Genomic DNA, 269,184 nt, shown 5'->3' on the forward strand with positions numbered 1-269,184 from the left:
TTATGAAAATTACTTGAGAATCTTGTGGCACAATGGAATACATCATAACTTTTTTCCAATAAAATTAATGGAATTTTTTTCGACTTAGCAGCTTTTAACTTTGTGGCAGTGTTTTCAAGAACAAATTAAAGTCAGTAAAAAAAAGGATAAGATTATTTAGAAAACCTATAATGAAGTATCCAAATGAGGAGCACTCAATGTCATGATTTGCTCCCTCTGTAATGAAGAAGCTAGAATACTCAGGAAACAGATAACAAAGACTCCTGACTATGTAGAAAACTTTAAAGGAAATTGTGTTTAAAGAGATTACCTACAAGAAAAGTTCCATATTTGAACTCATTTACACAAACCTTTTCCTGTGGTGATTGGCTGAATACATCATCAGTGCTAGATGTCCACACTTAATCTTCATGAATAGTAATAGGAGTTAATTAGCATCAAAGAAAGAACAGATGCACAAATGCCATCATAAAATGGAATTTGTGGATATGTAAAAAGAGAACACAAGGTAGACCAGACTCAGTCTATGAAGTTCAGCTGATGAGATTGCCAAGAAACAGGTTCCATTTCTTATTTTGTGCTTTTATTGATCTGTCTCTGCTGCCATGAATGTTTATCACTTTGTCAACTATTGCTTTAATGTGTAATCTCTTTATTATTTAGGAAATAAAACAAAACCTCCTTTAGCATTAATATAATGAGATATCATTATTTATGGCTAACTGTTAGGAGTTTTAGTAACCTACATATCTTCGGTTCCCTGGGTGAAGGCTTATTGATTTTTGTAGCGCCTGCTGTTAACGCTTGATGTTTGGTGATAGAGGCTCAGCTAGTCTACACAGGGGAGCTGTTTACACAATCAGCGTAATTATTATTGGGTTGTATAATGTGCATTTGGCTATTGGTACTTATACTCTTACAACTTTATTAAACAAAACTGTTCTTTCCTTTCATTGCTACATCATCAAAAACCATAAACACACTCACAGAGATCCTATTCTGAAACCTAGATTATACGGAGTAAGAGGTTACAATGTCAGCTCCTGAATTTGAACCTGTCCTAAACTATGTTCAGAGAAATCAGTGATATCCTGCATTACTGGCCCCAGAACCATGGTAATAGACAAACAGAAAGAAGGCATTGTTTTTTAAAAGATTTATTTACTTACTTACTTATTTTAGAGAGAGTGTGTATATATGAGCAGGGGGAGGGGCAGAAGGAAAGAGAATCTTGAAGCAGACTCCTCATTTAGTGTGGAGCCCTCAGCGGGGCTTGATCCCAAGACCCCGAGATCACGACCTGAGCCGAAATCAAGAGTTGGCTTATTAACCAACTGAGCCACCCAGGCACCCGAGAAGGCATGATTTTTCTCTTAACACTAGCCCCATTCTCTCCCTGCCTTGTGGACACTTCACTCCTCCCTTTCCTCCAGACCTCAGCCACTCTGTTCAATCTCTATCAATGGACATTCACCCCTCCTTTTCTTATTGGTAAATGCTGTTATGGAGATATTTTAAGATTATGTGAATTAACAAAGCCTTACAATAAAACAGCTGAGTAGCACCCTGCTGCCTGACCAAGGGAGCTCACCAATGATATCAAAATCACTGGTGACACTGGAGGAGTCACCCATAGTAACATGGGAGGGTGAGGGTCTGAGGAAAGGAGCCCAGGAAAGTAACCAATGGCACACATCCCGAAATGAAGACAATGTTGGGTCATTTTAGCCCAGAGCACAGCTTTCTTGAATGTGTCCTTTGAACCATAGGAATGGAGTCCACTTGAGATCCACACCAGCCACTTCCAGATCCAGTAACATTTTAGTCCCTGCTCCAAGATCAGTGATTCCCAAACACACAGACAGACAGAGATCTCTTTCTAGGCAGAATGAAAAGGTGTCCAGAGGCTAAGGGGACTAAGAACAACGGGGGCAATTGGGGTGGGGTCTGGGGGGGATGGTATGGTGGCAGAAGTGATGAAGGGAAAAAGAAGGCACTATGGTTTTACAGGCCTTCCATACATCAGTCAGGGAATCCAGCATTTGTTCATAGGAATCAGCTCGAGGAAGTGGTCACCATCAACACACATAACAGGTTAAATTTAACAAAAGGATTTTCAGTAAACAAAAAAAGTCAGCCTGGCTTCTTTAAATTATTTTCTAATTAACCAAATGGCTATAAATTGAGACATTAAATGATAATTAGCCCATATAGATTAAGCTTGTCACTTCCAATCTCAATTCTGTTAAAGCTCTGAAAGACAAAGGACACCTGCAACTAGCACAGGTAATAATCTAATCTTGGCTCCTCTATAGCTTTGACTCCTGTACAACATATACTCAGTAATATCAACAAATTGAGCCTTTAATTTTCTAAATTAATCCTTGAAAAACATCTAGTAGCTCAGCCTTCTTTTCCTTTTTCCTTTTTTCAACTTCTGTGGATATTTAGGGAATTTGAACACCTTGTTAAACCCTTCCTAATTATACCCTAGAAGAGCTTTGTTTTGTCTATCTAAAAGTCCACATCTCTAAGGCACCAATTATTAAGGATAGTTTTCAACAAGAACTATGTCCTAGGCAGAAATTATGCAAAGCAGACTGCTTTAAAACTGTCAGGGGCATTAGCCATGGAGATAGCAGTCCAAGGCTATGGTCTCTGGCCTTTCTGTAATGGTAAAAGAGGGCCCATAAAAAGTGAAGACACACTGATGCCCAGCCAAATTAAAGTCAATCAAATCTGCTCATTCATTCAATCAACAAATTTTTACTGCATGCCTGCCCTGTGAAAAGCGTCATGTCAGGCACTATCAGGATCTAGATGGAGTGGAATTAATTCAGAGAACACCAGAGATAGCTTTGAATCATGTCCTATGAAGGACAGTTGAATTAATCACAAATTAACCTGAAGAAGATTCTGGAAAAACATGAGAGCCCCCCATGCCTAAATATTTAACTTTTTTTCTTGCAGAAAAAAGAGATTAGACTTCTTTTGTACCAGACCACAAAGAAGTAGTATCAGTGAGTGGAAATCAATGGAAAGAATCATAACAAGGCTAAGAAAGAATTTGCTACCAGAGCAGTCTAAAAATGGAATGAGCTATTTGGAAAGGAGCAGAAGCCTCATTAGCAATACTGGTAGCTGGGGTACTAGATACTGCAGTACTCACTGGATACCCCGTCCCAAAATAAATCTTAAATCTAACTGCTTCAAATCAAATTACCTGTAATTCTATCACCCAAAGACAATCACTGCTTATATCCTGGTATATTTCCTTGTATTTTCTGTGCCGTTTGTTTTTTACCATTGTGAAATTGTACCACATGTGCAATTTTATACTTTGTATTGAAATTTATTTCTCTAGTAGGTTAAAGACTACTAAAATTTACCAAAGCTTTTCATAAATGCTGGACATTTATAATTTAATGTTAACAGCAGTTCCGGAGATACTCTATCTAGTTTGAACTTCACTTACAATACTATCTTGGTAAAGTTACTTATTTTGCCTCGGTTGCCTCATTTGCAAAATAAAGGAGCTATACCTCACAGAGTTATATTAAAAAGAGTCTAATTCCAGTAAAGCATTAAGAATTGTGCCTGACACAATACATGCACTTGAAAATTTTACCAATTATAGGTAAAAGTCTGAGAATCCATGGAGAAAAATTGTGATTTTGAAATGGACCAAAAGTTTGCTGGATGTCTTTCAAGGAAATCAGAGCTTTGACTAGCACAATCTTGTGGTGAGGGGCCCAAGCCTTTGTGTTCCAGGTAGTCTACAGCCCTGAAGGTTGTACATACTTGCCCAGAGACAACTTCTAATTCTGTCCAGTGGACAATTTACTTCCCTCTCCTGTTGAAAAGGCCAGTTTTACATTTATTTGTAAGCTCATTTCAACATCCTTGGTTCCCCTACTAGGAATGTTTTGTATTGTTTGAATAGGATCAAAGTTTACTGGTTTCAGTAATAAGCTAAGCAAAAATCTTGGCAGGTCCTTGACAGATCCCATACAGATCTAATTTAGTAAGTCAAGGGACCCAAACCTAAGAATATATTCTCTATGCTCCAATGGTTGTTTGGATTTGTCTTAGATTTGTCATATTTTGCCATCAACATCATTGAACATTTAGTAGGTAATTTAACTCTTCAACAATTAAGGACCTACTATTGATATACAAAGCAGTTGCTATGTGCTGCAGTAAACATGGAAATAATTCCTGCCTTAATATAATTGTTTCTGGGGAAGAGTGTGTAGTGGGCAATAAGAACATTAGCTTTGATACTGGACAGTCTCTAGTTCTAGACCAGTTCTGATCACTTTACTTGGGTAGACTTTGGTAATGAAATAACTGCAACTCTAAGCCTGTTTTCCTCAGTGGTATAATGAGTGTGTCTATGAAAAAGTCTGTGACTTGGAAAAAATAGTGCACTTAAGGCACTCGGCCTTTCTGGCACATACATGTTCTTAAGCAGTAAGTTATTCAACTCCTAGAAGAGAAGTCAGACCACCTAATCCACACCAGCCTTCCCATTCACTCCCACACATACACACAGGGCCAGGACTGGCTAGGGCATGTCCCCTTGGCCAGAACACAATACATATGGGAGCAAGTATTTACATAGCACCATCCCACCAGACCAGAGTTCAGCTCATCCAAGTGTCACAAACCAAACCAAGCATCTCTCAACCTCATTTATCTAAAATCATTAGACGTATGAGTCTTATCTCATCTGAAATTTCCACATTTGCTCAGCTAATACAGGTCTTACCCACCCTATCTGCAATAGCAGCTCCATTCCCTTACCAGAAACTTTCCTACACCTTCAAGCTCTTCTTCCAATATTCTTTACACCTTAGTCTGAAACCTGGCTCTTCCCCAAACATCTCTCCAGCAGCAACTGTGGTTTATTATCCCCTACTCCTGGGCCTCAAGGTTAGGAGCAAAGGTATATTTGCCAAAAAGCTCATCAGTTAAGCTTCAGTTGTCCCCAACTTCCATGACCACCTACAGTAGCAATACATTTGTCATGTTTTTGAAACTTTGCAGATAGCTTAACCACAATCAGTTAAGGTGTCTGTTCCACTTATTTCCAGCCACACTTCCCTTCCTGAGAAGACACGGTATCAACCCAAGCTTATTAGAAACAGTTAGCTGATCACTCCCTGCTTGGCTTCTGGTATGCCATTATCTTGGTTTCTCCTTCAGTCTGTTCATCTTCCCACCTGTCCCAGAGTAACCCACAACAGTCTTGTTCATATATTATTCACTCCCTAGATTTTAGGAATTGGATCTCTTCTAGTTACAATGAGATCCCAAATTAGCAGGTATTATTCATATTCTTTGGACAACCGAAATTGTACAAGCACTCCCAAGTTCCCAACGATTCCAGAGTAATGTACCCACCAAATGCTTATCTACTTGGGAACTCCATATGGAAGTCTAAGAGCACCTTCAACTTACTATGCCCTAAACTTAACTCTTCTTCCCCAAACCATTTTTTCAGTTCTCACTCAGGAAGGACTATAGCCTTCCCATTGCCTGGACCAACCCTTAGAATCCTTTATCTTGTATCTCCCCCATCCAAGCTTTCAACAAATCCTGTCATCTTGCTCTTCTAAAGCCATGTTTGTAGCCTACCTCAAACACTCTTTTATCCTAGTCGGAGCCAAGATCACTTGCCTTCCAACAGACTTGTTTCCCTCCTTCCACCCTTGCCTCATCCAAGTTTATTTTGCTGACAAGACCCATGAACTTTTAATCACCAGTCTCTCCTTCCACATACAAACATTTGACGAACTTACAGTCTTTCATCTGTTAATTACCCCAAAAGCCAGGACTGCTACCTCTGCACCTCTAGGCAATGCCGAGGGTTCAGTAGTTTTTTTTTTTTTTCCTCTTCAAAAAAAACATGTTTCAACAGTTCTATCTCTACTGCCTAGCTCACTGTAGCAAATCTATTACCTATAAAACACTTGTCTGAGGTTATATGCTGGGTGCTCCCATATGTAAGTCATTTTATGTTAATAAAAAATGTTTTTATGCAAATAAAATCTTTTAAAAAAATGTTATGAAATATAAAAACAACGCTGGCATTTTTAGCAGAGTTCAGCATGAGTACTTTTACATTAAAGGAAAGTAAGCCACATATGTTGGTGATGAACCGTTGAGAAAAATAGCACATTTTAAAAAGGAGATTCCTGTAATCAATTGACCATTCCATCCACTTTAAAGCACTCATAATTTGAGGATTTTTATTTTATGTACAATGAGCTGGCATTAAGGTAGATATCTTGGTTATCTGCAGGTAGGTATCTTGGATGACCCATTCAAGGAAGTTCACTTAATCCAACTGCAAAGAAAAAGGGGGGGGGGGGGAGACAAGAAATGTATTAATCCAAAACGTTTAAATACCTATTTTATTCTCACAAACACTGGCTCTCATTACAGAAGAATGAGGTTCAAACCAGAAATTTAACCCACCCAAACTAGCCACCAAGCTCTAAAAATCTTAAAATATGTACTGAATGTTTACAACAAGCTGTTCCACAAACCACAATTATATTCTTTTTTTTTTTTTAAGACTTTATTTATTTATTTGACACACAGAGATCACAAGTAGGCAGAGAGGCAGGCAGAGAGAGTGGAGGAAGCAGACTCCCCTCTGAGCAGAGAGCCCGATGCGGGGCTCGATCCCAGGACCCTGGGATCATGACCTGAGCCGAAGGCAGAGGCTCTAACTCACTGAGCCACCCAGGTGGCCCCACAATTATATTCTAGACTGTAATCTTTAGTATTGGTATTCACTTCTTCCGTCAAAGAATTCCCCACTAGAAAACACTACTACATAAAATAATCTTTACCAAAACCTCGGGCTGGTTAAGTAGATAACTAATTACACAGCTAGTATTTTGGTATTCAATGTGTGAGAGACACTACTATAGCAATCATTCGTAAGTTAACTCATTTAACCCTGTCCTCTAAGTAACCGGGCCACAAAGTTATTAGCTCAAGGGCTTGAGTCCATTCTCGTCACTGACACACCACCTCCCACCCCACCGAGTGAGATACATGAACCTCCACAATGTAACAAGCATATACTTGCTAAGTGGTCAAAACTAAAAGTCAAACCCTATGATACTTTGTGTCTACCGGACATCATACTTTAACACCAGTAACTGTATCTCAAAGAGCCAAGAAAGTGGTAGTTTTCACCATAGGGGGAAGAAAACATTCTGGCATTTATCTAAATTTTAGAAGTGAAGACAGCTCCACATATATGTAACTAATTTTTACAACAACCTTGCCATTTACTTTTCTCAGGCAGAAACGGAACTTCATGGAACTGGACTAAAGTCAGTGTACTCTTATTAAACAGGAGATTTTATCTGAATCCTAAAGCCTGTCTGGCCCCCATTCTCAAGCTCATTCCAGGATATGCTATCTCACATCTCCAGGCAGGCAGTGGCCAACACATGTATTTCGCTGGAAAATATCTAGATACGATTAAAGAGATCTGAAACTTAATTTCCAGTGTTTTCTAAAACTGACTGCCACTAGTAAAAAGGAGTGAGGCTGTAAAATCTATCTCATTACCCTGTCCAAACTCTTTAACCGTGCTGTCCGATACCCCAAAAAGCCCCGCTAACAACTAAGAGAAAAAACGCTGTTGATGGAAAGCTCAAAGTAAGGAAGTATCTACGTTCCCAGCTCACAGAACCGGGAGAAGACAACCCCGCAGCCGCGTACCTTAATGAAGCCTATATCCTTCGCATACTGACGGAAACACTGGCGGCACATATTGAGGCCATATTTCCGGATCAGACCGTGCCGGTTTGAGCAGACGCGGCTGTAAGAAGAGAATGCGTTACTGCGAGCCGCCGAAATGGAAGGATTCCGCACTCGGGGGCCACCACCCGCACCACCGATCATTCGCCACCCGTCAGAGGCCCGTAATGGCGGCAGTCACGGCTCCAGAGTCGGTCTACCCCCACGAGGCGCGGCGGACTCCTCTCCATGAGAGATCTGGCTGCGTCACAACCGAGTGCAACCCTTCCCTAAAACCACATTCTGTTTCTTACCAAGAACGAGAACCCTGGCCAAATTTCCTCGGATGGCTCCAGTAGAGCTGCTGGTGACCCATCTTGCTCTCTCGGATGCAACGAGGCAAAAGGAACGAGCTACCTCACGCATGCGCTCTTCAAATTTTCAAGACACGGCTTACCCAGAATGCAGTGCCGACTAATGACGCGAGCGCAGTGCGGCTATGCTGTTTCGAGGTAGTATATCTGGGCGGTCTCGGAAACAGGCTAGGCTGGCACAGCTGATGACGTCAACGCAGCTCGGCCTTTAGTGTTAACTTGCGCTGCTCTCAAGCGCCGGGCGCGGTGGCGCGCGCCTGTAGTCCCAGCTACTCGGGAGGCTGAGGCAGGAGGATCGCTTGAGCCCAGGAGTTCTGGGCTGTAGTGCGCTATGCCGATCGGGTGTCCGCACTAAGTTCGGCATCAATATGGTGACCTCCCGGGAGCGGGGGACCACCAGGTTGCCTAAGGAGGGGTGAACCGGCCCAGGTCGGAAACGGAGCAGGTCAAAACTCCCGTGCTGATCAGTAGTGGGATCGCGCCTGTGAATAGCCACTGCACTCCAGCCTGGGCAACATAGCGAGACCCCGTCTCTTTTGAAGCTGAAGCCATAAAGAATGAGTTTTGAACTCCTGGGAAATAGAAAACAGGAAAAAAAATCTTTTCATCGCCTGACCCATTAATGTTCTTAATTAAAATTTTACACTTGGAAAAAGGATTTTGCCTCGACTCAGCACTGACACCTGCTGGGATAAATTAACAAAATAACTTAAAGTCAGCTGTAATAATTAAGAGTCAACAGTAGGAGTTTCTCTTTGGTCAAACAGAATGCGTTTCAGAGCTGTTCTTTTTTTTTTATTTGAGGGACACACTCTTAGAGATACACCTTCAGCAACCAAGAAAAATGAGAGGCTTACTGTGTTTGATATTTAAATGTAGTTAAATATAAGCGAGAAACAAGTTGCACAAGGTAGGTTGCTTTGACCGGACGATTTCGTTACAACTACTAAAAAATGAATGTCATCTAATAACCTGCTGAAAGATATCTAAATTCCACATGGACGTTTATAATGTCTCTAGATAGACCTAAAACTGTACATGATACCAAAATCAAAGCTTTAACTAAATCTACAAAATGTACCACAGAGTGAAAATTCCAATAAAATTTTACACATGAATTCTTGTATTAAAACTAAAATACAACACTTCTTGAGGTATGCTCTTTTAGGATTCTGAGGGCAAGAGTGCCCCTCACAATCATTAAATTAGGTACTTTGGTGCAGGCTGAAGGAAGAAGGCAAGTCAGAAATTTAAAAACCAGATATGACTTGATTACTGTTCCTAAAACTTGCAGATGTAGGGAAGAAAATGGGATTATCTCAAAGAGCTCTTCCTTCCAGTGTCGACTTGTGTGACTCAATGACATGTACACAACTAAGTAAGCAGAACACTATGTCTTATGATGGATGTACTCGTGGTGTACAAGAGGAGCAAAGAAGAGAAAAATTAATTCTAGCTCAAGATATACTTAAGATGCCTTTGAAGTAAGCCTTGAAGGGTGGAATTTCTACAGGCAACACTAGATGGAAGGGAATGCCTAAGGACAGGAAGAGTTTGAGTCAAAAAATGGAGTCGTGGAAGGTGAACAATCTTGTGTAACTAGAGTTGAAGATGCACAAAAGCTGAGGGACAGGTAAAACAAACGTATTTCATAGTAAAGCCTGATTGTAGAGGGTCCAATGTCAAACATCTATAGTTTTCCTAGAATTTATATCAGTCATTGATGTGTAGTTTCCAAAAATTCATGTGCCTCTCAAAAGTTAATACAACCTTTCCTGACCTATAGGCTTCTCAGACCTTTCCTACCTGGTGCACATAACTTTTAAGAGATTACAATGGTTCTGAGATCAGTTCCATAAATATTTCAACACTTCTGATATAGAATTCTTTGGGCCTGAAGAAGTGTGAACTCATATAAAAGCAAAAAGGAAAAGGACAAATAAGAAACAATTAGTTAAACTTGAACAACCTGTTAAACTATCTTGATATTCAAGTAGTTGAATGTTATGTTAATGTTGAATGTTGAAGCCAATGCTCACTGGCCATTCCAAAAATCCTAGAGCCTTTAAGAATTATGCTAAATCTACTCTGCCTGTGCTCTATAAATGGAACAAAGCCTAGATGACAGCATATCCCTTTATAACTTGGCTTACTGAATCTTTCAAGCCCACTGTTAAGGCATATGCTCAGAAAAAAATGATTCCTTTCAAAATATGACTGTTTATTGACAATGCCCCTGGTCACCCAAGAGCTCTGATGGAGATGTACCATGAGATTAATGTTGTTTTCATGCCTGCTAATACAGTATTCATTCTGCAGCCTATGGATCAAAGGAATTATTTCAACTTTCAAGTCTTTTTATTTAAGACATCTGTTTTGTAAGGCTATGGCAACCATACATAATAGTTCCTCCACTGGATCTGGGAAAAAATTAATTGAAAACCTCATGGAAATAACTCACCATTCTAGATCCCATTAAGAACATTTACAATTTAAGGGATGAGGTAAAAATATCAACATGATCAGGAGTGTGGAAGAAATTGATTGCAACCTTGAGTTCTAGCACTATTTGTTTTAACACGGACTACAGAAAGGTCAGGAGCAAATCCCTTTACTCTTTTCAGCCTCTATTCCCTTCATGAAAAATGAAAGAATTGAATTGGAATATCTGTAAACTATGTCTCAGCTCTTAAAGTTTAGATTCTATGACAGGAGACTCCTTAAAAGGATTCAATGTGGCAGCCGTATAGATGGTGGATCATTGCATTAGCCCTTTAGCTGATCCCTGTCTCTTTGCTTGCTCCACCTTTAAAGTAATCTCTCTTTACTGACCACAATCACCTTTCCTAAACAGGTCTGAATTTCATCGCCTGTTGAAATTTTTCAGTGGTTTCCCAGAACTTTCAGGCTAAAGTCCCAAAGCCCTGGTTTAGCAAACAAATTCTTTTCATCATCTGGCTACTTTATACTCCTCTAATGGCTGACATTTATCCCACTGTAGTATAATTGCTGGTTTGCTTGTTTCTCCTAAACACTGCAAAATCATCTCTGCCTTCTAAATATCTAACATAGGCGCTGGCATACAGTAAGAACACTATAAATACTAAATAAGTGAATAAGTATTGAAGTAAGAAGACCTGGTAAGTTTAGGAATAGTTCTGGAGGAAAGTAATGCAGCTCTCCACTGACATGGTAGCACTAACAGGGGAAAGGTGGACATTAATTAGGAAATCATAGTGGGAACATAACTTACAAGACCTAATTAAGGAGCACCAACAAGGGCAAGGTAGCACTATATAGGCACTATATAATCTAATGATTAAGTGCATATTTGTTAATCCTTTAAATAAATAAAACTTTATTTAATGAACTTTATGATTTAAAAAACCAACTTTAGGGGCAGCTGATGGCTCAGTTCATTAAGCGTCTATCTTTGGCTCAGGTCATAATCACGAAGTTGTGGCACTGAGTCCAGCATAGGGCTCCCTCCTCAGCTGGAAGTCTGCTTCTCCCTTTGCCTCTGCCCCTCCCCCCTGCTCACGCACACCCTCTCTCTCTGTCTCTGTCTCTCTCTCAAATGAATAAATAAAATCTTTTTCAAAAGTAAATAAATAAAAAATAAAAAACCAACTCTAAGATCTGGTCCCAATGTGCCAGCGCAGGCAAACATACACTGCCCATAGATTATGACCTAGCTGTTTAATAATATGATGTGACTATGATTTACTAGTTTGAAACCAAGTGAGCCACAAACCTAAGTGAGTAAAGTTTACTACAGGTACAAATGAAGGGGGAAGAGTCAGAGATTCAATTAATTAGCTGTTGGATGCTGTGTGCACCAGAAACCCAGGGAACTAAAGGAAATGAAAGGTAATTTTAAGTGCAATTGAATTTTTAAACTCCAAAAAAGGAGAACAAGATGTTAAAGATAGCTAGTGGAAACTGAACTGGGTTTTGAAAGATGAATAGGATCAATTAGTATGAACACAACAGGGGTGGAAATAAGTGTACTATGTAGGCCAGGAGGAAGGGGAACCAATTGTCCAGAGGGAAAACTAATCTAGACATCATTTCTTTGATTCCTTTTGTTAAAAACTGTACCCCACTTTAAAATGCCTTGAATTTTCATACTCTGTCAGTCTGCAGTTCAAACTAGCTTGAGGTAATTGAGGGCAGAGGAGAGCAACACGCAGACTTTGTTTGTGTGGTAGTAAAGACAGAAGTGTGAATGGGTAATCAAAGAATTTTTTTTTAATAATCTCTGTACCCAACGTGGGGCTCAAACTTGCTATCCTGAGATCAAGAGTCCCATGCTCCACCAACAGCCAGGCACCCCTAAAGAATCTTTTGCTTCATAAACAGTTCCAGAAAGACCAAAATAAATGCCATATCCAAGTATTTCAGCCATTAAAAATGGGGACACTAAGGGAGAATATTGGGGGGAGGGAAAGAGATGAGATCTCAAAAACAAATATATGTTTATTTTACTTTCAGTCCAAATATTATTTAATAAGATAACCTAATTTCTGTATTTTGGGAAGCACACATCTTTGAAAATCTGGCAGTTAAGAAGATAAGTTTTTGTACACACAGATGTGGGAAACAAAGGCAGAAGGAAATGTAGATAAAATTAAATCACCTTATAACCTACGAGATCTTGAGTCTTCTTTAACATTTGCAAGTCCTTTTGGAACCTCCCTTATCTTTACTTCCCCTAACCCAAAGTATATAATCACTTGCTCCTCAGAATCCTGGGGCAGTGGGGAGCAGCCCTAGATGCCTGTGCCTGATGTCCAGGCAAAACCACCATTTCCCACAGAAGATCTCTCAAGAATTCTTTCTTGGCCATGGACTCCGGACCCTACCAACAACATTCAAAAAACTACATCAACACTATTATTTTATTCTAAAATCACCTCGAAACTGTTAAGAAACTTTTATATACTTAGATTATTTAACATCTGATCACTGAATCCATGTTTCATTTACCCAGGTTAGCACCAAATAGAGAGTTGGAGTTGTTATATTCTTGGTTTTTGTACATATCTATTCTAATTGAAATTACATCAGCTTGTACATTTAAGATTTTCTCAGCTCCCAACTGTCCCTGAAAGTTCAGAGTGTATTTGAGGTACCTGTCATGATTTAAGCTGGTTTTTTATTGTTTTACTCAAAGAACAAAAGTAGGTAATACCTGTAAAGTCTGTTCTTGAAAACTCTAAGGTGTCGTTTTAGTTTAGTTTTGTTTCCCTCTGGCCATGAGATTAGCTGTTGCTAAGTGCGGAGTTGTGTTTTCATACTCTACATGCAAGAACTTTTAAAAACCAATTACGTTTTTGGAACTAGAATCAACAGATAACACTTTAGGTTCAACATGTTGTAAACAGTGATGTTCACTTAAGGATAAATCATTATAGGGTCATAATTGAATTGAAAATCAGTATTTCTGTAAATCCTTTCACATTCGCGAAAGTAGAGCTCAAACGAAATGAATGTTTAACAAAAGGCCGGTACGAAGGTGAGGTGAGAGAGGCGCCTGGGACACAAAATTTAAGGAGACAAGACTACGACCCTGAGAGCACCTCCTTCGCCCCGCCTACAGCCTAGCCCTCCATTAATAAGTGTAAGGAATTCGAAAGGCATATGGGGTCTGGACGGTCTTAACAAGTGTCAGATACAGTTAAGCCAGTCACTCCATCCAACCGCTACTAAGCATTTGTTCGACAGAAATCGCCAAGTTAAATACTGTCCTATCATTCAGTTCTGACGGGACAGGTGTTGCCTCCGGAGTGAGCGGAACCACCAAAAACAAAACAAATACCATCCCATCAGCGCCAGGAAATGCCGCAATGGGCAGCTCGTAAAGTCCCAAGTTCCGAAGCTATGTAGGTAAAAACACTCTCCCTTTAACAGGGGAGCACCCGCTACCCTTTGGGAAACTCTTAACTACGGAACAAGCGCAGGAAACCCGTTAAGTGTCAACAGCGGAAACTAGAACTCCGCCCCAAACAATAACCACCTGCGCCGCCAGCCGCAAGCGTTCCTGGGAAAGGACGTTGTGCCTTCGCCAGTCGCCGGTATCGGGAGGCAAGAGCCGAATCCTCAAGCGGCCGGTATCCGCGCTCCGCCGACCGGCAGCCCCAGTGAGGACTCGGCCCTGCAAGTAAAAGGGGAGGCAGGCGCCCCCGCAGATCCACAGAGCCGCTGTTCTGAGAAAATCCGAGCTGTGGTCACTCCGAGCAGACAGGCAGATCCGGGGACAGCCCGCGCGCTCCAGGACCCCGGCGGCGGCGCGGCGCGGCGGGAAGGGGGAAGTTTCAAAGCCGAGTTCTGGATTTGGTTTGCAGCTTCTCGCAGAAATGAAGCTCCACTGCGACGTCGAGGTAGTCAGTCGGCATTTGCCGGCTCTGGGAATGAGGAACCGGGGTAAGGGCGTCCGGGCGGTGTTGAGCCTCTGTCAGACGCCCAGGAGTCAGCCTCGGGCTGGGGCTCGGGACGATAGAGGCGGCCCGCACCCCACCTGCTTGCTCATTTCCACCTTGAAGGACAAGCGCGGGACCCGCTATGAGGTGCGTGGACCGAACCGGGCCTGCCTCGGGAGTTGGCCACGAGCTCTTCCCTTTCGGGTCGCGCATGCTCGCCGGTTCCAGAGGTTGGAGCCTGTCCTGGGGGCGGATACCTGAGCCCCACCACTCCTCCCAGCCCTGGGCGTCTCCCTGTGAACCCGAAAGAGGAAAACTTTTGAGAGGGCACATTTTCCTTATTTTTCTTTCCTTTTTTTTTTTTTTTTTTTTTTTGCCTTAAACTGACAACCTTTCTATTCAGTAGTGGTTGGTAGCCTTGACCTTTTAAAGCCTCTGGAAACTCGGTCTGCGTGAAACTAAACTTTAAATGAAACAGCATTCCAGTTTGTGGGACCAGTAAAATAATTGCACTTTCGTTCAGTAAGTTTTTTTCCCCCACGGTACTTTCCCTAGCTTTTTTTTTTTTTTGCTTTAAGTGATGCTGGATAGTATCCAAGGTCTCTAGACCAGATTAGTATAGTAGTATAGCAGTAATGCTTTGGGTTGCATCTTGATATTTTTATTAATGTTACTGGTTACTGCATCTCTCTCTCTCTTTTTCCTTAAATGTTTAATTTCCTAAGACTTGATTTTCTAGGGCGAGGGCTTTTTCTCCTCTACAGAGCAGTAGTAAACTCTAAAAACAATTGGAAGTTGAAACAATTTTCAAAACACACGTTTTATAAAATTCTTTCTTCCTCATTTTACAAGGCACTATGTTATTTTGTCAGAATGACTGGAATACCCTTATGTCTAAATAAAGTTTAGACATAAAATTGAGGGGGCAACTCATCTCCCACCCTTGCATCTGACTCTTGTCCAGATTTTATACAGTTTCTAGGATTATTCCCTCATAGTGTTGTACTCCACAATGAATACTCTTAGTTGACGGATGTGTTTATTGCATCTTATTCAGAGACGCTTAGAAATTGATACAGGCAGTTGAAAGTATAATTTCTCCTTTTTCATGGAATCAACTCATATAGTCTTTCAACTTGAAAGGACTTCAGCAATCACCCAACATTTTATAGGTTAGAAGACTGTAAGGTGACAGAAGCAAACTCATAACAAGAATTGTGTCTCCCTTTTCTTCACCATTGTCTTCCCCAAAACCTCTGTCAAGCCCAGCTCAGGTAGTGTATTTTTTTTTATTTTATTTTTAAATTTTATTTTTTATAAACATATATTTTTATCCCCAGGGGTACAGGTCTGTGAATCGCCAGGTTTACACACTTCACAGCACTCACCATAGCACATACCCTCCCCAATGTCCATAATCCCACCCCCCTCTCCCAACCCCCTCCCCCCATCAACCCTCAGTTTGTTTTGTGAGATTGAGAGTCACTTATGGTTTGTCTCCCTCCCAATCCCATCTTGTTTCATTTACTCTTCTCCTACCCCCTTAACCCCCCATGTTGCATCTCCTTTCCCTCATATCAGGGAGATCATATGATAGTTGTCTTTCTCCGATTGACTTATTTCGCTAAGCATGATACCCTCTAGTTCCATCCACGTCGTCACAAATGGCAAGATTTCATTTCTTTTGATGGCTGCATAGTATTCCATTGTGTATATATACCACATCTTCTTTATCCATTCGTCTGTTGATGGACATCTAGGTTCTTTCCATAGTTTGGTTATTGTAGACATTGCTGCTATAAACATTCGGGTGCACGTGCCCCTTCAGATCACTTGTAGTGTATATTTTTAAAAAGTCTGTAACGATCTCTTCCTTAAGGTTTAAGGTTCACTAGTAATGGTAGGTCGTGATCCTAATCAAAACTTTATTGAGAACTATGAGTTGAAGGTTTACTGTGTGCAAGATGCAGTGCTAGATGCTGTGGGAGAATAAACTTGATTTAGTCACTATCCTTCCAAGACTAGAAAGGAAAAAACAAAAACTAGTGCTTGCACTACAAAGGTGGGCTATGATAAATGCTATAATAAAGGTAGAAGTATAATAGTAAAGTATCAAAAAGCTAAATGAATTTCATTACAGAGGCTTGAGAAAGTGGGTTGTTTTTTTTTTTTAAGATTGATTGATTGATTGATTTGAGAGAGAGAGCAGGAGCAGGGCAGAGGGAGAGGGACAGGCAGACTCCCTACTGAGCAGGGAACCTGATATGGGACTCAGTCCGAGGACTCTGGGATCATGACCAAAGCTGAACACAGATGCCTAACTGATTGAGCCACCCAGGCACCAGAGAAAGGTTTTGTAGAAGAGGTAGTGGCACAGGGCTTGGAACATAGTGGGTGCTCAGGAAACGTTTGTTGGAAGAGTTAAAGTGGTGTTGTTGGGTCCTGAAGACTAGGTATTAGTGCTAAGTGTGGAAGTATCTTGGGGATCTTTCTTATACCAACTTTTCTTTTTTTTTTTTTTTTTAAAGATTTTATTTATTTATTTGACAGAGAGAGATGAGGAGAAGCAGGCTCCCCGCTAAGCAGAGAGCCGGATGCGGGACTCGATCCCAGGCCCCTGGGATCATGACCTGAGCCGAAGGCAGAGGCTCAACCCACTGAGCCACCCAGGCGCCCCATCTTATACCAACTTTTCTATTCCATTGTTCAGCTACTACCCATCTCACTGTAATTTCTAAATCTGTATCTTTAACTAGTCCTCTCCTAATTTCCAACTTGAATCTTCTATCGATTGGAAATCTTCACTTAGATGTGTTATAGCATTTCATACTCAGATACCTAAAAATTAATTTTCTTTGCCACCCTAAATTTGCTTTTCTCTTGGAATTCTGCAACTCATTAAATAGTGCTCTGCTCTTGGGATGCCTGGGTGGCACAGTTGTTTGAACATATGCCTTCAGCTCAGTTCATGATTATGGGGTCCTGGGATCAAACCCTGAGTCAGGCTCAGAGGAGGGTCTGCCTCTCCCTCTGCTGCTCCCCACCTCGTGTTCTCTCTCTCTCTCAAATAGATAAATCTTAAAAAAAAAAAAAAAAAAAAAAAAGTGTTCTACCCAGAAGCCTTAAAGCTTTTACATTCCCACCTCTAATAAAATATTGAATTCTTTCAGTTCTACCTCATAGGTATCTTTCAGATTTTCATACCTCCTTCTGTCCCAACTGCAGTCTAAACCACCATTAACTCTTCCTTGGCTAGTCTCTTAAAAGATGCTCCTATTTCTACCCTCCCCCATCCTAATTCCCCCTCTCCCAAAGTTCGTTCTTACACTGTGGTTAAAGGGAAGTTATCAAAGTGTAGATCTATGTTCACAACTTCAAGTCGTTCAGTGGATATCATTTGCAGGATAAAATCCAAAATTCTTGACATGGTTTACAAAATCTTTCAGGCTTCAGTCTCTACCTGTCCGGGTTCAGTTGCCTCTACGCTGAATCCTTTAGCCATATTGAACTTCCTTCAGCTCCTCACAGCTGCCAAACTCCCTTGCCTTCAAGGCTTTGTACCCGTTTTTCCTTATCGGTATGCTATTCCCTCTCTCTCCCCAGTATCTTCACTTGCCCAACATCTCCTAATCTTTCAGTTCTCACCTTTAAGGTCACCTTCTTTTCCCTAGACCAGGTAAGATTCCTTTGCTATATAAGGTCTTAGAGCAATCTCTAATTCTCTTATCTTAATATTTGTTGTGCTTATAATTGCTTACTTAATAATTGTCTCTCATCAGACTGACAACTTTATAAATGTAATTATCATTTGGTTTTTTTCACTACTATTGTTTTAACCCCCCTGACATAGTACCCGGTACAGGGTGGCTTTTCAGTAAATAATTGTTGAAATCTAAAGCAGAAGCAACATTTGTCATTAGAAATTTTTGAGCACCTATTATGTGTCGGTCACTGTTGTGCCTCCATGGATACAGTATCAAACAAAGGAAACAAGATTCCTGGTTTCTTGGAATTTATAATCTTGTGGGAGTGTGTCCACTTGGGACTAATGGACTGAAGTTAAGAAGGCAAGTAACTACTTTTGGCAGCTCCTACTATGGTCACATAGTTGGAATGGGAGAAGAGGAGCATTCTCCCAAACGGGATTCACAGGAAAGGGTTACTGGGCTGATAAAACAGTAGTATCTACCAGAAGCTAGATAAGAAATGTAGCTACCCAAATGCTTAAAAAAAAAAAGAAAGAAAAAAAAAACCCACAATGAAATTAAAACTAAAACTTAAAACCACAAAACTCCCAGACTTGAATAAAAAGCCTGGCAAAGTGACTGGCACATTCTAGTTGTAATAAATATTGAATCACAATACCTGGTTTTGTCCTTTTTTTCTCATTGGTTTTAAGCAGCTAAAGGACAACATTGAGCAGTTCTTCACCAAATTTATGGATGAGGGGAAAGCCACTGTTCGGTTAAAGGAACCTCCTGTGGATATCTGTCTAAGTAAGGTATGGTATTAAAAGCTCTAATGGTTAGGTTGGTTGACTGTATTTTCTTTATAAGAGGCTGTTTGAGCATCCTGATATCCCACTTAGCTGAACAGGGATGGACATTTGACAGATGTGTTTGAAGAAGCAATGGCAGCTTCTCTGGCATGCTGTACCAGCTCTAAAAGTGCAGAGAGGCTATGCAGGATGGGGGTGGAGGAGAATGACTTAGCTCTGTGCTCCAGATGGAGCCTTATGGTGTTCTTAGAGGGGAACTCTGGAAGGCCAGTGGCACAAGTCTACATTTTGCCAGCTTAATCAGGTTGCAAATCTAAATTTGGTGTAAAAAAAGATAAAATGCAAGTAGGACAATTTAGGGGGTGTTATATTTATTATCATTTTAGAAAATACTTAAACCATTAAAATAACTTTTTTTTTTAAAACAATTTACTTATTTTAGAGAGAGAGTGAGAGAGCATGACCAGGAGAAGCAGAGAGAGAGGAAGAGAGAATCTCAAGCAGACTCCAAGCTGAGTTCGGAGCCCAGTGTGGGGCTCGATCTCATGACCCTGAGATCATGACCTGAGCCAAAACCAGGGTCGGATACTTAATGGACTTAAGCCACCCAGGCACCCCTAAAGATTTTATTTTTAAGTAATCTCTACACCTAATGTGGGACTTGGACCTACAACCCCAAGGTCAAGAGCTGCATGCTTCACCAAATGAGCCAGCAAGGTGCCCCATCTCAGTTCATCTTAAATCCGTCTTTTTTTCTTTTTTTAATGATCTTATTTATTTGTGGGTGCCTGGGTGGCTCAGTGAGTTAGAGCCTCTGCCTTCAGCTCACATCATGATCTCAGGGTCCTGGGATCGAGCCCTGCATCGGGCTCTCTGCTCAGCAGGGAGCCTGTTTCCCTTCCTCTCTTTCTGCCTGCCTCTCTGCCTACTTGTGATCTCTGTCTGTCAAATAAATAAATAAAATCGTTAAAATAAATAAAATAAAAATTTTATTTATTTGATAGAGAGAACACAAGTTGGGGAAGTAGCAGGCAGGGAGAAGGGAGAAGCAGGCTCCCCCCTTAGCCGGGAGCCCTACAGGGGGCTGGATCCCAGGACACTGGGATCATGACCTGAATAGAAGGCAGCTGCTTAATGGCAGAGCCACCCAGGAACTCCAAACCCAACCTTAAGTGGAATCTTTTCATGCTTTCCCATCTTACTTTATGCTCTTTTAGTTCCTTTTTAAATGGTTTTATTTAGAGTGTGTCTTTCAACATAACCTTTTTTCAGAAATTTTCAAAGTTTTTGTATCTATATTGAAATTTAGTCAATAAAGTGCTAAAATTATTTTTACTGCCATTTTCAAGAAACGATTGCACCATTTTGCATGTATAATTTTACAGAATTTGTTGTATGATGAATTAGCTTGCATATATTATCTAAAATGGAATTTATAATTGTACGACTTACTTTTATTTATTCAGGCCAATTCCAGCAGTTTAAAAAGTTTCCTTACAGCTGTGAGACTGGCTCATAGAGGTTGTGATATTGAAGCACGACTTACAACCTTCACACCAGTGAAGACTTCAGAATTTGAAAAATTTAAAACTAAAATGGTTATCACATCCAAAAAGGACTATCCTCTAAGCAAGAACTTTCCATATTCTCTGGAACATCTTCAGACTTCTTATTGTGGGCTCGTCCGAATTGATATGCGTATGCTTTGCTTAAGAAACCTGAGGAAATTAGACTTGAGTCACAACCATATAAAAAAGCTTCCAGCTACAATTGGGGACCTCATCCATCTTCAAGAACTTAACTTGAATGACAATCACTTGGAGTCATTTTGTGTAGCCCTGTGTCAATCTACACTCCAGACGTCACTTCGGAGTTTGGATCTCAGCAAGAACAAAATTAAGGCACTCCCTGTGCAGTTTTGCCAGCTCCGAGAACTTACAGATTTGAAACTTGACGATAATGAATTGATTCGATTTCCTTTCAAGATGGGACAGTTGACAAAACTGCGTTTTTTGTCAGCAGCTCGAAATAAGCTTCCCTTTTTGCCTAGTGAATTTAAAAATTTATCCCTTGAGTACTTGGATCTTTTTGGAAATACTTTTGAACAACCAAAAGTCCTTCCGATTATAATGCTGCAAACGCCATTAACTTTATTGGAATCTTCTGCACAAGCGGTATTATATAATAGGTAAGACTTTAATAGTCATAAAATGTGGTATCTAGCATTCTAGTATTCTCATCATCCTCATTGTAATAGTCACAGTCTTTAACATAGTTTACAGTGCTGTGCACAATCTGTCCCCTTGCACCAGTGACCTTCTTGGTGCTCCTTACCCCGGCTTGGAATGCTTTTCTTCCAGAAGGTTCATAGCTCACTTTCTCACTTCATTCAGTTCTCTTCCCACATGGCACCCAGAAAGGCCTTTCCTGACTCTATTTAGAGTTTGATCCCCCACCTCCTTACACTGCTTGACTTTTTTGTCATGGGATTTATTACCTGGCATTACATATTTTTTAACATTTGTTTTTCTGTCAGCTTTCCCCACTATAATGTAAGATCCATGAGGGCATGGACTTTGTCTTATTACTTAATATTTCCCCAGGGCCTAAAATGTGATATTCCTCTGTTCCTACCATATATTAGGCTCTTAATTAATATTTGAATGAATGAATGAATGAATGGCAGTTGTTTCTCCAAGAGTGGTCCCTGACCAACAGTATCAGAATCACCTAGGAACTTGTTAGAGATGCGAGGTTTTAACTCCACTATAGACCTATTGAATCAGAAAATCTGAGGGTGGGGTCTAACCCTTGTGTTTTCATCAGTCCTTCCAGGTAGTACTGATGCACTCTAAAGTTTGAGAATTACAATCTGGCACAGTGGTCAAGTGTGGTCTTTGGAGTCAGACTTGAGTTTGATTCCTGGCTTTACCCCTTAGTGTGGCTTTAGCAAGTTATCAAACCTCCTTTGATTCAATTTTCTCATCTGTGAAACAGGAATAATAGTAACCACTTTACATAGTTGTGAAGATAAAGGAGCTAATACTTAGGCATATAGTAGGACTCAATAGCTGTTGGTTCTCTTCCCCCTTTTCTTTGAACACTAACTGCACTTGGTTTCATGAGACCCCAAACTCCATGCTTCTTTCATATAGGAGACTAAGACGTAGACCAAATTATTATCGAGTGCCCATAAAATTGTAGGAAGACCATATTTCAGAGACGGGATTGGTTTTTTAGTGGGTAGAGAGGATTTAAAACAAACAAACAAACCCTTGGGCCTAGAAAAATACACAGAATTTTGCATACAGCTTTATAATGCTCATGGACCCTGACTGAAATCAATTACAACCCTCCCTCCTCACCATTTGTATCTAAGAGCTCTTAGTTTAAAGTGGTGATTCTCAAACTTTATTTCACATTTGGAGTCACCTAAGGAGCTTTAAAAATTCTGATGATTTGAGACACCTGGCTGGCTCAGAACTGACATCCAACATAGAAAAGTGGAAGGAAAATAGGTGATCAAAATGTGATATGATAGGGAAGGTAGAAAAATAAATTGATAGTAGTGAATGATATAGCATGTAGTATTTACATTGTTTTTTAAACTTGACCTCTACTGGTATATGTTCTTTTAAGGTGACCTTAATTTTTACTAATGTATAATTTTGCGTGTTTTCAGCCCACTTGTTATAAAAAGAATACCGATCCAAAACTATGAGAACAATGCCTTTATCTAGCTGCTGGTGAATTGCCCTAACTACTGGTTACAAACAAAGTTATGGTCTATTAGAAAAATTTGTGGGAATTTAAATTATGTTAGATAGAAAGTACAGTTTTTAACTGTTACCTATTTCCCTAGGCTATAACCAACAGCCTGAAAGAGATAAACATAAATATGTGGTAGACACTCCTAGCACAGTTTTTTTTAAAAATTGTTATTTATACAAGCAAGAAATTAGTACAGGTGAAAAAATGAATTGCAAACAAGGCTGGTCACTAATCCCTTATGAAAAGGAAACTATTTTTTATTTGACATGTATCTTTTCAGACTCTAAAAGGGTTTTGAACCCCAGTTTAAATTATGAGTAGATTTTATTTATTTGTTGAAAAAGATCTGAACACCTATTACGTGCCAGCCTAAGTTAGGGACTAGAGAACAAAGCATAGACTCTGTGGGAGATAGACAAAGTGACTTGGGGCCTGGTTGAGTTTGGGGGAAGGAGTTGAACAGTGGGTAGGCAACCTCAAAAGACAATCTTACAGTGGCTCATAGATGAGGGTAAATAGTTTGATTTTAATTGCATTGGGCATCATTGGAAGTTTTAAGTAGGAAGGGTGAGTGATTTAAGCAAGGTGAGGTCAGCCTTACTGGCTTAGCCAGCCAGTAAATTAAAACAAATACCCCAAACAATAAGTGTTTTAAATCTGTTTCACAGTTTAAAAGTCCCTTTTGAACAGTGGATGCCTAGGAGAGTATTTGGATTTATTTACGTAAATGTTTCTTCACAAATAGAACTCGGTAATTTTCCCATTACCATTATGAGAATTGTGTAACAGAACTATACCTTTAAATGATCATGTTATACTGGTCTTACAGTGTAGATCCATAAAGGACAGATGACTCTCTGCAGTCTATTCCATGGGTTTTGCTATTAAGTGACAGTGCTAAAAGATACACTTTATGGAGTAGTATAGGTATACAATATGTCGTATGGTGTTTTTAGTATATTTTCCCCATTCTTAACTGTTTGGACGGGAGGAAAATATACTGAGTCACTTAATTAAAGATCTTATTTTTCTATGGTTATAACTTAGTGCCCAGTAATTCATGACCTAATGCATGAAGTTCTGAATCTAGTAGTGTATTAAAAAAATTTTTTTTGAACTTTTTTTCCCAATAGGATTCCATATGGCTCTCATATCATTCCTTTTCATCTTTGCCAAGATTTGGATACTGCAAAAACCTGTGTTTGTGGAAGATTCTGTCTAAACTCTTTTATTCAGGGAACTACTACTATGAATCTACACTCTGTTGCTCACACTGTGGTCTTAGTAGATAATATGGGTGGTACTGAAGCCCCTGTTATGTCTTACTTCTGTTCTCTAGCCTGTTACGTAAATTCCTGTGATATGTTAAAGTAATAGGTGATACTACAAAAGGAAATTCCATTTAGTTACAGATCAGTTTGGGATTCATTTGTGGTTTAACTGTGTCAAACTGGAGAAAGGGAAGCCTTTCATATACTTGAGGGGAAGATGTTACTCTAACATTTTCAATCATTTGACTGTAAAACCTTAATTTCATTAAAACCTATTTAATTTCATTGTGAAGAAACAATTTTATCAGTTTATTGCACATGTATTTATTTCAACCTAGTGTTTCCAGAATGGGTTGTGGGTTATCTTTTAATGTTAAACAGATATTGATCCCTATCACTCCAGTCATAGAGTTTTCTTAACAATTTTCTTCTTGAGTTTCAATTAAAAAAATTGAGTTCCTATATGTAGAAAATATACCTTGAAGGACTAACATAGTCTAAATTTTAGTGAAAACTTGTTTGGTATGAAACCACATAAGCATACCGCTTTTTGTGTTTTTCGAGTATATTATTCTACGTATGGAATTCTATATTCAAGCATAAAGTTGGAGCTGCTTTGGGATAAACAGACTTCAGCTTTTATAGGTTTTATAATGTTACTCACATCTTTGTTGTGATTTCTGTTTTTTAACTTCCAGAGTTGGAACACAGTTTTAAGGTTGGGTAGGAGTTAAAAATTGCTACTTTTTACTGACTGCATTCTGTATTTGAAGGTTCTTTTTTCTGTTTATTATTTTAGTCACTTAATATTTTTATTTTTTAATTTTAAAAGTGGTAATACACCAACTAAACTATGATGAGGATTTGAACCAGGGGAAAGGAATGGAAAATGAAGCTGCTTGAAAAAATTGTGGAAAACAAAATCAGAACTGCTCCATTCTGTTCATTCCTATGGCCCTTCTTCAGATCAGCCTCTTTTTTAGATCACTGCAATAGCCTCATAACCGGTTTCTGGGAACAAAGGAAGTAAAAGTTACTAGAGAAAGCCATCTCTGGTCTTAGCATACCATTGCTGCTTTGGGCCAGGACTTACGGTTAGTCTGTGTAAGACTATTTCTTATGGCTTAGGTAGCTGCTACTTCCTCTGTCCTAAAATATTTATTTGGAGCATTTTATTCTTTTCTGAAATTACAAGTATTCCCGAGTAAATACTGTTTTAACTGTTAGAAGAGTTTTATTAAAACTTTATGTATAGGATCTCTAAAATGTAGTTTCTTCTCAGAGTGGATTCTTTGATCCAGAGTAATTCTTGGGTGACCTTAAATTTGTTTTGCTTGTGGTCAAATTCTTCCCGCAAAAGATTTCTATATAATTTCTAGTTTTCATTTAAAAAAAAATCATATATAATGCAAAAATCGCTTACACATTAAAAAGAGCTGCATTTAGCTCCATCTTTGTTCCAGGTGTTTTACATACAGTATTTGATTTAATCCTCACAAATTACCCTAGGAGGTACCATGAACCCAGACCAGAGATTTTAAGCCCAGGTTTTATATACCTTCTAAAGTTAATTCACTTAAGCTCTTAAAACCAAGAATTCTATAATTAAGTAAAACATCTTAGGATTTGCTAAACTCAAAATGTTGAAGGATTACCCATAAATATTATGTAACTACATTAAAGCATTGTTCTTTTAAAAATGTATTGTGGCATATTTAACATGTGTGTATCTGATTTTTACATGTTCTTATAGAAGTTATTTTTTTATTTATTTGAGAGACGGGCAGAGGAAGTGGGAGAGCAGACTCTTCACAGAGCAGTAAGCCCAGGACCCTGGGAACATGACCTGAATCAAAGGCAGACACTTGACTGAGCCACTCAGGTGCTCCAGAAGTTTTTCATCAACAAATGCAGAAGTGTCTGTGTGGGGACTAAGTGCCAACCAGCTGTTAGTCCTACACCCCAGCCCTTTGCATTATTCATCTACAAGCCATCCCATGTAAATATCTTGGCCAACTTAAAATTCTTGTACAAAATGCAGAATTTGTCTTCTCATAAACCATACCCTTTGTCATTCTTTCCTTTTGATACTCATGTTTTGCCTTCTGTGTGTTATAAGGCTCACTTCTTTAAGTTTTAGCTTTCCATTCTGTTTTCATTGGTAACTGCATACTTTCTCAAACCTCCTAATAACCAAGAAGTTTTAACATTTGAGTATCTCCAGGATGGCTTCTTAAAGAATCAAAAAAGTTTATGCCATCATGGACTCACTGTTTTTTCACTAGCTTCAGAATGTCTTTCAGTGGGCTCCTGGGTGGCTCAGTGGGTTAAGCTGCTGCCTTCGGCTCAGGTCATGATCTCAGGGTCCTGGGATCGAGTCCCACATCGGGCTCTCTGCTCAGCAGGAAGCCTGCTTCCCTCTCTCTCTCTGCCTGCCTCTCCGTCTACTTGTGACCTCTCTCTGTCAAATAAATAAATAAAATCTTAAAAAAAAAATGTCTTTCAGTTAGAAGTCGGTTTTAAACTCGTGCCTTACATTCAGGACCAGTCTATCACAGTGCTGTCCCAAAAAACTGATGGAAATGTTCTGTATCTGTGTTGTCCAGTAGGTTGGCCACTCAGCATATGTGGCTATTGAGCACTAAATGTAACTAGTGTAGCTGAGGAACTGCATTTTTCATTTAAATATCTATGTAGGGGCGCCTGGGTGGTTCAGTGGGTTAAAGCCTCCGCCTTCTGCTCAGGTCATGATCCCAGGGTCCTGGGATTGAGCCCTGCATCAGGTTCTCTGTTCTGTAGGGAGCCTGCTTCCTCCTCTCTCTCTCTCTCTGCCTGCCTCTCTTCCTACTTGTGATCTCTGTCAAATAAATAAATAAAATCTTTAAAAAATATATCTATGTATAGCTAGTGGTCCCTACTGGACACCAACTTGCAAGTCAGCTCTTCTTATACCCCAACTTGGATACTCTGTCTGCCCCATTCAGTCTGCTATACACAGGCCTAATTTATCCTTATTTACTTTTTTCAAAATCTGATTTACACCTTTCCCAGCAGCTTGTCAGTTATAATTATGAATTCACCAAACACATTAATTTGAAATTGACCAGAAAATGTATGTTTTTTTTCCCTATGTGATTTATATCCATAACCTAGTTTATAAAGTTGGGAGGTGGGACTCCTGTTTTCTTTATATATAAATACAAAATTCCAATTTTGTGGAACTAAATCTAAGAAAGAATTTGAGAATAAGGGGCACCTGGGTGCCTCAGTCATTAGGCGTCTGCCTTCAGCTCAGGTCATGATCCCAGAGTCCTGGGATGGAGCCCCACATCAGGCTTCCTGCTGGATGGGAAGCCTACTTCTCCCTTTACCACCCCCACCCCTGCTTGTGTTCCCTCTCCCTGTCAAATAAATAAAAATCTTTAAAATACATACATATATAGATAGATAGATATTTGAAGATAAACCTTAGTTCATTGACAAATTTTCTGTTATTTTGAATCACACTAAGCATGTGATTCAATTCACTAAGCATGTCATTCTATTTAGATTAAAAAAAAAACAGTTGGGGGCGCCTGGGTGGCTCAGTGGGTTAAAGCCGCTGCCTTCGGCTCAGGTCATGATCCCAGGGTCCTGGGATTGAGCCCCGCATTGGGCTCTCTGCTTAGCGGGGAGCCTGCTTCCCTTCCTTTCTCTCTGCCTGCCTCTCTGCCTACTTGTGATCTGTCTGTCAAATAAATAAATAAAATCTTAAAAAAAAAAAAAAACAGTTGGGTAAAATATCACTTTATTTTCATACAGGTAATTTTTCTACAGGGTCAACATTTTCTTCTCAAAAATAAGAAACTCAAAGCTTAGAACTGGATCACTTGGCCCTTTCTCTTCTTATCTCCTCCCAGTTCAAAATGCTTGCATCTCTTAATGGCCAGCATCCTCTTGGACCTGCAGTTAGGTTCAACACATTCAAGCCTCAGCACAATCTTCTTTGTGGTTTTAGCCTTCTTCCGGAAAATGGGCTTTGTCTGCCCACCATAGCCACTCTGCTTCCGATCATAGCGCCTCTTTCCTTGGGCATAAAGGGAATCCTTGCCCTTCTTATACTGGGTCACTTTGTGAGGCTGATGCTTTCCACACTTCTTACAGAAAGTCCTTCGGGTTTTAGGAACGTTGACCATCTCTGCAGCAGCGCTGTCTGCACGATGAAAATGTAAAACATTTGAAGTTAAAGTAGCAAACTTAAAACATTTTTAATAAAGTGCTTGAAAAATATAGGAAAACATTACATATGTCAGTAATGTATAAACCCACCAAGTACTCCTTTTACCTATGACTCAATACGAAAGTGCACACCTTTTTGTTATGTCCAGAATATTTATGGAATAAGACTCACTTAAAAGCAGCATAGGGGCGCCCAACAGCCAGTTCCCCGTACAAAGTGGGGTCCTTTGGAGCTTAATTTACTGTGGCCGTCCCAAAAAGCGTAGTGGTATTTATCTGATTTTCTTTCTCAGACCCTCTCACACCCTTTTCCTCCATGTTCTAGCTCCCGGGTATGTCCGGTTCAGTGCCTGGTTTCGGTCAGTAGCTCCAGCTACCGCCCGCTTCCGTTCCTTCTCCGGGAACCGGAGCTGTCTGGTTGCACTTTTCCCCTCCGAAGCACCATCACCCATGGGCAGCGTTCAAGGCTGACGTGTCCCTTAATTAGCATCTCCCGGCCCACTAGCCGTCATTCGTGAGCCCCTTTCCGAGGGGAGAAGCCCGTTAACTCTGCCAAGGCAGCGGGCCTCGCCCTCCAGTTCCTACAAGGGCCTGGTCCATCTCCAGATTCTGAGCACTGGAAGTTCCTGCTGAGACTGCTACACTCCCGTCTTAGCTTACCGGGAAACTCGGCAACCAAGATCCTCGCCTCACTCTGCTCGCGCCTAACAGGAAAGGGAGGATGAAGCGGAAGTAGGAACTGAGCGTGAGCGACAGTGCTACGGACCAATAGGCAGCAGGCAGCGGCGGCCCGTCGTCTCCGGACGCGTCCGGGAATCTCCAACCAGCGGCCCAGGGGGAGGGCCAGAGGGGTGTGGGGCGGAGGACCGCGGCGCTCCGCCGGCCAGTCGCGGGTTGTCAGAACGGTCGCCGCCGGAGTGGGGCGAGGCTGCGTCGCTGGGTCTTGGCAGTCTGGGGCCCGCGTAAGGATGAGAGCGCAGAGGACGCAGGGCCGCTGGAGGCGCAGGTAACCAAGCGGGGTGCGGTGGGGCCGCGGCGGGACTTCTTCCGGGACCGGTGCTGAATGGAGAGGACCGAGGCGACGCCGAGCCGCGGCTCCTAGCGGCGGGGCCGCTGCCCGAGCTGCAGCTGCCAGGCGAGGATGTGTGGAGCCCGGGCGGCGCGGGGGAACTGAGACCCTTCGGGCCCCTGGACCCCCGGGGCCCGGGATGAGTTAGCTGGGGTAGCCGCGGGGGCCAGTTCTGACTGCTACAGGCCAAGGCGACGGCCACCACCCGCCCGCCCCTTCTGTGCAGAAGCCGCTAGCTTCTTTTTGCGCCCGTCCGCGCTCCCAGCCCTGGAGACCATGAGGTTCCGCATTTATAAGCGGAAGGTGCTGATCCTGACGCTCGTGGTGGCCGCCTGCGGCTTCGTCCTCTGGAGCAGCAATGGGCGACAAAGGAAGAGCGAGGCCCTCGCCCCGCCGCTGCTGGACGCCGAGCCCGCGCGAGGTGCGGGCGGCCGGGGCGGGGACCATTCTGCTGTGTCCGTGGGCATCCGCCGGGTCTCCAACGAGTCGGCGGCTCCTCTGGTCCCGGCGGCCCCGCAGCCCGAGGCAGACAACCTGACGCTGCGGTACAGGTCCCTGGTGTACCAGCTGAACTTTGACCAGACGCTGAGGAATGTAGATAAGGCCGGCTCCTGGGCTCCTCGAGAGCTGGTGCTGGTGGTCCAGGTGCATAACCGGCCCGATTACCTCAGACTGCTGCTGGACTCACTCCGAAAAGCCCAGGGTATTGACAACGTCCTCGTCATCTTTAGCCATGACTTCTGGTCGACAGAGATTAATCAGCTGATCGCTGGGGTGGATTTCTGTCCGGTTCTGCAGGTGTTCTTTCCTTTCAGCATTCAGTTGTATCCCAGCGAGTTTCCAGGCAGCGACCCCAGAGATTGCCCCAGAGATCTGGAGAAGAATGCAGCTTTGAAGATGGGATGCATTAATGCTGAGTATCCCGACTCCTTTGGCCATTATAGAGAGGCTAAGTTCTCCCAAACCAAACACCATTGGTGGTGGAAGCTGCATTTTGTATGGGAAAGGGTCAAAGTTCTTCGAGACTATACTGGCCTCATACTTTTCCTAGAGGAAGATCACTACTTAGCCCCAGACTTTTACCATGTATTCAAAAAGATGTGGAAGTTAAAGCAGGAGGAGTGTCCTGAGTGTGATGTTCTCTCCCTGGGGACCTATACGGCCATTCGAAGTTTCCATGGCATTGCTGACAAGGTAGATGTGAAAACTTGGAAATCCACAGAGCACAATATGGGTCTAGCCTTGACCCGGGATGCATATCAGAAGCTGATTGAGTGCACAGACACTTTCTGTACTTATGATGATTATAACTGGGACTGGACTCTTCAATATTTAACTGTATCTTGTCTTCCAAAATTCTGGAAAGTGCTGGTTCCTCAAGTTCCTAGGATATTTCATGCTGGAGACTGTGGTATGCACCACAAGAAAACCTGTAGACCATCCACCCAGAGTGCCCAAATTGAGTCACTCTTAAATAATAACAAACAGTACTTGTTTCCAGAAACTCTAATTATCAGTGAGAAATTTGTGGCAGCCATTTCCCCACCTAGGAAAAATGGGGGGTGGGGAGATATTAGGGACCATGAACTCTGTAAAAGTTATAGAAGACTGCAGTGAAAAATCACAATTACAAAAGCAAAAGTCACAGTCTTCTATTTTTGATATTTGTCCAAACAGAATATACAATTGAATAAAAGGGTTTAGGAACTGGTTTCTGCTTTAATACAGAAAAAAAAATTCTTGTAAAAGATGTCCAAATATAGTAATCTTTTCCTTCTATGTCTGATTAAAATTTAAACACAAGTTTTCATTTTGGGAGTTGGGTTTTAAAGTTCAATCTCTATCTGCTAAAGGTAATCATTATTAATTGGTAAAAGAAAAGGGGAAATTTTATTTAAGTTGCGTCTATTAATCTTTTTATCTGGAACTTTGTACACTTTTCCACTTTCAAAACTTATTTTAAGTACAGCAGACTTTATTTAAAATTGTCATAGCAGTAAAAAGTATTACAATGGAATTATTAGTATTAATGGAACAAGCCCAGTTTCACTCTTGACACGGTTACTAGGAAGGGATTGCTTCACTGGTTTTATAATACAAAAGTTATGTTTGTTAAACGCCCTATCAGAACAGACATTTTCAGTATTACAGATTCCTGTATTATTGTGTTAAGATTTGCCTGTGCTTTGGAGCCTTCATAGAACACACTTTCTTTTGGAATGTATTTGATTGATAAGAAAGTTTAAACACTGTTTTCACCTCAATGTAGAAATACAGTGGGTTTTTTTTTCTTTTAGTGCTGCCAAAATAAAATATTCATTTTTGCATAAAAAGGTTCATAATTATTTTGCAGAATAAATTTTGTTTACTCTTTACACCAAAATTCAGTGAAGGCATTCTAGAAGTTTTTAAAGTTTACATTACATCTTCGTGTGTACTGTTTGTACATCATATAACTGAGTTTGAAATAAAACCCCACTCTTGACAATGCATTCCCTTTAGAAGACACTGGCTTTCAAATTACCCAAGCATAGATAATGAACAATAAAAAGCTGCTGTGTAAGTGAAATACAGCCTAAATTGTTTTCGAAAGCCAGAAATGATAGAAAGTTCAGTCATGCCAAAGTGAAACATGTTCCAGTGCCAGCTTTATTTTAACTGAAATCATACTTTTTAAAAGGATAGACACAGTAAATAATAGGAAACATGCTTAAAATTTATTCTTTATTTCTTGTGGAAGTTTCTCTTAATAGTATATAATTGCATTCAACCAGAAGTTACACAGAGACTAATTTCTGTATAGTTAGGACATCATTTCATTCTAAGAAGATGGTGTATTAAATGGACAATTTTGAAATTATTTCATCAAATTAAGAGTCATACTATGTTTGAGAAATGCATGTGGTTGTTAAATATGGAACAAATAGTTCTCTTGCTTTATGAGCTACCTTTATATTACCCTCACAGCCCAGTTTGGTTCCAGATTTTATAGGGGGTTATAAATGTCAATCAGGATGAATTGTCATGCTTTGTACTAGCTTTTGGTGCTCTGATTTGACTTTCAGCTGTTCAGAGGACTAAAAAAATTAATGTCCAGGACTAGGGTAGGCCTGAAGTTTGAATTATTTTGAATCAGAAAAAGATCATTGATAAACTAGGTCATGGTTTTGGGGTCAGCAATTAGATCAACAAATATTTTCCTTTCTACATTTTCATTCATGCTGTACTAAAAATTTTTGTGAGAAAAAAATCTCTGGATTTTCTCCTGGCCTCCAATATAAATATTAATAACTTAACCACTGTTAAGATGAATTATCTATTGCCCTCTTTTAGATATTACAAGCAAAACTAACTAGATAACACTGGCTCTTTGGTTTCTTTTCATGTAATATAGTGAAGACAATTTTGCTATGGGAGCAAATTCCCAGATTTTTTAGTTCTAAAATTCATAAATGTCGGGGTGCCTAGCTGGCTCAGTTGGTGGAGTGTATGATTCTTGATCTCAGGGTTGTAAGTTCAAGCCCCATGTTTGGGTAGAGAGATTACTCAAAAGCTTTTAAAAAATTCATAAATGTATCTATAAAACCAAGAAATGTTTTAATACTGTAATAGTAACTTCCAAAACATCTTTTAAGAAGTTGAGTTTTAAAGGCATCACTATATAACCTGTATAACTATATATACGCGTGTGTGTGTGGCACACATAAAATACAAAGTTGAAGCAAAAATACTAAATTTCATTCAGTGTATCTGTATCATAATGGGATGGTTAATATTGGTTAGTAAAGTTCTAAGAATGTTTCAAGCATAAATAATATTTAGTGAAACATAAATGCATAGTTTTGAGATTCTACCCCTCCCCCCCACACTGATTAATTTCAGTTAATTGCATTCTTAAGAATTACATTTTGTAACAGACACAACTTAGTGAATATTTACTTTGAAACTTTATTAAAGTAACGGTAAACAAAAGAAGCCAAAAACAAGCAAATATATACTGGTTGTTTTAAAACTAAATGATTAACTCGCCATTAGAAAAAATGTATCTATCAGAGGAATCACAAAAGTCTCCATAATTAAGGAAACTGTATAAACCCTACATACAAAAAAACAATCAATCTCCAGTTTCCCCATGAGAATCAAAACTGCAAATTTTAATTTTGTACTTTCTTGAGTACTTTAAGATAGGAGTTAACAGAAAGATAATGTTTTAAGGCCAAACACTTTTTACTCTTATAAACTCTAAAATTATACAGAATCAGTCCAAGTCATATAGCAGAGAATTATGAAAACTGAATGCGCATTGAGTCACATGATCTTTAATAAACTGCACACTACCGTCCTGCATATTGGTTTCTTTTACATTGTTAAGACCAGGTAAATTGTGAACTGAAGCTCTGTTTAGTAATGAAGATAGGTCACCTCCATCTGATTCTTTCTCTTCTGTTATCACTGGCTCTTCTAAGTCCTCTTTTTCCTCATTTGAGTAAGCAGGACTTTTTTCTTTTATAAATTCAGGTTCCATTTTTGACACAGGTTGCTGAGACTTTTCAAATAGCAAGTGAGAAACATCAGGATCCCCTCGTTGCAAGCACACAACTGAACCACAACTGTCTGTCTCTAGTACTTTAACTTCTAGAGATGAATCAGAATCAGTTGTTGAGGCGGTAGGATGTTCTATATTTTCTTTTTCAATTAGATGACTTCCTTCATTGCCTTTTTCTTCCTTTTCATTAAACTTTTCAGAGTTAATACATTCTTGCAACTATGTCAAGAAAAACAACAAATTAAGAATCTTTGAAAAAAAAACAGAAAATTAAATTGTGCTCTCTGGAAAACTTTTTTTTTTTCTTGGTAAGTTGTGAAGAAATAATGCTTATAGATCTGCAGATAGGCTTCCGGGCTTTCCGCCTCCAAGTCATCTTCTAAATGCTGCCAGTTCTTTTTAACAATGCAGACAGTGCAAACCTGACATTAATTCTTGATTAATTCCTTTCAATGACCCCTTACCTCCTTCAGAATAAAATATTCCTGGCCTACAAACCCTTTGACATGGCCTACAAAACCATTTAGTATTCATTCTTATACGGGCATTCTTGAATTTCTTTTTCCTGAATTTCTGTGATTCTTTAGAGCTACTCTCCTCCCCAATTCATATGTAAATCAATTGTGCTAGTTACTAAATTATTTGTGTCCAATATTGAAGACTAAGAATAACCAGACTTAAGGTTCAACTAGAAAGAATGAACAAACTGAATGACATAGCTCCTTCCCATGGTTTGAGAGTCAAAAAGACTTGTTTGTCCCTGGACTCGCACTGAAACTTCCCAAATGTTAGTTTCCCTCTTCCTCACTGGACAGTTATTTCGGGGTTAAATGAGATATGTGAAAATGAATCACAAAGTGTTTGGCCCATAGGAAAATACAGGCAAAGTCTCTACTCCTCTTCAGTCTTCCCAGCCATTATGTACACTTAATTTAAAGTTATGACATCAAGAAATCAAAAATTATCTGTCAGGCTTTAACCTTGTCCTAAATCACTACAAAGGCCACCAAATCCTTACCTTTGCATGAATTTGAATCTTACTATCAGTAACCTGAAGAACTTCAATTAATGGTGGGGTTAAGGACATTGTCTGATTAAATGGAGGGCTCAGGACTTCTTCAAGAACCTCATCAACATTTTCTTCATTGACAAACAGCCTTTCCTAAAATAAAAAGAGAAAAAAATATTCTGCTTTATAGGTCATTTTTTGACAGTGTTGATCTAAAAACAGCTCATACAAGTTATTACACACTTCAGGATTATGCTTTTAAAATGCTTAATGTTACTCCTATGCTGTCATGGCAGAAGAAAACAGTATTGTACAGAGCAGTAAGAACAGCAAGAGTATATACATATATCAGAAAAGATCCAAAAAGAAAAAAGTTTAGTTCCTTCTTTAAGTCTCTGTTAACAATCTGAGATAATCTTACTTACAAATGGTATTTTCCTTTCCTTTTTTTCTCCTAGTATTTATAAGAATAATATCACCTCTAGAAAAAAAAAATCACCTCTAGAGCTATAAATGCAGTCGAAGCTATAAAATGTAATTTAATTTTAGAATACTTCCCAATGAGACAGCTAAGAAATATATATGATAGGATTTATTCAAATTTTGTGTGACCAGTTTGCCTTTTAGTTCTTGGCCAGATAAGAGTCAAATATAATATTTAAGATAAGTATATTCTATTTTTGTGCATTGAGATAATGCATTGTGACAGTAGCATATAGCTATTTATAAGAATGAGGTAGATTTCAAGAGGCTGACATGGAAAGATTTCCAAACTATAATTAGGGAATGCATAAATCACTTTCACCAGAATCCCAAACACAAAGCAACTTGTGCATATTCATGTCAAGTAAATACAGGTATATAGTTACAGTGTTGAAGGGAAAACCATATTTAAAATGCATAAAATCAGTTTAATGTTGCCCAAAATAAAAGTACTTTCATAAAAACAAATTTCCAAATAAACGGTTCATTATTTGGTCCAAATAGGAGAGCAAAATCAATAAAGAGACTAGTTTTAAAGTTCCCTTACATTAAATAGTATTTAAACTTAAGAACACCTACCATGAACACTGGGTACACAAAAATCTTGTATTTGGAGTAATTTCCTTGCTATTATTTTAAAGTTCCAGAATAACTGTATTATAGAACATTCCCCAATTAAAAGCGTTTCTAAGGTTCCTGCCTCTGGTAAAGACACATTAACTGCACAAAAATACCCAAATACTTTTAGTATATAAATATGTAAGTTATATATATAATGGAAATGGTTATGATTAAAACAAAGTGCATAAACTCACCTTATTCTAATGACTGATTTTACTCTAAAAGAAACTGAATTTAGTGGTCCTAAAGCTCTAGGAAAATGTCCAGTGAATATTTAGCCTTTTATAAATCTATTTTGTACTTATGTGTAAAGTAACAATTCTGACCTTGACAGTCACAAATCACTCTATTTTCATATGATGCATATAATATAATCATCATATAGTACATGTCTACCCATCCATTACTCTTGTGATTTTAAGAAATTGTACTTTAATGCTTAGACCCTAGTCCAGCAAAATGTAAAGAAAAATAACTGAATATTATGGCTTCATCAGCTTTAGCAAATGTGATTAACAAAGTAATTATAAATCCATTTCAATCATCAAAGATATAAAACACAGTTGCCCTAATCCCATTTTGGTCTAGTTTCTTTGCTAAAATAATGTTAGCCTTCTAGAAAATCAGATTAAAATAATAGTCTTTAGTATTCTCTCAACTGCCTATTCATAAAACTTTCTTCCCAGTTGTTATTTTTACATTTATTAAAACAATTACGGAGTACCTGGCTGGCTCAGTTGGAGGAGCATGCAACTCTATCTCTGAAGTGAGTTCGAGCCCCACCACAGGGTAGAGGGGCAGAGATTATGTAAATAAACTTTAAAAATAAATAGATAAATACAACAATTAGAGGAAACTGACTGCCCTTTCCTAAATTTCCCCCTGCTGATGATATAAGCAGATAGTCAGTTTCATATTATATTCTCACAAAGTATCTTACCTTGCCCTGGCTATTTATTTTACCATTTTGGGAGAGTTTCAAATTAACCACTTCTCACAGAAGTTACCCCTCATAAAATGTAACTTATCAGCAAATATCCAGGAAAAATCACAGGAAGAAATGAAAATTTCTGGCAAGTTAAAGCCCAAGGCTAAACTTAATTCTCAATATATAATCCTTGCAACTAGTTTTATTTCTGGGAATTTAACCCTTGATTTGTTAAATAAAAGCTAAACAAGAAAATGACATGTAACACTAATACATATCTCAATGACAACCACCAATTGTTAATTTATGAGTTTAAAAATTCCTTAGAACTTAAAATTTTACAGTTTTTAAAAAAATTATCAGTAGGGGCACCTGATTAGCTCAGCCAGTTGAGGAACCCACTCTTAGATTTCATTCCTGTCATGGTCTCTAGTCCTGGGATGAACCCAGTGTATGCTCCCACTCAGCAGGGGAGTCTGCTTCTCTCTCCCTCACCTTCTGCCCCTCCCCCCACACAGGTCAGTAAATAAAATCTTTTTTTAAAATTGTCCATAATACGGGGCTGCCTGGGTGGCTCAGAGGGTTAAGCCTCTGCCTTCCGATCGGGTCCTGATCTCAGCGTTCTGGGGTCGAGTCCCGCATCGGGCCCTCTGCTGGGCAGGGAGCCTGCCTCCTCCTCCTCTCTCTCTCTCTCTCTACTTGTGATCTCCCTCTCTGTCAAATAAATAAAATCTTTAAAAAATAAAAAAAAATTAATAAAATTGTCCATAATACTGGAGTACTGAATCTGAAATTCAAGAACCTCAATAACCCAAAAAGTATAGCAGCAACTACAATGGAACACACTATTCATGAAAATTATGTCCTAAGTAAACTAGGTATTGCTCAGCCCCAAGTTCAAGGACTTGCCCACAAGAGCTAACAAATACACAGTTGCTCTTTCAACAACAGGGGGGTTAGGGGAACACCTCTGCCCCAGTTGAAAAATCCACCTACAACTTTGGACCCCTCCAAAGCTTAACCATTAACAGCCTACTGTTGACTAGAAGCCTTACCTGTAACATAAACAGTCCATTAACTCATATTTTGTATGGTGTATTATATACTGTATTCTTATAAACTAGAGAAAATGTTTTTAAGAAAATCATAAAAGAAAATACATTTATAATATCATACTGTATGTATCAAAAAGATCACTTATGATCTGAGCCACTGGGTGGCTCAGTGGGTTAAGCCTCGGCCTTGATCTCAGGGTCCTGGGATCGGAGCCCCACATCGAGCTCTCTGCTCAGCAGGGAGCCTGCTTCCTCCTCTCTCTCTGCCTGACTCTGCCTGCTTGTGATCTCTGTCTGTCAAATAAATAAATAAATAAATCTTTTTTTAAAAAATCACTTATACGTGGATCCAGGCAGTTCCAACCTGTGTTATTCAAGGGTCAATCTTAAGAAGTAATTTTAAAAGTGGGATAGAATTTTTCAAATATAAGAGTCTTGGGGCGCCTGGGTGGCTTAGTTGGTTAAGATTCTGCTTTCGGTTCAGGTCGGTTCATGGGTCCTGGGATGAGCCTCACATAGGGCTCCCTGCTGGGGGGTTGCGGAGCCTACTCTGCCTCTGCCTCTCCCCCTGCTCGTGCTCTGACAAATAAATACCATCTTTGAAAATATATACGAGTCTAGAAAGAACTGTTACCTGCAAAGAATCCTTGTTTAAACCATAATACCATTCTCTCCAATGTCCATGGCATTCTGGAGATTTGGCCAGTTCTATCACTGCATTGTTCGAAGAAATACTAGCCACAGGTTTTTTGGTGCTCAATTTATTCTCCGGAGCAAATTGCAAAAAGAAGGAATAGTAAACTAAGTCTTGGGTGGAGAAGCCCAGTTTGTACCCGAAGGGGCTCACATCCCCTTGAAGACTTTGCGGTTGGATCCGAGGCACTTGAATCAGCAGAGTCAGGGATTCTTCATTCTGATTACACTGCAAAGGAGGGCACAAAGGTTCCTTGCCGCCGGTCCCACACATGGCTAGATCGGAGGGCTCCCCGCCCGCGTCTTCCCCGAGCACTCGAGTCTCGGCTCCGAGATCTCCACGCGCACTCTCTCTTCCTGCAGCAGACCCTCTGTCAAGGCCCCCAGATGAAGTACCAGGGGAGCCTCCTCCACCGTCCTCAGGTGAGTTCTCCGCTACGGAGGGCGGCTCCTCTTCGATGCCCGTTGTGCACACCGCTTGCTCGTCCAAGTCCCGTTCGTCGGGCTCGAAGACGAGCTCCTCCGCAGCGGCGGCGGGCGTGATGATCAAGGCGTCCGCAGCCCCGGGATCCGGGCCACTGCTACCGGCACAACCCCCTGCTGGGCCCACCTCCCCCTCGCGAGCGGAAGCGCAGGCCGCGCCGTCAGTTCCGGACGTGTAGACGGACTCTTCCGGCGCCACGGCGGGTTCCTGGCGCGCAGGGGGCAGCGCCACGGGCAGCGTAACCACGAGCTGTCGCCGGGCCTTGTTGAACTGCGCCTTGCCGCGGCTGTCGTCCACCGGGTACGGGAGCGAGAGCCGCAGCCGGTAGTCGGGTTTCCTTGAGTCGAGGCACAGCCGCTTTCCCGTCACCTCCAGCGCCGCCTGCTCAGCCGAGCGCAACAGCGGCAGCTCGATGGTGACCACAAGCTCCCGGGGCACCGGGCTGGGGGCCGAGTCCCGGGAGCAGCGGTAATCCTGGAGGTCCACGTGGTGGCGCTGCACCACGCGGTAACGAGGCTCGGTGGGGGCGGGCTGCAGGACCGCCTCCGGAGGGGAGGGCGCCTGGGGTCGCGGGACCACTGAGTTCCCGGCCACCGCCGGGCACCGGTAGGGGTAGGGAAAATCGGGGAGAGGGCTCTCCGGCTCCCCCTCAGGCCGGGCCGGTACGCCCCCGGGGAGGGGTGTGCGCAGCACGGCGGCCTCCGGAGTCCCCTTGTACTTGATCTTCAGGGTCTTGGCGTTCCTGCGGTCCAGCTTCACGCCGAACTGCTTCTCGATGGCCTCCAGTGCCGTGGCGTCCAACATCTGGCGGAAGCGCTCGTGGCGCCGGGCCAGCGCGAGCGCTTCTGGGTGGAAGACCACGTCGTAGACCGTGTAGCGGGTGCCTCGGCCCCCCGCGTACTCGCGGCCGGGAGCCAGGCTGTAGGGCAGGGACCACTGGCTGCCGGCCGCCGCGCCCCCGGGGCCGGGTCGGCTGCTGGGCGCGCCCACCAGCGCGTTGCTACACACGTTCACGAAGCAGCGCTGCGCCCCGTCGAGGCTGGTGCGCAGTACGTGACCCGGCTGCGGGTGCACGAACCGCACGTCCACTCCGCGCTCACGCTCCAGCGCGGTGATCTCCTCTTCGTAGCGCCGCCGGTTCTCCGGGTCCGTGAGCTCCTCGGCGTACTGGGTGAACATTCGCCGGAACTCTGGGTCCTGAAAGGCTGAGGTGAGCCGCTGGACCTCCTCTCCGCTCAGGTCCAAGTCCTCCAGCGGCGAAGAGGCTGTCGCCTTGGCCATGCTGCCGCCGGGGCTCCTAGCCCTCCGGCCCGGGGAGAGCAACCCGAGACAAGGTGGGTGGGATGCGCCGTAGAGTCGCTGGTCTGCCCAGAGTCGGGCGGCCTCGTTCGGTAACCGCCGGAGAATTGAGCCTGGGGCAGCGCGTGGTCGTTGCCATAGTGACACAGCCGACAGCCGGGAGGAGGGGCAGTAATTGGAGTGGGCTGGTGGAAATGCCGCAAATAACTTTATTATTTCATATCAACCAACTACACCACATACTACCTTTTTAGATTCCTGTGCCGTGGTGCAGTTACTTCTGCAGAATAACTGTCATAATGTAATTTCCAGCATTTATGTACATCATCTTATTCACAAGCTGTAATTCAATTTTAAGCTTATCCACATATTTTACTTTACTAAACCAACATTTCCGTTTTCTAGACATTTCACCATAAGGTTTGCCCTATACCAACTCACAATTGGGGCAAGAGCTATGGGCAAGCTATTCATAAATAACTAATGATCAGTAAGCATTATTTATTTTTTTATTTAATAATCTCTACACTCAACCCTGGGCTGAGACTCAGCACCCTGAGATCAAGAGTCGCATGCTCCTTTGACTGAGCCAGCCAGGCCCCCCAGGACTTTAATAATAAAAATGCAAATGTAAGATCCTACAGATTACCTATCAAAATGGCAAAGGCTGCTTTTACAATTACTGTATTTCTTTGGGGTGGTAGTAAAGCCTTTCTAGACAGTAGTTTGGTAGCTATATCAAAAGCCTTTAGAAGGTACATACTCTTCATCCAGCAACTCTCAGTCTAAGAGTGTGCTCAAGGCAACATTTCCCATGATTCTAAAGATTTGGGAAGAATCCAAGAATCCTGCAGTGGGACTGGGTGAGCAGATTTTTTTTTTTTTAATGGAATCTTAATTTTTTTTTTTAAGATTTTATTTATTTATTTGACAGACAGAGATTACAAGTAGTCAGAGAGGCAGGCAGAGAGAGAGGAAGGGAAGCAGGCTCCCTGCTGAGCAGAGAGCCCAATGTGGGGCTTGATCCCAGGACTCTGGGATCATGACCTGAGCTGAAGGCAGAGGCTTTAACCCACTGAGCCACCTAGGCGCCCTGAGCAGATTTTACTATGGCCGTACAGTGGGATTTTGTGCATTCAAAAGTGATGTTATAGAATAGTATTTATTGACTAAGGGAGTTATTAACTGGTAGTTGTTCAATCCAGCGATTGTTTTTCTTTTCTCATTTTGTTGAAACTTTCATCAACATTTAACACAGTTGATTTGCGATTACCTCAGTGACAGGACACTTTCCAAATCTGTCTCCTACCTCAGACACTTGACACTATTTGGTCTGTTTTGCAGGTGTTTGTCTCTGTTCCACCTCTAAGTGGAAATGCCTCAAGACAGGGATGCAATCTCTTCTCCAGTTACATTCTCTCCTTCACAAATATTTTTACACTCACAAATACCAGACTTCTGTATCAGGTTCTAAATTCCAAACTCCTATATCTAGTTGCCCCTTTGAGGTCTCTATTTCAATGATTTAATGCTTATGTCCATCAGGTTTGAAATGAACAAAAATCTTAACTCCTTTCCCAACTTCTCCCTGCATCTTATGTTCTCTTGGCCATATTCAAAACAATTGAGTCCCCCTCCTTGAAACATACTTTACTCTTGGTTTGAAGAACTCAAGCTCTCCCATTTTCCTCCTCCTCTGCTTGTTCTTTCCTGCCTGTCCTCTAATTTAGGAGTCACCCAAAGTCTGTTCATAAGCCTACTTACTGAATTGTCCTAGACGATCCTAATCAGGCTCACAGCTTTAAATGCCATCTAAGTTTAAATTCATTCTTTCAACAGATATTTATTGTACACTGCTGCACCCACTACTTAGGTAGGTAAGGCACTGTTCTAGGCATTGGATGGAACAAAACAAAATCATTGTGTCCCAAGGATGTGAAGCAACTGGCACTCTCTGATACTGGAAGTAGCTATTGGGTCAATTACTTTGGAAAATTTCTGTTGACTGTAATGTATATCTCATAACTAAGAAATTCTACTCCTAGATATATATCCAATAGAAACACATATCCCTATCAAAAGAGAAGACATACTAGAATTTGCATATCTATAGTAGCACTGTTTAAATAGTGGAAACTACCCAAGTTTCCATCAATAGTAGAATGGACAAATAAAATGTGTATCTCCACACAATGGACGTGAATGAACAATGTGGATAAATGTGACAAGGTTGTATGAAGGAAACAAGATGCAAAATAATACATACTGTATGATTCCATTCTACAATAGGCAAAGCTTGGCAAAATGAATCTCACTGCTAGAAATCAGGCTAGTGATTGTCCTTTCGAGGGGGAGTGGAGTGTTGTGATTGGAAGGGAGCAGGAGTGAGATTCTGGGGTGAAGGGTAGTATTCTGATTCTTAATCTTGGTATTGCTAACAGGATGTGCAGTTTGTGAAAATTCATTGAGCTGTACACTGATGATAGGGGATATGTATGTATGTATCTTATACTTCAATTTAAAGGTTCTTGAAAGTACTTGTCAAAAAAAATCCTTGCCTCATGGACCTCATGTGGGATGACCTAGTGACTCCAAAATTTTACCTCCACTCACACTTAACCTCTGAGCTCTAGGCTCATGCCACTACCTACCAGATACCTCCACCTGGATGTGTGATAGGCATCTCTAAATAGAAAAAAAAAAAATTCTTTTTTAAGATTTTAAATAAGCCCCAATGTGGAGCTCAAACTCACAATCCCAAGATCAAGATTCACATATTCCACTGACCGAACGCTAGCCAGGCACCCCTCCAAACAGAAATCTTGATTTCTTTTCCCTCTCAAATCTGTTATGCCCCCAGTCTCAGTAAACAGTACGGTCTACCCAGGTGCTTAAACCTGAAACCTAAGTGTAATCCTTGATTCCCCTTACCCCCATCCTGCATTGCTATTCAGTTAACCAGGCCTGCGGTCTCTTCTTACACACCCCGAATACATCCCCTTCTTTCCATTTCTGGTCTGAGCCCCTTTATCATCTCCATTGCAGACTTCTGCAGTACTTTCCTGACCGGTCTCTTCAGCTCTTCCCTCATTACAGTCTCTTCTCCACACAGTAACCTCAGTGATCTTGAAAGCCAGATCTGCTGAACGCTTTTCAGTAGCCCCACGTCCAAATTCCTTACTTGTGTCTCCAAGGCCATCATGCCTTGATCTCCAGCGCTCTCCACACTCACACCCTGGATCATTACACCTTGGCCTCCCTGGCAGAACACCCATCTCTCCTGTATAGCCTGTGCTGCTGGTTGAATCTGGTGGGTAGGTGCCTCCCCTGCACAGAAAACAAAGGAGTATGCACAGGGTCAAGACTGAAACACTCTGTTTTAATTTTACCCTGCCTGCTCTGAGCAGTCCCACCACTATAAGAGACATAGTAAATTTCACAATAGATTTTGGTAATTGATTGGGACCCAAGTCATCTTACTTAATAGGTATATTTGATAGAACACCAGCTTAAGTTCCTGCGCTTATAAGGGAGAGAAAGCAATTCATGGGCACAATCCAGTGTGTAATCATGTCTTCCTTAATGCAGACTGATTTAAACCACCGGTGATTGAAAAGTCAGGATGCTTTACCTGAAAATTCAGATTTCTCTAGAATGGCCAGCTGGGCTCGGCTTCCCACATAGCTACGGCTGGCTGGAGCAGACAGCACCAGGTGCAGCCGTTAGGTGCACCTGCGTGTTCCAGTCACACTTCCTGTGGTTTCCCCCACGAGACCAAGTGTTATTTTTCTCACGGCAGAGAAATCTTTCCCACGCCTGTCTTCTGGTGTGATCTACCTGGCCCCTGTTCTAAGGCTCGGTGCCTCAGACCCAGATTTCTGGCAGTGAGGTCAACCAGCTGATGAAGCACCAAAGTCAGGGAGCACACCACCTCTCTGCTTCCCACCCCCACCAAAGAGAAGCCCAGGATACCCTTTCAGTGCTGCTCCTCCACTGCCCCATCTTTCAGACTTCTGCTTTGCATTTCTGCTTTGCATTTCCAGACGATGCGGATTCCCACCTGGTTTTAGTTCGTCTTATTCTAACACTTATTGTCTGGTTCTGGCAACTTACCTGCTCATAGTTACCTGCCTTGCTTCGTTTCACTTCACCTTGCTAAGTCACCCTGTCTTTCTAGGCACTAAATGTAAAAAGATCTCAAAAAGCGCATCTTACAGAAACAAATGAATGCGGGAACACTTTATATGAGTTTCCATTTATAACTTCTTACCTGCCATCTTTCATATTTAGCTCTGGTTCTCATAACTGAACCAACAGCCTTGCAGTGTTTATTTCACTACCACTTTCAAGGCCCAAATTATAGATTTTCCAAGCAATATAGTTTTTGAACTTATGCCTTAATTTCATCTCTAACTTTCTCTAAGCTCTTCTTGAAATTAAAGCTAAATCTTGCTCTTCTAACATCAGGCTTCTACTAACATTCTCCCCAAATTTTCCATCTTCAAACCACTTCTCAAATTGCCACTTCACCCTTAACTTAATTCACTCATCACTACATTCAGATTAAAATTTCTCATTGAGAAATTTTCCCTTCAGTGTGTCGTTTTTATTTTTTATCAGTCTCTCTTCCCCCAAAAGCTAATTTTCTTTCAAAAAAATGTCTTCCATTCCAGGCTTTTTGTAATATTAAGATTACTCCTTCTTGAGGTGCCTGGCTGGCTCAGTGGTTAAAGCTACTGCCTTCAGCTCAGGCCATGATCCCAGAGGCCTGGGATCGAGCCCCACATTGGGCTCTCTGCTCAGTAAGGAGCTTGCTTCCCCCTCTGTTTCTGCCTGCCTCTCTACCTACTTGTGATTTCTGTCAAATAAACAAATAAAATCTTAAAAAAAAAAAAAAGATTACTCCTACATTTGAAATATTCTTTGTACCCCGACTTCCTGTCATTCACATTCATTTCTAGGCATTATTGCAATGCTGTAATCTAAAAGTAAGGGGATGGTATTAAGTGATCACATCCAAATAGCAAAACGTGCTGCTTCAAAATAATGTGTCTTCTAAATGTAAAGCCTACGGTGACCATGTGTTTTTAAATCTCCAGTGCACGGGCACCTGGGTGGCTCAGTTGGTTAAGTGTCTGTCTTCGGCTTGGGTCATGATCCCAGGGTCCTGGATTGAGCCCCACATCGGGCTCCCTGCTTAGTGGGGAGCCTGCTTCTCCCTCTCCCACCTCCCCGCTTGTGTTCCCTCTGTTGCTGTCTCACCCTGTCAAATAAATAAAATCTTAAAAAAAACTCCAGTGCCAAAATATAATTATGAAATGATTATCTTAGTAATACAGGTTTTCACTAGCATTAGAATAAATTCTGTGACTTGAAATTTAGTTGGAAGATTGCTAAATCTAACATTAGGACTCAAGTTAGACAAAATAAGGAATCAGAAAATTTTAAATATTTGTATTTTCTTTAAAATGAATATTAGCATATGATTAGCCTAGAATAATGAAACCAGTTTTTAAGCATAAATCAGAATATATCTTCATGCATATTTTCATATTAAGACTATACAGAAAATATTTTTGCTGTAAAACTTTGTCAAGTGTACCATGTTTGTTGTAATTTAATACCAAAACTTCATAAAATACAATTTAAAAAAAAAAAAAAGATTTTTATTTATTTATTTGACAGACAGATGACAAGTAGGCAGAGAGGCAGGCAGAGAGAGAGAGGAGGAAGCAGGCTCCCCACTGAGCAGAGAGCCTGATGCGGGGCTCGATCCCAGGACCCTGGGATCATGACCCGAGCCAAAGGCAGAGGCTTTAACCCACTGAGCCACCCAGGTGCCCCATAAAATACAAATTTAAGAACATTCTAGAGTTTATCATAATTTTATTGGAACTTATCAAAATCACATAAATATAAAATTAGCAGAACTGATGGAATTTTCTTTCTTCAGATGCTCTTTAAGAATCTCAAAAACCTTGAAGTTTGCTGAAAATAGAAATTCATAAAATTAAACATGTTGGAAACCTAAGTTATTGTACATTTCTAAGTACTTATTTTAAAAATAGGTCATTACATGCATATTGTTCCAAATTCAAAAGGGGACAGAGTGAAAAATAAATCAGTCTCACACTCTATTTCTGTTCTTGGAACCAATTATTTGTCCTTATAAAGACATTCTAATCATATATAAGCATCTATGGGGGGTATATGCTTTAAAAAGATATACAAGTGTTAGAATACAGTGCACACTATTTTACACCTTTTTTCAGTTGGTAATATATTTACCTATAATTTTTTTTTTAAGATTTTATTTATTTATTTGACAGAGAGATCACAAGCAGGCAGAGAGGCAGGCAGAGAGAGGAGGAAGCAGGCTCCCTGCTGAGCAGAGAGCCTGATGCGGGGCTCGATCCCAGGACTCTGAGATCATGACCCGAGCCGAAGGCAGCGGCTTAACCCACTGAGCCACCCAGGCACCCCTATTTACCTATAATTTTTAAAACTAATCCCTTCCTTTAAGGTTTTGAAATTTAAGTACATTTGAAAAGTTCTAAGAAGTACACACATTTTTTTTTTTAAGATTTATTTATTTGACAGAGATCCCAAGTAGGCAGAGAGGCAGGCAGGGGGGTGGGGGGAAAGTAGGCTCCCCGCTGAGCAGAGAGCCTGATGTGGGACTCGATCCCAGGACCCTGAGATCATGACCTGAGCTGAAGGCCGGGGCTTAACCCACTGAGCCACCCAGGTGCCCCCACACATTAAACAAAAAAAGAAACAAAAAAAAGTACACACATTTAAATGGGTACCCATTTATTTATTTATTTTTAATATTTATTTATTTATTTATTTTAGAAAGAGTACAGGCAGGGGGCAGCAGGGGAAGGAAAGAGAGTTCCAAGCTGACTGCACTGATCCAACAGGGGGCTCGATCTCATGACCCTGAGATCACAACCTGAGCCAAAACCAAGAGTCAGATGCGCAGCTGACCACACCACCCAGGCACCCCCTTATGGGTACCCATTTAAGCCATTTGTTTTGTTATTACAAAAACTACAATAAAAACACCTATACTTACTTTGATGTATAAGCCAAGTATATCTGTAGGATAAATTCCTAGAAATGTAAATGCTGGTATATACAGTCTGGGTCTTAGGTAAACCTGTCAAATTGCCCTCCATAAGGGTTTGTACCACTTTCTATTCCACCCAGCTATGTGTGAAAATGGGTATTTCTCCACTACATCACCAATACTATGTTTTAAAATAAACAATTGTATGAGAGTCCCTGCTGAAACAGGGTTAACCTTACTGACTTCGACTACATTTCTGTGATTAATGTTACAATATGATTTCACAAGTAATTTACCAAAAGATTTCTTCTTTGGGGGAACTAGGTAGCAGGAAGACCAAATGATTCCACTATATCTTGAAATGGTTTCTGTTCCCTCAAAAGTAAATGTACATCATCAACCTGTTTGATCAAGCACTAAAAAGATTCCTTCAATTATCACTACTAAATTATAGTCTGGAAATCATGTCAAGGCTTTTCAGTAGCTATATGATAAAGGAACCAAATATTTCAACCCCATGAATGGTGAGCATCAACTCAAGTCAAGGGCTATATTAGAAGCTTTTAAGAAATATGGGTACATATATGACTTCTAATACCATAATGTGTGGAACTATCACAGAGTTCTGTAAAAAGTGCTTAGAACACCTAACAATTCTGCATGGCACCCAGGGAACACTATCAGAAATGTAACTGAAGGGGCGCCTGGGTGGCTCAGTGGGTTAAAGCCTCTGCCTTCGGCTCGGGTCATGATCCCAGCGTCCTGGGATCGAGCCCTGCATCGGGCTCTCTGCTCAGCAGGGAGCCTGCTTCTTCCTCTCTCTCTGCCTGCCTCTCTGCCTACTTCTGATCTCTCTCTGTGTCAAATAAATAAATAAAATCTTTAAAAAAAAAAAAAAGAAATGTAACTGAAATGTCCTGTGCTATCATAATTAATAAATCAATTAATTTCCTATTGTGGTTTACTTATTTCTATCCCAGCTCATTTAAAAAAAAGAATATAAAATGGTTTGCAGAGACAAATGAATAAAAAGATAAAAATAAATGAAGCAATTCAAGTAGTGGGAAAATACAGTTCAGAAAAAAAAAGATGAAGTCAGGGCCACGCCCAACATTTATGGTAGTAATTCCTCTGCAGCTAGAGAATTGGGCTACACATTTGGGTGTGCCAGCTAAAGCAAAGGGAGTTCATTAGAAGATTCCCAGTCTCCCCTAGATAAACAGTTGCTTGGGACAGACACAGAATCCCCTTGGCCTGAGACCTGCTGAAAGTCCCCATATTGGTTTTCCTTGCAGTGTAAGTTTCACATCAAATTGCAGTTCAGTAGAAGTCATTCTACAGGTGGACAAAATATGCTCCAGGCAGACAGCCCTTAGTAATCCTGGGTCACAAAATCAAATGCCCTCAGGGGCATCCAGGTGAGGACAAGCAGCTGAGACACTGGAGGCAAGTGCTTGCTCTTACCTAAGGGCATTCCAAATCAGTTTTGGTGTTTTAGGATTCAACTTGGTCTAGGTAAAGTCAAACATACATAGTTTGGGGCTTATAGAAGAGACTAGAAGATCTGTGAACTTAATGAGAGTATCTGTCTGGTTATATTCATTCCAAAAACCAAGCAGTGTGTGGAATACAGTAAGAATCATATATATGTCAAATGAGTAAATCCAAGAGGAAAACTTAAAATATCTCATAAAGTGAATGGACTTAAATCTTCCATGAGTACTGAGTGGTAAGAACAATGCATAATTGTTTTTTTAAGAAATATATAAAAGGGGCAACCTGGGTGACCTATTTGGTTAAGTTTCTGGCTCTTGATCTCGGCTTAGGTAATGATCTCAGGGTCCTGGGATCCAGCACCAAGTCAAGCTCTGTGCTCAGCCAGGAGTCTGCTTGAGGATTCTCTCTCTCCCTCCCTCTGCCCCTCCCCACCACTCTCTCAAATAAATAAATCTTTAAAAAATATAGAAAACTTAATTATGGTTTCAGGGTTAGGAAGCAGATGTATTTTTCCTTTTCAATTCTATACCTTGAGCATTGTTTGAAATTTTTATCATGTACTTGTATTCATTTCATTTAAATAAATATGTTAATTACCAAAAAATAAAGACAACTGAGCTGTGTGTTCAAGATTACATTCTCTGATAAGAACCTGGGAGGCAGTTATTTGGTCACTTGTTCTTATCTGAAGCGGGGAGCTGCTTTTTCAAAATATGATTAACTGAGAAATCATGTGTTAGGCTGCCTGAATCCAAGAGAAATGGTGTCAATAATGCTTATTCCTGGCCCCTACAACTAGAGAATCATTTGATAAGTTTGGAGTGGGATTCCCCCCGCCAATCCTGCCCGGGAGAGAGCACAAACACAGCCCTCCACTACCACAAATTACACAGCTAGATTTCCCACATTTGGGGAAATTGCAGGGGTCAGCACATAGGGAGTGCAACAGATAAGCCTTACCTTGGGAAAACCACTTTCATGATCATTTTATCTCCCTTGTCAGGGTGAAGTGAAAAACTTAACATTTTTAACAAGGTTCACAGAGGATTCTGATGAGGGTGGTCTAGAGATAACCCTTTGAAAAACCACTACCCAGCCCCCAACATGAATTATTCTTTATCCCCAAGACAACGCCCCAACCCCAACCTCTCACCATCACTAACACCCCATGCCCTCCCCACACACTCTGTTAATGCCAGTTTAAGGCCGACTGCCTAGGTTTTGAGAATCAACCACGTGGAGGGTGAGGCTGACCTCTCAGAACACAAACATCATCAGGAGTCAGCCTGTGAGAGAACTAGCTCACCTCTGTGGCTGGCCTGAGACAGCCCTCAGAAAACACTTCTTAATCTCTTTTATCGAGTACATACAATTCTATGTCCCACAATATGACCAGAAGTTCAGCCTGAAACATTTCCAAAGGACCAACACAGACATCTTTTAAAACCTCAACACACCTACAGGACATCTGATTTTCAGCAATACAAAGCCAAAAGACAACTCCTCCTTGCTGTTTCTTGGGGTACACTTACCTATCTTCTACTATCTTGTTGGATGGATAAAATACTTTGAATGAAAATCCACTTCTTGGAAAAGAGCCCTTTGGAGGAAAAAAAAAAAATGCCTGTAAGTGAATACTGAACTTTTATAAAAGAATTCCTATATTTAAGATCAAATTCCTTGGTCATGACTTAAAAGTTGTAAGATGTAACTAAAAAGTAATGAGAGGTGTTTTGGTTTTTTTTTTTCCTGATCTTTATAGGGAGAAGATACTAATATAAAATGTTTCCACTCAAAGCAAGTCTTTCTAGTTGGCTAGAGAGTCTTACACTAACAGATGTAACTGGAAATGCTTAGGAGTAAGAAATACTCAGTGTAAGAGACAGTACCGTGTGATGCTATATGAACATAAGACACTTGAACATCACATTCAGGAAAGCTTTCCTGCCCCTCTCTGCAGTGAAAATCGGCACTGATGGCCCCCGGATGTGCCCCCAAAGCAACTGAGCAGTAACACAACTGTGTGTCTACTAAACTCTAGGGCAGAGATTGTCTGTTCATTTCAGGCTCTGTGTCCCTGGCACTAACTCAATGTCTGGTCCATTGCAGGCATTCGTTAGGGTGAGTAAGTATCAAGAAGGGATGAAGCAGGGTGCCTGTTAGTTGGGCATCTGACTCAATTTTGGCTCGGGTAGTGATCTCCTGGGTGGTGGGATTGGGCCGGGGATTGGGCCCCACATTGGGCTCCGCACTCGGTGGGGAGCTGCTTGAAGATACTCTCCCTCTGTCCCTCCCCCTACTCATGCTCTCTTACTCTCCCTCTAAAATAAACAAATCTTTAAAAAAAAAAAAAAAAGAAGAAGGGATGAAGCAATGTGAAAAGTTTTAGGTTTGCTCAAAAGGTATAAAGTAAAAAAGGATACAATGTTGGTGTAAGAGATGGTTGTTTACTGGCTGACAGGAAGACGAAGTGGAAAAATTCAGAAATAAGGTGTTATCAAATAAAGCATTAACTATGAGAACAGCCAAAGAGTTAAATTTAAATAAAGAAATAGCCTTATTGTGAAAGAATATTGGAAAGTGAATAAAGATTCTAAAAAAATCAGGCCGTAAGTTTTAAACCGTGAAACCAAATCCATTGACTGTGCTCATCCTTAGAGCAGTTTTCAACCACAGATAATGTCATCCCTAGGGGACATTTGGCAAATATCCTAAGACATTTTTGTTTGTTACAACTGGGGGCTGCCACTGGCATGTAGGGATGAGAGGCTAGATGCTGCACAGTTGCCCTACGATGCCAGGGACAGTGGCCCACAGTAAAATTATTTGGTTCAAAATATCAATAGTTCCATGGTTGAGAAACCCTCTCTTAGAGGGAGTTGGACAAAGAGTGTTTGAGGAAAGCGGTAACCAACAGTAAGTCATGATGTTTCTAGAAATGACCTAGATGAAACAAAAAAAAGTATTACAGTCTAAAATTCACAAGAATCAAGGAAACATACAGTTTAAATATCACTAGTGAAGATATTTTGTTTCACATCAACAATGTTTATGCAGTACTTATTCCCAAAACTTGAAAAGGCAATCATACTTCTGTAGAAATTATGTCCCAGTAAGAATTTCCATATTCATCAGGCTTACACATTTCTGGGACTTGCACATATTTCCAAAAATCAAAATCATTCACAAAGGACATTAATATATTTAAAGAGAATGAGACAGAGGCTCTGAAAGCAGTTCCCAGAAAGGAATCTCAAGGCAGTTAACTATGAAGGGGAAAATATGCATTTAGATTTATATGCTTTGGTGTACTTTTTTTTAAAAGTCGCATTACTTTACCATCCTATGCTTTCCTGAATGTTGAAGAACTTTCTGTGTATACTAAATTAACTCAATGTTTCACTAATAGTACATTTTTATACAACAATAATCTTACTAAATACATATTTTTTAAGTTTAAAGAAATAACACTCTAATCTTGACAAACTATGACTATATAACATTAACTATGTTCTTACAGGGTTTATGCAGAGGCATTCTGTATTGGTGAGAGTAAAAGGATCGTATTTATCCGCGATGACAAGAAGATCAGGCACAGGGTACACTCTCAAAGCATAGTCATATGCCCAGTACACTGGGCAGACATAAAGAGGTAGAGGAGTCAGGTGACCTTGGGATAAGATAGTCTTTACAAACTAAAAAAGAATGGTATAAAACAAATGTCAGTTCATTTGTAAAAATTAAAATTGCTAACAAATCATTTTAAATTAAATATTATTTACCAAAAGGACTTAGAAAATTTGAGAAACAATTAGGGAGACTTTGAATCACAGAGCTTTAAGAAATACTGATATGAAATGAAACAAGGGGTGCCCAGGTGACTCAGTCCATTAAGTGTCTTTGGCTCAGGTCATGATCTCAGGGTCCTGGGATGGAGTGCCAGGTCAGGCTTCCTGCTCGGTGCACAGTATGCTTCTTTCTCTCCCTCTGCCCCTCCCCACCACTCTTGCTCGCTCTCTCTCAAATAAATAAAATCTTGGGGAAAAAATGAAATGGAATTAACTATCCTGTATTTTAGGAAAAATCTCTAAGTTTTCATTTAATACCATATGTCATAAAAGCTACTCCCCCCCCCCAGGACACCTGGGTGGCTCAGTTGGTTAGGCCTCTGCCTTTGGCTCAGGTCATGATCCCGGGATCCTGGGAGCGAGTCCTGCATTGGGCTCCTTGCTCGGTGGGGAGCCTGCTTCTCTCTCTGCCTCTGCCTGCCACTCTGCCTGCTTGTGCTCTCTCTCTCTCTGACAAACAAACAAATAAATAAATAAATAAAATCTTAAAAAAAAAAAAAAGCTACTCCCCCAAACAGTCATATTGGAGCAACTGTACTTATAGCTGTATAATAAACTCAGCTACTAATTATAATTATGTTCATCTAAAAATAATTCCACAGCTTGAGTAATGCCAAGAATAGATAAACAGCCTACATAAACATTAATGTTATAAAATAAATACTAAAAATGCTCTGTATGATCTACTTTCACATTTCCCAAAGTGGTACAGGGGGTACATGAAACCAGGGACTGACAAGTTTATGTCAGGGAACCTTGAAGCCACAAGATAAACACTACACATCCTCCTAATGTGGACGTATCATATAATGAATGTGAAGAATAGAAACATCTTTTTAAAACAAATATACATATATTTGAAGGACAATGTAAGATTTATGAGTTTTAAAAGCAAAATAGGAAGCGTCAAAGAAATTTCCTGTTCATTCTAGGTTTCCCTCTGCCCATTAGGCAGACTTCAGTAAGACAGTTGAGAAACACTGACTTAGTAACAAAAATTAACTTACTGACCAAAGTATGTTCGGATCAATTTGAACCATAAATAAACATAAAAGGGCAAATTATTAAGTGACATAACAGTATTTTATATACTGCAACTCTTAAGATAGTTTAATAAAGACTCAACTTACATGATTAGGAATATCCAAATTGCTGCTCGGGGAACGGACACAGTTTCTGCACATTTTATTCACTAAGTCTTCACGAAAGACAATAATTTCTTGTGTACAATACTGAATTCTGAAATGAAAATGATAGTTGAATTTGACTTCCTCAGGAGAAAATATGAGATAGTTTAAAAGGCAAAATATTTCATGATACAAAGCCATTCTCCCTTCCCACTGTTTACCATAGCAGAAATGCAGCTAAAATCTATTAATCCACTCATTCAACAGTGATCTGTTGAGCTCTTCGTAGGTGTCTGGCACCATTCTAGGGATGAAGGAACAAAACAAAAAGATCCCAGTCCTCATGCAGTTTATATTCTAATGGGGGCAGGGCAGTCTGAGAAAATAAACAATAAACATGATAACTATATAAGGATATTGGGAAATAATTAAGTGTATGGGAAAAAGAAAAACAGGCTATTAGGGACCATTTGTGAGGAGAGAAGGGCCACAGGGCTGAGCTATGAAAAGAGATGATCAAAACTGGTAGGCTGGTAACAGAGTCTGATTTGAACACAGACTTGAAGGAGGCGAGAGAGTCAATCAAGCAGATACGCAGAGGAAGAACGCCGTGCAGGCCAGGAGAGCAGGGACAGCAGAGGCCCCAAGATGGAACAGGTCTGGCATGTCTGAGGAACAGAAAGGAGGCTGTAGTGCCTGGAATAAATGAGGAAGAGAGGAAATCGGAGCGGGAACAGGAGGCTAGATCACACAGGGCCCTGACTACTACTGTGATGTGGGCTGTCACTGAATGGCAGGAGGGGGTCCTATCTTTCAGGATCAGTAAGGATGATGTGATGTGCCTGTGTGTCAAAGGATCACTCTGACACCTTGTTAAGAATAGACTAGAGGGTGGGAGGTTGGGGCACCAGGTGGTGGGTATTGTAGAGGGCACGGATTGCATGGAGCACTGGGTGTGGTGCAAAAATAATGAATACTGTTATGCTGAAAAAAAAATTAAAAAAAAAATAAAAAAAAAAAATCTGCTACAGGTGATCACTTTCCTTGGGGTGGTAGTGAGGAGTATGACCCCCCACACACAATGGAATGCTGGCAGACTTGGGTCTCCTGACCCTGATACACTGGGAAATCAGGTCTTCCTCTTCCACTGATTATAGCTTTCCTCGTTTTCATCGTCTACCTTGACAAAAATGTTGAGATTTCTAAACTGTTGCCAAATAAATTGAATGGTGATTTTTGTTTTAAAAAAAAAAAAAAAAAAAAAAAAAAAAAAGAATAGACTAGAAAAGGAGGGCAGAGGGAAAAGCTCCAGAGCAACTAGGAGGCTACCACAGTAATCCAGGCTAGAGAAGATGGTAGAGGGTGACAGAGGAGGAGGTGGGAAGAAGCAGCCAGGTCCTGCATATACTTTGAAGTCTTCCTTCAAAATTTTCAAGGACTTCCTGAAAAACTACATGTGAGAGAAACCCAAAAGTTCTTGGCCTGAGTGACTGGAAGGATAAAGGTGCCACAAACTCTGACAAGGGTAAAGAACAGGTTGGGAGTTGACATGGCAATACACAGGTGGGAGTAGATAGGTCACCAAAGGAGCGAATGTAGGCAGAAAAGAGAGGAGAACCAAGGACTAGGGTAACAGCCTAAGATTACAGTGAGCGACACATATAGTAAATGCATCATCTTTTCACTTTTCCACCGTAACTTTTCTTAAAGGATGTGAGATGAGTCTATCAATTTTTAGATCTCCATCTGTTTTTCAGCTTCTAAATTCATTATTAGTGAATTAAATCATATTAAAATATTTTTAAAGTTTTGAGAAACCTGGATGCCTGGGTCGCTCAGTCAGTTAAGCCTGTGCCTTAGGCTCAGGTCATGATCCCAGTGTCCCGGGATCAAGTCCCACATCAGGCTCCTTGCTCAGCAGGGAGCCTGCTTCTCCCTCTGCCTGCTGCTCTCCCTTCTTGTGCCCCCCGACATTAAATAAAATCTTTTTTTCAAAAAAAAATTTTTTTTTTTTTAAAGATTTTATTTATTTATTTGACAGAGAGAGATCACAAGCAGGCAGAGAGGCAGGCAGAGAGAGAGGAGGAAGCAGGCTCCCTGCTGAGCTGAGAGCCCGATGTGGGGCTCGATCCCAGGACCCTGAGATCATGACCTGAGCCGAAGGCAGCGGCTTAACCCACTGAGCCGCCCAGGCGCCCCTCAAAAAAATTTTTTAAAACTTTATTTATTTGACAGATTCAGCGAGAGAGGGAACACAAGCAGAGAGTGGGAAGGGGAGAAGCAGGCTCCCTGCTTAACAGGGAGCCTGATACAGGGCTCAATCCCAAGACCCTAGGATCATGACCTGAACTGAAGGCAGATGCTTAATGACCGAGCTACCCAGGCGCCCCAATAAATAAAATCTTTAAAAAAAACCCTAAAAAAGAAACCTAAAATGAAGAGAAATTTTCTCTTTATTCACAGTAGTCAAAGTTTAGAGACACAGTTTAAGAATCAACTTAATTTTGAAATGAAAGAAAAAAAAAAAAGTGTAACACAAAATGGTAATATTTACCTGCAAGGATTAGTAGTAAAAACTGAAAATGGTACTCTTTGTCTGAATTCATTAGTGATGCTTTCAGCAAGTGGTGGTCTATAAAAACAATTTAGGTGGTTAGAATATATCTTTGAATTGTGTAATTTTTTTTATTGTTAGAAAAACCTAAACAAAACTTACCTTGGTAAGATGGAACCAAATCCCGGATCCTCTGGACCAGGTACAAACACAAAACGACTACTACAGCAAAATTCAACAAATTCATTAAAAAAAAAAAAAAATTACTGTAACACTATCCAACAGTCTAAAGCCAAGTTATTGCCTTTAATTCAATAATGAATTTTTAATATTTTTTAAATTTCATGCATTTTAATAAATTACTAAAAATCTCCAGACTAACAGTGTCCAACAGACCTTTTGGTAGTGATGGAAATGCCTGTATCTACACTGTCCAATTACTGAGTGCTTGAATTATGGCTAGTGTGAGTGAATTTTAAATTATATTTAACTATAAATAATATAGTTTTAAATTTAAAGAGACACATGTGGCAAGTGACTATCATATTGAAGAGTGTAGCTATAGCTACTTAATGTCACCAAGAAATTCAAAATATAGTTGAAAGTATCACTCTTCCTTTTAATATTTTTCACTATAAATCTCTAGTACAGTATAACATATATTATCACAATGTAAGGATAATTTTCTCTCATAGCATACTAATTTTCTCAATTTTTTCTTCCATTCATTTCTTTCTTTTTTTTTTTTTATTTGACAGAGAGAGAGATTTCAAGTAGGCAGAGAGGCAGGCAGAGAGGCAGGCAGAGAGAGACGGGGAAGCAGGCTCCTTGCTGAGCAGAGAGCCCAATGCGGGGCTCTATCCCAGGACCCTGAGATCATGACCTGAGCTGAAGGCAGAGGCTTTAACCCACTGAGCCACCCAGGCGCCCCTCTTCCATTCATTTCTTTTTGGTTTTTTTTTAAGATTTTATTTATTTATTTGACAGAGATTACAAGTAGGCAGAGAGGCAGGCAGAGAGAGAGGGGGAAGCAGGCTCCCTGCTGAGCAGAGAGCCCGATGCGGGGCTCTATCCCAGGACCCCGAGATCATGACCCGAGCTGAAGGCAGAGGCCCAACCCACTGAGCCACCCAGGCGCCCCCCCATTCATTTCTTAATAATCATGGATATCAAACTTAGAATTCATTTTTTGTTAAAAAAAAAAAAAAAACTTTAAAAAAATAGCAGTAGAGGGGCGCCTGCGTGGCTCAGTGGGTTAAGCCGCTGCCTTCAGCGCAGGTCATGATCCCAGGTCCTGGGTTCGAGCCCCACATCGGGCTTTCTGCTCAGCAGGGAGCCTGCTTCCTCCTCTCTCTCTGTCTGCCTCTCTGCCTACTTGTGATTTCTCTCTGTCAAATAAATAAATAAAATCTTTAAAAAAAAAAATAGCAGTAGAAATATTACCTTTGGTGGATATTTGGATATTCACATATTATGTCTGCCAAAGTTTTTAAGGAATCTAAAATTTTAAAGGGATATAAAATTTAATTTGAATGCACATAAATATCAAATTATATTTGATTAGATACAATCCTATATCTTTTGAATGAAATTAAAATATTATAGATTACTTCTTATCGGTTTAGTTTATATAAAGGTAGAAACACTTATTCAGTAGAGCTTCAATACCTTTCAAAACTTGAACTTGATTTTTTCCATATGGTGCAGAGGAAAAATTACCACACAGTATAAAGCAGGTTGGAGGTGCTGGTGAATAACCTAAAAATAAGAGAATAAAATGAGTATCAGTTTCTGAGTCTAGAAATCAGACTAAAAACCCTTTAACTATGACGGTTTTTTTTTTATTTTGTTTTGCTTTTTATTTTTTTTTAAGATTTTATTTATTTATTTGACAGACAGATCACAAGTAGGCAGAGAGGCAGGCAGAGAGAGAGGAGGAAGCAGGCCCCCTACTGAGCAGAGAGCCCCATGTGGGGCTCGATCCCAGGACCCTGGGATCATGACCTGAGCTGAAGGCAGAGGCTTTAAGCCATTGAGCCACCCAGGCACCCGTAACCATGAATTTTTAATAACAAAAACTTACAAGCTTAATAATAACTTATTTTAATAACTATTATTTTTATTTTTTTTAAGATTTTATTTATTTATTTGACTGACAGAGATCTCAAGCAGGCAGAGAGGCAGACAAAGAGAGAGGAGGAAGCAGGCTCCCTGCTGAGCAGAGAGCCTAGTGCAGGCTCCATCCCAAGACCCTGGGATCATGACCTGAGCCGAAGGCAGAGTCTTTAACCCACTGAGCCACCCAGGCGCCCCAACAACTATTATTTTTAAATAATTGTAGCAATGCTGCCCATTTATTGAGGACTTACTATATGCCAGGCCCTGCAATGGCTTGATTTTCACAACCTCCCTATAAGCTAAGAGAGAGATTAAGTAACCTGCCCAAGGTCTCAGGCTGCAATTTAAATCCACTTCTGTCAGACTCCAAGGCCCAAACTCTTATCCATTCTTATACTATACTTAGGACTAATTCTTATTTTTCATGATTACACACACAGGGTAATTTTTCAAATGTAAAAACTTAAGTCTTTAAGGTGGTCTCATTTAAAACAGCTCACTGCTAAATCAACATTTACAAGAAAATAGACTACTCAAAAAGATACTTTTTTTAACAATTTAGTGTTAGGACATAACCCCTTGTACTGAGTTCAAAAGAGTAGAAAAGAATGGCACCTACCAGAAAACATGGTGTGAAGTTTGCCCAACACTTCTCCTTGGTCTAACCAAACATCAGATATAAACACAAACATGGCATCTTTATTCTCTTCTTCTAGTTGTTTTAATTTTGCAGAAGTCTTCACAGATGTATTAGAAGGCCCTCCAAAAAAATTCACATTTCCATAGTATGCCCTAGGTAATTATGATACAATATTAGCCTCTAGCCTGTTTTCTGTTGGAAATGTTTTTCTTTTCTTTTTCTTTTTCTTTTTTTAAGATTTTATGTGTAAGTAATCTCTACAGATCAAGAATCGCATGCTCCACTGACCAAGGCAGCCAGGTGCCCCTTTTTGGAGATGTTTCTCTAATAATTTTACAATTTTAGCTTCTTTCTATTTCTAATGAGGTTATTTTCCCCCTCAGTGTACATAATACCATGAAAATACACTATTTGTAACACTTGAAAAGCAAACAAGTTTATTTAAATGTCCTAAAATAAGAAATACAAAAACAGTAAATAAATACTTAATAGGTTATACCTGAGTCTTTTAAAACTGACTAAAGCAAATATTTTAAAATAAATAATTAGCAAGTGGGGAGCCTCCCTGTAGCAAACAAAACAAGGCTTTAGAGTAACATGAAAATTATCTTCCTCTGTTACCCTATCTCTTATTTCAGTTGAACTTCTCATCAACCCTATAGATAAGAGAGACAGGAAGACTAGAAATCTTTCCTATAAAAAGCCAAGGCATGGAAATAAGACTGCAAGTCATCAGGAATCAACGTGCAGTTTTCAGTTACATACACAGCCTAGTCTGCTAACTCTCACTGTCTATTACTCTTTGCATCTGACACAAAGCCTGAGCCCTTGTAATAACTGAGATATGATATCCTATCTGACATTCACTACTGTCACAATTCCAAAATTCCCATAGAACTGCAGTCAAACATCTTATACCTAGTAGTACTAGAAGGTTCCGTGGGTGGAAATCCGAAGGCATTGACATGAAACACCTGATCTTCAAACCAACCTGAAAAAAGATAAGTAATAAATCACTTTTATTTGTCCAATTCTTCTTGTTTGAGAGGAAGAAACTGTGGATCACAAAGCAATTGCTAAACTTTTGTCTCACCCTCTGTCAAGTAACTATAGAATTTGCCAGTCCCATCAAGCTACATGACAGCTTCAGAGCCCAAGAGAGTCTAGTTCTATATTTAAAAAGTTGTGAAACAGAAATAGATTCAGATGTAAAACTTCCCACTTCTTAACTTCACAATAGATGTTAGAGTACAGAGAGATAAGGTACAAAGATTAGGAAATGCTTCATTTTATGACCCTATATAAAATCTGGGGTGTGTTTTTTTTCAACTTTATTAAGATGTAATTCACATGTCATTACACTTTACCCTTTAAAGTATATAATTCAGTGGTTTTTTAGTATATTCACAAGTTGTACAAGCATCACCACTGATTTTGGAATGTTTTTATCACCCCAAAAATAAACTCCAGGCCCATTTACCACTCTGAGAGTTATTTAATGTTGTCAAAAGTATACACTCATAAGCAATATTCTCCCAAATTATACCATGTTAATATATTTTAACCAACATAGAAATGCTTTTATGGTAGCATGAGGAGGACAGGAAAAAAGCATACTGACTTACCTTCTGCTAAGACAAAGCATGACTCAGTGTACAAGCCACTGTGGAACTGGTACACAACAGTTGAGGAAAATATTTCTGTGACTGAGGTGATGATAAAGTCAATACACATTCTGGGCCCAAAGGCCTATCTAAACAATAAATTCAAAGTCCTCTTACTTGAAACTGTGAATAGATGACAGCTTAAAAAATTTTAGGTTTAAATGCCCCATGTCTGATTCTAACACATAGTTTGGTAATAGTGACAGTATGGATCATTCTTAGCACGTTCTAAACTTCCTCAGTGATTTGTTTGTATTCTCCAAATAAGAGTGAATTAAAGATTTTCTTGTCTCTGGCTAGGATTAGGTCTTGATTGCTACGTCATCGCCATATGTAAGTTACAGTGGGAACCCAAACAGGTTAACTTGAGAATGATATATAATCAATATCCCCAACTCATGTAACAAAGATTTAAAAAAATAAAAATGAAGGGGCACTTGGATGGCTCAGTTGATTAAACATCTGCTTTCGGCTCAGGTAATGATCCCAGGGTCCTGGGATTGAGTTCCACACTAGGCTTCCTGCTCAGGGAGGAGTGTGCTTCTCCCTCTCCCTCTGCCCTTCCTCCTTCCTCATGATCTTTCTCTCTCTCTCTCTCTCTCTCTCAAATTAAATAAAAATCTTTTAAAAATTTTTAAAAACTATCATCAATCTCAATAAAGAAAACCTTAAGTCAAATAAATAAATAAATAAATAAATAAAGGATATAGCTTTACTAAGATCCAGTTGTACTGTTCCTGTAGGATCTTCCAGAAAAAATTTTCCCTGAAAAAGTTAAAAGAAGTATGTCCACATTTACGTAAAAATGAATACTAGGTCAAAATAATTAAAATACAACATTGACAACAGAACATAGTAGAGTACAGTGGATTTTTAAAAACGAGCAATTCCTGGTCTAGGCATTTCCATTTGCTAGTCTGGTCGCCTCAGATTCATCACCTGACAGCCTCTCCCAGGTATGCGGAAACCACTGCAAATTCAGCGAGGGCAAGAGGAGAGCTGGCAGGCTGCCCAGCGGGCCTCACCAGGTACCTCCTCCTGAGAGAGTCAACACTGTCTCTCCCTGAGGGACCAAGATGTGGTCTGCAGCCCTGCTTGTTCACAACCTCTATCCTCTCGGCTCAACCAGAGGTCACTGGGGACTACTTTTGAACCACGCTAACGGGTGGCCTATATGAGACACTTCTTCCGGATGTCTCCTCAGGAAGCTGAACGGGGAGGCAAAAGCTACTTGCTAACAGAGAAAGGAGCCTTCCATGAGCAGTGTGGCCCTGTACCTCTGCAGGAACGCTATAGTAACTGGCACTTCATTGGTCCGGAGGCTGAAAACAATAGCCGGATGCTTACTAAGTTTAACTCACCTCTTTTAACTGGGTTATCATTCCAAGAACAATCACATCTCCAATTTTGGTCGTACTGCCCAAGAGGGTTTCTACTGTCTTAAGCTTAAAGTAAGACAAAATAAATTCTTAAAGTTTTTTGAAGAAACCAATCTTTTTATAAATAAGAAAGTTTTGAATGCAAATTTTAGTATTTATACCTACTTAACAGTAGAAAATCAAATAAATCTCAGAAAATAGAATTTATCCTATAAAAAGCTAAAATACCAACTCAGGCACTTAACAATGACTCAAGTCTCATGCCATATTACAGCAGGTTTCCCCTTATCCACAGTTTCACTTTTTGTGATTTCAGTTACCCTCTGTCAACTGTGGCCCAGGAGCAGATGGTCCTCCTTCTGATGAATTGTCAGAAGGTGACTAGTCCTCTAAAGTTACATGATAATGTTTACATCATTCTCCTCACTTTATCTCAACATGTAGGCATTTTATCATCTCACATCATCACAAGAAGGGTGAGTATAGTACAATAAGATATTTTCACAGAGACCACATCCACATAATTATTTCAGTATATTGTTATAATTGTTCTGTTTTGTTAATTATTGTTGTGAATCTCTTCCTATGCCTAATTTATGAGTTAAGCTTTATCACAGATGTATGTGTAGGAAAAAAACATGGTACATACAGGCTGTGGTACTATCTGTGGTTTGAGGCATCCACTGGGAGTCTTAGAACATTTTACCCATGGATAGAGAGAAACTACTATATTCTGAATAATGATAAAGTGCATTTACCTTTAAAATGTAGAAAAGAATTTTATTCATTTAACTATTACCTCTTGCAAATTAGAAGGCTATTAAAAAAGTTATATTAGTATTTTGAAAGGTTGTCACTATTATTTACATTCTCAATATGACCATTATATTTTTAACATTAGGTTAAAGGCAGTAACAATTAGGATACTATTTTTTTTTTTTTAAATCCTTTCTGAGGCACCTGGGTGTCTCAGTTGGTTAAGAATCTGACTCTTGATTTTGGCTCAGGTCATGATCTCTGAGTTCTGAGATCCGTGCTGGGCATGGATGTTTTAAGATTCTCTCTCTCACTCTTAATCTTGCAGAACAAACTGAGGGTTGCTGGAGGTCGGAGAGTCAGGAGAGGGTCGTGGGGTTATGGACATTGGGGAGGGTATGTGCTATGGTGAGTGCTATGAAGTGTGTAAACCTGGAGATTCAGAGACCTGTACCCCTGGGGCTAAAAATACATTATATGTTTATAAAAAAAAATTTAAATTTAAAAAAAAAAAAGATTCTTTCTCTCTCTCTCTCCACCTCCCTCTGCCCCTCCCCTCCATGTCCTCTCCCTCCTTAAGCAGGGTGGGGCGGGGTGGGGTGGGGGGGGGAACCTTCCTGATGCCTTTCTTTTCTTTTTTTTCTAAAGATTTATTTATTTATTTGAGAGAGTGGGAAGGAGAGAGACTGAGGGAGGGAGGGGCAGAGGGAGAGGGAGAGAGTCCCAAGCAGACTCCATGCTGAGCTAAGCCCAGAGCCCAACAGGGGGCTGGACCCCACAACCCTGACAGTGACTATGTATGTTGCTGGAATGAAAGGGAACAAAGGGTATAGGAGTTTAAAAGTGGGAGGAGTGAGTGTGACAGAAAACATTCCCCCTCTCACCTCCTCCTCAGGCCCCATCACCCTTGTGGCCTGTCTGTGCTATCTCATTTATCTTGTAATTGTTATTTCCTTACTGCCTTAAGTAAACTTTTCACTTTAAGGGATAGAGCACGTTTTAGCTAAGTGTGTCGTGGTCACTAGAGGGATGGGCTGGAACAAAGACCAGGATTTTGGAGTCTGAGTGAGGGGAGAAAGGTTAATGTTGATAGTTGATCAGAAAGCCAATTGTCATATCCAGCAAATAGACCAAGAGGGCTAGGGATCTGTGTTAGTAGCCAGAGACTGTCTGGGGGCTACCATCGTCTCAGGGCCTGTCCCAAAGACGGGAGTGGTAGCTTCTATTAGAGATTTGTAGGACCCAGGACCCAGGGCATGGACTTTATTAACAGTGAGCATGCACAGGTCAGTAGTTGGTTAAACAGTTACCAGTGATTCACTTTCATTTAAATTTTAATAAATTAGAATTAAGCAATAAATATTTAACTTGTATAGTTATACCCCCTAAACAACTAGGGTAATGTTCTAACCTGGAATTTGCTTCCGGTTTCATCAGGGTAAGAACCTATCACTGGAGGAGTAAATAATTCATGTCTGTGGGTCCTCTATAAAAAAAGAAAGATTCACATGAATTACTGAATCATACATTTTAAACTAAAATTCATCAAAATAAAATTTTAAAATTCATTAAAGTAATACTTTGACAAAACACTGTCCTTAAACTAATGTTACTACTGACTATTCTCAACAAATCTGAAAGCCCACATATTTTAATATACAAATACTTAGCAATGTAATTTTGAAATTTAAAAAGTATTTAATTGTTTTTTTTGTTTTTTTTTTTTAAAGAAAAAGCTCTATTTGTGCAGCTGGCAGCAAGTGCCTTCCTGAGGGCACGGGGTTTGTGAGAGAGAAAAGTCAAGGGCCACCATACAACAAAGGACCCCAGGCAGAAGGGGGCACTTAATGAGACCATAATGATAAATAAGACTTTGCTAGTAAGAAACCAAAAGAGGCTGAGACAAGACATTTCAGGAGGAGGAAGGGATGTGTCACAAGAAAGAGTTACAAGAGTAAAAGAGTACTTGGAAGTGATGCCAAGTTTAGGAGAGTTGGCTCATGAGGTGTACAAAGCAGTGTCAGACAAGGTAGGAGATGAGCTGGAGCCTCTGTTTGGGGAACCATCCCCCCACCCCACTGTGGTCCATGTAGTTTAGGCAGGGCTGGTGTCCCCTCCCCTTCCTATAAACTGGCCACTAAGGCCTAATCAATCAAAGTACACCACCCCTTAGCCAGTGAATGGTTCAGGGTTGACCAACTGCCTTAAGCTAAGAGCTGCTAAGAAACTGTTGCTAGAACTACTGGAAGAGGGGAGCTCCCTCTCCAAGTGCTGCTGAGGCTATAGCGGCCTCTGTCATCTCATTGGGAGAACTTGTTTGAAAGTAAAATCAATTTTTAAAAATTGCTGGGTAATGGAAAGAGGTAGATCTCTCATGATGTGTGAGATCCTGGACCCAGCCATGCTTGAAACTGGTGGACCTCTAGACCTCTCCAAAGGCCAATAAATGCCTCTTTCTGTTTTAGTCGGTTTTAGTTTCTGTAATCTCCAGTATAAGAGCCCTGACAGTATGGACTTTCTATGCCAAGCCAGGAAGTTTTTGTATAGACATTGGAAAACAAAGATATTGAAAGTGGGATAATAATAAAATCAGATTTGCTTTCAGAGAGATAACTGCAATAAATATGCGAATGGACTAAAATTCAACCCTTTTCACAGATAAGAATAAATGAGGCTCAGAAGGGTTAAGTCACACACCCAAAATAATAAAATAGGCTTTAAAATATAATTTTTAAGGGGTGACTGGGTGGCTCAGTCTGTTAAGCATCTGACTCTTGATTTCAGCTCAGGTCATGATCTCAAGGGTTGTGAGATAGAGTGCAGAAAGGGAAAAGAAATGCAATATCTACTTGAGCATCTTGTCTATGGAAAGCACTGTGCCAAATGTGGCAGAGAAAATAAAAAAGGAGTGTCTGATAACAGAGGTAAACACCCCAAATGCAAGGCAGGGCTAACTCTAGTAAATGCTGTAGGAGACATACTGACATAGTCACTGGTTTAAAGCAGGAAGAGACTGCATCCAATTGATCACGAAGAGGTTCAGAAAAGAGGAGGAATTTAAGAAGGCCCTTCCAGAATTAGGAAGGTTTCAGCAGAACAGAAAAGAGGGAAGAGCAATCCAGAGAGTGAATAGAATAAGCAAAGTTACAGAAGAAGAAATGAACAATAATTCTGTATTTGCTTCTTTATTCCAGCACAGAGGAACTTTTAGAGGAAAAGTAGAGAGCTGGCCAAAAAGATGCAGCGGGAGGATCTCAACCACTAAGTATAATCCGTATTTAATTCAATAGGCAGTAAGCCTCTCTTTCAAAAGACTTCTGTGCAAAATCATGACAATACCAGAGCTTCATGTCAGGAAGACTGATCTGACAACATGATGTAGGTGATGGAAGCAGGAGAGAATAGGCATCCCTCGTGCTCACCCTCTTCATCCTTTTTCAGGGATTCCTCCCACTGCCCATCCTCTCCTTGAAATCTTCTGCTTCCGCCATCTAACACCATCCTGGCCTGGCTCCCCAGTTCTCCCCTCTTCCCTTTTGCCACTGCCTCCCCATGGCTGCCTCTCTTTCTCAGAGGGTCTACTGCTCTACTCCATCTCCTTCTCTCCTCTGCAGATCCCCCTAAATCTCTCTGTCTGCCTAGACCTCTTTCTTCAGCTCTAGGTATGCTTTTCACCTGATATCCCACTGGTAACCTTAACTCCAATGTTTGAAACAGAACCTGAGTCATCTGCATCATCTTCCCCAAACATTCCCTTTTTCTTATTTTTTAACATATTATTCCACTGTCCTACTCTCTTGGACTCACTACCTTAATCATGTGAGTCTTCGCTCTTTCCCTTCTTCTTCACATCCATTCAGTCACCATGAATAATGGCTTCCATTGCTCTGGTGCGATCCCCTGTCTACAACCCTTGCCACTTCTTCTCCCCATAGCTGTCATTCCTAGCAAGACTAATACAACAGACTCCCTAAAGTCTTCTCTCACATTCTTAATTCATCCCAAAATCTGCTGGGAGAGAAGTGCTCACAAAACCCAACTGTGACTGGGTCTCTCTCTGATATTCCAAGGTTCCTTGTACCGAGAAACCAGAGTCCCAGCTGCCAAGAGTGGCATCCAAGGTGCTCCCACGATCTGGCTCACACTTGCTTTCCAAACCTATCTATCTCATACTATCTCATCTTCTTCATGAGCCTTCTTCTATACACAGAACGGACCACCTTCTCATCATTTCTGGCAGACTCCACTCTTTCCCTCTGCTGTCTTTCTTCACACTGTTACCACCACCTTTTCACCCTTTCCACGAGATCAAATAGGCAAGGCCCATGTCAAATGCCATCATTTCCCTGAAAGCTTCTCTGCTGTTCCCAAAGAATACATTCTGCTTATATCTCTTTTACAGCACATACAAAATTCCACTTTATATTTTGTTCTGCAAATGTCTTTAAAGTCACAGACTGGAAGCTGCTAGAAGCTAGTATAGTGCTGTAGGCAAAGGTTGGGCTCCCGTGTCGGACACACTGGATTCAAATCCTGTCTATACTTACTATATGTGATCTTCGGTCAAATTTCTAAATTTATCTAAGTCTCAGTTCTTCATCTGTAAAATGAGGATAATAGTGGGGCACCTCGGTGGCTCCGTTGGCTAAGCGTCTACCTTTGGCTCAGGTCATGATCCAGATTAGCCCCACTTCACCCTCTGCCTCTGCCCACCCTCCCCCCACCCCCTTGTGCTCACTCGCTCTCTCTCAAATAAATAATATTTTTTTAAAATAATGGGAAAATGAGGATAATAGCATCTATACATACACTGACATTGCAATGATTATAAGAGGTAAGTATGTCCATAACATGCTAAACACAGTGCTCAGCACATTAAAAGTGGATAATAAATGATAGCTGCTATTTTTATCATCACAAAAACAATTGTTTTTATTTCTGTATCCCCCACATGTTTTCAAACCTAGAGAGTCCAGTAAGAGCCTATTGGATGACAAGCACTGGACTACAAAATTCCATCCTTTAATTAACACTGAGTCTTACCTAAGCTTCAACAGTCTCATTTTCCCCTCTCAGCTTACCTGATGCAAAATGGTATATCGTTCACGAAACAGCTCTGCTTTATCTCTTGCTGTTCCAAATAAATTTGGGGCAGGGTGGTTGGTCATTAATAGACTAGAAAAAAAGAAATGCCATAAAACTATCACAATACACAAAGGTGGGCCAAAAATGAATCATGGACTATATGCCTTCTGAAAAAAATGTACATCCGAACATCTGACATTAGCTTAAAATCAATAGATGTTATACTTACGGAAGAAATTTTTTTCTTTCTGAACTGTACACAAAGCGTGGAATATCAAATGCTCCTATGATATTGAAAATATGTTCTCTGAAAAACAGTCCACAAAAACAGACTTGATTTACTAAAACATAAGAATCTTAGGTGAGCATGAAAACTTGTATTATAATCTTATGGTATACGAATGTACTTTCCACAGGTCATATACAAAATTTCTTGGAGTCTCATAATATGGGGATAAAATTTTTCTCTCAGAGACAAGAAAGTATTGCCAACACTCTCAAGCAAAAATAATAATCATAATAATCAAGTTAACTTCTAATTAAGAATGTCACCTATTGGGGTGCCTGGGTGGCTCAGTGGGTTAAATTATTAAATATTATTTAAAAATACAATTCATTTCCAACAAGTTTTTAATCCAAAATATTATGCAAAAGTGTCCCAGAAACCAGGTATAAAATAGAAAAGAACCCTCAAAATACTGGCCATATCCTTGACACAGTGTTAGAGAAAGAAATTCAACAAAATAATTTACTTTCAGACATTGTTAATAAGTAACCACGTTTGAACCAAATTTTTAAAAAATTCACAGCACTATTGCATAAATATTCCAATCTAACAAATCTTCCCTAAAATTTTATCTATTTATCTCCCAGACTGAATATGGTCAAAAATGTTCTTGCTACTCTGGTGGTAACATCTAGTAGAGACAGCAGAGAACCAGTGGACTTGAAGAAAACCTAGATTCCACATACTGTTCCACCATTTTTAGTGGGTCAATCTTGACAGGTTATTTGACTTCTCATGCCACTTCTTCATCTATAAAAATGAAAGCCTCTCTTATGCTATAATATAATAATTTCCTGACAATTGAAGTTGCAAAGACTGTTCACCATTCAGTCCCACTGGACCTCTGCATTGGCTAATTGTGGCATATAAAGAGCTAGAAAGAAACAACGGTTAACTTTAATGCATACTTATGATTATAACCTTTCCACTTCGATATAGTAATTTTGAATTTCTACTGATGGCTTTAGGGGTATGTCATCCTACCCTAGTATCTTAAATAATGAGTCTGCAAGGTTAAAATTAAAATTCTTCAATTTCTCAGGGCACCTGGGTGGTGGCTCAGTCTAAGCGTCTACCTTCGGCTCAGGTCATGATCTCAGCATCCTGGGATCAAGCCCCATATAGGGCTCCCTGCTCAGTGGGAAGTCTACTTCTCCCTCTGCCTCTGCCTGCCTCTCCCCCTACTTGTACTCTCTCTCTCTTTCTGTCAAATAAATAAAATCTTTTAAATAAATAAATAAATAATATTCCTCAATTTCTCTATTTTCTTAGCAGCTCTAATACGGTAATGACTCCTGTCAATGATCCCCATTGCCCGAAAGAGGGAAAAAAACTATTAAAGTTAATTCTCTCTGTCCATTTTTCCAGTTATTTTCCTCCCAGTTAAACCCTGTGAATTTGGAAAGACGTATCCTATTCAAAAGAGGAAAAGAAAGAGGGATACATGGGGGCACCTGGGTGGCTCAGTTGGTTAAGACACTGCCTTCCACTCATGTCATGGTCCCGGAGTCCCAGGATCGAGTCCCGCATTGGGCTCCCAGCTCCACTGGGAGTCTGCTTTCCCTCTGACCTTCTCCCCTCTCATGCTCTCTCTCTCTCTCTCTCTCTCAAATAAATAAATAAAAATCTTTAAAAAAAAAAAAAAAAGAGGGACACCTGGAAATGAAACCCAAGAAAATTATTCCCATATAAATTCCTAAGTTCTCATAGCATGAGTTAGTGGCAAGTATCATAAACTATAGTTCCACCCTCTCTGCCACTGACCATGGGACCCAACATAAGCTGCTGAACTTCTTTGGACCCCGCACTTTCCTAAGAGCAAAAGCAAAGTATACTTCTGAAAATTCAATTTATTGGAAGCATACAGAATATAAACTCAGATCCAATGGGCAGTGGCAAAAGTTACTAATGTTATAAACAATCTCAAATCTCCAGGAAAAAATAGTAAAGATGAGTCACTTAATGAGGTTTATAATGCAAGCTATCACTTAAAAGGAAAACACTAAGAGTGCTTGCTTCAGCAGCACATATACTAAAATTGGAACGATACAGAGAAGATTAGCATGGCCCCTGCGCAAGGATGATACGCAAATTCGTGATGCATTCCATATTTTTATCATATGATCTCACTGATACGAGGAATTTGAGAAACAAGACAGGGATCATAGGGGAAGGGAGGGGAAAATGAAACAAGATGAAACCAGAGAGGGAGACAAGCCATAAGAGACCCTTAATTTCAGGAAACGAACAGGGTTGCTGGAGTAGAGGGGCAAGGAGGGATGGGGGGCTGGGTTATGGACACTGGGGAGGGTATGTGCTATGGTGAGTGCTGTGAATTAAGACTGATGAATCACATACCTGTACCCCTGAGACAAATAATACATTATATGTTAATTTTTTAAAAAAAGGAAAGAAAGAAACACTCAGAAATAACCACTGTAGAAAGGCTGATCACTAATTCTTTCCCCAAGAAAATCATTTAAAATAAGCACTTCATATTGCCAGCAGGGGGGAAGTTCATTTTATCCACATACATAGTTTCATCTACAGACTGACTGCATTCCTGGACTGCCGCTTCCACCACTGACCGTTCAATCATGTTTGATGACACTGAAAAGAGAATTTCAAAGTTCAATTTTAGAAACAGGCATAAAAATTACTTATTTCCACAGATAGCTCTTTTCCTAAAAATAATCTGCAAAGACTAACCCTGAGATTCTCATTACATAGTTTTTAGGACAAAAAAAAGGGTTAGGTCAGAACAATAACAGAAGCCATATCTCAAAAACCTTCATCTTTTTACACTCAAATACACTTGTAATATCCTAATACACAGCCAAATGCCTTACTTTTCTAAAGACTGTCTAATAATATAAATTCAGTTGTATAAACACTTACAGAAATCTTTATATGCAAGGTTAGTTGCATTAGTAGAACTTTCCAGCACCAATTGCTGTGTTTCCACAGGCATGATAGTAACAAATATAACAGCTACCACTTATTAAGCCCTTACTAAATGTGTGACACTATGCTCAGTACTTCACAAGCATTATGCCATTAGATTAGATATCCTTACAGATAGGTTGTTGTTCATATGCTAATATCTTAAAGGGGAGGAAGTACAACTTTGAGAGACTGAATAAATTCCCCAAGAACACAGCTAGAAAGTATAGATGGCCAGCCTGATTCCAGAGTGGACACCCTTGAACAATTTGTTATGTTCTCAGGTAAGACACTATGCGCCATCTTAAAGGAATATATACTACTTTCTCATAAGTAATAATTTCTAAATTTTCAACTATAAAGCAGTTTTTAAAAGCAAAGGTATATTTAAAATTCTGCCTTTACAACTGAAAATAAGATGTAACAGTAATTTCTCATCTATCATGGAATGTATGTCTTCCTACATAATCGAAGAAACTAGATCAATATAATGCCTGAGAGCAAGCCACACTTGCTTCTGTCCCTCAGTGTTCTAGAAACACTGGATGTTTGCACCTAGAAGAAGAGCATTCCTCCTTTGTAGGTCCATGTTTGTGGTAAAAGGTTAAATATTTAATAAAAAGATCCCTTGAGAAAGGCTGAAGCCAGAAGGGAGAATTAGCCCTGCTCACTTATTCTTTTTCCCCCAAAATTTTTAGGAGTTCCAAACCTAAATAAGACAAAGTAGTAGGGGTACGCCTGAGTGGCTCAGTCAGTTAAGCGTCTGCCTTTGGCTCAGGTCATGATCCACATCAGGCTGCTTCTCCCTCTGCCTGCCTTTCCCCTTGTTTGTGCTTGCGCTCTTTCTTGCTCTCTCTTTGACAAATAAATAAATAAAATCTTAAAAAAAAAAAAAAAAGACAAAGTAGTAGGTATGCAGAGAGACAAAAGTGACTGTAAGGATCAGATCAAAATCAGAAGTCAAGTGCAGGACAGCTAGCCATGACAGCTCCATGAGAAGAAAGAACTTTAAGAGTCTCTGGGGAAAGTCCTGAAGTTGCAATGGAACTAGAAGTTATCCCTTAGGAAGAAGTGCTACCATGGGTATGTCTCATAACCCTGTAATATCGTCATATGGAATCCTCAACTTCCGCTGAAATCTATAAATGCAATCGAGGATATAGAACTATATTAACAATTTAAGAGCTATCAGATAATGTCCTTACACGGTTGCTTTTCAACAGCATCGATGATCTTTTCCAGTGCATCTTCAAGCTCTACTTCACTGATAGACTCAAGAGCTTCTGTGAGGTACTTAATGGCTTCCCTGAATGGAAAGAAAAGATATGGCAGGCCACTGGTCACCGAGGCTCAAAGTTTTATACCCAGAACTGACAAACACTCATCAATGTGGCATTGAAACTAAAATCTATTCACTCTTCACTGCAAGCAGTGCTCACCTCTCCACTCCTTTCTGAACAAATTCTTCCATTTCTCCCCAGCCAACATAACCATTTTTAAAGCCCCAAATCATATCTTTTTTGAGGAAGTCTTCCTAGACCAGCCCTACCTGCTGCAACCTCCCCTCCCTTATGAATTGTTAAAATTCCTATACACCTCAGATCTGACACATCACAATAGCTTTGTACCAGTTATCGCCTTACATTTAAGGCAGGACTTCATTTGCTTCAATGTCCTGAACATAACAGACACTTAAGTATATATTTATTGGTTTGCTGATGCATTTACTTAAAGTAAATTTTAGTATTTTCATTGTTGTTTTCAATCTTAAAGTTAGAAAATTAGACTAGAAAAAAACTATGATATATGAATATAGTCACAGAAGCAACACTCTGAAATCACAAGAATCCCTCTGCTCCAAAAGAACCCAGTAAGACCGAACTTTCAAAAAAAAAAAAAAAATCCACACGCATCCCTGATTTAAATACCTATAGGTCTCAGAATGAACACTGTCTAAACAATCAACTAATTGCATGCCATTCTGTTTTCAGCATACAACTTCACACTTAACGTTACTGTTATTGTTATAGTCCTCACACTAATTGTTCTTAACTTGGGTTGCTCAGCGATTCTTTCATGTGTGGGTATCACAACTCTCCAATTTATCATGGATGATGCTCCTTGGAAACTAGAACTGTGCCATCCTCTGGCAGAGTGACAAGCATCCTGAAGGTGGTCCACAGGTATTTGGTGAGTCCCGAAAATCACACACATTTTGGGTGAATGGTGGGACAGCTCTTAGGATACAGGATCTGGCCCCTGCCAAATCTCCTTAGGCTCCTCCAGTGCTCTCCTGCCTCAGGGCCTTTATGTGGTCATTTCTCGCCGCTCTTTTCTTCACCTACTCAAGTCCTATTCATCCTTGAACAGCAGCTCAAACCACTTCTTTAATGAAGTCCTTCTTTAATTCTAGAGTAGTTACAATGTTATACATTACCAGAGCACTTCTTTCTTGGGATCCTTTTCACAACTGAAACTAAATAACTGTGAACTACTTAATATCCATGGTAGACAGAATTCTAAAACAACCCCTAATAATCCACGCCTCCTGGTATTCACAACCATGTGCAGCCCTTCGCCTTGAGTATGGGCTGGACCTAGTAACTTGCTTCTAACAATAGACTATAGTAAAAGTAATGGAGCATTTTCCTGTACTGTAATTTTAAAAGCAAAAAAAATTTTTTTAAATTTTATTTATTTATTTGACAGGCAGAGATCACAAGCAGGCGGAGAGGCAGGCAGAGAAAGAGAGGGAGGAGGAAGCAGGCTCCCTGCTGAGCAGAGAGCTCGATTCGGAGCTCGATCCCAGGACCCCGGGACCAGGACCCCGGGACCACGACCCGAGCCGAAGGCAGAGGCTTAACCCACTGAGCCACCCAGGCACCCCAAAAGTAAAATTTTTTTAAAACAAGATATTACTTCCTTGATTAGGTTAGAGAAGACTGCGACTTCTGACTTACTCTTTCTTTTGCGGGCTTTGATGAAGGAAGCTGCCATGTTGGAGAGGACCACATGGCAAGGAACTGAGGGTGGCCTCCAACCAACAGCTAGCAAGGACTGAGGCCCCAAGTCCAAGAGTGCTGGCAGAACTGAATCCTGCCAACCACTGAATGAACTTGGAAGCAAATCCTGCCCAACAGACATTTGAGATGACCCCATCTTGACTGCAGCTTTATGAGAGACCCTGAAGCTAATAGAACGCAGCTAAGGGGTGCCTGGGTGGCTCAGTGGGTTAAAGCCTCTGCCTTCCGCTCAGGTCATGATCCCAGGGTCCTGGGATCGAGCCCCGCATCAGGATCTCTGCTCAGCAGGGAGCCTGCTTCCTTCTCTCTCTCTGCCTGCTTCTCTGCCTACTTGTGATCTCTGTCAAAAAAAAAAAAAAAAAAAAAAAAAGAACCCAGCTAAGCCTACCTCAATTCCTGGCCCACAGAAAAAGTGAGATAATAAAGAGTGTGCTGTTTTCAACCTCTAAATCTCTAAATTTTGGGGTAATCTGTTACGCAGCAATAAATAAATAATACGCTATCTGTTCCCAAGCTCCACAGTGTCTTCCTCTCTTGTACTCCTTGCCTCAGCACAGTGATCTTAGGATAGACCAAACCCTGTAAAGCTATACACGATCTGGCCCAGATTCTGTGTAGACAGGATTTCAGCATATTTCTGACTAAATTAGTTGATGAATGACAGCTGAGTATTAAGTCAAATTCTAAGGGAAGAGAACGAAAAGTTAATTGATCAACTGCTCACATTTGCAAAATGTAAGGGATCAAATGAACAAAATTCATTATTTTCTCCCAGGGCATATCCACTCTTGCCCTTGTTCACCGCTAAACCAAAAGCAAAGTTAAAAGGCTCATAAAACCCATTATTTCAAAAACAAACAAAAAAACTCTCTACACACTGGCAAATGCAGTCATAACCTGGGACAAAAAAAGTATATTCCATCCAGCAGGTATTTAAATATGTATCCAAAAAATACTGTATTCTAAAAAACAAAACAGATTTAATGAGAAAAATCTTAGAAGAGTGCGTTCTGTAAGTACAGGAAAACATGATTATGGCCAGAAAACCTATCAAATAAGTTCTAAAGGGAATGTTTAAGGGGAAAGAGGAGGATCTAGGAATGTGCTTCAAATGTACCCACTTTTTAACTCACTCTCTAGGAATTCTCACTCAGGAATAATACCTGACCCAAATTTGAGAAAAGGGAGGGCTCACAATTTTCACAAAATAAGTAACAACTACTGACACGCATATGGGCTTTCCCAGGTCGCTCAACTGATGATTCACAAACAACGTGAAGTCGCTCTGGTACTACCCCCATTTTGCTAAGGCATAGACTTGGGGGAGGAGGAGCTGAGAAGTGCCCAAGTCACAGTGCCAATAAACCGCTGCCGCGACACAGACCGCGGCTTCTCCGGCTCCACGGACCACATGCTGGAGGAGAGCCACATCCCACCTGGGAGAAACGTTTTCGACTCGGGGAAACCTAAGAAGGAATCGCAGCCTTTAGACCCTGCCAGATCAATTTCACTTCTTTAAGTTTTTCAAGGGTCTCTGAGATTGAAGACCAAGCCCCTACGGGCGCGCGGCGCGTACGGCTGCCCGGCGCGGTCGCCTGGCCCTGGCTCTCCCGTCCGGTAAACTGCCCCGGGAAGACTCACCCCCGGAGCAGCAAGCCGCGCAGCTTGAAGGCAGAGACCGCCCGGCTTCGAAGCCGCTCCGGCGCCATGTTCGCGTTTTGGCGCCACGGTAGCGGCCCCGCCCCTTCCCGGGTTTGCTCCGCCCCCTTCCCCACCCCATCCCCGCCCCGGCTCGCCCGGCCCCTGACCCCGCCCAGGCTGGGAACCCTCAAGTTCCGCCTCTGTCCCGGCTCCGCGGCTGAGAGCTCCTAGTCGCGGGTGCCTGGTTGCCTGTAGCCCGCGGTCTTGTGGGCTAAAGGGGGAAACGACACAGCACTCTTTTTTTGCCCGGAGGCTAAAGGGCGAAAGCGTCCTATCCTGGTGTCTGGTAGGGAATGCGTTTCCCTATCCCAAGCGCGTCCCTGACCCACCGTCACATCGCTGTCCTCCATGCTGTCATTTTCCGACACTCCTGTCGGGCTCAGACCCGGGGGCCCCTATGTACTCCTGTTCTCTACTTCACAGAGGCTCTGGAAATATTCTGTGTTTCCACAGGGTTTTCCCCGATATTCACTTGAAGCTGCTGCAAATCACCACCATCCCCACCCATCCTGCTTTGTATTTAAGTTGAGGGCTTCCTTTGTTCCATGTAAAATCATAAGCGCTAGAAATATATGCACTATAGTACTGCTCATAAAACTGAAGGGACGGTGGGCTATTTTTTCAACACCCTCATTTGACAGGTGAGAAAACAGACGCAAAAATGGTAGATGTTTTCCTCTAGATGAAACATTCGGTAAGTGATGTGGTCTGATTCCAGCGAGTGCACTGTTAAGCTGCGCTTTAAAAACGCTTGCTCCAATGAGTTGAACAAAACCATCGAGTGCTTATAAGTGAACACGCAGCCTTGTAAAACATGAGGACAATTTCTAAGTACTGATATACAGTGACTTCCAGCGTACAAGATTAACTGTTCTTAAAAGCGTGATAGGGGTGCCTGGGTGACTCAGTGGGTTAAGCCTCTGCCTTTGGCTCACGTCAGGATCTCAGGGTCCTGGGTTCAAGCCCCATATCCGGCTCTCTGCTCCGCAGGGGGCCCGCCCCCCCCCCGCCCCCGCCTGCCTCTCTGCCTACTTGTGATCTCTCTGTGTCAAATAAATAAATGAATAAATAAATAGACAAATCTTTTTTTTAAAGTATGATAAAGGCGAGGAAATAAGAATACATACATGTATATGTATTTACTTGATTTTCTGTTTTTAAAATCCTGAATGTTACACTAGACACTGAAAAAATGGCTAACTATTCACTTTTTTTTTTTGTATTCAGTTTTTTTTAAAAAGTCGGCTCCATGCCCAGCCTAGAGCCCAATGCAGAGCTTGAACTCACCACCCTGTGATCAAAAGTCAGAGACTTGGGGCACCTGGGTGGCTCAGTGGGTTAAAGCCTCTGCTTTCGGCTCAGGTCATGATCCCAGGGTCCTGGGATCGAGCCCCGCATCGGGCTCTCTGCTTAGTGGGGAGCCTGCTTTCCTTCCTCTCTCTGCCTGCCTTTCTGTCTACTTGTATTCAAAAAAAAAAAAAAAAAAGAAAGAAAGAAAGAAAAAAAAAGTCAGAGACTTAATGGACAGAGCCCCCCAGAAGCCCCAAAATGGCTAATTGTAAAAGACAGTAGGGGATAAGGATGGGAGTGAGGCTTTCTTTCTAGTAAAACTGTCAACCATAGACTCATTTATGTTTTACATACTCAAAAAATAGAAAAGAAAAAAGTAAACTTAAAATTGAAAGCACATCCAAATTAATACACCTAACTGTGCATTAAATTGAAACTCTAACATCACGGAGAAAACTGGTCATTGAACACAGTTCTCTGTTTATTTTCGGTGAAATATATATATTTTTTAAAGATTTTATTTATTTATTTACTTATTTGACAGACAGAGATCACAAGTAGGCTGAGAGGCAGGCAGAGAGAGAGAGGAGGAGGAAGCAGGCTCCTTGCTGAGCTGAGAGCCTGATGTGGGGCTTGATCCCAGGATTCTGGGATCCTGACCTGAGCAGAAGGCAGAGGCTTTAACCCACTGAGCCACCCAGGCGCCCCAGTGAAATATATTCTGAGGACAAAAATATTGCAAAGAAAATTTGAACGTTTATGTAAGAAAGGTGAAGAAGTAAAAAACAGAGAAATATACAGTCTGATTCTCATTATTTGAGGTAGTTATGTTCTATAAAGTCACCACTGACACGGTATTAGCAAATACTTAATCATTGCTACTAGAGGGAATACAGGAAAATACAGGGTTAGGTTCCTGTGAGCCTCTGATTCTTGGGTTAGACAGCTTTATGCAAAGGTCTCCTGCCAACAGCCAGCACCAACTTACCATGCAAATCTCCTTCAGCTGGCTAACTCAAAAGTCCTAATACTTGGGGCGCCTGGGTGGCTCAGTGTGTTAAGCCGCTGCCTTCGGCTCAGGTCAAGATCTCAGGGTCCTGGGATCGAGTCCCGCATCGGGCTCTCTGCTCAGCAGGGAGCCTGCTTCCCTCCCTCTTTCTGCCTGCCTCTCGGTCTACTTGTGATCTCTCTCTGTCAAATAAATAAATAAAATCTTAAAAAAAAAAAAGTCCTAATACTTCATGACTCCAAAATCGATATATCTAACCCCTATTTCTCTCTGCTTCAAATCCAATTCAGTATGCCCCCAAATGAACTCACCATCATCCCTCTCAAATCTGTTCTTCCTCTCATGTTCACTACACTAATTCATTACCTCTTTACCCACTAGCACATATTGGAAGAATGCAGTTCCATGAGGGTTTTTTGTGTTTTTTTAAGATTTATTTATTTGAGAGAGAGAGAAAGAGGGCTCACACATGCAAGCAGAATGGGGAGCAGAGGGAGAGGGAGAGAGAATCTTAAACAGGCTCCACGCCCAGTGCGGAGCCTGACGTTGGGCTCAATCTCACAACCCTGAGATCATGACCTGAGCAGAAATCAAGAGTTGGATGCTCAGGTGCCCTTTTTTTTCTTAAGGCTGAATAATATTCCATTGTATATTTACAATGTATATTCCATGTGCATATATATATTGCATTTTCTTTATCCATTCATCCACTGATGGACACTTACATTGTTTACATATCTCAGCTATTCCCTAATAATGCTGCAATGAGCATGGGAGTGTAGATATAGCTCTTCAACATAGTGATTTCATTTCGGGTGGATATATACTTTGAAATGAGATTGTTGGATCACAAAGTAGTTCTATTTTTAATTTTCTTTTTTTTTAAAGATTTTATTTATTTATTTGACAGAGAGAGAGATCACAAGTAGACAGAGAGGCAGGCAAAGAGAGAGAGAGAGAGGGAAGCAGGCTCCCCGCTGAGCAGAGAGCCCGATGCGGGACTCGATCCCAGGACCCTGAGATCATGACCTGAGCCGAAGGCAGCGGCTTAACCCACTGAGCCACCCAGGCGCCCTATTTTTAATTTTCTAAAGCACCTCCATACTGTTTTCCATAATGGCTGTACCCAATTTGCATTCCCAACAACTGTGCACGAAGGTTCCCTTTTCTTCACATCCTCACCAGTACTTATCTTTTGATGTTTTGATAACAGCTGTGCAACTAGGTATGAGGTGACATCTCGTTTTTGTCTCATCTGCATTTCCCTAATGATTAGTGATATTGAGCATCTTTCATATACCTATTAGCCATTTGTATATCGTCTTTGGAAAAATGTCTATTCAGGTCATTTGCCTATTTTATAATCCAGTTGTCTGTTTTTTGTTTGTTTTTGTAATTTTATGAATTCTTTACATATTTTGCATATTAACCTTTATTGGGTATATAATTTGCAAATATTTTCTCCCATTCTTTTGATTTTATTGATTGTTTCCTTTATTGGGCAGATTTTTTTTATTTTTTTAAAGATTTTATTTATTTAAGAGAGAGAGAAAGGAAGAGAGTTCAAGCAGGGGGAGCCACGGAGGGAGAGAGAGAAACAGATGCTCTGCTGAGCAGGGAGCTGGATGCAATGTGATGTGGAGTTCCCAGGACCCTGGGATCATGACCTGAGCCGAAAGCAGATGCATAACTGGCTGAGTCATTCAGGTGCTCTGAGCAGAATCTTTTTAGGTTGATGCAGTCCTACTTGCTTATTTTTGCTTTTGTTGCCTGTGCTTTTGGTGTCATCTCCAAAAAAATCACTGCCAAGACCAATGTCAGAGAGCTAATCCCCCTCCCCTTTTTTTCTAGGAGTTATACAGTTTTGGGTTGAATGTTTAAGTAAAGTCGATTTTTAGTTGATTTTTGTGTATGGTATAAGATAAGGGTCCAGTTGCATTCTTTTGCATATGCTATTCTGTTTTCCCAATACTGTTTATTAAGGAGAGACACTTTTCCCATTGTATATTCTTGGCTCCTTTGTCATAAATTAATTAACTATATACGTATGGGCTTATTTCCAAGCTCTCTCTTCTGTTCCATCAATCTATATATCTATTTTTATGCTATTGCCATATTGCTTTGATTGCTATAGCTTTATAATATAGTTTGAAATCAGGATGATACATTTTTTTAATAGTCACCTGCTTGGCAAAATTTAAAACATAGATGATATCAAGGAGTAAAAGCAATTGGACTTGTTATCTACTGCTGATGGGCATACAGATTGTTACAAATACTTTGGAAAGCAATTTGGTATTATCCAATAAAGTCGAAGATGTTCATACCTTATAAGCCGACAAGCTCAATTCTAGGTATATTTTTTAGATTGAGGATCAGCAAACTACAGTTTCATCCCCCACACCTCCCACCTACACACACTTAGAGACTTGAACGCTAGCTTAGTTCCTAACAACTCAAGGTCACATCCCCTAGAATGACCCCAGGACCTCTTAGAGGGGTCAAGGCCGCTGGGAGAATTTTGTTTGTTCCGGTCCCAACTCTGGTGGTAGGCAGATAGATCCCAAGCCCTCTCTTACAGCAGTTACTTTAGAAAGTTTGCAATTATAAATACTTTCTCTGCCTTTAAGATGTAAATCTACCATCAACCATTTCTCTGAAGATGGAAGAGAGATCTTTTTGAAATGCAAACATTCAGGGAGAGAATCATGGCTTTCAATCCCAGTTCCTGAGTGGGAAGATAAAGGCCTAACTTTGGTGGGGGCCTTGCTTTAACTTGCACCACCAGTTCTGGTCATAAAGATAGAAGTTTGTTTCTTCCCTGGTTAGGCTCCAGTTAGCAAGCCCAGATGGCTTAGTCACATGGATCACCCCCACCCTCAGCGCTCTCCAATGCCTTCCCATAAGCACATCCCTGCCTTTCAAAAGTCTCCAGCCTTCTGTTTCCACGAAGTTGATTTCAGGTCATACTGGACCCCCTTCCTTATGGCGGTAGTTTACTACTGAAAAAAAAAAAAAACTATCCTTACCTCCTTAATCAGTGTCTGACTTCATCTTTGACAAAAGCCACAATGATGGTGTGGCTAATGGAGTTTGAGGAACAAGGGTATAAATGTTCTGTTTGGAATTATTTTCTTTCTATAATATAAATCCCGCCTCTATCGTCTTTTTACTCTTATCTTTCATGTCGGTAAAATTTAGTAGAAATACAAATGACTCCTAAGAGTGGGTTTTGAAAGAAAGTACGGTAGGCTTCTGAGTGTCATGTCGGGAACAATGCATCAGAGAAGAGATAGAGCACATTCCATAGGGAGAAGATCCATAAGTCTGTGAGTAGAATTATTCCAGTAGCAGGAGGAGTTTAAAGGCAGAAGTGACTATGAGATTATAATCCTAAGAATTCACAGAAATCTTGGAGAGGGCTTTGGAACTCCACTGCAGGTGGAAAGGGTGTTCCTGGGACAAAGACCCACCCATGAGCATGTGGGTTACATATATTAATAACTACTACTAGTGCTACCACCATTTACTGTGTACCTACTGTACACCAGACCTGTGCTAGATGTTACCCATCTTTCTGTCTTCAGTCTTGACTCCCCCATTTGCCCCACAATCCAAAGTAAATGTTCTTTTTTTTTAAATTTAATTCAATTTTTTAAAAACATTTTTTTATTTGACAGAGTTAGGAGCACGGGGAGTGGGAGAGGGAGAAGCAGGCTCCCCGCTGAGCAGGGAGCCTGATGTGGGGTTTGATCCCACCACCCTAGGATCATGACTTGAGCTGAAGGCAGCCACTGAACAACTGAGCCACACAGGCAGTCAACTTTTTCTTCTTCTTCTTCTTTTTTAAGATTTATTTATTTATTTACTTGAGAGAGAGAGAGAGAGAGGGAGAGACAGAGACAGAGACAGCATAAGCAGGGGGAAGAGGCAGAAGCAGACTCCTCGCTAAGCTGGGAACCAGGTGTAGGGCTCCATCCCAGGACCTAGGGACCACAACTTGAGCCTAAGCAGACACTTAACCATGTGAGCCACCCAGGCACCCCAACAAAGTAAATGTTCCAATAATTAAGTTACATTATTTTCTCCTCACTTAAGACCATTTTGGGTTACAGTTAAAGTTTAGACTCCTTGGCATAATGAACAAACTGTGTAATTTCCTGTCTCAACTTCATCCCTGGCTGCTCTCTATAATCATTCTAGTCATACTAAACTCTTCATACAACTTTTAAGAAAACTCAAGTGTCTCTCTTTGTGCACCCTCTTCCTCAATAGATCGCATCTTTCCTTCCCATTTTTCTGCTGTATTTTGTCCACATTTCAACTATACAACTCCTCATCCTACACCACATCTATTTCTTTATATATCTTTACCTCTGACTGGACTTAGAAGCCCCTGTGTTAGAGCTATGTTTTATTCATCTTAAAATTCACTTTGTCTTTTTGCTCATTTAGTCAACAAATATTTATTTAGTATCTACTTGGTACTAGGTTCTGGCGAGTCAATAATACTTGAGTCCTTCAGTGTTTCCAGTCTAATAGAGCCTGAGAACCCATGCTCTACATTAACCAGGTACTTAATATATACTGACTAATGAATAAATGAACTTATTCTGAGTCTTGAGCAGCCACAAGCTCCTCAAAGAATGATTCTGGACAAGCGCATTTACAGACACTGGTAGAATTATCATCTTCCTTCCTGGCCATAGCATCATTTAATGACAAGGGTTTGCCAGCTTTGTCTGTAGGGGGCCAAACAGTCAATATTTCCAGCAGTGTGGGCTATATGGTCTTTGTTGCAACTGCTCAACTCAGACCACCCAACCCTGTGGTTGTGGGGTTAAAGCAGCCATAGTCAACGTTTAACCGAATTAGGGTGGCTGTGTGCCAATAAAACATCATGGACAGATGATGAAATTTGATCTTCTCAATCTCACGAGTCACAAAACAGCATTCTTCTTTTGATTTTTTTCAACCATCTAAAAATGTAAAATCATCTTAGTTTGTGGGCAGTACAAAAGCAGACGGCAGAGTGACTTTGGCCCCCAGGCTGTAGTTTGCTGGAAGACGTTTTAGAAAATCCCTAATGAAAAACAAAGATATATATATATATATATATATATATATATATATATATTATATTTTAATATATTGTAATATATTATGTCATATACATATATGTATTATACATTACACTATTATAATTATTATACACTATAATATAGTATTTATATAATTAGTATATTATATACATACATATACACATATATGATATATAGTAAATATTTATTTCTAATAAATACATACAAACACACACACCCACCCTCCATTCTTGTGGATAACCGTCTTTGCTGGAGGTTGAATGGAAAAGGAAACCCACACAAAGCATTAGTTAATTAATATATTATGTCACAGCAGCAGCAACACTATGAACCAGAAGTCTATTTATCGAGGGAATAAGATACACAGTTAGGTTGTACTGCCAAAACAACGCGGTCCCAAGCGGAAAGAAATCAGCAGGTGGCAGGGCTCCGAAGCCAAGGCACCCCCCTCACTGCTCAGACCCGAGCATCCCTAACCGGCAACGCCACCCTGGGCCGGGCTTCCCGGGCGGGCTGCGGGACGGCGCAGACGCACTCGTTCCGCCTTCCCACCAATCTCGACCCTCGACGCGTTCCGTTCGTGCGTGGAGGAGCCCGGCGGGAGGAGAGGCCGCTCCGTGGGCAGGGGCTGCGGCGCGCCCAGCGGCTGGACCCGGCGACGGCGCGGATGGCGGACTCGCAGCTGTTCTGCGTGGCGGAGGAGCGCAGCGGCCACTGCGCCGTGGTGGACGGAAACTTCCTCTACGTGTGGGGGGGCTACGTGGTAAGGGGAAGAGGCGGGACGGGGCGGACTCGCGCCGGGAGCCCGTCCGGCCTCTGGGCCCGAGCGGACGCCGAGCGCCCACCCACACCGGGCCCCGAAGTGGGGGCCGGTCCGCGGCCAGGGTCCGGCGCGCCCGGCGCCCCCCGCGCCCCGCCCGTCCCTCCGCCGTCGGCCGCTCTCCCCGCCGCGCCAGGGCTTGACGCCGCCCCGCCGTTGCTTCCACTTTGAAAGCCTTCAAACCCGCGTTCCGGGGCTCTTCCCACTCTCCGGCCCCCCTCCCCCCGACTTCCCGCAGCTGTCCAGTAACCCCCGGTCTGGCCAACGCTAAGTCCGTCTTTGCGCCATTAATTATCTCTAAATGCTTGCGCAGACTTACAGGCACGACGAGGACGCCGTGCTGTTTATTATTTTGTAAATATTTCCCTATTGCTCCAGCGCGATTCAGAATATTGAAATCACTGAAGCATTTGAATATTTCTAAGCGATTTTTAGTGGCATTCCTTTATCATTGGGTAATTACGAAGTTTTTTCAAGCCTCAAAATAGAGGCATATTAGCAACAATATACTAAAAATTGCTTAAATGCTTATTACAGGAGAGGTTTGAATGTGTGTATTTGTTTTGTTTTATAATCAGGATTATAGAACCAAGGATTCTAAAACCAGAAAACAGTTCAGGAATATATGCCAACCACTTCGGTTTACAGTTTTTTTTTTTTTTTTTAAAAGGCAAGCCATCTGGAAGTTCTCTTGGAAGTAGAACCTACATTTTCTGACTGTCTCGATACTATTATGTGACAGATGTAACATGACTGAATCACTCACTGAAATAAAGTACATACTATCTCTGTTAAATGATTCTCAGATCCAAGTCGGTTTTTGTTGTTGTTTTGTTTGTGTGTTTATTTTTAATTTGGTGAAGTATCAGGAGGGGAAAATTAGAACTAACCTTTGAGTGCCTACTATACCTGGCATGTGCTAGGTACTTACATATCCCTAATCTTATATAATCTTTTCCATCCCCTGTAAGGTAAGTAATAGCCCCATTAAAAATAAGCATGGTGAGTCAAAGAGAATGAGTCATTGAGAATGAATAATGGCCATTTGACCTCAAGGGCACGAGATTCCAAGGTAGGTATACTGGATTTCCAAAGACTATTTTTTCCATGATAAACTAACATAAATTAGATGACTCTGCTTTCTCAATGTCTAATATTTCCACCATTTGTTCTTCATAGAAAAAGAGCCTATATATAATGATGGCTTTATGCAGAAGAAATATTTTGATTGTTTTTGAGCTCTGCCACTTGAAGATGTAGGTGTCAAACTTCCTCTGTTATATTGATTCTTAATATTGTAAAAGTAAAGTGAAAAAAATCTCATTTAAATTAGTAATCCACTATCTCAGATCTGGTGACAGTGTATATTTCTTTTGGGTCTACAAATGAAATGTCTGAATATTTTTAATCCCCTTTTAATCTTGAAAATCATGTAATTGATAAGATTCCAGGTGTTCAGGTTGTAGTTAGTGAATAGACTATTTATTGATCCAATGAGTAGAGTGCTGTTAGAACTGCTCTGAAAAGTGCCTTACAGCTTTAAGTAGAGTCTGCTACAGGCATACCTTGGATGTTGGGGGTTTGATTCCAGACCACCACTATAAAGGAGGTCAAATGATTTTTTTGGTTTCCTAGTGCATATAAAAGTTACGTTTACATTATACTGTAGTCTATTAAATGTGCAATGGCAAGATGTCTAAAAAATATGCATACCCTAATTTAAAAATACCTTATTGCTAAAAAATGCTAACCATCATTGAGCTTTGAGCAGGTCTTAATCTTTCTGCTCGTGGAGGGTCTTGCCTTGATGTTAATGGTTGCTGACTGATCAGGGTGGTGGTTGCTGAAGGTTGAGTGGCTGTGGCAATTTCTTAGAGTAAGACAGTGATGAAGTTTGCATTATCAATTGACTCTTGCTTTCATTAATGATTTCTTTGTAGCATGTGATGCTCTTTGATAGCATTTTACCAACAGTAGAACTTCTTTCAAAACTGGAGTCAGTATTCAAACCGTCCTGCTGCCTGATTAAGAATAGAAAATGTAATATTCTAAATCCTTTGTTGTCATTTCCACCATCTTCACAGTCTCTTCACCAGGAGTAGAGTCCATCTCAAGAAGCCACTTTCTTTGTTCACGCATAAGAAGCAACTCCTCATCAGCTCAAATTTTATCCTGAGATAACAGCAACTCAGTCACCTCTTTAGGCTTCACTTCTAATTCTAGTTCTCTTGCTATTTCTATCACGTCTGCAGTTCCTTCCTCCACTGAAGTCTTGAAACTTCAGTTTAAAAAAAAAAACAAAAACACAATATCCGTGAAGTGCAGTAAAGCTAGTGCAGTAAAACAAGGTATGCCTGTACTTTTTAAATTCCAGGGATTATCAGCAGCTAAAATATGTCTAAGACATGAGTGGAAGGAAAAAATGGGAGGCAAGAAAGAGACACCGAATATCATGAGAAAAAGTAGAATCCTTCTGTTTTATTCAGATCCTTCTGAACAGAAAATAGCTAAAAGGCCGTGGAATCTGGAGGTAATCCAGTAGTCAGTAATGAAGAATAATGATCAAATAATTCCAGATTGTATGTTATAATTGCAGTTTTCGTCCTTACTAACAAAAAACAATGTGTGTTAAAATTCATAAATATATATCCTGAAGCTTGAACAGCCTACAGATAACTGTCTAGATTACTCATTACTCTGTTGTCAGACATATTCTGTAGGTTAGTATATCAGAAAACAGTTCTACCTCTCTTTAGAGGTAAGAGTGGAAGTGCTGGAAAAAGTAAGTGGCATATTTGAATTGGTGCCAGAATATTCTTTTGCACCTATTTCTTCCATATCCTTTCAGTATCATGCAAACTTTAGTACTGCTGTAAGGAACGTTGAGAATTTCTGAGTAGTTTTCCCAAATTTTGGAGGAAAAGCATAGGGGTTTAGCATGTTTGTAGGTGGTATGCTTTCCTCTTAGGGTTTTATTTCCATAACACGATTGCTCTTAATAATTTTTGCCCTGAAATTTTCCTTATAGAAAATATCTGCATAAATATGCTTAACTACATATTTCTGTTTTGGATGTGGACTTAAAGGGAAGATCAATTTAGAACGTGTCTGAAAAGAATCAAGATGAGAGGCTTACAGTGCCAGATATTAAAACATATCGCAATACTGTAATAGTTACAGCAGTGCTCCTGATGCAAGATGAGTTAACATGATGGAATGGAAAAGAAGTTACATAAACAGCCTAGCATACCAAACTATTTTATACTTAAAAGGTAGCGTTTTAATTCTGGAAAAACAATTATTCAATAAATGGAGGAAATGATAGATTAAAGCTTTAGGATTGAAGAGTTTTTTTAAGATTTTATTTAGAGAGAAACAGTGAGAGAGCATGAGGGGAGAAGGTCAGAGGGAGAAGCAGACTCCCCGTGGAGCTGGGAGCCCAATCCAGGACTCGATCCTTGGACTCTGGGATCACAATCTGAGCCGAAGGCAGTTGGTTAACCAACTGAGTCACCCAGGCATCCCATGGATTGAAGAGTTAATGTAGGAAAATTAAGCTATATCATATCAGAAAAAAATATGTGACTCTTAAAATCTTAAATTGAGAAAAGAAAAATGAATTGGGTACAAGTATGAAGGAAAAAATTGTAGATGAAACTTTTAAAAAAGCAAAAAAAATGCTTTTAAACAGCATAAAGTAAAAAAGGCTAATGACAAACTGGGGAAAATATTTGCAACATATATGATGGGCAAAAATAGAGATTTATAAATATCTGTACCAATAAAAGTATCTCCATTGAAAATTGACCAATGGATATGTACAAGCAACTTACACAAGAAGAAATACAATATGAATCAAAGGAACCCAACTGAAAATGAGATTTTTCTGCTTCAATTTGCAAATATCAAAGAGAATTTTTGAGAAGACCTGAGGAAATTAATTAATCTGGTAATGGGAGCACAGATTTGTATGACCTTTTTTAAGGAGAAGTTTAGTGATGGGTATCAAAAGCCTTAAGTATGTGTTCTCTTTAACCTAATCGTTCTGCTTTACATACTCTTAGACCGTGACATAGGCTGTTCATGTCATGTGGAAGACACTTATTCTTTTCAGATGCCCAAATTTGAACCTCCTTTCTCTATTGTAGTATCGCCCATCAAATGAGTCTTGTAGGGATATTTGTTGTAGTTGTCTGACTACCTCCTACTTACTTCTCTAGAATGTAAATTCTATAAAGATAGAGGTTTTGTTCCTTGTTGTAGTCCCAGCATCTAGTCTACGTGGCACCTATAAAAAGAGGCTGGGTGCCATGTACTCATTTTTCTAGCCTCCTTTGCAGCTAGGTTGTGGGCAAGTGGCTTGGACTCAGATCAATCTGCTAGATTTGGACTTTGAGTAAAGGTGTAAAAACGAGGACCTGAAGAGGATTCTTAACCAGCAGTAGAATGTATAGGAAGATTGAGGTCCCTGACATAAAAGGCAGAGCTACAAACTGCAGCATGTTGCTTCCCCATGACGGGTTAGCTCACCTGTCCTGTTCTCTGGCTCAATTTCAGACCTTGCTCTTCCTCATGGAGATCAGAGGCTGGTTCTCCAGCTTCCCTTGAGGATTTTATGAGAGACTTCATATTCACTTCTGAAAATTTTAGATTCTTTTTTTTTTTTAAGATTTTATTTATTTATTTGACAGAGAGATCACAAGTAGGCAGAGAGGCAGGCAGAGAGAGAGGAGGAAGCAGGCTCCCTGCCGAGCAGAGAGCCCGATGCGGGGCTCGATCCCAGGACTCTGAGATCACGACCTGAGCCGAAGGCAGCGGCTTAACCCACTGAGCCACCCAGGCGCCCCTGAAAATTTTAGATTCTTAATTTTAAAAATTTGAAACATATGTATAAAAAGGACATGTAAAATAAGTATCATTTAAGTTAAACATGTTTAACTTCCAGATTAAGAAATTGACTAGAACAAGTACCTTAGAAGTTTTGTCTTTCACTTACTACAATGCTCCTCCCATCCCACAGGGTACCAGTATCTTGATTTCTAGTTAATCACTCTTTATAGTTTTGCCACACACATGTCTATCTCTAAACAGTATATTATTTGGTTTTGGAATCCTAGCATACATTTTCTTTTGTGACTTAATTCTTTTAGTAAATGTATGTGTTTTAGATTCACACATTGCTTGTATTTGGCTAGTGTGCCCTTGCATGGCTGTACCAGTTTTGACTTGATGTCAATTCTGATTCATCAGTTTCCATGCTGCCTGGTTGTTAAATATCTTGAAAATCACCCCTGAATTCACTCACTTGATGTCTGTCCTGTACAATATTCTTTTGTGTGAATTTACTGCAATTTATCTATTCCACTATAGTTGAATATTTGAATTTTTTTTTGTATTGTTAACGAGTGCTAGACTGAACATTTTTATAACATGTCTCCTATTTATACGTGCACAAGAGCATGCATACCCTCTAGGGCACATACCAAGGAATGGACTGCTGGGTCACTGGGCATCCACATCTCCAAATTTACTTGGAGACGTCACCGTTTCCCAAATATTTGTATCAATTTGCACTCCCATCAGCCTCCTCCTTGCTCCACATCCTTGACAACATTTGGTACCATCTAGCCTGAAATATTTTGCCAATCCAGTGAGTGTGACATATTTCATTGTGGTTTTATTTGCTTTCCTATGATTACTATTACAGTTAAGTGTCTTTTCTTATGAACTATTATAAACTATTTGTATTTCCTCTTCTGTAAAAATGGCGGTTCATATCTTTTGCTCATTTGTCTATTTGGGTTATTTGTTTTTTTCAAACAGATTATAGGAATTCTTTAAGTATATAATTGTGTGAATTGAATATGTCTTCTCAGTTTGTAGCTTGTCTTTGGGCTTTCTTGATGATTGTCTTTTATTCAACACAAGTTCGTCATTTTAATGTAATTTCAGTCTTTTCCTTAATGGTTTGTGCATTCTGCATCTTTAATCAACAATATGGAAATCATAAAATTTTCTATATTGTCTTCTAAACAGTTTTCAGTTTTGCCATCCTTGTTTCAACCCTTTTTTATTTTTTTATTTTTTAAAGATTTTATTTATTTGTCAGAGAGAGCGAGCGAGCGCGAATGCATAAGCAGGCCTAGGCGGAGAGAAAAGCAGGCTCCCTGCCGAGCAAAGAGCCCGATGCGAGAAATCCCAGAGCCCTGGGATCATGACCTGAGCTGAAGGCAGCGGCCTGACTGAGCCACCCAGGTGTCCCACAACCCTTTTTTAATCTTAATTTTTTGTTTCCTTAATTGGTTTAAGATAGGGATCCAGTTTTGTTATTTTTTCTATATGGATAACCAATTGTCTTTGTGTCATATATTAAATAGTTCCCCCTTTCCGTGCTAATGTGCAAACTCAATCTATCACACATCAGCTTTTCATGTATGTGTGATCTGTTTTTAGGTTCTTTATTATATTCAAGTATATCTTTATTCTTTTGACAGAACCACATTATGTAAATTACAATAGCTTTATTAAAAGCTTAAATGTTTAAATGTTAAATTAGAAGTTTAAATACCCACTCTGTCTTGTTCTTCAGGAATATTTTGGCTTTTTAGAGCCTTTTGTGCTTTTGTAGTTTTCTTTACTATTTATTTTTGCAGTAAAATATGTAAAACTTATAATTTGCCATTTTAGCCCATAGTTTAGTGTGCAATTCAGTGGCATTAATTACATTCATAACATTATACAATGTTACCTCTGTCTAGTTCCAAAATTCTTTATTTCTCCAAACAGAAACTCTGTATCCATTCTGCAATAACTCATACTCCTTTCCTCAGTCCTTGGTAACTTCTAATCTTTTTGTCTTTATGAATTTGCCTTTTTCTAGATATTATAAAGAATTGAAATAATACAGTATTTTCTGAGTCTGGTTTATTTTACTTACCACAATGTTTTCAAGGTTCATCTGTGTTATAGTATGTATAAGAACCTCACTCCTTTTTATAGCTGAATAAGATACATTGTATGTCTGTACCACATTCTGCTTTTCCACTCATCTGTGGATGGGATACTTGGATTGTTGCCATTTGTTGAGTACTGTGAATAATGCTGCTATGAAATTGGCATACAAATAGCTGAGCCCCTATTTTCAATTCTTTTGAGTACCTAGGAGTTGAAATGCTGGGTCACACGGTTATTCTGCATTCAACTCTTAGAGGAACTGTGTAATTGTTTTCACAGTGCTTCCTCATTTGTATTAGAGTGAGATTGTCAAAGTACCCTATTGAAATTTTATGTTACTGTATTTAATCATTAGATCATAGGAGGGTGACAGACATGTTGTGGAATTGAGTCTTCTCCAGTTATATAGTATATCTCTCTACTCAGGATTTCTTTTAATGTTTTTTGATAAAGTTTTACAGTGTTTTCATAGGGATTTTGTATATCTTTTGTGTATTTATTTCTTTGTATTTTTTATTTCTATTGTTAATTTTTTTCTCAAATCTTTTTTTTATTAATTTTATTTTTTTATAAACATATATTGTTAATTTTTTTATAACTAAATTTTCTGGGTTTTGCTGGTGTTTTGAAATACAATTGACCTTGAATACTTTTGATTCTGGCAAGCTTTCTTAATTTACATTATTTCTCATAATTCATCTGTTAATTTTCTTTTTATTTTCTATGTAGATAGTCATATAATCAGCAAGTGATGACAGTTTTGTTTCTTCCATTCAAATTTTATTCCTTTAATTTTCTTTACTGCACTGGTGGACCCAAAGTACAATGTTAAATAGAAGCTGTTTTTTTTTTTTTTCTTGTTTCTAATCTCAGAAGGGTAGTTTTCAACTATTAAGCATTAAGTTTGATGTTTGTATTAGTGTTTTGTTTATTTGTTTGTAGATAACCGTTTTCAAATTGAGGAAGTTTTCTTCCATCTGATTTCCAATGAATGGCTGTTGAATTTTGGAGAGTGATTTTTCTGCATCATACTGAGATAAACATATTTTTTCTCCTTTAGTCTTTTAATAGGATAATTTATAGTAATAGGATTATAATGCTAAACCAATATTGCATTTTCTAGGTTAAATATAAGTTAATATAATTTTTTAAAAATACACTACTGGGTCCAGTTTGCTAATTATTGAGGGAGGATTTTTTTTAAATTTTCTTTTTTTTTTAAATTAACATATAATGTTTTATTAGCCCCAGGAGTACAGGTCTGTGAATCATCAGGCTTACACACTTCACAGCACTCACCATAGCACATACCCTCCCCAATGTCCATAACCCAACCACCCTCTCCCTCCCCGCCTCTCCCCAGCAACCTTCAGTTTGTTTTGTGAGATTAAGAGTCTCTTATGCTTTGTCTCATTGAGGGAGGATTTTTACATCCCTTTGTAAGTGGATTGGGTATTGTTCCTTCTTTTATTTTTGGGATGGTTTTTGTAAGAAAGAGTTAATTATTCTTTGAATGTTTGGAAGACCTCATCTGTAAAGCCATCTGGTACTTTGTAGGGGAGGTTTTAAATCTCAGATTCAATCTATTTAAGGCTATGGATTGTTCAGATTTTCCTTTTTTTTTTTTTTTTTTTTTCTTGAGTCAAATTTGGTAAGGTTCCCTCACCCCCACCACCAGCCCCAGGAATCTATTTCATTTAGTTTTAAATTTTCTTGGCATAAATCTAAGTTGTTCATAATACACTCTATTTAATCTCTGTAGTACTTATAGGTATATCCCTTTTTCTGTTCCTAAAATCATTTAATGGCAACTTCCTTTCTTTCCTTTTTTGAATAATTTTGCCAGAGGTTTATCAACCTTCTGAAACATCAGCTTTGGTTTATTTGGTCTTCTCTTTTGTGTTTCTTTATTTCATTAATGTCTGCCTTTCATGTCCTACTTTCTTTTTTTTTTTTTTAAAGATTTTATTTATTTATTTGACAGAGAGAAATCACAAGTAAGCAGTGAGGCAGGCAGAGAGAGAGGAGGAAGCAGGCTCCCTGCTGAGCAGAAAGCCCGATGTGGGGCTCGAACCCAGGACCTGGGATCATGACCTGAGCTGAAGGCAGCGGCTTAACCCACTGAGCCACCCAGGCGCCCCTTCATGTCCTACTTTCTATTGGTTTATTATGTTGTTAGTTCTTGAACTTCTGATGTTGGATGCTTAACTCATTCTTTTTGAGATTTTTAAATTCTTTTAAATACTTAAAATTCTTGGGGCGCCTGGGTGGCTCAGTGGGTTGAGCTGCTGCCTTCGGCTCAGGTCATGATCCCAGGTCCTGGGTTTGAGCCCCGCATCGGGCTTTCTGCTCAGCAGGGAGCCTGCTTCCTCCTCTCTCTCTGCCTGCCTCTCTGCTTACTTGTGATTTCTCTCTGTCAAATAAATAAATAAAATCTTTAAAAAAAAAATACTTAAAATTCTTTAGCTGTCTTCCTCATTTTGATGAGCGGTATTTTGTTATTTTATAATCCCAATATTTCATACTTTCCGCTATTATTTCTTATTTGACCCATATGTTTGGGAAAATATTTTAAATTTCTATGTTATTTTTATGGTTAGGTATCTGTTATTAATTTCTGACTAATTGTGTTATACTCAGAATGTGGTTTATCTTTGTTGCCAGTCCTTTGGAATTTGTTGAGGCTTGCTTTCAGGACTAGCATGTGATCAGTTTTCATAAATGTACCTTAGTTCTTTTTTTTTTTTTAAGATTTTATTTATTTAATATTAAAGCATGCACACAAGCATGGGGGGAGGGCAGGCAAAGGGAGAGGGAGAAGCAGGCTCCCTGATGTGGGGCTCTGTCCCAGGACCCTGGGATTATGACCTGAGTGCAAGGCAGTTGCTTAAGCAACTAAGCCACCCAGGTGCCCATATACCTTTGTTTTTATAAAGAATATATATTCTAATGATCTGGTGAAGTGTTTTATATGTGCCTATTTTATCAATCTTGCTGATTGTGTGGTTCAAATCTCTTATATCCTTCTTGATTATTTTATTTCCTATTCTATCAGTGACTATAAACAGGCATTAAAAACTCCTACTTTGACTAGATTTGTTAGTTTCTCCCTGTGGTCCTGTCAGTTTTTACTTTAATGTATTTTAAGCTATCTAATGTATATATGACTTTAGAATTATTTTACCTGGGTAATTGAATGTTTTACTATTTTGTAATGATCCCCTCACTCTGTAGTAATATTACTTGCCTGAAAATCTGTTTTCTCAATACATCTACACCAGTGTTCTTTTGGTTAATGTTTACATGGTATACCTTTTTCTATCTTCTGATGGTAATTTTGTGTATCTTTGTATTTTAGATGTGTGTGTTATAACCTGAAAATAACTGGATTTTGTTTCTGTCTAATCTGACACTCTGTATATTTTATCTGAAGAGTTTATTTAGCCAATTTATACTTAATGTGATTCTGATATACTATTTTGACCAGATGTGGGGTTTTTTTTGTTTGTTTGTTTTGTGTTCTGTTTTTGTTTTGAGAGAAAGAAGGGGAGCAGGGGTGGGGTGGGGGAGGGGCAGAGGGAGAGAGAGAGAGAATCTTAAGCAGGTGCCATGTCCAGTGTGGAGCCTGATGTGAGGCTCCATTTCACCACCTGAGATCCTGACCTGAGCTGAAATCAAGAGTTGGTTGCTTAACTGACTGAGCCACCCAAGCTTCCCCAGATATGTTTTATATTTGCCTCTCTCTGTTTCTCTTCCTCCTCCTTCTCAACTTTCTCATTTCAAGGATTGTTTAAGGGGGTTTTTGTTCTCTTTACACTTTTTTTGTCTTTGTGTAGAAATTATGATTTATTTCTAACCATGTAGTAGCTACTCTATTTCAACATGGATACTTGGCAAAGTTCAAAGATAATAGTTTTCTTTCTTCCCAGAGAGTTCAAGTACTTTAGAAAATTTCAAGTCCAGTCACCCCTTTCCCTAGGTAGTCTTATCCTGTTTCCCTCCCCTTAAATTAAACATTAAAAAAAAAAGTTTAGCCCTTTTTATGGTCTAAATTTACCCACACATTTACCTATATCTTGTCATACTGTTTCTTATCACATCTCAGATCTTTAATTGCAGATCATCTTTCTTTTGTCTGAAATAAGACAGCTATTAGAATTTCTTTAAATGAGGGTTATTGGCCAACTGTCTCAACTTTGGTTTGCCTGAAAATTTATTTTACCTTGGTTCTTAAAATATATATATATTTTTAAAGATTTTATTTATTTATTTGACAGAGATAGAGGAAGCACAAGCAGGGGGAGCAGCAGAGGGAGAGGAGAAGCAGGCTTCCCACTGAGCAGGGAACCTGATGTGGGGCTCCATCCCAGGACCCTGGGATCATGACCTGAGCCGATGGCAAACACTTAACTGACTCAGCCACCCAGGTGCCCCTAAAATATATTCTTTTACTGGGTATAGAATTACAGGGTGACAGTTATTTTCATTAAACACATTGGCTAATCCTTGGTTGTTCCTAATGGGAATTCAGTCATTAGTTGCCATTTGTTTGAAGGTGATTTGTTTTTTATCAGGCAGTTTTTAAGAATATATATTTTTCTTTGATGTTCTGTTATTTTACTGATGTGTCTTGGTATGGATTTCTGTTTATGTATGCTTAGAAGTTGTTAGGACTTCCTAGATCTCAAGGATTGATGATGTTCAGCAGTTTTGCAAAATTCTCACCCTTTGTCTCTTCAAATATTGCCTCTTCCTCATTCTCTCTATTACATGCTAATGAACTTCTGATTAGACTAAGTTCTTCTCTTTCTTCATGTCTCTTAACTTCTTTTTTTATATTCCATCTCTCTGGGCCATATTTCCAGATTACTCGGTTAACTAATTTTCTTTTTTAGGGTCATCTTGACAGAACAATTTTAGTGGGATGATGGGTTCAGAAGCCAGATTTATCTGAATTGATGAGAAAATGACAGATGAAACAGTGGAGACATTCACTATAGTTAAAATGGAAGTTTTGTTGTGAAGAGAGTCAAATAGGAGAAGGAGTTAAGGGAGGGTTTATTTGTTTTAAAGGTGAGTGATATTAAGGCATATTTGGATATCTATAGGAATGATCTAGTAGAGAAGGAAAACTTGATGATGTAGAAGGGAAGGGATAATTTAAGAATGAAATGTCTCAGAAAAAAGAATCTAAGTCCAAATTTTTCAATTCTTTGATTCATTTCTTTTGTACCACCCCATTTAAAGATTAGTGAAAGAGGTTGTTTTGTTGTTTTTTTTTTTTTTAAATCAGGCTGAGATGAGCCTGCTGTCAGTTTAACAAGTATTATTCATGTATCCATTCACTCAATCAATCAACAAACATTACATTTGCCTTTTATGTGCAGTTACTGTGCTGGGCTCTGGGAACAGAATTAGAACAAGATAAACATGACCCCTGCACTCACGAAGCTATGGGTTAGTGGTAGTAAGTGGATGTGATACAGACAAAGGACTTGGACGGGCAAATAGAGTACTGTAGGAGAGCATTTAATAGGAACCTTAATCCTTTACCCTTATTCTAGGAGATTACAGAAGCAACATTTAAACTGATTTCCAAAGAATGAGGAGTTAACCAGGCAAATTCTGGGAGAGCATGTCAAGAAGAGAGAAGTGGACAGATAAAGGCCCTGTTGCAGCAAGGAATTTGCAGAAATTTAGCAACTGAAAGAAGACTAGAGCATAGTGAATGAAAAGCAAGATGAGATTTGGGAGGGTAGCAGATGCTATACCATACAGAATCAGAAGAATTGTAGACTATCCTGGGAGCAGCTGGGAAGCACTGAAAGGACTTAATAGTGACAAAATCTATTTTGTAATATTTCTGTAGTAAAACTGTGTGCATGAGGCTGCTGGAGCCTGATGCCGTTAAACCTTAGAATCATATGGTTACTACATTCCTTCTTACAATTATTTGCTTACTTATCCATCTAATATGGCTTCTACAACCAGACATGAATGCAGCTTTCCTTCGAATTAACAGAATGATTTTCTGCTCTGTGTGTGTGTGTGTGTGTGTGTGTCTGTCAGTCTGTCAGAGGGATAGTGGTAGAAGTCAGACACTTGGCAGTCAAGATACTATCTTTTATAATTTAACAAACCAATGAGAAAATAATATTTAGCATATAAATAATATATGCATCATATAGCTTTAAAAATTCTTAAACTGCTATTTTTAAAACTAGCTTTTTTGAATTATTTTACAGACTAATAAATTTGGGGATTTGTATAAGGATTTGTTTTAATCCCTAAGTTTTTAGACTTAATATAAATAAGATTGTTTCTCTATTCTTTTTTCTCTTTTCATCATAAATGTCAGAATGTACTGTTCTGTTTATGTTATCAACTTCTTTAGAGATTATTCAGATTCTGAGTTGTCACTTTGACTAGGTAAATTTATCTTGATCCTTAGAGTCTATATTTAATGAATACCTAACACTATGCCTTGCACATAGTAGGCACTCAAAAATATGTTCAGTAAATCAAGATATCTGATATAGTGCTCTTAATAGACCTTATAAAAATTTCCTTTCTTAATTCCTTCCTTTTACCCAAAACATATTGTACTTTTTTGATATTCCTTTTCTTCCTGACTTTGTAGTCTTTGGTGTTCTGCTCAGAATGTTATTATTTTGCTATTTTCCCTTACTCAGAATCCCTTTTTTAAGGTTTAATTGCCCTGAGTCTTTTCCTTGAGACTCATATACTTGCTATTTTGTATTCTAGACCTTTCTTGTTTGCCACTTGTTCTTAGAAGATGTCTTTTTTCCCTTCTTTTTTGATCTATCTTAATTTAAATTGAAAAACCCATCTTGAAGCCTGTTTATGTTTTTCTATTTTGCAGCATCTTAATTGCAGTTTTCCCATCCTGAGGGACTATTTAATTGTTATTGTGTAATTGATAAACATAATTTTATGTATTCTGTTTTTAGTCTATTGAAGACAATGAAGTGTATTTGCCTAATGATGAAATTTGGACCTATGATATTGATAGTGGGTTGTGGTAAGTAATTTTCAATTGCAGAATGTCCAATCTTAATATCGTTTTAAATATTTTCATAGACTACAGGGAAATTAAGACCAAACTTAGAACATACTGCAACATTTATTGTCTCCCTTTCTTTTTCTTTGAATGCTTTATTCTCTCTGGTTCTTTCTTTCCCTTGCTCCCTTCCTCTCTTTGCTCTTTGCCATTTGCCATTCCTCTCAAGGCTGAGGCTGCCCCAGAAGGCTTTGCTTTGTTCTACCAATTAATTCCCAATTCTAGTGATATGAGAAGATTCTGCAGTTTTTCTTCCAATAGGCTGAAAAATCTTTACCATGGATCTTAAAGAGTTTTTACAGTATTGGCTACCATGGCATTTCAATTGTAATTGTCAGTGACAGTTGTCATTGAAAGAGTACTCATGGAGTTCAAAGGGAATTTTTAATTTGCCTTTCTAAAAAGTCATGGAATTCCATGTTATTCTTGCTGCAGGACCATGCACCTCATGGAAGGAGAACTCCCTACCTCCATGTCAGGAAGTTGTGGTGCTTGCATTAATGGAAAGCTGTACGTTTTTGGAGGATATGATGACAAAGGATACAGCAATCGAGTAATACTTTCTTTCAATTCAGGAATGCAGCAAAATGTAATATTTAGTGTGTCACTTAATCTCACAAGTTTCCACATATTTAAAAAGATAAAAATAGAAAATCTTGAGCTTACAGGGTTTTAAAAATAGAGTGAATATACAGCCATTGTATTCTTCTCTTCTTCCATGTCTTTCTGCTTCATAGTTAGCTCCACGCTTAGTTGGTGTCTTATAGGGCAGAGCATGATGGGACAGGATCCATTTCAGGATGTCTTACATGTCATTTTTGCTTCTAAAACACAGTCTCATTTTTATTAACTTTACAATGAAAAAATCTTACTTTTAAAGAGAAAAGAGTAATATTATTAATTCTTGGATCACATATCCCTCAGACACAGACTTAATTTTTAAATGCCCTCTCTGCTAATGGTGTTCTCCTCTTTTAAAAGCTTTATTTTGTTAATTTGCGAACAAGAGATGGAACCTACGTTTGGGAAAAAATCACCAGTTTTGAAGGACAACCACCCACACCACGTGATAAACTTTCTTGCTGGGTATATAAAGACAGGTAATGCAGCAAAATCATCTCATTAACTACACTTAAGTAAGGGTTATCACTAGAGGCCGAAATAGAGAAAACTTGAAAGTCTGGATTTTTTTTCAAGGTGTAATTACAAACTTGTTTTGACCCTGTTGGTAAGGGCAGTTCCACCTCCTGGATAAGAGCCATGTCATAAAGATAAGCATCGTGAAAGCAACTATTTGTTTTTTTAAATAAACTTATCATTTAATTAAACTTCCTAAATAATTAACACATTCACATGGTTCAAAAATTGAAACCGTATTAAAAAGTTGGTAGTGAAAGGTCTGGCTCCCACCCCTATCCCCATCCACTCTGTTCCCTTCCACCATGCACAAATAATCTTGTATTCTTAGAGTAGGTGTTCCCAGACTGGTCTGCCATTGGAATCACCTGGGGATTTTTTTTTAAATTCCAAAGCCTAGGTGATACCTCATACCAATTAAATGGTCATCTCTGGGGTTATGATATTTTGAAACTCCTCAGGTGTGTCCAGGATGCAGATAGTTTGGAAACCACTGCCATCAGTGTTGCCTTATGCAAATAGAAGCAAATACGTAAGAGTGTATGCATGTATCCCTTTTTTCTCTCTCTTCCTTACACAAATGGCCATGTAGTCTGTACATTCTTCTGCACCCTGCTGCTTCCATTAGTTAACGGTATACCATGGAGATCTTCATCTTTCTGTATCCTGAGTGAGAAAGCTGATTTCGTTCCTTCCTTCCTCTCTCCCTTCCTTCCTTCTCTTTCTCTTTTCTTTCCTTTCTTTCTTTTAATAGCTGCATAGTATTCTCCTTTGAGGATATACCATAGTTTATTTGACCTTTCCCCTATAAACAAAATAATACTTATTTCAGTTCCTTTGCTATTACAAACTATGCTTTAATGACTATCTGTGTGTGTGTGTGTGTGTGTGTGTGTGTGTGTGTGTGTGTGTATGAATGATTGCAGATCTATCCATTGGATAAAATGAGCTTGCATTTATGACTTTGGCAAATGTTTAGTTTGCTAAAGCTGTTGTAACAAAGTTCCATAAACTAAGTGGCTTAAACAACAGAAATGTGCTTTCTCATGTTTCTAGAAACTGGAGGTCCAAGATTAAAATGTCAGCATGATTGACTCCTTCTCTAGGTTTAGAGGAAGCATCTATCCCATTCCTGTCCCCTAACTTAGGTGGATTTGCTGGCAATCTTTGATGTTCTTGAGCATGTAGAGTCATCACTCTGACCTCCACCTTTATGTTCACAGAGTGTTTGCTCTGTGTATGTGTGTCTGTCTCCAGTTTGTCCTTCATGTTAGGACACCAGTCATACTGGATTAGGGCCTCCCCTAAGGACCTCATTTTAACTTGATCACTTCTGTAAAGAACCTGTCTCCAAATAAGTTCACATTCTGAGATCCTGGGGATTAGGACTTCAACATATGAAAGGAGAACACAAACCTATAGCAATAGATTCTGCCAATTTTTCCTCCTTAGAAGTGGGGCCATTTTGCATTCTCAACAATGGAATGCTTGTTTCTCCATAGTCTTGCCAAGAGTTTGGGGGAAAACTCCAATTGTTTGTTTGTTTGCCAGACTGACAATGAGAAATATCTCAGTCTTATTTTTTCATTTTCACTGAAAAATATTTTTTGTGGGTGTGAATGTATTTTCATATGTTTAAGGACAATTTTTATTTCTTTTTCTCTGTACTGTTTGTATCCTTTGCTAATTATTTCCTATTTGAGTTTTCCTTTTTATAAACTTGATTTCTAGGAGTTATTTATATATTAAGGAAATTAGTGTTTGACCATGATACGACATGACAATATTTTTCCAATTTGTCATTTGTCTTTTGAGTTTACTTAATGTGTTCTGCATGCATTAAACAGATTTTTAAAACTTATTAGATAAATTTAGCAGTAATTTCCTTTTTTATCTTTATCTTTTGTGGCTTCCTGATCTTGAAATCTTGATTAAAAGGTTATACATTAATTTACCTATATATTTTCCTCTAGTACTTTTATCATTTTATTTTTTTATTTTTTAAATTTAAATTAAATTAAGTAACATATAATGTATTATTTGTTTCACGGGTACAATTCTGTGATTTATCAGTCTTATACCCAGTGCTCATTGTAACACATATCCTCCCCGATGTCCATCACCCATTTACCCCAGCCTTCAACCCCTTTTTTCTTATTTTTTACATTTAAATTGTAGATTCATTTGGAACTTAGTCTGTGAATAGTTATGAGATATGGATCCAGGTTTATCTTTTTTTGAATGGCTACCTGTCTGTAACTCAGTTATTTCCTTACTTTTATCATATATTCACCTAATTTTCACTGGTATTTTGATCTGAGTTTTCTATTACATTGATCAGTTAATGTACAAATACTTCACTAGTGTAGATATTGAAGCTTTACAGAACATTCTTTTTTTTTTTAATTTATTTATTTGTTAGAGGGAGAGAGAGAGCACGAGCACAGGCAGGTGGAATGGTAGGCAGAGACAGAGGGAGAAGCAGGTTCCCTGCCAAGCAAGGAGCCCGATGTGGGACTCAATCCCAGGATGCTGGGATCATGACCTGAGCCGAAGGCAGCTGCCTAACCAACTGAGCCACCCAGGCGTCCCTTTACAGAACATTCTTATAGGATGACTGTAAATCATGAATGTATACCTTAAATAATTATCACAAGATGAACTCACATAACTACCCCCCAAGTAAAGAAACATCATCAATATTCTAGAATCTTTCATTATGTTCACTCATAATCACTATGCTCATCCTCCTTGCTGAAGTAAACCATTATCTTGACTTTTAGTATCCTAAATTAGTTATTTTTAAAATTTTTTATATTAGATATGGCATCCTATAGAATTTATCCTTTTACCAAAATTATATTTTTGAGAGTCATTCATGATGTCATATGTACCTATGGTTTGTTTTCTTTCCTGTATATTACTCTATTTCATGAAACACTACAAAATATTTATTCATGCTACTGTTGATAAACATTTGGGGCATTTCTACTTTTTGACTCTTCAGAATAACACAACTATGAACATTTTTCTATGTATTTTGGTACATAAGGGTAAATATTTCTATTGGGTATGTATCTCTTCATTCTCTCAATAATGTAATCTGATTTCAATATAGTCTAATTTACCAATCTTTTCTTTATGATGAGAGCTTTTGTGTCTTAGACTTAGTTGATCCCAACTCTACAAAGTATTTTTGGTCTTTTGAAGTTTTTCTTGTTCATATATACAAGAAATGGGAAACAGTATTTGCCCTAGATAGGGAGACTGAGTGAAAGTAGGAGAGAGACTTACTTTTTGCTACACCTTTATCATGACATGATAAAGTCATGATAAAATACATATAACATAAAATTTGCCATTTTAACCATATTTAAACGTCTAATGCAGTGGCATTAATTACAGTCACAATTTTGTGCAACCATCAACATTATTTAGTTCCCAAATTTATCATCCCTCCCAACAGGGACTCTATACCCATTAAGCAATACTTCCCCATTCCCCCTTCTCCCCAGACTCTGGTGACTTCTAATCTACTTTCTATCTCCATGAATTTGCCTATTATGGATATTTCATAGAAGTGGAATCATTCAATATTTGTTCTTTGATGTCTGGCTTATTTCACTTAAAATATTTTCAGAGTTCACTAAGTTGTAGTATGATATCAGAACTTATTCCTTTTTAAGGCTGAATAACATTCCATTATATGCATTGTGTGCATTTATCTGTTCATCGGATGAACACTTGCTTTGTTTCCACCTTTTGGCTGTGGTGAATAATGCTGCTATGAACATTGGCTTTCAAGTATTGTTTGAGTCCCTGTTTTCAATTCTTTTGGATATATACCTAAGAGTAGAATTTCTGGGTCATATGGTAATTCTATGTTTAATTTTTTTGGGAAGCACTGAACTGTTTTTCCCCAATGACTGTGCCATATCATATTTCCTCTGGCAATGTACTTGGATTCTAATTTCTCTATGTTCTTACCAACACTTGTTCTTTTCTTTTTCTTCCTTTCTTTCTTTCTTCTTTTTTAAAAAATAATAGCTATCCTAATGGGTGTGAAGTGGTGTTCATTGTGGTTTTGATGTGTATTTCCCCAGGGACTAATGGTTTGACCATTTTTCATATGCTTATTAGCCATTTGTAGATCTTCTTTGGAGAAATGTCTATTTAAGTCCTTTGCCCATTTTTAAAAATTGGTTTGTCTTTTTGTTATTGAGTTATAGGAGTTCTTTACTTATTCTGGATATTAATCTCTTATCAGACATAGGCAGGGTTTTTTTGTTCTAATGTTTTGGGTTGGCTGGCCTGATAGAGTAAGTTAGTAAGTGTTCTTTTCTCTTCATTTTTTCTGGGGGGGGAAGACTTTGAGAAGGTTGGTATTGATTGTTCTGCAAATGTTTGGTAAATGTTCTGTAAATGTTTCACCACTGAAACTATCTGGCCTTGAGCTTGTCTTTTTTGGGAGATTTTTTGACTACTGACTCAATTATATACGTTTATTCAGTGTTTCTATTTCTTCATAAGCCATTTTTTATAGTATCTTTTCAGAAATTATTCTGTTCTATCTAACTTATCCAATCTGTTGACATAGTTTTTGTAATATTCTCTTGTAATCCTTTTAATTTCTGTAATGTTGATAGTAATGTCCTTTCTTGTCATTTCCAGTGTTAGTGCTTTGAGTCTTCTCTTCTTTTCTCTTTGTCAACCTAGCCAAAGATTTGTCAATTTCGTTGTTCTTTTCAAAGAACCAACTTTTGGTTGGTTGTTTTTCTCTATTTTTCTATTCACTGTTTTGCTTATTCTCCTTTATTTTTCATGATTTCCTTTCTCTTTAGTTTGCTCTTCTCTTTCTAGTTCCTTAGTGTATACAGTTATGTTATTGATTTGAGATTTTTTTTTAAAAAAAAATGTAGGCATTTACAGCTATAAAATTCCCTCTGAGCACCACCTTCACTACATACCATAAGTTTTGTTTTATTGTATTTTCATTTTTATTCATTTCTAGGTAATTTTTTTTTTAGATTTTATTTATTTATTTGACAGAGATCACAAGTAGGCAGAGAGGCAGGCAGAGAGAGAGAGAGGAGGAAGCAGGCGCCCTGCTGAGCAGAGAGCCCGATGCGGGGCTCGATGCGGGGCTCGATCCCAGTACCCTGGGATCATGACCTGAGCCGAAGGCAGAGGCTTTAACCCACTGAGCCACCCAGGCACCCCAATTTCTAGGTAATTTTTAATTTCCCTTGTGATTTTTTTTTCCTCCACCCATTGGTTGACATTTTTTTTTTCTTTCAGCACTTTAAAGATTTTATTACATTGCTTTTGGCCTCCATTTTTCTCGTGAGAAATTCACTCTCATTTGTGTTTTTGTTCCCCCATATATGTCTTTTTTTTCCTCTGGCTTTTCTTTATCTGTTTTTTAAATTTTTGCTCCTCATTGATTGAAAGGTTCCTATTTGTAGTTTCCCTTGTATTTATCCTTCTTAGAGTGCACTGAGCTTTTTGGGTTGGTGGGTTTATATCTTTCATCAGTTTTAGGAAGCTCTTAGTAATTATCAAACATTTCTCCTAGACGTTTATTTGTCTCTTCTCCTTCTGGGATTCCTGTTATATGACAGAGGACCATTTCGTATTGCTCCACAGAGCCTGGTTTCCTTGGATTCCCGCCCCCACCCCCATCTCTTTGTTTTAATTTGGATACTTTTTTTTTTAAAGATTTTATTTATTTATTTGTCAGAGAGAGAGAGAGCACAAGCAAGGGGGGAGCACAGGCAGAGGGAGAAGCAGGCTCCCCACCGAGCATGGAGCCCCGGGACTGGAGCCCCATGCGGAACTCGATCCCTGGACCCTGGGATCATGACCCAAGCCAAAAGCAGCAGCTTAACCGACTGAGCCACCCAGATGTCCCTTGGATACTTTTTATTAGCCTCTTGACCTGTCTTCAAGTTCACTGGTCTTTCCATTGCTATGTCTAGTCTCCTGTGAAGCCTATTTAATCAATTCTTTATTTCTGACATCTTTTTTTCAATTTTTAGCATTTCTACTTTAGCAGTTCTTTTTCATGGTTCTACATCTCTACTTAAATTGCTCTGTTATTCTTGCATGTTGTCCACCTGTTACAAACTAGATCTTTTGGCATCTTTATCATAGTTATTGTAGATGCCATGTCTGATCATTCCACTATCTGGGCCACCTTGGGATCAGCTTATATTGACCCCTCTCTTGATCATAGGTCACTTTCTTTCTTTCTTTCTTCTTTTTTTTTTTTTTTTTTTTGCCTTTTCATGTATCTTGTAATTTTTTTCACCACATTCCAGACATTCTCTATGAAAGAATAATAAGGTTTAGAAAAAATATTTATTTCCAGAAAAGGACATGGCCTTTCTGTTTTTCTTAGGCTGCTAGAGTGAGTGGTAGTTCAGTCAGTCTCATTCATAGCTGATTTGTGTTTGGAATTGTTGAAACTGTTGCAACTGTTGTACAATTGCCTTCAAATATTTTGAGGCAAGATCATGACTCTCCTTTGAGCACTGCAGATTGTTTAAAGAAGTTCAGCTGTACTTCACACTGTTCCCTCCCTCAGAACTCTGGAAGATCTCTCCTTGTTTCATAGCCTCATTGGGAGGTCTTTGGGTCACCAGGAAGTTCTCTTTGCTCTCCAATCCCACCTTTTGCTTTCTGTACCTTGGGAGATCTTTTTCAGCCTTGTACCTCCTCCCTTGGTCTTTTGAGGGCAGCCATCCTGTGTGCTATAATGACTTAGTATGCTTCTGATGTATTTCCTTCAGATCTCCTGATCTGGGTGGTTTCTTTTACGAACTCTACCTGTCCTGGATTCTTTTTCCTCTTGCTCTTATACCAGGAATGAGAGTAGGTACACACGGGTCTTTTCCCTTTTATTGACAGTTCATCGCTTTCTGGAATAGTTCATTTAGACTTCTTTGTTCCCTTCTCTCTTTGATTTTTTTTTTAACTATGGTTTTTTAATTTACTTGGCTAGTTTAGGTTATTAGGGTGAGAGAGAGGATCTCTTTCAACTTTTGATGAACAGGCTGGAAGTAGAATTCTAAAGTGTGTTCTTTTGTATTTGTTTTTCAGATTAATATATTTTGGTGGCTATGGGTGTAGGAGACACAATGAACTCCAAGACTGTTTTGATGTTCATGATGCATCTTGGGTAATCACTGTTTACATTTTCCTCTAATTTAGTATCACTTTAAAGTCTTTAGAAATAATGAGTCCAGTCTTTTTCAATTTAACTTGCCACAACTGACACTATGAGAAAAATGTGTTTTCTCTTTTTTGGATTTAGATTCAGTTGGAGGAGTTTCTCTCATCTTCTCTCACCTAGTGGTATTAGCCTTCATGGCTACCGGGAGAGTAATTTCTTACTTTATTAATCACTTATACCTGTTTCTGTTAGACAAGTAGAGATTTTAGCACAACTTGGAAAAACTTTGCTCACAGATAACCAGAACGGCTGTTGTTGAAATACATCTCCTTTTAGGTGTGTCCACCAGAACTATTCATAGCTCAGGCTGACCTCTGTTTGACAGTGAGTAAGTTGGTAGTGATATTACCTTTCCTACTTATTCTTACTGGTTAGAGAATAAACTGTTACTAATGAAATAAGACATGACATGAAATGAAACCTTTAAAAGACAACTTTAGAAACCATTGATCCCAGCATCAACAAATATAGTAGCTCTTTGCTTTTACCTTTTACTAGCATATATTATTATTGTATATTATAATGTAAATCTATATGTACATTTCATATATATCTTTTTGTATATGGGTATTTAAAAAGATCTCTGTATTTACAAGGTTTTTGAGTTTTTAAAATATCTTTAAAGTTTTGTTACTAATATTCTGGTTTCTCTTCAGATTGTATAAATCTTTTGCCTCTTAAAATTTTGTTACTTACAGTATTACTGATAATTTTCAAAAATATAAATTCCCATTACTTTGATCTACGTATTTTTACTCATTTTTTTCTCTCCTAGTACCATTAGGCTAAGAACCATGTAGTTTTGGGTATATAAGTAGATTGCATTTATATTTTAATTTAAGTAAATTGTTTAGTGTGTTTAAATTGTTTGACAAGTTCTGACAAAAATGAATGATGTATTTCTGGCATAGAACATAAAACTGACACAGAGGCAAGCTAAAGCAGGAATAGAGGATTTCAACAATCCAGAGATGCTAAATATAGTGTAATTGCTAAATGGTTGCCCTGCTGACAATATTATCTCTTAGAAGACAAACAAGAGGGTAACCCCAAGTTTGATCTATAAGAACAAATTGCTTGGTTAAGTAGAAGTGATTGGAACTTTTTGGAAAAAGGAACCATGGTCCACTGAAGTTGCTGATTGTAAAGATTAGGAATTCTGAGCATGTACTCTAGGAACACAGAGTGCAAAATATAAATGTCATTCTGTCCTCTGCAACTTTAAAAGAGATTATTCTTTGAGAGAAATGGAAGATTATCAACAAGTAAAGTTATGACTCACTGCAAGCAATGCTATGAGAAGACAAGTTGCCAGGTGACTGCTGCGACTAGTCTGGAGGCCACACTTTATGAGTCATGGGTGTGTGCTTTAGCTTTATGACTGTGGTAACACTTAACCTCTATTTTTATAATGGTGTTTATTATTTCTCCAGTAAATATGCAATGAAATTTGTTACAATAACCTAAAGTTCACAAAAGCTTTGAAATATTTTAAAAATTCCTGTTTTAGGAAGAACAGATATTCTGGGGATGGCATAATGATGTTCATGTATTTGATACAAAGACACAGAATTGGTTTCAACCAGAAATTAAAGTAAGTATTGTAAAAATTACCTTTGTATTTGTATATTCATCAATACCTTAAGAGAATATTTTTTGCTAAGTTATTTGGATTTTAGCAATTGAGTTTATAATCATATAACCCCTTAAGTGCCATCACTAATACTCTTTTTTTTTAAATCACCTATTTTTCTCCAGGTTAGCTAAGGTTGTCTAGAATCTTCCAAAGTGGGTACCATAGTTGTCCTTTACCCACAAGTATGATGTAATGATGGCACTTTTAAAATATCCTTTTAGGGCACCTGGGTGGCTCAATCAGTTACGTGTCTGCCTTTGACTCAGGTCAAGATCTCTGGATCCTGGGATAGAGTCCCTGCTCAGTGGAAGTCTGCTTCTCCCCTGCCCCTTCCCCCCACTCATGCACACGGGCTCTCTCTCTCTCTCCGCCACTCTTTCTCTCTCAAAAATGAATAAATAAAATCTTTTTTTTAAAAAAAAAAACCCTTTTACAGTCAAGTCCATAATTTTGAAAAGCCCCTATTTCATACTCTTGAAATCTACATACAATTAAAGCATGACAAAAATACATTATTATTCTCTTTCATGAACTAGTGAGCAAACCCAAATTCAAATTAGCTTAAGCCATAATGAATTTTTACATAGAGGGAAGGTATATTTTGGAGTGGCTCACATAGTGGAAGAGCCGCAGGGATTAGGGCCTCAGGAGCGAGAGGAAGTTACTCCACACCATCACAACATTTTCCATAGCTCTTCAACTTCTCTTTGCTTCTCTTTGTGTTCTAGCTTCATTCTGTCTACTGCAGACCAGCCAGCTCATTTAGGAGGGAACGTGGTCCTGGCTATCCAGGCAGTCCTTTCCACTGGTGCTGTATTCTTTCAAGGTCTATAAATTAGGTCCTCTTAGAAGAGGACTCTGCATATTTGGGCAGGTTCCCACTCTTTACATTGGTCCCTGTTCCCAAAGAGATGACAGGCTAGGCCCATGTCTCGGGCTTACCCTAAGGGAGCAGAGGATTGTGGGTAATAGGTCACCAGAACTGCGCCAAATGTAGTGCTAAACGGACAAAACCAAAACTGTCCACAAATATGCACAAATGACATACATCCATTTGAATTTTAAGATTTATGTTTTTTGTTAATGAAATAAAAGCATTTTATCTCTATTCAGATAATCTTATGTCAGCAAGCAGGTGCCAAGAAACAGTGTTGAGACTGTATCTACTGAAACTCATCCTGGATCTCTCTCGGGCATCTGTTGCCTGTACTTCTTTACAGAAAAACCAGGAGTCTGCAGCTCTTGAAGGCATATTTGTAGCATATGCTCCTGTCAGGGCACCAGGCTGGCCCATTCAGTGGAGCATGCAACTCTTGTCCTCAAGGTTGTGAGTTCATGTTCCATATTGGGCTGGAGCCTACTTTAAAAAATAATAATAATAATAAAAGTAGAATGTGCTCCTGAGGAAAAGAGAGCTCAGGTAGCTTGTAACTAGTTCTTGGGCTCCTTCTTTCTCTTCTTACCTTGGTCTATAGCTTTCTCCAACATTTTTACACACACCTAACCCTATTTTAGTTCATATTTACCAAGATTTTCAGTGTAATTTCTCTGACGATTTCTTCAAATGAGTTCTTATATTGTTTATATTTTATTGAAAATTCTCACATGGCTGTGCCTGGATGTCTCTTCATTTTTTAGAGACGTTCTTAAAATACTTCATTATTCCCAATATTAGGATCAAAAGACAAGGCAGCATGGAAGGGTGTACCAATTATTGGTGTCAAAGTTAAAAGAAATTGGGTTTGCATTCTAATTCTGTCCTATAAGAGCTGTATACTTTAGATAAGCCATTTAGTGTGTCATCTATAAAATGGAAAGGTTGAAAGTGTTTTTTCTATATCGGATTTTTACCCCTTAAGAGCAATGTACTAGTAATAGATATCTTCGAGTTGTTTTCACTATTTCAAGCAACTTAATAAGCATTGTGCATTACTTAGGCAATTAGACACACAGATTAATGCAAATGCCATTTCTTTGTTTTTGTTTTTGTTTTTTAATTTACTTATTTAACAGGCAGAGATCACAAGTAGGCAGAGAGGCAGGCAGAGAGAGAGGGGGAAGCAGGCTCCCTGCCCAGCAGAGAGCCCGATGCGGAGCTCGATCCCAGGACCCTGGGATCACCATTTCTTGTTTTTGTTTAGAATTACATGAACTCAGTTTATTCAGAAGCTTTAGGTGGCTAATAAATGCACTTGACAGAAGTTTGGTATTTATTTCATAATCAATGTGTATATAGTAGAATAATTTTTCCAAAATTTCAGATCAGGAATGGGGTAATAATAATGATTGTGTTTTGCTGAAATGACTGAGAACCACATTTCAAAAAGTTCTTTCTCACTTATATAAGTGTTAAATTGGTAACATCTGAATTATTTCTTCCGGTGTTGGCTTCAGGACAGTCATTCGAGTAAGCCTGAAAAGTCTTGAGAGTTATGATATTGGCTGTAGAGCTTAAATGTCCTGTGCCCACATTCAGGAGCCAATGTGCTGAAAATGTTGAAAAAGTTCTTTCAGAACTTGGAATGAAATGCATACACAAAAGCACCCACCATGAACACATGGAATTATACAGAAAATTTTTCCTTTAAATCTCATTCATTCATCTACCCATTATATTCTCTCTTTTCCCACCAATCCAAACTTCTCTGGAGAAGAGATCTATATTTATTCAAAGTAAAGTATAGAAAAGTGTTACCAGTTAATGGGAAGAGTTTTAGTAAGTGATAAAGCAATGTTTGGCTTAAGGCAAGAGTGAAGTCCTGATTGTGGAATTTAAGACTCCCAAGAGTTTAAGGGGGCGGATATAATTTCTTAGAGTCTCTGAGGTCATTGTGTACTACTCACTCATAATATGAACTTCTGGGGGAGGGGTGTGGGAAGAGAGGGAAGGGGGAAGAGAGAGAGAGAATCATTTTAATTTGATTTTTAAATCTTTAGAGTTCAAGCTGAAATTTACATGAAACTTTATTTTGCTAAATAGTGTCAGGCAGTTAAGAAAAACACTTCAAAAAGTAAAGCTCAGAGTAAATAAGTTTCATTCTTTTTTTTTTAAGATTTATTTATTGAGAGAGAGCATGCACAAGAGTGGGGGAGGGGAATAGGGAGAGGAAGATGGAGAATCTCAAGCAGACTCCCTGCTGAGCGCCCACGGGAGGCAGGGCTCCATCTCAGAACCCTGAGATCATGACCTCAGCCGAAACCAAGAGTCAGACCCCCCGCTGACTGGGCCACCCCTAAATTTCATTTTTGAAGAACACTGTTTGTCTATAATTATTACTACTCAGAATGAAATTTTGCCTTAGGATTTTTATTGAATTACAGAGGTAATGGTGATCTGGTGGTCAGGTATTTCTCATACTGAGTGTAGGAGTGGGACTTCCTTAGACATGTTTCAAGGCTTTGCATTCTGTTTTCTCATTTCTGCTTGCAGGGTGGAGTTCCTCCACAGCCTCGAGCTGCACACACGTGTGCCGTTCTTGGAAATAAGGGCTATATCTTTGGTGGACGTGTTTTGGTTAGTGTTTTCATGGGAATGGTATTTTTATATGTGATTCTACTTACATAAATTATTTTCTGATTTGCGGGAACAACAGACTATTCAAATTATCGAGATACTAAAATGCTGTTCAGTAACTTTTATTTTCCATCCCCTAAACAGACTATACATGAATCATCATGGATGATTTATGAATCATAGTTTAGTGAAGAGAATCCTTCACATCAGTGCATAACCAGAAAAGTTTTTAAAATTTCTGAACCTTTAAATCCTGTTACTTTAAACCCATTTCTTCCCCCCTCCCGATAAATTAATTGGGTAGCTCTAGATTAATTTTATTAACACTTAGCATTTTTTCCCAATATATAAATTTCTGATGTTTGGTAAAATGGAGATGGTCTATTTTTAATCTGAACTTATTTTAAAATTTTAGCCCATAAAAGATGTAAAACACAGACTAATTTAACACACTTTTATTTTAGCAAACTAGGATGAATGATTTGCACTATCTGAACTTAGATACCTGGACTTGGTCTGGAAGGTAAGTATGAGATTTAAGTATATTTTAATCAAAAGGCGTGTGTGTGTGTGTCTGTCTGTCTGTCTCTCTGTCTTTTGGATCATAATCCAAATCTGAATCTCTAAAACTGAACTAGTATCTTTTTCCTTCAGATCATATGTCTAAGCAAGGAATATACAGATTTAAATGCAGAGTTTGTTCTTTAACTAAATTAAATAAAACATGAGAATACCAGCAGTTGAAAATTGATTATGTAAAAGTACTGGTTTTGTACTAAGTATTCTTGAGAACTGGTCAGAAGAAGAAATGAAGGAACAGTTTATTAGGGTCATAACAAGTGAACATAACGAAGTAGGGAAAAGCCAGATTTTAATTGTGGTTCAAAGTATATATTTAACAATAGAATAAATCTATTTACCTATCACGTCAGCTGTTCGTGTAATGAGATGGAATCAGAGCTATATATTATTCTAAAATAGAAATACTATTAAAAATGAAACTGTGAAATGTCCAAAAAAAAATTATAGCAGATTGTCTTTGAAATCTTGCAATGGAGAAAGTTTTTTTAAAAATGGTATAAACCGGGGCGCCTGGGTGGCTCAGTGGGTTAAGCCGCTGCCTTCGGCTCAGGTCATGATCTCAGGGTCCTGGGATCCAGCCCCGCATCGGGCTCTCTGCTCTGCAGGGAGCCTGCTTCCTCCTCTCTCTCTACCTGCCTCTCTGCCTGCTTGTGATCTCTCTCTGTCAAATAAATAAATAAAATCTTTAAAAAAAAAAAAAAAAACTTACGATGTTATAAAAAAAAAAAAAATGGTATAAACCCAGGGTGTTTGGGTGGCTCAGTCCGTTGAGTGTCTGCCTTCCAGACATGATCTTGCGGTCCTGGGATCAAGTGCTGGGATCAAGGGGAGATTGTGTTTCCCTCTCCTCCTGCTTGTGCTCTCTCTCAAATACATAAATAAAATCTTTATTTTTAAAAATATTTATATTTTTGAGAGGGAGAGAGCACGAACAGTGGGGAGAGGCAGAGAGAGGGAGAAACAGACTCCCCAACAGAATGGGGAGCCCAACATGGGGCTCGATCCCAGGACCCTGAGATCATGATATGAGCTGAAGACAAATGCTTAACTGACTGACCACCAAGGTGCCCTTTAAATAAATAAATAAAATCTTAAAAAAAAAAAAACAAAACTTCACCAAAGTTAAAAGGCAAATTGGAAAATGCAAACAAAAAACTAAAAGTCATATTTACAGTATTTTTAAAAAGATTTTATTTATTTGCTAGAGAGAGAAAGAGAGAAAGCATAAGTGGGGAGAGGGGCAAAGAGAGAAGGAGAAGCAGGCTTTCTGCTGAGCAGGGAGCCCAGTGTGTGGCTGGATCCCAAGACCCTGAGATCACCACCTGAGCTGAAGGCAGATGAGTAACTGACTGAGCCACCTGGGTGCCCCTGCAGTATATTTTACAGGGCTTAAAGCCATAGGAACTTAGAAAATCAGTAAGAGGGGCTCCTGGGTGGCTCAGTGGGTTAAAGCCTCTGCCTTTGGCTCAGGTCATGATCCCAGGGTCCTGGGATCGAGCCCTGTATCAGGCACTCTGCTCAGCGGGGAGCCTGCTTCCCCCTCCCTCTCTGCCTGCCTCTCTGCCTACTTGTGATCTCTGTCTGTCAAATAAGTGAATAAAATCTTTAAAAAAATGTTTAAAAAAAAAAAAAGAAAATCAGTAAGAAAAAGACAAACGATCCAACAGAAAAGTGGACAAAGAACATAAATGAGCAACTCATGGGAGAAATACAAATGGGCAAAAGTTATTTTTTTTTAAGATTTCATTTATTTATTTGAAAGAGAGAGAAAGAGCATGAGTAAGGGGAGGGAGAGGGAGAAGCGGACTCCCCACTGAGCAAGGAGCCTCAAACAGGGCTCAGTCCCAGGACTCTGAGACCCAACCAAAGGCAGACACTTAACCAACTGAGCCACCCACATGCCCCCCCCCAAATTATTTTTAAAAGGTGTTCAACCTTATAGACAATCAAAGAAATGGAACTAAAAATAATAGTTTTCAATTATCAGATAAAAAAATAATTACAAATAACAAGGTGTGCTCATTTATAACAAGACTATTAGTGGGAGTATAAATTGGTACAGTTTTTCTGGAAGGTAGTTTGGCAATATATTTAAAATGTAAAATAAAATACAAGTATGCAAGCCAGGGATGCCTGCTTGGGTAAGCATCTGCCTTAGGCTCGGGTCATGATTCTGGGGTACTGATTGAGCCCCACCTTGGGCTCCCTGCTCTGCGGGGAGCCTGTTTCTCTCTCTCCCTGCCGCTTCCCCTGCTTGTGCTCTCCCTCTCTCTCTCTGTCTCTGTGTCAGATAGTAAATAAACTCTTTAAAAAAAGAAAACATAAAATGGAATTTCTACTTTGATCCAGAGTTTCTCCGAAGACCGTAATTGGATGCGTGCGCATGTGTGTGTTTGTGTTACAACATTATTGTAAAAGCAAGAACTGGGGGTCAGCCCTCATGTTTCCAAGTGGGGATTGTTTAAATTATGGCACATTTGCGCAGTGGCTACTATGCTTCCATTACCAAAGGAAGTTATACTTACAGAAATATTCTACAGTGTATTAGTTGAATGAAAAAAGTTGCAGAACAGAATATAGGATCCCATATATATATATATATATATATATATATTTTTTTTTTAAGATTTTATTTATTTATTTGACAGACAGAAATCACAAGCAGGCAGAGAGGCAGGCAGAGAGAGAGGAGGAAGCAGGCTCCCCACCAAGCAGAGAGCCCGATTTGGGACTCAATCCCAGGACTCTGAGATCATGAACTGAACTGAAGGCAGAGGCTTAACCCACTGAGCCACCCAGGCACCCCCCATTTATATTTTTTAATAAATATGCTTATATGTACATTAAAACCTAGAAAGATATATACCAAATTATTATTATTTCTCATCACTGGAGGACAGGATTATAAGAGAACTCTCCTTTTTAAAAATACTTTTGTGAAAAAAACTACTTTTGTGGTTGTTGAATCTTTTGTAACCAAAGTGATTCTTATAGCCAACCCAAACCATAAAAATACTTCCATTTTGGAAAAAAAAATTATGTCTTCTACAAATGGCCCATATTATTCTGGAACATTCCAGAATGCTGGAGAATGGTATCCTCTTACCTCCTAAGTTAAACTTTTGTACTTATGTTTTTATTTCTTTAAGAATAGAACAGTATTTGAAATTTTTAGAGGTTTATCCTGGACCTGGAATGGCTTGCAAACTTTTTTTTTTTTAAGATTGTATTTATTTATTTGAGAGAGAGAGAGAGAGTGTGTGTACAGTGAGGAGGGACAGAGGGAGAGAGAGAGAAGGAGAGATAGAAGCAGACTCCCTGATGAGCAGGAAGCCATGCTTCTATTTTCCTGCTGCTTTTGATTTGATCATTTGATTTTTCTTTAGCCTATTGATATGGTGGATTCCATTAGCTGCTTTTTGAGTGTTGAACAGCCTTGTATACTGGGGATAAGTCTTATTTGATCATGGTGTATAATTCTTTTAAGTTTTTGGATTTGATTTACTAATATTTTGGTGAGTGAGGATTTTTGCGTCTATGTTCATGACCAATATTGGTCTGTCATTTTCTTTTCTTGTGATGTCTTTATTTTTGTTTTGTTTTGTATTTTAGACTTTATTTATTTAAGAGAGAGTGAGCGAGAGAGAGAGCACAAGCCAGGGTGGGTGGGGGGAGAGGCAGAGGGAGAAGCAGACTCTCCACTGAGCAGGGACCCCAATGCTGGGATCGATCCCAGGACCCTGGGATCATGACCTGAGCAGAAGGCAGACGCATAACCGACCAAGCCACCCAGACCTATTTTTATTTTATTTTTATTTATTTATTTATTTTAAAGATTTTATTCATTTATTTGAGAGAGAGACACAGGGAAAGCTCGATAATGAAGGGGGTGGACCATAGGGACAGGGTGAAGCAGATTCCCCACTGAGCAGGGAGCCTGACATGGGCCTCTATCCCGGGATTCTAGGACCATGACCTGAGCCAAAGGCAGCTGCTTACCTGACTTAGCCACCCAGGTGCCCCTGCATACTTTTATTTTAAAGCTAGAGTAGCTAGCATTTTTAGGTAAAGAAGCTTTGGGAAATTGTAAGGGAAGTAAACCAAAGTAAAAGCAACAGCACCCAAATCCCATAATATCCTTGAGGAAATCAGCTAAAAATATAAAATTAAACATGGGCCCACAGTAAAAAGTTACAGACATAAAAAATAATTATGTTGAAAAACTTAAGAAGTTATATGGATTAAACAACATGATATGAAGCACGCACTGAGAACTGACTGTAATTTTCAGTCTGTGTTCTGTGACCAAGTGGCATGGAGCTAAATGAAAAGATTGTCTAAATTCATCTAAGCATTTAAGAATTTTTTAAAAAAGATTTTATTTATTTGACAAATCACAAGTAGGCAGAGGGGCAGGCAGAGAGAGAGGGGAAAGCAGGCTCCCTGCTGAGCAGAGAGCCCTGAGATCCTGACCTGAGCCAAGGCAGAGGCTTAATCCATTGAGCCACCCAGGCACCCCAAGAATGTTTTTGAAATCTTAACCTTAATGCAGCTGGAGATAGTAAAAGCAGCTTTTTAAAAAAAAGTATGAGGCAGTTTTTTACCTTAATCTGAGATGATCGGAAACCTTTCATTTTGACTAACACAGTAACTAGATTTTTTTTTCCCCCTTACCACAGGATTCCTGTTAATGGAGAAAACCCCAAACATCGGTCATGGCATACTTTAACACCAATAGCTGATGATAAACTTTTTCTATTTGGTGGACTAAGTGCAGACAATATTCCATTAAGTAAGTCAATTAAAGTTTAGCCTACAATTATTATCTCATTCTTTTTTCTTAATTGTATTTGATATATAAGTTTCCTTCCTTCCTCCCTCCCTCCCTCCCTCCCTCCCTCCCTTTCTTCCTTTCTCTCTTTCTTTCATTTTCTGGTTTACGTTTATCCCCAACTGTATGCTTTCATTAAGAATTAGAAGACCCCTGGGGCGCCTGGGTGGCTCAGTGGGTTAAGCCGCTGCCTTCGGCTCAGGTCATGATCCCAGGTCCTGGGTTCAAGCCCCACATGGGGCTTTCTGCTCAGCAGGGAGCCTGCTTCCTCCTCTCTCTCTGCCTGCCTCTCTGCCTACTTGTGATTTCTCTCTGTCAAATAAATAAATAAAATCTTTAAAAAAAAAAAAAAGAATTAGAAGACCCCTTTGCTTTAGTACCTTTGACTCTCCATGTTCTCCTGTTTCCTAGGTATATAGAAAAGGAAGGGTGGTTGAAGCTAGATGAATTAAAGCCCCTTTCAACTATAATATTCTGTGGTTCAGTGCCTTCCTGATTTTTGATCTAGATACTTACATTGTAGCCTAGAATGGGGATTAGAAGAACAGTCTTCCCCAGAAGGCTCTGGAAATAAAAGGTGGGAAGGCCAGTTGCTTCTCTTTTTTTCCAGAACTATAAAGGAAAGTGCTTAGCCAGAAACTTTAAACTCCTGTCATTGCTGATTCCAACAGCTGTGGTTTTGTAATGCTGGGGTTTTGTTTTTGTTTTTCCAGCAGTAAAATTGTGGCATCAGGATAGACAAATGACTTAAGAATATCCACTCTCTAGTTTGATGTTAGGTGTTTTGTGTTTTCTTAACTCAGAAGTTTTCCATGACTAGAGAGGTTTTCTTTTCTTTTCTTTTTTTTTTTAAAGATTTTATTTATTTATTTGACAGAGAGAGATCACAAGTAGACGGAGAGGCAGGCAGAGAGAGAGAGAGAGGGAAGCAGGCTTCCTGCTGAGCAGAGAGCCCGATGTGGGACTCGATCCCAGGACCCTGAGATCATGACCTGAGCCGAAGGCAGCGGCTTAACCCACTGAGCCACCCAGGCGCCCCTAGAGAGGTTTTCTTAATAAGAAACCTCATTTATACACTTCCATATAGGATCTGGAAACAACTTTTTATTTTTCAACAGCAATTTATTGATCATCAACTATGAGTCAAGCAGCAAAAGGACTCCAGAGGTTGGCTAGGGAAACAGAGGAGTTTCTAGTAGGGGTGCTAGGTATTGCAAATTATTATGCTTCTCCAATTTGAAGGGTTTTAATTAAAAGAGATTTGGAGTCTAATAAAAAACTAACACCTATTTGTTTCAGTAGGGGTTGTTTAATATCATGTCTTTTGAGCTTTAATGTTTTTATTATTTTTATTTATTTATTTATTTATTTATTTATTTAAAAGATTTTATTTATTTATTTGAGAGAGAATGAGTGAGAGAGAGCATGAGAGAGGAGAAGGTCAGAGGAAGAAGCAGACTCCCCAAGGAGCTTGGATCCCGATGCGGGACTCAATCCTAGAAGTCCAGGATCATGACCTGAACTGAAGGCAGTCACTCAACCAACTGAGCCACCCAGGAGCCCTGAGCTTTAATGTTTTTAATTCCTATTTGGTATTTTTAGTCATGGACATGTGGGGAATTCCCTGTCCTAACTCTTAGTCCAGTCGGAGTCCTCCTGTACAGACGCAGCTTAATTTCTGGGTATTATATGATACCAAGAATTAATTTTGTTGACTATGATAATGGCATTGTGGCAATGAGATAACGGCATTGTGGTTCTGTAAACAATGTATTTTTTAAAGTGATGTTTACTGAAGTATATATGGGGGAAATGACAGGAGAGCTAAGATTTGCTTTAGAGTAATTGAGCCACAAGAATAACAAAAAAGAGATAAATGGAGCACGTGTGACAAAACCTGGATAGTTGTTGAATTTGGGGTATGTGACGGTGCATGTCATGGCCATATGGTGCATATCATGGCCATTCTACCTGTGTATATCTCTGAAAATTTTTGTGAGAAAATATACATACACACAAAAAAAGACAGTTGTATAAATATAGCATGATAAATTTGGGAAAAAGTTTAAATTTTATACTAAAGACCTAATCTTACTTTCTGAACTGTCATAATTGCAGGTGACGGTTGGATTTATAATGTCATAACAAATGGTTGGAAACAACTTACACACTTACCTAAAACAAGACCCAGGTAACTCTAGAAGTTAATGACTAGTAAAATAGTTAAGAATTTCTGAAGTATTAAAATATAGCACTGATTTTATAGTGTTTGCCATTAAAATTGTAAATAATCAAGAAAGATATCTTTCAAATAAGCTAGATGTTACCTAAGTAGTTTCATTTTAATTATGTCTGATTGTTAGATATGGTCTATTCTGTTTTCATCCATGTTTGCATACTTAAAAATGTTACTCTTTTAGGTAAATGTGTAATCTTGCCTGATAATATGAAAAGGCTAAGAAATTGGAAGCATCATATAATGTTAATATTTTTGATAAGTAGACAAGAATGGGGTTGGCTTTATAGTTATTTGTTTTTAGAAGAGGTTTTTTGCAATTTAATAAGAAAATTACTTTAATGTTGATCAATAGATGGCAGATTATTATTTTAATTAACTGATGTAGTCATTAATATGAATTTTTTGAAAAAAAGACATGTAAATTATTTGTCGTATATTATAGAGCAAAAGTTGTAGAAACAATATATGATCATACTACAATTGATCCTTGACAACACAAGTTTGAATTACATGGATCCACTTACTACATACTTTTTTTTTAATGTACACAGTACTATAAATGTATTTTCCATATGAGTTTCTTAATAACATTCTCTTTTTTAAAATGTGAGTAGTTGACACACAATGGTACATTAGTCTCAGGCGTATAACATGGTGATTCAACAGCTCTATACATTAACCTATGCCCGCCACAGTTGTAGGTGCCATCTGTCACTATGCAACGCTACCACAGTGTCACTGACTGTATTCCCATGCTGTACCTTTTATTCCCATGATTTACTCATCCATAACCAGAAGCCTGTATCTCCCAATCCCCTTCATCTGTTTTGCGCATCCTCCCCACTCCCTTTTCCTCTCTCAGTCATCACTTTGTTCTCTGTATTTGTAGGTCTGATTTTGCTTTTTATTTATTTATTCATTTTTTATAATGTTTTCTTTTCTCTAGCTTCCTTTATTGTAAGAATACGGTACATAATACATATTACATACAAAATATGTATTAATTGGATTTATGTTATTGGTAAGGCTTCTGAGCAACAGTTAGCTATTAGTACCTGTTTTGAGGAGCCAAAAATCGTATATCAATCTTCAGTTCTGGGGGTATCACTGTCCCAACCCCTGTGTTGTTCAAGGGTCAACTGTACAAAGAAAACCACATTAGAATTGTAATACTTTTTTTTCTAATTTGAGAGAATAGTATAATAAAAATATATTCTTAGGAAATTCAGAGTCAACACATTATAATCATTACAGTTAGTAATAGATTTTACTCTTTTGCATGCCATGTATTTCAGAAATTTTTTTGCTATAGATTATGTATACAAGTGTGAAGTTAATCATGTGCATTTCAGAAGTTTAATTAATGACAATTAAGTAACTTACTTGAGAAAAAGGCCTGAAGGAATTTGTATATCTTTCAGTGTCTATATTTATATTAATATGCATAAAACAGAGTTTATCATAATTACATATGTGATTCTTATATTTTCATGTGTAAAAATTCATTGAAATGTATTACTTTAGCAATTTGGATCTTTTGAAATGCATTTTTTAACTTAAAGAGTTGTATATTAAGATGTGGGAGCCCAGTGTTCTAGTCCTTGCTCAGCTACTACTTAGCTTTTTGGCTTTGGGAAAGTCACTTAAAGAAATGAGCATTAATTTTTTCATCCCGTGAAATGAGGGAGTTGGACTAGAGAAGCTCTTAGTTCTCTTTCAGTTGTTTGAATGTATGACTGCAGTAATTTTGGACCAAAGTGTTAGTAAGAATATGTTTAATTTTTAAATTGCTCCTATTTTATAATTCAATCCTTAATAAGTATTTAGAGCAACACAACTATTATTAATAATGATATTAGTTAGAACTGAGCTATGTAAAGATATTTCTTTGAATTCAGCTGATGTGTCATGTAAATAATATGCTTTATTAGAATGTTTAGGTGATAAGTTTAGAGCAGCTGTGAGAGGACATAAACTATCAGTCTATAGACAAACATCAGGTTGCAAGCTAGATGTCACCAAAATCAAGGCAGGAAAGGCTTTCCAGTGTTCTTCGATGATGAAGTCCAGGCCAGAGTTTCCCTAAGGCAGATAAGACAGAGGCAAATCTATCTTCAGGTATGAGGTGAGGAGGAGAACAGGTGGGATACAGTTTAGTGTAAGGAGAACATATATATATATATATATGTATGTGTACTAATTTTTTATGAGTGAGAATTTACTTAACATCTAAATACATTTTGTGCTGTTTCAAGTTATAATTTGAAATGTAAATGGCCCAATTCTCCTCTTGTAATCCTACAGCAGGGTTTCTCAACCTCGGCACAATTGATATTTTGGACCAAATTATTCTTTGTTACTAGAGGTGTCCTATGCCCTAGAGGATGTTTAGTGGTATTTTTGGCCTTCACCCACTAGAGCCTAGTAGTACTGTGCCCCCCCACACACACATCTGGAGTTGTGACAATCAAACTATTTCAGATATAGGCAAATGTCCTTTGGGGGCAAAATCAGCCCTGGTTGAAAACCACCATTTTGTAGCATTGCACGCTCTTCTCCAGGTTGCACCTTAGTTAGAGCAAGGCTTGGTTGAAAGGCCATCTTTCTAGCCATATCTAACTGCCTGGATAAGTAGCTGTCAGCAAGGACCTTTTTTTATAACATGTCTATAGAAGAAGTCCAACAAAGCATTGACTTATGGAGCCTCCAGTACTTCCTGATGGATCCCATGATTGTTGCCGAGGTTACACACGGCCTTCTCTCCCAGAAATTAAATGTTCCTTGTATTCCACTTCCTTTATCCAATTCCTCGTCCCCAAGCTCGCACCATAATCTGGGTGTCAATGAAGACTTACATCAATTTATGTTCTAACATATAAGTTGGAGAATTGGGCAGAGCATTTCGGAAACAAAATCCCTTATGACTCAGTTCTATCCTGGGTGCCGAGTGCAACTGTCATTGAATGTGTGAGTGATCGTTTGAGGGAAGTACTTGATGTAGCCAATTGTGCATAATCCTACTGTTTGCACTTGTGGGAGTTAAGTGAAAAGGATAAATGTACTAAAAATAAGTGATGTGGTAATAAAATAAGTAATAATGTGTTACTGGGGTGTCTGTTGCTTCAGTAATTTGGTCTATTAAGGGAAGTCATCAAAATTCAGAGTCAAAGCAATGACTTTGTAAAATTCTCGATTTATCTTCTAAAATTGAGAACTTTACATGTACTTTTTTGTCCTGAGACTTAGAGCTCCCCAAAGTACTGAATTTTATCAAACATATGTTTATGCTTTGTAAATAATGTGAAATGGGAGATGACTGTGAGCTATCAGACCATTTCCAAAAGAACATTAGATGCTCTACTCCTACGAAATAACTTATTTAATAATTGAATAAATTATGGTGGTTTTTTGCATTTCCTTTTGTTAATTAGAGTTTTTGACCCCCCCCCCCCCCACTGGACATAGAGCACCATATTTAGGCATTTTTAAAGAGAAGCATAAAATTAGATTTCCCAAGTTGCAGTGGTGTGCTGGTAAAGGCTTAAACGACTGCTTTCCAGGAAAAACAAAACAAAAAAGCCCTAATTTGTAGTATTTGCTGGTTCCCACCATGGCCAATTTCAGGCTCCCACCGAGATGGCACTGAACGTGGATTTGGACAGAGACAGGCAGACTTGGTTTCACCGACCCGGTAAGCCCCTTCCAGCACACCACTGGCAAGTTTTGATAAGGACCTCACATGTGGACCTTTAGAAGATCCACACATCAGATAATTAAAGTAGTATATAGAGCAGTTTCTCTCCAAATGTAAGTCAGAAGATTATAAAACGAACATGGAAATCTTCAAAGGTGCTAACCAGGGAGGGTAACTGAGCTAGCTGGTTTGTTTGGGTATTTGGATGATTCCTGGAGATTTTGAACCTGTGCTTAAGGCCCTGAAAGAATGACTTATCATCTTAATCATAAGAAATGGAGTGAGCAAAAGCCTACAGTCAGATAAGATTTTCTCTTAGGGGATGCAGATAAATGAACTTGGGAGGAAGAGAGGGTTCATTGCAGTGGGAGGGGCCAAGAATTAAGAATTATGAGAAAAAGAAATAATCGTTGATCATGCATATGAGGCTGAGAAAAATGGCACAGTTGCTTCCTGATCAGGACATGTCCATGGTTAAAAACATTTCAAAAATATTATTTAACAGCCAAGTGTAGCTGAGAGAGACTAGAGACAGAAAAATAAGGAACAATTCTGGTGTTCTGTGCCCAAAGTGATAAGTAGTGTGACAGTGTAAACGTGAAGGGACAGCCAAGTTGGGTTTGTTAGGGGATGGGGAACAGAGAACAGGAAAGAAAAGCCAAAAATGATGAAAACAGGAACATGGCAGATAATAATAAGAAAATTAGGGAAAAGTTCCATTTTTCAGCAATAGGATGATCAGTTCCTTTTTAATTAATTTTATTTCACTGATAATATCTATAAGATGAAGAGGCTAGAAAAAGGTTGGGGGATATAATAGAAAAGAATTATTAGGGGTCATCTCCTTAATTGATGTGATTTAATGAGAATCTAATGGTTTAGTGATTCTAGAGGAATCTTCAAAATCTCTTTTAGGATATGCCAAAGGTTCAAATTCAATCATGCCCATTTTGAAATAGATTAAATGTGAAGTGTGCAGTTTAAAATTGATTTATATGTCATATATAGTTTCCTTCTTCATAGTATTTTACTCTGCTTATAATTTTCAATTATAGGTTATGGCATACAGCCTGTTTGGGGAAAGAAAATGAAATAATGGTATTTGGTGGGAGCAAAGATGATTTACTTTCCTTGGATACAGTAAGAAAATTTCACATCTAACTATTTCCTCTGAGTGGTTTTGTTATTCTAACTAAATGGCTATTCAGCAGAATTGTTGATATTCCCACATTGCCAAATATGGGAGAATATGAAATGTTACTTGATAGTGTGATTAATCTTCAGAACGAGTAGCTTTTGTGAAGTATTTCAGGATATTTTGAGTTTACGAATCAAACTCATTAGTTTGACTAATGACAAACGTCATAGTCAAGTTATTAAGAGCTTTTAAAAGACCTTCTTTTTCTGAGTCTCACCATAGTATGGGTGTTTGTAATTTTATTAGATTAAAATATTTCCAAGTTATAATTGATATTTCATAAGACTATATACAATGTATACGTAAACTACTAAGTATAGTAGTAAGTCCCCATGAAATTGGTACCTCACCTAATAACTGGAAAACCAGTGCTAGCTTCTCCCATCAAGAAGAAAGTAGCTTGAAATTTTTAAGTGTACTTTCTTTTTACTTTATGTGTCTTTTGCCACAGCTTTACCCACCTTATATTTAAGAGTAAAGCATTGCATTTTTAAAATTTGATAAAACTAAGGTCAAATAAATAAATGAAAAGCATTTGGAGAGTATTGTTCTTTCACTCCTTGCACCTTGGGAATTTCAGAGCAAGGTGGCCACGCTCCTACTGTGTTGTGATGGGACAGCAGCTCAGGATTGGTTGCTCTGGTTTGTGTAGGACATCTGGGAACAGCGGGACTCAGAACTGGCAGGGACAGGAGGCACCAGCCAGAATCCAGCCATGTTGGTGCCAGCACTCTCCCCGACATCTTTCTAGACATAGTTATCTCCAGAGTTGTGCCTGCCAAGTGGCAAACCCTGAAATGAGCTGGCTTCTCTCCAGGGGATTTGGTTTACTTTACATTTTTGAAACCTCCAATTTAAACGTTTCATACATTGAAAGTCTGAGAACTTTCTTTGGGTGAGAATTCAGTGTTTCAACAAAAGATTAAAACCACGACTTTGCATTTAATTGAAAAGAGAATTTTGTGGTTTGTCTTCTTTTTCTTGGCACTAGAAATTGGTAGGATACAGAGTTTATCATTAAAACAGGAATCCTGATTAAAATCATGATCATAAATTATGAAATTCTAAAGGCTTATTTGAAAGGATTAGGGACATTTTTCTGTTGATTCTTCCACATTAATTTTTAGATGAGAGAATCATTATTCAAAAAATCTTCTGGGATCGGAGATTTCCAAATGAATTCCCAGGGACTCCTGGGACCATTTAGAAAATGGAGACAAGATAAAGAGATTTTAAAATAAGAGTCATTTGGAAGAGAAAAGTTCTCCTTAAAAACAAAAAAGCTTGAAAATCACTACTTTTCTCGTTTTGAGCTCATTGTTCTAAGAGAAAAACATGTATCTGAATTTTAAATTTGCAATTGTGTATGTTGTGGTTAGGTAAAAACTTGGTCATTGAGAAATGGTAGTGACCTACCCAAAGTTTGTGTGGCTAGCAGGTGTGTGTATATGTATGGTGTGTGTGTGTGTATGAATAACTAGGGGGAGAGATTTATTTGCTGCTTATAATTTCTTTTACATTTACAAAATAAAAATATTAAATTATTAATGCATTTTTATTCTTTTAAACACCTTGATAATTCTTTTTTTATGTTGATTAGGGCCACTGTAATGATTTATTGATCTTTCAAACACAGCCTTATTCACTACTCAGGTAAGTAAATTCATTATATATATATATATATATATATATGCTATATACATATATATGCTATATACATATAAATAAAGGAAGATGAAAGAAATTATCATATCTTATTAGTATATGCTATATATATAAAATAAATATTAATATATTATATTAAGGTATAATAGCATATAATTATATGCTATTAAGATACGATATGTAGGGGTGCCTGGGTGGCTCAGTGGGTTAAAGCCTCTGCCTTTGGCTCAGGTCATGATCCCAGGGTCCTGGGATCCAACCCTGTATCATGCTCTCTGCTCAGCGGTGAGCCTGCTTCCCCTTCTCTCTCTGCCTGCCTCTGCCTACTTGTGATTTCTGTCTGTCAAATAAATAAATAAAATATTTTTTTAAAAAAGATATGATATGTATATGCTATTAAGATATGATAATTTCTTTCATCTTCCTTTTTGAGAAGTGTGATAACTTTTCAAGTAGTTTATGACTTGAATTTAAGAAAATGTTTATATCTTCCTAAAAGTATAATCAAACTTATAATAGTGAACCATACACCAATGTGATTTTTAAAAATTAAAATATATAGTACAATCATATTTTTATATGGGAATATTAAGCTTACTGTACTTCCTTGATTCTAAGCCTGAAATATTTCATATTTTAACTTTTCTAAAATCAGAGTGTGTCCAATAATAGACACACATATATATGCATTTAATTTAGTAGAATTTCTCTCTTTTTTTTTTTTTTAACACCAAAGCTGTTATTAAATTGGTGGTGTGACTTACAATGTCTTAGCTCATACATTCTTGCTTTAAAAGGAAGGTTTAACAAGGTTTACAAGGTTTAGTTGGAATATTGTGAAAAAAAAAAAAATCCCATTTCTTGGGGTGCCTGAGTGGCTCAGTGGATTAAGCCTCTGCCTTCAGCTCAGGTCATGATCCCAGGGTCCTGGGACTGAGTCCCAAATCGGGCTCTCTGCTTAGTGGGGAGCCTGCTTCCCCCTCTCTCTCTGCCTGCTTCTCTGCCTACCTGTGATTCTCTCTCTCTGTCAAATAAATAAATAAAATCTTAAAAAAAAAAATCCCATTTCTTCCTGTGAGGGTCAGGAAGAAGGATTTGAGTGAAGTAAAAGTTGCTCAGTGACCAAGTTTGTTTTGTTTTGCTTTTTTAAGATTTTATTTATTTGAGAGAGACCCCTCCTTCTATTACTGCAGTGGTTCCTTCTGTGACTGCATGTTATATAATCTCATAGGGAACTTCAAAAAGTATTGATGCCTGTGTTCCCCGCCCATGTGTTATGATTTAATTGGTCTGGGGCGTGGCCTGAACTTAGGAATTTTTGGAAGACCCCAACATAGTTCTTTTTTTTTTTTAAGATTTTATTTATTTATTTGACAGACAGAGATCACAAGTAGGCAGAGAGGCAGGCAGAGAGAGAGGGGGGAAAGCAGGTTCCCCGCTGAGCAGAGAGCGCAATGCGGAGCTCGATCCCAGGACCCTGAGATCATGACCCAAGCCGAAGGCAGAGGCTTTAACCCTCTCAACCACCCAGGTGCCCCATAGTTCTAAAGTGCAGATGTCATGATTATACTGTCTTGTATTGTTACTTAACTTTTGCTGTGAACATAACTACTTTCCCTAAGTAGATTGTAAGTTCTTTATATGCAGGGATCAAAAAATATAATATTCAAGTGCCTGCCATGGGACGGCACTATACTATGAAGTGAAAAGTCATGCTCTTTCCCTTAAACTGCTAGTAATATAGAAGGCAGGTGTTCAACAACTATAAAAGAAAAATAAAATTGTTTTAAGAGAAGCATATACGAAGTTAATGGGACTACTGACAAAGAAGACCCTCTACCCATGTGGTTAAGATGGTGAGGGTTAGGGGAGTCTTTGCAGAAGAGGAAGAGTTTGAGACAGTTTGCTACAAACAAGCAGTGCAAGGGTGTTAGTACAAGATACACAAATATATATGTTCTGGAAACTGAATTTTTGAGCGTTCCTAGACATATGCATGAGGTAGGGAGTTCGACAAGAAATCAGAAACCATATATCATCTAGAGCCTTTGTGTTTCATGCAGATGAGTTTACATTATCTTGTGGGAGATCAAGAACCACTGAAAAATTTGCAGCAGAGGAATGAGATGATCATATTACAAATAAGAAAGCTCCTTTGAGAACAATGGGGATAAGAGATTAGAGGGTTATATTACTGTGTAAGGAAAGTTAATAGAGTCTTACAGTGGTCAAACACAAAGTGTGGGACTGATCTTGAAAGTGGCCAGGGAGCTGGAGAAGGGATGGAGGTAGAATGGGCTTGGTAGGAAAAGAAGAGGGAAGAATTAGTAATAGAGAGTCTATGAAGAAGGAAATGAGTTTGAAGGTAGGATGGCTTAGAAAGATGAATTTGGTTTGGGGCCTTTTGAGCTTGAAGTACTTATGGCATCTTTAATGGAGCTATTCATTAACTAGATAAGTATGTGGAGAGATATCTGGGATAGACATAAAGAATCATTGGAGGATACGGACTCTCGGGTGGCTCAGTTGGTTAAGCATCCAACTCGTGATCTCAGCTCAGGTCCTCATGTCAGTCATGAGTTCAAGCCCCATGTTGGTGCATGGAGCCTACTTTAAAAAAAAATCATAGGGTGCCTGGGTGGCTCAATCAGTTAAGCACCTGCCTTTGGCTCAGATCATGATCCCAGTGTCCTGGGATCAAGTCCCACATCTGGCTCTCTGCTCAGTGGGGAGCCTGCTTCTCTCTCTGCCTGCCACTCTGCCTACTAGTGCATACTCTCTCCCTGTCAAATAAGTAAATAAAATCTTAAAAAAAAAAAAAAAGAATCACTGAAGTATAAATGGGCATGTGCTAGCTCTGCCCAAGAAGAATTTTAAGAGTAAGGATGAAGCCAACAACTGAGCGCTAAGAACTCAACATCTGAGGATTTAGAGGAAAAGAGGCACAAGAGAATGACCAGGAAAGTGAAAGGTGAACCAGGAGATACTGGAAATGAGAAATGAAAAACGGCGGGAGGAAAGAACTAAAGTCAGAGAGACTACTAACTGTAAAGAGGTCACAGAATATCCGGATCGAAAAATGCTGTGGTGTTTGGCCATGATCACAAGGATCATTTCTCCCAAGCAGCACCAAGGCTACAGGAAGAGTGAGGAACAGGTTGACCCTTGAACAGCACATGTCTGAGGTGCGCAGGTTCACTTGTACACAGGCTTTTCCCCATAAATCCACACAGCACTGTAAATGTGTTTTCTCTTCCCTAGGATTTTCTTTCTTTTTAAGATTTTATTTATTTGAGGGATGCCTGGGTGCCTCCGTTGGTTAAGTGGCTGCCTTCAGCTCAGGTCATGATCCCAGGGTCCTGGGGATCAAGTCCCACATCGGGCTCCTTGCTCGGCAGGGAGCCTGCTTCGCCCTCTGCCTCTGCCTGCCACTCTGTCTGCCTGTGCTCGCTCTCCCTCTCTCTCTCTGACTAATAAATAAATAAAATCTTTAAAAAAAAGATTTTATTTATTTGAGACAGAATGAGCAGTGGGAAGGGTCAGAGGGAGAGCGGGAGAAGCAGATTTTTTCACTGAGCAGGGAGTGGATGCGGAACTTGATCTCCACAACCTGAGTGGAAGGCCGATGTTTAACCCACTGAGCCATCCAGGCGCCCCCTTCCCTAGGATTTTTTTTTTTTTTTAAGATTTTACTTATTTATCAGAGAGAGAGAGACACAGCGAGAGAGGGAACACAAGCAGGGGGAGTGAGAGAGGGAGAAGCAGGCTTCCTGGCTGAGCAAGGAGCCTGATGTGGGGCTCGACCCCAGGAACCCTCGGATCATGACCAGAGCTGAAGATAGACACTTAAGGACTGAGCCGCCCAGGCCCCCCTTCCTAGGATTTTCTTAGTAACATTTCTTTTTTCCCCGTTTCCTTTATTGTAAGAATACAGTATATAACATATAACACACACAATGTATATTAACTGAGTACGTTATCCATAAAGTTTCCAGTCAACGGTAGGCTATTAGTAATTAAGTTTGGGGGGAGTCAAAAGTTATGTGTGGATTTTCTGCTGCATGGGACCTGGGTGCCCCTAACCCTGTCGCTGTTGAAAGGTGACTGTATTTGTTTATATGCTGAGAAACAGCAGCCAGTTGTTGGAAACGCAAGAAAATGAAGGAAAAATTGTCAGAGCAGGGTCTTGAGAAGATGGATTTTAGTCAGCAGCTAACTGAATTAGTTGTTGAGGAAAAGAACACTTTAAAATGAGGGAAGTAGGAATATAAAGGTAGAGGAATTTGTTGGCTGGGAGGTGGGGGACCAGGCGCTGAGACAGTTTTAGTTGGTAGTGAGGTCCTCGGGAACAAGGAGGAGAGGTGACATACGAACGTAAGAGGCGCGGGGAAGACTGGAGATCCCTTCCACGGTGGCTTGGAGAAGGTACGGACGAGGACCCCGTCACACAGCCGAGCACTCGCGGCCCCTCCGAGGCTGAAGAGAATGGGCGGGGGGGGGGGGGGGGGGGGCGGCAGGTCAGCCCACGCAGGCTCCGCTACAGCGGCACTAGGCTGTGGGGTGGTCCGCTCGGGAAGGACAGGGCGCCGAGGCCACCCCTGTGGGAGCTGAGTGTCACCGAGGCACGCGGGGCGAGGGGTCCAGTTGTGGGCCAGAGCACGAAGTGCAGACGCACCGGGCGGGCAGCAAAAGAAGGTAAAGCTGGGAGCGCCTGGGTGGCTCAGTCAGTTAAACCTCTGCCTTCGGCTTAGGTCATGGTCTCAGGGTCCAGGATCGAGCCCCGCATCAGGCTCTCTGCTCAGCGAGAAGCCTGCTTCCTCCTCTCTCTGCCTGCCTCTCTGCCTACTTGTGATCTCTGTCAGATAAATAAATAAAATCTTAAAAAAAAAAAAAAAAAAGTAAGGCCGGAGGGGCCCTGGCGCCTGGAGGACCGGGAACAGCGTGGGGAGGAAGGGAGTGCGGAGAAGCCGGGCGCAAGGCGGTGGTCCCGCAAGAGAGGGTGGACGTGGAAGATCTCGGAGGCGGCCCTGTCCTGAGTGAGGTTGGGAAGACTAAACGGGTTTTCCACACGAAGTCCGCAGGGACGGGAAGAAACAATCCGTTAACAGAGGCGAGCCCTGCAGGCGGAGGGACGCAGCCCCGGGACCGGGGCAGGAGCGCGAGCAGCGGCGGCAGCCCCTGGACGGTGCTCGCCGAGCCGCGGACGGGCTGCGCTCCTCTCCAAAGGCTGCCCGGAGCCGCGGCCGAGAGCGAGGAAGCCGGCGCCGGCAGGGCGTTTGCCGAGTGGCCGCTGCTCCAGAAAGCACGGAGCTCAGATGGGCGGGGAGCGGGGGTGGGGAAGAGGCTCCGGCGGAGAGACGCGGGAAACCCGGAGGGCAGGCCGCATGCGCTGGTGTTGGAGGCTGGGACGGAGGCGGCCCCCGCAGGCTTCGGCGTGGCACCCTCCGCCCCAGCACAGCTTCTCCCTGACACCAGAGCTAGACTGTAAAAGGGGCGCCTGGCTGGCTCAGGTCGGTGGAGCCCCGGTCTTGACCTGACGTTGTGAGTTGGAGCCCCACCTCGGGTGTGGAGGTTACTTTTAAAAAGTCTTCATTTTAAAAGCCTTGAATCTAAAACTAAACCTTGAATCTAGCGGGAATTTAGTGGCTTAGTGTGAGGCATATCCACCACAACCTGCCGCCAGCAGCGCAGCCAGAGCCATTCTTTTATTTTAAAAATTTCAGTCAGAAGATATTAGCACTTATGGTGTTGAGCTAGTAGGGGAAAAGAAAGACGAATAGGATGGATACGCTGTGGTTCCTCATCTCAAAGAACTGACATGATCTGATTTATCTGTGGGATCGTGCTCATCGTACACGCGGTTACATACATAGTTTTAAAATACCTGTTATTCTGATAAAAAATAAAATGTGTCTACCAAGAAAATTCATACAATATGAAAAAATAAATGGTTTAAAAAAAGCCGTTATCTACAATGATCATTGTTAGCAGTTTGATGTTTATCCTTCCACACTTTAAAATGAAAAATGTTGTTGATTTAATCATGCTAAGAAGTCCCTCAAACCTTAGCGAAAGCAGTATACACAGGGTGTGTGTGTGTGTACATGCGCTTGGGTATAAAGGGTCAGATTATGCATCCTGTTTATAGTCTGCTTTTGAAACTCATATTGTGGGCATATTTTATGTAGATATATAATCATTCAGTCAGTTACAGATTTACATTTATGTTTGTAATGGCTATACAGTATTCTATTTCATGGAAGTTATAATTTACTTACTAGTCTATTTATATGTATTCAGGATATCTAAAATTTGGAGCTATTATAAAAATTATGTGTATAATATTCTTGTATATGCTTTTGGAAAACTTGCATATCTTCTCAGGAGGAAATTCCTACAAAGGATGTTGGTGGATCAAGGCAAATGCACATTTTACACTGTGATGAGTCAGTGGCTCCCACTGCCCTTAGACAAACTGCAGATTCCTTACCATGATGTTCCCAGCCTCCACGGATCTCTCTACCTCATTTCTTGCCTTGTCCCCTGACCCCTCATACTCTGCCAGAGCTATATTTGAACCTCTCAGTTGCAGTTTCTGTAATAAATCTTATTTCTCATTTCTAGGGCTTTGCAGGTGTGGTTCCTCTATCATGGAATACTTTTATTTGTTGAGACCCTCAGGGTCTCAGCTTGGACATCCCATCTGGAAGGTTTTCCTTGCTGCAGTTGTCCTGGTTATTCTTCCTCTCTGATTCCCCTAGAACCCTGTACCTGGTGTGGAAATTTCATGTTATCCTAGTCACAGCATTGTTTATCTTCACTAAATTGTAATCTCCTTGGAAGTTGAAATAGTGGGGGGCACCTGGGTGGCTCAGTCAGTTAAGCATCTGCCTTTAGCTCAGGTCATGATCCCAGGGTTCTGGTATGGAGCCCCAGCATCAGGCTCCCTGCTCAGGGAATCTGCTTCTCCCTCTCTGTCTGCTCCTTCCCCTCCCCCTTTATGCTTTCTCTCTGTGTCTCAAATAAATAAAATCTTTTTTTAAAAAAAGTTGAAATGTGGGTTTCCTCAAAATTGGGCTTCCTCCTCCTAAGTTGTGTACACAAATCAATACTTGTTGCGTCAGTGAATGAATAGTAATGACAGAGTCCATCTCCTTATCTAACTCTTCCCTTCCCCCGTCATGGTCGTGGTAGGGGCACGGGAGTTCTTGTATTAACCAGAGTGGCCCAGTTAAGTTTACATCAAGTGTAGGATTTGTGTCATTTGCTTTTCACTCTCCTTAGAGTTGTCACAGGGTAGAGAAAAAAGGCTTCATGAAAGTAAGGAAGAAGACTGAAATATCTAGAGTGTAAGTCCTTATAAAATGACAACTGGGGTTAACTACAGCAGAATCAAATGAATCTATCTTTAAAAGGTTTTATAAAGATTTACTTACCTTTTTGAATAAAAGTTTATCCATTGGGGCACCTGGGTGGCTCAGTGGGTTAAAGCCTCTGCCTTCAGCTCGGTTCATGATCCCAGGGTCTTGGGATCGAGCCCCACATCCCCACATCCCCACATCGGGCTTTCTGCTCAGCAGGAAGCCTGCTTCCTCCTCTCTCTCTGCCTGCCTCTCTGCCTACTTGTGATCCGTCTGTCAAATAAATAAATAAAATCTTAAAAAAATAATTTATCCATTGAAATAGATGCTTTCTTGATAGTTCTCAAGCAAGTTTCTTTTGGTTTTAAAATATGAAATCCTCTTCAACATAGCTGAAAATAAAAAGGGAGCTGTATTTGGAAGGACACACTGTCTAGGAGAATCAAAGGCGACAAGTGAACAGGGTACCCTGAAAGGGTGGACCTCAGGTGGTCTCTCTTGGGCTCTTTCTATATTGCTATTCCCTTCATTCCTCTCCTCAGACCTGTTCTCCCTGGGTCAGTGTAAGTGGAGTGTGCCAGTGCAGTGAGTTACAGAATGGGGATGGGGCGGACCAGGTCTTGTGGCATAAAAATGGATATTAGATACTTCATCTTGGGGTGATGGAAGAAAAAGATTTAGTTCTCAGAGAAGATTAAATGGTTATTGGACTGGAAGGATAAATGAAAAAACATCTGCTATAGACTACCCTGCTTTGATATTAAGTCTGAATCTTTTCTACTTAAATAACATTATGCATGGTCCATGGTAAATTGTAATTTCTGTTTCTATTAGATTTTGGCAGATATGGCCTCTATGCTATAAAAATACGTAATTACTGTGGTGCTCTGGGAAGAACGTGTATCTTCTCATGTTCCAAACAATACAGAAGAAATACATTATCATGTAAAAATTTTATAATCATTTTTATGAAGAATACTTACCTATAAATATTTTATAACTTCAGGTTCAAAAACTAACAATTCTGTTATGTTTTGTTTACAGGTCATGCCTTGACTGCATTGGCAAAAATGCTTTAATTTTAGAAAGTCAGATATCTTTATTACCTCCTAAACTTCTGCAACAAGTAGTCAAAAAAATAACATTTTGGACTGCAGCTAATCACCGGGAAGAACAAAGAGCCCAAAAAGAAGAAACAGAAAATAAGTATCAGTGGATCACTAGCAATTAAATTGTTATATACTCTATATATTTAACATGTGTAAACATTTTAATCAGACTGTATATTTACCCCCCCACACAATTGGAGGCTTTATTTAGAAGATAAAATCTGAAGCAAAAATGCTATGTTAAAGTGATTATATGTCATGGAATATATGGGAATAAGATGTGAATGGAAAATTAATTTATATTTATATTTGTAAACTAATTTCCTAATAAGCTGTAGGAAGAAATATACTTTCTGAAAGTAAGTACAGTTATAAGAGATTTTTAACTCACTGTGTACTCTTTACTGGAAAGTTTATATGAATTTGACAAGAATGAGATAATAACCCAAGGACTTTAGAAATCCCCCAACATAATAATAGATAGATAAAAACACTATACATCAACTTTCAGAAAGAATGGATTTTCTCAAGCCACTTTAAAATTATCTACAGCTTCCAAAAAAAAAATTATCTACAGCTTCTCATTAAATAACCCAGTTATTTAAAAACGTCTCCTTGAATAACGGATCCATCTGGGCAAAATGATAAAATGGGCAAACACTAGTATGTGTTCAGTACTGGCCTCTTGCCCTTCAGTGCTTACCTAGCAAAGTCTCTCGTTAAACATCATCATAACTTTTCCTCACCTTTACTTGAGGAGCAAAATAAATGTCTTCAACTGTCTCTCCATTACCCTTAAGTCATTAATTTGTCCAAATTGGTAGATATAAAGACCATGTTTTAAAATATCTAAAGTGGAGGTTAACTTATCATACAGACTTTTAAATATTGAGAAGCAGTAGATGTATTAACTTCCCAGACATGTTAAAATACACTGTTGCCTTGGAAGAATTCTCCTAAAGTAGTTTCTGTAAGTAATGAAATGAGATGGTCACCTGCATAGAAACCCTGCTATTTGGCCCACACCATCCTACAGAGCTGGTCCTCAAGACCCACCATATTGGACATATGTTCTCTTTCCACTGACTGTAAGTATTAACTGCCTCTACGGAAACGGCCCACTGTCTTTATATTCCTTCAACCAGTACTTTTGCCATAATTAAGAAGTTACTCATTATTATCAGTTATACCCTTCCATTGAATTACTAATAACAATTAATTATTAAAAAGGTCAGTACATGAAATTATTCTCCATAACAGTACCATTCAAGTTATCCCTAAAATTTAAAACATTAGAATATATTTCTATATTGAAATAAATATGTAATTTATAATAATTATAGTAGCTTATAGTAGCTCATTAAATTTTACAGATATATTTTATATACACACACACACCATATTTTGGATGTGTAAAGCTTTTATTTATGTATTGAAATACTTTGTGCTTACATTTTATTTATTATATGAACTATATAGATATACTATTTTCCTAGTTTTATTAGTGTGAACCAGTCATTAGAGTTGATGGTGCAAACAATATTTCAGTGTAAGTTTTTTTTTTCTTTTTTTTTAATTTTCTTTACTATTTTTAGGCTGAATAACATTTAGAAAACGAATCTCTCAGGCAATATACATCTTAGAAGTAATTATTATATGAACTTCTGCTACCAGCATTTTTAAGGGAAAAATATCAAAACCTATTTGACAGTGATAGATGAGAGTGAATGGAATGAACATCTTTTTTTTTTTTTTAAGATTTTTTTATTTATTTATTTGACAGAGAGAGATCACAAGTAGATGGAGAGGCAGGCAGAGAGAGAGAGAGAGGGAAGCAGGCTCCCCACTGAGCAGAGAGCCGGACACGGGACTCGATCCCAGGACCCCGAGATCATGACTTGAGCCGAAGGCAGCGGCCTAACCCACTGAGCCACCCAGGCGCCCCATCTTTTTTTTTTTTTTTAAAGATTTTATTCATTTATTTGAGAGAGAGAGAGAGTGCATGAGAGGAGAGAGGTCAGCGGGAGAAGCAGACTCCCTGCCGAGCAGGGAGCCGGATGTGGGACTCTAGGATCCCAGGACTCTAGGATCATGACCTGAGCTGAAGGCAGTCGCCCAACCAACTGAGCCACCCAGGTGCCCCTGGAATGAACATCTTTTAAAATGTGGATCATGTGGGGGCACCTGGGTGGCTCAGTGGGTTAAGCCGCTGCCTTCGGCTCAGGTCATGATCTCAGGGTCCTGGGATTGAGTCCCGTGTCGGGCTCTCTGCTCAGTGGGGAGCCTGCTTCCCTCTCTCTCTCTCTCTGCCTGCCTCTCCATCTACTTGTGATCTCTCTCTGTCAAATAAATAAAATCTTTAAAAAAAAAAATGTGGATCATGTGAATTTAAATTCTAGATTATGCAGATGCCTTCCGTAGCCTCTTAGAAAAGCACTTCCGGTTTGAAATGGTTTACTTTAAAAACAAAATGTTGTATTAGTCACCATACAGTACATCATTAGTTTCTGATCTAGTGTTCCATGATTCATTGTTTGCGTATAACACCCAGTCTTCCAATCAATATGTGCCCTCCTCAATACCCATCACCGGGCTCGTCCATCCCCCCTACCCCCCTCCTCTCTAAAACCCTCAGTTCGTTTCCTGGAGTCATAGTTTCTCATGGTTCATCTCCCCCTCCATTTCTCCCTCCTTCATTTTTCCCTTCCTTCTCCTAATGTCCTCCGTGCTATTCCTTACGTGTGAAACCATATAATAATTGACTTTCTCTGCTTGATCTATTTCACTCAGCATAATCTCCTCTAGTTCCATCCACAATGATGGCAAAAGTTGGGGATTCATCCTTTCTGATGACTGAGGAATATCCCATTGTGTATATGGACCGCACTTAGAAGGTTAAAAGTTGGATTAACCCCTCAAAATAAACTATCATTTAAGCTTCAACAGAAATCTATTATCTGTGGCACACAAAACTTTTGACTTATTATACTGTGCTGCTTTGAGAACTTGTATGTCCTGAGGTAGGAGCCCCATTAGTAGGAAGGGCAGAACATTCTGATCTTTACCTTCAAGCTCCAAAAATTCGCTTAAACCAGAATTGTTTTGAAGGCTCAAAGTCAAGCAGTATTAATTCCTCACTTCTCCCCAGCTGATGCTTTACTATCAACTTTTGTGCTGCTGATCTCCTCAGCAGCAAGACAGCAACACCTCATAACTTCCTCTCTGAGCTCCCATCACAGGCTCCCTGTTTGAAAAACAACTCTGAAAAAAAAAAAAGAAAAGAAAAAAAGAAAAACAACTCTGCAGGGGTTGATAGGTTTTTTGTTTTTTGTTTTTTTGTTTTTTTTTTTCAGATGGTTCACAGAATAGGTTTCTAATCTGGTTCTCAAGGGAAAAGATTTCTGGCCATCTATATTATGGATATTCTCAGGAAATTCTTCCCATTGTCAGGAATAATTCTTTTGAGTATTACCATCTTTAGTACGATATAGTCAATAACACATCAAAGTTAGGGTACATTTTTTCCCAAATAGTATCTTTGCGCACACACCTTTAAAAAATGATTAGCCTTTGGACAGAAGTGTAAAATTATTCTTTAGAACTTTGTGCCTTCTCTCTGGGCACAAAGTAATGCTTTCACTAATGCATTATATTGTATGTGTGTATGAGAGAAATAGTATAAACTAAGAATAATTTTCAGGATAGTATATACTATCTGACAAGTTAAAATTTTTTGACATCAGAGCATTTCAAAAGAAAAGCAGTTTTTTTTTTAAAAGATTTTATTTATTTATTTATTTGACAGAGATCACAAGTAGGCAGAGCAGCAGGCAGAGAGAGAAGAGGAAACAGGCTCCCCACTGAGTGGAGAGCCCGATGTGAGGCTCGATCCCAGGACTGTGGGATCATGACCTGAGCCGAAGGCAGAGGCTTTAACCCACTGAGCCACCCAGGCGCCCCCAAGAAAAGCAGTTTTGTTTTGTTTTATTTTTTATTTTTTCAGCATAACAGTATTTATTATTTTTGCACCACACCCAGTGCTCCATGCAATCCGTGCCCTCTACAATACCCACCACCTGGTGCCCCCAACCTCCCACCCCCCACCCCTTCAAAATTCTCAGATCGTTTTTCAGAGTCCATAGCCTCTCATGGTTCACCTCCCCTTCCAATTTCCCTCAACTACCTTCTCCTCTCCATCTCCCCTTGTCCTCCATACTATTTGTTATGCTCCACAAATAAGTGAAACCATATGATAATTGACTCTCTCTGCTTGACTTATTTCACTCAGCATAATCTCTTCCAGTCCCGTCCATGTTGCTACAAAACTTGGGTATTCATCCTTTCTTTTTTCTTTTTCTTTTTTTTTTTTTACAGCTTTATAAACATATATTTTTATCCCCAGGGGTACAGGTCTGCGAATCGCCAGGTTTACACACTTCACAGCACTCACCATAGCACATACCCTCCCCAATATCCATAACCCCACCCCCCTCTCTCAACCCCCTCCCCCCATCAACCCTCAGTTTGTTTTGTGAGATTAAGAGTCACTTATGGTTTGTCTCCCTCCCAATCCCATCTTGTTTCATTTATTCTTCTAAGAAAAGCAGTTTTAAGAAATGTTATGCTCTCTGCCCACCTTGTGTGTGTGTGAACACACGTGCACACGCTTCTTTTTTCATTGTATTAATGTGATTGTATGGGAATTTCCGGTTTGATGAGGTTTTCACACAGTCCAGCACGTGGGAACAGCAAGAACATTTACTATCACCCTGTTACAGACTGAATATTCGTGTTTCCCCCAAATTCATATGTTGATAACTCTGATCCTCAGTCAGTGTAGTATTTGGAGGTGGGGTATTCAGGAGGTAAATAGGATTAGATGAGGTCAGGAGGGTAATGGTGGGTAATTATGGGTAATCCCATGATGGGGTTATTGTCTTTCTAAGAAGGGGCAAAGAGGAGGAATGGGAAGGCAGCCATCTATGAGCCAGGAGGAGGGCCCCCACCTAGAATCCAATCTGCCAACGCCTTAATCTTGGACTTCCCAGTCTCTAGAACTAGGAGAAATAAATGTCTGTTTTTCAAACCATCCAGTATGTGATATTTTGTTATAGCAGCCAAGCTAACACACACTGGAAGTCCAAAGTTTACATTAGGGTTCACTCTTGGTGATATACATTCTACGGGTTTAGACATACGTGTAACAGCATGTAGCTTCCATTATAGTAGCATATAAAATCATTTCACTGCCCTAAAATTGGTCTGTGCTCTGTTCATTCATTTCTCCCCACTAACCCCTGGCAAACACATCTTTTTACTCCATAGTTTTGCCTTTTCCACAGTCATATAGTTGGAATCATACAGTATGTAGCCTTTCCAAGTTGGCGTTTTTCAGTAGCAATAAGCATTTAAATTTCCTCTGTATGTTTTCAGGGCTTGAAAAGATAGCTCCTTTCTTTTTAGCAGTGAATGATATCCCGTTGTCTGGATGTGCCAGAATAATTCTTTTAGGATTTTCTACATAGGTAATTACTAGTAAGGACAATCCAGTATGGTGTTGGAAAGTACTTGTGAGAGGAGACATCATTTCATTGTTCCAATCTTAGTAGGAACATTTTGAGTTTCTCACCACTAAGTATGATGGGAACTGTAGGTTTTTGTAATTGTTCTTTTTCAAGTTGAGGAAGTTTCTCTCTATTCCTAGTTTGCTGAGAATTTTTGTAAAGATTTTATTTTTATTTATTAGAGAGAGAGGAGAGCAAGAGTGGGAATGGAGTAGAGGGAGAGGAACAAGCAGACTCCACACAGAACAGGGAGCCCATAACCTGAGCTGAAACTGAGTCAGACACCCAACCGACTGAATCACCCAGCTGCCCCTTGCCAACAGTTTTTATCCTGAATAGGAGTTAAATAATTTTTCGCCTCTATTGATAGGATCATTTGCTTTTTCTTTAGCTTACTGATATGGTGGATTCCATTAGCTGCTTTTTCAGTGTTGAACAGCTTTACATATTGGGGATATAAGTCTTACTTGATCATGGCATATAATTCTTTAATTTTTTGGATTTGATTTACTAATATTTTGGTGAAGATTTTTGCATCTATGTTCATGAGCAATATTGGCCTGTCATTTTCTTTTCTTGTGATGTCTGTGTCTGGTTTTAATATTAGGGTAATGTGGGGCACCTGGGTGGCTCAGGTCATGGATCCCAGGGTCCCAGCTGAGCCGGAAGCCTGCTTCTCCCTTTCCTACTTCCCCCTGCTTGTATTCCCTCTCTCGCTGTCTGTCAAATAAAACCTTAAAAAGTATAATAGGGCAATGCTGGCCTCAGAATGGGTTAGGAATGTATTCTCTCTGCTTCTATCTTATTAAAGAGATTGTAGAAAATTGATACCCGTTCTTTAAATGTTTATTAGAATTTACCAGTGAACCCATGTGGGCCTGTTGTTTTCAGTTCTGGTAGGTTATTATTGATTCAATTTCTTTAATAGACCTAGGCTTATTCAGATTGTCTATGTTTTATGTGAGTTTTGGCAGGTTGTGTCTTTCAAGGACTTGGTCCATTTCATCTAGGTTATCAAATACAGGGGCAGAGTTGTTCATAATATCTCTTTACTATCCTTTTAATGTTCATGGGAGCTGCAGTGCTGTCCCCTATTTCATATCTGACATTAGAATTTATGTCTTTTCTCTTTTTTTCCTTAGTTAGCCTGGCTAAGTGGCTTATTGATTTTATTGATCTTTTCAAAGAACCAGCTTTTCCTCTTCTCTGCTTATTTCTTAACTTTTACTGATACAGCTCTAAATTTTTACTATTTTCTTCCACTTGGATTTAATTTGCTCTTCTTTGGTTTCCTAAGATGGAAACTTAGATGATTGGTTTTAGATCTTTCTTCTTTTCTAATATATGCATTCAGTGCTATAAATTTCCCTCTAAGCATTGCTTTCACTCATCCTACAAATTTTGATAAATTGTAATCATATGGGCAGTGACTAGGGAAAGAGTTTCAGGCTATGAAAATTTGAGTCAGGAAAGCCTCTGTTATTGTTCAAAGTATTTCTCCCAAGTAGTGGTCCCAGCGTCAAAGTGGGGGGAAAAGACAGGATGAAGCAGACTCCTCTCACCAAACACATCCAAGTAAAGAGGCACCATGACTCTGGGGATTTAAGATGTATTTTGGTTCAACCCTGACAGGTGAGGAATCAAGTTTTGGTTACAATAATTCTTCATTTTCTTTACCTAATTTAAACGTATCGTACAAAATGTAAGACAAAACAGTGTGTGTAAACAGGATTTGCCATCCTCCCTTAAGGGCTGGGCAGCAATGGTTTCTGATATACTTTTTTTTTTTTTTTTTTTTTTAACTTTGACAGACAGCGAGAGAGGGAACACAAGCGGGGGAGTGGGAAAGGGAGAAGCAGGCTTCCCGCAGGGCAAGGAGCCCGATGTGGGGCTAATCCTAGGACCCTGGTATTATGACCTGAGCCGAAAGCAGATGCCTAAGGACTGAGCCAACCAGGCGCCCCTGATGTACTTTTTGAGGACAATTTCCAAACTGGGTGAAGGATGCTGCACTAAGATCTTTGCTGAGCCAGAAGAGCTCAGCGAGCGGAGATGCCAGAAACGGCTCTGTGGGGATGGGGAGCCCCCGGCGCCCCCGCGCGCTAGCAAGTCGGCTAGCAGCAGACGGGAGGGCCACGCGCCACGCGTGGTGGTCACAGGAAAACAGGGCACGGACTCTTCTTTTGGAGAAACTGAGACCAGAAACTTACTGAGCAATGTCACTACCCCTTTTCGGACTGTAAGCCCTTTGAGAACATTCCTCAATCACATGAGGACTTCTCGGTTAAAAATTTTTTTTTTTTTTTTTTTTTTTTTGCGAGAATTCGGCTACAGTTCTTCTCATCCTTGCAGCGCCCGCAGTGAGAGGAGGCTCGGAGCGTGTTTGGAGCTCGGTCACACACCGTTTCGGAGCCCGGCCGATAGCGGGCCAGCGAACGGCGGCGGCGGCGGGAGGACCCGGCGCTGGGGGCGCTGAGCACCGGCCGCGCTTCCGGAGGCCGGCGGGCGGCGTCAGCGGAACGGGCGGTTCCGGCCGCGGCGTAAACAAGGGCCGGCGGCGGGAGGCGAGCTGGAGGCGGGGCGGGCCGTCTGGAAGCTAGGCTTGGCACCGAGTGGACCCCTTTTGCGCCGTGCTCCCGGCGGGACCCCACCGCTGACGCCGCCGCTGCCCCCGGCCCGCGACCCCGCGGCGCAGCCCAGGCTGCGGAGAGGCTGTCCTCGCTGAGGAGGGCTGGGAGGGCGCGGGCGGCGAGCGGGCGGCCAGCGAGCGGCCTTGACGCCGTCCCTTTCGCCGCCGCTTTCTGCTCGCCTCTCGCCGCCGTGCATTTCTTCCTTTTCCTTTGTCTCTTCCCCCCTCGTGCGTGTGAGGATTGTTGAACAAAAGTGCAGCCTCAAGATGGCTGATGGCAACGAAGATCTGCGGGCGGACGACTTGCCGGGGCCAGCCTACGAGGGCTACGAGTCCATGGAGCTCGCCTGCCCGGCCGAGCGCAGCGGCCACGTAGCGGTGGGCGACGGGCGCCACATGTTCGTCTGGGGCGGTTACAAGGTCAGTGGGCGGGCGGCCGCGGCGGCCGTCGCTCGGCTGGTCCCCGAGTCCGGGTCCGCGGGCAGGCTAGAGCGGCCTCCCGGTGCGCCCCCACCCCGCGACTCTGCCCGTCCGTGCATTTTTCGCGCGATCGGGGTTCTCCTCGCCAGTCCTCCAGCCCGTCCCGACGCGCCTGGGATGTTGTCACGCTAGCCCGCCGCTTCCAAAGCCGCGGCCCCCGGCCCCCGGGCGCTGGTGGAAGTTGGAGCGTTATTTGGGGGAGGGCGCGTTGGGTGGCGCACGGCCCCGAGCGTGTTTTATTTTAAAAGGTTGGGGGGTGGGCAGTGTAAGAGGTGACGTGTGATGTCACCCTTAACCGTTTATCTGGCTCGCTGGGGATCACTTCACCCTCTGGAGCTGAGGTCATTTGGCCCACGAATTCTGTTGCCCGCTTATGGAGTAACTGAGGTCTGGGAAAACTCCCTGGAATTCCCGAAAGCCGCAGGAATCGCCTAATTCCACCTTCCCTTCTGCTCAGGAGTCCTAGCTACACCTGTGCAGATGGCCGTCACCTGTTGTGTGAACATTGTAGGACTGGTTTCCTTTCGGTTTTAGCCTAACATTTTTCAGAAGAAACCCTTGTCAAGAAAAGTAACGGAAAGGGTTCCGCCAAAACAAAACAAAAACCAGCAACAATTGTAACCACCAAATCAGTTCTCTTACTCCTAATCATAAGCAATGGGATTGGTTACCAGCTGAGAGCCAGTTGCATTTCTTGCTGCCTCTGGCTGGGGAATCCTCCCCAGATGTCTCCTATTTAAACCTTGTTCACTACTACTTCTGCCTTTCTGCTGTTAGAGCTTCCCAGTAACCGCGTTCTAGAATTTGCTCATTGCACTTACTGGCGTGGCTCTGATCCATTCCTACCGAAAATACTCTTTTTTAGTCCGTTTTGGTCTTAAAATTGATCTCCCCACCCCCATTTGCTTGAAATCTGGTCCACTACAGCTGTGCCTTTGATGATTTATTTTGACTCTGGTAATAGAGTTCAGCTTCTGGCACAGCTGACCTGATCATAGCTGATAACTGTCAAAAAAAGGCAGATGGAATAAGCTGCTATGGCTGTCCTGATGAATTCATTTAGTTTAGCAAGAGCATGTTTTTTTTTTGTTGTTGTTTGTTTTTTTTGGGGGGGGGCCCAGTCCTAATTAATCTGCAGTGTTTTCCTCAGGGTCCAATGAATATGTGTTTAGAGGCAGGTACTCGGTAGGAGGAAGGGGGGCAAGTATGTAGACACTTAATAAACTGTAAATAATTCTATTGGAGAGGTCAGCCTGTTAGTCACACTTTGGTCTAAGCTACTTATTCATAATTCTGTTTGTAGAAATCAGCGTTGAGGGAATAGGACTTGACATCGGGGAGTGGGGCTACTAGGGGGGTTGTCAGGAAGATTTTTGGTGAATTTTTGAGGGCCTGGATGCCTAGGACTTAAGCAGGAGGGAGGCATGCTCAATGAAGTCAGTGAGTGGTTCCAAAATAGGCTGTCCCCAGTATTTTGGCTAGAACCCTGGGAAGCCTTTGGAGTTTGTTTTGAAGGCAATAAACCTTAGCTTCCTGGATAGTAGTGTGTTCTCCTCTTCGGGTGAGGCTGGTCTATCCCTGCTCAGCCTGCTGTCTTGCTTCCAGCCTTCTCTTCACTTGTTAAGTGGTGGAATAGAAAATGTTTACATGGCCACCACCTTGATTTCTGTATACTGCTTACTATACAAGCTTATTGGACTCTGACACCCATTCTCCGTGAACTGCTATTGTTCACACACATGTTGACATTGTTCAAAAAGTGACCAGGGAGGTTCAAAGGTTGTGGAGGTTGGACCTCAATTGCAGTTGCAAATTCAAGGAAAGAAGGGTTGAATCCTGGTTCCACTGTTACTTACAAGTAACTTTGGGCAAATTACCTCTCTAAAGAAAAAACCCAAAAAACCTGTTTTCTTGTGGTAACTGCTTTTGAGGGTTGTTGAGAGGATTAAATGAAGTAATCCACTGAAAGAGCTCAGCTAGTTCTGACATACGGTAAGCACATTTTGTTAAGAATTATTGCCTGAAGGGAACTGGAGCAGAAGAAGGAACTTAAAATTTTGCATATGGACTTAATTACACATGTGCAGTTCTGCCCCGTTTCTTGGTAGAGAACAAATGGATGCAAGGAGAAAATGGCTAGAAAGTGATGTGTGTTAGTGGGTCAGGCACTTACACAGTAGACCAGTTTGTATCATGCAAGGTACGGCACAGGCAACCTCTCCTAAAGTCATGCAGCTGAAAGTTGGAGCGTTGTCTGTTCAGCATGAAGTGGCCTTAGAGATTTCCCGGAGATCTCTCAACTGTCTGCATTATCGCAACTGCTCTATCAAAAGCTTGAACTCAGGGTTGGGTTGTCTGTATTACCTTGAGTATGTGGCATGGGGTAGGGATGGTTGTCCATTTGATGGAATTGAATTGTAAGGCCTATTTAACTTCTCATAACTTTCATTAGTATCTCAAGATAGATATGAAAAGTACACAATAGTGCCTCTTTAGAATACCAATTATTTTTTATATTTGCTATTTTTTTATTCTTAGAGTAATCAAGTCAGAGGACTATATGACTTTTATCTGCCTAGAGAAGAACTATGGATCTACAACATGGAGACTGGAAGATGGTAACTGGATATTATGAGGGAGACTAAAAAGTTCAAATAAGATTGCAAATAAAAAGAAACTCTAGGGGCGCCTGGGTGGCTCAGTGGGTTAAAGTCTCTGCCTTTGGCTCAGGTCATGGTCCCAGGACCTGGGATGGAGCCCCGCATCAGGCACTCCGCTCAGCAGGGAGCCTGCTTCCTCCTCTCTCTCTGCCTGCCTCTCTGCCTACTTGTGATCTCTGTCAAATAAATAAAATCTTAAAAAAACAACAACAATAACGAAACTCTAGGGGTGTCTGGGTGGCTCTGTCAGTTAAGTGTCTGACTCTTGGTTTTGGCTCAGGTCATGATCTCAGGGTCGTGAGATCGAGCCCCAACTTAGGCTCCATGTTCAGCAGGGAATCTGCTTGGACATTCTCTCCCTCTCCCCTCTCTCTCTCTAAAATAAAATAAACCTTAAATTTAAAAAAAAAAAAAACCTCTGTAAAGCCCATTCTATTAGAATAAAAAGATCTTATTTGAAGATACAAAACTGTTCTAAAAACAATGTTCTGCTAGTTCAGCTTAGCTGCTAAACTTAGATACATTAGCAGTTCTTCAGTAGTTCAGTAATTTGGTACTTTCATGACCTTGGAAGACACTTCTGTTCAGGGCTCTCTAAAGCATCCTTGTAATATTAAAGAAGTAGAGGCTTCAGGCCCTGGAACGGATATATGGTAAAAGTTCCATATATATTTTTTCAAGATGTTGTATCTTCTATTATATGGTAAATGAGAAAAGGTCTGCTAGAAATAAAGGTGGTATTCTAATGAGCCCTAACATTAACATTTCAATGCAGGTATCTTTAAATTACTTAAAAAACAAACCACTAACCTAAATCTGCCTTCCATACGACTGGGGATATCCTGAAAAGATCTTTGCCAGTCTCGTAACCGTGGTACTCAAGAGTATATTCTTGGCAGAATTAACGCGGTTCTTAAAATGCTGGGTCAGCCATGTTTGGGGATTTATAAAGTAGTCTTCTCCATGGTTTGCTCTGTTAAGAACTCTGTGCCCTTTACATATTTTGCACATTCTAGATCACAGAACTAGGAGAGTAGTGGTCCCGCCTGATTTAAGAGTTCAACTAAAAAGGCAAGATTATTTCTGTACCTAGCAAATCAGTGTTGATCTGAGCTGGTCTTTTTTTTTTTTTTTTTTTTTTTAAGAGAGTTGGAAATTTATAATAGTATTCCTTAAGAGGGGAGTTCTACAAACTTCTTAAAACATTCAGCCCCATAAGGGATTTGTAAAAATAACCATACCAAAACTTAAAGCTTAGCATAAAGTGATAAAATGAGAAGACCTTAACCATTCTATTAATATTCTGAATCCTAGATTTCTTAGACTTTTTGATTCAGATTCATTTTTAAGTTGCGAATGATATAAGGCATGCAAAGCACTCAGAGGAGTGCCTGGCCTACAGTAAGTACTAACTGCCTATAATTTTACATAAGGTCTAGTCATTTGAATGGCTAAAAGGTGACTGAATAAAACATATCTTGAATTAATCGGCCAGGAGTGGGATGAAGTTTTCCTTTGGGGTTCCTGGCTCCCTCAAAACCGAAAACAAAAGAGCCACTGGTTAAGTCAATAAAGAGCTTAGTTTGAGACACTATGATCTTAGCTCCGCGGCCCTTGTGTAGCAGCAGCGGCCCAGGCATAGCAGCAGCTGGCGCTGACTGGAGGGCCCGTGAGGAGGAAGAACTTCAGGATTAAATTTAGAGCTACAAGAGACCCTGGGTGTCATCTAGTTGGGCAGCCTATTTTATTTTTCCCCTTTGTGGTGGGGATAGAAGAGAAATTAGTAACTCTTGCATTTCTTCCCTTTTGCAAAACGTTTATTTTTTTTTTCTGCCCTCAGGAAAAAAATTAACACGGAGGGAGATGTTCCTCCTTCCATGTCAGGAAGCTGTGCTGTGTGCGTAGACAGGGTGCTCTACTTGTTTGGAGGACACCATTCAAGAGGCAACACAAATAAGGTTAGTGTTTCTAAGGATTATGGTTTAAGGCAATTTTACTTTTTCAGACTTCAGATTTCTAAGGTTAGCCCACACTTACTCCTGTCCCAGCTTAAAAAATACATGTATGTGATAATGGTATGAATGTGCATTTTAGTATTTTGTCTACCAGTCTATATTTTTCTAGGCCTTTGGTAAAATCAACTTTGGTTGATACTTATTTGCAGTGATTTCCTAAGTGGTTTTGTTTGTGCTCTCTGGAGAACCCTGGGGTGTTAGAAGAGTATTAATAAACCAGTTGAAAATGAGATGCAGTCATGAGGGGCAGGGTAAAAAATAGCAGACCAGAACATTCCTCTAATATGGCACCATAAAATACTATTGTTCAGACTTTGTTGGTGTTTTTTTCCAAATAGGAAAAAGATAACAGTTGTTCTCTCAAGCCAGTAAGACACAAATGTCAGTCAGAAAGGTGCATATGATTTAGGGAGACTCATAAATTTATTTAGCAACTTATCACCTTATACTCTGAACACTCGGTTAGACACTGGAGACAGAAAGATGAATGATACAGTCCCCACCCTAGGAACTCACATTCTAAAAGGGACACATACAAGAAATAGATGATTTCAGTAGCATATGAGGAGACAGAGCCTGGCTCACAGTATAATAGCTCAGTAAATATTGTTAAATCTGAAAAAGAATCCTTGACACTGTGTTTGGCAGGATGGAGGAACAGAATAAGGAAAGTCTTCACCCAGGAGGGTTGAATTGAATCATAACTGGAAGGGGTAGCCAAGATACAGATATCAAAGAGGCAGAGGTATAAGCAAATAGGTCTTATTCATGGAAATGCCAGGTGGTTTGGTGTGGTTGGAGCATTCAGCTGACATAGTTGTAAACTATACTCCTAGGTGCTCTACAGATTTCCTTGACAGGCCTTGGGACACTTGTGGGGCGAGCATACTGGTGTCGGGCAGGCTCCAGACCACCCCTCCCGACTGCATTTTAACAAGTATAGCTCCACTTCAGTCCCTTGCTGAAGATTTTGTTTGCAGAAAGGGTCCTGTGCGCACCCATAGGCTGTGGCAGAACCATGTGTTTTTCAGGACCCAGGCAGAGAAAAGGTAACTTTGACACAACATGAAGCAGCTTGGGAAACAAACTGTGGCTTTAGGGCTGGACAGGAAAATGGGAGTAGTTAATGTATCAAGAAGCTGGGGATATATATATATATATATATACACACACACACACACACACACACACACACACATATCATTTATTCAAGTGCCTGGATGGGAACCCTCTGAAAGAAAGACCAGTACTTAACTGTAGCAGCTAAGGACAAATCTTAAAAGATTAAGTAGGCACTTACATGACATGTTTGTTAAATTCAATTTGAAGGTGAAAGTGCGGAGTTGAAATTTTGGTAATACCATCTTCATACCCATAAATTAGATCAGTATGACTCAAAGTGCCTATGTAATAAGGCACAGAATACAAATCCATGAGGCTACTGGAGAAAAAATGAGCTGAACAGGGTCCTGGTGACTTAGGTAATTTACATTCTGGCATAAGCTCCTTATGTAGGCTCAGAGCAGTAACAGTCTGTAGTCACACTTTTAGGAGAACTGAATTGATGACATTCCTGTTATTGTTAAATCACAATAAAATTAAATGCCAAGTTGAATTTCTTGCACATAACCATATCTAACTGAAATCATTGCTTCTAACAGTTCTACATGCTGGATTCAAGGTCTACTGACAGAGTATTACAGTGGGAAAGGATTGAATGCCAAGGAATTCCTCCATCATCAAAGGACAAACTTGGTGTCTGGGTATATAAAAACAAGTGAGTTAGCAGCCCTGTAGGTTTGAATTTTTATGTGCAAAATGGTTTGCCATTCAAGTATCCTTAGACAATAACCATTATAACCTTAGAACATACCTTTTAGGGCCCATATGAGGGTTAAGTGAATTAATACACCAAAAAGTGCTTAACATAGCACCTAAGGCATAATCAGCCCTAGTAGCCATTATTATGTAAGTGTTTATATATGTAAATGTGCCTTCTCAGTAGCATGACAAAAGAAAAATTTCTTGAATCTTCCTAACCTGTGGATGTTTGAATTTTTAGTGTCTTGGCTTTTTATCAAACAGGTTAATATTTTTTGGAGGTTATGGATATTTACCTGAAGATAAAGTTTTGGGAACTTTTGAATTTGATGAAACATCTTTTTGGGTAAGTGAAGTTTTGTCTTTGGATATGGCCTTCTTGGTATGTTGAAAAAATATATGTCTGCTAGTCTTACTCATTTTGCCTTATTCATAAACCAGACAAAGCTATATAATTTTATAAACATTTGTAAAATAATTCCGATTCTTACTCATTTTCTGTAGAATTCAAGCCACCCAAGAGGATGGAATGATCATGTGCATATTTTAGACACTGAAACATTTATCTGGAGTCAGCCTATCACTACTGTGAGTTACTGAAGAATAATGAATTATTAAAGCAAGGCTTCTTGGAGAGAAAGGGTTGGGAGGTGGCAAAAATGGACAGTTCATTCCTGTTTTTCTGGAGAAGGTCCACTGCCTTCATTATTCTCCAAGGAGTCAACACCTCAGAAAAGTTTAGGGAATATATAAACTAATCCAGTATCCATTATCTAATAGATGTTAAGTGGTATTGTTTATAACTAGATAAATGACCTAGCACTAGACTATAATTAAGTTACTCAAAATACTAGATTTCTTTTTCATCTGACACAGGTGACATATAATATGCTACCTTTAATTTTAAAGGATAGAAATAAAACAAGTGTTCTGTTAGCTAGCGCATTGAGTAATAGACTCAAATGCAGAATTACAGTTCGAAGCTGTAGTACTACTGTTGTACAGACACGTGCACCTTAGCGTGAAAGCCCAGGTGTCTTGCATATCCTCATCCCATATCCAGAGAAGACCTGTACTTATTTTTAAAAATTTCTTTTGACTTTTATAGGGTAAAGCACCTTCACCTCGTGCTGCCCATGCCTGTGCAACTGTTGGAAACAAAGGCTTTGTGTTTGGAGGCAGATATCGAGTAAGTGTAGGAATAGTTTCAAGGACTTGCTTTTAAGTCATTCAAAATGATAGTTACTTAATTATCCTTTTTCAGGACGCTAGAATGAATGATCTTCACTATCTTAATCTGGATACATGGGAGTGGAACGAATTGTATGTATCACTTTAGATATTATTTTTAAGATATTTAATTTTTCTTGTTATCAGTATATAATGTACTTGCTTAAATTTTCTATAACTGAGAAATAAACATGATGACTAGATCCTTAAAGGAATTTTAAATTTCCCGTTCCTGTACTGTACCTGGCACACAGCATATGCTCATTGTTGAGAAGAAGAGGTCTGAAGTTGACTGTATCTTCTAAGAACATAGTTAATTCCAAAGCATGTAGCTGTTAATACCAAGAGGTTTTTTAAATTTAAAGTCTTTTTTTCATAATTCTATATAAGCTTTAAAAGAAAACTTCTTCAGTATTTCTATTAAATGGGTGCTTTTAAACACAGATTATAACTTAGCTGCTGTTTTCAGAATTCCACAAGGCATATGCCCGGTGGGCCGATCTTGGCACTCACTAACACCAGTTTCTTCAGATCATCTCTTTCTTTTTGGAGGATTTACCACTGATAAACAGCCACTAAGTAAGTCTTTTAAAAATACAAGAAATCATTAAATATCATTCATATGTGATCTATAGATAGCTAGAAAAAATTAGTCTATTTTAGATGTATCAGAGGGCTATAGAGTTGGTTGGAAGGTTTGCTATTAATTTTGATTCCATAACAAACCTGTAATTGTTTTTATATTAGGACATCAATCGATTCTGTCCAGTGCAACACTTAAAAGCCCTACTGAAGGATTATAACAGGCAAAGGGCTCGCTTATTTGGTTAATTGCAGAGGGGGAAAAAATAAAGGATATATACTTCCTGTTTGTACTCACAATCTGATTTATTACTTTTCTTACTAAAGTTGTGCTCTTTAATTACCAGCCTCCTATTGACAAAATAACATACTTCATGGCTATTCTCTCTTTGCTTCCATCAGGTGATGCCTGGACTTACTGCATCAGTAAAAATGAATGGATACAGTTTAATCATCCCTATACTGAAAAACCAAGGTATGAACTATTTAAAAAGTAATTCTTATACTGAATAAAGATGTACAAGACTGGTAATGAGAGAGGAAATTATGGCTACATTAAATCCCTCATTCTTATAAAAATCCTAGCACTCACTAAGGTTCACATCATACCTCTTGAAAAAAAAAAAAACAGTTATCCTAGTATCGAATGCTTTCTCTTCTGTCACTGTGCATAAAAAACAGAGCTGGACTTTGACTTTTGCTGCTGCTTTTATCATAAAATTGATATAGCTAAAATTTATAGTCAAGCTCTTTTCTCAAGTGAATTCAACTGTTTCTATGATTGCCATTTAAGAAAAGTAACTGGAGGGGCACCTGGGTAGCTCAGTGGGTTAAAGCCTCTGCCTTCAGCTCAGGTCATGATCTCAGGGTCCTGGGATCGAGCCCAGCATCGGGCTCTCTGCTCAGCGGGGAGCCTGCTTCCTCCTCTCTCTCTGCCTACTTGTGATCTCTGTCTGTCAAATAAATAAATAAATATCTAAAAAAAAAAAAAAGTAACTGGAAAGAAGAGAATTGCAAAACCTTGAACAATGTCAGTGGGAAAAAACTTCCATCAGATTTGCAGTAGCACTAACAAATATTAAGTCAAATCACCCCAAAAGAAGAGTTCTTTCGGTTAATGTCAGAATTGTTACAAAAAAAATTGCCAGAGGATATGATCTAGTCACAACTGGTATTCAAAGCACATTTAAGTAGGTCAGCCTGCATTTTCCCCCCAAGCCTCTAACTTAAGTACACTTATGCACAAAGGCTTCATTTGGCACAAAAAAATTTTCCATAGAATTACCAGGCCTGATACTTGGGAGCATCTCAGGCAGACTCTGCATCCTTCAGATGTTTTGTATAAGGTTGACTGGCCCTGCTGTGAAAAGATCGAGAGGGCATATACCACACATCTCCCATAAGATTTTTATTGCTAACAAAGACCTAGAGAACAGATCATTCAGTTCAAACCTCTCATTGCATAAATTAGGACTGGACCAGAGAAATAAAATGATAACATCAGATAAAACAGACATTAACTGTTTTTTCCCCTGGCGTGTGCTACTTAAGATAATTGCTTCTCAACATGTTTCTGGTCTGTACTAAAGATCTCTAGTCTTTATTTCATCATTCTGTTCTGTAGTATAAATTGTCATTTTGGTGTTTGGGTAACTTCAAACTCAAGCTTTTGTTTTAAATACAGATTATGGCATACAGCTTGTGCCAGTGACGAAGGAGAAGTAATTGTTTTTGGTGGATGTGCCAATAACCTTCTTGTCCATCACAGAGCTGTAAGTATATATCCTAGTTAAAGGACACTTTATAATATTTCTGAAACTTACTTGTGGAGTACTTACTTTTATATGTTTTCTTTCTATTTTTCAGGCACACAGTAATGAAATACTTATATTTTCAGTTCAACCAAAATCTCTTGTAAGGTGAGTAACTTCTTACTGGGTACTTCATTTTAAATTATGCTTTTGAAAAACCAGGTTTATAGATTAAGGGCAATAACAAGCTTTCAATGATATAACTAACCAGTTCCTGTGGAAATCTTTAAAGTGTTTTTTCTGGGGGAGAGGGGCATGCTGTTTTTTCTTAAGTTTTCAAATTATTTTTTTCTTGTCCCCTTTCAGGCTAAGCTTAGAAGCAGTCATTTGCTTTAAGGAAATGTTAGCCAACTCATGGAACTGCCTTCCAAAACACTTACTTCACAGTGTTAACCAGAGGTTTGGTAGTAACAACACTTCTGGATCTTAAGGCTTCATAGATCATGCCTCTGATCCCCTTGCATGGACAGCAATTCTGTAAACATCAAAGAGTGGCATCATTTGTATAATTATATGCATTGTTGTAGTTTGCAGCTTTTTGGTTTTAATGTGCATGTGAATGGCCTAGAGAACCTATTTTTGTGTCTAAAGTTTACAATAAATGTATTTAACACCAGTAACTGTCTTCTGTTAAAGCAAAAGAAAATTAATACTTGGGCTTTTTACCTCAAGGAATGGTTGTTATATTTACTTTTTGGTAACTTCAGGATATATAGCTATAGAAACATTATACTAATTATTATTACCACTATCAAAATGGTGATGTTATTTTTTAAAATTAGTATTTTTTTTTTTAATGGCAAGAGTAGTCTTGTACTTACAACACTAGGCTATATAATTACAAAGGTTTTTTGTTGTTTTTTTTTTTACATTAATTTCAAATGAAGAAATATTCTCAACAGGACTAAGCTGGTTAAAGAAATTCTGGAAGGTCCAACAGCTATTCAGTACTTGACCTTATTAATGCTTTGGTATAGGGGTGGGCCAAGTGGTCATATTGACTGTAGGTAGCTATTGTCTAATCATTTAATAATTAACAGTTTTTTAGCTCATCAAAGAATGGGAATGATGTATGACTTAGTTCTCTGTTCTGTTGGGAGATAAGAGGAGCTGGGTCAGGAGTCTTTAGTGATAAGCCTAAAAGTGCACTTATGATATCCTAGGTTAAGATAATCTGTAACATGCTGATAATTACTAGAGGTAGAAAATAAATCGGTATAAAACTGAAAGAGTACAAGAAAGAAATCAGGATGAAAACTGAAGTTGTGTAAATGCATGGAAATGATCAATGCCAATTTTTTCTAGGTGTTATGTGTATTTTAAATCTGGTCTAATATATTTTTTGACAAGTATTAAGTAAAGGCAGAAGGTTTCCAAGACTTAATCCTAAATATTTAACCCCCTGACACCATACCACCAGAAAAACACAAAACAAAAAAAATCTTGTGACTGGCCTGTGAGGAATAGATATATTAGATCTTCTATACGGCAGACTAACAAGTCAATAGTCTAAGCAACTGAGCCACTTCACTGTCTGACTTCTTTACAACACGAAATGAAAACTTAGTATTAACCTCCCAAATTTCAAGAACCTGTAGGATAACTACAGATATATACAATTAGCATTTAACTGTCCACAAATATTTTAGGAAATCCTATCATAGTGTTTCCTCTCTAAAAAACTGGAAAAAAACCCAAAAGTCCTTTTGGCGAATATAGCAAGGCAATGTTTAGTTCATTTTTTTTAAATGCAGAAGTCTTGTTGCACGGTGTTTTCATCTGTGAACTTCCAAAAGGCTATAAAATTGGCTCTTCTCAAATATTTTAGGATTTCATTTCAGCTATTTCCTTTTTACATTCAGAAGATTGGGTGCAGACACTTTGACTTTGCCAGGAATGTTTCTTGATAAATCCGTGTCCTAAAAAAAGAGAATTGCTGAATATCTTCATATTCTATATGGTGGTCAGGTTTCTTTTATGACAGTTATGTGTTCTCTGCTGTCAAAAGAACGGCATTTCCAAAATTTTCAACTGAAATGATTTTACTTTACACTGCTTCCAGTAAGACATTTTCTACCAAAACAGTAACTGCTGCTTGTGTCTACTGAATAAAGAACCGAAAGTAGAAAACTAACTGCTAACATTTGTAACAGCACCACCTATCTCCAGACTTCAGGAGGAATACTTTACCTTTACACTGCGAAATAAGTCTTTTTCTCTTGCTGTTGCTTCTTTGGAATGCATGAAATTATTCAAGGCTGTTTTTGCAGCTGTAAGTAGAAAACAGAGTAATCTATTTCTGTTTTGTGAAAACATGTTCAAAATCGTAATTCAAAAAAATTTTTAAATACCTTTTCCCTTTTTCTGAACTCCAGGAGTAAGCTTCACTTTGTATCTTTAAAAAGGAATTATGTGTGTTACTGAACAGAGATTACAAAACCATTCGTAAGTCACTGTTGTGTCAGTAGTTTTGAGTAAACTATAGATCACTTACTTATAGTTTGTCATGGTGGTGTAAGGGGCACATATTGGAATGGCAAACAGTAATACATCTTCAGGATGTGGCTGTCCAGTCAAAGAGTCAAAGAGATTTTCCTAAAAAGGGAAAACAAAAACAATTATAAAATTCTTAACCAGTCCTAAAGAAGGAAAAGTCCAATATTTCAATATATTTTTATCTTTTTCTGATAGACTTAAGTCTTAAGCTCTGCTTTCTATTTCTAGGTCCAAAGAATTTAAGGCCAATGGTGTTTATATTCTTTACTACTAAAATTTTTGTCTAGCATAATGAGAAATGAGAAGAATGATTTTCAAAAATAATACCCGTAAATTTGTAAATACATTTAAGGGAGAAAAAACTAGCTGGATGTTACTTGTTGCAGAAAACTACTATGGATTAAAATGATGTATAATAATGACAAATAGATTTAAATCCATTGCCTGGGAACAGGACTGATACTTTGGCTACACCAGCAGTTCTTGACGGGGGGGATTTTCTAGCCATTACCCCTCCCCCACCAAACCCACCCAAACCTTTTGCCTGTTCTTATAGGCTTCTTAGAGTTGCCATTTTGTGGGCTGTCTACAAGATTAATCATATTTATTTAGCAACATGAATAAAACTTGGACAAGATGTTTGGGTGCTGAAGTAGTATTTACTGTGTGCCATGGACTTTTCTAAATGCTTTATGTATATTCTCCAAACACTCTTCTGGTAGGGACCAATCATCCCCATGCTTCAGATGAAGAAACAGAAGAACAAAAAATAATGCTTCAGGGTTGCAGTTACATGTAGCAAAGTTGGGCTTCAACCCCAGAATGTTGGACTCCAGAGCCTATAACCTTGTCTTAGCCTTAGAAGTTGTAACTAGTTAGAAATTGTGTATCACATATTCTGGGAACTAGACTATAGTCAGAGTGTCGTAACAGGAACCCCAACATAAAATCATACCTCATTACCCTGTGGATCCAGATCTTGCTCTTCCTGTTCCAAACAAAATTTTGAAAGTCAGCTATAACTTAAATTGAAATTTCACACGATTATGAGGAGAAAAAAAAAAACTAATATAACAAGACTATCCCATCTAAACAATAGGTTATGTATCCCAAGCCTGAGTTCTTCAGTGTCCCAAAACTCTGTTGTGCATCTATTTCAGAGAGCAAAGCCATTCAAGGAGAAAAAACACTGTTCTCTGTAAGCTTTAAAAAAAAAAACAAAAAAACAAAAAAAACTTTGACATGGGGGTGCATGCTAAAATAGGGAAATTAAATTTAAAATGACAATTTTCAATGTTAAAGTGATAAATTACAATGACAATTTGATGTCTGCCAAAGGAAAATGGAGAATCCTGATGAACAGAACTTTTATTTTTTATGCTCTGTTCATTAGTTCTAAGATAAATTTTTCACATATTAAGGTAAGCTTACTTTCATTTGCTCTTCTTAGATTATCTCCAGATTTCTCCTGTATAATTCATAACACCTCAATATTTAGGAGTCTTTGGTTTAAAGAATAAATTACAAATATGAGAATAGTATAAAAATTTGAGGATCAAAATGAGTTGTCACATTATAAAATGGTAACACTGTTCAGGGAAAGAAGAAAACAGTAGCACACTAAGAATCCCTGTAAGCATTACCTGCACTGAACAGAGCACACGATTCTAACCAAATCTTTAACTGCTATTAATACAAATATCAGTGAAACCACTTTTTTTTCAATTGTATAACATAATAAATCTTTTGCTCAGGATCTCAAGATACACTTAAAGCTGGCCTTGTTGTGTTCAGTTGATAGAATAATTAGGCAACCCTCTTAACTGGATAAATGTTCACTTTTCGCTGGTTTTTCCACTAGGGAACTTGAGCTGTACAGGCACTGAACATTATGTAAGATAATACAGCATTTTTCCTATAGAAAAATCTAGAGTAGTGCAAATTTACTTTCTACTCATCTTCAAGACAATCCAAATTATTTGTCCTATTGTAACTAAGTTCCCACTAGAATCAGATAAAACCTCTCCATAAAATTTTCTAAAGGTAAAAAACTTTTTATCATATGAACATGACCATTTTTACACTTCTATCTTGGAAATTTAGTCTTTTAGGTTGTATTTATAAGATGACTTTCCATTAAGAATAAGGTTCCCACTTGTCCTGGTTTTAGCACTTACGTAAGCCTTGTGTCTTGGGAACCCTGACGTGGTTAGTGAATTAATGGAGTGAAAGCCCATATCCGTATGTGTGGTGGCCCTACCTTATCATCATGTGGATCATCTATGGTCAAGTCCTGTAACTCATGAGTTGCAACCTCAAGGGATGGAGTTTCTTTCTTTATGCTGTCTGAAGCCCTTGGTCCACCTCTAGGTTTCTGGGGCTGTTTCTTCACAGGTTCATCCTTTGTTTTTCCTTTCTTCCCCTTCTTCCCTTTTTCTTCTTTGTTTGAACCTGCAGACTTCAATTTACAGAGGTAAAATAGTCAGCTTGCTCTAATAAAAAAAAAAAAAAAAATCCTAAAAAAAAAAAAAAATAAGTTTGGGGGGCGGTGCCTGGGTGGCTCAGTCAGTTAAGCATCTGCTTTCCACTCAGATCATGATCCCAGGATTCTAGAATCAAGTAACGCATTGGGCTCCCTGCTCAGTGGGGAGCTTGCTTCTCCCTCTGCTTGCTGTTCCCCCTGCTTCTGTGAGCACTCTGACAAATAAAAAAAACTTAAAAATGTCAGTATGTTCAATATTGTCAATTATTTTAACAAAAATGTACTGAATCCTAGCATAGGATAGGCAGTGTCTGGATGCCCCTTGAAAGCAAAAGAAATGGGTGAGTGAGTGGCTCAGTTGGTTAAATGTCTGCCTTCGGTCAGATCATGATCCCAGGGTCCTGGGATCAAGCCCCGCATTAGGCTCCCTGCTCAGCGGGAAGTCTGCTTCTGCTGCTGCTTCTCCCTGACGCTTCCCTAGCTTGCACCAACCTGCTCGCTCGCTTGCTCTCTCTCTCACTATCAAGTAAATGAAATCTAAAAATGAATTAAAAAACAAAAAAGAAAATGGGTTTGGATGTTACTTACCCCCAGCAATTTCATGATGAGTTCACGCTCTTCTTCATCTTGGTCTTTGTATTTTTCCTTCATTTTTTTCATTTTACTCTACAAAATCAAAAGACTTCACTTGGAAAAATTCAGCAGCTAAAAAAATGTCAACATGTTTATAAAGAAAAGGTGCTCTTGTCAAAAATGCTGAGAAGGTACCATTATAATAAATAATGTGGAGGCTAAAATGATGGATAAACCACATCCTCAGCCTCAATTTACCATCTAGTAGAAGATGACACATGTAAGAGTAAGGATAAATTAATGCAACATACATTGGGAGATGGAGAGGAGAAGTGAAGTTTGGGGGAATCAGAGGGGGAGGCAAACCATGAGAGACTGTGGACTCTGAGAGACAAACTGAGGGTTTTGGAGGGGAGGGGGTTGGGGACTGGGTTGAGCCTGGTGGTGGGTATTAAGGAGGGCAGGTATTGCATGGAGCACTGGGTGTGGTGCATAAACAATGAATTTTGGAACACTGAAAAGAAAATGAAAAAGTGCTAAAAAAATTAATGCAATATACTCTAAATGGAAACGTTTCTAAGGTAATTCAGAAAAAGAATTTTTTCAGCTTAAGCAAGAACTGTGGGGAAGAAATGAAAGTACAACTTGAAAGTCTGAAGTAAATTTTATAGTATCAGGGAATACAGGAAAAGCAGGATTAAAAGATAAAGACAGGACAGTGTAGTAACAGCAAGTCCTTGCATGTGGTTGGAGCCAGGACCTACATAAAGAGGAATAAGAAACAAGGCAGCAAAACTAAGCTGGATAAAGGCTCTTAAGACTGAATTTTCTCACTAAACTGGTGATTCTTTTATGCGGCTACACATCCAAATTACCTAGTAATTTTTAAAACTATAGACCTCTAGGCCTCACCTAGATTTCTATCCTTATTAATCTTAGCTGGGGCCCAAATAACAAATTTATTAATTTTTGAAAATTTCTTTAAACAGGACACAAAGAACTCCTCTAACTATAAAAGATTGATAATTCAGACTTCTAAAAGTCTATACTTCTAATTCTTATTCTACATAAAATGAGAGCTTCCATCTAGATGATCTTAAAGGGACACCAAACAATGATCTCTATGTTCCCTGAATCTTACCTCTTTAATTTTCAGTTAAAGGAAGTCTCATAGGATTATTTTTTTAAACTACATCTTTTGTTTCACTTAAACTTTAAAAAATTAAGAAGAACCTCACAACTTCATTTGTGAACCACAGACTCACCTTAACAGTTCACACCCCAAAGTTTTATTACCTTCTGTCCTCGTTTCATTGGCTGCACAGCTGGGACACTTTTGCTTGTGTTCTGATGAGCTTCAATGTGTAGAGTATTTTCTTTTTCTTTGTCCTTTACCTCTATCACTTCTAAATCCCCTGAGTCACTTGGAAGCTTTTTCTTCTTCATTTCCCTAAATAGAAATGAAATGGGAACATCTAATTCTTAGTGTCCTAAAATACTGCACGGGAAGGGGAACATGTACAATATACAAAAGATCGTGGCGTCTGGTTAAGTTCATAACCACCTGCTGTAGTATAAAAGCAGCACAAATCAGCATATAGGAAAAAGCTGAATATTCTTCTCTCACGGATTTATCATTCTTTCTGTCATCCACGCTTCACACACTGTCACCTTGGACTTATCCTTACTCAGTAGCCTCAACACCCTTGATGGCCAAGCACTGGGATTTGTAGTTTTTGTGACAGCATGGCCTTGGCAGATCTTAGGTATTCAATAAAGTATGTTGCTAGGTTAGCTGAATAAATAAATGGATAATGATACAGATTAAGGAGGAATGGGAAATCCTATTACTATGATACTTTCTCTGTGTAATCTCTATTCCCAGTACCACTGTGCTAGCCCTGGTCTTCATCACTTCCTACCCAGGCCTTTCTCCAGCATTTCCCCCATAAACTGTTCTGGATGAACTTCTAGATTACCTATCTCACATTCCCATTTAAAATCTTCCAAAAGTGCTCCTCCCATCATTTTCAGGATCAAGTCTAAAAATACGTAGCTTCTGATAATCAGTTCTCCACTTTTGATCCAAGTTCACTTTGTCAGTCTTTCATCTACCAGTTCACAAACATGAACTTTCTTCCCCCTTCACCTCAGTCTACTTACCATTTCCCCAAAGCACTATGCATATTACTTCCAAATCCCTGCCCTGCTTTGTTCATGCTAATTCTCCTTGGAATCTTTGACCTTATTATCTTCATTTACCTACATCCTGATGTATCTTCAAGGTATACTTCTGATGGCATTCTCAACACACCTGGACTCACAGTAGTTTCTTACTCTTGAACTACTGTATCCCTACTTGTATGGCTCTTTCCTGAATCCAGGACTCAAAAACTCCTTAAAGGCACAAACTTTACTATATTTTACCTCTTTGTATACTCAGTATCTAGCATAGTGCTGTGTCCTCAGAGAGTTTGCTGAAACTGTTTAATAACTATCTTTCTCAAGCAAAAGGGTTTATTATCCATTCCACTCTAGAGTCTCTTCTTGGACTGCGTTACTAGCTTTATATAGCCTTTTTACCCTATAGTGATTATCTCAGTTGTCCCTTTCCTTCTCTTCTAAGCCTTACTGTTTGCCTCCTGAGACCTTCTATGTTAAAAAAAAAAAAAAAAAAAGTCTTCTCTATTAAATGAAACTTTCCTAATCATTTTCAGGTATTCCTGCTTATTCCTGCCAATATTATCCTAGAACCAGCCTATTTAATGGCACATATTTATGTAACAAAGGGTCTGTCTCATGTTACTTGATCTATCTCACTGACTGTAGCGATAGATTAGGGATATAAAACAGAAAAACCTATTAGAGCTGAATATTAAGAACTAAACAAGTTTTATGCTACATCTTGGTAATTTTAATAAGGGAGGTCTTTAGAACCTCCAAGTTACCTATCGTAACTGAATCATCAGTAACCAAAAAAAAAATTTACATGCTTTCCAGTTAGATAACACAAATTTGTTTACCTTCTTTCCTTGGCTGACAAATGTCTCCGACTCTGTAACTTACTGTCACTCTATTAAAACAAAACAAAAAAACACAAGCAAATATAAAAAATAACATCACTGCTATTAATCTTCCAGAAAGTAAAATTAAAAGTAAAAAATGATTTAATGAGAAAGACATGATATTCTTCACAAAACTTTGAAAATAGCTTACCATATTAGAAGATTCATCTTTTGAAGCCAATTTCTGAAGGGACCTATGAGAATAAGCAGAAAGAGGCATCTACTAGCCTATAAAAGGCATTCATTTACAAAGTCCGCAAAATTCCCATATCACACCCTTAATTACTGGCAATCTAAAAATCTTCACACCTGATAAAATTTTTAAGAACGATATTGCTCATCTCACACTTTTAAATAAATTCTTAAATAGCGGACATGTATTGAACACTTACAACGTGCCACGCACTGCCCAATGCTTTATATAATCTTCACCAAAACCCTATGGGGGTCGGTAATATGCCATTTTCACAGAGAAAGAAACTGAAGCTCAGACACAGAGTAACTTGTTCAAGCACATACCCTAAGACTCAATTCTGGCCTGATTCCTAAGCTCTTCTTAACTATCCTAGTGATAAAGCTTTCAAAACAATGATATTGTTTACTTGGTGATCAGTAAGACTTTAAAGATTAAAATGCTTCAAGTTTTTTATGGAATTTCCTTACATTATCAGCATTTATACTCATATACTTGTTTCTATTTTGACCTACTTTGGCCACTTTTATGTTTACTGTATTTTTCTACCTGGGTCCTGGAAATTTCTTTAGTGAAATCTATCCCCCAATCAAATGGTAAAAACATAAGAAGACTATATAGGACAATAGAAGGTAAAAGTACTAAAGTCAACCTTGGTATTGTTTTAGAAGGATTAACTCTTCTATCATTGCCAGCTATAAAATAACAGTTTTTAATTACCTTTGGGATTGAAGGTGGGACAAGTCAATGGTAGTATCAGGATAATTTAATGTCTCTTCCTCTTCATCCTTCATTTCACCAACAGGTTCCTGATCTTTTGCTACATCTTCAGATTCTCCTTCATCTTCAGAGCTTTCTTCCTGAATCAGTTCATCATTTAGCTCATCCCCACCACTCTGAATAGTGATATCCTCTTGGTCACCCTGAGTCATAAGTTCCACTTCCACAGGAGTTTCGTGTGATTCCTCTTTATCTTCTTCACTGCTACTGTCACCTCCATCTGCAGAGTTATCGTAAACAAAGTCAGAGTGATACCACCATAACAAAGCTAGGTGATTACCTCGAAAACTTCAAAAAGGCATTCTGTTGACTCCGTTTCTCCAAAAGATCACCCCCCCCAAAAAAAAAAAAAGAAGAAAAGAAAAAAAAAAAAAGCCTGATCATCCCTAAAGGGCAGTCAGACAAAAGGATACTCTTGTATCATGAACAAGGATACTCTTGTATCTTGTATCATGATCATGGTTGGAATAAATGCTCTCCAAGATACTTTACAAATTTCTTGGACATTGCAACCATTTCTACAATGAAAACTTTAACTTTTCTTGGTTAGGTATTTCCAAAAAGGAAGACAAGAGAAGTAATTCTATAAATTCTGCTGCTGTTATTGTAACTTGCACATGAGAAGTGAAATGAAACAATACATGTAATAGAACTGGCACACAGAAGGTAGCACACTTTCGCAAAAGAAACACCGTTTAGTAGTAAAAATATTATTTAGTTGCCTCCCCTATAAAAGGAGATGCCATCACCATCTGACAAAGATGGTTCTGAGAATTCCATTAAAAAATAATGTAAATAGAGAACTTTGTACAGTGTCAGGAACATGGTGAAAATTTTAAAAAATCTTGTAATGCAACAGTAGCTATAAACGAAACAATGCAATATTAGTCCTAAAAAGGAATGACCCTAGGAGAATAACTGTAAAAATAATAGAGGGGGTATGTTCCCTCGTTCTTTTAGGTAGGTGAGTAAATTTATTCCAGCAACCACAGCTGCTTTCCACTTGAAGCCAATGTATTATTAAATCAAGCCAAATTCTCATGTGAGAAATTACACTTGTTATAAACTCACCTTTGTATCACTTCTGATACTTAAATCCAAAAGTAAATGCTCATTTGTAAATAACTGAGCTCTATCTCTGCTGAACACATTTATGTTTGACCCATTAAATACTAAAGTTTTACTTCATATATTTATATGTTTGTTACAGATCTAAGTAAATACTTCATAGTTCACTAGAACAAGTATATTTAACATTTCCAAAACCAAAATTCAGTAAAATTGAACAGCAAGTTGTATTTTGACATTTCAATTATCCCAAAGTCAATATGATCTTCTAAGATCTTAGAAGATAAACTAGACGACAGGGAGCACTATAAGCTACTTCATTAAAATCTGTAAAGTACCTAGTTGATCCATGTCTTCTGATATGAGTTCACTTGCACAACTTGCCAGTGTTTCCATGTCTTCATCCTGCACTCTGACTTTTCGTTCACCTCGATGTCTCCAAACACAAGACTCATCTACCTACGGAAATAGTTCTTTTTCACTGACAGAACTTTAGGTAAGACTCATGAAAATCAGAAAAAAAAAATAACAAAGAAACTGAGGAATACCTTAAAGAGGAAACTAAACCCCATCATTAGATATGAGGGAGGAAGGAAATTCTTTTTTCCTATAAAAGATAATAAACATAAATGTTAAAAACCCTTTTTTTCCATTTTATGTTTGCAAATCACCTGACACTGGTGATGACATTTATTTTGTATTGTATCTGTCATGAAGGAACATTTTGCATTCACTGAATTTGGTATTATGTATAGGAATAAGAATTAAGAAAGAAAAAATACAAATACTTGCTCTCATCTTTGAGTTAGTCAAGCCCTGAATGATCTGTTTTTAGAAAAAAGGTCATGCTATACATTTTTACCCTTATAACTTTATGTGAAAGCACATTCTCATCAAGAAAAGTACATATGAAGATGACATGACAAATGCTAAATTTGCCACAGCAAGCACAAAATATTCCTTACTTCATAACAAATTTCATATATGAAATCAAAATATTTCATATATGAAATCAGAACAGTCTGTTTTGAAAATATTATTAGCAATGGTCCTCAAATCACCTCCATAATCCACCGACAAGTCATTACCTCTTATCATGAAGCTTCCTGTTGTCAAATATTCTCCAGTTGGTGCTGTTTTAGACACCTGAGGAACACATTATACTGTTGTCATAAGAAATACATTTTTAAAATTTTCACTCAATAAAGTCATAGACAAGTAAACAGCACTGCCTCCTAAAAAGTTTACAATTTAGCATAAAAATTCTCAACGCTAAATATCTCTTCAAGGCAGATATACCTTTGGCAGTAACAGAAAAGAAATAATGAAGGATACACTACACCAATAATTTTCAAATGCCATGGGTTAGAGTCAGACCTTGTCCACATGTTTCCTCTGGTTTGAGATACAATGAGAAAAATAAGGACAGTTTAATAAGCTTATATCACAAAAGCTAGATTTACTAAAACTATATTTATTTATTTTTAAAAGATTTTATTTACTTATTTGACAGAGAGAGATATCACAAGTAGGCAGAGAGGCAGGCAGAGAGAGAGGAGGAAGCAGGCTCCCCGCTGAGCAGAAAGCCCGACGCAGGGCTCGATCCCAAGACCCCAGGATCATGACCTGAGCCGAAGGCAGAGGCTTTAACCCACTGAGCCACCCAGGCGCCCCTAAAACTGTATTAAATAAAATCCTTTCCTGAGGTACTGTTCTTGGGGTACTTAAATAACCTTTCATTTTAGGAAATATAGATGAGAGTAGATTTTTTAAAAAATATATTCTAATTTGGCAAAATGAGATAATTGCACAATATTTTAAAATTTTCACATTATCAGGGCACCTGGGTGGCTCAGTCAGTTAAGCGTCTGCCTTTGGCTCAGGAATAATTCCACGGTCCTGGAACTGAGGCCCACATTGGGCTCTCTGCTCAGTGGGGAGCCTGCCACTCCCCCTGCTTGTGCATGCTCTATGTGTCAAATAAATAAAATCTTTAAAAAATAAAAAAAAGGAATTTTATATTATCTGTGAAACCCCCAGATCTGAGAGTATCTTTGTCATAAATACTGGAGGGGTTAAAAGCACACTAATTTCACCTTTAAAAAACCAGTTCAAAGGCACCTTGGTGGCTCAGTCATTAAGCATCTGCCTTCAGCTCAGGTCATGATCCCAGAGTCCTAGGATCGGGCCCCATATCAGGCTCCCTGCTCAGCAGGAAGCCTGCTTCTCCCTCTCCCACTCCCCCTGCTTGTGTTCCCTCTCTCGCTCTCTGTCACATAAATAAAATCTTTTCAAATATTCAATAAAACAATTAAAACCACTTTTATAACAGTACTGAGGCAGAAAATATCATCTCAGAAGTGATACTAATTTCCTGAAAACACAGTATCACAGCATAGCAGAAAATAATGAATATAAATAGATGTAAAATGAAACTATGGGAGGATAATAATACTGAATTCTTTATCTTACTGCATAGCTTTAGGACCTTGTAAAAGTACATTGTTATCAATTTTAATTATTAAAAATGTGAAATAGCGATGTGAAGTCAAATATGGAGTAAAGTACCATCAAGTAAAACGGCATTTAAGAAGGACAATTACTAGAACACTGGATATAGCTATTTTTTGGGAAGGGCAAAGAGAGATCAAAAAATTCCAACAAAGATGAAGAGCAGAAAGATCTTTTAGGTCAGTATGCCAATCATAACTGAAACACTAATCATCTTGTGTAACTGCATGAATCATTCGCTCTCTTCATTTAGGTGTCTTCTCACATCTTACTTTCCTAGAAAGGCCTTCCCTGATGCTTCATTCAAAATGGTAGCCCTTATCACTCTCTACTGCCTACTCAGCTTTAAGAAAAAATTTTTACAGCACTTGTTACCAGACATTGTTTATGTATTTTTCCCCAGGACCAAAATGTCAGCTGTTCACAAAATCACCTGTTCACGTCTATACTCTCAAAATTTGGTACACAATAGCTTTTTTATTTCTTGTATTTTGGGAGCCCAATGCAGGGCCTGAACCTAGGACCCTGAGATCAAGACCTGGGCTGAGATCAAGAGTCAGACGCTTAACCTACAAAGCCACCCACGTGTCCTGGTACACAGTAGCTCTTAATAAATTAAGAAAAAGGACCACAGCCCTTATTACCTGATGATGGTACACCCACCAAGCACTAGTGATCACTCGTGCATCCCAAGCAGCGCTGTAGCAAAGTGCCATTGTGCCTGCTTCAGTCAAGGTCCGAGGGGGAATTGGTTCTCCTGTAGAAACAACACTGCAATGCTTCAGTACCCACATACAGACTTTCTACACAGCAACATATGAAAATTACATGCAGCATGACAGATCTGATTCTCTTACATCTTAAATAATGATACATTTTAATTTCAATATTACATGAAGTTACTGTTTTTTATTAACAATGTATTTACAGTATCACTCACCATCAGGGAAATGCAAATCAAAACCATAAGGTATTATCACCTTACACCTGTTAGGATGGCTAAAATAAAAAAACACAAGAAACAACAAGTTTTGGCGAGGACATGGAGAAAAAGGAACCCTTGTGCACTGTTGGTAGGAATACAAACTGGGGCAGCCACCATGGAGAACAGTATGGAAGTCCCTCAAAAAACTAAAAACAGAACTACCCTATGATCTAGGAATCACACTACTGGGTATTTGCTCAAAGGATATGAAAACACTAATTTGGAGGGATATATGCACCCCATGTTTCTGCAGCATTACAACAGTCAAATTATAGAAGCAGCCCAAGCGTCTGTCAAAAGATGAATGGATAGAGTCCACACAATGGAATATTATTCAACCATGAAAAAGAATGAAATCTTGCCATTTGCAACAACAGCATGGATGGATCTAAAAAATGTAATGCTAAGAAAAATAAGCCAGAAAAGATCTCACTCACATGTGGAATTTAAGAAACAAAACAAACAAAAGAAAAAAAAAAGAGACAAACCAAAAAACAGACTCTTAACTAGAGAACAAACAGGATTATCAGAGGGGAGTTGGGTAGGTGGATGGGTGAAAGAGGTGAAGAGGATTAAGAACACACTTATCTTACTGAGCACTAATGAGTAATACACAGAATTGTTGAATCACTAATTGTACACCTGAAACTTACATAACAATCTATGTTAGCTATAATGGTATTAAAGTAAGATAAAAAATAAATAACAACAAAAACATATTTACAAAGCAGGCTTTTAATTGTTCTAACAAATCAGAGAAGAAATGCCCTCTCACTTATACTAATAACTCCAATTTCATTCCAGATAGAATTTAGAAAAGTCTATTCAAAGTCTGAAGACTTCCAGAATTACTACAGATCACCTAAGTCATCAAAATGAAAAGCATGTTAATAATATATCCCTACAGTTAATTTCAAGTATCTTTTAATGGGATATCATTCACATATCATATTTACCCTTTTAAATTATATAACCCAGTGGGTTTTTGTATATTCATAAACCTATATAACCATTACCACTAATTCCAGAACATTTTCATCATCCCCAAGGAAATCCTATATCCATTAATAGTCATTCTCCACTTTCCCAGCCCCTGACAATCACAAATATACTCTGTCTCTATGGATTTGCTTATTTTGGAATTTCATGTCGATGGAATCAAATGTGTCTGGCTTCTTTCACTTAGCATCATATGTTCAAGGTTCATCCTTGTTAATTACCAGTACTTTGTCTCTTTAAGACTGAATAATATTCCATTATATCAATATACTACATCTTGATCAGTCATCAACTGATGAACATGTAGGTTGTTTCCATTTTGTGGCTATTATAAATGATGCTGTTAAGTATATCTGCAAACAAATTTAGTATGGTCATGTCTGTCCACAGACCTAGGAGTGGAACTGCTAGGTCACATGGTATATTCGATGTTCGATGTTTTGAGGAACCGCCAAACTCTATTCTATAGCAGCTGCCTCATGTTCCATTCCCACCAGCAGCATATAAGCGTTCCAATCTCTATATCCTCACCAACACTTGTTTTGCCCATTTTTTCATTGTAACTATTCTACTGGGTGTGAAGTGGTATCTCAGTGTGGTTTTTATTTGCATTTCCCTAATGATGAACGATGCCGAAGCTCTTATCATGTGCCTGTTAGCCATTCTTATATCTTTGGAGAAATAACCTATTTGGATGCCTTGTCATTTTTAAATTGTTTTTGTTCTTTTTTTTTTTTTTTTTTTCCTTTCTAGTGTTGAGACTTAAGAGTTCTTTGGATACTGGTTCTTTACCGGATAAATGACTTGCCAATATTTTCTCTCATTCTGTGGGTTGTCTTTTCATTTTCTTGATAGTGTCCTTTGAACTAAGGCTTTTCAGTCCAATTTACCTGTTTGTTGCTTATGCTTTTGATGTCTTATCTAAGAAATGACTTCCTGATTCACTGTGAGATTTATGCCTCATTTTCTTCTAACAGTTTTTACAGTTTTAGCTTTTAGGTTTAGGTTTTTGATGTATTTAAGTTAATTTTTATAAATGATGTGAAGCAGCGATCTAAGTTTTATTCTTCTGTATATGGATATTAACTGACCAACCACCATTTGTTGACAAGATTACTCTATCCCCACTGAAGGCTTTCATACACTGGTTCAAAGTCAATGGACTATAAATGAGGAATCTCAATTCTCTATAAATGAGGAATCTCAATTCTCTTCAGTGATCTATTTGTCCATCCTCATACCAATACTTCACTATCTGTATTACTGTTGCTTTGTAGGAGGTTTTGAAATCAGGAAGTGTGAGTCTTCCAATTTTGTTCTTCATTTTTAGAAATGATTTGGCTGACCTGGGTCCTTTGCATTTCTGTGTGAGTTTTAGGATCTACTTATCCATCTCTGCAAAAAAAAAAAGTCAGCTGGAATTCTAAGCGGCATTACATCAGACCTATAGATTAATATGCAAAGTACTGTCATCAGAAAACATTAGGACTTCCAATCCTTACACTAGAAGTTTTTCCATTTATTTAAGTCTTAATTTCTTTCAATGATGTTTTATAGTTTGGGGTGTATGTCTTACATTTCTTTTTGGTAAATTTATTAAGTATTTTATTCTTTTTAATGCTATTATAAATGAATGTTTATTAAGTTACTTTAGTACTGTTCACTGCAAGTATATAGAAATACAACTGACTTGAGGTGCCTATGTGGCTCAGTTGGTTAAACATCTGACTCTTGGTTCAGTTCAAGTCTTGATCTTACTGGTTGTGAGATCGAGCCCTGAGTCGGGCTCCATGCTCAGGGGGGAGTTGGCTTGGAGATTCTCTTACTCTGCCTGTCCCCCAACTCGTGTGTGTGCAATCTCTCTCAAATAAATAAATTAAAAAAAAAAAAAGAAAAAAAGAAATACAAGTGATTTATATATAATGACTTAGTATTCCAAACATCCTAAGCTTGTTTACCAATTAATAATCTTTGGTGGATTCCTTGAGGTTTTAAATATATATGATCATGCCATCTATAAATAGGAACAGCTTTACTTGTTCTTTACCAATGTGGATATTTTTTATTTCTTTTTATTACCTAAGGGCCTACTTAGAACCTCCATACAAGGTTGAATAGAAATGACAAGAACAGACATTTTTATCTTTTTCCTGATCTTAAGGGAAAAGTTTTCAGTCTTTCATCATTAAGTCTGATGTTAGCGGTGGGTTTTTTACAAATGTTCTTTTTTTTGTTTTGTTTTGATAAATGTTCTTTACCAAGATAAGGAAGCTCCCTTCTGTTAAGTTTGCTGAGTGTTTTCTATCACAAAGGGGTGTTGCATTATTGCCAAAGGCTTTTCCTGCATCGACTGAGATGATCATGTGCTTCTTGTCCTTTACTCTGTTAACACTGTACTATATTAATTTTCATACAATAAACCAACCTTGCATTCCTGGGATAAATCCCACTTGGTCATGGCGTACAATCCTTTTAATATGCTACTGAATTCGGCTTTCTAATATTTCGTTGAAGATTTTTTTTGTCTATTCATAAGCAATACTAGTCTATTAATTTTCAATTCTTGTGATGTCTTTGTCTGGTTTTGTTATTAGGCTAATACTGGTCTTACAGCATGAGTGAGGAAGTTTTCCCATCTCTTCAATTTTTTTTGGAAGTTTGTAAAGGATTTGTATTCAATCTTCTCTAAAAGTTTGGCAGAATTCACTAGTGAAGCTACCTGGGCCTAGAATTTTCTTTGTGAGCAAGTTTTTTGTTTTGGGTATTTTTTTTTAAGATTTTATTCATTTATTTGATAGAGAGAGGCAGAGAGAACACAAGCAGGGGGAGCAGCAGGCAGAGGGAGAGGGAGAAGCAGGACTCTGGGAGCATGATCTGAGATGAATGCAGACACTTAACTGACTGAACCACCCAGGCACCCCTAGGTTTTTTTTTTTTTGCTTTTTTTGTTTCTGGGTTTTTTTAAAGTTTATTTTTTTAATTATTACTTTTAAAGATTTTATTTATTTATTTGACAGAGAGAGATCACAAGTAGGCAGAGAGGCAGGCAGAGAGAGGGGGGAGCAGGCTCTCTGCTGAGCAGAGAGCCAAATGCAGGGCTCAATCCCAGCAACCTGAGATCATGACCTGAGCCGAAGGCAGAGGCTTAGCCCACTGAGCCACCAAGGCATCCCACTGTTGCTGTTGTTTTTTTAAAATTACTATTTCAATCTCTTTACTTGTTATAGGTTTGTTTTCATTTTCTAGTTCTCCTTGAGTCAGTTTTTGGTAGTCTGTGTCTTTCTAGGAATGAGCCTGTCTCATTTAGATCATTTAATTTGTTGCTATACAATTGTATGTAGCATGCCCTCACAATCTTTTTTCCCCTCAGCAAATGCAGCTTCCAAAGGTATTTAATACATGTTCCAGATATAGACTATAGATCTAATTTTTATCACAGTGAAAAGTTCCTTCTTTGGTTCAAGAAGCCACTTATGAGAAAACAGAGTTCTGCTACACGGAATACCATACAAGTATTTCTAAAACGGTGTTTTTTCTAAGAGGAAGCTAGTGAATTTTTTTTTAATCCTTTTCATTTCTGTAAAGTTGGTATTAATATCCCCCTTTGTGTTCCTAATGTTAGGAATTTGAGTATTCTCTTATTTTTTGGTCAGTCCAGCTAAAGTTTTATTAATTTTGTTGACCTTTTTCAAAGAACCAACTTTGGTTTCACTGATTTTATCTACTGTTCTTCTATTCTGTTTCATTTATTTCCGCTCTAAACTTTTTTTTTTTTTTAATTTATTTGACAGAGAGAGATCACAAGTAGACAGAGAAAGAAGGGGAAGCAGGCTCACCACTGAGCAGAGAGCCCAATATGGGGCTCGATCCCAGGACCCCGACATCACGACCCAAGCCGAAGGCAGAGGCTTAACCCACTGAACCACCCAGGCACCCCATTTCCACTCTAAACTTTATTAGTTCCTTTCCTTACTATGGGTTATTTGCTTTTCTTTTTCTAGAGCTTATGTATACATTTTCATTTCTTAGAGCTTTTCTTTTTTAAATATAAACATTACAGATATAAACTTCTCACTAAGCACTGTTTTAGCTGCAACTCATATCATTTTGATACATTGTGTTTCACTTCAGTCCTCTCAAAGTATTTTCTAACACTCCCTATCATTTTCTCTTTGACATTGGTTACTTCTGAATGTATTTAATTTCCACACATTTGTGAATTTTTGAAATTTTCATCTAAATTCACTCCATTATGGTCAGAAAGATTACTCTGTATGATTTCAGTAGCTCTAAAGACTTGTCTTATAGACTATTACATGTTCTAACCTGGAGCACATACCAGATGCACTTGAGTAATCTATTGTGATTAGGTGAGGATACCAGATATATGTGTTAGGTCTAGTTAACTTACAGTATTGTCAGAATCTTCGATTTCCTTGTTGATCTTACACTTCGTTATTCTACCCATGACTGAAAGTTAGGTATTAAAGTCCTGAATTGGGGCGCCTGGGTGGCTCAGTGGGTTAAGCCACTGCCTTCGGCTCAGGTCATGATCCCAGGGTTCTGGGATCGAGTCCCGCATCGGGCTCTCTGCTCAGCGGGGAGCCTGCTTCCTTTCCCCTCTCTCTGCCTGCCTCTCTGCCTACTTGTGATCTCTGTCTGTCAAATAAATAAACAAAATCTTAAAATAAATAAATAAATAAATAAAGTCCTAAATTATTAATGTTAATCTATTCTGTTGATCTCCTGTTGATTCGATTCTATCAGATTTTGCTTCATGGCTAATTCTAGGGCTCTGTTGTTGGGTGCATAAATGTTTATAACAGTTATAGTCTTAGTGACTGGGATGCCTGAGTGGCTCAGTTGGTTGGGTGTCTGCCTTTGGCTCAGGTCATGATCCCAGGTCCTGGGATTAAGTCCTGCATCGGGCTTCTTGCTCAGCAGGGAGACTGTTTCTCCCTCTGCCTGCTACTCCCCCTGCTTGTTTTGTGTGTGTCTCCCTCTCTTGCTCTCTGACAAATAAATAAATAATAAAAAAACCCTTAAAATATATATAATAGTTATATCTTATTGATGAATTGACCCTTTTATCATTATAAGGTGTCCTTTAAAATAACAATTAACAATTTTTCTTATAGTTATACTAAAAATATTTTAAAGAAAGGAATTAAAGTTCTGAATAGAGAAATACATTACCTGTTGGATTCTTAATTACACAGCTAGTAGCTCCATGAAGATCAGCATGTACATAAATGTCCCCTTAAAAACAAATGAGAAATAATACTTTAAGTCCTGTTTCTTTTTTTTTTAAATGGGTTTAATGGGTTCAAAATCCAAAGGGTATAAGAAGGCCTATAAGGAAAAGTCCATTTCCCACCCCTAGGAGAGCTCTAACAGGCTTCCTTATAGAAAAGCAATGCTAATATGATAGATTACAAAAATGGTCAGTTCCTCTCTCCTCCACTATCCATACCTCTTTGCTCTGTGACTTTGAAGCTTCTCTTCAAGAGGTGGAGTCACTTCCCCATCCCTTGTGTCTGGGTCTGTCCCATGATCTGCCTTGGCGGAATGTGGCCTCTGGGACCAAGTGCCAATTCTCAGCCTAGGACTTAATAGTCCTTGTGTGTTTCCTATTTTTCTCACAAACTTGCTGAGTTACCATGTAAGCCAATCTAGACTAGAGGGTGAGAGACACATGGAGATGAGTTATCCTAGCAAATGTAAAGGTCCTGAGGACCATGGATGTTTGACATGTATGAAGAGGAGTCAGAAGGCCAGACCACTAAGGCCAGAGTGGTAAGAAATGAAGCTGGAGAAGAAGCCAGAAGGCCTGTAAGCCATAATGATGGCTTCAAGTTATTATTCTAACTATTTGATACCAATGAATAACCAAATGAACAAACAAATGCAGAAGTCAGATCTTTCCTCTTTTTTTAAGGGAAAAAGAAAGTGCACAGTTCCTAAAAGGTAAAATGAGCAGCCACTGTTTGCCATGACAGTTTGTCTGGGATTTGAAATTCAAAGAGAAAAACTCATAGTGCTCCAAGGAAGGCTCAGCTCCCAATTAACAGAGCTACAGAAAACAAGAGACCAAGCCCTGAGCCCCATGTAATAACCTGATCCCTGTTTCTTCCTTTTCTGGTTTGGGATCTTCAGTGGACATCGAATTAGTTCTGATTATTGATTTCAGACACCCCACACTGAGGGTTCAACCACAGTGAGGTGGTGGTTATCAGCCAACAAAAATAAATGAGAAGCCTTACACTACATGGCTTAAGTCCTATTTCTAAATGTGAAAAAAAAGTTATAAACTTCAGCACTAAAAAAATCAAGCCTTTAAAATTTTGATGTACAATAATTCTGGAGGACTGAAAGCTATTTTGTTAATGCAGCAGGGAATCAAAAGTCCAATACTGGGGCCCTGGATGGCTCAGTGGGTTAAACCTCTGCCTTCAGCTCATGTCATGATCTCAGGGTCCTGGGATTGGGCTCTCTGCTCAGTAGGGAGCCTGCTTCTCCGCCCCCACCCACTTTTCTGCCTATTTGTGATCTTTGTCAAATAAATAAAATCTTCAAAAAAAAAAAAAAAAAGTCCAATACTACAGATTAGCTCAGCACTACTACTTTAGGACTATTACTTAAAATGAGAATTTTAAGTGTCAAAACACATATTTAACAAACAATAAGCCACCACAATGAAACTCTATCAATTAAACCTGTCAAGCATAGGAGTAGAAGATGAAAACCTGTTCTCATACTGAGATAACTGAAGCAATTACTTAGGGGAAAATTCTTTAAAATTTTAATCATACTTACCTGTTGTCAAGTATCTTTTCACAATTATTTCATTCTGTTGCTGATCTCGTCCACCTATAATTAGATAGTTCTCTGAGCTAATGAACCACAGAAATTTCTCAAACCTATCAAATTGAAAGGAAAAAAGTTAACATTCTTTCCCTTTATAGTCACCTGAATTCACATCCTTTTCTCAAAAAAAAAAAAAAACCCAATGAAGCTATCCTACCTTCATATGTTAAGACTGATGATTTAATTTCTTTTTTTTAATTTGATGATTTAATTTCTTAAAGCATCAAACTGAATTTTTTTTTTAATTTTTTTATTTTTTTCAGCATAACAGTATTCATTATTTTTGCACCACACCCAGTGCTCCATGCAATCCGTGCCCTCTACAATACCCACCACCTGGTGCCCCCAACCTCCCACCCCCCACCCCTTCAAAATTCTCAGATCGTTTTTCAGAGTCCATAGTCTCTCATGGTTCACCTCCCCTTCCAATTTCCCTCAACTCCCTTCTCCTCAAACTGAATTTTTATTGAAATCTTGCAATACAAATTACCTTAGAAGGTAATTAAATTCTGTTTAATTTTTTTTTAAGATTTTATTTACTTATGACAGAGATAGTGAGAGAGGGAACACAAGTATGGGGGTTCCCCGCTGAGCACGGAGCCCCATATATGGGGCTCAATCCCAGGATGCTGGGATCCTGACCTGAGCCAAATGCAGACGCTTAACAACTGAGCCACCCAGGTGCCCAAATTCTATGTTTAAAAAAAGTATGTTCTCTCCTTATCTCACTTGCAAACAGATCCTTCTTAAACTTAAGGATAATGTAACGATGAGTTACACAAAGCAAAAGCATAAAATGTCACATGGTCCCTAGGTTTATCTTTCTTCCAGTGGGGCACTGGCTAGGTTTTGGGGCTAGTGGTAAGAAAGAAAAGTTTTTCCATCCTGTCTTCAACTGAGTGTTTAAAGACATGATATTCTTTACACTTATTTATACAGCAAAAATTACCTTTAGGAATATAAAATTATAACTTTTCTCAACAAAGTAATTTGGGTTTTCATGATTAATATGTACCATCATGATAAAAAGTAAAGATTGTATACTTGCTTGGCATTTAGAGAATGACATAAAATAGAGATGAACAGAAATATTTCCTATATTACACCTGACCACCAAGATAATAATCTTTATGACTTAATCTACAATTTAAAAACTTCTGGTTAAAAATGATAGATTAAGCACAGGCATTACACTAAACTCCTTTATATGTCCCAATATTATTCCTGTCTTCTAATCTGATTTTTTATCGATACATATACACAGTTTAGAAATTTTTAAAATTATACAAAAAGGTATACTGAGAGATCCTGCATCCACCTTCAGTTCCTATTACTACTATCAAACAGTAATCCATTGTTATTAGCTTTCTGTGTATGCCTCCCTGGAGTTTCTTTATACATACAAAAGCTAAAATAAAACGCTATTCTAAACCTTTTCTTTTGGACACAACACAAACTATTCTGAAAATACTTTCTTTTTTCATTTAAAAATGTCTTCTTAAAAAAAATAAAAATTTTAAAAAATAAATAAATAAAAATGTCTTCTTGGGGCACCTGGCTGGCTCAGCTGGTGAAGCATGTGACTCTTAATCTCAGGGTTGTGGGTTTGAGCCCCATGTTAAGTGTAGGGATTACCTAAAAATACAGTCTTTAAAAGAAAAAAAAAAAAAGTCTTCACTGCTGAATGGATGTACTATACTTATTTAACAACTGCCTTATTGATGGTAAAGAGGTTTCTAAAATGACATAAACCCGCAAGGACAGAAAATGAGAAACATAAAGATGTAAAAATTTTGTAATAATCTTAGTAAAGGAGCATATAACTAAAAGGAAAAAAAATCAAAAGGAGGGAAAAAGACAAAAAGAGTAAAGAAAAATTGGGACAAATAGAAAGCAAACAGTAAAATGGTTAGATTTAAACCCATATATATCAGAAATTACATTAAATGTAAAGGTAGTCAATTCTCCATGTAAAATGCAGACTGTCAGACTGGAAAATAATATATACAGCTTTAAAATATAAGAATATAAAAAAGGTTGAAATATAATGATGGAAAAAGATAAATCATGCAAACACTAACCAAAATAAAGTTGATTTAGTTTTAATATCTCACACAGAAGAAAAAAAGAAGTTACAAGTTAAAAGAACATCTGATTACAGTTAACAAAAGGCTCAATTTACTGGAAAGATAACAGCTCTATATTTTTATCACCTTATAAAGCAAAAACTGGCAGAAGTAAAAGGAGAAACAAATGCACAATTATGTGATTCTTAACACAACTCTCAGTAATTGAGAAAACAATCATTAAAAAAAGAGTTAGTACAGATTCCAAAGATTTGATTAATGAAAGTGACCTAACTGATATTTAGAGAAATGCATTTAGCAACTATAGAACATTCTTCTCAACTACTTATGAAACATTTGTAAATAAAGTATACTCCAAATATGCTGGACCATAAAGCAAGTTTCAATAACAAATGTCAAAGGGTTGAGATAATTCAGAATACCATAAATGAACATTATGCAACTTAAGTTAGAAATCAATGGCAAAAAGAGAACCAAAAGAGCTCCATAGGTTCGAAAATAAACTTAACTCTAAATAACACATGGGTAAAGAAATCACAATGTAAATTAGAACATATTTTCACATGAAAGACAATGAAAATACAATATGGAATATAGTTAAAGCCAAGCTTAGAGGGAAATTTACTGCCTGAAATATGTATTAGAAAAAATAAGAGGCTGGGAGAAAAAAAAAAAATCAATGAACTAAGTTTCCATCTCAAGAAATCAGAAAGGGAAATGCAAATGAATCCTGAAGGAAGGTAGAAAGAGGAAAATAATAAAATAGAGAGCACATATATAATAGTGGAGGTCAACAGTCAAAACTGGTTCTTGAAAGGTATTAATACAACTGAAAATCCTCTGGCCAGACTAACCAAGAAAAAGAGAAGGGACAATGACAATTATCATAAATGACAAAGGAAGGTATTAAAGACTATACAGATGTTAAAAGGTTAGTGGAACATCAAAACTTTAGGCCAGTACATTCCAAACTGTAGAAATAGACAAAGTCTTAAGAAAATACTACTAACCAAAATCAGACAATCTGAGAAGTACTAAAGAATTTTAATCTGTAGTGAAAAAGTTTCCCAAAAAGAAAACTTCAAGACTACTCAGCCTCACAGGTGGAATTTTGTCAAACAGCCAAGGACAATTGATAAAGAAACACTTCCCAGAGGCATCTAAGTGGCTCTGTCAGTTAAGTATCTGCCTTCAGCTTAGGTCATGATCTCCAGGTCCTGGGATGGAGTCCTCCATTGGGCTCTCTGCTCAGCAAGGAGTCTGCTTCTCTCTCTCACCCTCTTTGCCACTCCCCCCTGTTCATTCTCTCCCTCCCTCTCTTTCAAATAAATAAAATCTTAAAAAAAAATAAAGGAACACTTCCCAATCTGTTTTATGAAGTAACGTTACCTTGAGACCAATACCTAAGAAAAACATGAGATATGAAAATTACAGGTCTATTCTATTCATAAACAGAGATGTGAGGAAAAGAAAGGAGAAAGAGAGAAGAAAAATCCAACAGTATACTGAGAAATGGAAAAATGACTGGACTTAAGAACCTGAAATCTAGGCTGACAATGGAAAAAGCAAAGAAACAAATCACTGTGTAACCCATAAAAAGCTTAAAATAGCAGTACATGGTTCCATTAGAAATAGGGTTTAAGATGGGGTTAAAAACAGGAAAGCTGGCCAAAAATCTGATCAAGAAGCAGTTACTTCCCTAGATCTTTTTTCCAGCTCTGAACATGGTAGTAAGCTGTGCCTTCCATATCCTAACAGAAGGCCAGAATTCTCTAGAAAGTGTACAAAGAGTATCTCTGAATTAGGGGAAAAGTGGCACAGTTGCTAAGTAGAGGTAACATAAATAAAAGAGGGCAATTAAGTGAATGTATGAATTACTGGATACTAAACTTCCCCAATCTATTCCCACTGGGCTTCCAAAATTATGACAGCCAGGTCTTCACTTTGCAAGCAGGGTAAAAAGTCTTTCCTGAAAACTGAGACCAGCTAAAGAGTCAAAAAGCTAAAGACATTGAGAGTTCCACACAACATGGCCCACGTACATCATTTTATAAGCCCAGCCACCCAGAGAGAACTTCCAATCAGCATTTTAATAGTCTAGTATAAATGTGAACAGACAATAATGTGAATAAACAATTTAGGATTACCAGACATTAATAAAAGTCTTTAACAAAAGTTGAAGACAAACCCAACAAATTAAAAACAAACAAACAAAGAAAAAAAAAACCCCAAACCAAAAACCTTAGAGAAGACCTGCAAGAAAAGAATACTTTTTTTTTTTTTTTTAAGATTTTATTTATTTATTTGACAGAGAGAGATCACAAGCAGGCAGAGAGGCAGTGAGAGAGAGAGGAGGAAGCAGGCTCCCTGCTGAGCAGAGAGCCCGATGCGGGGCTCGATCCCAGGACCCTGAGATCATGACCTGAGCCGAAGGCAGCGGCTTAACCCACTGAGCCACCCAGGCGCCCCAAGAAAAGAATACTTTTAAATAAAATTAATACATCAAAACTATTCTCAGTATTAAGAAAGTGAAGAAGGAAGTTTTAAAAAAGTAACAAAAAAAACAAAAGATAGATTAAAATAAAAACATGACAGGAAGGAATAAAACATTTAAAAATTCAGGGGAAGAACTGAAAGATACAGAAATCTCTCAGAATAAAGAACAAAATGATAAACAGTTGAAAAACAGAAAATGCAAGAAAACTGGAGGACCATCCAAGGAGTCCCATATTTAATAAATAAGACTTCCAGACAGAAAGAAAAAAAATAACAAAAAGGAAAACACAATCTACAGAGTGCTAAGAAATATTTCCAGAAAATTTCTCAGAACTGAAAGTTTCTAAATTAAAAAGTGTCACAGAGAATCTAGCATAATGGATTAAAACATCTTCACCAACCTGTACCACTGTGAAATTTTAGAAAACAGAGAACAAAGATCTACAAGTTTACAGAAAGACAAAAATAAGTTGGTTTATTTTTTGTTTTTTTGTTTTTTGCATTTTGGGTTTGGTTTCTTTCTGAACATTAAAAAAAAAACAAATTTTCAATAAAGTATTATCAAAATGACATCAGACTTTTGAAGATCAAATCTGAAAGTTAACACAATAAACAATGACTTTAAAAGTCTGAAGAAAACATTTTCAAACCAGAATATACACTCAGCCAAACAATTAGGTGTAAACGTAAAAATAATTTTTTTTTATATATATTAGACCTCAAAAATTTTACATCTTATACACCCTTCTCATGTAGCCTCTAGAACACATATTCCATCAGTGAAGAAAAAGGAATTACGAGATCCAGGACAGAGAATCCAAAACAGAGAGGGGTAAAGAGAATTTCCAGGTTAAGAATAAAAGATCTTAAGATGTTAAGAGTAACTGATCTAGAACAAAGTAGGTCAAAAAGCTCATGAGAGATTTCTGCAAGATGATGCTGATAGAATTCCAACGTGCCTGAACACTCTTGGAAGAGAAAGGTAAATGAAACAACAATTTTTACCTTTAGGGAAGACAAAAAGCTGAGCAGGGAAAGAAAAGAAACATAATGTCATATGACTCAGCTGCAACTACAATTAAAATATTAATATAATATTAATGCTGAATATCAACTGTGGCACATTAGGCTATACCTTTACTAGGAGGCTGAGTGGTGTGTATGTGTGTGATGCAACACAAGCGGAAAGAATAAAATCCTCATCTTACACAGTGGAAGTCATTAATAGAGTATAAAACTGAAAAATTAAGAAGCAGCAGTATAAACATATTACTAAGAGAAAGGGAGGGATATACCAAAAGTAATCAGCTGAAAGAACTAACAATAGTTTCCATAGAGAGGAGGCAACAGGAGTAGGGGTAAAATGTTGCAGGGCTACTGGTTTTTGCAACAAACTTTACAGAACTGCTTGATTTTCTAAACAATGTGCATGTATAATTTTAATAAAAACAAAAAACTATATTTTTAAAAGGTTAAACACTTACCAGTACACTTTTCTTGCTTTCTGAATAGAGGTAACTGTCTGGACTTCTTTTAAGGTTTGCTTTGTTTTCTTTTCTGCTGATTTGAATGCCTATTTATAAGAAGAGAGTTTTTAAATAATTTGTTAAAAAAAATTTTGTTAAGAACATATTTAAATAACAGTAAGCAAGGAGCTCCTGGGTGGCTCAGTCTGTTAAGCATCGGACTCTTAATTTCAGCTCAGGTCATGATCTCAGGGTTGTGAGCTCGAGTCCCGCACTGGGTTCAGCACTGAGCATGGAGCCTGCTTGATTCTCTCTCCCTCTCTCTCTACTCCTCTCTCCCCCGACCCGACCCCCGCCACGTGCACAGGAACATATGCATTCTCTTTCTCTCTCTCAAAAATAAATAGATAGGTAAATTAAATAACATATATATATATAAAACACCAATAAATGACAGGGCAATAAATCATTAAATGTCACAAAATGGCACTATTTACACACACATCCCATACACACATGAAAGTAAAGAAGATTTTTTGTCTTAAATATTAAAATAATTTAAGTCAAAGATTTGCCACATACAAATATTTGCTCAAGACCTACAAATTACAAAAAGTATCATCTGTTTACCAGATATTGAGTATCTACCAAGTAATAGGTTCTGGACTTGATGCTGAGACACACAAGTGAACAAGACAAAGTTCTCACCCCCACCCCACCAGGGGGTCTAGGGAAGATACAAATATAAAACACATAATTATTCAAATAAAACATAGGTTAATCACTTCTAGAGATGCTGTGAGAGTAAACACGGGAAACTAATTTATAACTGCTTAGGTCAAACAAGGTATTTCTGAGGAAATGGCATTTGGGCTGAAGCCTTAAAGGTTAATAGAATTATCAAGGCAAAAATAGGAAGAAGAGCACTGTAAGCAAAAAAAGAAAAGGCCAGCTTGACCAGAAAGTAGTGCTCAAGGTAAAAATGTCAAGAAATGAGGCTGGAGAGGCAAACAGAGGGCCAAGTCATGAAGGCCACTCATTTAACAGATATTAATGTTACTATGTTCTAGGCAATATTCCAGGGGCTGGGACAACGTAATGAATAAAACAAAGATACTACTTTCATACAACCTGTATTCTAGAGGGAAGACAAATAAACATATGCTGGGAGGGTTTTTTGTTGTGTGTTTTTTTTTTTTCTTAAGATTTTATTTATTTGACAGAGAGACACAGCGAGAAGGGAAACTCAAGCAGGGGGAGCAGGCGAGGGAGAAGCAGGCTTCCTGCTGAGTAGGGAGCCCGATGCGGGGCTCAATCCCAGGACTCTGGGATCATGACCTGAGCTGAAGGCAGATGCTTAACAACTGAGACACCCAGGGGCCCTGGAAGGGGTGTTTTTTAAGAAGAAAAATAAAGCAGAGAGGGAGTGATTGAGGATAGTACTACTTTTAGTAAGAGTGGTCAAGAAAAGTCTCATCAAGTCTCATTTTAGAAAACATGCTAATGAATGGAGGGATCAAACCATGGAAATTCTGAGGGAAGAACATTCTCAAAAGAAAGAACAGCAAACACATATGCCCTGAGAAGGCAGCATGGGTCAGTTGCAGGGACAGCTAAATTCCCAGTGTATCTGGAAAGAGTGTAGCAAAAGGAGTGCAGGTGATTAGATGGGAGGGGAGCAGATCATGTAGGGCCTTTAGCAGAAGAAGGGCTTTGAACTGTCTTGTTTTGTTTTGTTTTTATTTGAGAGAGTGGCCAAGGGGTGAGGGCAGACAGCAGTAGGAGAGGGAGAGAGAAACCCAAGCGAACTCCAGGCTGAGCACAGAGCCTGACATGGGGTTCGATCTCACAACTCTAAGATCATGACCTGAGCCAAAACCAGGAGTCTGATGCTTAACAGACTACACCACCGAGGCACCCCTGAACTGTCTTAAGTAAGATAGGAAGCAACTGGATTTTGAACAGACAGAAATAATTTTATTTTTTATTTAAAAAGATCACTATGGCTGCTGTGTGAGGAACAAACTACAGGGAGAGAAGGGTAGAATGAGAGAGACCCAGGAAGAGGCTATTATTACTGACCATGTGAACAGAGATGATGGGGGCCTGGACTAATTAGTGGCCAGATTCTGGTTACACCCTTTAAGAAAAGCTACACGGATATGCTGATGAGGGAATGGATACGGTTTATGAGCAAAGGGTCTAGGATGAGTCCAACATTTTCAAGCCAAGTAAAGGGAAAAAAGAAAGCACTATTTACTGAGACAGGGAAGACTGGGAAGGAGGTTTGGGGAAGAAAATAAATACTGGAAATACACATATTTAAAGCAAAATCAAATTTGAAAGATATTTCTGAATTAGAAAACCTCATTTAAATAGAAGAAATAATTAGGGCCATTAAGTTAAAGCAGAGAAAAACAATTCACGTTCACTCTAAGAAATACTAAGTACCTTTTCAGCAGCTTCAACGGTCTTTTGTGTTTTCTTAGCAGCATACCTCTTGTGATCATAGTATCTAGAAAAATATATTTCTCTTAATTTTAAGTAAAATCTTTATTCTTTAGCTTTCTATTTATTTTATCTTATTTTAGATTCTCAAATCATACGAAACAAGTTTTGTGCATTACCCATCTTTATTTTATATGTTCCCTATGAAAACAAAGTTGTATAATGCACAAAATGAGATCTGAAAGTGTTTTCACCCAAAAGCACATACATACAAAACATATATACATATATTATCCTTAATATCCTAACTGGTTTATTGCAGATAGTATTTTACCTACAATTCATACTTATATTTAACACTTACTTTTTGGCATTGGCATATGCTGACAAGCTGAGATCAACATCAACAAGTAATGGCCTATTTTTCTGAGGCTTCTGCAGCTGTTTATTCTTCTGCTTTTTCTTTTTTCCTTTTGGTGGTTCAGTTTCATTTTTTTCAACACTGATGTCACCATCAACATCGTCATCTTCCTCCTCTGATAATAAGTATGGATTTCTATTAAAAATATTCAATAGTATTTCACTAATGTCAATGACATCACTTTGTTTTCAATTTTTTTTCCTCAATTACATTATAGATGGTTTACAATATTTAAATAGGTGCATTTGGGGGGGACACTAAGTGGCACAGTCGGTTAAGTGCCTAACTCTTGGTTTTGGCTCAGGTCGTGATCTCAGGGTCATGATACTGAGCCCCATGATGGGCTCCACGCTCGGCATGGAGGCTGCTTTGGATTCTCTCTCCTTCTCCATCCAACCCCACGTGTGTTCATGCACATGCTCACACTCTCTCACTCTCTAAATAAAATCTTTTAAAAAATTAAATAGGTGTCTCATCTCAATGTAAATTGTTTTTCCTTCATCTCTGAGGATAAATTTCCAAATAAAAGAGAAAAAATTTTAAATGAATACAGTGAACAATTAAATAGCAAACTGAAAACAAACATGAACTGCTTAACTAAGAATCAAACTTACCTTAGTAGCATTGTAACATGATTTGTTTGTAGTTTTAATTCTTTAATTGCATTTGCAACTGGGTCTCCTTGAGCTTGGGCTTCTTTCACAATTAACCCAATTTCTGTCCAATCTATCTGGTTGGCTAAAGCACTTCGAACAACCTGAATGGCTCTGTCAACTATTTGTAGGTTCATTTCTATGAGCTCTCCTTTAAGTTTGTCTATTTCCTTAAGAAATAAACAAAAATGTTTACTATAAAGCCAGTTAAAGTTACCATTTTTTCAGTTTTTAATTCCACTTAGTTAACACACAGTGTTGTATTTAAAGTCATCATTTTTTTTAAAGTTACCATTTATGAAAACTGAAAAAGCTAAACATAATACCTGAGCCTGCTGAAGAGCTTCTAATCGGTTTTCATGATCCTTTCGGACGTTATCTAATTTCTTCAATGCTTGTTTTTCCTTTTGTAGACAAAACAGATTTTAAAAAATTAGATTTCTCATGCCTTTTGTACCTTTTCTCTCTTCTGTCCTGAAACTCACTATCCCACCTTCACTTCAGCCCCCTAAATATTGTCACCTTGCTAGCGAAGGTTCCTATAGCCCACCTCCCAGGTCTATCCTACCCCAAAGTGTTTCAAGCTCTCAAATTACCTCTCCTGTCTACCCACTTCCCCTTCCCTATATAAGAAGGCATTTTGATTACTGGTGACACTGTATGTAATATAAGCCCCTAACGCCCCTGCATTATTCAAGGCAAAATTCAAGACACTGTCTTCCTAACACATAAAAGTGAAGTTTTGGGGAAATGCATTCTTAAAGAACATAAATTACCAAAATAGCTTCTTTTTATTTTATTGCTCCTTTAATTTTCTCATCATCATCTCTACAGAGTACTCTTTTTTTTTTTTTTTTTTTTTTTTACAGAGTACTCTTTTTCCTAAATTAATACCACAAAGGCTCATGGTATTCATTTACCTTCTATATAGCATTTTATCATGTATCATTTACATTTCAAGTTGACAGATTTGGAGCAAGTTTTCTAACACCAGCAATAACATCACCAATTAGTGAATGTTTGAATGCTGGATATAATATTTAAAAAATTTGAATTGGGACACCTGGGTGGTTCAGTCAGTTAAGCTCTGCCTTTGGCTCAGGTCATGATTTCAGGGTTCTGGGATAGAGTCCTGCATTGGGCTCCTTGCTCAGGAGGGAGCTTGCTTCTCCCTCTGCCTGCTGCTTCCCTGTTTATGCTCGCTCTCTGTTTCCTGCTCTCCCTGACAAATAAATAAAATCTTTAAAATAAATAAGTTAGTTAAAAATCTGAATTTTAAGAATGAAGACTATAAATAAAATCTTAAGAAAAAATTTTTTAAGAAAAGTGGGGGGTGGAGGACACCTGGGTGGCTCAGTCAGTTAAGTATCTGCCTTTGGCTAAGGGTCCTGGAATCAAGTTCCGAACTGGGCCCCTGCTTAGAGGAGAGTTTGCTTCTCCCTCTCCCTCTGCCCCTCCCCCTGCCTGTGCTCTCTTGCTCTCTCTGATAAATAAAATCTTAAAAAAAATTAAAAAACACAACAGTGACTATTAGAAGAGCACAGTGATCACTAAAATAATTTTTATGGATATTCTGATGCACATAAAAACATGTCATTCAATGGTTCCATGAAATAACTGTACTGGTTCATGTACTGCCACCGTGTGGCAGTAACACTATTTAATTCATTCAATCCACCTGCTTTGAAATTGTGCTGTTTAATTTTATTCAATAGAGGGAGGGTACAGGGATTCACATAATTTCAAATTTTTGCACACATATTTCAAGACTTTACCTGTTAATATATTTTTTAAGATTTTACTTATTTATTTGACAGAGAGACAGCGAGGGGGGAACACAAACCAGGGGAGAGGGAGAAGCAGGCTCCCCGCTGAGCACGTGGCCTGATTCAGGGCTTGATCCCAGGACCCAGCCGAAGGCAGATGCTTAATGACTGAGCCACCCAGGTGCCCCTACTTAATACTTTTGAAAAATCAAATCCCCTTCAAATCAAGAGTGACTGTGGCTAATTTCTGAAGCTGTTCTGCAGCAATGCTCCAAAACCGTGGTCAAATGTGCTGGGGAAACAGCGTATTAAACTCTCCTGCAGTTAGCCCACTTAGAAAAAAATAGTTTAATGATAAATATGATTAAATTGTACAGAAAGGACATTTCCCTCTCTTCTGGCCTATTTAAAAATCTCCTTGGAATAGTATTCCCTTAACAGTAAAGTTTGAGAAGCTTCGGGTTGCTGTAATAACGCAAATTATACTAAGGAATAAATAACAGGCCCACCTTCCCACTGTATTTTGCATTTTGCAGAATATCTGACATACTGATGGAACAAATGAGGGAATGCTTTTCAACAATGAGACCTCCCCTGGACCTTTATCAATAAACCAAGGGATCAGGGCATTCCCATACCACTTCTGAAAGGCTGCCCATTCCTATTATGAAAGCATCATTTACACAGCAAACCACACTAAGGCTAGCTGGTTTAATATAAATGTTTTCAGCAATACCATACCTGTTGTAAAGCTTTTAAATCTATTTTCTGACCTTCTATCTTGGAATAAAATTCATCCACAGCCTTATTAGGAAAAAAAAAAAAGATAATGACTAGTTTAAAAAAAAAAAAAAAAACATGGTCTCTACTTCAACTTACATACATAGAGTTTTAGAGTCCATTTTATGTTATAACACTACTCAAAGAACTTGAACAGATTCCCAGTAAATGTATCATATAGATAAACAGAAAGAATCAACTTAAGTTAAAATCTTTGGTCCTTCATCTTCAAATAAGAGGTCAACAAAACTTTTCAATAGTTTTTATTTGTGAGTGCATTGATTTTTAATGTCCAGATTCACAGAGACTGTAAACCCAAAAATATTTTCAATTTAGCAATCAAAGCAAGTTGGTATTAATTTAATAACTCATATTGTGCTAACTGGTCAAAAAACAGAATTGGAAAACCCACCTTGTCAAATGATTCAAATTCTATATATGGACATTGTGAATGTTGAGAAAACAAGAAAGGATGAAATTCCTCATACCTGTAAAACATATTTATTATATCATTCAAGAACATTAATAAACATCCAAAGCAAATTGACTCATGCCTACATGCTTACGTGAATATGTCTTCAGTCGGTTTATCTACTTCCAAGCTTGGTTTTATTTCTCTTTTCTGAATGATGTACCCCTACAAAAATCCAATATTAAAACTCTTTCTCTTCATAGTTAACAAAGATTTACTTTCCACGGCTGATATAAATTTTATTAATTTAACTTATAAGATTATTCCAGTTTTAAATAATCTGCTGCATTTGTCTATTGATTGCATCAATTCTTAAATGATGTTTCTAGACTAAGTATTATTAAATAATACTTTTTCATATGGACAAGAAAAAATAAAAAAATGAAAACTAGTGATTTGATAAAATGGTGGGATTATACGTGTACACTACACTTTTTTCTTTCCACTTTTAGATGTTCTGCAACTTTGAAAACAACCAGAAGCATTTTACTTCCAGTAGAAAGTCTTAGATTCATTTTGTTGGTAGGAAATTTTAATTCATTTAAAGAACTGAGCAAGCATATTTGCACTGAATTTAGGTGTAATTAATCAGAACTTTTTTCTGAACTTCTGTTATAAATAAAGTTATACTTCGAATACAGAAGAAAAAGAAGGTATGAGATAATTCAGAGGATATTTGCCTATTAGAGTGATGTAAAGGAATGGGTAGAAATCAGAGAGGGAGACAAACCAGGAGAGACTCTTAACTGAGGAAAGAAACTGAGGGTTGCTGGAGGGGATGTGGGTAGGAGATGGGGTAACTGGGTGATGGGCTTTAAGAAGGGCACATGGTGTGATGAGCATTGGGTGTTATACGCAACTGATGAATTACTGAATTCTACATCTGAAACTAATGATGTTCTATATGTTGGCGAACTGAATATAAATTAAAAGAAATTTTAAATATAAAAAATAGTGATGTAAATCACTAATTTTTAAAAAAGCACTAGCAAATTAAAATATGCTCCTCTATCTAAAAATCAACCTAAGAGGATATATTTTCAAATCCCTCAACTTTCCTGGTATACCAGTAATGACTTGACCTAATACTTTCTACAAAAGAAACAGAAGAAAAATTATAAACCCAACATGAATTTAAAAAAAAACAAACCCTAGAATAACCATATTATAGATGTTGAATTTCCAAGTTACAACAAAACACTTAAAGGTAGTGATCCTTAATGAACCTAAATTCTGAAAATCTAAATAAACAGAACCACAACAATATACAGTAAGTATATGTGGTACTACCTTTCCACTGAAGTTGGACGTTGTTTTCATGTAGTCTTCTGCTTGCTGCAGACAAACAAGTATTTTTTCAATATCTACAGAATAAAAATGGAAAAAAGGAGTGCCAATCAAGTGTCAATTAACAACTATTAAACATGTTGATGGAATAATAAAAAATGTTCGAGAAAAGCAGATATAGTTATTTCATGTTTGTAATCAGTAGATGTAATTAAGGACGTGTTTTGGCCAGCTAGTGATTCCAATAGTTTTTTACTGAATCATTTTTCCCCCTCATGATCTTAAGGGTATTTTGTTCATATACTAAATTCCCTTACGTATTTGGGCCTATCTCTGAATTGTTTATTTTGTATTTCTTCAAAAACTGTCAGATTCTTAATATATTTTAATGTATGAAATGGTTATTCTCCATCACTATTATTATAATTTTATATTATAACTTATTATTATTATATTATTATATATATTATATTATTATAATTATACTATTATTTTCCAGAGTTTTCCGCAACACTTCACATGCTTTTATTCCACAAGAATATCAGATTTGAAACAAAACACTACAACTGCAAAAACAATACCACCTGTTGGCATTTTGATCAGGATTGCACTGAATTCACATTTTAAATACTAAAGCATTCACTAAAACATTTAACATGTATTTTTTTAAAATTTTATTTATTACAGAGAGAGAGCATGAGAAGGGAGAAGGTCAGAGGGAGAAGCAGACTCCCTGCTGAGCGGGAAGCCCGATGTGGGACTCTATCCTGAGACCATGACCTCAGGTGAAGGCAGACACTTAACTGAATGAACCGCCCAGGGAGTCTTAACTTGTAATTTTAAACATAAAAACATTTACAGTAAAAATTACTATCACCTGGTGGCTCAGTGGGTTAAAGCCTCTGCCTTCGGCTCAGGTCATGATCCCAGGGTCCTGGGATCAAGCCCTGCATCAGGCTCTCTGCTCAGTAGGGAGCCTGCTTCCCTTCTCTCTCTCTCTCTCTCTCTGCCTGCCTCTCTGCCTACTTGTGATCTCTCTCTCTGTGTCAAATAAATAAATAAAATCTTAAAAATAAAAAAAAAAAATCTTAAAAAAAAATACTATCCCTAAACCTTAAATTATATATACATAATCCCAAAATATAAACATGAAGAAGGACTTTTTAAAAATTTTACATGAGAATCTGCAGATAAATTTGTCAAAGACCAAGTCGTCCATTTCCCTTGTATTTCCTCTAATTTTTACTATCCTAATCTGGCAATTTAGTTAGGTTCCCTTAAGTAATTATAAAAGCCTAATTCATCATATAGCTACATTACAGTTCTTTCAGAATTAAAATGCATGCATAATGCTATTTCTAAAAGCACTCTAACTTCCTAGTCAGAAGGTGAATAATTCAACTCCTTCAAGCCTGTACCAGAGACTATTGTTTGATAACCACTTCAAATATTTAGGTAGAGGAAGAGAAACTGTTCTAAAGTTGAAAGGTAATAAGGTAGAGACTGAACTGTGAGTTACTAGGGATAAAGTGCCACATTAGGGTGGCACCTGGGTGACTCAGTCTATTAATCATCTGCCTTCAGCTCAGGTAATGATCCCAGGGCCCTGGGATCAAGCCTGCTCAGTGGGGAGTCTGCTTCTCTCTCTCCCTCTGTACCCCTCACCCACAGCTTGTGCTCTCTCACTCTGTCCCAAATAAATAAAATCTTTAATGATAAAAGTGGGGCATCTGGGTGGCTCAGTCAGTTAACAATCTGCCCTTGGCTCATGTCATGATCCCAGGGTCCTGGGATTGAGCCCCACGTTGGGCTATCTCTTCAGTGGGAAGCCTACTTCTCCCTCTGCCCCTCCTCCTGCTCGTGTTTTCTCTTTCTCTCAAATAAATAAATAAAATCTTAAAAAGAAAAAAAAAAAAAAGATAAAAGGGCCACATCAGTGTAAGAAGCTGGGAATACGATATGGATAGAACATTCACAGGTCAAATGTTTTTAAGTTTATAACTACCTGCTCACTTTTATTATTTTCTCAGAATTTTCATAGTTTTAAAAAAGGAAATAAATGAAAATGGACTTGTAGCATGCAGGGATACCTTTGCTTTCAAATTTTTCATCCACTTTGACATTGCCAGAGAATCCATTTTCTATAAGACAGTGTTCAATGAGAGCTGGTCCATAGGCTGTAAAAGCAGAGGGTATCATTTTTAGTATTTTCCTATAAAGTTTAAAATTCAAAATATAATTCAAAATTTTTATCCCAATATAAATATCTACTCAATAACAGTAGGCAGTGAAAATGACAATTTACTTATTTTGCTTTTTAAAATTTTTTTTTTTTTAGTTTACTTATTTTGAATGTTATTAGAAATAACAATTCAAGGGGTGCCTGGGTAGCTCAGTGGGTTAAAGCCTCTGCTTTTGGCTCAGGTCATGATCCCAGGGTCCTGGGATGGAGCCCTGCATCAGGTTTCCCTCCTCTCTCTCTGGCTGCCTCTCTGCCTACTTGTGATCTCTGTCTGTCAAATAAATAAAATCTTAAAAAAAAAAAAAAAAAAAAGAAAGAAATAACAATTCAGGTACTTAAAAAATTTGAGACTGTAATACAATTATAGAAGTCAGTGCCTAAGTTATAGAAATTTAATGGAATTGAGCCACATATTAAGGACATAAATCAGGAATGAAAAGATAGTTTTAATATCCAAAAGCTGGCTAATGTTAATAGACTAAATTAATAAAAAATCCCAACTTGCAAATTTTATGTGTGCTATACTAACTGCTGAAAAGCTGCAGAGATAACTTTTAATGACTTCTAATTTCTTAAGGGAATCCTGAAAACTACATTTTCATGCAAACATTTCACTGCTCTAATAATACATTATATGTTAATAAAAAATAAAAAATTATAAAAAATAAAAATAAATAAATAAAAGGGGGAAAGAAAAACCCATTTCACTGCTCTATTTAGGATTACTCACGAAGTAATGGGTTAAGAACTCTCTTCAGTAGTTCACCCTTAGGTGCACTGGCTATTATTTCAGTCAATCTGTGAAAACAAAATTGACATGCCTCTTACTACTTTGTATTTAACAAACAGCAATATTCATATTCATAATACTTTCATATACATCAAATTGCCTGATCATCAGGGTACTCAAGTACAAGAGGAATTAGTTCACTTTGTAGGTAAGAAAATGAATTGTAAAAGTAATTTATCCAAGGGTAGTAGGTTCCTGAGCAGCAGACTGGGACGTGAAACCAAATTTTCTAAGAAAAATCAATACTTTCTCAACTAAGTCATATTGCTTACTGCCAGTGTGTTCATACATGACAGGTAAGCGATGTTTTCATGTTAACAGGTAAATGATTGTAGAACCTGGTGATACATCTCAATACCTGGAATGGCTTTACCTAATTATGCACTTGGTAGGAACTCTTACCGATGCTGCGGGCCGCTCTAGTCCCCAGATCAGCAGCATCAGCATAACCTGAGAACTTGTTAGAAATGTAAATTCCTGGGCCTATCTCAGATCCACTGATTCAGACACTGAAAGCAGGGGCAGCAATTATGTTTTATTAAGCCCTCCCCGAGAATGTGATGCATGCTACACTTCATAGAAGCTCTCCTATAGCTATTAGCCAGCAAAACCTTTCAGCCAGAAGAGTACAGTTAAAATCAGCACCTTATCCTACAGTACTCCCTTTTCTTAGCTAAACCATTTCCATTTGCACTCTGCCCAAGACAGACATCTGTCTTGTCACAGAATAGCTAATAAGTCCCCTCACTTTACCAAGAAATCATAAACATCTGAACACCAGACTTAGATAAAAAGACTTACATTTGCTACCTACAAATGAAGCTTAGTTGCTTATATGCATTTATGTAGTTCAAGCAATCCAAACGTACTTACTGTATGCAAGTAAACAAAATATTTTTTCTGATGTTGACAGTTCATTCATATTTTGACCTATGACCTATTTTACCTTCTAATACATTATGAAATGAGCTTAAATAAAACATGTTACCTTTCCAAGGTAAGCAAAGGCTCAGCAGCTCTAGCATGATCAACTGGATAGCGTTCACGAACAGCAAATTTAACATCATCTGACTCATCAGTTCGAAATCTCAGGATATTCAAAATTAGGTACTCATAATCTGTAAGAACAATGTTTCCCTGTAATAGAATAAAATATAATTTACTGCTTTTCCCAAATCATTCTTAAAACTTCGTAAAAAGTGAGTAAAAAGGGCGCCTGGGTGGCTCAGTTGGTTAAGCGTCTGCCTTTGGCTCAGGTCATGATCCCAGCGTCCTGGGATCCAGCCCCACATCAGGCTCCTGGCTCAGCAGGAAGTCTGCTTCTCCCTCTCCCTCTGCATTTCCCCTTGCTGATGCTCACTCGCTCTCTCTCTCTCTCTCTTTCTGTCTCAAATAAATAAATAAAATCCTTTTTTAAAAAAGTGAGAAAAAATGCAGTCTCTTAAAAACTTAATCAAAGCTACAGAAATGAAGTTACAAGCAAAAAACATTTAAGTCACATCTAAACACTGCTCTTTTACATTTGCACAGCACAGACTGTGAAGTAAGATGAGCAAATAAAGTACCCCAAGTTTGAAACATAATGAAGGAATGCACAGCAACTTTAAACTCATTGTCTGATGGTTCTACAGAAGTCACTATTAGAAGCACAACAGAGTTACTCCGTTTTTGGAATTGGCTTTCTTATAAAAGACCTACATTAGTATCCATTTTCACTAACCAAAAGAAATCCAAAAAGGATTTTCACTTTTATGAAAAAAAGGCAAAAAAAAAAAAAAGCACTCAGTGTGTTTTGCAGTGATCTGTTATAGAGTCAGCACATACCCCAAGCAGTAAAAGGTGGTATCACTGATTGCACAGAATTACCCTCAGCATCTCCGCATCAAGTGATCAAAGCTTTGAACTATCTGTGCTTTATCTCTACTTATTTTGTGCAAGTATTAGTAAGACACAACTTAAATCAGAAGAGGCTGGGGTGCCTAGGTGGCTCAGTCAGTTAAGTGTCTGCCTTCAGCTCAGATCATGATCGCAGGGTCCTCGGATTGAGCCCCATATCAGGGAGCCTGCTTCTCCCTCCCTCCCAGCTCATGCTCTCTCTCGCTATTTCTCTCTCAAATAAATAAATAAAATCATTTAAAAAAATAGTCTTAACCATAGGAGACTCTTAATCTCATAAAACAAACTGAGGGTTGCTGGGGGGTGGGGGTGGGGGAATAGGGTGGCTGGGTTATGGACATTGGGGAGGGAATGTGCTATGGTGAGTGCTGTGAAATGTGTAAGCCTGACGATTCACAGACCTGTACCCCTGGGGCAAATAATACATTATATGTTAATAAAAATAATTTTTAAAAATTGTCTTAAGAAAAAAAGAAAAGCCTAAGAGAAGTTATTTTTTGGGTCTTGGAATGCTCAAAATTTTTTCCACATAAATTGATGGCAACTGTGTCTTTGCTTTACACTATCTCAGCTTAGAAAAGGTTTCACAAGAATGTCTCTACTTTTGGACAGTAGGGGAAACCTGTAGTCAATTAACACCTTGATAACCACCAGTTGAACTAACTGCTGACCTTGTATGAGGCAGGTCTACAAATACTGTATCTTAGAACAATTCAGAACAGGTATTTCAGAGCTAAGTGAAGAGATATTTTTCTTTTAATAGCAATAGTTATGAGGCAAAATGACTAAAGATAGTTATACCCTCTATCCAAGTAATTCCACACTTACAATGTAGCCTAATGTAATAATAACTCAATAAAACCAAAAGCTACATGCTTAAAGATATTTATTGAAGTTTACTTACAACAGAAAAAACTAGCAATGGCCTAAAGGTAAAAATTAGGGAAATTGCTGAATTATGATATATCAACATAACAAACTATTTAAAAGCTGTTAACGTATGAAAACTATGTCTTTTTTTTTTTTTTTGATTTTTTTTTTTTTTATTTGACAGACAGATCACAAGTAGGCAGAGAGGCAGGCAGAGAGAGACAGGAGGAGGCAGGCTCCCTGCCGAGCAGAGAGCCCGATGTGGGACTCGATCCCAGGACCCTGAGATCATGACCTGAGCCGAAGGCAGAGACTTTAACCACTGAGCCACCCAGGCGCCCTGAAAACTATGTCTTGAAAAAGTAGAGGAATGTTTATAATCTAGATTAAGTAAAAAATAACAAGACAAAAAAAAAACACCTCTGTATCTAGGAAGTGGAAAGCAAATATATGGGAAAATGAAAATATTAAAAGATTAAAAGGACTTCTTAAAATTTAATATTGTTACATAATCTTTTCAATAAAAAAATGGGGAAACTTTTTTTTTTAAGATTTTATTTATTTATCTGACAGAGATGACAAGCAGCAGAGAGGCAGGCAGAGAGAGAGGGGAAAGCAGGCTCCCTGCTGAGCAGAAGCCCGATGTGGGGCTCAATCCCAGGACCCTGGGATCATGACCTGAGCCAAAGGCAGAGGTTTATTAACCCACTGAGCCACCCAGGCACCCCGGGAACTATTTTTTAAGATTTTATTTATTTGAGAGAGAGAGTGCAGGTGAGGAAGAGGTAGAGAGAATCTGAAGCAGACTCTGCAACTGAGCACAGAGCCAGACACGGAGCTCAATCCCACAACCTCAAAACCATGACCCCAGCCTAAACCAAGAGTCAAGTGCTTAACCGACTCAGCCACCCAGGAGAAGAAGGGAGAAACTTAATGAAAATAAAACTGCCCAAAGAATACAGCCTTCCAAATTTATTATAGGCAGCAAAGACAAGGGTTGTCATAGAGTTAAAATACCTGGGGCGCCTGGGTGTCTCAGTCATTAACTGTCTGCCTTCAGCTCAGGTCATGATCCCAGAGTCCTGGGATCAAACCCTACATCAGGCTCCCTGCTCAGCAGGAAGCCTGCTTCTCCCACTTCCTCTGCTTCTGTTCCCTCTCTCCCTGTGCCTCTGTCAAATAAATAAATAAAATCTTAAAAAAAAAAAAATACAAAGAAGCATCCATGTAAGGAATCACAAATGCTTTAGCAACTAATTTGAAGTTGGTCAGAGAAGATAGTAAGAGTAGCCCGAGTCTCACGTTGGGGAAGATAGGCTGCAAGATTAGTGGCGTCAACAGATGGGACCACCATTAACCTTGATTAACCTTGATTACTAGGTGTTGAAAGAGTAATACCTACTCCTGAAAGTTCTGACTTCAAAGCATTCATGCATTTAACTTAACATAAAAGTTAACTGAAGAAGGAAAAGTTGGGAGCTTGGAAAATGGCCATACAGTGTCTAATTCAGGAATATACAACTTGAAAAACAGGCCCAGCCATAAAGCCTGCCATAGAGAAGGTACTTAATAAATGTTCGTTGAATCAAAATGTGCAGTTACCAAGACCATCTGACAGATCCCAAGGCAGTTACTTCCCTGGAAGTGTTTTTTTTCCTTAAATAAAGGTTTCCCAAAACTTTTCTGTAAGATGGTTCCCCCCATCTAAAAAAATTCTGTGATCAAATTAGTTGGAAATTCTAAGTTAACAAATCCTTCTCTAGGGGATATACACATCACATTATTATATTAAAGGCACTGATAAGTCCTAGAGTTAAAAAAAATTATATCTTACTTTGTTATCAAAGGTCCTCAAATTTTAATGGCTAGGGGATCCATATTTCTAGGTACACCTATTAGCTATGGAAGGTGGTATCTAAGAAACATACTTTGGGAAATACTGTGCTTGACTCTGATAAACTCAATAAACTACTTTCTGATCTTAACTTACTTTCTCCAGAGTCTTTCTTACTGAAACTTTGTTATAAATGAATAAGCTGACTTTCTTAAATGAATCTGAGTAGTAATCACCTCTTTACCCAAGGTCTGATCAACTCTAGATAAACCATGCATCAAAATTCCAGACATGAAGGCTGGGAGATCAAACCTTGGTTTGAGGAAAGAGCAATCTTCAAGATTTACTGTAACCACCAACCAACCTACCTCTCTTAGATACCACAGTGACTACTGAAAATTCCCAAGCACATACTCCCATGTACAAAATCCTTATTTTCTATTTCCAACTCATCAATAACTGGACCTCTGAAACGTAGCAGTATGCATGCCAATTGCTCAAACCCTTCAAAATATAAAGGCCCTAAATGCAATGGGGTATTCGGGATTGTCCCAGAATAGAAAAAGGACATGTACTAGAAAAACTGGTAAAATCTGAAAAGAATATACAGTTTAATTAACAGCAATGCATCAATGTTAATTTCTTGGTTTTGACACATGGACTATGATTAGGTAAGATGTTAATGTTAAGAAAAACTACATGAAGGGCATATGATAACTTTCTGTATTACCTTTTCAACTTTTCTATAAATCTAAAATTATTACAAAATAAAAAGGTTGTTTAGATTTTTTAAAATTAAAGATTACACAAAGTCATTGTATAGAAAGAATTTTTATGCATCATTAAGGTCTAAATTAAATTGAAAAAGAAAAGGGGCGCCTGGGTGGCTCAGTCAGTTAAGTGTCTGATTTTTGACTCCAGCTCAGGTCTTGATCTCAGGGTCATGAGATCAGCCCTGTGGCTGGCTCTGCTCAGCAGGGGGTCTGCTTGGGCTTCTGTCTCCCTTGCCCCTCCCCGCCATCACCCCAACGCCTGCCCACGTGTTCATTCTCTCTCTCTCAAATAAATAAATCTTAAACAAACAAACTGAAAAAGAAAAAAAAAAAAAAACCTGCAAAGACCCATACCTAGTATATGATTGGTCACTTAGAGAGACCAAAGCCCAAGCATGCCTGCCATTAGTTACATTCTAGAGATTTCCCCCCACCAAATGAAAAAATTTTTTTTTGTGTGGTGGTGCGGAGAGGGAAAGAGACCATAAATAGGAGACCAAACACAACAGTGGCTACCTTGGGATGAGGAAATGGTCTGGGCTAGGAATGATAAGACCCTCCACTTTAATTCTATGTATTTCTCTATATTCTGGAAAATGTTTTCATATACTACTTGTAAGAACATGTTTAATTTAAATGGTAGACTAGGTTAATTCCAACCACTGTCCTACTGAGAAATAGAAAAGCTGGACAAAATACATAAAACGGCTGCCTTCGGCTCAGGGCATGATCCCAAGGTTCTGGGATCAAGCCCCGGCATCGGGCTCCCATCTCCATGGAAAGCCTGCCTCTCCCTCTCTCACTCTGCTTGTGTTCCCTCTCTCGCTGTCTCTCTCTCTAATAAATAAATAAAATCTTAAAAAAAAAGAAAGAAATAAAAAATGCAACCAAGACAGTAAACATTTACAGGACCAAATCCTAGGGGAAGAAAACTCAGAAAGGTTAAGTCCCACGCTTGGGGCTAATTTTCCCCTAGCATCATTTGTCTAACTGTTAAGAAGTAGCTGATAGGCTGAGAAGCTGAGCATAAATTTTGACAAACTTACAGGACAACTAAGGGGAATAAAAACTAGACTTCAGAGTCCAAGTGAAAGATGAGTTGGGGAGGGAGGATACGCTGTAAATCCAACTCTGAATAGTGAGTCATAAAGGCTGCATCTCAGGGGAAGAGATGAATCGGAAATATACCAGCTTCTCCAGGCCCAGCTTCTAATCAATTCAATTCTTAACTGGAGTGAGGTAATCTGGTATTATTTGTGTCTTTAGCTACTTGTAAAAAGCAATTATCTTCTCTAGAGGAAGAGAACATCATTCCAGATCTCACAATGTAACTATTGTTTTTCCTACTCAATGCCTGCAACACAATATAATAACCAGACATGTGAGGAGACAACACAATGTAATTAAAATAAAAAGAAACAACAGAAACTAAAAACAGACACGCAAAGCAATTCTAAATGATTCTTGTCCGATAGCAATAAAATTAGTGATGGAAAACAGGTCAAAGAAAATATGGCTGAATTTCCTAAAACTGATGAAAAACATCAACTCATTTCTAGAAGTGCTATGAATCCCCAAAAGATAGTTTCAAATAAAAACTCAACTAGGCACACCACAGCAAAACTGAAAACTGAACACGAAGAGAAAAAATTTTAAAGCATCCAGATAAAAAGGCCAGGTTACCTTCAAAAGAGCTGACACTGATTTCAATAGGAACAATGGATGACACAAGACAATGAACGATTTTTGTAACTGTAAAAAGAGTATTTAATTAACAATTGAACCAACTAGATGGTAAAACTGGTTGTAAGAGAAATGAAATAAGTGAAATATTTAGGGTAACTAAGAGAATGATTGTATAAGATTGACAATTCAAGGCAGTAAAATAGACCAACCTTTGGGGATATCTTTTCTCTGGACAGATACAATTTGAATCTCTACTGGATGCAATTATTTTCATTGCTATGATGCAAGAAATATTTGTACTGCTATTAGTTTGCTACAAGTTAAAATCTACCTTTATAGAATCATTTAAAAAAAAACCTAACCAATAGTAAATACTAAATTAAAGCTATACATCCTTAAGGAAAAAGATAATCCCCAGGAATGCCTACTAGACAGCACTCAGTAGGATACTAAAATGACATTTTGTCCTTTTTGTCTCTTTTCAAAGAGACAAAGGGATATTTTTTTTTTTACAGTCCCCTCTCATGATCATAACATCCAAAATTATTGATGACAAATACACACACACATAAGCTACTCTCATTGCATCTTGGCCTGATTTATTTATATAGGTACAGCAAGAAATGTTAATTAACATATACAAATCTCCTTACAGTCAGCAAATCTATTTGACAGAGAGAGATCACAAGCAGGCAGAGAGGCAGGCAGAGAGAGAGGAGGAAGCAGGCTCCCCGCTGAGCAGAGAGCCCGATGCGGGGCTCGATCCCAGGACCCTGAGATCACGACCTGAGCCGAAGGCAGAGGCTTCAACCACTGAGCCACCCAGGCGCCCCACAGTCAGCAAATCTAGAAGCCACAACTGCTTCTTACAAGGTAAGAAGCAGTTACTAAAGCCGTAATAATTATTGCTGCCTGGAGAACTGATAAAAAATTTGGGATTTTATTTTCAAAAGTTTGTTATCCCAGAGATTTAAAAGTTAGTACTTGGTTATAATTCAAAGCTTATGAAACCAAACCAAAACAGAAAAACAAAGAAACAAAAAAACCTCCACTACTCACTATGTCTGTGGTATACCTATAAACATAGGTAAATTTCTCTTTAAAGTTACTCAAACCTACACGGATGTGATCTTCCTCACAATAAGCTAGGACCTTACATGCCACAAAAAAGGTACAAAACCAGTTTCTCAGGAGAGCTTTGTGGACACTACTATTCCATATAAAATATAACCCCAATGACAGCAAATTACCATATAAGGAATAGATCACTTCAATTTGTAGAAGTATGAACTACTTAAGATCAAGAGAAAGACAAAGGGCTTTATCATATAGTACAATAAGACACTCATCACAAAAATAACATTAACAATATTCTGAAAAAAAAAAAAAATTAACCACAATTATATTCTCTCCAGCTTATTTAGTCCTGTGTGATTAATTCTTTTTTTTTTTTTTTTTTAAAGATTTTATATTTATTTGTCAGAGAGAGAGAGGGAGAGAGAGCAAGCACAGGCAGACAGAATGGCAGGCAGAGGCAGAGGGAGAAGCAGGCTCCCTGATGAGCAAGGAGCCCGATGTGGGACTCGATCCCAGGACGCTGGGATCATGACCTGAGCCGAAGGCAGCTGCTTAACCAACTGAGCCACCCAGGCATCCCACTGTGTGATTAATTCTGATCATCCTAGATCACAGGTTGGCACTCTATTTTCATAGAAGCTTCTGCTTCTAGATTAAATTAAGTCTCACAAATTCTAATTTGGTTCCCTGATATATTTTGGCATTTGTCTAAGCAATACTGGCTTGGATGATGTGAGTCAATATATTATATAAGAGCAGGGGGTCAAGATACCAAAAAAAGCTAACTCTGTAAAAGGCAAGATAGTAAACATTTTAGCATTTGTGGCTACATGTGGTCTCAATTGCATCTTCTTTTCTATTTTTTAAGAGCCCTTTTAAAACATAAAAGCCATTCTTAAGCTCACGAGCTTTATAAAAAGGGGATACAGGCAGTTTAACAACTCCTGTTTAAGAGTATCTGATATGTCCTCTCAACCAAGGTTCTGAAACTGACCTCATTGTCGAAGGCCCAATATAATGACAAAATTACAGAGACAGAACAGATTGGTAGTTGTCAGGAGGTAGGGATGGTGGGAGGAAGTAGGGTGGGTGGATATTACCATAAAGGGGTATCACCAAGATCTCTGTGGTAATGGAAAATTCTGTATCTTGACTACAGTGGTGGTTACATGTATCTACAAAGGTGGTAAAATACACAGAACTAGATGCACACTAGTCCTGATTTTGATACTGTATTCTAATTATGTAAAATGTAGCAACTGAGGGACACTGACATATCTTTGCAACTTTCTGTGAATCATAGTCATTTCCAAACAAAAAAGTTTTTTAAAAAATTTTTAAAAGATGGTATCATACAAATTTTAATTGACCACTACCTGAGACCACATACAAAATCAACTTCAGATGGGCTGCAGTTGCAGTTGCCTGTAAGGGAAGGGGCAGAAGATTCCCTGACCATGTTTTACAGTACAATAGCATTGCACAAATAAGTAACAATATAATGATCAATTACCCTTGCTATCATTGCCCAAATTTAACTTACCCTATCATAGAGCTCAATGATTAAGTGATAAGCAGCTTCATCACTTCCAAATTGAAAGTCTACAATTCTATCCACACCAAGTTGTTTTGCACTGACCAAACGCCGACTCTTCAAATGTTTTCGACACTAGTGAAAAACAGAAGAAAAAGTCATTTATACAGAAGTCAATTTCTAATCGTTTGATACTGGTTTGTAAGTAAGTTTCCTCTTTTCATTACTGTCAGTAATAACATTTAAAAAGTAGTAAACAAAAGTTTGCAGATGATAATCTAAGGAAAAATATTTTATTTCAGACGACCCCACTAACTCTGAAGCAGTACTTTATACTTTTTTAAGAAGACAATGACAGACCTACAGAGAAATTTATTTTGTTTATACCACTGTTAAATCCCTTTTTCTTACCCTGATGTCCTCACTCAAAACTATAACCTTTTAAGCCCCTTTCTAGTTCCATCTTTTAAGTATCCCCAATTTCCTTTGTGTTCAAAATTAATTAGTGGTTTCCACTAATCTTCTACTTCAAATACAAATTCTGAACCATGAGCTTATTGGTATTCTATAAGTTAGTCCTCTACATACAACCAATTACCTTCTATTCCCAAAAATTTATTAATCCAACCCAGACAGATTTTTTCTGGTACCGTCTCCAAAGGTTTTGATCAACTTAGCTCAAATCCAAATGTATTAACTCCCATTCCTTATCAAATCCCATTCTTCCTATCCCTAAGTCATGATGTTCTTTTCTTATTAGCAATTAAAATAAAATTAACATTTTTAAACCCAAACACAAATTACCTGGTAAGCACCTATTGCTTTAGATTTTATGTACCATCCTTTAGTAGAAATATTTAAGTATAATACAGACCAGAAATAAGACTACTCTGTAGTGCCCCCCAAAATTTTCCAATTGTTTCTAATTCTTGAATTAGAAAGACCCCTTAGTCAAGACCAGTTAGAATGCTTTCAAGACATTGAAATGCTTTCAAGACATCTTTTACAGAGATGTTAATATAAAGTCACCTTAAAAAAAAAAAAAATCAAAAGAAAGAAATATATAATCAATTTTAGAATGCCAACTCTTTGATAACCAAGACTTCTTCCCCAGACCTGATAGTTCAAATTGACTAAAATTCTCATTTTATGTACTAATATATTCAGGCAGATGTAATAAGACTTTTCAAACTTCTAACAATCTCGCCTTCCTATATTCAATAGTTCTGACTTACGAGTGGTCTATAATGATTTTGATTTAAACAGTGACCTACCTATAGGGCTATTTTTAAATCCCCAGGGGAAAATCACAATCCTTCCAGAGTCCCCTAGTAGTATTTTTATTCAAGAAAAATAAAGTCAAAATGGAGATAAAAGGCATTCTTGAAAGGAACAGAAAACCACACCATGGAATGGAGAAAAGGGAAGATTATTTATCATGAGTATAGATGGGCATATGGTACATATATAGTGCTTATTTTATTTCCCTATTAGCAGCTTGATGAAAACAACTCTCGGTGCCACAAAGCATTAACTGGCATCCCCAAATATGAGAATGAGGAACAATCACTGTGATTTACCACAAACTGAGCATGACTATGCCATACAACAGTAGCATTAGTTAAATTATTTGTAACATGCTTAACACTGTCTGCTCCACCTAACTCATAAAATTCTAACTCTTTTTAGAGTATTTGGCTTCCTATTGGTATAGCCTAATTTGGGGATTTTCCCACAATCCCAGTATCATGTATCTTATCATCCGTTACATCATCTTTAAAACTAAAATAACTGTTCTTCATATCCACTGATATATTAAACAATTAAAATATACATTATTCATTTACTTTGAAAAATGCTATACAAATACCAAGAGCCACCATTAGGGATAATTCCCAAAAAACCATTCAGGGTTACTATTAAGTATATTAAACTTTTAAGTTTTGATAATTTTGTGACAGGCCTTGTGATTTGGGAAACACTTACCTAACTTGTAATCCAAAACAGATTCTAAGTTGCTGGGGATAAGATTCTTCTCTGTAAAGCCTCTAATGAAATAACACAATGCCAAAACAAATAAATTTCTGAAGGAAAGTGAGGAGGAGAGGAAGAAGGAAATTAATACATATGGAGCCCTAATATGTGTCAGGCATTGTGTTAGGTGCTTTACATGTTACTTCAATTAATCCTCACCAATAATCCCATGAGGGAGGTATTATCCACATTTTACATTTAAAGAAACTAAGTTTCAAGAGGTTAAGTACCTTTTCTGGATTATAAAATTATTTAGCGGCAAAATCATTAACTCTAAGTTAGGTATATTTGATTCTAATGTCCTTCCTCTGTACCACATAATCTTTCAGTATATCTGTTATGTCAACAAATGGATAGGTAACATGTCCACAAATGCAGAATCTCAATTTTAATAAAAAACAAAAGCAAAGAGAAAAGTGAAAAGTAAAAAGATATGATTGGTAACATACTAATGTCATTGAGTATTCCAACAAAATACAGATTGGTAGCTGAAAAGTGAGCCGCAGAAAACTAGGAAAGGGAAGGTAAGGCATATCATAGAAAGCCAAGAATTAGAGGATATAGATAGGATATGAGTTCAGAAATTAGGGAATCACAAAAAGGTGAAAAACTGATGAAAAGGAAGCTTTAGAAAAGTTAACCCTGGTCTGACACAACTGTTTTCATAGCAAGAAGTAGACTGTAATTAAGGGACTTTAAGGGAATGTCATGAAAGCTCAAATTAGAATAGTGACTGTGGGAACAGAAAGATTTGGACCACAATGGGGTGCGAAGAGTAAGAGGAAAAAGTCAATAAACAGCTACTTTGTTTATCCCAGTTATCTATCAACTACTCTACTCTATCTCTACTTTATTCACAATAGTAAAGGAAAACCAAAAGTTTTAAAACTTAAATCGTTAGTGACCAATCTCAGGGCCTTATAATTTAGCTTCAAGTATAACGTAAAATTTACCTTCATGGCAAAACTAGATGGCATCATATTCTTAGGCCACTCAAATTCTGTTGTGTGAATTCGTATGCCAGATTCAAGTAAAAGTGTAGCTTTGAAGTCTGGTCTGTAGAAGAAAAAAGTTAAATTTCTCTTTAGGGCATTTGTCAATATTAACTCAGTAAAAAAGACTAAAAGTGCAAGTAAAAAAATTAATAATCTCATATTTAATTACCAAAGATAAAACAAGCCAGTAAAATGCTCTTACTTTTGAAGACGAATAAGATAGGTCTTATTATCCACATCATAAACATTGTTTACTCTCATTCCTATTAAGCTGCAAAGAGAAAGGAAACATGTAACAACATTTGAAATATAGAACTTCACAGAAATTAAAGCGGAAGGCAGAAGCAGAACCTTGGAAAGAGAAGATCTTCAACTCTAAGGATATGGAGTCAACCAGGGAGCAGAGTCTGAAAGTCCCAGGGATTCAGTCCAAAACCGTTAACTTTTTATGAACAAAAGTGGTATGCCAGCCCTAAGAAAACCAGGCAATGCCCTGCGTCCTTGAAATGACCCAGTATTTTAAAGGAAATATAATACAATCTAATCCACTTTATTACAAAAGAAAAAAAAAAAAAGGTAAATGAAACCCTGGAAAAATGACAAAACTCACACAGCTGAATAGAAACCAGACTAGAATCTGTTACTTGCAGCTAGGACGCCGACATTCCCTCTTTTAGGAGTAAGGAGAAGCGTCTAATCAGGCCTCCACTCTGGAAACCCCTGGGGAAAAAGACTCCTGGGGCATTCTGGCTTTCACCGGGTGACTCTTGTTTTACTTAATGTTTGCTGCCAGACCCGGGCAACTGAGGCCAACAAGGCGAGAGCTCGGCGAGGGCCCCGCCAAAGCCTGACACAAGACCTGGTGAGACAAGCAACCCGTGAGAGTGGGGTGTGGGGCATGCGGATGCTGGGGTCCCGCCGGTGTCCTGAAGGCCACGGGAAAGATGTCACGCGCTCGCCCACCCAGGCCTAGCCAAGTCCGCAGAAGTCAGCACTAAAGGATTAAGGGGAAATATCAGACTGGTCTTTCTTCCACGCTGGAGCACTGGCCTCTGCCTTCTGCATTCCTCGCACGAGCCTGGTCACCTATCGCCCAGTACCTGGCATTCAGCTCCGCGAGTACCGCGCGGAGATCAATGGTGCTAAAGCGAGTCTTCATGGCGAGGTCTGAGGGTCGCTACCGCAGTTTTCTCCACTGACTGCCTGACTCAACGCCGCTACTCTTATGCGCAGGCGCACTCGGCCGAAATCTACGGCCGCGCAGAAGACCCAATATTCCTTGAAGCGAAGGTGTCTGCGTCACTCCTCCGAAGATTTGGGTTATCGAATCGTCATCAGCTGGCTTTTCGTTATACCGAAACAATTCGAAATAAATCCAAACTATTCTCTTGAAACTGCACTTCTTCCTGGAAAGCTGACGGACTAGTTCGGCTACCTTTCTCCCTTCTGTTTCGGGACTCAAGCGAGTCTCCCTAGTGACCCCTGCTGGTGGTAGAAATTTATGAGGAGAGTACTGGGAGGATTTCCCCTAGATGGGCGGTAGGGTTCGGTATGTCGGAGCAACAGCCCCTTTCGATTCGGTTACCTGGACCAGTAGAATTTTGAAATGTAACGAAGCGGAACGGTTTCATTCGCCTTACAATTACCCTTAATGATAAAGGTGAAGCAACGTTCAAAAAGGAGTTCCTATTTTAAGGGCTCTGCTCTCTGGAGTATTTTGAGATGAATTGTGGGGTTCTCACTTAACCTAGGTCTTGGCATCCCTTTGCCTCAGCGTAGTATCTGGTATGCAATACCAACTCCATACACGCTAGGCAACCTGAGTATTCAGGTATTTCGCTAGATAATAAGACAGAATAAGAGATCACCCCGCTATGGGGGATTCACAGGGTAGTAGGAAAACCGTAAGAAAATGTAAGAAACTACTGTTCGCTGTGCTCGGTAGATACATGAGAAGAAAGGATACTCTTTAAGGTGAGAACTCAAAAGAGACGGGGTCTCGCTATGTTGCCCAGGCTGGAGTGCAGTGGCTATTCACAGGCGCGATCCCACTACTGATCAGCACGGGAGTTTTGACCTGCTCCGTTTCCGACCTGGGCCGGTTCACCCCTCCTTAGGCAACCTGGTGGTCCCCCGCTCCCGGGAGGTCACCATATTGATGCCGAACTTAGTGCGGACACCCGATCGGCATAGCGCACTACAGCCCAGAACTCCTGGGCTCAAGCGATCCTCCTGCCTCAGCCTCCCGAGTAGCTGGGACTACAGGCGCGCGCCACCGCGCCCGGCGAGGATTCTGGGCTTGGGAGGATTCTTCTGTCTGCCGGCTGCTGTCGTCAGAATTCCCACCAGCAGAAGGCGACTCTACCTTGAACGGACGCGCTTGCCATTTCGGAAGAAAGAGGGAATTGTATAGGTGCTAGCGGGGGGACTGCTATGGGACAAAGGGCACACAGCATTCATTACTGCATCGTAGGACACAGTAAACCGCAGAATAGCTCAAAATGTAAAATAAACCATTTGGAGAGTCAGGAAAGTGGGAGCCAAGTAGTCTGTGGTCCAAAGTGCAAATATGAGAGGTCCCGCTGTGCCTAAAAATACGAAGGTTATTACGTTGGCTCTGAAGCCGTTCCCGAAAGATTGCTTAAGTATATTGCATCAAAGCACCCGAGTAAAGCTCCACATTGAAAGGGACAATACTCGGATGTTTCTTCAAAACAAAATCTGAAGTATTCATAGCAAAACTCCCACCTTGGGGCACTGGACCAATAAGATAGGAGCAGAATACTGATTTAAGTTATAGGGGTCCCTCTGCCTATCAAACAACTCAGACGTTGCTTCTGCTTCTTCTGTCAAGGAAAGTGGGCATCAGAAAGAAAATGTTAGAAAATCCCTAAGGGAAGAGGTAGATCAAGATAAGTGCAAAAATTACCAGAGAACGGCATCATTTACTGCTGAATTCTATCATTTCTAGTTTTTGGAGTAATTTCTCTATTTAGAGAAAATTCTGAGATAGGATTATTTGAGGACTTGTGGAAAAAATAAGAAGCAACGGGGTGAGCAAATCATCTTCTGATGTTCAAAGAGAAGATAAAAGTGACTATTTGAAACCATAGACAGGTGCTATCAACATTTGGAGCAGCCAAAAATTTAGAGAAAATTATTAATGGGTGACTTATGGGCATCTAGAATTATGATTCTCAAATTTTAGTATGCATTCAGTAATTACTATAGACATAATTAAAGCAAATTCCTAGGCACTACACTACCAAGATGAAAGGGGCTTCCAGCCTATACTTGAAAGTTGACTGATCTCTAGAAGATGAAGGGGTGATCAATAGGAACCAATGTAGTTTCATTCAAAATAAGATATCATTAATCTTACTTTCTACTACTCAACTCATGGAAATATTCTATATGGAGTCTTTGAGATTTTTAAAAAACAGGTAAATTTACATAACATAAAATAATATATAATTCATATACATTCAACAACATAAAATTCACGTAACATAAAATTCACCTTAAAATTCATCCTAACCATTTTGAAGTATACACTTCAATAACTCTCAGAATGTTTACAATGTTGTGCAACCATCTCCACTATACAGTGGAGATTAAAAAAAACCATAAAATTGGGGTGCATTTGTCATTTAAGACCTACTCACCTACCTTAGAAGTTTCCACTGGGGACAAACCTTTCACTACAACAGTGAGAAATAAATTTGTGAGGCAAGCCTCAGCATCCTTGAAGGGTTCTACGGTAACATTTCTCTGTAGGTCAGAACTTACAGTAGGAACTGCTGCCACTGAATTGGGAAGCCTAAATGCATTGAATGGTAAAGTGGCAGGGTCCAAATGGCAGCACTCCATCACCAAAGGCAAACTGGGTGTCATTACCATAGTGGGCAGCAGAGTCAAAACAGCAACCAATAGTCTGACTCCTGGAGACGTGTGATGCTGACTCTTGATCGTGGCGCTCCTAGAAGAAAAACATATGGGAAGCCTACTAAATTCTCATTTCATCTGTTTAAGTAGAAGAGTTCTAGCTCAAATGGACAAAAATCTAACTTAAATCATAAAAACAAGAGTCATGGCCCTTCAATTTCCAGACTTGAGCCAGTTTATAGACCCAGAGCCCCTTGAATGAAAGGGAGACCAGTTCTCCTTGAGGAAGAACCCTAGTACACTTCCAAAAATTTCTACTGTTACTCTTTTTCCCAGTCTACCCCATAGGGACCGATGGGCCTATCTACCTTTTTATCAAGGTAACTGTACTTTGGGGGGAAAAGGAAATGGTCGGTAAATAATAAAAATTTTTAAAAATCCCTTTTGGGGATTGCTGGACCCAACTCTGACCTGACACTAATTCTAAGAAACTCAAAATGTCACTTTGGTCCACCAGTCAAAGTAGGGGCTTATGTAGGTCAGGTGATAAATGAAGTTTTAGCTCAGATCTGCCTCACAGTGGTCCCAGGGCATCTGTAAACCCATCCTTTTTTTTTTTTTTTAAAGATTTTATCATTTATTTTAGCGAGAGAGAGAGAAAGAGAGACTAGAAGGAGGAGGAGGAGAGGGGGGAAGGAGCAGGACAAGCAGAATCCCCAATACTGGAATATACGGTTGGAAGAGACATAGCAGCTTCTGAATCCCCACACAGATTCTCTGGCCTATGGAGTGAGGCTATTATGGTGGGAAAGGTCAAGCTACCAAAACTGCTTCTACCTAGGGAAATAATAAACAAAAGTTAATACCACATTCCTGGAAGGGTTGCAAAGAGCAGTGTCACCACGGGGCACCTGGGTGACTCAGTCAGTTGGGCAATGGACTCTTATTTTCCACTCAGGTCATGGTCTCGTGGGTCATGGGATCGCCCCTGCATTGGGCTCTGCATTGAGGGCAGAGCCTGCTTGAGGATTCTCTTCCTCTGTCCCTCCCATGGCCTGCTCTCTCTCCAAAATAAATATATAAAACTTTTAAGAAAAATTAGTGCCACCATCAAGGACTTGAAAGATGAAGTGGTGGTAATTCCCACCATGTTCCACTGAACTTGCCTATTTGGTCTCTGCAGAAGACAGATGGATCATGGAGAATGACTGTGGATTATTATAAACTCAACCAAGTGGTTACTTCAATTGGAGCCACTATACCAGACATAGTTTTATTGCTTGACCAAATCAACACACCCCCTCGTATCTGATATGCAGCTATTGGTCTAGCAATGTCTTTTTCTCCATCTTTGTTAATAAAGACCACCCAGAGCAGTTTGCTTTCAGCTGGAAAGGTCAGCAAGACACTTTCACAGTCCTATTTCAGGGGTATCAACTCTCTAACCCTATATCATAATTTAGGTCACAGGGACTTTGATTGCCTTTCCCTTCCATAAGATATCACATTGGTTCATTATATTGATGACATTATGCTGACTAAACCTAACAAACTAGAAGTAGAAACTACTGTAGACTTACTGGTAAGACATTTATGTCAGAGGGAGGAAATAAATCTGATGAAATGTCAGAGACCTACTTCAGTGAAATTTCTAGGGGATCCAGTGATGCAGGATATGTCAGATATCCCTTTTAACGTGAAAGACAAGTGTTGCATATGGTCCCCCTTAGAACAAAGAAGAACCCACAATGCCTCATGGACTTTTCTTGGATTTTGGAGACAGCATATTCCTCTTTGGCGTGTGTTACTTGGGTCCATTTACCAAGGGACCCAAAAAGCTGCTAGTTTTGAGATACAATGATGATTCCATTGGACGAGAAGTTTAGACAGCTGCCTAGTCACTTTGGGTTCCTCATACCTCTGAATCTATAGGCCAGAAGGGAGTTATTATGCTTAGTATTTAAGTAGTTATTTGCTACTCCACATGGAGTAAGGGAGTATGTCTGGAACATAGTAGAACCCTTAGGGAATCTCTTAACATGACCATGTTCTGAGATTAAAGTCAATAGAGAACTACAACAGCCTGATCCAGACAAGACTACTAATGGCTTAGACCCCTCAGGAAAGAAGTTTTGGATAACTCCACCAGCTGAAGAACCATGATTACCAGCTGAGGTGGAAGAAAGTAGTTACAAATACCAGCTATGACCACGTAACCTGTTACAGAAACAAGAATTGTAATTGTCAGGAATATTTCTTCCTTATTTTGTGGTGTATTTGTGTGTGTGTTTTGATATGTATATATATCAAGGAAATATCTTTGTTTTCTTCCCTTTCTTATCCCTCTATCATGTAACATAAGATGTAATGACTTTATATCATAGTATTAAGTGTTTCAGATTTACAGGACAAATTTACAGGACAGTTACTTGTCCATTATAGTATTCAAATCATGCATGCAATATCAAGGAGAAGAGCAAACATCTCCCAACAACTTAGCCTTCTTTTTTGGGGAAAGACTTAATGCATTTTTGGTTGCACATAAGATAGTTATATCATGTTAGACAGAAGTATGACCTTGTTATTGCCTTTATTTAGAAGTTAAGTATGGTTTAAGAAGCGGTATAAGACTATCTAATTGACAAGGGGTAGACTTGTGATGGTTAATTTTGTGTGTCAACTTAGCTGGATCACTGTGCCTAGATACTTGGTCAAATATTTCTATTATTGTAATTGTTGTTTGTTGGTATAATGAACTAAACACTTTGGGGGTTTTTTTTCTAAACTAATTTTTTCCCATTTTTTTATTGTGGTAAAATATGAAAATTTACCATCTTAATTATTTTAAGGGTACTGTTGAATGATATTAAAATACAGTATGTACTAAATACATAATGTTGTAAACCATCACCACCATTCAATGCTGTAGCTCTTTTTGTCCTGTAAATCTGAAACTCTATACCCATTAAACAATAACTCCCAATTTCCACTGTGCCCAGCCCCTAAAAACCTGCAGGCTACCGTCTCTTCAATTTTGACTAATTTAAGTACCTTCTATAACAGAAATCATGCAGTATTTGTCTTTTTATGATGGGTTTATTTCACTTAGCATAGTGTTCTCAAGTTTCATCCATGCTGTAGCATGTTGGAATTTCCTTCCTTTTTAAGGTTGAATAATATTCCACGGCGTGTATAGACCACACTTTGTTTACCCATTCATCTATCAATGGACACTTGAATTGCTATAACATTTTAGCATTTGTGAATAATGTTGCTACGAACAGGAGTGTGCATATTTCTTTTCAAGACTCTATTATAAATTCTTTTGAGTATATACCCAGAAATAGAATTGCTGGATCATATGGTAGTTCTAGTTTTAATTTTTGGAAGAGCAGGGCAGCTGGGTGGCTCAATCATTAGGTGTCTGCCTTAGGCTTGGGTCGTGATCTCAGGGTCTGGGATGGGGCCCGCATCAGACTCCCTGCTCAGTGGGGAGCCTGCTTCTCCCTCTCCTACTCACCCAGTTTGTATTCTCTCTCTGGATGTCTCTCTCTCTCTCTGTCAAATAAATAAATAAAATCTTAAAAAAAATTTTTTTAAGAGCCACCATATTGTTTCCCACAATGGCAATACCGTCTTACATTCCCACCAACAGTGCACAAGTATTCCAAAGTCTCTACATCCTCACTAATGCTTCTTATTTTCTGGGTTACTTTTCCAATATTTTTTTGTCATTCTAAATGGGTGTGAAGTGATATCTTATTGTAGTATTAGTATCCATCTACCTAATCATCAATGATGTTGAGCAGATTTTCATGTGCTTATTGGCCATTTGAATAGCTTCTTTGGATAAATGTCTATTCAAGTCCTTTAAAGCAGAAACTTCTAATTTTCCCCATATATACAGTTGCTTTTGAATGTCCTAGTCTTTGATATCTGGCTCCCAAAAGGGGAAAAAGGAAAAAAAATGAGACGAGAAAAAAAAGGTTCTGGCCTTTTTAATCATCTGAAAATTAGTAGTGGCTTTCACCAATGATGGGAGGTACGACAACAATGACCACCTGCCTCTTTGTCTGCACCTCTGTGACCAGAAACTGCAATCATCAATCAGAGCATAGATGCTCAATATTTGAAAAACAGGGTCCTTTTGCCCATTCTGGCTGCCAAAAGCTAGGTGCAAGCTGCTCTAGGAGCATGTGCACAACTGCTTGCTGTGGGGCTCGGAGTGGAGATTGACAAAAGCTAACCATAACTTACCATCCAAGACTTTTTCTGGAGTTGCAGACAGTCAGTAGACTCAGAGTTCCAAAACAGGTACCCCAGACAGGTTCTGCCAGTTGTTGTCTGTAATTCTGCAATTATAGGAGGATGCTGGGGTCACTCAGTCAGTTGAATGTCTGCCTTTGGCTCAGGTCAAGATCTTGAGGTCCTGGGATCAGGCCCACATTGGGTTCCCTGCTCAGTGGGAAGTCTGCTTCTCCCTCTCCCCCTCCCCCTGCTTGTGTGCTCTCTCGCTCTCTCACATAATTAAATAAATAATCTTTTTAAAAAAACAACAAAAAAGAAACCATAAAGGGTATGATTAACAGTTTTTTTTTTTAAAGATTTTATTTATTTATTTGACAGACAGAGATCACATGTAGGCAGAGATGCAGGCATAGAGAGAGGGAGAAGCAGGCTCCCCACTGAGCAGAGAGCCCGATGCGGGGCTCAATCCCAGGACCCCGGGATCATGACACGAGTCGAAGGCAGAGGCTTTAATTCACTGAGCCACCCAGGTGCCTCAGATTAACAGTTTTGAATACATAAATTTTTAAGTCATTGTTAAAAATATTACACTTTTAACGTAAAGTCTTAAAAAGCATGGTCGAATTCATGATATACTGAACTTTTTTCATGAATATTGTAGGAAGTTGTAAAGTATAACCAAGTGCCAGGTGGGTGGGTGGTTGACATAGATGATCTCGAATGGTGTTGAGTAAATGCCAAAGTGCATTTGTAACTGAAAACCATGACTTAGCCCAAGGGAGAGTTTTTGCTCTTAGAGATTTCAGGCATGCAGGCAGGCTCATGACTTAAATATGGTTGGGAGACCATCATGAGAACACTAGAACACAACTTACATGGCTTATTTTTCAAAAATGGTCTCCTTCTCACACTCAACTAGACCAGAAGCTCTACAAAGGCAACAACTAGTCAATATTGTTTCTGCTTATCTACTATATAATTCATTTCTGACCTCAGGAGCTTTCTTCAGGTACAGGCTAACCTTGACACAGCTCAAGTAATTTCATGTGTTTTCTGTTGCTACTGTAACAAATGACCACAAATTCAGTGGTTTAAGCAACATACACTTATCATCTTACAATTGTTAAGGTCAGAAATCCCACATGGGTCAACAGGGCTGCATTCTTTCTGCAGGCTCTAGGGGAGATTGGTTTCCTTGCTTTTTCCAGCTTCCAGAGGCTGCCCACATTCCTTGCTTAGTGACCTTGCATGACTCCAATCTCTGCTTTCAGGCTACATATTCTTCTCTGACTCTGACCCTCTTGCCTCCCTCCCTGTTCTAAGAATCCTTATAATTACATTGGGCCCACTGGGATATTCTCCCCATCTCAAGATCCTTAATTTACTCATATCTGTGAAATTGCTTTTACCATGTAAAGTTAACAAATCATAGGTTCCACGTATTAGGAAGTGCACATCCTTGGGGTGGGGTCATTATTCTGCCTTAGTTTCAGAACACCTCAGTTCCAGAAAGCTGAGAAGGTCTTCTAGAAATGGTGGAAAAGACTGAAGGGTAATGGAAACTGTAGACCCCAAAGCTAGCAGAGGTGGCAACTGAAATGCAGTCCTTATAGTCATAGTTAAGTCATTCTGAGCCAAATTCAGGGATCCAAGTAGAAAGAAAGAGAGAAAGAAAAGAAAAAAGAAAAGAAAAGAAAAAAGAAATTAATAAGATGTGCCCAAAGTATTTTTCTCCTATTTTCTGGGTGGAGCAGGGTAAAGATTAAAAAAATAAAAAAGCATTTCTGTATATTTCCATTTTGTGGAATGTATTCATTTGGAGGTGACTTCTAAAGTCTTGAAACGTTGTCCTGAAGAATTGGAATAGAACTTATTCCATGTAGTTGTAGAGGGGAGACCCAGAAACAGCAATTCAAGGAGGGCCTTTTCTGACAGCTATCTTTGTTCAAACAGAATGAATCATCTCAAAGGAATCGAATACAATTGGCTTTATGAAAAGCTTACTACATTGTCCCCTTTCCTTGTCCTTTTACATGTGGTGAAGTCTGTGTTTAGTGCTTAAAGTTCCCAATCGATTATCAGATTGATGTTAAGATCGATATGAACATGTGATCAACTTTCGCTGCCCCTAAAATGCCTGAATTTAAAAGGGAATCCTCTAAGATAGTTTTTCACAAAGGTAAAATTACGATTACAGACAACCAAGAACTTCTGACAATGTGAAACATTCTATTCTTCGTGTGCTCATTTATTTCCTTTAAAAAAAAAAAATTAGATCGGGACACAAGACTTGCTCGGTGCGGCTCGGTGCAGGGCGCTGGGGTTTTGCTCTCTGCAACAGTGGGTTCAAGACTCAGCCGCGCACAGGGTGCTCCAGGTTCCCTGCGCTTCAATTCCGTCCCTAACTTCGGCTGTCGGCAATCCAAGAATCAAGGGGGAGACCGGGCGAGGCGTTCTGCCATGCTGGCCCTTCACCTCTGCTCTCACAAGGGCGTGTGGGAGCCTCTTAATTTTTTTTCCCCCTTACAAGGAGGGAGTAGCCGGGCACCCAGTTGGAAGCTCACTCCTACCCGTTGACAGGCAGAGCGTAAGGATTCGGGGGGAAAGACTGATGATTGCCAGATCTTTCGTCTGCAACATTTGAAAGCAAAAACCTTGAGTTAACGGCGGTGAAAGAAAGTAACATTCCGTGCGAGGAGGTGGGGAGGTAAGGTCCGGGGAAAGAGTGGTAACAGAGCAGCGAGCTGGACCGCCGCCGGGAGAAGGTGGGAACCAGAACGCATTTTTGGTAGTGCTGTCCCGGGGCTATCTTCTCCAACAGGCGGCGAGTAAACGAGCAGCCCCTGTTGGCTGCGAGGGTGATAGCAGCCCTTCGCCAAGAACTTTTGGCGATGGTCCGGTAGGGGTCAGCGATGAGGCGGCTCTGGACCGCCGAATATCCGAAGTTATCCAGTAGCTTGGACCCTAAGGGAGACGGAAAATAGGAAGACAAGCGTCAAATAGTGAGGAGAGGGAGCCAGTAATAGAGACCAGTTACATCTCACTTATTTTTAACATACAGATTATAGACTCCCAAATTCATAGATAAATGGGGCAAACTCCTACTGTTTATCTCTAGGAGGTAGGACTACTACTTCTAGATCCGGGAGAGAGAAGGTAAAAGAGACGGGGTCTCGCTATGTTGCCCAGGCTGGAGTGCAGTGGCTATTCACAGGCGCGATCCCACTACTGATCAGCACGGGAGTTTTGACCTGCTCCGTTTCCGACCTGGGCCGGTTCACCCCTCCTTAGGCAACCTGGTGGTCCCCCGCTCCCGGGAGGTCACCATATTGATGCCGAACTTAGTGCGGACACCCGATCGGCATAGCGCACTACAGCCCAGAACTCCTGGGCTCAAGCGATCCTCCTGCCTCAGCCTCCCGAGTAGCTGGGACTACAGGCGCGCGCCACCGCGCCCGGCGCTCAGAACGCTTGCAAAGAAGATACTAGAGGCTGTGGTGTGATGACGTTACCTGGAGGTGGAGCAAAGGCGGGGCTGTGGCTGTCGCGAGAATGGAAACGCCCAGTATGAGGCGGGCCGGAAGCCGAGACCGTGTGACGTCATCGCGGATGGGTTGCGGTCCTGCTCTACTGGTCCCTGAGCCGATGAAGCCGCTTTCACTGTTCAGGCCTCGGCTCTCAGTGTTTGGCCGCGAACACTGTGTTCTTGTACTTAAACAAGTCTTTCGCACATACTGCAACTTTTGGGGGAAGTTACTTACGAGGGAACCATCTGTCACTAAAAGTCTCATTGTCCATAGCAAGCCGGTCCCTTTGCTGTATAGCTGTACGAAGTATAACCTGTCGTAGCAAGGGGGTTGGGAGGTCTGCAAAAATGTCGGAGGCCCACTCACTTTTCATTACTGAAATTGAGTTTAAAGGAATAGTCTGCTTTCGTAGCCCCCGCATGTTCATTGCCGGTTATTGTAGGAAAAAGGTCTATCTGGGTAGACGAGCTCAAGGATTAGGATTTGTCAGCCTGGAGTCCTTTTTGGAACAAGTTTGAGTTAGGAAGGGGTAGGAGGAAGAAGGAAAAAAGGATTTCCAACCATAGTGGATCTGCAACCACCAGACCTTTTATCTGCCCTGTCACAATTTTTCCCATTCCTCTTTTCTCCTAGAATAGTCCATCCAAACTTTCCCCTCCACCTTCATTTCATCACAGGACTTTACTCCCATTTTCATAGATAAATTAAGGCCATCAGAAAACTCTATCAAGTCCTTGTTACTCCCTCCTCCAAATCTGTGTTTACATCTTCAAGAATGTAAAACTCTCAGGGCGCCTGGGTGGCTCAGTGGGTTAAAGCCTCCGCCTTCGGCTCAGGTCATGATCTCAGGGTCCTGGGGTCGAGTCCTGTGTCGGGCTCTCTGCTCAGCAGGGTGCCTGCTTCCCTTTCTCTCTCTCTCTGCCTGCCTCTCCGTCTACTTGTGATCTCTCTCTGTCAAATAAATAAATAAAATCTTTAAAAAAAAAAAAAAGAATGTAAAACTCTCTGGGACGCCTGGGTGGCTCAGTCGGTTGGGCAGCTGCCTTCCGCTTGGGTCATGATCCCAGACTCCTGGGATCGAGTCCCGCGTCGGGCTCCTTGCTCAGCAGGGAGCCTGCTTCTCCCTCTGCCTCTGCCTGCCACTCTGTATGCCTGTGCTCGCTCTCTCTTCCTCTCTCTCTCTGATAAATAAATAAAATCTTAAAAAAAAAAAAAAGAATGTAAAACTCTGTTGTAGCTTCCTACCTCAAATCCAGTAGGTAAAAATTTCTCAGTCATTTCCATACTCATCCTATCTCTTTCACTTGTTTAAAGAGATGCTGAGTTTTCTTTCATCTTAAGAACTCTCCTTTGACTTTACTGCCTTTTCCAAATGAAATGTGTGTTGTTTTAATGGCTGCACTTTTTGAAAAGTTGTTCTACAATTACTACATTCAGCTCCTAACATTCTATCTTCAGTCCACAGTCCACTGACCCACTGAAACTTTTCTACTAAGGTTCTCATACCTACGCTCCTAACTGGCAGATCTAGGGACCCGTTAAGACTTATGTGACATAATTTTTTTAAAAGATTTTTTTTTTATTTGACAGACAGAAATCACAAGTAGGCAGAGAGGCAGGCAGAGAGAGAGAGGAGGAAGCAGGCTCCCCAATGAGCAGAGAGCCCGATGTGGGGCTCAATCCCAGGACCCTGGGATCATGACCTGAGCCAAAGGCAGAGGCTTTAACCCATTGAGCCACCTAGGCACCCCTTATGTGACATAATTTATCACCCCCCATCTGTATTATTTGTGACCACTACCTCCTCCCTGAAAATTTCTTTTCGCTGGTTCTTGCTGATAGCCTCTGATAGGTCCTCCCAAGCTTCGCCAGTCTTTCCTCTGCCAACTCTATGCATGTTGCTGTTCCTTGTAGTTCCCTTCTAAACCTTTATTTTCTTGCCATACTTTTCACAAGTGATCTCATCATCCCTCAAGGCTTTCAAATCTATAGCTCCAATCCGAAGCTCTGGAAAGCCATAGTTTTAGCAGCCTACTGGATATCATCTTAAAATCATTCAAAACTTCAAATTCAACTTGTGCAAGCAAACCTAACCATCTTCTGATCCTTACCTCTAAACTTGCCCACTCAGTTTCCTATATTCTCACTCTTTATTAATATAATTATTTAGTTTGTCATTTCAGGACTCTTTCAGTCATCCTTGACCACTGTTTCATTTATTTACCACCAGATTTTTTTTCTTGCCTATCCAATGATAGGCTCTGTGCTAGATGATAAAGATGTGGTGATGAAAAAAGACATTTGGGGGAGACAAAAACACAGCAGTATAGGGTGCCTGGGTGGCTCAGTGGGTTAGGCCTCTGCCTTTGGCTCAGGTCATGGTCTCAGGGTACTGGGATCGAGTCCTGCATCGGGCTCTCTGCTCGGCAGGGAACCTGCTTCCTCCTCTCTCTCTCTGCCTGCCTCTCTGCCTACTTGTGATCTCTCTCTCTGTCAAATAAATAAATAAAACCTTTTTTAAAAAAATGCACAGCAGTATATACATATGTTCTGATAAGGGCCATGCAGGAAACAAAGTGCTGGGAGAAAGACAACAATGGCAGGAATGGGGGAGGGACATAGTTCAGAGAAAGTAGTCAGGTAAGCCTCCTTGAGAAGGTGTCATTTGAAATGGGGCATGAAGAATGAGACATCGGTTAGAGTACTTCAATTACCAGCAATAAGGGCTATGTGTAAACTGAAGTAAAAGAACTCCTCTTAAGCAAGAATTCATTGGAAGGCAGTGGGGCAAATATGGCAGAATGGTAGTTGTCCCTGTCTGTTCTCACCTTTTACTACACTAATAAATTTTTAACTGGACAGATGAAGCCCCACTTAGAGACAGATGTGATTTGAAGTGGGGTCCAAGAGCAAATGTTAAAGAATTTTTGAAACATTTTTGGTGCAAAAACGGTGGTTTTATTAAAGCCTAGGGGACAGGACCCATGGGCAGAAAGAGCTGCTCTGGAATTGTAAGGAGCGATTGGCTATATACTTTTAAGTTGGTGGGGGCAGAGACAAAGGAAGTTTCCAAAAGGATTTTCATATTTTAAAGAAGACTTAGAGGATCCTGGAAGCCTAACTCTTGTCAAGCTAAGGTTGCTTTTTGCCACTAACAAAGCATTAACATTAAGATGCTTGGGAGTTCCTGGAGGAATGTCATACTCTGCCTGTCTCATATTTGTCAATGGATTGCAAGTTTAAGGAAATTTAATTGTATCTACATTTCCTTTTGCCCTTGTTCTCCAAGTCAGAGACCACATTTCCCAGTTTCTCTTACAACCAAGTATGTTCAAGTTCTCACCAATGAAATATGAGGGAAAGTGATAGGTGCAACCTTTGCATCGCTTGCTTAAAAATAAATCCTTTGTCCTCTATTTCTGCTCTTTTGCTCTTCCCCAGAGCTAGATGGCGCTAAGGCAAACCCACAGCAGTGTCCAGGCTCTATGCAAATGAAGAAAATATCCTAAGCTGGAGCAGAGCACCAAGAGGAAAGAAATCAGAGTCCATTATTGACTTAAGGGAGCTGAGCCACACTGCCAGCCTGGGCCACTCCTACCTCTGGACCGTTACATGAGAAATAAACTTCTATGTCATTTAAATTACTGTATGGGGGTGGCGGTCTTTTGTTACCATAGCATACTCAGTACTCTAAGCTATACATGGAAGCTTAAAGAGGAAAACCCTGACTAACCAGAACTCAGAAAAGGCAGAAACCACACGAGTTACAGGCATCTCCAGCTCATCCCAGTTGGATGAATCAGACTCAACCTCCTTTAAAAAGTCTGATTTTCTTTGAGGCTGTGTCCACCTACAATCTCCATATTCATATCCATTTTTATCATAATCATGTTGTAAATAAAACTTTTATGTTCCATTTTTCTCATTTGTCACTATACTTTTAGTGGTAGTATAAGCCTCTCAATGTGATGCATAACCAATGATGATTTAAATTCAACTATTGTCAGTTACACTCACCAGCTCTTCATCATGCTACATATTTTACCTGCATTGTTTTGTGAATTAGTGATATGCATAATATCCAGTGCTAAGCCAGTTAACAAGCTTGAATCAGTATTTGTTTTTTTTTTTAGGTTTTGTCACTTTTTTCCCAGCTTTATTGAGGTATAATTTACAAATAAAATTGTAAGCTAAAGTGTACAGCATGATGATTTGATATCTGTATACATTGTGAAAGGATTCTTTCCATTCCCTCCTTCCATCCGTCACCTCACAAATTTACTTTTTTCCCTCTTCAGTAAGAACATTTAAGTTCTATTCTTTTATTAAATTTCAATTGTACAATACAGTGTTATCAACTATAGTCACTGTATTATACATTAGATCCTCAGACATTTTTCATCTTACAACTTAGAGTTTGTACCATTTTACCAACCTCTCCCAAATTCCTCCATGTCCCCCAGCCCCTTCCAACCACTTTTCTCTTTTTATGAGTTTGACTTTTTTTTTTTTAAGATTTTATTTATTTATTTGACAGAGAGAGATCACAAGCAGGCAGAGAGGCAGTCAGAGAGAGAGGAGGAAGCAGGTTCCCCGCTGAGCAGAGACGCGGGGCTCGATCCAGGACCCCGAGATCATGACCCGAGCCGAAGGCAGCGGCCCAACCCACTGAGCCACCCAGGCGCCCCTAGTTTGACTTTTTTTTTTAAAAAAGATCTGATATAAGTGATCTGATATAAGTGATACCATGAGAATTTTTTTTGTCTAGCTTATTTCACTTAGCTTATGCCCTCCAGTTTTAACCATGTCACAAACAAGATTTCCTTCTTTTTAATGGTTGAATAATATTTCATCATATTCCATCCATATTCCATGCATCCATCCATATGTATTTTTTTTCTTTATCTATTCAACTGTTGATACTTAGGTTGTTTCCATATCTTCACTATTGTAAATAATGCTGCAATGAACATGAAACTACAAGTTATCTCTTCTAGATAATGGTTCTGTTTCCTTTGATACACACCCAGAAGCGGGATTGCTGGATCACATGGTAGTTCTATTTTGAATTTCTTGAGGAATCTCCATACTGTTTTCCATAATGGCTGAACCAGTTTACATTCCCACCAACAGTGCACGTGGGTTCCCCTTTCTCTACATTATGGCCACCATTAATTATCTAGTTTTTTTTTTAAACCTATGTGTGCATTTTTTAAAGTTTATTTTTATTTATGTAAGTAATCCCTACACCCAAAGTGGGGCTCAATTCACCACTCTTGAGATCCAGTCCATGATCTTCCGACTGAGCCAGCCAGGCGCCCTTCGATGTTTACTTTTTAATAGTTCAATAAACTAGGTCATGTCTGGCTATGTGAGTTTTGCTTCTTCCAAACGTAACCTGAATGGCAGTTAATTTTGAGGCGCTAAAACATTAGAATAGCTAAAGCACTCATCCTAAATGGTTATGTCTCGAATCTGTCTGAAAAAATCCATTCCATGGAGCTCAAGACCTTTATACATTAGTCCTTCTGGAACGTTAAATGAAGGCGGGCATGGGGTCAGACGAAGAGGCTCTCTGCCCAGGTCGGGGAGAAAAGGCTTTAGGGCAAGTTGGGCGCAAATTGGGCTCTAGCTTACATCCTCAGCAGCCATCAGGCAAGAGCACCGGACAAGCCTGAGGCTGGCTGGGGCCGCAGAGGCCCCAGTTGCTATCCCCAGAGAGAACCCCCGAGGAGGAGGCTCCAAGCGGCAGAAGAAAAGAAGGCTCAGCGGTCATAGAGAGAGAAACCAGTGCGCGTTGGGGATTGTTGCCCGCCAAGAACTTCAGTCTATTCCGCAGCGTCTGAATGGAAGAGGAACCTGGGCGGGGAGGCCGGAAGGGTGTGGGGGGGCTCTCAGAGAGTGAAGATGGGCCGCCAGGGGAGGGAGAGGCGGGGCCACCCTGGAAAGGCGGGGCCTCACGGGAGAGGAGGGGAGAGAGCGGGAGGGAGAGAGGAAAGACAGGCAGGGGAGGAAAGGTGGGCGGTCAGGGCGCCAGGCACCTGAGGACAGTGGGAAGGCCGAGGGGCGGAGAAGGAGGCGAGAGGCGGGGTCACTCCAGGAATGAGAGGCAGGGCCTCTAGAAGACCGAGAGGCAGGGCCTGCAAGGGGAAGGCAAGAGGCCGCTAGGGGGCGGGGCAGACAAAGTACTCACCACGACCTAGGTCGCAGATCGCGCGGTCCGGAGGCCCCCGGTCCTCGCCCTTTGACACGCAGCCTGTTCGCCGCCGCTCACCGCAGGGGGAATCACTTGTTGCTGCCGGCAGGATTTTCATCACGCTAGGTTATTTGCATTTCAGTCATGTCCCTGTGGGCTGACCCTGATTCTATGACATTTAATAAACGAACAATGCATTAACGAGAATTAGCACTTTGACATAGTAACCGTTTACTTCTTGGCCGCACCCTACGTGGAGGAAGACCCTTTATTGTGGTTTAATACACAATATCTCATCCCTCCAGAAACTCATTTCTTGTGGCAGATTTTAAGATGCCAGAATTACCCAGTGTCACACAGCTGGGCTTATAAACAAGAGTTAAATTTGGGGGGCTATTTTCTTAAATTTGAATACGTTTTGACTTTCATCCTACATTCTGCGGGAATATTTTTAACGTTATAGAACTTAATAGAACTCCATCAGAGCATGGGTATTTATTACATTGATTCTGATCTGATGTGGAATAAATCACATCCCCAAGCCAAAACTTCATATATTAAAAACCCGATATTTAACATTTTATTGCAAATATTGATTCTATCTCTTAACACCGGTGTGGTAAAAGCTTTTTGCTGTATTTAATTTATTCCTCTTGAAAGTATTAGATTGCATTACAATGTTTCGCTTTCTTCAGATAACGTTTAGAAGAGTGCTTCCTTTGTTTGGGGACTCCGTAGACTTAAGTTAATGTCACCTCAAACTAGAATAATTTGCAAATTGATTTACTTTTTCGTGACTTCTATTCTCAAGGCTGATTATTGCCAGGGTTAATATATCGAAACAGCCTGGCTTTCGGTAGCAAAACAAATACTTTAAATTGCATACAGCTTTCACTAAGGTGAGAGAGGATCAAGATAACATTCTTTGCTTAAATCACTCTCATCCAGTAAATAGTTATTGAGCACGTGTTATGTGCTAGGTGTCCTGAAGTGTTAGCCATTAGTTAATATTAGGGATAAAGGTTAGTTTGGAGAAAAAGTGTAAACAGAAACAATGAATCTGCTTGCCATGAAAGTCTAATAGATGGGTTTATGTTTATTCCCCTTGGACCCTGAGGAAAGGACATAATTTCTGAGAGGAATAACTGGAAAAATGTCTACTCTTGGATGACTTTGGCCCCAAGTATGACTAATATAAAAATTCTATGGTTTTCCTATGTGGAGGTGGTGAGGAGGGTAATATCTTCCCCTAGACGTCTTCCGTTTATCACCAATGGGTGTAAGAACACTGAGGCCTTCTAACGGCAACCTACTTTCACTTTTATTTTGCAGAGGGAAATTTTAAGCTTTTCCCTGTGTGGTTTAGAGAACTTATTAATATTCCTTACTGAGATTTTATGATGCAATAGTTGAATATATAGCACCAGGCATGTTTGCTAGGGGATACTTTATAAAATACATTGTTCTCACAATTCACATGACTGATACTTAAAAATATATCCTGTTACACTCTGGTTTCTGTATATGATGATTTCCAACCAAAGTGATTCATGGCTTCCTTAGGGGCTGCTTTTAGGGCTAATGTACCCAGAAAGTATCTGTTTTTACAGAGAATACGGAAGGCACAGGCAGCCTGTGCCTGTTTAAATGAACCCTGTCATTGTACAATAACAGAGCTGTAATTCATTTTATGGCATAGCTCATTTCCCAAGAAGGGCCCAGCCTGGCACGTAGCAAGAAATAAAGAAAAGACAAAACTATTACACATTAGTTGCAATATTCTCTTAATGGAGACAATTTTTAAAAATTTGCTGAATTTGTTTTACGGTCCAGGATATGATCTATTTTAGTGTATATTGCATGGGTAAGAATGTGTATTCTGTATTACTTGGTGAAATATCCCATAAATGTTGTTTATATCCTGTTGGTTGATGCCACTGCTGAGTTTTTCTCTGTCCTTACTGATTTTCTGTCTAGCTTGTTCTATAAATTGTTGAGAGAGGTATTGGAATCTCCAACTATAATTGTAGCTTAGATATCTCCCCTTCCAGTTCTACCAGTTTTTGCTTCACATATTTGTCCCTTGGTTATTCAGTTTATATTATAATTGTCTTTTTAAAAAAAGATTTTATTTATTTATTTGAGAGAGAGAGAGAGAGAGAGCATGAGAAGGGGGAGGGTCAGAGGGAGAAGCAGACTCTCTGCCAGGCAGGGAGCCCCATGAGGGACTCGATCCCAGGACTCCAGGATCATGACCTGAGCTGAAGGCAGTCACTTAACCAACTGAGCCACCCAGGCACCCTATAATTGTCTTTAATACAATCCATCTATATACATTTAGAACTGCATCAGACAGTATTACAAACTTTTGATTCAATCTTCAACAGTAATTTATAAAACTGAAGAAGGAAAATCTATTGAACTTACCTTTATTTTTGCTTAACTATATTCTTTCTTCCCTCCTGTTGATCCAAGACTCCTTCTTAAAAAATTCTTTGCTTTCTGTTTAGAGAATTTCCAACTTCTGTTGGACATTTTTTAGGCTAGGTTTGCTGGTGAGATTCTCTTAGTTTTTCTTCATCTGAGAATGTCTTGATTTCCCAAAGGATATTTTACTAGATATCGAATTCTGGGTTGACAGTTTTTTCTTTCAGCACTTAAAAAAATGTTATTTCCTCTTGGCCTTTCTGTTTTCTGGTAAGAAATCCACTAATTTTTTTTCAAGATTTTATTTATTTATTTGAGAGACAGGAAGTAGAGCGAGCGAGAGAGAGAGCACAACCAGGGCTAAGGGGTAGAAAGAGAGGGAGAAGTAGACTTCCCACTGAGCAGGGAGCCTGACACAGGGTTGGATCCCAGGACCCTGAGATCATGACCTGAGCGGAAGGCAGATGCTTAACTGACTGAGCCACCCAGGCGCCCTCTGAAATCCATTATTGTTTAAATTGTTTTTTTTTTTTTTTTTCCCTTGTAGGTAAGGTGCTATTTTTCTCTGGTGGTTTTCAAGATTTGTCTTCAGTTTTTAGAAGTTTGACCATAATGTTTTTTTTTTTTAAAGATTTTATTTATTTGACAGGCAGAGATCACAAGTAAGCAGATAGGCAGGCAGAGAGAGAGAGAGAGAGAGAGAGAGGAGGAAGCAGGCTCCCTGCAGAGCACAGAGCCCGATGTGGGGCTCGATCCCAGGACCCTGGGATCATGACCTGAGCCAAAGGCAGAGGCTTTAACCCACTGAGCCACCCAGGTGCCCCCATAATGTGTTTTGATGTGAGTCTCCTCAGATCAGATTTATCCTATTTGGAAGTTCATTCAGCTTTTTAAATATGTAGGTTTATGGTTTTTGCCAAATTTGGGAAGTGGGTTAGCCATTACCTCGTAAGGGACTTTTCCAGCCCTACCCTCTCTCTCCTCTCCTGGGACTCCAAATATATGAACATTAGAAGTTTTGTTACATTCACACAGGTCTCTGAGGCTCTTCTGTTTTTTTACTCTATTTTCTCTCTGTTCAGATTGGGTAATTTCAATTGCTGTATCTTCTGCTGTTGAGCCCAACCACTGAGCTTTTTATTATATTTTCAGTTCTAAAATTTCCATTTTGTTTTTCTTTGTATCTTCTCTATATATGCTGAGGCTTCCTGTTTCTTTGCTGAGACTCTATTTTCTCGGTTGCTTCAAGTGTGTTCACAATTGCTCACTGAAGCAATGTTATGATGGCTGCTGTAAAAAATCTTCGTCAGACAATGTGAACATCTTTGTCACAGTGGGATTGGCATTTATTAATTGTCTTTTCTCATTCAGTCTGAGGTCTCAGTACGATGAATGAATTTTGGTTGAGATCTGAATATTGGCACATTATGAGACTCTGGATCTTATTTAGCTTTCTGTGTTAGCTTGTTTCCTCTAACACCTCTCCAACAGGAAAAGTGAAGCACCACCTAATTACTACCATGTAGGAGGAGAAGCCCAGATTCTTTATGGAGCATTTGTTGACACCCTTAGGGGATGCTCCTTGTTACTGCTGGGTGGGGGTGGGAGTACTGGCTCCCCACTAGGCCTCCAGTTGGAAGCAGTAGTAATATCCATTACTGCTTCCCACATGGTTTTCACCAACACCATACCACAAGGGGTGAAGATTGTTGGGGATGAGGGGGGTCATGGTGGGAGAAGGTGTGGGCTTCTACTTACAGTGAAAATACTGACCCTCCACTAGGCCTCTTCTGATACTACCCCAGCAGAGAGGGAAAGGGGTACCTCCTAACTATCAACAGAGGTGAAAGTCTAGGATCTCCTGTGGTCTCCACTGATTACAAGTGTTTTGGGTGGGGCTCATTACCACCTCGTAGGGATGAAAGTCCCTATTCCTTACTCTACCTAGTGAGAAAGAACACCATTAAGAATCCAGCAAAGGTGGAGTGACAGCTGGGTGACGCAGTTAGTTAACTGGCTGGTTCTTGATTTCAGCTCCTCTCAGGGTCCTGGGATCAAGCCTTGCATCAAGCTCCACACTCAGCAGGAAGTCTGCTTGAGGATTCTCTTTCTCCTTCTGCCTCTCTCTCTGCTTGCACACACTCTCTCTCTAAAATAAACAAATACATCTCAAAAAGAGAGAGAGAGAAGAGTCTCACAAGGGTGGAAATCTAAGCTACCCACCCAGCTTTTGCCACCATGGGTGAACATGGGGCCGCAAGTTTTTTGTTGTTGTTTGGCTGGATTACAGTGGTTATTTTCTAAAAGTTTTCTGTCTTGCTAAGTTGTCCCTTTCCTAATCCTTTGGGCTAAAGACAGCATTCTTTTGTTAGAGGTTTTTTTGTTTGTTTGTTAACTTTGTTTGTTTGTATTTGGCATTTCTGACTTCTTAAGCTCCAAGTCTGGGATATATGAGGCAAAAAGAAAACCCAGGGAATTCGCTACCATGTCACTCCTTGGGCTCTAGTGCAGCCAGTCTGCTTTCTTCTTTCCACCTGTTAAAGTTTTCTTATTCTTGTTTAATATTTAACATCCAAGGTTTTTAGATGTTTCCACTTAGACAGTGGAATTGGAAAAAGTATGTCTATCCCATTTTCCCAGAAACAGGAGTGTATAGTATTAAATTTTATAATTACTTTCTGTTTAGGGCAAATGATGCTAATTGAGTGATTCTGTGATGCCTCTTTCTCCTCCCACATTAAGATAATTATTGCTACAACATAAGGGAATGTATTAAATTATTCTAAGAGCTCTATAAAGCAATTCAAGGATAGGTCAAAAAAACAGGTTGAAGACCTGTTTAGATCTTTTTATATAATGAATTAGATTCATTTATTCCTTCCCAGTCCTTCCCACTCTAATTCTAATGGTGGTTTTATTTTGTAACTGTGATGGGAGTATATAATTATTATGTATTGGGTATTTGTATATCATATATAATTCTCCCTAAAGCATTCACGTCTGTGACTTTGATACATTTACTTTGACAGTTAAAATTTTGTTTTGTTTGCACACTATTTTACATTGTCATATTTTGTAAAGGTAGCACTTTTATTTATAAGTAACAACAGCCCATTGGAGCTTGCTTTAGCAAAAACAAAGGTGATTTTATATGAAGATATAAGATGTCTCGTGAAATTCAAAGACTGGTATGCAGACAGACCCCAAGAAGGGCCTGGAACTGTGCAATGGAGCCTAGGAAATAATCTCTGTCTGTCTCTGATCCTTTCTGTACATCTATTTTTTTCTTTCTCCCTGAAGACTAACTTCTGTCTGCCACCCAGTACTCAAAGCAGAGTATGGCTATGACATAGTCACTAGTTAGTAGGATATGGATCCATTGGGAAAAGACAGACTAACATGGTCTTCCTTCAGATCTGATTTTAAATTCTCAGGAATATTCACAGACCTGTACCCCTGGGGATAAAAATATATTATATGTTTATAAAAAATAAAATAAAAAAAAATCTCAGGAATGAGAATCTGATTAGCCAATCAGAATAATGAGTGTACCTGTGATCCAACTGGTATGACCAGATATGTATGTGTTGAGGAGTCACATGAATGCCAGGAATCTACTCCTGTATTGCTATGGATGGGGGCGGGCGGGCGGGAGGTAGCTGTTTCCAAAGACATCCTGAAAGTGTCAAATACACTGGGTGACTTGTTCTACTGCTAAATTTTTTTTAAAAAGGTTTTATTTATTTATTTGACAGAGAGAGAGAGAGAGAGAGAGAGAAAGCACACAAGCAGGCAGAGTGGCAAGCAGAAGGAGAGGGAGAAGCAGGCTCCCTGCTGAGCAGAGAGCCCGATGTGGGGCTCCATCCCAGGACCCTGGGAACATGACCTGAACTAAAGGCAGGTGCTCAACTGACTAAGCCACCAAGCTGCTCTAAAATCTTTGATATGCTGTTCAGGATATGTCCATATCAAAATTGCTATAAAGTCCCAGATTAACCTTCTTATTCAATGAAGGTTGCTACTGGGAAAGCACATTGAATTCATGACTTTTTGACATTTCAAAAAGATATAGTAAGAAGCAGAAAGACCCATGTTTATATTTAAAAATGAAGTCTGACATCAGAAATTAAAGACTCTAGAACATTCTTTTTCCAGCAGTAATCTAGTTAGTTTGGGAAGTCGGCGCACAGGTAGCTGACCTTCCTTCCAAATGAAGACAGCACAGGAACTGTCCCTAGTTCACCAGAGAGGATCATAGCACCATAGACTCCAGTTGGTAAAATTGTAATTTTATCCCTGAAACTAGATTTTGGCTCAGCAGGTTTATGTTATCCATTACTGTGGACATACAACCTAGTAGGTGTATTTCTAAGCCTATTGGAACATAAATCTTTCTTACTTGAAATAGAAACTAACTCATAAATTTTCCCAACTAAGCCATTGTTAAATTGGTTATAGTGTAACATTTACCAAGGATTTTACAACTATTTTCACACTTATAAATCTTGGATACTGTGCTCAAAACTGTATGTTGGAGTAGGACCTTTCCAGACAATTATATACTGATAGTGCAAAGGTATTCAACAGCAAAACTGCTTCCTTGTTTGTTTTTGGTATATATGCTACGTGTGCATAAAGCAAAATTAAAAAAGGTTATGGTAGAGGAAATCCCACATAAATCTACCTGGTTATACTTTTCTAAGGAATCATTCCTTTCCAACCCCAAGCTAGATTTTGGATTAGGTTACAAGATTACAGTTTACAAGATTGCCACGCTCTATATTTCAATATAATTATCTCCTTTCTCCTTCATTCCTTCCTTCTTTTCTTCCTTTCCATCTTGCTGCTGCTTCTTTCCACTCATTTTTTTTTTAAAGATTTTATCTATTTGGGGCGCCTGGGTGACTCAGTGGGTTAAAGCCTCTGCCTTCTGCTCAGGTCACGATCTCAGGGTCAAATAAATAAATAAATAAATCTTAAAAAAAAAAGATTTTATTTATTTCACAGAGAGAGAGATCACAAGTAGGCAGAGAGGCAGGTAGAGAGAGGGAGGGAAGCAGGCTCCCTGGTGAGGAGAGAGCCCAGTGCGGGGCTCGATCCCAGGACCCCATGATCATGACCTGAGCCGAAGGCAAAGGCTTAAACCACTGAGCCACCCAGGTGCCTCTCCACTCATTTTTAAATTTATTCATTTATTCTCTGTCTTTGAAGCAGTGCTCTGTGGCATTTAAAATATTTTATTTGATTTCTAATCCATAAACGGTTTTAAACTTACTGGCTTACCACCTTTTCTTGAGATTTGGAAAATCAATTCTTTTCCCTGGGCTATTTAACATAGAAAGTCCTTGCTTTTACCACCAACTTGGCCATTAGAAGACTCTCCTGGAGAAGCTGAATCCCCTACCAGCAAGTTAGGAAATAAGGCAGATCAAATGCAGAATACTATGCTAGAGGCAAAAAAAAAAAAAAAAAAAAAAAAAAGTAATATAAAGAGCTAACACTGCATAATGATTTAAATGAGTAATCTATTTGTTTAGTACCACTGTGACTCATTCATCAATCAGAAGTCAGTATTTTGCTTATGTGCCATTTCCTTCACGTATCTCTAACCATAGGAGGAAACAAACAAAACAGAAACAAAACAAGATAAAACAAACAATAGAACCTGCAAATTAAGAAATTTAAAGCTGGAATCACTATAAAGACAGAGCAAGGTTAATTTTAGCCCTCAGCTGTTTGGTGTCCCTTGAATATCTTCCTAAGAGTACACTATTCACACCGATCCACAGCTATAAAGTATGCTATTGTATAATAAGAACGTATCTGAGTAACTGATACAACAGAGCCTGACAACTCTTACTGTAAACAGTTCACACAAACGGTTCTTTTATTACTTAATTACAAAGCTTGCAGGATTCTGTTAAGCAGTCTGAATGATTAAGCTTCTCCATTCTTAAGAAACTAAACTCTTTTTCAGAAAAATCAATATTTCAGTCTTTGTCAGTTTAGACAGAAATAATAATCTTGTTTTAGCTTAAAAATATTTTTCTGATATTAAAAACCAAATTTCTGACAGTATATGCTTCTTTTTAACAGCAAATGTTATGGTTATCTCCACGACATGAAATGTTTCCTACTCCAACAATTATAATGATTCAAATGGTTGATATAAAAATGATACAACCATGGATTTCTGTGAGAAGGAACATAATTTTAGCAGGTTGGAAAGATTCTAGAATTCTACCTGACTCCATTTCTGGATGACCGCCTAATGGGAAAATTACCAACATAATCAGATCTCCAGTTTGCACAATGTTGGTTCAAGGTTTTATTTTGCATTCTTTAAATTAAAATGTGTACCATTTGGAGTCTTTATTTATAATCAAACTGACCACGGTTAACTTGAGCTGAAGATAATTTCATAGGAAGTGTATTAGAAGACCCACAGAATTGTCAGGAAGCCTATAGAGATGGGAGGAAAGGTACTGTTGGGCCTATGCCACAGAGCAGTTTGCTGGTGCTTTTACTATAACATTTGTTGCTATTGGCACTCTTGCCACTAGATATCTGCCACCATCCTGCTGAACTCAGTCACTCTGGGCACTTGTTCCAGCAACTCTGAAATTCTGAATCCCTCAAAATTCAAAGCATGTAGTAGGACATTGATTAATTAGTTGGTTGAGCCCAGTTCACTTACCCAGATCTTAGCTACCAGGGAGATAGGAAAAGGAATATATCTATTTGCCCACCTTCATCTTTCTTTCTACCTATTTTGGTATTAACTCAAAAAGGAGAGGTATTTGCATACTGGGCACCAAATGGCAAGTATCCACAGGCAAGTTTTAATCTACAGTTTACGAGTTTGATCATCCTTTGGCTGCCAAGTATTCCATCTTATCTTCTTTTCATTTAATGGTGCTGAATAGTTGATAGCGGTTCTATTAATAATTCAATAAATTTAGATATAATTATAGTATGTTTTAAAAAACACTCTTTTACAAGAATCTCAGAAATATTTATGATAGGTCTAATGTTATACCAGTGATTAAGGTATTACTGCACTATACTATGTGAAAAACTGTGTGTCGAGGTATGTATTTGGGGAAGAGCAATAAAAAAATAAGTAGAGCTTAGAATTCATAGACTTTTAAAAGAAGATTTATTTATTTACTTGTCAGAAAGAGTGATAACACAAGTAGGGGGAGTGGCAGGCAGAGAGAGAAGCAGGCTTTCTGCTGAGCAAGGAGCCCAATCAGGAACTCGATCCCAGAACCCTGGGTTCATGACCTGAGTTGAAGGCAGATGCTTAACCAAATGAGTCACTCCAGCATCCCCAAAATTCATTTTTAATGTGAAGGGAAGTTAGCAATGAGTTCAGTGGTTTTCAGTTTTAGCTTCACATTAGAATCACTGAGGGAGACCTTAAAAAAATATGGGTAGGTAGAACTTCTACCCTAGACGTTTGGAATTAATTGATTTGGGGTGGGGCCCAAGCATTTATGTGGTTTTAAAATGCCCCAGGTGATTTTAATGTGCAGCCAGGGCTAAAAACCATTGATCTAGTCCAGCTTACTGAGTTCACACAATTATTTGGTACAAAAAAGAACACCAGACTTCGATAAAAAAAAAGAAATCTTAATTTGAACCTCTTTTGTACGATTTTATTAAGAAAGTAGCTTATCCTCTCAGTGGCTCAGCTCTTTCAACTGTAAAGGGAAATACTAAATACTGTCCTAGTCAACTAAGAGAGATTTCTCCATTGCAGGAATAGGAAAAAAATGATGGTCAATGAGGATGAATAACTTACCCAAAGCTAATTATGAAGTGTTGGGAATAATTTAAGGATGTCATTTAGTTTTTTCTATTCACTTGTGCCCTAGACCATGTTGCCTCAGTGTTTACGGTCTGAAACCCTAACTATTAAAAAATTGGCTAAAATATCAACTATAACTAATTTTTAGTTTTATCATTCCCACTTTTAATACTTTTAAAAATGAGATGAAATCTTCATATTCAGGCATAACTAAAGTAATTATTAAGGTTTAGATTGGGATATAACTTTTTTTTTAATGATTAAACAGGAAGAATTAGAAAGTGGTTCCTTAGCTGACACAGGAAGAGGCCAAGGGAGTGAACTATTATTTTGGTTCCCAGTGTCCTTTTAAGTATCTGCATCCATTAAAGTTACCAAGAATAGGGGTGCCTGGTGGCTCAGTCATGAAGCTTAGGCCTTTGGCTCAGGTCATGATCCCAGGGTCTGGGATGAGCCTGCCTCTCCCTGCGCCTGCCACTCCCCTTGCTTGTGCTCTGTCAAAAAAATAAATAAATCTTTTTTAAGAAGTTACCAAGAATACTTACAAATTAAAATTAATATTGTCTCAATTGGATTTTTTAGTTTTATTTTTAAGAGTCTCGACCTTCACTGTATTATCATCAAAAAATGTTTGCTACTCTATTTTACTACATAGCCCATATTGTGCTAGGGACTAAGGATTCAAAAATTTAAAGAATATGAAACCTTTCTTAGAGAGCTTATAAACTGATAGGTATAATACGAAGGGAGGGCTAATTCTCCTGCCTCAGTGTTTTGGTTGGAATAGATTAGAAATTTTCTAAAGATATAATTTATAATAGCTTCTTGTTTGCTCTTTATTTCTACTGCTCCTAGGTTTCCTGGGACTCTAGGCTTTGTTAAACTAGATAGAGCTCAATGCTGGGTAAGTGGACTAAGGGCTCAAAAATGAAGCCATAAACAAGGGATGGTATCTTCCTTAAACAGGTATGTAGTCTGACCACCCTTGTTGTGTGGTCAGAATTGTCCTTAGCACTGCATGGAATAAAAAGAAATATATGACATAGTCATACAGAATAAACGATTAAGAGCTTTAGGGATTCAGAAATAGGGTAAACAGAATGGGGTGCTATTGTTAAAGACTTGTTCGTTTCATTTTAAAAGCAAAAAATTAAGCCACCTTTTAAAGTATTTTTCTTATGTGTTTTAGTCAGGAATATCACAAGATAATAAATGTGGTTGTTCAGCAGATTAGAAATTATGGTGTTTTCTAAAAGGGGAGCTTGGTTTCTAAGTAAGCTAAAGAAAACTTCATTCTTAGACTTTAAATTAAAAAGCAGGGTAATTTTTCTACAGTTTTGGAGCTTTCATTTGTGTTTGAAACTTAAAACAGAAACAGGGTACACACTGAGAAATGTAATATTTTGTTTCATAAATGCATATTTTAGTTAATCTGTAAAATATTTCACAGAATGGAAATATTTTTTAAACTTACTATTTTTGAATTGTCAACTGTTTCAAGAAATCAAGAAAATGTTTCATCAGTGATATGATTTAGTAGTTGCCTAAATTGTCACTTTTTACAGATTTTGGTTTCACTGAAATTCACTTAGTGATTTTCTCAACTGCCATGATTATATACAAAGTTAACATTTTCATTGTCTGTATTTTCTGGCCATTATTTTTTTATAATTATTACTTAAAATAATTTATTGTATGAGGAACTACTCTAGATATGCAGTACTCTAACCCCAGATAAATATAGTATGTCCTTTACCTTTGGTCTTATTTGTGGTATAAATGGCATTCATTCATCCAAATACTGATGTAATGTCTGATACCTACATGACATCACTGCGGACATTACGTTGACAAAACAAGTCTCTGCCTTTATGACGCTTGTATTCTGGTGGAAGATCAACAGAAGATGGCTTTCAAAAATAAACTTTTTTTTTAAAAAAGATTTTTTTTTTTTTTTGACGGAGAGAGATCACAAGCAGGCAGAGAGGCAAGCAGAGAGAGAGGAGGAAACAGGCTCCCCGCCAAGCAGAGAGCCCGACATAGGGCTCAATCCCAGGACCCTGAGATCATGACCTGAGCCGAAGGCAGAGGCTCAACCACTGAGCCACCCAGGTGCCCTGTCAAAAATAAACTTTTTAACCCTAACAAGTGCCAGTGCCAGGTAGATGCTAGTGCTTCCAGCTGCTTCTGTTTTCCATTATATTACTCCTTCCACTGAAAAACAGATCCAACTGCAGCAGATCAATCTTCCATTTGCTTGGAAAAACTAGAATCTACTCTGAGAAAACTATGTTGAAATGCAACAAAATACCTCTATTTGCCACATATAAAAAAATTCTTCCCTCAAATATAATAATAAGTACTATGACACTTTACCAAGTATTTTAAGAAATACTGTAACTGAGATTCCAAACAACTGTGTGAGGTAGTCAGGGAGAGAGCATAATTAGGAGGTTAAGAGGAGGAGCTGCAGGTTTGATTTAATCTCAGTTCTGTGACCCTCAAAAAACAACTTAAACTCTTTGTCCTTGAGTTTCCTCATATGTAAAATATTAGTACTCAAAATTACTTCCTATGATTGCTGTCAGGATTAAAAAATATATTTAAAGTACTTAGTACAGTGTTTGCCATAACAAAAAATAAATAGTGACTATTTTTTTATTAGCAATATCATTCTTTGTCTGATTTTACAGATAAGGAAAATGAAGTTTAGGAAGGTTGAGGCCTAAGAAGTCACAGCTATAAAACAGGCAACACTTTGAAGCCTAATCTCCAAAATCATTCTCCAAGTTTTATGACAGTGCCCATTAAGGCAGACAGAAAGTATATTGGATCATTGTTAGAATACTAGTGACTCTAGTAGGTTTATTTCAGCTGAAGCTTGTAAGGTTATCATTTAACCTATCTACCATTATCAAATATTCTCGTATTATGAAATAAGTATGTTATCACATGCTGTTATATGTTTGTCTTTTATATCTATGCTGTTATAGGTCTTAAAAAATAACAAACCCTATTTCCTGTTTTTCCTCCCCTTCGTTCATTTATTTAAAGCTTCGCCTTACCTTAAGTCTAACTTGATCTCTAACCATTTGCTACAAAAAGGTTTCCTAGAGTCTTCCACAAACATTTTGTTATTTACCCTGAAACAGAGTACTGAGAGCAAGGTCGGCATGACACTGGATTTACACATGAGATAACAAACGCAGCAAGGTTAAATGCCTAGATCCAGGCCACAAAAGTAGTTAGTCTGATTCTAAACCGTATGCTAAGATGATTATCATCTAGCCTTCTAAAAGTTAAGAAGGGGTGGGTGAGAAGTTATTGCTTATCACATTAAAGGGAAGTAATACTTAAATATGAAAAGTTATCTATCATCTTATACAGTTGAAAACGAGGCAAGGCACGGGAACTCTGGTTAACACTGCCATTTTTAAGTAACATAGACTGGTCCTGAGGAGATGTATAAAGATGGAGCTCAAACATTCAAAAGAAGGGTTTCATGGCAAACACAAGCCGAGTAAAAGCGCCGCACTGCCTGGCAGATTCCACACAAAACACAGGCCTCCCACGTGTCTTTGAGGAAATGCACAGAACACGAGGGATAAAGGAGGCCAAGGAGAGGCTGGGACAGGTAGGAAGGGCACGTAGGGCTTTCCCGGGTGACTGGGGACGCACGAAATCTGGGGCGGGATGAAGGGAACTCGCGGAGCACCTGGCGGGCACCGACGTCTGAGAACAAGTCTGAAAGCAGCATGGGGGAGGCTTTCATCCTGGGAGCGCCCTTCCCGCGGACCCCACCCTGTGGAGCTCCCCAGAGGATTTGCTCCTCAGGTTCGAGGGAGGGTGGAGGAGGTGAAAGCGCGGTAGAGGAATGCAAAAAGTACGCGAGCCTCTAGTGTGGCAACAGGTGGGCACCGGTCAGAGTCCGAGTTTCGCGAGTCTAGGGCCTGGCCGCACCCTCGATGCCTCCGAGCCTCCGTAGCCCCGCCCCTCGCGCGTGGCGCCCCTGACGCTAGGCGCGCGGGCCGGGCCTCTTACAGAGGTTGCGCTCGTCAAACGGTCGGCCTCGCTGCGCCTGCGTGATCGGGAGGGGAAGTGAGGCGGTTTCTTCGGCGCCTTTTCCGGCGGCGGCGGCGGCGGCAGCGGCAGAGCTGGGAGGAGGAGGTGGAGGCCAGAGGGAGCCCGCGCTCAGGGCGGCGGCTGGAGGTAACCTCTTGGACTGAGCTGGAAAGGCGGGCCACCTCGGCCTCCGTTCCCCTCTGGTACTCCGTCAGTAACTCTCTTCTTCCTCTCCGTGTCTCTGCAGGCAGCGCACTGAGTTCCCGCGAGGATCAATGACCTGACGAGGCGCCGGAGCCTTGCTGACTCTCGGGTAGCTTGGGCCGGTGGTGAGCCCGGAGCTTGTGGACCGGCGGGCGGGCCGGAGGGCCTCGGTCTCCCGCGGCGGAGTGAGGAGAAGGCGGAGGAGCGGGAACCGCGGCGGCGCTCGCGCGGCGCTCGCGGGGGGAAGGGCAGTTCCGGGCCGGGCCGCGCCTCAGCAGGGCGGCGGCTCTCCCGGCGCAGACTCAGGGCCCCGGCGGCAGCGGCGACTGGAGGAATCAAGTTGTGCGGTCGGTGATGCCCGAGTGAGTGGCGAGTCCGGGCCTCTGCCCCGAGGAGGCAACTCCCACGCAGGCCGCACGGGCGCCCTCGCGGCCGGGAGGCTTCGTTTCGGTTTAGCGGCGGCTGCGGCGTATTTGGCTGAGGGGACCCGGGACACCTGAATGCCCCCGGCCCCGGCTCCTCCGACGCGATGGGGAAGGTGCTATCCAAGATCTTCGGGAACAAGGAAATGCGGATCCTCATGTTGGGCCTGGACGCGGCCGGCAAGACAACAATCCTGTACAAGTTGAAGCTGGGCCAGTCGGTGACCACCATTCCCACAGTGGGTTTCAACGTGGAGACGGTGACTTACAAAAACGTCAAGTTCAACGTGTGGGATGTGGGCGGCCAGGACAAGATCCGGCCGCTCTGGCGGCATTACTACACCGGGACCCAGGGTCTGATCTTCGTAGTGGACTGCGCCGACCGCGACCGCATCGACGAGGCCCGCCAGGAGCTGCACCGCATTATCAATGATCGGGAGATGAGGGACGCCATAATCCTCATCTTCGCCAACAAACAGGACCTGCCTGATGCCATGAAACCCCACGAGATCCAGGAGAAACTGGGCCTGACCCGGATTCGGGACAGGAACTGGTATGTGCAGCCCTCCTGTGCCACCTCAGGGGATGGACTCTATGAGGGGCTCACATGGTTAACCTCTAACTACAAATCCTAATGAGCATTCTCCACTTATCCCCCGGAAGGAGAGAAATCAAAAACCCATTCATAGGATTATCGCCACCATCACCTCTTTCAATTGCCACTTTCTCTTCTTTTGAATTTGAACTCTGGAGTTACTGTTCTACGGTTGGGGAGGGGGTGGTTAGGGGTTTCCTTTTTTGTTCTCTGTTGTGGTTTTTTTTTTTTTTTTTTCCTTTTCCCCCCCTCTTTTTTCTTTTTGCTTTGCGTTAGGATGCTCTGATCTGACAATTGACATGAACACAAAGTGCTAGATGCTCTTACTGACTTCCAGCAAATGGGATGGGGAAATATAGCAGTTTTTGGTAAAGTCCTTTATAATAATGGTTTGATTTTTTTATTTCGAGAGAATCTTTTTTGCAATGTATGCTTTTTTTTCCCTTTTGCCCCGTTTTCTTTTCACTTGCTGTAGATGGCTTATTTTGCATTCATGCAGACTGTGTTGCAAGTCTGTTTCATCTAGTAAACTGAAAATTATTGCTTAATCAAACTGCCGTTTGTCTTTTATATTTAAGGCCATTGCTCCTCCATTATGAGTTTTACCTTTAACTTAGTAATTTCAAATGTGACCTTTTACATCTAAGACCAGTATAGTAAACTTAGCCTACAGTGGCACATAATGAGTAATACAATTGTAATATGTTCCAGTTGCACATCAGTATGTTAAACAGGTAATGTAAGAAGTTCTTTGAAATGTCAGCTCTTAAGTTCTGAAACATACGTCATGCATGAGTAGGGATAAAACTCAAGTTCCTTATTACATAGCTAACTTACACTGCATAAAAAGATGAAAGTGTAACCCGTCAACACGGATTTTTTCACTGCAAGGTTAGCAACTTTGCTGTGTTTTCCCTCTTTTTTAACTTTAAAAGTAGACTCTTTCCAGAATATGGAGCAATAAATGGTATATGCCACACACAGATGTGATATCTGTAGATATTTTAAGTGACTTTGGGGCAAAACTGGAATATATACTTCTACATTTCAAATGTCTAAGACCAATAGTTTAAGAATTACTAGAATGTTTACTTTGTTCATTAATAAAGCATTTAACAATTCAAATTACATACACCTACCTAGTTTGAAAAATACACATTCCTGTTTTCACATTAGAGCAACTGATTAAGCTGAAGATAGAAGTCTTTTTTGTAGATGAGTGATCCACATCTCCATTAATTAGAACACTGGAAAAGATGTTTTATAAAAAAGATATTTCTGTTTGATTGTAGGATTAACTCATACAAATAGTAAGTCAGATATCCTGTTGGTTCATTAATACACTATCTCCCCTAAGGAAGGAAATGTGATGAATGAATGATGTGTAGACTTGAGGAATGTCAATTAAAGGGGAAGTAGGATGAAGAAAAAGAACCTACAGATGACAATGAATGTAAACTTATTTTTCTTAAAGGGTAAGCAGTGTGCTCACTGGTGATAACCAGATCCTAGCAAGATTACTTGCTTAGCTTGTTAGGACCAGTAATTAGATTATTGAGACCACTATGATGATACTTTGAACCAAATGTTAATGCTTGATAAAGAATTGTGAGCAGCATCTGGTTCTCATATAGCCTTAAGGATTAATTTTAGAGGTCCTCAAGGAATTAAACATAGGGAATTTAAGAAACGTAGACTGCAAAGGCAGTATACAGGAAAAGGTGGAGTGGGTTTTGTTCATGAGGGTGTCTGAAAACTAAAATGGAACGGGATATCATGGTACATAGTTGGACAGTATTGGTCCTTCGTGTTTTGGCCATATTGTATAATGGAGCTTTTACCAAAGATGTATGAGAAGCATAAGGCTATAAAAAGTTAACTATTGAAAGTAAAAGTCTTGACACATTTTACTTAAAGCAGATGAGAAAAGGTGCTATGCTGTAGGCTCCTGATGGTGCAGAGGGATTTTTGAATTCAAAATGCAACTAAACTATAAAGTTCTCAGTTTTACTTTAAAAGGATCTCCAGAAATGAAGCTGACAGACACATCCGAGAACATTTTAGTTGCTTTTAAAATTCCCAAAGCTCCACATAAATTTAATTCTTAGTGTTTTGATTGCATTTTAAGGTACATAAACATGGGTTATACAAATACTGATGCTATAGTAACATCTTTAGACAAGACAAGCACAAAGGTATAAATGCCTAAACTGGAGGAAACTTGAAACCCTCATCTTAATTCCTAAATGTAGTATTTCTAACTTGTGACAGACAGATTGATAGGCAGCCATTTTTTTGTTTTAAAATAACTGGGAGCATAGTTAAAATTTTATACATCAAGTGATTGCTATTGAATGTTGCAGGTGAGATGTGGTTATTTTTAGTTTATCTGAAATGTCTAACTGAAGGGGGGGAGGAGGGAAGCAAATATTTGAAATTTGGAAAACCCTAAACTTCTTGGTAAGAAATTGTAATTTTCACTTACATTTTCTTTAAGGATATAAAAGGTTGATAATTGATGTAGTTAAATTGAGCCATAACCATTGGTGATCATGGGGCAGGTAATTGAGCCTGCAGGAAAAGTTATAATCTAGGAATTTAAAAAATAAGATCCTGAAGTTTTTGTTTAATTGCATCAATTTCTGTATTTATGTGAATTTATAAACTGCAGTAAGTTTTGAATGAGGTTAATCTTGTCTAATATAAGTAAATGAGTCTGTAGACTGTGATCTCCCCAAACTAAAAAGTACAGTACTTGGAATTGTGTTCTATATGGTTGTAGTGTTGGTAAAGCACTAATATGCAGAAAATAAAGGAATTACACAGTGCAGTTTCTCACGTTATGTTACTCGTTTGGACTAGATTAAGTGGGACATGTGGTGTGTTGGGCCATGTTACTCTCCAGGGTTGTATGGTATAAAGTGACTCGATTTGGAGTCACCTAGCTTTTATAAGAAGAAAAAGGAGTCAATTTGCTTTTTATAATGCTGGGTGTACAGAAGGTTTTGTACTGATTAAGTTCCACCAAACTTAATCTGATTTTATGATAACTTAGGATACAGAAGAAGTTGAAAATAACTTTTTAAGAATTAAGGTTCTAAGCAGTGTGTATTCTACCATTTTTCCAAAATCACTGCCTTACGGTTTTTAGGAGTAGAGAATTGTGTCTGTAAAGAATTGGCCTGCAGAGTGGTCTTAGCCTTGACAATTGACTTTTAGATTTTTAAAGTTTGTCTTCCAAAAGCCAGCTGCTTGTCTCATAAGAAAGGCAGAATTGTAGTCATTTAGAAAGGAAAATAGTAGATGAAGAATAACTTGTTGGGTAAAAAGGTTTTTTAAACACATTTCCTTTTTGGTAAGCATTCCCCCTTGAATCAGCAATTTTTATAACTTGATTTTAGAATATCTTACTGTGTTCTCTAGTATGATATATTATTTAACCCTCACATTAATGTTAATATACTTAATACTGTGATTTACTAATGGCTATGAAATATCAACTTACCAGTGGTAGCATCAGAAGATAATTTTATTCTATAGTGGGTTTTTGTGTTTTTCATATGTTTAAAAATATAGTAGCCTTAATCTGAATGGTAGTGGAGCTTCCTAAATTCCCAGTTACCTGGGGATCCCCAGTACCTTGCCAAGTATATATATCAGGGTGTGGTAAGGCAAATCTGGGCTCTTAAAGATTGTAAAACCACATATAGCAAAAAGAACTTTTAAGTTTGACTAATCACTGAGCAGAATGTATTTGGAGTAGAACATTTGATAGAATCTAGCTTCTTGTTTATATTGAATGGTAAAGACAAGTAGGAAAGATTACAATGTTAGGAAGTTTATAAAAAAGGGAATGGTGGGACATGGAGTCACAGAAGAAGAGGTAAAGTAACTTTTTCCTGATTTATAAAGTTGCCAAACTAGATTAGTGAGTTTAATGGGCAGGGAATACATACAAGTGAGATCAAAGAGGTAGAACAAGTTCTGTAGAGAGGTTTAGGAATGGCAAATGAAATTTGTTTTTAAATAAGCCAAAGTAATGGTAACCTTCCTGGGAATTAGTCTTTAAGAAAAATCACTCAGTAGGACAGTAAGAAAATGCTGTAATTTTGAACATTTTTTTCTCTTTAAAATGTTTTATGACTACTTGAAACAATTTTAAAAGGAAAGTATTTGTCAATCTTCCTTAAATACTTTTCCACTTGTTACATAATTTCATTTGGATACATCTCTCCTCCATGGTATTTGTTTTATAACTGCAAGAATAGATTTATTTAGGCAGCCTAAAGATATACCCGGCACTATTCTAGGTAGAGACCATCCATCAGTGGGGGGGGGGGGGCGGGGGAGTCTGCTTTCATGGAGTTTATGCTGGTGGGGATGTGGGTGTGGGGAATGACAAAGACCAAATAATGAATAAAGATGTTAGGTGATGTACTATGCATCATATAGTATGCTCTATATATAGGGGGACTGGTAGGAATGTCCTCAGAGGACTTATCGAGAAAGTGAGGTTTGAACAAATACTTGAAGAAAAATATCAGTGGAATTTACATGGTAACAAAAAGATAATATGTGTACTGTAAAGCTGAGGCAGGGAAACTGGCCTAGAGCAAATCTGGCTTTGACCAGTTTTTATAGGGAATGAACTAAGAATGTTTTCTACATTTTTAAAGACTATGAAAATACAAACGTTGACTGTGACAGAGCGTATTTAGCCTGGAAAGCCTTAAATATTTACTATCTGGCCCTTTATGAAAAACATTGACCTCAAATCTAAGGCCCAGTTTTAAAGTATTACCAAAATATATAGGAAATCCAAAGTAAAAGACCATGGTTAATGAATGACTCTTATCAAAACTTTAGGAAACAGTGGCTCATATAATTTACCACATTTGAACATTTAGTGATCCTTGAAACTTATTATTGAGTAGTTTAACCTGGATTCCCCACCCTCACCAAATACGTTTAGATATGTGAAATCAGTAGTTTTTCAAGTTCAACTTTAACATTCTTTAAGATCTTATGAATCATTTCATTAAAATTCTTTCCCATATCTTTATGGTAGTTTTACTGGTTTTGGGGTATAAGTTAAAAGTGTTTCTGTTACGAAGTGCCCTTTTCTTCAGATAACCTAGATTAGTTTGGAATAGGTTCAAATAACATCATTGACTTTTATTCAGTTGGTATTACTGTAATCAAGTCCTGAGTCCAGCATTTTACATTATGAAACTTTGTAAGAGGAAGTGTTTTGTTGACTTGGAAACTAACATGTTGCATGCTATTTGATGTTTTGTACTGTTATTCCTCTAAGCAATACAAACTAGGAAATTCACACATGAATTATTTCTTGGATGGAGAGTTGCTTCATACTATTTACATGGTAGAACGTGAGAATTTGTAAATACCCTAACAAAGAAACTAAACAATAATTTAATAGGAATTAACAGAAGTAAGTTTTATGGAGGACATTTACTAATGGGCTTTAAAAAATAAAAGCACTTGTTCATAGAAAGATCTTTGTGCAGCTGGATATTTATGACCAGTAAAAATTGTTTCCCATTATAACCAAATAGACTGGCCTGAGAAGGTCATAGCATTGTGAGAGAGGAAAACAAACAAACAAATAAAAACAAATTTAAGGGTGTAATAGCAGCAGGAACTTAGATCTTTGACATTTATTCTAACTTGGCAAACTGAAGTACTTTCTCTCCATATCAGTTTCTAAATCAGTTTTGTGAATAAGTCCTAGGTTGGAGCTATGCCTAAAGATACCAAATTGGGAAACATTCTAAGAATAAGAGAATATAAGAGCATATTTTGAATGTTTACCATGTGCCAGGCCTCGTTCTAAGCATTTCATGCATATTAATTCTCTCCATCCTCACAAAAACTTGAGAGAAAAGGCCCCCATTTTATAGTTGCGAAAATTGAGGCTGAGGAGGTAATATGTTAATAAGTAGCAGAGCCAGACTTTGGATTTGGGTAATCTGTACTATACTGTGAGTATGGCTAAGGTGAACTAGTGATTAACCATGTACTTAATATTTTGTGTGTGTGTAGCTTACAAAAAGGTCAGTTTAAGTAATAGCCCATAATTTTCTTATTTAAGATTATCACCTGATTTTGAGACTCTGTATAATTTGAGCCTTCTGTTTAATGGAGAGCATGGTATTAGACTCTGTTTGAGAATTAGTTTTTTCTGTAAAAATCACATGTAACTACTTCATTGTGAATTTTACAGATCATGCTGAAGAAATAGGAAAAGTTAAAGTTTTCACCAAACTGATTATTTGCATGCTTATTTACAAGAAAAATTTTCAGGAAATTTAGAGTGTACAATTTATATTGTGTTTCTACCTGGTAAATTCATAATTAAAGACATTTCAGGTGTTGTTTAATAAGTGAATTTCTTGCTTTTTAGATCCTATTATAGCTTACTTTTTGTAAGTGAGGTTTACTTAATGCTATATCCTCCTGTCAGCAAGAACCTGGAGTCTAAGTTCAGCAAGAGTGCTTTAATCATATACTTTGGTGTTTAAGCCAGGACTTAAGAGTAAAAGTTGATAATTTTGGTAAAACGTAAAATGCGTTATTTGAAAATCCTATTTTGTCAGTAATTTCTTTCTTTTTTTAAAAGATTTTATTTGTTTATTGGACAGAGTGAGAGAACACAAGCAGGGGAGCAGCAGAGGGAGAGGGAGAAGCAGGCTCTCCACTGAGCAGGGAGCCTGATGCGGAACTCGATCCCAGGACCCTGAGATCATGACCTGAGCTGAAGGCAGTTGCTTAACCAAGTGAGCCACCCAGGCACCCCTAGTCAGTAATTTCTATATGAGGTAGAAATATAAGGCTAGGTAAGATGTACACATGAAATGTTCAAAGTCAGTAATCAAGGGCTCTATCAAATACTGGACAGCACAAAGAAGTATTATATTGTGAGCTGGAATGGGCTAAAGAAGGCCAGTAGGAATTGAGTTGGACCCAAAAATTCAGGAGAATCACAGTATTTATTGCATGCTCATTGTGTGCTAGGCACTGTTCTATGTGCATTACTTGCATTATTTCACTTAAAATGTGAGTAAAGGTGCATGGGTAGTAATCTACATAAAGTATTTGGGAGGTAGAAAAAAGACTTGTCTGACTAAGGTTGCCAGATTTAGCAAATAAAAATACAGCGTGCCATGGAGGAAGGAGAGTGGGACGTACAGGCTTCCAGTTATGGAATGACTAAGTCATGGGGATGAAAAGTGCAGTGTAGAGACTATAGTTAATGATATTATAATAGCATTGTATGGTGACAGATGGCAGCTAGACTTGTGGTGAACATAGTATAACATATGAAGTTGTCAAATCACTATATTGTACACCTAAAACTAATATAATTTTAAATAAAAAAATACATGATGCCAGTGAAATTTCAATTTCACAAACATTTTTAGTACAAGTGTATCTCGTGTAATATCCTATAATTATATATAAAAAAATTATTGTTGAGGCACCTTGTGGTTCAGTCGGTTAGGCATCTGATTTCAGCTCAGGTAGTGATCCTAGGGTCCTGGGATCTAGCCCCCTGTTGGGCTACCTGCTCAGCAGGGAGTCTGCTTCTCCCTCTCCCTCTACTATTCCCTCTGCTTATGCTCTCCTCTTTCTGTGTCAAATAAAATCCTAAAAAAGTTATTGTTTATCTGAAATTGGAATTTAACTGAGTAGCCTATATCTTATCGGCAATCCTATGTTTGACTTGAGTGTTTGGTGGGGGAGACATGGTTCAAAATAAAAGTTGAAAATGAGGTTTTTAGAAGGCCTCAGGAACTAGACCAAGTAGTTTGGATATTTGTGTGTGTGTGTGTGTGATGGTAACCACTGGATTTTTAAAATTTTCACATAGCAGGAGAGAGTCATGATGTTTAGAAATATTAATCTAGTAGCTTTGTATAGAATCATGGGATAGGGTCATGGATGATAAAGGATAGAAGTCCTTTCAAGAGACTTACTAATTCCGGTGAGAAAATGAAGACAAAGTAAGCATAGAGAAAGTGAGAAACAAGTGAGATAACATAAATTGGTGGACATACATGTGGAAGGAGAAAAAAAGATTTTGAGGGGCACCTGGGTGGCTCAGTTGGTTGGGATTGCAACTCTTTGATTTCACCTCAGGTCATGATCTAAGGGTCATGAGATTGAGACACATCAGGCTTCACATTGGGGGTGGAGCCTGCTTGGGATTCTCTCTCTATCCCTCAGCCTCTCCTCCCCCTCCAAGGGAAAAAAAGAGTTAAAGATTTTGATCCTTAAGAGAGAATCTCAAGCAGACGCCCTGCTGAGTGCGGAGCCCAACACGGGGCTCGATCTCATCACCCTGAGATCACGAAACCAATTCTTACATAAAAGATAATCACAACATTGATAGAAAGAAACCAGGATGAACAGCAGATTTGAACAGAGACACTTTGATAATTGGGTAAAGTACCTCATTTGTAATCTTGAAAAGAGATTGAGTCTGTTAAGTGTACTCTCTTTTGTAACTATTCTGTCTTAGAGCATTTTTGTCCAATATAAATGTAATGCAAGCCACATATGTAATTTTAAATGCTTTAGGAGTCACAGTTTAAAAAGTAAAAAGAAACAGGTAAAATCATTTTTAGTAATGTTTTATTTAATTCAGTATATCAAATATATTATCTCAATGTCACCAGTATAACTATTAATAAGATACATTCCTTATTTCATGCAAAATCTTCAAGATCCAAGTGTACATTTTATACTCAAAGCACATCTCAGTTCAGACTAGCCACATTCCAGTGCTCAGTAGCAGTATATGGCTGATGGCTATCATACTGAATAGTTCATTCTTAGAGGATGGTTATTTCTATTACCGTCCTACAGTTTTAAAAACTGCACTAGAGGGTTTTGATCTAGTTAAGATTGTTGCGATATGATGAACCTCTTAGACCAAGGATGCCCAAACTATGGTCTACAAGCAAATCTGGACCACTGCCAGTTTTTATAAAGTTTTATTGGAACATACCATGGTCATTTATTTGTATATGGTCTATAGCTGCTTTTTCACAGCAACACCAGAGTTGAGTAGTTATGACAGAGACCATATGGCCCACAAAGCATAGAACATTTATGATCTGGCCCTTTATAGAAATTTGCCAACACCTTTTTAGGTCCCAAACTAAAGTTTCATGGATAAAACAAGTACTTTATACAGTTAGATGAGTTTTTCAGAAATAGAATTGAAATAATTGAAAGGTAATGTATATACTGATCCATTTATTCACCAAGAATTTATTTACTGGGTTCTAGGCACTATAGTAGGCCCCATACACAGGAATAAATAAATGTCCCAGATCTTCAAGAAGGTCACAAGGTAGTTGAAAATAGAGATGTATATGCAGATAATTACAGAGATGGACTGTAACAGATGGTGCATTGAGTGCCCACCAGCGAGACACCTTCCTCTAGCTGGGGAATGGGAGGTATCTAGGGGAATGGAAGGCTCTAGAAGAAGGAGTCCATCTGAGGTGAATTTTATTTTTATTTTATTTTAAGATTTATTTATTTTAGAGAGAGTGCGTGAGCGGGGGAGGGGCAAAGGGAGCAAGAGCCAACTCCCCGCTGAGCACAGAGCCTGAAACAAGGCTTGATCCTAGGACCCTGAGATCATAATCTGAGCAGAAATCAAGAGTCCATCGCTCAATTGCCTGAGCTACCCAGGTGCCCCTAAGGTGAATTTTAAAGATGAACAAGAACTATTCAGATAGGAAGTGGATGACATTTTAGGTCGCAGAACAGTTAGTTCCGAGCAAAAGTCAGGAGGTGTTAGCAGAGCACGGTCAGCAATTGACAACTAGCTTATTATACCTGGAGCATGAGGTGGACTGGTGTGAGATAAAGATGGAAAGATGGTCAGGGCCTGGGTATGAAGTGCCTTTGTTTTTTAAAGAAACTTTGGATTTTATAGTTTGGGTACTGGGAAAACCTTGTGGGATTTTTTTAAAAGCCAATTTTATTATTTATTATTTTGGAGAGAGAGTGGGAGAGCACAAGCCAGAGGGGCAGAGGGAGAGGAAGAGAGAATCGCAAGCAGACTCCCTGCTGAGTGCAGAGCCCAACACGGGGCTCCATCTCACCACACTGAGATCACAAAACCAAGAGTCAGATGCTCAACTGACTGCGCCACCCAGGCGTCCCAAAACCTTGTGAGACTTTTAAGCACAAAACCGCATGAGACTTATATTTTTGGGAGCTTACCAACTACTGTAAAGGATGAATAAAGGTTAGGCAGGACTGCTATTGTGGACTAGGTAAGAGAACAATGGCCATGGTGGTGGAGTGGAGAACACATCTGAGAAATACTTGAATGGCATTTTGTAAAATATATTCTGTAGAACACTGATCACCAAAGATATTCCTTAGGAAAAAACTCCCAGACTATTTGCAAAATGCTGCATATTATATCTGCATTTGGGAGTCACAAGTCACCTCAGCATTATATTGAAGGTTCTTAGAAGTCTTGCTTTAATCCCCAGCATTTCCCCAGGTTATTTGCTCACAGAACCCTAATAATTAAAAAAAAATTAAAAAAAAAATAAAAAACAACTATCCTATGGAACAAAGTTGCCAAGGACCATAGTTCAGGAAATCCTATTTTGAAGGCAGAATTGGCAAGTTTTGGCCACTTGAATGAGAGGGAACAAGGGGAAAATCTGCATAAGTGACTACTAATGAGGGCTACATTTATAAAGACAAAAATTAGAGGGAAAAGAGCAAGTAAGGAGCAAGGGAGGAGGCCCAGTTTTGTCAGCAAATTTTAGGTGTCTACGGCAGGGACATCTACATGGAGATATGCAGTAGAGAGGTCAGGAGACATCTAGTCTACAGATAGAGGTTTACGAGAGAGCTTGTAAATGGTTTTTGAAACCACAGATGGTAGTGAGATTTCCTGGGAGTGAGAAGAATAAAGGGCAGAGGACGCAACACCTCTCTAGGAAACACTAATGTTTGAGGGGTGGCCAGAAGAAGAGAGTATTAACAAAGAAGACCAAGAAGAAATGGGAGAGAATATCAATGATGTCATATCCTACAGGGAGATCAAGAAGGTTGAAGTTCAAAATGAAGATTGAAGTTCAAAATGAATTCTTTTGAACTGACAATAAAAAGTCATCAGGACTTTCCTGAGATAAGTTTGAGTGAAGTGGCAAAAAACTAGTTTGCAAATCAAAGAGGCAAGAGGCAGTAGGAAGTGTTCCAAAAAGCTGGAGATAAAGGGATGATAATAGATGTTAAGAATGGGATAGTCAGAGGGAGATGTGTGCAGACCTTTATAAAGATACCTTACTACAGGAGGGTCATTTAGTTTAAAAAACATTGTTCAGATAAATGTGGTAGGTATTGCTTATTGAGGGTGGAGTAGGAAAGGAGGAACATGTGCTCCCTACCACCAATTTCCTAGAGGTAAAGAAAAATTAGGAAAATAATCCATTTAAAATGTGAATCTTAATTCTTTAAAGCTGCTCTTTTTGCATAGTTAGGGTTCTCCTCCTGGAAATGCCTGCAATGATCATGTGAATGTAATTCCAGTCCCACTGCAATCACAGATCTAGATAGTGGCATCCCTATCTCACAACTGTAGAAGGTAAGCCAGGGTGGCTATGACTTGTCTAGTCAATCATGGAAGTTAGTGATGTAACTTGAGACTCAATATATCTCCGTATTTATCACTCACATAGTCATGGAATGAAATTTAAAAGAATTTCTAACATGTAAGCATCATGCCAATTAACTTAGTCTCTAACTAAAATACAGAGTTACAAATTTACTATGAAACTTCTCTTAAGATTTGCAAACTGAGGTTTAATACTTTCTGTCACCATCAGTTCTGAACCTTAGGATATTTTCTTCCACAGTGATTTGGCGCTAGAGGGAAAAATGGGGCTAGGATGACCAAATGAATTTTAAAATGAATTAAATAATAGTACACATGCTTATTTAATGAATTAAATAATAGTACACATTCTTTTTTTTTTTTTTAAGATTTTTATTTATTTATTTGACAGAGAGAGATCACAAGCAGGCAGAGAGGCAGGCAGAGAGAGAGGAAGGGAAGCAGGCTCCCTGCTGAGCAGAGAACCCAATGCGGGGCTCCATCCCAGGACCCCGGGATCATGATCTGAGCTGAAGGCAGAGGTTTAACCCACTGAGCCACCCAGGTGCCCCAATAGTACACATTCATAAGTGTGTTTCTGCTAGTGGGCTACTGGTTTTAAATGTAATCCTCACAACAGACTAGCAAAATAGGTGGTATTCCCTCCCATTTTACAGACAAGAAACTTAATGCACAAAAATTTAAGTAATTTGTTTATGGTACCACAGCTATTCGACCAGAGAGCCTATACTCAAACCCAAGACTTGTTGACTCCAAAGCAATAGTCTTTAGGAAAGGAGATCCTAATAAACAGCAATATACTTTTTAAAATAATTTTTTAAACATTGAATCTGGGGTGCCTGAGTGGTTCAAGTTGGTTGAAATCTGACTCTTGATTTGGGCTCAGGTTGTGCTCTCGGGTCTCATGGGATTGAGCCCCACATGGACTCTGGGGAGTCTGCTTGAGATTCTCTCTTTCTCTCTCCTTCTTCCCCCCACTCATGCACACTCTCACTCTTGCTCTCTCTCTCTCAAGTAAATAAATACATTCTTTAAAAAACAACAACAATAACAACAAAAATTGAATCTAGTAAGACATGGTGGTTGTATCCAACAGATCTGTCTTCCGCCAATTGAGTTTATCAGGAGTTCTTGTGTGTGCTCCTGGAAAGGAAGCAACATTTTGGTGGGACAGAGACTTATTTGAAATGAGTGAGGGAGGAGCTTCCATCCAAGGAGTGACAGAGTTGGCAATTTTAAATGACTCCTAAACATTCTTCTTCATACCGCCCCTAGAACCTGAGGGCCTGGTTGACAAGAAAGGCTTTGGGTCGGGGGTGGGGCATGGATCCCGAGGACAACGCATTTTTCTTTCTCAGGTCCTAGGTTAGATGAAGTGAAAGCAAGTTAGTTTGAACTACACCTCTGTGTTCCCCAACTAGGGGATGGTTTGCCCTTGCTAGCTGGCTAGATCTTGTGTTGCTTTTATTTGGAGAGGAGGAGACAGACACACTCTGTTTCTGTTGTGCATTTGCCAGGGAATTATGGGCATGTGTAGACATGCCTTTGGTGTATTTGTGTTTAATTCTCTTAATTTGTCTTTGTTGGTCTGGACTCTGTATTAGGTAAATTCGTGAATTTATTCATAAAGAACTCAAAGTATATAAATATTGAAAGAATACATGGAAAAACAAGGTGAAGCACAGACTTATTTATTTTCAAAGGTTTATGCGGGTAGCAGAAAAATAGATATTTTAATGAAATTGTCTTTGTGCCAGTGACAAGTTAACTATTCATTTTTAAGAGGTGGGAAAAAATAAAATCCCTGAATGTTCTCAGTATCTTTTAGAAAAATCCATGTAGCATGTATATGTTTGTTCTACTGTTAACTGAATTATGTAATAGGACTCTACTACCAAAAGTGTATCAAAACTTATACAAAAACAGTTTATTTAAAAGATTATGATGTGGTAGTACAGGAAAGCTGGCTTTGTAGTAGCAGTGGTTTATTTCCCCCCAGGACCGATTTAAAATTTGAAGGGGGAGAGGAAGGCAAGGCGGTGTTAAAGCCAAGAGGTTGAATCATCTAAGGAAATGAGTCAGTGGCTATGAACCATAACTTTCCTTTTTCTGAGGCTTTGACTTTGAGAGCTTAACATTGAATTATTTAAAAAAAAATCTTCTTGCTTGCTATTGGTAAATTAAAAACATATTTTTTTTTTTTTTTTAAAGATTTTATTATTTATTTGACAGAGAGAAAGAGATCACAAGTAGGCAGAGAGAGAGAGGGGGAAGCAGATTCCCCACCAAGCGGAGAGCCGGATGTGGGGCTCGATCCCAGGACCCTGGGATCATGACCTGAGCTGAAGGCAGAGGATTTAATCCACTGAGCCACCCAGGCGCCCCTAAAAACATATTTTTTTAAAAGAAATATAAAGGTAATTAGTATTGGGGATTCATTCATTCTTTCAACAAATATTTAGTAGAAATACAGGGATATTAAAAACAGTAGTTATACATTTGGCTCTAGGCAACCAATAGTGATTTTTTTTTTTTAAGATTTATGTATTCATGAGAGCAGGGGAGGGGCAGAGGGAAAGGGAGAGAGAGAATCTCAAGCAGACTCCCAGCTGAGCACAAAGCTGGAGCTTGGCAAGGGTGGGAAGGTGGTTGGGGGCTCAACATAGGGCTTGATACCAGGACCCAGAGATCATGACCCGAGCCAAAATCAAGAGTCAGCTGCTTAACTGACTGAACCACCCAGGCCCCCAACCAATAGTGATTCTTAATCAGCTTTTAAACCAAGATTTTTGAGGTTAATAACTGGTGATTCATTTATTGACACATCATATTTCTATCTGATACACTTGAGTTTTTTCCTAAGCCATGAATTGTTTCTTAGGAACCTTGAGTCCATGACTGAAATGAACACATTGTTTTATGGCCTCTTTTTGAAACCTTTAAAATCTGAACTGTAATTATCGGGTTTGAGAGTAAAGACAGAGAGGTATCTCGAAGTAAACACTAGTGCCATTATATGAAACTTTCAGCTTTTTGTGGTTGGTTGTTTGAGTTGAACTTTTTATACAGTTGGATGGCATTTTTTATTCTTTCCAATTCATGAGTAATACTTAGTTTAAGGTACTGAATGCATTTCACGTAAGAACCTGGTATTTAGAAAGCTACTTGAGGTTTCTTAAGTCCTGTTTTTGTCATCAAGACAAACTTGAAATAGATAATGAAACACTACATTTTTTATTCTTTTTTTTTTTTTTTTTTTACTTTGTATAATATATGCTACTGGCATCTTGGAGAAAATATTTAAATAAATGTTAATAGGTACTCTTCTTTTATTATTTGTGGGATATGTCATTGAATGGAGATTTTAGACTAGCATGACAAAACTTCTAAATTACATCCTAAGTAACTTAATCTTCCTAATTAGTAAGTTGGCAGGGCTATTGTTTGCATATGCTTAGACATGTTAATTTTTCTCCGAGCATACCTTTGGTGATAGCTAGGTGTTTCTTTCCTTTTCCCTTTTTTCTTGCTGCCTGTCCCATCCTAATAAAACCTAAAAAGTATGTTGCCTGCTGGTACACCTCAGACTCCATGTAGCTTTTCTGAGTATCCAAACAGTGGGTTGTGAAACCATGTGGATTTTGGATTCTGAATTACAATACTAGTGATACTAGAGAAATTAGGATCTGGAAACATCCCATGTATGATGTTGTGAATGCTATTCATAGCATGGAGGGAAGACTGAAGGTAGAAGAGATCCCCCTTTCTTCAAAGCATCATATAAGAATAAGACACTTTATCTTTTCACCACATTTTACTTCCCTGTCTGACAGGGTTGATGTGGGGAAAGAGCATAGGGTGTCCAGTAAGCTGACTTAGGTTTGAATCCCAGCCCTGCTCTCAATAGCTAAGTGACATTGCAAAATTTATCTCTTCTACCTATTTTCTTATTTAGTTATTTATTTCAGAGTGAGAGAGAGCATGAATACAAAGGGGGAGGCAGAGGGAGAAGCAGAGCCGCATTCCGGCAGGGAGCCTGATGTGGGGCTCCATCCCAGGATCCTGGGATCATGACCTGAGCTAAGGGCAGACGCTTAACCCACTGAGCTACCCAGGCAGCCCCTCTTTATCTTTTTTCTTTTCTAAAAACGGGAGTGGTAATGTTCGCCTTGCTGGGTTTGATCACTAAAAGCAGTAATTAGGAGAAAGTCTCCAGCATGGTAAGCACTCAGTAAAAGTTAGTTCTATTCTCCTTTTCCCCTCTAGTTTAATAATTTAAAAAAACCTAAAGCAGAAATAAAATTCAAGATTTATGCTAGTATCATTGAAACATTTAAATATGAAATTATACAACTGGGATTTGTAGTAAATAATCTGGGAGTGGGATCACAGATGAAAATCTATACAATTGCAATTGTTCAAGTAGAGTGAATAGGTACATGGGTACTCATCATTTATATGTTTGAAATTATCCACAATAAAAAGCTAAAAAAACAACAACAAAAAAACCAAAACAAAACAAAAACCAACTTTTGCAGCACCTGGGTGGCTCAGTTGGTTAAGTGACTGACTCTTGACTTCAGCTCAGGTCATGGCCTCAGGGTCCTGAGATGCAGCCCCATGTCAGGCTCCAAGCTCAGCAGGGAGTCTGCTTGAGGATTCTTTCTCTCCCTCTCCTTCTGCCCCCACCCCCTGCTCTTGCACTCTCTCTCCAAAATAAATAAATAAATCTTGGAAAAAAAAGTCCTAAAAATTGTACTGTATATAAAAAATATCCAGTGAACAAAGGCTTTCTCAAGGTGATGAGGAACCATCTACTTGTTGATTATACCTTTTTGAAGATGATGATTGAGAACAGGCACTGCTGGTTTATGAATGGTGGTAGTTTTTTCCCTCTCAACAAACAACTCACAAAATGAATAGTTCTTTGACTAAGAGGAAGAAATGTCAAAAGGGAAGCCTGAAAAAATCCTGAAGAGGCTTAAGTGCTTTTTGTCTAATTATCTGAGTCACTCCTCCAGGTAGAGGTGCTGTGGCAAGGCTCACAGCCAACATAATTTTCAGCTGGAGAAAGACCAGTTAGGTCAAGAAACATAGTAACCAAAATGACCTCTATGATATGGGAACTAGCTTTATATACTGACATTTTCTCTGTTATCTTAGGATAGATGAACCAGCATTTTTTCCTCTAAACCATATTAATTTTCTAAGAATGAATTTATACTGAGTTACAAACATAACTGAATAAATTACAGAGATCAAACAAATGTGGACTACTTACTCACAGGGATATGACTGTTTTCTATAGCATTGAAAGGTAGAAGGAAAAAAAGTATGACTATCTTGTGTTTCGTGATTGATTGAAGGCACATTGATAACTGCAGAAAACTAAAGATCTACTTTTTAAAAAATCCCTGCAAATCTTGTTGGGGTGAATTCTAGAGCTTAATGCATTTGAGAAAACCATTCCTGGGAAAAAAGAGTCACCTAAGCAATTGGCATTCATGATACAGGACTATAATTAATGTACTCAGTATTTCAATCAAACTTGATGTTCTTGATCATTAATTACCTATTTTTAAAGAACAAAATTAGACGTTATGTGTCATTTTAGAGAGAACTGGGACTTTCACTTTCCCTGTCTGCATTTATAGAGTAATTATTTATTTCTTAAAGCTTTCCTCAAGGATGTCCTTACCATAACTTGACATAGAAAATTAATATTTAAATAACTTTTCATTAAAGTCTCAGTTCAGGAATTATGATCATTCAACAATGACACTCACCTGTAGAATATTACTATGAAGGAGGTATGGGTACCCAAAGTGCTATGGGCCCCCAAATGGTTGATAAAATTATAATAAGATTGAGAAGCAGTGAGGGAAGAAGGAAGACAGGGAAAGAAGACACCTGGAAAAGAACTAACATCTATTGAAAATTCACTACTGTGGGTACAAAATCCTTTCATGTACTTTATTTGTCTTATAAAAACTGCTTGACATTACTAAAAATTAAGAGCAGTTGTTCCAGAAATAAACAGCCTAGTTTCCCATCCTGGTATGTGAGACCTTGGGCAAAGATTGCATAGGACATAATCATTCTTTTTTTTTTTTTTAATCTGAAATTTAAATTTAACGGAGTGTCCTTTATTTTATCTGATATCCTTATCGCAGGGGATTAAATTAAGGAAATCTGAGAAATTGCCTTGAACAGTGCTGGTACGTGTAAGTGCTCAATAAATGTTAGTCTTTATTTTTGGAATTATCCTGTCCCATCAGTGATGGAAAACTCAGGTTAAATCATCTGCATGTATTCTATAGATAAAAAGTAGTTTAGATTACAAAATTCTGCAACCACTTTAGAAAAACTGCTTGACAGTTCCTAAAAATGGTAAATATCAAGTTATCAAATGACCTGGCAACTAATCCTGCCCATGCTCTAGGGCAGCAGATCAAACACCGGAAATATGGAGAGGTGCAGACTCTTGAGGCCATCTCGGAAGAAGTCTCCCTCAGTGTGGAACGGCCATCCCTCAACGTCAGGACAGAGGACTCGACAGTACCCTGTTCTGAGGGGTTGCCCATCTCTTTTCAGAGGGAATGCAGAGGGTTAAAATATAAAAATCTGAAAAGTTAGAACTCCCTTTGCAGTTGCAATAAAGGGGAACTAAATGCTTATAGACTAATCTCAACATATAGCTTTGAAGAACTGAAACTCTCTCTTTAATACAAATCAAGGGCTTAATTGTTGCCTCTCCTAGATTCTGTGATTTTCAGAGAGAGTAGCTGCTGCAAAAAGCCATAATCGGTGGAATATGTGTGACTACATATCTTTGCAGGCTTTTTATTAGAGACTTGTTTGAACTATCAGGGGAATGTTAATTTTGTGCATAAAGACAAATTTACACAAATTTATTGGCTATTAGAGCATGCTACTGTTTGAAAATATATAATGTGAGCATGCCATGTGTATCAGTTTGGAATATCTTCTGCAATAGCAAACAACAAACAAGACAGGCGACTGTAGCCTAAACAATTCAGGGCTTATTTTCTCTCAAGGTTTAAGTCCAGAGGTAGGTGGTCCTGGCCTGGCCTAGCCTGGGGATAGACTCAAGGTCCCAGGAATCTGTGTTTCACCACTTGTAATCTTTGGCATGCCGACTTGTTGATTGATCATCCCACATGGCTGCTGAAGCTCTACATACCTGTGCCCAGTTTTTTTTTTTTTTTAAGGATTTTTTCATTTATTTGAGAGAGAGTATGGAAGGGCGAGTGAGTGGGAGCATGAGCAGGGGGAGGGGCAGAGGAAGAAGCAGACTCCCTGGTGAGCAGGAGCCAGGTACTAGGTTCATCCCAGGACGCTGGGGTCATGATCTGACAGACGCTGACGTGCCCCACCTGTGCCCATTTTTAAGGCAGGGAGATAAAGAGAGCAGTACCCAATGGCCTCTCCCGGTTCCAAAGGAGGCTCAGAAAAAGGGCACTGAACTTCTCCAACCTTCCTGGTAGAATAGGACAGGGATGAAAAGGGTCAAGAATTGGTTTTGAGTTCGCTTTATTGAAGGTAATCATGGTCAAAAAGTTGACAAGTGCTGCTTTAAATGTTCATCAGGATTTGGATAAGTTTAGAGCAGGAAATTAAAAATTAGCTGTACAACATGAACCAAGAATTGATTGAACACTGTGGGTTGATTCACAGTTCACTGAGGAGCCCAGCCCTATTAGGTGGAGAATAATGTTGCGAAGTGATAGAATTGGGGCTCCTGGGTGGCTCAGTCATTGAGTGTCTGCCTTCGGCTCAGGTCATGATCCCAGGGTCCTGGGTTTGACCCCTGCATCAGGCTCCCTGCTTGGCAGGAAGCCTGCTTCTCCTTCTCCATTCCCTCTGCTTGTGTTCCCTTTCGCTGTGTTTCTCTCTGTCAAATAAATAAAATCTTTAATAATAATTATTTTAAAAAGTGATAGAATTGAGTATGGGGCTTACATTGCTGTAATAATTAATAGGACACTATTGAAGGGTTTTGAGCAGGAGAATAATATATGAAGAAGGGAATGCCAATATGAATTGCCAATGTGAATTAGAATAAGGTGCACTGGAAGGTAAAGAAGCCAGGAAATCGCTGTGATGATGTAGTGTGAAACGCCAGTTACTAGAACTGAATCACATGTAATTCCAATAGGCAACCACTTTTGACCTACAACATCGTTAGATTAATTCTCGTTTGAATGGATGGTAAGATGTCCCAATGAAGAGGACTGGTAAGTACATGAAAATGGAAGACACAGACTTTCTGAGAGTAAAGTATTAGAGAAAAATGTGAGTATCTAGATAAAAGTAGGTACTTTCCATTCTATATTTCCTGAATGATTTCATTTCCTGTCGAGGCTGAAGCTGTCACTTGCTAACGGCTTTAACCCCACATTTACTTGTAAGCTCCACACTCTCATATTCAACTGCTCACTGGAGCTCTGCCTTCCGATATTCCATGGACTCTTCCAACTCATCTTGTCAAAATAGGTATCATTTTTCTTCCTTCCCTTCGCTTCATCTCTTTCATATTTGCCTCATATTTTTTGTTTTCTTTGTGTGATATCAATGTCTAACTTGCTGACTATGCTAAAAACTTTGAATTTGCCTTTGGTTAGTCTTTCTCTTTACCCCCTCCATCCTTTTGTTCATATACCTGATCAATTCTGCCTCTTGAATCCATCCTTCCTCTCCATCTCCTCTCCCGTCTTTCCTCCCATCTCTTCTCTTCTGGATTATTAAGATGCCCTTACTTGCTTAGGTCTTTGCAGGCGAACATCCAACCTGCTACCTAAGGGATCATTTTAAGGTACAAATATGACCTTGTCTCTTTCTTGCTTAACCCTTTGTGTATTGAAAGCTTTTTACTAGCTTTCAATACACAATGAATAAAATTGGAACTTATTACCAGGGCTTAGAAGGACCCTCCACAACACTCACTTTATTTCCAGCTTCACTTCTGTACATACACTTGAACCCCCCTAAATTCCTCCATGCCAGACTTCTTGTCCTTTTCCAAAAGTTCTGGGCTATGTCATGATTCCATGCCTTTGCACTTAATGTTCCCTTAGCCTCAAATTGTCATGTCCATCTTTCAACATTTTGGTCATCTTTTACTAATATCTCCTTCTACGAAGACTTCTCAGATGTCCGTCACACCCTTCTTTTTTCTCCCATGGTAATGTACACTGAGGGCTTATCACATTGTATTATCCTTACTCAAGTGTTTTCCTCTGGGTCATGGACAATGTGGTGTTGGAGTGTCCTGGTGTCTTGTCCTGGTTCAGAGTTGGTCCTTAGTCCGTATCTGTTCAGTGCATTGCCAGAATGTGGCTAAGTTGTCCCAGAGGAAAGACTGGGACAGGGGAGCACAACTGATCCAAGGGGACACTCATAATTAGAGGGTGGAGGAAAAAAACCAACAACAATAGGATGTAATCAGTGATACCAGGCAAGAATCATTCACTTAACATCCTATAGGACACTCTATAGGAAATATGCTGGTATGTTAAGCTAGTAATGTATTTGTTTTGGCTGAATTTGTCTCCCGGTTACATCCAGTCCAGGTATCTAAAGCCAAGCTTTTCTCTGATACTTTGACTTGTAGTTTCTGAACAGAAATATAAGTACTTACTGTTATATTTTCTTAAAGGTATTCAACCTATAGGTTTTTGTACTGAAGAACAAATCAATTTTAATTTGGTGAGGAGGCATACAAAGGGAAAATGCCTGAATCTAAGAGTCCCAGGGGTAAATTCCTTCCTAGACACTTGCCAGGTTGACACAGTCCCAGTCCCTTTGTCACATTTTTGTCCCTTTGTCACTTTCTAGGAATGTTTTTGCCTATGCTCATCATTGGTCTCTTGACTACACTCAGCTCCCACAGAGGGAAAGTGAGTACCAAGCAGGATATTCAATCCCTCTTTATGTTCACTAACTACAGAAGTGATATTATCATATAAAATCTAATTAGAGGCAAAGCTAACAACTATGTTCTAAATATTGATTTCCGGGACGCCTGGGTGGCTCAGTTGGTTAAGCAGCTGCCTTCAGCTCGGGTCATGATCCCAGCGTCCTGGGATCGAGTCCTGCATCGGGCTCCTTGCTTGGCGGGGAGCCTGCTTCTCCCTCTCCCTCTGCCTCTGCCTGCGCTCACTCTCGCTCCTCTCTCTCTGACAAATAAAGAAAATATTTAAAAATAAATAAATAAATAAATAAATATTGATTTCCTATTATTTATAGCCTAGCGCTTATACATCACTACGTATATTTTGTGGTCTGTGGACTGTCCCAAATAGGCTACCGTAGCAACACCTACACAGAGTGTTTACATGAGTCTTCCCATCCCACTTGTTCTTTAGGTGATCACTGTGCTCATATATTCTGTTCTATGTTTCATTTTTTATTTTTTTGAAAATTTTAAAAATATTTTATTTATTTGACAGACAGAAATCACAAGTAGGCAGAGAGGCAGGCAGAGAGAGAGGAAGGGAAGCAGGCTCCCCACTGAGCAGAGAGCCCGATGCAGGGCTCAATCCCAGGACCCTGGGATCATGACCTGAGCCGAAGGCAGAGACTTTAACCCACTGAGCCACCCAGGTGCCCCTATGATTCATTTTTTAACTTCCTATTGGCCTTGACTCCTAGGACTCTCTAAACTATTCCTCTTGGGTTTGTGCAATATTATGTTTGATTATTTCTTAATCCAATTTTCCAAGTCATAACCTCACCAAACTGCTTCTCCTTTCAGTAGCCTATCTGACTGCCAACATCTGCTCTTGATCAAACTCCAAGCTACTCACAAGTGATCCTGGCTTATTTAGCTTATCCAAAGTCACCCACTTGAATTTTTTTCCTTAATTTTCTTCATTCGTTTACAATTTTCCTCTTAGGATCTTACCTCCTCTAGTCTTTCATTAAAGTTTTAAAATTATGACAGTGAGCCATGATCTATAAGAAAAATTTGGAAGATGCAAAAACTAACAGGAGGCGAGAGGAAAATAGTTTGTAATTCCACCACCCAAAGAAAACTACTATCATAGATATTTCTATTCTTTTTTTATTTTCTCTTAGCATGAAAAATTTTATTTCCCCACATCAAAAACTCTTAAATGTAATTTTTAATGGTACTATATGATCCATTTTCAGGATTACAATGTCACTATTTTTTTTGTTAGAATATTAACTTAAAAAAAAAGACCACTGACATAATACCAAGTTGTTTTCAAAGAGTATTAAATCAATGTATGCCCCAAGAGTTGTATGTGAATGCCAACCTCTCTGCATTTTTTCCAGTATTGAATGTTATGATGGGTAATTTGCTAGGCATATTTTTCTTTTTAAAGATTATCAAAAGCCCTAAAAAACAACAGAGCTTAGGCGTAAAAGGGACCTATGGAAGCCATCTAGACCAGTTCCTAGGGTATCAGGAATGAAGCCAGATGCATGCCCTGCACAGGTATTTGAGATTTTCCAAATCTCTTATGATCTCTAAATAAACTCAGCCTTAGAGACTTCTTTAAAAGATTGAGAAAAGTTCCTGTTATGTTAGCTTCTAGAAGACCTGGTACATCGATAATACTGGTGTCAATACACATTTCACCAGCTGGTTGCCCTCTTTTCACTTCACTAGTTTGGAATTCTTTAGCCTAATAGGTCAAGAGTATAGGTTGTGGGACATCTTTGTCCCAGGAAAGGCCAAGTTAAGCCAGAACCATTCCAGATTGTTTCCTCTCTGAGGTTTAGTTTTGATTTAGCACATACCAACCACCAAGGTCAACAAAGAGAGAAAGATGGGTCCGTTGGGATGGCTGAGGTGACTGCTGACTGGGTCTAGGAGGAAATGGAGGGTAGAGAAGAGAACTAAGCTGATGATGGTGTGAGTAAGGCCTACTCTTTCCTAAATCAAATTTAGGGGGTGCCTGAGTGGCTCAATTGGTTAAGCGTTGGACTCTCGGCTTCTGCTCAGGTTTTGATCTCAGGGTCATGAGATGGAGCCTCAGGTCGGGCTCCATGCTGAGTGTGGAGTCTGCTTGAGATTTTCTCCTCCTTCCTCCCCTTTCTCCCCCTCCATCTGCTTTTCTCCCCATGTGCTCTCTCTGTCTTGAAAAAATAAAATCTTTAAAAAATTAAATCAATCAAATTTAAGCTCCTGTTATATCTACTTTTTTTTTTTTTTAAAGATTTTATTTATTTATTTGACAGAGAGAGAGAGAGATCACAAGTACGCAGAGAGGCAGGCAGTGGGGGTGGGTGAAGCAGGCTCCCTGCTGAGCAGAGAGCCCGATGCGGGGCTCGATCCCGGGACCCCGAGATCATGACCTGAGCCGAAGGCAGCGGCTTAACCCACTGAGCCACCCAGGCACCCCCTGTTATATCTACTTTTAAGAATAAAAATAGCTGGTGAAAATCCTATGCTTCAAAGCAGGTGGACTTAGCGGAAGAAGAACCCTTGAATGATGGAGAGGAAATGCATAACGAAGAAATCCTTTAAGTTGTAGATACTGCATTGTCTGATTTTAAACATTCAAAAAACCCTCACAAACCACAGGTATTTTATTTTCATAAATAGGCCTTTGTGTTGCTCACCACCGCCTGTGCTCTGGGTTTAGTATCCCAGAAGGATAATTTCTCTCTCTCTCTCTCTCCCCTCCTCTATTGAGCGCTAAAGCAGGCCAGATCCTGCTTATAGAGTTTAAAGTCTAATGAGGGAAGGCAGTGAATAAGGAAGTGAACAAATGGATACTTTGGAAGAGTGAATCACTTCCATTGAATGGTCATGGGAAGCCCTTCAGAGGAACTGAGACCCAAACCTGGAGGAGGAATCAGCCTTGGGAAGATCTGGGAGCAAAGTGTTTAATGAGAACACAGCAACTGTAATGATCCTGAGTGGGGAGAAGAGCCAGTGTGTCCGCACTGTACAGCTTTGGGATTGGGTGAGAGATCATTTTTTTACATTAAGGAAGTATCCATCTACTCCTATTTTAGTGAGAGCTTTTAATAAAAAGATGATATTGTAGGGGGTGCCTGGGTGGCTCAGTGGGTTAAAGCCTCTGCTTTCAGCACTGGTCATGATCCCAGGGTCCTGGGATCAAGCCCCGCATCAGGTTCCCCTCCTGTCTCTCTGCCTGCCTCTCTGCCTATTTGTGATCTCTCTGTCAAATAAATAAATAAAATCTTAAAAAAAGAGATGATATTGTATTTTTAATAAATCCTTTAATGGCATCTATAGAGAGGACTATATATATGGTTTTTCTCACTAGATCTGTTATGATGAGTTACAGTAATAGATTTTTCCTTTTTAAAAAAAAGATTTATCTATTTGAGGGGTGTCTGAGTGGCTCAGTTAAGCATCTGCCTTTGGCTTAGGTCATGACCCCGGGATCCTGGATCCAGTCCCACATGGGGCTCCCCGCTCAGTGGGGAGCCTGCTTCTCCCTCTCCCTCTGCCCCTTCCCCCACTCATGCATGTTCTCTCTCTGTGTGTGTCAGATGGATAAATAAAATCTTTTAAAAAAAAATAAAAATAAGAAAATAAAGATTTATCTATTTGAGAGTGTATGCACAAGCATGAACGAGTGGAGGGTGGTGGGGGGGCACAGAGAGTAGAAGGAGAGGGCGAGAAGCAGACTCTCATGACCGTGAGATTGTGACCTGAGCCTGAACCAAAATCAAGAGTCAGGCCCAACCAACTGAGCCACCCAGGCGCCCCACATGAAGAGATTTTCTAACATTAAAACAAGCCAACATAGGCTTTTTGGCATTGATGATCATTAGTGCTATTTGTCTGTAGTGTTTTTTTTGGTGCTACCTTTATCATATTTTGGTGTCAGTATTGTAGTCATTGATATTATAACAAAATGACACTACTAATAATAACACTATTGTAAGTTCATTCTTAATTAAATTTAATATAAATAATTATAATTATTATCACTAAACATACAAGGCAATACTGTTACTAGTAACATTACAAAGCAAGAATTTACTTTGTAAGTTATTAACAATTAATAATTTCCTTTATTTTCTGCACAAAGGAGCATTTTAAAGAGCATCATAAATATCTTTGGCAATTTGATATTGTAGTTCTGAACCTTGACTACATGCTGGAATCACCTGGGGAGCTTAAAAATTATCCATATCTCCCATAGATGTTAATTTCTTTAAAAAAATTTTTTTTAAAGATTTGTTTATTTGAGAGAAAGAGAAAGATAGTGAGAGAGAGCACAAGCAGGGGAAGAAGGAGAAGCAGGCACCCCATGGAGCAGGTCCCAAGCAGGACCCTCAGATCCTAAGCTGAAAGCAGGGGCTTAATCCATTGAGCTACCCACGTGCCCCCCAGAGGTGCTAATTTAATTGGCTGGGGGCACAGCCTGGACTTCTGGATGTTTCCAAAGCTTCCCAGGTGACTGTAATGTGTAGCCACAGTTGAGAGCCATTGGTTTAATAGGACTCTCCCAGTGAAACCATCTGGATTCTGTGCTTTTTGAGTGGGAAAGCTGTTTGACCACTTTTTCTGTTTCTTCTCTATAGTTGATCTGCTTAGATTTTCTGTCTCTTCTTGGGAAGTTTAGTTAAATTATACTTTCTTAGATAAGTATTTATATCATTGAGATTTTTCAAATTTCTTTGGAAGATTGAGAAAAGTCAACTTTTATGAATGTTTTAATTTCTTCTCTATCTGTGGCGATTTTTCCTTATGTTTCATTTATTTTGTATATTCAAGATTTCTCTTCCCCCCCTTGATTTGTTAGATAAGATTTTATTTGCCTTTTTTTGTTTTAAAGCACCAGCTCTTGGGACTAGTTCTATTTTTTCTTTGTTTTTTAATTAATTACTGTCTACTTTTATCCTTATTGGTTTATTTTGTTTTCCTTAGAAAAGAAACAAACAAGGAAAATAAACGTAACATATGCAGTTGTCAGAAATTAAAGTTTTTCTTTTTTCTTTCCTTTTTATGTAGACATAACTATTACCTAAGGCTATGAGCCTCCAAGGACCACTGTTTTAGATGTACACCTAGGATCTGATTTGGAGTGTTTCATTGCTCTTATATCAGATATTTTTTGATCTAAGAGTTGTCCCTTAAGGATGGTTGATACGGGATGCCTGGCTGGTGTAGTCAGAAAGCATGTGATTCTTGATCTTGTTGGGATCTTGAGTTTGAGCCCTGTATTGGGGATAGGGATTACTTAAACAAACTTTAAAAAGGATATTCGATATTATCCTGGATCCTCTATTTCTTTATCTGATGCTTATTAATTCTCTACTAGGAACAATGATGATGTTATTTTATTTCCTCTTTATTTCCCTTTGCTTTATTTTGCCACATAATTTTAGTGATATTATCTATTATCCATATCATATTATTATAAAAATTATATTACCTTTTTTGTAACTGTTAATTATGCCTATATTTTCATTAGTTAATTTCTCAGTTTATTTATTTTTTAAGATTTTATTTATTTATTTATTTGACAGAGATCACAAGTAGGCAGAGAGGCAGGCAGAGAGAGGAGGGAAGCAGGCTCCCTGCTGAGCAGAGGACTGATGAGGGGCTCGATCCCAGGACCCTGGGATCATGACCTGAGCCAAAGGCAGAGGCTTTAACCCATTGAGCCACCCAGGCATCCCAATTTCTCAGTTTAAAAGAAAACTTTTGGCCCCAGGTATTAAAAAATAGAGAAATCATTATTCTTTAACTTCCTACCTTTTCTTCATTCCCCTCTCAATTTTCTTAGAAAAATTGTTTTCACTTTGTCAGAGTTCACAGCATTTGCACTTGGTTCTGTAACTGTAATTCCCATTTTTATTATAGTTCAAGTCCAACAATTAAATAGATTCAATGCTCACAGGCAGCTCTCTGCTATGTAGGTTTTCCATTTGTCTTGGTTGACTGAAATTTGCCCTCTGATAGTTTCCTCAGAAAGAGCTCATGGGAACAATATTCCCTGAGTGTTTGCATGTTGAAAATTGCTGATTGCCTTTAGAAGTGAAGAACAGTTTGGAGTATGTATTTCTTTCTGGGAGATACTGCTCTACTCTCTAACAGTGAATGTCATCGTGGAGAAATCTGAGGCTAATCTGATTTTTCACCTTTATAAATGACTTGATTCCTCCCTCCCCCCACCCTTCCACCTTGGCTGCCCAAAGCCTCTTTGCCTTTAAGTAATCTTTTATCTTCAAAGTCCAGTAAACTGTCTATGACTATAGTGAGTCAAGATTGTTGTGCGATAGGGTATGCCCTTTCAATCTGTAGGTTCAAGTTGCCTTTTATTCCAGGAAAGTTTTTTAAAGTATATCTTTAAATGTTTGTTCTCTTCCAGTATTCATGCTGTTCTCTTCAGGTCTTCTTATTTTTCACTTGCTGAGTTGCTTACTCTTGCTTTTGTATTTATGAATTTCTCCCTGGACACTTTTGTCTGTATTTGCATTTCGTTTTTGTACCTTTTTCTCATTTCTGAGCCCTATGTTCCATACGGTGTCTTTTTCTTTTTTTTAAGATTTTATTTTTAAGTAATCTCTACACCCAATGTGGGGTTTGAACTCACATCCCCGAGATCAAGAGCCACACAGTCCATGGACTGGGCTGGCCAGGTGCCCCCATACCATGTCTTTTTACCCTTGTCCTGTGGCCAGTTCTGCATACATCTCTACCATGGTTTTCTTTTTTCTTTTTCTTTCACGTCTTTCCTCTGTCAGCATATGCCTCGTCTCCTTTAGTCATCTCAGCCCCACTTCTCTGAGTTGTTCTTTGGGTCTTCTCTCTGGAAACAATGGCTTTGTTACATTTTTTAAACATTTAAGACAAAATATGTGTTCAAGATTTTCATCTGCTCTGAGGTAACTCTTCATCTGCATTTGTTCTTCTGTTTGTTTTTCATTTTTTGTCTTTATGCCTTTGGTGGTTCCTTTTTTATTCCTGGCCTCTGAGAATTTTTCCTAGATTAACTGTATTTATAGGACGTTTGTGTTCTGAAGGGGACATGGACACCTTCTCCATCAGTGAAAACGTTTCTTTTGACCCAGGATTTGGCATGTGAGACATTTTAGCTTTTTCTTCTCCCCAGCCAATGAAGAGAAGCCACAGCAGAGCTTTTCAGTGTAGTCTCTTTTCTGTGACTATGGCTTGTTTGTGGGATTCTACTTTAATCCCACCTCTTCTGCTACTCAAAACCAAACCTGGTCCAGGGAAACTCATGCTACCAGCCTACCCATCTGTATTAGACAGGCAGGGCCGCCGTAACGAAGTACCACAGACTAGGTGACTTTAAACAGAAATACATTCTTTCACCATTCTGAAGGCAAGGTGTTGGTAGGGTTGGTTCCTTCTAGGGGCTCTGAGGAAGAATCTGTTCCTTGCCTCCATCCTAGCTCCTGGTGGCTGCTGGCAACCCTGGTGTTTCTCATCTGTTAAATAAATGCATCACTGCGATCTCTGTTTCCAGCCTCGCGTGGCGTTCTCCTCTCTATCTCCCGTGTCAGATTTCTGTCTTCTTAGGAAGACACCAGTCATTTGATTAGCCCCACCCTGATCCAGGATGACCTCATTTTATCTTGATTCCATCTGCAAACTCTATTTCCAAACAAGTTCAAATTCAGAAGTGCCAGGAATTAAGACTTCAACGTATCTTTTGAGGGGACACAATTCAACTCATAATACCACCTCACTCTCATTGTTGTACAAACAGAACTACTGATTTTTCACCTCAGCATATGCATCTCAGGAGATATGAAGCCTTGGGTGCCCTCCCTCAGCTCCCTTCAACTCCTCTGCTCAAATTCCACTGCTTTTGGTATTCCTTCTACCTATTTTGTGGTTAAGAGTCTCACCTGTTCTAAATTTTTTATTGAAGATGGGGTTTTTATTCCTGTCCCCATTTCCTTTGTTGGGTTTTTTGTTATTGTTGCTGGGTGGTTTCTGAAAGATGACGGAAATGCCAATTTTATGTGACATCTTCAAACTGGAAATGCCTTGGGTGTCCCTCATTCTTTAGGGGTCAGTGATACAATGAATTGAACAAAGGAATGTACACTATTTTTAGTACTCATTTCATCAAAATAGCCTTTTATTCTCAGTCTAGCATGCCAATTCTACCCATGTTGCCTCATAGATAGGGATTAATAATATTTACTTATGTTAAGACTTAAAAATATTTCATAAGGATCGTATTGAGCTGATATGCAGTTGTAATTACTTTTTCCTTTTATATAACAGTGTTACACGTCTTTAATTACAGGATAGCCAATTAGAAAGCTAATATTTCTTTTTCTCAGTGTATAGAAAGTCTGTGTTGTGTCTTAGAACTATATAGTGTTGAAAGTTTTTTATGAGGTTTAAAGTATTTTTACTCCAGTTGAACCTTTCTAAAAATAAACATTGTAAGAAATCTAAAACTATTGTGTCAACTTAAGGGATTCATTTCCAGGAATAGCCATTCACTCTTTATATATAGAATACTTTAAAGAATCTTAGCTCCAAAATATTCCTGGAATCTGCTGATTTATTGAGATTTATTCTTGTAATACTTTCTACTAAGACTTCTAAATACTTGATTCCATTAAACGCTAATAATAGGCCCGACTTTTCAAGTTTCTCCAAGCTTGTCAATTTTGAATTATTACCTCTTCAGCTTTGTGTGATTCTTCTGAATGGCAGAGTCAGCAGTTACTTTCTGCTAAGTAATAGAGGCCGTTGACTTAACAGAACTGCTCAGAATTACAGAACACAAAGCAGCTCATTTTAACCATTTGTCTGCTCGGGACTTGGAGAGGTATAATGTAGTTACACAAGTTATTTTTACCAGAGTTGGCCTCTGGGGAAAATGTTTGCTTTTTGAATAACAACACTCCCAGCCTACCATTAACCTAATAACATGAGAACCAATGTAGCACAGTTTTTTTAAGTATGTAGACTTGGAGTCCCACTGCCAGGGTTCAGATCTTGGCTCTAAAAGCTGTGTGAACTTGGGCAAGTTTCTTAACCTCTCTGTGCCTCAGTTTCTTCACCTGTAAAATGAAGGTTGG

At 39.0% G+C, this 269,184-nt stretch overlaps 10 protein-coding genes and 2 non-coding genes across 25 annotated transcripts; 6 read left to right on the forward strand and 6 right to left on the reverse strand.

The window, feature by feature from the left end:
• Positions 1-6,240: 6,240 nt before the first annotated feature.
• Positions 6,241-8,243, reverse strand: RPS29 (ribosomal protein S29). Its single transcript, XM_047738048.1, has 3 exons — positions 8,082-8,243; positions 7,750-7,849; positions 6,241-6,352 (listed from the first exon to the last, which is right to left on the reverse strand). Exons 1-3 carry the CDS (start codon positions 8,141-8,143, stop codon positions 6,344-6,346), a joined length of 171 nt encoding a protein of 56 aa, XP_047594004.1. The 5' UTR covers positions 8,144-8,243; the 3' UTR covers positions 6,241-6,343.
• Positions 8,244-14,221: 5,978 nt separating this feature from the next.
• Positions 14,222-25,805, forward strand: LRR1 (leucine rich repeat protein 1). Of its 5 annotated transcripts, none has more exons than XM_047738043.1 (4): positions 14,231-14,710; positions 18,963-19,064; positions 20,528-21,249; positions 23,966-25,805. In XM_047738043.1, the coding sequence occupies exons 1-4, from the start codon at positions 14,501-14,503 to the stop codon at positions 24,204-24,206; spliced, it is 1,275 nt and encodes a 424-aa protein (XP_047593999.1). In that variant the 5' UTR covers positions 14,231-14,500; the 3' UTR covers positions 24,207-25,805. The 5 variants fall into 5 exon arrangements, with proteins under 5 accessions (XP_047594003.1, XP_047593999.1, XP_047594001.1 ...); XM_047738045.1 differs by having other exon boundaries at positions 14,232-14,524; XM_047738046.1 differs by having other exon boundaries at positions 14,232-14,524; positions 18,966-19,064.
• A 2,068-nt stretch (positions 25,806-27,873) lies between these two features.
• On the reverse strand, positions 27,874-29,116 carry RPL36AL (ribosomal protein L36a like). Its single transcript, XM_047735489.1, has 2 exons — positions 28,982-29,116; positions 27,874-28,295 (listed from the first exon to the last, which is right to left on the reverse strand). The coding sequence occupies exon 2, from the start codon at positions 28,276-28,278 to the stop codon at positions 27,958-27,960; it is 321 nt and encodes a 106-aa protein (XP_047591445.1). The 5' UTR covers positions 28,279-28,295; positions 28,982-29,116; the 3' UTR covers positions 27,874-27,957.
• A 109-nt stretch (positions 29,117-29,225) lies between these two features.
• On the forward strand, positions 29,226-32,733 carry MGAT2 (alpha-1,6-mannosyl-glycoprotein 2-beta-N-acetylglucosaminyltransferase). The gene has a single exon (XM_047735479.1). The coding sequence runs from the start codon at positions 29,667-29,669 to the stop codon at positions 31,005-31,007; it is 1,341 nt and encodes a 446-aa protein (XP_047591435.1). The 5' UTR covers positions 29,226-29,666; the 3' UTR covers positions 31,008-32,733.
• A 585-nt stretch (positions 32,734-33,318) lies between these two features.
• On the reverse strand, positions 33,319-40,620 carry DNAAF2 (dynein axonemal assembly factor 2). Its single transcript, XM_047735475.1, has 3 exons — positions 38,667-40,620; positions 34,955-35,098; positions 33,319-34,155 (listed from the first exon to the last, which is right to left on the reverse strand). The coding sequence occupies exons 1-3, from the start codon at positions 40,488-40,490 to the stop codon at positions 33,649-33,651; spliced, it is 2,475 nt and encodes an 824-aa protein (XP_047591431.1). The 5' UTR covers positions 40,491-40,620; the 3' UTR covers positions 33,319-33,648.
• Positions 40,438-135,020, forward strand: KLHDC1 (kelch domain containing 1). Of its 9 annotated transcripts, none has more exons than XM_047735486.1 (14): positions 40,438-40,543; positions 98,348-98,418; positions 98,893-99,046; positions 99,439-99,557; positions 106,696-106,774; positions 107,105-107,152; positions 108,339-108,422; positions 111,895-111,978; positions 112,443-112,501; positions 117,240-117,352; positions 119,510-119,582; positions 124,380-124,464; positions 126,123-126,175; positions 134,593-135,020. In XM_047735486.1, the coding sequence occupies exons 3-14, from the start codon at positions 98,897-98,899 to the stop codon at positions 134,777-134,779; spliced, it is 1,134 nt and encodes a 377-aa protein (XP_047591442.1). In that variant the 5' UTR covers positions 40,438-40,543; positions 98,348-98,418; positions 98,893-98,896; the 3' UTR covers positions 134,780-135,020. The 9 variants fall into 9 exon arrangements, 8 of the variants coding, with proteins under 8 accessions (XP_047591442.1, XP_047591443.1, XP_047591444.1 ...); XM_047735487.1 differs by lacking the exon at positions 40,438-40,543 and adding an exon at positions 84,123-84,365; XR_007128476.1 differs by lacking the exons at positions 40,438-40,543; positions 134,593-135,020 and adding exons at positions 84,149-84,365; positions 123,255-123,321 and having other exon boundaries at positions 126,123-126,174.
• On the reverse strand, positions 46,375-76,237 carry POLE2 (DNA polymerase epsilon 2, accessory subunit). 2 transcript variants are annotated; one of them, XM_047735478.1, is made up of 19 exons: positions 76,142-76,237; positions 72,683-72,783; positions 71,069-71,144; positions 68,478-68,555; positions 68,245-68,338; positions 64,575-64,649; positions 62,390-62,473; positions 61,737-61,793; positions 60,990-61,038; positions 60,283-60,355; positions 59,344-59,516; positions 58,275-58,364; positions 58,050-58,104; positions 56,769-56,825; positions 56,607-56,684; positions 54,056-54,164; positions 52,596-52,772; positions 50,610-50,677; positions 46,375-46,496 (listed from the first exon to the last, which is right to left on the reverse strand). In XM_047735478.1, exons 1-19 carry the CDS (start codon positions 76,207-76,209, stop codon positions 46,478-46,480), a joined length of 1,581 nt encoding a protein of 526 aa, XP_047591434.1. In that variant the 5' UTR covers positions 76,210-76,237; the 3' UTR covers positions 46,375-46,477. The 2 variants fall into 2 exon arrangements, with proteins under 2 accessions (XP_047591434.1, XP_047591433.1); XM_047735477.1 differs by having other exon boundaries at positions 56,769-56,828.
• On the reverse strand, positions 49,925-50,090 carry LOC125105944 (U1 spliceosomal RNA). Its single transcript, XR_007129181.1, has one exon. It is a non-coding gene; the product is annotated as a U1 spliceosomal RNA (small nuclear RNA).
• Positions 70,543-70,649, forward strand: LOC125105745 (U6 spliceosomal RNA). The gene has a single exon (XR_007129012.1). It is a non-coding gene; the product is annotated as a U6 spliceosomal RNA (small nuclear RNA).
• A 7,767-nt stretch (positions 135,021-142,787) lies between the features above and the next one.
• On the forward strand, positions 142,788-154,065 carry KLHDC2 (kelch domain containing 2). The gene is made up of 13 exons (XM_047738432.1): positions 142,788-143,270; positions 145,869-145,948; positions 147,831-147,948; positions 149,667-149,782; positions 150,091-150,172; positions 150,331-150,414; positions 150,935-151,015; positions 151,091-151,149; positions 151,526-151,635; positions 152,041-152,113; positions 153,323-153,410; positions 153,505-153,557; positions 153,756-154,065. Exons 1-13 carry the CDS (start codon positions 143,118-143,120, stop codon positions 153,877-153,879), a joined length of 1,221 nt encoding a protein of 406 aa, XP_047594388.1. The 5' UTR covers positions 142,788-143,117; the 3' UTR covers positions 153,880-154,065.
• On the reverse strand, positions 153,034-206,326 carry NEMF (nuclear export mediator factor). Its single transcript, XM_047738431.1, has 33 exons — positions 206,176-206,326; positions 205,278-205,346; positions 205,034-205,136; positions 202,056-202,181; positions 193,365-193,513; positions 192,317-192,384; positions 191,435-191,521; positions 189,348-189,421; positions 188,152-188,222; positions 187,998-188,073; positions 187,547-187,609; positions 185,366-185,443; positions 185,001-185,209; positions 184,330-184,521; positions 183,969-184,032; positions 181,536-181,624; positions 175,418-175,521; positions 173,798-173,860; positions 167,262-167,374; positions 165,195-165,252; positions 164,655-164,713; positions 164,445-164,565; positions 162,979-163,258; positions 162,217-162,259; positions 162,024-162,073; positions 160,297-160,450; positions 159,016-159,093; positions 158,206-158,403; positions 156,901-156,933; positions 155,944-156,044; positions 155,801-155,844; positions 155,640-155,719; positions 153,034-155,368 (listed from the first exon to the last, which is right to left on the reverse strand). Exons 1-33 carry the CDS (start codon positions 206,232-206,234, stop codon positions 155,291-155,293), a joined length of 3,234 nt encoding a protein of 1,077 aa, XP_047594387.1. The 5' UTR covers positions 206,235-206,326; the 3' UTR covers positions 153,034-155,290.
• Positions 206,327-237,222: 30,896 nt separating this feature from the next.
• ARF6 (ADP ribosylation factor 6) lies at positions 237,223-241,284 on the forward strand. The gene is made up of 2 exons (XM_047738434.1): positions 237,223-237,380; positions 237,481-241,284. Exon 2 carries the CDS (start codon positions 237,967-237,969, stop codon positions 238,492-238,494), a length of 528 nt encoding a protein of 175 aa, XP_047594390.1. The 5' UTR covers positions 237,223-237,380; positions 237,481-237,966; the 3' UTR covers positions 238,495-241,284.
• Positions 241,285-269,184: the final 27,900 nt, after the last annotated feature.

The sequence above is a fragment of the Lutra lutra genome, chromosome 7 (assembly GCF_902655055.1).
Source record: "Lutra lutra chromosome 7, mLutLut1.2, whole genome shotgun sequence".
Classification (NCBI taxonomy): Eukaryota; Metazoa; Chordata; class Mammalia; order Carnivora; family Mustelidae; genus Lutra; species Lutra lutra.

Bases quoted from the DNA above. Each gene is read 5' to 3' on its own strand.
- DNAAF2 (XM_047735475.1), bottom strand. From the start codon at position 40,490: ATGGCCAAGGCGACAGCCTCTTCGCCGCTGGAGGACTTGGACCTGAGC. The intron at 35,099-38,666 runs GTAACAGTTCTT...TTTTTATTTTAG, and splicing joins TAAACAAGGATTCTTTGCAG to GAAAGGCTGTTTGTCAATGA. The intron at 34,156-34,954 runs GTAAGGATTTGG...TTCTTGACATAG, and splicing joins AGATTCAAATTCATGCAAAG to TTGCAAGAATGTATTAACTC.
- POLE2 (XM_047735477.1), bottom strand. From the start codon at position 76,209: ATGGCGCCGGAGCGGCTTCGAAGCCGGGCGGTCTCTGCCTTCAAGCTG. The intron at 68,339-68,477 runs GTAAGTATAACA...CTTTTTTTCTAG, and splicing joins GAAAGAAAAAAATTTCTTCC to TCTATTAATGACCAACCACC. The intron at 58,365-59,343 runs GTAGGTGCCATT...TCTTATTTTTAG, and splicing joins ACTTCACACCATGTTTTCTG to GTTATTCACCAGCACCTCCA.
- NEMF (XM_047738431.1), bottom strand. From the start codon at position 206,234: ATGAAGACTCGCTTTAGCACCATTGATCTCCGCGCGGTACTCGCGGAG. The intron at 189,422-191,434 runs GTATCCCTGCAT...TTTATTCTGTAG, and splicing joins TGAAAAATTTGAAAGCAAAG to ATATTGAAAAAATACTTGTT. The intron at 159,094-160,296 runs GTAATAAAACTT...TTGATTTTGTAG, and splicing joins CAATGAAACGAGGACAGAAG to AGTAAAATGAAAAAAATGAA.
- LRR1 (XM_047738043.1), top strand. From the start codon at position 14,501: ATGAAGCTCCACTGCGACGTCGAGGTAGTCAGTCGGCATTTGCCGGCT. The intron at 14,711-18,962 runs GTGCGTGGACCG...ATTGGTTTTAAG, and splicing joins AGCGCGGGACCCGCTATGAG to CAGCTAAAGGACAACATTGA. The intron at 19,065-20,527 runs GTATGGTATTAA...TTATTTATTCAG, and splicing joins TGGATATCTGTCTAAGTAAG to GCCAATTCCAGCAGTTTAAA.
- MGAT2 (XM_047735479.1), top strand. From the start codon at position 29,667: ATGAGGTTCCGCATTTATAAGCGGAAGGTGCTGATCCTGACGCTCGTG.
- RPL36AL (XM_047735489.1), bottom strand. From the start codon at position 28,278: ATGGTCAACGTTCCTAAAACCCGAAGGACTTTCTGTAAGAAGTGTGGA.
- KLHDC2 (XM_047738432.1), top strand. From the start codon at position 143,118: ATGGCTGATGGCAACGAAGATCTGCGGGCGGACGACTTGCCGGGGCCA. The intron at 151,016-151,090 runs GTAAGTGTAGGA...ATCCTTTTTCAG, and splicing joins TGTTTGGAGGCAGATATCGA to GACGCTAGAATGAATGATCT. The intron at 153,411-153,504 runs GTAAGTATATAT...TCTATTTTTCAG, and splicing joins TTCTTGTCCATCACAGAGCT to GCACACAGTAATGAAATACT.
- ARF6 (XM_047738434.1), top strand. From the start codon at position 237,967: ATGGGGAAGGTGCTATCCAAGATCTTCGGGAACAAGGAAATGCGGATC.
- RPS29 (XM_047738048.1), bottom strand. From the start codon at position 8,143: ATGGGTCACCAGCAGCTCTACTGGAGCCATCCGAGGAAATTTGGCCAG. The intron at 7,850-8,081 runs GTAAGAAACAGA...CTCTTCTTACAG, and splicing joins GGCCAGGGTTCTCGTTCTTG to CCGCGTCTGCTCAAACCGGC.
- KLHDC1 (XM_047735487.1), top strand. From the start codon at position 84,270: ATGGCGGACTCGCAGCTGTTCTGCGTGGCGGAGGAGCGCAGCGGCCAC. The intron at 99,047-99,438 runs GTAATATTTAGT...CTCTTTTAAAAG, and splicing joins ATTCAGGAATGCAGCAAAAT to CTTTATTTTGTTAATTTGCG. The intron at 112,502-117,239 runs GTAAGTATGAGA...CCCTTACCACAG, and splicing joins ACCTGGACTTGGTCTGGAAG to GATTCCTGTTAATGGAGAAA.